Here is a 280,960-nt window from a genome sequence, read left to right on the forward strand (position 1 = left end):
ATTCTCTTGGGACACTTATATAGACCATCTACGTACGTGAAAATGACTGATGGGTTATCTAGCTCAGCACGCAATAACCATTGAAACCACCCCTTAATCACTGCATTTTGTGTGGTGCTGCATTATAAAAGCTCCTTGCAACACCTCTGCTGAGGACAAGCTGCAACTGCCCAATTCCATGCAACCACGAACACTTCACAAATAATTTAGCTGAGGATTGTATGTACCAGAAGAACAATTTCTCAGTTTCCTAGTTGTCTTGCTGAAAATTTTCTATTATTTTCCTTCAGTCTGGCAAACAGTAAAGGCTAGCCCCTCCTCAGCTGCTCTTTAGAAGCCTAAATGCATGCCAGGGTAAAGCAACATCCTTTATGTTGGAAGAGCACCATCATGCCTTTGAGGAACTTAAATCATGTTTCAAATACAAAACTCCCCCAGTACCATTAAGAGATATTCATGAATACATGGCAGTGATCTTCATCGTACAGATGAGGAATCTGATGTACAGAAAAGTTAAACAACTTGCCCAGGATTGCAAAAAAAGATATGAAGAGCAAAGAACATGGAGCCATTGATTTTTTCAGTCATGTGCTTTAAGAGTAGAAAAAATGCTCCTCCGGAGAATAGGAGAGGAAAGAAAAAAGGGGGGAAATGGGAACAAGAAACTAGAGATGTCTTAGATAAGAATTAAGATACATTGGCAAAGTGGTATATGAGATATAAGGGGAAATCAAAGCATCTTCCAGCTGAAAGCTGAAATACATCCACAGAGGGGAAATCTGGGAAATGTGCATCCTCCTGCTCAAATGAACAGTCAGCCATTAAATGAAAATGTGGATTTGAGATCTATCAGTTGGGACATCTTCACACAATTTATACCTATGACCAAGTAATACTTGGCTGCTGTTCAATATCCGATCACCTGAAGAAATCTTTACTAGCAAGTGTGAAAGACTGCACTGCAGGATATGGATGGAGAGGAACTGAATGTGCAGTGAAGACAGCCCCATGCATCTTGGCTGCCTTCACTTTATGGTACAAAATCATCCATCAAAGCTGATCCCGTGGAAGTTGCTTCTAAATGAGAACAAGGGAATTAGAGTTCTACACTATCTGCAAAGTCATTGAAAAATACATATATCTAAAACCAAAAAAGCCTGCCCACGGGTGAGATTTTCCAAAATATTCAACGCTGGCCCGAAATGCCTTCTTCTGGAATTTGCAACAAGAATATATTTGCTTCAGTGGGAACACAACTCATCCAAAACCATGCACTTTGGACAATCCCACACAAATTATTTTTGGTCAAATGTTTTCTTTAACTTCTAACAAGCTATATCTTTCACTATTGTCTTTTAGCAAACGAGGAAGCCTGAATTCAATCACTAAGAATAATGCTGATCAAATTTGTTTATTTATATATATGCATATTTCAATGGAAAAAACAACCCACTGCTATCATGTTCTTGTTTGTCCTCTTTAAAAAAGTGTCTTGACTATTCTTTTGGTACAAAATCAGTTTTTCTACCACAGACGAATGATGTGTGTGTGAGAAGTTTCAAATTATTAGTTGTCACAAAATCAGGCCACGTAAAATTTCTGCTGGAAAATGTGTCACGCAGAGTTGGATATTGGGTGTGAGATTAAAAAACCACAACACACAAATGAAACAAAAAAAAAAAGAATTTCCAAGCATAATAGACTCTAAACGTGGGTAGCCAAAATACAACCCATTAGAAAGCCAGCCAGATCCTTTGGATTAAGTAGATACATTTTATGACATGCAGTCCTGGTGGATCATGCCCTCCAAGCCAGATCTGAACGCTTCGTAACAGGTGGATGTGTTAGGCTTTTGACAAATTGCTGCTCAGGCCACATAGTGAGTGGGCATGTTTGGACACCCATGTTGCAAACCGCTAATGTCAGAAATGCCCATGCTTAGAGCCAGCTATCTCTTGAAATAATTTATTACTCCTTTCTTGGGAGACGGAAGTCGAAAGCAGGCAGCTTTGTGGCAGAGAGAGAAATAAAGACAACAACTGCAAAACTGTGTTGTTTTTATTTTAAACATGCAAAATACAGTTCATGCATCTGCCATTTCGAAAAATCTTTCAGTTCATAGCAGAGTAAACCAAAGACATTTTGGCTATCGACTCTCAATAAATATTTCAAAATGCTTTACAGTGTAAAGATAAGAAATTTAGCAAAATTTCAACAAACCTGTATAAAAAACAGATACAGATAACTTTTTATTTCAAGGCGACATGCTGTAATGTAAAGAGTTCACTTTTTTTTTCTGGATGTCTTTTTCCTCATAAAAAGTTTTCAACAATACAACCGCTTAACAGATTTAAGCCTTCGGGCTACACATGCAAAAAAAATGGTTATTGTAGTTAAAAATCACCAAAACGTGCTATTTTTTGTTTCATTTTTAAGTACAGTAGTTGTAGACAGTAGCATTTCTCTTTTTTTTTTTTTTTAATTTTGTAAAAGAGTGCAGGCAGGTTCATGGAGCTAGTGTCCTGGAAGACTCGTACTCTGACACACATTTTGGTTTTATCCCCTTGCCATTGTAATAGTCCACGACTTGGTTTGGAACTTCAGCCAAAACGCTTTTTGCTAGAGCAGCTGGGGATGCCTGCAGGAAATGGTAGAAAACACAAGTGTTAACCTGTGTCTGTGCCAGAAATGCCAGGGCTTTCAGAGGCATTGGTGCCATGAGATCAAGGCAAGAAGTATGGTACAGAAATGGAAGGTAAAAAAGACTCAAAGTGAGTGGCACTATCGCTGGAAACTCATTTTGTAGGCTGCTTGGGGCATGTACCTGTAGCTGCCCAAAGTACATTAAAGCCAAAAGTGCTCTGCATGTATTTCAGATACAATTTGGACTCTTCTAAATTCAGGGCTAGGGCAACTCTTGTCCCAAACTTCTCTGCACTCTGAGAGAGCACCACATCATGATGTGATAGTCTGCAAAGACTTCCTTCATCTGTACCCAGTAAGGGACCCTGTACAACTTTACAATGAACATGGGTAGAAGGGAGGCCTTCGTCACGTCTCTGCTCTCCATTTACATAAAAATATTTAGTTTGCATTGGAATTAAATAACTGTCAAGAAAATGTTTCGTGCCTAGGCTTTGAGAAGGTTTTAAAGCTCTTTCACCAACATATAAATGCTGTGTGTCACCCAGAGGCAGCTCCTTTACGAACTGATGGCCCTGAGATGCAGAGATGGCCAGGGGCTTTTGCCCCAGCTGGGAAGGAGGGGTACCCCTTGGCCACATGAGACCCTGTGCCCTCTGTTGACAGTGAGTTGCTGCCTCACACACACCCTGACAATGCTTCAGTGGGGCCTGTGGATGTTTTATGGGCAACCATTAACCTACACGTGCTGCAGGGATTTTCTTCAGACCCTGTACCCAGCAGTGATAGAACTGGAGCCCTGTTCCTCCATGGAGCCCCAAAGCACCCCTCTGCCCTGTGTTTTGGATTTGCTTGTTTCTAGAAATTTGGGTTAGAGATGATCGAGGTCCCCAGACCCAGCCTGCCTGACTACATTCCCTCTGAGCCCACCATAAAAACACAGGAAAAATGCACATGCTGAAACTGCTGTGTTTATCTCCAGGTACAACACACGGCTCACACAGTGCAGCTCAACTGATGCACGGGAACTCCTTGCCCTGTGGCTGGATCCCATTTCTTCTGCACACCAAGTCCTTTTTCCCTCCACTAATGAACACTTTCCTTCTTTCTGTCTGTAATATTTTCAGCCGGGATTCAAAACTAGCATGTTGCAAAGTTGTATTGACTGACTTATTGCCCTGCTTTCTTTCATGGGGTTGGATCCTTATGACTTCAGAGTCTTACGATTAGGGTTACATAGGATGTACATGGTAAATATTTCACAGGCATGCTAAGCCAGAGGTGCAGAAAGCCCATGGGGTGTTATAAGTTCTGCTATTAAATGTTACAGTACTACAAATACAAAGATCATGCTAGCAAAATTAGAAATACAATTATTTTTGTCTTTTGTATTTTGGTATTTTGAGTCACAAATGATTAGCAATGAAAAAAAAAAAAGAAACAGTATTTCCAGAATGAGACATTTATACCAAAATATTTGAGTAAGCAAAAGTCCGGAACATTTCTGCATAAACAAACTGGCAAAGCAGAACCCATATTTTGTGCAACAGCACAACAACTGTTCCCAGGTGTTACACAGCAACAGAACCCATTTATTTTAATTCTTCAAAGTGAAATGCATGTTTTTTCACAGTTGCCCTGTTCTTGCCTAAACCTCTCTGCACTGAAATCAGCAGAAAATGCTCCTTGGAGTCAGGCAAATAACTCATTTCTATGTTACCACTGAGAATTCCTGTGTTTTTTTTTTTAAATCTCCCTCCCAGGTGTGGCAAAACTTATATACCTTAACTTGCCTTTGTGCCATTTTACTAGAAATACAACCCTAAAAAAAAAAAGGGTGAAAACAGAGTAGGGAAAGAAGAATCCTGGGCCATCACTGCACACACAAACCCTAGCAATCAGGAAACCTTTCTCTATGTTTAAAAATGCTGGGCAGGGGCCACCAGTAGATGGACAACTGTTGCCATTAAAATATTTCACCATGCCCATGATGTCTCTTGGGCCTGAGGCTCTTTTTAATAGGTAGCATCCCCAAAATGGGGTTAAAGGTGATTTCCCGTTTAACAGTTTGGGTAACTTGTACCTTCTGTATGTTTTTGTGGTAAAGCACTCTTATTTCTAGACCAGATGGTGCAAAGCAGCATTTGTGTAGGTAAGAATTGGACCAATACCTTCTGAGCTAAAAACCAGTCTCAGTTCAGCAGTGCTGCCCAAGTGAACTTCACTTGGTGAGTGTTTTGCTATAATGTTTTTGCCCCTGTTTAAATGCTATGCTTGAAGAGCATCCTAGCAATAAACACCTCAAGATGAATAGCTCTCAACTGATGGCTAATACACAACAATCAGATCACCCAGCAGCAGGAAAATAATCCCCTATGATGATAATTGGTATATATTACAAATGGCTGTTGATTCAGTTCTATAGCTTCACCATGCTTAATCTTTAATTACGGTGAATAGTGCAAAACATTGCCTCTTGCAGTGGTGAAGAACTATGCTTTCCACACTCATTTGTGATATGTGTTATTAAGTCACAGTTGTTAGGCTTTGTAATTAAACACAATGCAGAGCGCAATACAGTCTTGTTGCCGCATCACAATTGTGCACAGTAAAAATAAATTTTAAGGGAAAAAAATCAGCTCTTAAAATAAAACTGTGAATTAATTGAGACAGGTGGTTTTCTTCATCTGCATTTCGGTAACTGTGAGCATCACTGTTCTACAGTTTCAAGTGAAGGATGCTCACATTGCTGGGGTGGTGATAATTATAGAGGGAAGAAACTCATTTGGGTTCAGAGAAAATATTTTTCCTTTCTTTTTTATGATGCTCCCCTGTAGTGAAATGCACATATCACCTAATATGATATGGGACAATTATTTTAAACAGTAATGGTTACCTTCATTTTTCAAGCCTCTGCAACTACAGATTTGCTAAGAATCAATACAATTATTAAAGCTTTACTGAAGTACTCCTGACACACTACATCGTGTATAAGATTAAACCCAAATAATAAAACTCTCTCTGTCTTGGGTCTTGAGCTAGTAAAACACTGAAGCGGGTCTGAAGTTTAAAGTATGTGATTATTTGTAACTATCTGAGTAAAATACCTGTATGAGTGCTGTGGAGGATCAGAACCTTCCCTAAAGTCAGTCTTACAAAATAAAAGGTATTCTCTCTACAGGTTATTTTTTAGAACATCCTTTCCCCTCATTTTGATTTTCTCAGAGGGGCAGCTTTTGGATATATTATTTCTGATCTCTTTCAATAGATACGAGCTTTTGAGCTGCAGGCTGAGATGAGAACTGAAGTAATGAAAAAAATATTGTTTGGGTTGACTCCAAATGAATTCTGGTTTACTATTCCAGAAAAACAAATAAAATTGCTCACACGTAACATCCCTCCTTCCGTCAATAGTAGAGGCAATATGGATTTAGGCATAAATAAATACTTGATTTAGCAGAAAAATCTATAAACCCTATACAACTTGACTTGTAGTCTTTCTAATGAGATCTTTCAACTTTTTTTTTTTTTTTCTACTCAATAGCTGAACATCCAAAGTAGCAAAACTAAACACAAGGTACAAAATTTACAAAAGGGATGTGATTTTTAACCAAATATATCTTTTACTTAAAGCTGTCAATTGTAATACTCTGTTTTATGGTAATTCCTGTATCTGATCAGAACCGATCTGACAAAAATCTCCCAAATTTGGGGTTAAATCTGCATTTTTCTGTGAGAAAAAAAAAATAAATTTGAATCAAAACACCATACTCATTTCTACCGTGAAAAATTATCTCACTAGTTGGTAGAAAAGACATAGCCTTTTGTTTGTGCTGAGGATAAGCACGCAAGATAGCTGTGAATGTCACTTTGTTTAGAGAGATATTATTTGGGATACTTCCACAACAAAGAAATTCAACCAGAAGTGGCTGTTGTTATGGGCACTCATCCATTACACTGACATTTATTGAAATGCTGGAAGATCACAATAAACAGACTAAATATCAAGTTGCATAAGATATATCGTCTTTTGTGATATACCATATACATTATCTATCTCTAAATGTCTATTATCTCCATTACTGAGACAAAGGGGCAGTAAAATATCTCTATTTAATAAGAGCAATAATTTTTTAAGATCGCTATCCTCTCTCAGTACTGGGGTAGTTAATCTAAACCAACTTAAAATAAGATATACTCTTCATTTGACCAATGCTTGCAATTAAAACCACACGTAGGATCACTCGCAAGTTAACACCATAGGCACAATATATTTGGCACCCCAAGAGAACTGCGCCTGTCAGTGTTAAACCTATTCAATCAAGGATTATTTCAGCTTTGTAATAAAGTCGCAAAGCAAAACTAAAAATAACAAATGCAACTGGCTTTGCCAGTTCCTTGCAGAAACATATTTTTCAACTAATTGAAGGCAGGTCTAGCACTGGTTCATAAATAACTTGCCTTTTGACACTTTTGCTGTAGACTACAGTGCAGCACTACACACTTGTGATTATCTGATGAAGGAGCATCGTGAGCTATGAGCAGGTCATGCTCATACTTTGTTCCAGCAGATACTTACTAGGTGACTGAGCAGCACTGTCAACACAGAAATGTACATATCTACAATTGGGAGGCAGCTCCGCAGCCATTTGGTGTGGCATCACTGATCTAATAGCACAAGGTGAGTTTTACATCACGCGAGGATCCATTCTTTACATAAAGGTGAGGGCAAGGAGGAACAAGTCTCTTTCTCTTATACCTCAGTGGAGTTTGTGAAAATAAGAAGGGTGTCTAGATCTATGACAAATATGGCAAAATTTATTTTGAAGAGAGAAAAAAGAACAACACTTGAGAAGAGGAAAATAAAGTGAAGTTTTGGAAGTGGCAAAAAGAAAAAAATAATGTCATGTGGTAACAAAGAGTCCAGAAAAAAATAAAGAAATGTAAGCACTGTAAACCCATATGCAGACCAAAACCAACCCAGAACTGAAAACTTCTGTGTAACAAATCCAGAGCTAACGATCAGTAGGGAATGAGAGCAGTTTGGGAAGGGCACTCTCATGATGAAAATGAGCCAGACACATAAAGGAATTTTCAAATCCAATACTGAGAATATCCTTCTTACACACGAGAGAGTAAAAACCGCTTGAATATAACGGAAGGAATGAGGGAAAGAAGGGCAGAGAAAGATGGAAAAAACAGAGGGAAAAGGATGGGATCAGCATTGTAAAGGAACACAATGGCAGTTCCACATCTCTATATAGAGGAAAAGGACCCTGAAAAACCAGGCCATGTAGGGGAAAGCTTCTATGGGTGAACACTGTCTGTACCTGGCTGCTGAAAAAGTCCCTGGGACAGATGCTGCAATGTAGGGCAGGTGACTGAGGAGAAAAGTACACGGCCAAGGGATTATTTCAAATTTGGTAAGTTAGTGCTGGGTCTGTCACTATTCCTCCTCCAGAGTGTCTCCTATAACATGATGGGCTCACACAGGAACAGCTGGCTGAAGGCGCAGGGAAACTTTTAGTAACACCACTTTTTTGACTGTGTTCTTTTGCAGAGTTTGGGGCAAGGTTTGGAGGAAACCAGGATGCTCTGGGTGGATAGTTCTGTCTTTGAGGACTTAGAGATCTGAATTTCAATAAGGAAACAGCCTCCTGGTGAACACTGCGAGTACAAATTCACAGCCACTTCAGGGCTTGGTGGAAATGAAGGGACAGCGTACACATATGGAAATGGAATGCAACAGCCCTAACAGAACAGATGAAAAGAGAATGGAAAAGAGACATCAGGAAAAGCAAGTCACAGAAATCAAACTAAAATCATGGAGGAAATGAAAGTCAGGACCGGCACCACAAGAAGCACAATTTTCCCTCATCTTTACCTTCTTCCCCCTCCCCACCTTCACCATCTCACTGATGGAGCACATTTCATTCTGTATTTCTTCTTCCCCACTTCTGACACAATAATGCCATTGACTTACTGAACACTCCATTTTCATCCAGTTAGGCCCAGCCCCAGGGACCATTAACTACATGTCTACACGTTCACCCTTCTGCAGAATGGATGGAAAAGTCAGCTTACATGTTTGAAGTTCCTAAATGGCACAAACTGGACAATGTCTCGAAGCACAGGCTCGCCCTTGGGAGACCTCAGGATCCCATCATCGCCATCCAGCATCTGCATGTCACTAAAATCGGCGTTCCCCACCCCGACGATGATGACTGACATGGGAAGGTGAGAGGCGTGGACAATGGCCTCCCTGGTGTCAGCCATGTCTGTGATGACGCCATCCGTCAGGATCAGCAAGATGAAATATTGCTGAAGTTGTTGGGTGAGAAGTAAAAATCAGATCATTAGTTAGTCTTCCAAAGCTGCCTGCCTTTTATATAAAAGTGCTTCTGATAACTGTCAAACACGGACTTTTTTAAATAGAAAAGAGCGATTACTGTGACTCAAGTGTTAAGTGCACTTGCCATGCAAACCTCCTCAGCTACTAATTTCTCCTCTGCTGCAGTTTGGCTGTACTTCACATCAGTTCCAGGAGCTGGAGGGAGCCAAGGGATGCACAGTGCAGAAAAGGGGGATTCTGGCTGCTAGGGCAGGGGAAGTGTGGACTTTGGCTCGCAAGTCTGGAATAGACCTGAGATCCTCACTAGCCCTATTTTCCATCTGCTGCACAATCACTTCTGCTGACAGTTTCTGATTACATTTTTTCCCCTTGGGAACCAGTGGGAGGCAGGGAGGAATGGGGTATTGAAGCGTTACAGGCTTGTAGCAGAGCTGTCAGGGAGGTTATGACAGCGCTTTGCAGAGGAGCTTTGCTAACAGGCAAGTGGGATGGGTGCAGCCATCTGCAAACTGGAGGGTGACCCACTGGTGCCTGCGGGAGAAGCACCCACCACGGCAGGTTGTATTCTGTAGAGCAATGGGATCCCTGAGGAGAGGAAGGTCACATTCAGGAAGGAATATATCCATTTTCAAACACTTTATATGGAGCCCTTAAGAGAGGCTTTCTCATTCTCTAAAGGAGATCAAGCAATTTTCTGCACCTGTCATTTCTTTCCCAATACTCCAAGGCTCACCGGACTGGAATCAAATGGGCTATTACATCTTCACTCAGTAATGGGGAAAAGTAACTCTCACTTGGGTCCTTTATGAATAGCTAGGCAGCTGGAGTCATTTAACAAATGTACATTAATAAGAAAAATGTACAGTTCATAGAATTTGGTCACTCTGCATGAGCAAAACCAACACACAAAGCATCATTACAGTTTATTTATATGCAGCTATATAAACTCACACGGAGTTCTGTTCATTGTCTTCTGCCGTAAGTAAAACAAAACATTAGGCAAGATAGCTTTACCTTGAAGAATTGTGATATAAACTAATTTGATCTTCAAACAAACAGAAAGTGGGGAAGCTTAGGTTTAGGAAAATGAAACAATTTATTCGATGTGACATAATAGTTCAGAGACAGCACTGGGAACAGAGTGAGCCACCTCAAGATTAAGTAGGTATGAAAATACAAATATAGCAATTCCCCAACGTAGGAACGAGAACCTAAATAGTAACAATATACTGTAAATTGTAATAAAGTGACAATCACAAACCCAAATTCATGAACAGAATAGTTTGGGAACTTCAAAACTTCTGCCTTAACAGGACTTATTAAAAAAAAGAAAAAAGAAAAAAAAAAAAAAAAGCTCGCAACATGAAGAAATCTTAGGGAAAGCTCCAGAATTGATGAGATGCACGTCCATGTGCAGCTCTGTTCTGTTCCTATGCATAATCATTCTTCTTGCTACAGTGTACGAGTTGTCTCTTACATCCTTGACTACCACAGCACTGCTCTACAATTGTAAATGTCTCAAACCTACTCACTCATGTACTTTCTCCCTTTCTCTTACTCTTCTTTTCTCACATTTGTCTGGAAGGCAGGAGAAAAGTCAGCCTAATGCATTTCAAAGGTGTACATTAAAAACATCATCTACGTTTAAATCTTATAGCCCAAGAAATCTGGCATGGTGTTTGTATCAGATGCAGACTAACAGGCTTGTCTCCTGATTTCCTGAAGGCACATAATACTACATGTCAGTAAGAGTAAATTGAAAACTGTATCACTACTGTTTTAAGAGGAATGGTTAGAAAAAGCCCTAGCTGAACAACAACAACGAAGTTTTTACACAGTCTCTGCAAGATACTTGAAAATGGGTAGTCTGCGTAGGGAAACATTCAAACTCCTCTGCTGGTATAATCAACACTGCTGGGGCTTGACCCCTAAATTTTTGTAACTCTAGTCCTGCCATTTGTGTTTCCTCTGTGAAGACCTGGGTGTGTTACAGTCAAAGAGTGCTAAAAGCAGGGAACAGAACAGTGAGGGAAGAGTTCACAGTCGTGACTATCGAAGAGGTAAAGGTTAGATACACTACTCCTACCAACACAAACTCACGTTGACTTCTGTGAAGGCAGTTAGTAAAAACTGTTAAGGCTTGACTCACATACACTGAAAGGCCCTGTTGTGCTGGCCTACAAGAGACAAGGCAAGAAAAAAGGCAAACATAGCATTATGCCCTTACTGAGGCTTCCTTGGTGTTGGTCTCCTCCGATGCTGATTTTGCCACCTTCTGGATGATGGGAGCAATGTTTGTTGGCCCATACAGCTGCAGCTTTGGAAGGCAGCTCTGATAAGCCTCCACAACACCTTGTATTCCTGGCAGGGAAAGACATACAAAAGGCAAATAAATGTGGAGCACATCACCAATATCATGCTTATTTAAAGCATAAATAAAAGGCAGGTTCCTAGTGAGTAAATTGTAAATATCACACAATTAGCAAGGGCTAACAACCTCAGATAATTTCCAAGAAGCTGCTTCTAGCTGCCTTGAAGCTAGTTTGTAACATATAATTCATTATAACATACTGCCCAGCAGTTTTCAATGTCTATTTTTCAGGTATCAGCTTGCAATGCAATAGGTTTCATTCTTCTCAGTTCAAGGTGTAAGTGATCACTTGCTGATTCATGCTAAAAGGGTAGACACAAATTAGAAACCCTTCAACACTTCTCTCTCCTCTTCAGATAAATATTTATTTCTGTTTATCATGGTAGTTACCAACAAATCTACCCTTTGCACTTACAACTTAGAGCTGTCAAGAAATTCAAACATCTTTTCAAATACCTAGCTCCCTTGTGCTAGGAAAACAATTTTTCAGGGTAAATTTGCATAATTGCTCACAGGTTGAACTCGACCATGACCAAAAACTGTGAAATCTTAGAAGAAACAGAAGGATGCTTTCCAGTCTACAGAAAAAATGAGCTTAGTCAAGAAGTTTTGATGGAGAACTAGCTATTTATGGCTTTTTCATTTCAGGATATATAGCCAGACCAGTGAGAACAGACTTCTGCTGACACCCTTGACAGATCACAGAATGGAAATTGGTGTTTTCAATCATTGAGGAGAAGGATTTCTTGAAGTGATGTACATTAGCCTCCGCATTCAGAACTTCCAGCTTACCAGACCTTAAGGATTAAGAGGTCTAAAGTTGGAAAGAAAGTTATAGACTGAAGAGCTTTGTAAAGGATGCTGAAAGAATGCAATGGCTTCAACAAGATCTTGAGCCAGTTTGCACTGAGACTGGCACACTCATGAGATTTTACTCAACCACGTTTACAGGATATGAGTGCAGATCCATTACTAACAAATTACAGGGAGCTGTAATTACTTTACAGCGATATACCTGAACCTCCTACGATGAAATGGTGGAGAACATAGTCTTTTTTATGGATAGTTACAAACATATTCTTCCATTGCAATGCTTGCAGACAAAAGAACACTCTCTGGTTACAGCTGTGATTGGCTAAAATGTAGAGTAATGGCACAAAATTTCCCTTGGTAATTCCAGTGGCTAAATTGCATATTGCAAAACTGGCCCTTTGTTAACTGCCAATTTCAAACCTGCTAAGGACTTCATTACATGTACTTACTGGTCTTGCATGAAGGCCTCATAAATCTTCCCTAAGCTGCTGACAAGATACACTGTGTTTTTTTTTACTTATGCATTAAAATAATATGAGATAAAGCTTATTCCCTGCAGTCCATACAGGTTTACCATGCTTTGTGTCAGGAAGTGCTTGCATCTTAGGAAGCAACATGTTCTAGAAACATCTTTTTTGTGAGCAATCTCAGTATAATATATTTTTGAAATATCTACTTTCCTTATATATCCAAATCCAACAGAGTATGTGAGTGGCTTACCTAGTGGCTGACTTTTCTTGGACTCTTATTTTAGATAGAAGCAATGTGCATCATTCCTCACAATTTGTCTCTTACATTTTTAATTGGAATCCACTTTTATAGCTCTAATGAAATACAGTGTATGCACGTATACATATGTGTGTAGAAGAATGCATGTAAAATGCATGCACATTTATCACTTTCTTCTTCAGACAATAAAGACTATGAATACTAGATATAAGACTATATGTAAATAAGTAAATACTAAATATGACTACAAATACACTATACTATAAATAGTAGAAATAAACTAAATATAAGACTATAAACACTAGGATTTTTTAGAATGTAAATAGTGATAGGAGAGGAAAGGTAAGAATATCCATATTTTATGTATCCCAGTGATCTTCATATCAAATATTCTCAGTTTACAACCAAGTCCTATGCATTTCTTCTGAACATGCAGGTGTATCTACAATAGAGTCCAAAGAGTTATTGCAGCTTGTATGGGCGTACTGAGCTCGCCTTGTCTACAGACACTGTATGGATTTACTGGGGACCACAAAACCCACTCATTACTCTGATTTAATATTTATCCTATGCTGAACTCTATGCTGTGCAGTTGTGCTGGACCCAATGTTAGGGGGACTGAGTTCAAAGTTATCTTGGCAGCGCTCACCTAAACTGCAGTTACAGGAGAGACTGTAATGCACAGGGTGGGTTACTCGCAGAGCCAGGCAGGGCTCTTACCAGCTCGTATGTGACCACCCAGAAGGAAGCTTCTGCTGACCACAGGATGTCCCCATTTGCTACTGCATGAGCATCATCCTTTTTAGTAGTCTTGGTGGGTTTTCATGGGAGTGGTAGACTGAAACTCTGGAAGAAGTTTCCCTCATGTAGAATTAAAAATATACGTTTTCTTAGTCAAGTAGGATATGAGGGATTAACTGGAGTACAAAATACTCAGTCCTTATTATGATCACCCCTTTGTTCATTGAAGAGTTGACATTTTAATGTAATCCCTTTTCAATATAGGGTGATACTTAACACTACTGTGTGTCAGTGAAAGCTCATTACTTCCACAAAGAAAGGGATTTCATTCCTCAGAAACAAATCAGACATGTACTCTTTACATTGGATCCAGCCTCTGTTTCTTTGCTTGAAGCAAGATATGCTTCAGCAATTTCTCTGTGTTTTTTGGCAAGCATACTAAATATTACAAGCTAAATAGTGTGGTCACTAAGTATTTTATCTCCCTTCCACTCCTTCCCCAAAGAGCATCCTCTCTTCACATGATGTGCTGGGGTTACTGCAACCTGTGCTACCTAATACAGCTGAGAGCATCTACAAAAATTGGAGAAACATCAGAGAACAACTGGCTGTAGGAACTAATCAAGCATCCATTACAGGCAGATGATAAGCAAGCTGCAGCAGATGATTAAACAACATGTTTTCTGGTCTGTCTCCTTTTCTTGCTTTCATCCAGATGGACATTATTTTAAATGGTATAATTTAGGACACAGAAGTGCCTTTGTATCCTTTAGATGTGTGTATGAATGCTCTAAAATTTCCTGCCTGGTCTTCTTCCATGCTGCAACCCGCTTCTACAGATTCTTAGCCCTAAAAGCCCTAAAACTTTTAGGGGATGGATTAACTTCTCAAATAACTGACTCTTATGTGAAGAACAAATAAAGATTAAATGCATAATAAATACTAAGGGACATAAGCTTAGGCAAAGTTCACAGAGCAGCTCCTTCCTCTTATTTTTTTTTTTAAATCTCTCTCATTTCCACTGCTGTGTTTTCTTTTGCATACATAGGATGCATGAATAGGAAGTTCTTTACTTGCAGAGGGTTTGTCTGTCCAACCTCTGGCCTGCTCTTGGCACTATATAAGTGTGACAGCCTTTTCAAATACCATTCAATCAATACAAATAATTATATAACAAGGTCAGCCTGATAAAAGAATTAGCCTTGGATTCAAGAAAGGCAGTAAAGGGGGATTAAAAATGTTGTCATTACATGGACAGCTAGGGCCTTTTTGAAGTATGCAAAAGGTCAGAAATGTTCAACATTTAGACCAGGAAACAAAGATACACTACATGTATAAACATATTGTCACATAATGCTGTTTTAATTAACTCAGAAGTTTTATACAGATCAGGCCCGTGTCTGTGTTCAGAAGCAGGCAAGCTAATGTATTTTAAAATATGACTTCTTTCCTTGGACAAGACAAAGTCATGAGGTCTGTTCCACACCTCATTTCCGCACCATCAGTGTGAATAAAATCTCAGCTTAAGCTGGCTGACAAGCTTACAGACACATCTAGATCCATACATGTAATTTTTGCGTCTTTTAACTCCTTAAAAAAAATTAAAAGCAATGTAAAAACTGTACAGACGTACTAAGCAGCTGTAGGACTTATGCTCAATTACATTTCAAGCATCTGACCTACAGAGGCTGGAGCAGTCCAACAATCCAAGTGTATCTACAAAGCAGGAATGCTCACTGAACCAAACACAGAGGTCTTGCATTTAAAATGTGTGAAATCTGAAATCTTTTAATGTCTCTTTTCATTGAATTGCTTGTCCTTTCTTCTCTTCCTCACTTTATTCCCCAGCATGTTAATTCCCATCTTGAACACATTCTGCTGACTATACTAGAAAGAAAACCACTAATAAGCCTGAGAAGGGCTGGAAGGAGCAGCTAGAAACTTTGAATGAGAAGTGCATTTAGAAACACTCATTTCAGTGTTTGGAAGGGAGCAGAAGAATAAAAGCTTGTATATTTTAGACAGCAATGATCATCTGGCCAAGACTCTCGGATACGTGTTAATCTAACATTACTTACTTATTTAGAGATTTTTTTTCCTATTATCCTCACCTTTTACAAATGTATGAATCCTGGCAGGAGATTATAGAAACAGCGTCATCACTGCAGACCTCAAAAATACATGACATAAACCAAAATCTGATACAAGAATCTGTCCCCTGACTACTGAGGATTAGTGACTGTTGCTAGAACACTCTTATACATTAAAACAGCTCTCACACTAGTCTTCAGCTGCTTCTCTGACTCCTGTGCTGGATCTCATTGGGATGACTGGCAGCAGGCTACTGGCGCTATAGGTCTTGCCGAACAACTGGCTGTAAACAGAGGGAGTCCTTGATTACAGAGGTGCACAGCGTGCCTTTGTCTTTGCATGTCCTGCCCTTGGTTGTGCAAACTACGTTTCTGTAGCCAAAGATCTGGAATGAACCCAGAAAACATGGCTCTAGTTTTCAGCAATGCCTAGTAATCTGGGGACGTGCAATGCTGAATGTCCAACATGGTGTTCTTTCCGTGGGACCTATTTTTCAGGACATTAATGTGTGGCACTTGCTATGGTTTCTAAAGCTAAGCCCACGGGCTTGGAATCTGTCGGGTTTAGAAGCTGTTTTCTTTCAAAACAAAACAAAACAAACATTTTGAACAATACTCAAGGGATACGATAAAAAATACAAACATATTTTGCAGACAGCGGAAAATACAACAGTTGGTCTGTTCTGGTGTGTTACCTGCACATTCTGGGTTGTCTTCGTTGAAATTGATTGCAAAATCATGAGAGACCTGCAGATAAATGGAAAGAAGAGAAGAAGATTGTAGTTGGAAAAATTATTCCAAGAGGACTTGTGGTTAAACACCGTTTATATTCTTTCAGTGTTGAACCAAAGAGATCTTTCAAGCTTTCAGCATTAAGTGTGATGTACAGTCCCAGTTGGAACTCCCCGCAAAAACAAAGTACCACAAATGGAATCAAACTTGTCAATAACAACAATGAAGGAAAAAAAAGGGGGGGGGGGGGGGGGGGTAAGTAGGAGGGGAACATAACGAAAAAACACCTAGGTGTTTGAGAAATCACATAGATGTGGTGTCAGGACTGGGCTACCAATGTCAGCCACATGGGACTGATTGCTGAGGAGAGATTTAAATGCAAGCTCTCTAGATCCACATCTCAGATTGCAGAACAGCTAAAGCAGGTTGTGTTACAGCATTGATAGCACAAGCTCAGCCCTATTTTGAATCCTCCATTCACACATGTGAGCAATTTCTCATTTGAAGGCCATGGGATTACTGTGAAAATAATTTATTCTCCAGAGACTCAAGGAAGTCACTTAGACCCACAGTGAAATAATACTAATGTAAGAAATGTAAGAAGCCTAAGCTGGTTAAGAAATTAGAGTAGGTTTGGGAGAAATTAACAAGAAAAAAAAAGAAAAGGATTTTTTCCTTAAATTTAGTAAACATACCATTTTCTCATGCTCCAAATTTGTCTGTAATAAAATACCCCAGAGATATTGTCTAAGAGAAATGACTGTGAATACAAAAATGTTGCTGATTTTCTAATAAAACAATATATTGTATCCTTGGAGGTTTGGGAAAATAATACAAGACTTCTGTATGCATAAATAATACAAGACAATGTAAGTCTCGGTTTCCAGGCTTCCTATATCTGTCTTCACTTAGAGATCTGCAACCACAGCACAAACCTATTGGGATTGAAACTTTCCTCAGATGCACTTTTCTGGTTCTAAAGTTTGTTCTTGTCTGCTTTGCTTCCCAGATTCCTTTTTGCACCGTTCTTTGACCACTGAGAAGGCTTGATTCTTCTCAAGCTTCCTGTTCTCTTCAATTGTCTTGAATGAAGCCCAACTTTTGTCTTGCAATGCACAACGTACATCTATTTTTTGGTTTGCAAAAATGGATATAGCTGAGACTTGAGCAGGCAATTTGACTATTTTTAAGTTGAGCTCAGGTATATCATTCCAGAGTCACGAGGGCATTCATACAGCTAACTCCAATTATGTACCTTTGAGACTTTATAGATCTCTGTAGGACATTCAGAACAACTGCCAGCAGTCCCAGTCATATGGAAAGAAATCTGTTTACTCCCTGTTCAATGGAACATGGATTATTTGCAGAAAGAGATTTATTTATTGGATGTCACTGTTTTATTTGCTAGTTTAGATGACTTCCATTTCTAGGACATAGCGCAGAAATTGATCTATGAATAGATGCTACACACAGAGCACATCCATAGTAACCACTCTTTCCTATATGGTTTGAAAAGATTCCTTAAAGCCAGCTAACTTAAATCAGTCTAATTTTCCCCAGAGTGTGATGTCAAATGTGCCAAATGTGGTCTCTAGCTGGAACTAACCAGAAGCTTTATCATCACTGAAATGTTCATCCTAAAAGTGGCTCTTAAAGCATACACAACAGGAAAGGCACCAACAGAATTAAACTTCAGGAATAACTTCAGGACTGCATCCATAATCCTGCTAGAGTTCTCTGTGAAAGTCAAAATTCAACCATACAAGTGGATTTGTTTACCAAGTAAGAAAGATATCAAATATATGATTACAGAGACGCTTCTCTAAAGGTGAAGTGGTGTAGGTTGGCTAACTAGAGCCACAGAGAGTTTGTCATAGAGAAACAGGATTTTGCTATCATATGCTGTTCTTGCTCCCAGCAGTGAGGTCTACCATTACTTACTAAAAGCTTAAATAAAGTGGGACTTCTACCACAATGGGAAAGGACTGAAATAAGAACTCACCAAAAAGTTGTCAGCCAGATTGGCTCCAGCCTGGAATTTAGGATGACTACACCAAGCATCAGTTGCTTCTTTCAAAGGATTTTAAATTGATTATTCAGGCTACCCTTCTTGGCCATGGGAGATAATGCAGAAAGTCACTACGCGTGTTCCTTGTTGAGCAGGCACAGAAGAGCAGGGCTGTCAGATATGCTTCAGAGGTGCTCCAGAGCACTTCTGTCTGGCTGCTCTTGTATGTCTCTTGGCACATTTTGCCCAGCTGGTATCTGCCAGCCTCATGACCAGCTGCAGGCCAAAGGTAATTGCAGCTGTCAAGAATGGTTGTGTGAGTTTTCACTCACTGATGATTTTTTTTGTTGTTGTTGTTCAATAGCCTTTCTTTTTCCTTTAGGCTTTCTGTTTTTTGTATTAACTGCATCTTAAGAGCAAGAAGTACTGTGATGCATGTATACGTATCGCAGGCTGATTCTTCCAACGTTGTGCCTCTTCAGTGATTTTATTTCTTTATTCCTAATGCATTTGAAATTATAGCAGAAGAAGCACCACAATTCTTTTCCACAGCCATGAATACAATATTTTATTCACACTATAAAAGCATAGGCTGAATGCTTTTGTTACTATTCTTGTTTAGGATCACACTATACAAACAACTTACATGGTTCAAAGCTATAGCATCCAGGCTATTATTTAAGAAAAATGTAAGCAACTGTTTGGACCAATAAGAAAGCCCAACTCTAGAATGTGTGTAAAATGATCCAAGAAGTAATACTGTCTGAGCAATGGCTGCTATTCTCCTAAATCAAGTGGACCTCATAGACTGACACCCTTGTTCACAAGGACCAGTGTTACAATTTACCCTGAAGGCAGGAGAGGAGACAGTGAAAAAAGAAGGACTTGGTTGTTTCCTATGCTCTCTGAAAAATACATCAGAATATAAACAAGATATAAGAATAATGTGAAGTAAAGAAGTTCTTTGAGCAGCTCAGTGATGGTTCACAAACAGGAAATCATCACTCAGTGAAACCAATGGCAGGTATTTTTAAAACAGGGTTCCTCCAAATGTTCAGAACTCATTATTCCCCACTCTGGTATTTAAATCAGCTGGGCTTTCCCTGCTCACGCACTGTTTCCCTTGTGGTGGCTAGAATTCAAGAGGGACCACACCAGAAGAGACTTCAAGCGCATGAGATGTTCTGAAGGCATTATCGAACTCCAGCTCCTACCTGATAAGACTCCACGGAAAGCCCAACCATGTCAGAAGCTGCACTTGACTCTTAGGAGCTTTGGATCTAACAATCAGTGCTATTGTTTTAAACATGGTAAACATGGTGAAAGGTAATGAACTACTATATATATATACATATATATATATTTAGTTTAGTTAAACATTCAAGGCCTTTGAGGATGAAACTCAAACACCACTGATGCCAGATGACCAAAAGTGGGTATACTAAATGGCATCATTCTGATATTGAATGACACAGTCCTTATGCACTTTCAAAACTGATAAACTAATGGGGAAAACAAGGCAGAAGTTTGAACATCTAAGATGCTGAAGACTAAGAAATCCTCAGGGGAAAAGTAACAAGACACTTGGCTGTTCAGCAGCAATCTGCTAAGGTCATTTGTATGATCGATCAATTTAAGAGTCAGGAAATCCTGGAATACATCACACCATACAAACACTGAATGACTGGTTTACATTGGTATTGGGTACAGAGAACTTTGCAAAGAAGTGCAGACTATGGTCTGTGGTGAAAGGCAACTTCATGATGCAGACTGTGGTCTGTGGTGAAAGTCAACCTCACGATAAGGAATGTCCCTGCAGAACTGTGACTGTGTCACGGGCCCTGGATTAAGTTTCGACTATGTACCTGACCCTCTGCTGAGCCCTCCTGCTTGCTCTTAAAAAAGCCATCCATAAAAGGAATGGAGAGAGAAATTCTCGAGTGCAGAGGTGATTACGTGTGATCAGCCTGGCATAGCCTGCATTGCTGCATAAAACACCAGTCAAAGCTTCCAGCTAAGGACACTTACTCACACTTGGCTATGTGTTAATCTTTTTCCTCTACAGGACTCCAGATAAATTATTTAGCAGATACCCTCATGACTGTGGGATTATTAAAAGACAGATGACCACAAAATTTTTGTACCAGGCACAGATAGTTTCTCAGGTGACTTCTCCAAGGGTTTTAACAAGAAAAATAAGCAGCATCATGATGTCCATAAGTACACCAAGATGTCCACTACAACAACAGCATTTCTGAGGATATATCAACTAAATACATGATCTAAAATATTTTTGCTAAGGCAGATTATGGCAAAATTTGTTTTTACCACCGTACAGTGCTTCTATTGCCTGTACGTGTACACTGACAGTCATCTGCATACAGAAGGACAGTTGTCCACCAATGTGACAGTATCCAGGAGACTCCTGCAGGAGTCATAACCATACTTCCACATGTGTAGGCGCAGTCTAGTGGAAAATTCACCTTGATTTAACATAGCAAGTTACTTATTTCCCTTATGTTGGGATGTGATTATAGTCATCTTCGTATAGAAACCTAAAATGCAAACCAAAAAACTTATCTTGGAATCTGGCAAATAATAAAACCCCATAAAAGTGACAGAGCAAATTGCCAGAAAATTTTTGCTCTACACAAAGGCATTTTATGTCACATTAAAATATTCTATTTTGGCCTCTATATTTCTTAAATCCTTTTTACTCTACCTGAAATTTCATTCCATTTTTGAAGCAAAATGCTGCTTTGACTCAGAAACGCAATGGTTTTAATTCACTTGTAAATGTTGAAATTGGATACCTCAATTCTTCTGAAAAAAACTAGTAAGCTTTTTTTCATTTCCCTTCCTCTAGATTGTTGAGCTCACTTAAATTTATCTCCCTGTCCCAAACAGTTCCAGCTGTCCAGAAACCTCTATAGTGCTGATTCTGGGACTGCCTAACAAACAATCCAACAAATTCAGTCATGTGTAGGAATGCTTTCTTACTCATTCAAATGGATTGTCAAAAATCTATGAACAATAGATGTATACAAGCATAAATGCTAAGAGGCACAATATTGAACACTTGTCTGTGAATAAATTGAAAGCTATTAAGCTACTGCCAGTCTGAAAATTAAATACCGAATGCCTGCATATTTTGCAAAAGTTTGAGACACTAACAAATTTAAAGAATCATTGCTCAAAAGCTATTATTTTCAGAATGCTCATTAATCAAATAGTTTGGGAGCTGGACAGCTTGTGTCTCTGGCTAAGACCACATTGCAGAAAATTCTGCCTGGCAATGCTTGCCCATTGATTTGCCTTTGTACTTGACTTTTGAGCATGCTGCCCAGCTTCCACATCTGAATCCAGGTTGCAGGGAGAAAGTGACATTATACTTTTTTTTTTTCTTCTTCTTTTGGTCTCTTACACATCCTTTTACTGTGTTTTTTTTTTTTTTTTTTTGTTTGTTTGGTTGGTTGGTTGTTTTTTTGTTGTTTTGTTTTGTTTTGTTTTTAAGGTTTGCACATATTTTTGCCCTAAAGATCTTGGAATGTGTGAAGATCACAAAGGCCTTCAGCTAGTCTTAAACAGCACTGATCATAATGTGGAAACTTGTTACTATTGATTTATGCTGAGTAGTGAGTTACAGGCCTCATTTTCCTACAGCTTGTAACTAAGTATGACATGAATTAGACCCGAATCCACTACATCTACTCACTTTGCCCACTATTTTTATCAGGCTGCCTTCCTCTGGCTTTCTCTTACTCTGTTCCTGCCACACATGGGTTGGCCAGCTTTCATTTAGACTTTTATGGAAGCTGTGTTGTTTTACCATTGTATGGAGGCTCTCTTGGTTACTTAGAAACCTTTGGCAGTGGGAGTCATTTCTTCCACAGCTCTAGCAATTTGTCGTCTAGTGGAAGAAATAAAAGATAGCAGCTGCTGGTGTGCAGAGACCAACATGATATGAGCAGGTTAGATCATCTAATAAGGACTGGAGACTCGAAAGCAGGCACTCTAAATTAAAATGAAAAGCTGATTTATCCACATGATGGGGTCAGAACTTAGACATTCTCATAATGATAAGGCCTGGATTTGAAGATGTGAATTATAACAGTTATGACACTGCTGTCCTTTAATAAAAGATATGTATGTCTGGTAATAAATTTGACTGAAAGTATCAAAAGAACATTTGAACAGCAAATGATCAACACTGCTGCTGTAGTGTCTGTACTGTTTCTGTATTTTTGCAGCAGAAGAAAAGAAGTAAGGACAGACAAGTTGCAAGCACTTGTTTGTTACTTGCTACTTTTAATTACACCAGTTTCTTCACTGTTTCCTATGCATCTTGGCTATGCTCCACATAAAGCACTAATCATCGTTGGCTTTAAATTAACTTCATGATACCAGCGTAGACTAAATTATTGAAGGATTTTCAAGATTATCAGTCTTGACTTATTAATACATTCTGTTGAGGCTGACTCCTCACTTTCTTAGAGGGCATGTCTTTTGATTTAGATGTGCAGCCAAAGCCAAGGAGGGACTCTAAAGGGCTCACAGAGTTTAGGCAAGATGACAGATATTTGTATGGACTGTGAAGAGAATCACAGGGAGGGATTGAACAATAGCACAGATGAGTGTTAAATCCTAATCCAATTCCAGTTGGAAGTGTCCGTGATAGACAACAAGCTAATTACTTTTCCCCATCTGTTGCACAGAAAGACTAGTCCCCCTGCAAATGTGGTTCTTCTCTTCTTCAAAGTTTCACTACATTAGTAAGTTGATGTCAGAACATTTTGTCTTTGTCATTTTTTTTGGTGGCAATTTTCCACAGTGGAGATTAAAGATGTTATTCTGTCCCTCGCTTGTGTTTCCATACTTTGAGACTTGTTTTGTTTACTCACATTCATGTAATTCACAAGCAAATAGCTCCACCTTAAGTTTATCATTACTTTTCCTGAACTTCTCAAAATGTGAAGGTCCTGATTCATACATTTCCTTGTTCTGAAAGGTTAGTAACATACAGACACATAAGGGCAGTTCATGCTATTGTCCAAGACCCTTCATGCATGTTTGGGCTACAAAGTTGAAAGCAAGTCTCTCACTTTCTTAGGAGTACTTGTCAGTAAAAGTATCCAAATGTCAGTTCTGCCCATGCAGTAGAAAAGTTGGCGTTGCTGGTTATACCAAAATTTGGTTACAAAGGACCCCTGAAATCACTTTCTGGATGACATGTGTCTTTCATCTTGCAACTGAAATGCTCTCACAATCAAATAACGAGACTGTTGTTTGGGTCTAACAAAGTCGGTACATTGCCAACGTGCTCATATGACCCAGGGCATGAATGCCACCAGCTGGTTACTTTGGCTGAGAAAGAAGCTGTCCTGTACTGTGAATGCTCAACTGCCATCAAGCAAACCAGTGAAAACACTTCTCCTGGCACAGTAACATCTTCCTTCAAGCAGTCCTTCAGATAAGTATGTCTCGTAACAGCTGAAAGAATTGCAAGTTTTCCCCTGTGCAATAAGGGTCACCTCACAGGCAGTAGCAGATCCAGCCCCTGCCACACCACCAAGCTGGTACCTTTGTTTAGGACAATCACAACAGTACTCGACATTGTCACTAATGGACAGTACTGGGCCTGAAAGGGCAATCTGTTTGTGATGTATAGACCAGCTCACCCAGTGAACACTGCTACACGACCACTAGTAGAGACCTATACATTTGTGGCAAAGGGATGAACATTTGAGAAGTAACTACTGTGTTTTACTAATGTGTCTGGTAGTAAAGGCTGCTAAGTGTGAGTATTCTCCAAAACACTCCCCCTCATATAGCAGAGATGGTTATCAGCTACAGCAGTTGGAACAGATACACAACAGATACAGATGTTCCATATGCATTTACCACATTAAAATTTCTGTCAATGTTCTGGAAGCTGCCTCTGATTTTGGGAAGCATTAACACTGGTTCACTTCACTGATCCTAACACTTCAGGATCACTGCACTGCAAAAACCCTGTCAGGTACAGTCCACTTTTACAGTCCACTTTTTCATAACAGTGCTTTTTTGCTTAGAAGTCAATGCTGTTTAGACCTATGTTGACTTACCTTAGACACTTGTTTGCAGGACACCTATCAAATTTGCTGTATGTCACTACTGGTATTTTAAGCAGATAACAGACCTGCAAGCCATGACAACACACTGGTACGTTTTTATTCTCACCTGGCCAGTGTTCACCTCTCAGCTGCAGCCACAGCTAAAAGAAGCAACTCAGAGCATGGGACCTGGATGAAGTCTGCATGATTGCAAGTTCAATGATGCTCTTTTCCAGACAGTATCTGAGCTGCAAAATTCCCAGCTAGTTTTTGGTTACTTATTTGTGCAGAGCTACTATTCTGCCTACTCTTACTCTGCATGTGCAACACAGGATTTGAACTTCTGTCTATTTCTCCTTATGCCTTTTTCTGTTGGACGCTCCTTCTTTTACTCCACTGTCCAACTCATTCCAACACTACCAGGCTGCACATTTATGCTGCCCACAATTAGTTGCATCATCACACCAGATCACTCTTATTTTGTTTTGTTCTGCTTTGTTTAAGAATACCACTTCTCTCTAGTGTGGCTCTTGTATTTCTCTTCCTGGTATTGAAGATGTCTACCACAACACAGAAATTTGTTACTGAGCAAAGCTTTTCTATGGTCTATATCTTCAGGCAGATGTTGAATCTCTTCATTGTAAAGATGACACTCATAGACACTAGGCCACTCATTGAACCACATCTTACAAAAATGGGTTCTGCCAAAGCAGGGCTCACAAAATTTCAAAATATTTTTGGCAAGCGCTGTTCTAAAATTCAGTTCTCCTCTTGACAGACTAACATCTATTAAAAAAGCTTTGCCAATACCATGAAATATTTTGGCAGTAACACACCTATTTTAAGTTTAATCTTGATTTCTGTTTTTAGTGAGGTATCACTGGATGAGAAAACCAAATGAAACACAACAAACAAATGGAACTGCTTCCCCCAACCCTTGCTCTGCATCAAACCATTTCTCCCTTATTTTGTACCTCTTAAACCAAGGAAATGAGAAAATTTCATTTATGCACCTACTTTGTATTCTGGGGGTATCCTTGCTCCAAATCCAAAGGCTGGAAACATTTTGTCACTGGAAAAGAACAAAGAAGAGTTCCCACAGAGAAATGCATTTTGCTGCAATAAACATTTATTCTTCTGTAAGCATTGATCAAAAATGCAAAGTGGCACAATGGCACAGAAAAGTCTTTTAGGTGAAGAGTCTTACATGGCAGAATGGAAGGGTTATGTATTAGAGAAGGTAGAGTGTGTGCTGGCCAGATGGATAAGCAACGTGGGAGATTTTTCAGGTGAACTCCTAGTATGGAAGTTAAAAACACTTGGAGAACACCAATGAATCAAGATATCTTGCACTTCTCCCACAAATGCAATAACAGACCCATATTACCTCCTCTTCTTCACTATCTGGTTGAAGTGTGAGAGGGAGTTGTCTAACAGCCTGTGACAACAGATTTATTTAATATAAATATGGATGTGCTCCCCCAGCTCAAAAAATGGGTTTAGCGAAGAGATGACTGTAATTAAAAGTGTTTGCAAATGTGGGTTCTTACAGTTGTCCAGGTGCAAAACAGATTTCCTAAAATATTCTAGGATTCAGCCCCAGAAACTTGCAGTTTCTATAAGGCTTTCCACCTGTATCGTTAGTACTCCCATTAAAACATGAAATTATTTTCATCAGGTATAGATTAACTGATAACCTAGCAAACGTGGTGGCATGGTAAATTTGCTTCCAAACACTATGGTGAGGTTGTTCCACTCCAATTAGATCTGTAGAGACAAAAAATCCTGATTCAGAGGACCTGGAAGCTTCAAGGCTGTTAATACCCTTTCAGAAATGCAGTAATGTCTCACACAGCCCACGTCCTGTCAAGTTGCCTCTTCCCAGATGGCAATGTAGAAAACAACAAGCTGTAAGGAATGTCTCGTCCCTGAGTCAGCAAAGCGTTTGATCACACACTTGAGGTTAACAATTCACCCAAACATATGCTTAACTCCAAACACATCCTGAAGCCCCTTTGAAGTCACTGAACTGTGCTCCAGTGCTCTGATGAATCAAATCCCTCATAGGTTTATCTGATCCTGCTCACAGAGTTTCAGGGCCTTTGGAAAAGTTGAGTTTCTGTCACCATTACCGACACTTTCCGAAATCAAAAAAGGGGCAGCAGCTTCAAGTGACTTTGTGTAGTTCAAGACATTGCCACACCAAGTGTCAAGTGAATAACTCAACTTCCCAGACATACTCAGCACAGAGAACAGCACCCATTAAACTCACCAGGCCATGTTGTCTGGTATAGTCTGTGAAAAGCACCATGACATTTCTGATACAAGCCAGGAAAAATGAGAAAGAAGCCCCCTCCCACCCCGAAGCTGGAGTTGCCACCAACTAGAGAACAGATAGAGAAATATTCAGTAGATCACTGGGAAACAGTAATTATTGTCGTCTGATGGCTCAGCTCGCACCATTGTTGTTCTGCTACAAAATTTAGTTGCCACATAAATCTTGGGAGCACAATACTGTGTACCATATGTTACGCTGCGTGATAATGGATCTTGGAAAGGAGGACTAACATAATTTGCATGGTAATGAAACATTTTTTTTCCCGAGATGTCAGAAACAAAGTAGCTGCTGACATTTAATGCTAAACACCTGCTGATAGCTTTCTCTTTGATTAAACACCCCCGGAAGTGGGGAAGCCCTTACAAATAGATACAGATGAGATTTCAGGCACACATTTAGAGGGCAAGAAATAGGAGACCATTAGAAAAGAGTCTGAGGGGAGAAAAAAACCTTGTTTTACGTCAACAATTAAGCCATGGTTGCATTAGAGAATCAAGCCCTGTGGAGCTACAATTTAATTGATCTTGGGTGAGAGCACATAAAGACTAAAACAGTTTTACTTAGGTGGAATGTAAGTAAGTGTCCAAGTTCAATAATGCAATCCAGAAAGCTGACATGGGCTGCAATTACCCAGCCTGGGAGATGCCCAAACCCATACAGTGACCACATTTGTCCTGTAAAGTTCCTTGAGTGTAAGTGTAGGGAATCTGCAGCTCCATCTTCTGTTTTGCTGTAAGTCAGAGACTTGCCCTGAGTGATAGCTCCAGCAGACTGGATTCTCCTGGTGGCAAGACTCCCACATTCCCAATCACCCAGTGTCACATCCCCAGCAGGAAGCTATTCTGCACCAGAGGGCTCTTCTACCACATCCTCAGGATGCCCGCCTCCATGTCTGAATCTCCCGTATCTCCTTTTTGAGTAAGAGCCATGTACTACTACAATTGCCTTGAGACAGAGTAAAGCTTGATCATGTGCACCCTCAAGATGGGCCTCCACATGACTACATGAACTCCTAGAGAGGAGAGGTGTCCTGACAGCTACTCCTGTGCTTAATGCCTTCTCTCAGGCCACTCAGGTAGCACCATGCTCAGTGAGCTTGGCTTCCCCTTGGGAAGATCCTCATTTTCCAAACTTTATACACATAGCCCTGGTATTCTGATCCAAGCTGCTGCGACCAAGGAATTAACTTCCATGTGTTCCCAAAGGTTGACCTTTAAGGGAAGGAAGAAGGGAGCCTTTTGATCATCACAAGTGACAATCCTTGCACAAAACAGATGATTATGGTATCCTCTGACAACATCTCTAAACTTGTGGCTGACAGCTTTCAGAATAAATTCCAATTTTAATGTAAACAACAGTTTTCCTCCTATCACATAAAACTAGGTGTTTAGCTAATATAAATGTCTCACTCTGAAGCAAGCACACTTTTTAATGGCTCACTGACATTCTACAAAGTAACCCTCTCTAGTCTTGAGATACAAGGACATGGGCATTGTCAAATCATTGCCCTCAGGCCACTTAAGGACTTTTGACTTGTTTTGTTTAAATGTGGCCAGAGAGTCCTTGGCACATGCAAGTAAATTGCCAGCACTGCCCTGCTGGAGACAGACTGCCAACAGGACAGGAGAGAAAGTGGAAAAACAAGGGGATTCTACAAAACCTCAGATTTATAAAATCCATCAAGAAAAGGTGGATCCTGGCAGAATCTTTACAAAATTACTCTCTTGCATTGTCTTCACACTTTATACAGTTCTGTGTTTTACACAAGTTTCCTTGAAAATTAAAACTTGGCATAACTTCTTTTAAAAAAATGAAGTACTTGACATGAAGATGAGAAGAAAAAAAAAAAAGCATTGGATTTTGACTTTTATATTTGGTTATGTAAGGGCTGTGACTAGTCATGCAAGCATAGATGTATATGACTGCTTGTACATTTTCCTGTCAAACAGGCATATATTACTGAAAGATACCAGAGACTGAACAGTTCTGGATTATACCCTGAATGTAAAATCAAGGACAGTGTTCAGGTTCAGTGTTTGTATTGGTAAATGTAAATTAATGAGCTGGATTAATGTCAGGGCTAAAAGACTGCAGTCTTCTAAGCAGAAATATAACCAGTTACAGACCCTGAGTAACACCTCAACAGTAACATAATGCACAGAAGAGAATGGCTTCTGAAAATATCCCATACTGTCCTTTTGGAACAATGCTCAGTTTTAGTCACCCATTCTTCAAGCTATCTAGTGGAAACAGAGGAAGCACAATGACAAATCAACACATTAATAGGGGCACAGGAGAGAGAGATTTCAGTAAGCTGTACTGCACAGAAGGGAGAAGAGACTAACACAGGAAATAGTAAGGTTTTGTAAATTGGTAAGTGATACAGATAATGATATCTTGTTCTGTTTCACTTGGAAGCCAATGGTAACTGGAAGGTAAGAAATATATTTAAAGATAAGAAGACAAAAGAATGAACATTCTAAAAATCATGTCTCATTAACTGCTGGTGCCCTCTGACATAAAGTATCATTGAGACCTGGAGTTCAGCTTTGTTCTGAGGATTTTCTTTTCCTAGTAACAAGGAACAGTATTTAGATGAAATTGTTCCACTAGGTGAAATTATTTTATAATCAGGCATTACAGAGTCTTTTGCAACTTCCTGTGAAGCTGCTGGCTTAGATGATGCTGGAGATAGAGGTGGCTACTCATCAGTGTGACAACACCTGTACTCAGAAGGGAAAACAAGAGCCACCAGGACTATGTTATCTGGAGATTAGTTCCTTTTTAAAATCTAAATTGGGAATCTAATTTCTTATTGCATGGAGTAAATGTAGGGGGAAAAATGGCCTATATTTTTCTATATGCCACTTATTCATTCTGAAAAATGAACTTCTGGCTAGCCACACAGGTAGCTTCTTAAAGAGCCTCAGCATGAAAACCTGCTCACTTTATACTGGAGCAATATAGTTGCAGTAGTTGTACAAAAGATACAGTTAAAGAGGAAGAAAAAGAAACACTGGGAATATAAAAGCAACACTAAAAACTCATTTTTGGTTTCAAGCAACCAGGAATCTTAAATTGGCAGCTCCTTGAGATTCTTGCAAGGAATATACCTGTTTAGCATCCCTGGGTATTAAGCTGTCACTTGTAATTTCAGTTTGGGGTCAGAACAGAATTACCAGGAAGATATTTTTAAAGTGCAACACTAGATGCAGCAAAATCAATTACTTTGCCTTTCATTTTCAATTCCAGTCTTAAAAGAATAAACAGTGAATCTCCACTGGTCTACACGCTTTTCCAGTGATAAAATTAGATATTTTTCCTCTGTTAAAAAGAAATTTGAAATTGCCATAATAAAAGGGGAATACCTGTTATACATTTAATTGAGACAAGTGTGAATGGGGTGGGGAGGGAGAGGAGAGGACAGGGAGAGGAGAGGACAGGAGAAGGGAAGGGGAAGGAACAGGAACGGGGGAGAAGGAAAAGGAAAAAGAAAAATGAGAAAACAGAAAATGACACAAACAAAATAAAGCCATATCTAAACTCAATTAAAATTGCAATCTTTCATGTTCAAGGAGTGAACTGGAAGAAAATGAGCTGAATTAAGTGTTTCTTTTCTAAAGCATATGAATGAATCATGTTCCTGAGTGTATTATTTAGTACTTAGAAGGGCTTGATGCCAGTAGATTCTGAATCATGACAGCTTACAGGGATTAGCAGCAGTTCCAAAGAAGATACAGAAATCATTTGAAATATTTAAACTTCTTCAGTTCCTGCTTTGCAAGCAGAGATAGGTAAATAAAGGACATGATCTATAGGATCATATAGGGCCAAAAAAAAACTGTTTGAGAGGAAGGGACAAGAGCCCATCTGCTTCACCCCCTGCAGTCCTGCACACCCACTCTCACTCCTCCCGGGTGTGTAGGGGTAGAGCCAGGCTGTGGTCCAGCTCTGTCTGCCCTCCGCCTGAGTCAGAACAACCACAAGAGTTTGGCAGCAGCAGGGTTTCCTCCCCTAAAATTGTATTCTGGAGTAGCAGGAATGAACCGATTCTCATACATCTTGGTAACAAAACAGAGCTAGAAGCATGCAAATCAATAGCGAGTCACTGCAACAGCTACACTGTTTGGTCTGTCATAGACAGAGATGCTACACAATCATGCTGCAAAATCCTTAGATTTAAATTCATTCACTATCTTTAATTACAGCTCTTAGTCACCTTAGGGGAGCTGGAACCTGCTGAACACTGAGAAATAGATACCATCATGTAATTGGGTTTCAAGAATATGAGAGAAGTGCCTGTCTCACCTGCAAGGGAATAATTAATGAAGCAGGGGATACAAATTCCCTGAAGCTAACCGCTGAAAGGCATCAACACGAAATAACTAACAAAGCCAAGTCCAGGTACAATAGATTTAAGCTTCCCCTTGTTAACATTTGAAGAACAGCAAAAGCAGCTCTGCAGGGTAAAAATAGAAAGCAAACTCAGAAATTCTTAGACTGAGGAAAAGTAAATACAGAAAAAAAATAATCATCAGAGTTTGAGAGAGGAGTAGGTTAAGCAAAACAAAATGGCAATAAGATATATTACTTACTAGAAGAATAACTTAATAAAATGGCATATTCAGGAACCAAAATGTCATGCCTCCCTGTTATAATAACAATAAATTGCAATGACCTGATTTATATGACCCAATTCAGTAAAACTTATCTTGAAAAAGTGGAATGTCGTAAGTGGGAGTAAAGTAGGGAAGGGGATGCTGCAAAAGGCTACACTGAGTTACATTTAACTTATGAAATCCAGGCAGTTTCCAGGTAATTCTATGAATTGTAAGAGGTTGTCAGTATGTCCTTGTAGCTTCCAAAACCTTAACTATAGTAAATTGGCCATGTGGCACCATTTATGGAAAACTGTACCATGACTGACGAGGCCATTCTTACACAGACTGTAATTTTGGAAAGTTAAAACTTAACATGACTTTAAGATTTCACTAGGCAGCAGGTTGCTCCCATCACGTAACATGCAGATCATGGGGAACCTCAAACAAAACAGTGCTGGGGCCCTTCCTTCTCGAAGCACAAGCGTAGCTTTCCAGTTTGAGGGTGTACTGCATTAAGCAACCTCCAGAACAAAAGCTTTGCTAGCTAATTTTGTCATTTTTTACAAATTACAGTGAAAATGGTTGGTCAGAGACTTTTCTCTGCAAACAAATTCTATCAGAAAAATGTCTATGTATAAGGGATGGGCTGGGAAGAAGGGAATACAGGTCTGTGTTGGCATAAGTATGCAGGGAGGTGCTAGGAGAGAAATCTCTCATCAAATGTTCTCAGGATACAAATGAGCTTTCTAGGATGAGTGTAATAAAACTGTTACAGAGATTATATTGTGATTTAATGTGACCAAACGAGTAGTTGATGTAATTTTACTAAAATCAAAATGACATCCAGTCAAAATGAAGAACATTATCAAAACAAGCCTCAGTAAAAGTTTAAGTGAAATATACTGATAACTAAACACTCAGCTAGGCATCATTGAATATGCAGGAGGAAACAGGGAAATGCTCTCTGTTATCTGCTGATTTGGAATCTCTGATCAAGGCTGATTTCACATTAATTTGAAAGAGATGGTGAGAATTAAGGGTTGCCCATTTTTAACTGAGAGCGATATGATATACAAATATCCTGCTACGGTCTACTCAGGCAAAAAGTGTCCAGTTTCTCCAAAAATAAGTAAACATGCAAGAGATTTAGAAGATGGTATTCATTTATGGACTGATGGGTTTTCAAATGGGAATAATTGACAGCTTTGCTACATGCTATTATAGAGCGGATGAGTAGAATAATTACATCCTTAACAATGCAGGGAGGAAATTTACGCTTCTGAAATTGTGGAAATGGTTGTGTTGATTGCAAATGTACCAGATACCAAACTGCTGGCACATTTGACATCAGGAAAAATGGCACAACAAATTGCTATCTCCTTTATATATGCTTACGTATTTATACTTATTAATACTTCTTTGTATGAATATCTAGTCTCTACACCACTAGGTGATCTGGTATTTTAGACAGTTCGTAGGGTTTTGTATTTCAAGCCATTCTCTTCAGAAAGAGATGCTGACAGAGAAATCACAAAGGTACCAGTCTGCATAGTACTGGCAAAGTGTCAACTACTGCACGGAACAAAGCTCTTACTCAGAGGAGAAAAAAATAGTAAAGACTGCCTAGAAAAGCCCTGCAGAAGGTTCTGATTTTGATGTATCCACCAGCTGACAGAATGCAGCAGGGTGGAGGAACAGCACACAGAGGAAGAAGTTGTTTTGATAAGAAACTTGGAAGGAACTGCTCATGACTGATACACTGACACAGGCAGTGACTGCCTGGCAGAACAGGCAGTGTAAAGAAGACACAAAGATGAAAACTTGGTAAGGGAAAAGGCAGAGCTGTAAAAACTGACAGTATCTGACCAGATACAGGGCAGCTGCAGATTCATATATACATGTAAGTATATATGTATATATACATATATAAGTATATGAATATGAATTGTTATGAAATCCCCATCCCAACACTGTTACAGTAGACTAAATCTCCTGTACTAATTCTTGGGATAAAAGTGGTGACTGTAGAAACTCCTCTTTGGCATCAGTCACCAAATGTAAATCAGCAGACACTGCAGAGGCAAACACTAAATGTGTGTATGCAGGTACTATATAATTGTACCAACCTAGGTCTTCAACTGTTAAATCCAAGGGTTTTCAATCCAGCTTGGTGATTAAAAGTATTAGCAAGCCCTTTTTTGCCTGTGCAGTTCTAGTTCTGGGTTATCCAAATACTTCAGCATGTTTACCCACACCAGAGATAATGCTTAATGATCAATGTAAGCTACAAGTTTTTCTTTATAGGCTATTGTTCTCCTGTTTCTCTTTTGTTTTCTGTCTATGTAAATTTGGTCCTATTAAAGCACTAAATAAAAAGATTCATGTCTTTTCCCCCATGGTTTTTAAATTTGTTTAGATATGCTAATCAGCTTTTTTGCTTAATAGCCTCCAGAAAGGTTGTTTCTGTAATTAAAGTGATAAAGAGATATGCTAAATAATTAACCATATTTTTTATTTATTGATCTGCATGGGTAGATTAAATTTTAACATCTATGGCTCTACATAGTGATTTCATTAAAATTCAATGTTGCATGTAGTGCCAGTTATTCTAGGCATCAATCTTTTGTCCCAGTTTTAATGAACTACTATTATATTACCATCTCAACCAAAGGAAGTTCCTGCTTTTCTCCTTGTCTCTGCCCAAATTACGTCAAGGTATTTAATTCAGAGCCCGCCAGACAAGTAACTCTCAGACTCTTCATCGACAAACCCAGACACAGCTTTGGGATGAATGACCTGGTAAGTAATTCTCAGGGACAAGGCTCCAGAAGTAAAAGAAAAACAAAACACACTGCAAGGTTTAAACTCTGGAAACTTTTTTTTCCACCTAAAGCCTCAATTCAGAATACAGCATTTAGTTACCTACCGACCTTTGTATCTGGGACCAGTTGTACTGATTTATACAAATCTTCTGCAGCATGTAGTGCATCATATATACTTTGTCCTCTTCCTTCTCCGTAACTGTCCACTGCTGGTTACCTCAGGAAATGTGTTTCTGGGATAGAGGGACTTTCTACCTGACTTAGTTTGACTGCCCTTAGTTTTTTCCATTCTTAGATCTTCACAGAAAGGGATGGGCTGGACCAGGAACTCTTTCTCTTTTCAAAATTTTCCGTCTTAATTTTCAAGTGCACTTTACTGCATGAAGGAATGAAGCTTTTGTACATGATTTTCAGAGTGAACGCACTCCCTCAGGCCTAAAATACTGGAGAAGAAAAAATAACTAGCAAGTTTTGCATTCTGTTAGCTACTGCTGCAATTCATTGATTGCAGAAGAATTCATTGATTGTTGAAACTCTGACTGACTTCAGGACTTTCCTATCTTTTGTGGAATGTGGCCAGTCTGAATATTTTAGAGATATTCTACACATAAATTATTTCTATATTTTGTGGGAGTAATGTACTTTCTGCCCATTAGTGGCCTTTGGGGATATTGCTCGACAAGTGTGTTTTACACAAGCAGTTTATTTGTTAACACATGATCTTAGCATAAATGTTAGTTTTAGGGAGCTAATTTAGTATTTAAAGACTTTATTTGCCTAAATGAAAAAGGACATTAGTGTCAGGAAATAGATAAAATTTATTGTCTACATGTTTCAAGGGCTCTTGGGAAAAAAAATAAAAAAAAAAAATCAATATTTTTAAGAGTTAACACGTATTTAAAATAATTAAGATCTAACTTTTGAAATATATTTTGAATACAAATTAAATGAGGACCGATTTTATGGTATTGTTTTACAGAACTATGTAGTAGAACACACAGAAACATAAGCTGAATACATAGATCAGAACAGGGGTTGACCATCAGGAATAGGAAGCTCCATAAATATCCAGTGTATCAAATGCTTTAAGTATTTGAAAAGATACTTTAAGTATTTGAGTATAAAATACTTTAAGTATTTGAAAAGATCTTTTGTCTTTTTCAAAGTAGAAGCATTGATTTGACCATATAATAGGCAACTCTAACTTTTGTGAGTGCTTTTTACTAATCTGGTAAAGACTTCTGAATTTATGTACAAATGTGTGTGTAAAAATTAATCATAAAGATAATCCATGTATATGGGAGATACTGAACAGTGTAACATTTGGGCGTGGAAGGAACAATTAGCAGGAAAGTTTGCATTCAGTAAAACTCTTAACTCCATCTTTGTGCCACCTATATTTTGCATAATACTTCAATGTTTGCTTGAGTCAGGCTAAATTCAATGAGATTAGATAATAAGCTCTAGTGTCTGCTGAATCAGGACAGAGATTTTAATGCAAAAATAAATATTTAATGTTATATAACAAGATTCTTAATAAGCAGAAGGGAACGGTAAGCTACTAACTGCAGAAATCAGATTTCAAACAGAATCAGATTTTGCAGGTTGTGCCATGAGCTTCACTCACAATACCATCATTAAAACCTGTAATAATGTAACATAATTGAGGAAGTATTTAAGCTTTTAGCACTCTGTGTATGTAACAGCATTTATTATAAAAAGGAAGCTATTTTCAGCCCCTTTCCAACTCATTTTCAGGTTGGAAAGAATGAAAGATGAGCTGCGCTCATGGCTAGTTGGTTGTATTCCAGCACTGGTAAAACAAATCTTCGAGATCAAAGGGCCAGCCATTTTAATAAACAGTGTGCACTACTGTTATTGTGACTTATGGCTTTGATCTGCAGAGAGGGAAGCTATAAAATAGCACAAAAGAGAAATGAATTTTTTACTGCATGGTTAAGTGCTAACCATACATATTACATATATGTCTATCTAATATATATTGTACACATACCTATATATTTATACTGATATGGGAAAAAAACTCTAGGCGTATACATGTAAGTACCTTGGTATAGAGCTCTATGTGCTTACATGTGAGATCACAGCAAAACTACACCTATCTGGGGAAAAGTACTTGTTTTATCTAGAGACAGAAGTTTTCACAGAAGTTTCCAGATTGTGATACTGGGAACAGGCTTAGGCATATGCCAGTGTATGTGCTGAGGGCACATCCCAGTACAATTCGGGTGCTGGTTCTTGCCTACAAAAGCAGCTGTGCTTTACTTTGAGGCTTACAGGCATGGTCTTCCCACTGTTACTCAGACTGTGCATCCTCCTGCAGAGCACAGGAGCTCTGTCCCTGTCCACATGCCTCAGTTTCTTTTGATGGAAGCCAGGATGTGTGAAGGTGATGGGACAAGAGGTAGGCCAGGTCCTGATTTGCAGTCAGGACACAGCCAGCCCTTCTGCTGGGACGGAGCAGGAAGAAAGCATTCCCTGATTCCCCAGTTTAGCCATAGGCTTACAAAAAATTGTTGTTCTATGCTGAACATGAGCAGTTTCATGATGCAAAGGAAGAACATTTGGGGAGCAGTTGCCATGGAGAACAGGAGCCATTTAAAATTATTATCACATATCTTACAGAGATTCATGTTTTACATGACATAAGATCTTGGTTCACAAGTCTGATATTTTAACTGTTGAATGATTTTGTCTTTCCTCATGACTGGGTATTCAACTAGTAGAATCTTTCAGATACACCTACTATCCATCCTCTAAAAGTTGCATTCTCTTGAAGGGGTCCAAAAGGAAGGGTTGGACAAAACCACCTTGCAGAGTTGGTGAAGGTAAGAAGAGAAGTCCTAAGCCAGCTGTAGTGCACGAGGGGACAGCTATAACCTCATCTGTCATATACATTTGGCAACTCATTGCTCAAAACATGAAGAGGGAACTCACGCACATTTGGCAGTGATGAAGTAAACTGATTTTTTAGAATCCTAGCAAGGCTGATACTGCCGGTATGGAGAAATCACTTCATTTGACTTCTGATCCAGAGAACACAGTACTAAAATTACTGAGGTAAAGAATAAATATGGAACGAGGCAGAAGCAATTCCTTTTGATACCAAATACTTCAGTGCCCAATGATTTTTCATCATTTTCATCTGTTTCTCTATGCCACAAAAAAGGCTGAGTAGACCTGCTTAATTTCAAGACAAAATTGTAACAGTGATATAATTCTTTATATAAAAGAAAGCTTGTGGAAATGTTTAAATGGATATGTATATTTCTCACTTATTGCTTTATTATGTCCTCTTTTAACATTCATGAGTAATTTATCTTAAAATAAATTATTCTCCTTGGAGCTGTCTGCTTATTTTACCCAATAGTTTCAGTAATAAGTTTTTATGCATTTTTCCCTTTCCAGTATTTCAAACTACATTTTAGAGCCTAACTCCTTAAAACTAATGAATGTTTCTTCTTCTTTTATGATCCATTGCTGTTGTTGCTTAGCCACTGATTATATCACGTACAAACTTTATCTTCTCTCTTATGACAAATGTTGTTATAGTCTGAAACAATTCCATCACATAAAAAGTATTAAGTCTTTTGTGCCTGTGAACAGCTCTTACATTTCCTGTACCATTATCAGATTGGCCTATTCCTTCAGGACTGCAGCGTTTCCACAATCAGGTAAATAATCAAAGTCTATTTCTCATTCTCTGAATATTGCTGATGAAAGAATGAATGTTATTCTTTCATGCTTAACTACGCAGAGCAGGGCTATTCATTTAACTGTTTCAGGAGTCCCTGAACCATGAAGATAAATGGCTTTTGGATGAGCAGGGATTATTCCACTGTATCAAGGGATGTGAGGCAGCACTTAATTTGGAGGATTAACTACTTAGGGTTACATTATGTTAGGCTGATATGTACAGAAACCTACATTATGAGAAGACTTGGCTTGAATGTATTTTCCGTGGCTTGGGATGAAACAATTTCTGGGTACAAATTATAAAATTTCAGGTAAGAGCACTGCCATCTTTGTAGGCTTGTTTTTTAATCTTACTGAAGACATGTCCCTGTGCAAACGATGAGCATTCTGGCTCTAAACAGCCTCTAGGTTCAATGAGCCCCCGCTTTTCACTTCTGTCTGATCTTTACCTGGGAACATAAATCCTCCTTCAGCATTTGAAGCACAACTGAGCTCATTGGAGCAGTAATGGCTCTGTGCACATTACAGATTTTCAACTGAATTTGAAACTTGTTTTTTTAAGAATTGTAAATACGGAAGATTTCACAGAATCACAGAATGGTTGAGGTGGGAAGAGACCTCTGGAGATCATCTAGTCCAACCTCCCTGTTCAAGCAGAGTCCCCTAGAGCACATTACTCAGAATCGTGCCCAGCTGGCTTTTGAATATCTCCAGGGAAGGAGACTCCACAAGCTCTCTGAGCAAGCTGTTTCAGTGCTCAGACACCCTCAGGGCAAAGAATTTTTTCCACGTATTCAGACAGAACTTCCTGTCTTGCAGATTCTGCCCATTGCCTTTTGTCCTTTTGCTGGGCATCACTGAGAAGAGTCTGGGAATATTACACAAAACAAACTCCTACATAGAACCTAAAATTACTCTGTGAGAACGTTTGGTTCTCTTGTTTTCTTTAGAGAAATTATTATAAGGTTTAATTTCCAGTTTATTGGATCCAACACATGCAAGTATAAAGAAGAGGTTCTCATTTGGCATTTTTCCTCAGAAATCACTGACCATGATGAACCAACTTGTCCATGGGAATGTATTTATTGTGTCAGAACTTGAGAGCATGTATCAGTCAAACACATGCCAGAAAAGTGACACTTCCCCAGGACAAGAAAATCTGGCTTTTGTTCACTCCTAGTCCATAGCTTGTAGGGCCTTAGTTGTGCTGACTGGCAGCAACAGGAATTTTTTGTAGCACAATAGAAATGAATGAAACTGATGATTTCATTTTAAAATGGCTAGTATTTTTCATATTGATTAGAATATGCTATATTGAGAGAATAATCCTGATTTTTGGATAAATATCTCCATACAGGAGGGTCTGGGTCACTAACTATTTCATTTTCTTAACAAATGCACCTTAAGTGGTGAAATAAATAAATAAAAACAATCTGTGTGCATGAACCAGCTCTTATTTCTTATTCCTTTCATTATTTTTTAGTATACCAATCCACTGAATTTATTAGTGGATTAATTTAATAGCATTTATTAAATTAATGGATAATCACTGTGGAATTATCAGCTCACTTACAATAAAATATTAATTTTCTTAGGCTCATTGACTACATTTGACCATCAAATTCTTACAGAAATTGTATCAGGGCAGTATTTTCTTCATTCTTTTTCAAGAAGGCATTTCATTACCATGCAAATGGCAGTGCCTCTGAGCAGGCTAATTAGCATATGCGACATGTAACATATAAACCACGGAATTAAGTCCCTCCACAATTTATACAGAAAGTGTAATCAAATTTGACTGGAAATACCATTGTTTTTTTTGAGATCTGGCATTTACACACGGCAAAGTGGTGGGTGGATGTCTATTACATGTGCAAAGATGAGAAAGAATAATTGTGTAAGATACTATGCATCACCAGCAAAGAAAGAACATTTAAAGGAAATGTACTTGGTAATTAGATTAATAATGGGCAATTAATCTGATAGAGACAGACAGCCTATTCAAAAGCAACAGAAGTACATAATGTAATCAAAGCATATTTGGCCCAATTACTTGCATTTGTTTATTTATTTACTGTCATGTTGTGTGCACATATTATCAGTATCTTTTAATATTCATTTTGGAAGATACTGCAATATTTGAGAAGCTAACAGAACACTGAAAAAGACCACAAATTTAAATCTAAGAACAGACATGGCCCCTAAGCAGCTTAAGCAACTACAAATTTAGTTTCAGATCTTGGGAACACTTTCCTGTAGGATGGCGCAGACCATACTCCCAAGCGTATGAGAAAGGACGCTGTCAGCAACTGCGAAACAGGCTTCAAGCTTAATACAAATGAAAAATCCACTCAAACATGTAATTTTGGCAGGTGGATAGAAACTCAAAACTTAGCACATATATCAGCCAAACAGCCAAAAATCAGACCTTTCATTGCCATGAAACTAATTTAAACCCACTGTCACTCTCACCAGTGTGGTATGGTACAGTAAACTTTCTGTCATGCAGTCATTTCTCTTACATGACTAAACATGGAGCTACTGCAGCTGGCAGCAGGCAGTCATTGATTTCACACTGTGAAAACACTTTCTAAAGACATCTCTGTTATCAAATGTGGTTATTTACCTGTCATAGTCTTGGCAAATCTCCCCAACAGCTACCAAAGCTTTCAAGTACTCATTGGGTTGATAGGGGTGGATATAGTGCAGTGAGCAGCTGTTCCTAGGATCACCATTGGATGCGGTGAAATCTATAGCTACCTGGAATAGAAGAAAAGTCAATGTGTTGTGGTGCTGTTCTGGGAAAGAGTATAGCCACACGAAACATTTATCTTTACCAAAACCAATTTTCTGCAGAGACTGCAACCTTAAAGCAAAGGTCATTTCGCAGTGTACTTAATCAAATTTGAATGAGGATAGTAGCAATAACTATTTCTAAAAGTATACAGCAGCTAATAAAATAAGAGTTAATAAAACTAAAATGGTATAACTAGAAAAAAAAAAAAAAAGCTGGATAATTATTCAATGTGGGGAATTATGCTCTAATAAAAATGAATCAAATTATCTCTAGGTTCTCAAACTTAATTAAATTATTCCAGCTCAGGTAATGTTCAGGACATAAACGTTGTGCAGCTAAAACGTCCCTAGAGAGTTAAAAATTCTACTCAAACTATAAATCAAAACTCCATTCAGGCACATTTCTTAGCTATTTTGCACCTTCTTGTGTCTGTAATAATATTCTCGGTGACTACAGTAAATACTCTGGTGGATTTTTTTATCTTCAAAGCATCTTCTAAGTACTAAATAATTAACCCTCCCAATTACATGGATGATAGCAACCTTAAAGGTGAGCTGCAGGATGAAAATACAGCTTGAATCCTGCACAGATTTTTGTGTTGAAAAGGCTTATGGGAGGTTGTGGGAAGCATTCAATGCCAAAACAAGTATATTAAAGAATCCTTTTAAATTTAATTTCTCCATTTTAGAATTCTGTTTATCCTCCTCACTGAAGAGATAATCTTGCATGCATTTTTCTGTGATATGACTGGCACGGATTGGAAAGCTCTTTCCTGAATTTGTGATGTTGCTTTCAAGGAATTCCGAAGAGGAGCATCAAGAAAACCATCTGGTCTCTTAGAGGGAACAAAGCCATTTACAAACTTCCTTACAATCTTCTTCAGTGACCTCTTCCTCCAAAAACCCTGCTATATCTGGATCTTCAATAGCTACAGATGTACTGAATTCAGTTTGTAGTTCTACTGTGCAGTTGAAATGTAAGGGGCTTGCTGAGGGCTGCAAAAAGAACTTTGAAAGTCCCAGCTTGCCTCTGCGAACGTGCACCTTCCCCAGCTGGAGTCTGCTTGGCACGGGGAAGACTATTTTACACAGCTATAAAATGAAAATGAAACATGACATTTTCATTCTCCCTTAAAAAAGACACAGTCCTGAAAGTTTCTTGTTGCTGTTGCTAGAAGCTAAAAGAGAAATATCATGCTGCATCAACTCAATATGGCTTTTCCCTACCTTTTCTGATTTTCCACGGCTAACTCTTGGCTGAAGAAAAACATTTCTCACTGGGCTCTAGTTAGCTTGCAAATCCCTTTGTCATCTTGATCAACTACAAACCTCCCATGCTCCACAATGTGTCAGTCAGGAGATGTAAGCTTGATCTGGCTTGCAAACAAAGTAATCTTTCACCTCCACTCCCCTGCTCATTGCTCAAGCACTGGAGCAGTAAGCCTGGTAGTTTTCCACATAGATCTTTTTCCCAAAGTGACAGCTTGATTTAACTTGAATAAACCAACGGGAAACCCCTGATGTTTTAAACCCCCTGCATGCATATATGTAACTATCTGTGCCGCAGCTGTCAGAAATGAGCAAGAAACTCTAGTGGTTTGTGAAACCTAAGGTAAATACATGGATAATTGAATGGATTAGCATAGTTTTGGGGTGTTTATTTAAATGCTCATGCTATGAATGTTCATACTCTGATGCACTATACTTGATTTTGATCCAAAATTTGGTTCTCTAAGGAAAGACAAAAGATGACCATTGTTACTTGTCATGGTTCCAAAACAACAACACAGATCCCTTCTCTTTTAGCATTACCTGACAGTACTGAGATCTTGTGCAAATAAGTAGAAGAATTAGAAATATGAAGTTAGCATAACACAGGAGCTAGGCTAAGATCACAAATAAGCTATTCTTGTGATCAGCAAAGCAGGAATCCTTTTTACAGTGCAGAGATTTGATTTTTGTCAGTGTATCTTTAAACATACTAGTTCAAATGTACGAGTCATCTTCCCACATCTAAATAAAAACCTAATATAGCAATAACTCTTAGCACTTATTTTTTTCTCAGTCTTGTAAAAGGGTGATTTTCAATGCACTGAAAATATCCTGTAGAGGTAGGATCCCCTGCTAGATCTGTCAGCAAAGAATCAGCCTGTCCAATACCATGACCCGTCTAAGAGAGAATCTGTCCAATATATCTTTCTATTACAGTTCCTTTTATGCATAGTACACATCCTTTCTGCTGTATTTCCTAAAGTGATGAAAATGTCTTCTGACTACAGACCCATTTGCACTGCCAGCTTCTGAATATTTCTTGTACAGCAGGGAACACTGTCTGATAAGAGATACGGTATGCTGCAATAAGTGCTGAATAAAAGTAATGGCCTGGAATCAGCACTATTGATCTCTGAAGATGAAGGCTTCTTAATAAACGGTTTTAAAGTGAAGGAAAAGTTTACTTGGGTTTTTCAGAGACATTCTTTCTAACTACAAACTTTGTTCCTACAATAGATGTACAAATTATCCAAAGAACACACAGCATGATGTTACCATAGCCCTCATCAGTGCCTTAAATGAGCAGGTACATCATACTACAGCTTTCTGTTACCAAATCTATACTTAGCTTCCCAGTTTCCCTCCCACAACAAGTGCCCTTTCAGATCACAGCTGCATCGTGCTGACTGTACATGGCATGAACTCAATGGAAATGTCATTAACATTAAGGCAACAACAACAGTAAATGCACTGGGACAGTTTCAAACAATTCCAGATCCAATGTCCCATTCCTATCAGAAGAAATGGACATCTGGAAAGGTGGAAGACATAGGCCTGATCTGTTGCAGTGGTCTGAAGTAAACAAATCAGGCCTATGTGAAAAGGAGATATATAGGACATATATATATAAAAGGAGATCATATAATATATACAGAAAGCAAGGAAGCACAGAGTATCTTTACTGTAGGCTGTAGTTTTTTGCTTCAGTGCCCACAAAAGAATCTCTGATACATTTCTGAAGACAGCAACAAGGCAGACAAGCAGTGTGTGCTGTCATCACAGGTAGTGGCGCAACTGAGGCAGGAAGAAGTAAAACATGCAGACAGTCAGTTTGTGATTAAGTAGAACCACTAGGTTATGAATGAACACAGCTATAGGCACAGAGACATTGACTTCCCCTGGTTCCACGTAGGTAGAAAACTGATAGTGATGAATTTGCACAATACTGTAGCTGGTGGACTTACAACTGAGACCAGCATTAATTTAGGCATCATCTTCTTGCCCCCTGTTTGGAGCCGTCATTACTTTTTGCAACATGATTGTCATTGCTCTAAAACATAATAAATCAATATGTGCACAAAACTCCTACTTGCATTAGCACAGGTTTATTTTCTGGGCACAATACATTTTGCAGTAACACCTTAATAACTTATTAAGGAATGATGTATAAGATTCTTTTCTTTATGAAAGTGAGGAATCAGTATCTAATGGGATTCTCTTTCTTAAAAACATGTTAGAGAAGTAAGACACTTACTGTAAACTGTATTTGGCAGCCTCCCATGATATAATCTAAGAAAGAATGCATCTTGTGGATCTGCAGACAAGAAATCAAGACATGTAAATTAGCTGTGTACTACTAAAATATCAGAGTGTGGAACTGCCTGAAAAAAAGTAAACTGGAAGAAGGGGAGGGACCAACTGAAAATAAGGTAAAGGAAGAAAGTGTTTCATACAGTTGAAGAAAGGAACAAAAATTTAAAGAGCAAAAATACCTAAATGATTCTAAAACTATAGAAACGTAAATTGACATCAAAAATAGAACTGGGCTCTATTCATTCTCAGTTGGAAGTCAATGAGAATTTTGCCATTGGTTTAAGAGGAACAAGAAAAAATTTGTAAGTTTGGAGATGTGAATTTTGGAAGGACTGGAAGGGAAATACACATGAGGCCATTTGGCAAGCTTGGAGTCATGAATTTAGTACTGCCTACTCCATTGCACAACAGTAGAGACAGGACAAGAGAAATTACAGAGGAACACTGGGAACAGTTAGCTTACTTTTGGGATCCAAGTCCTTGTCTTTACTTTTCTGTAGTGGATCAGTTTCTATTGCTTTCTCCAGACAGTTCCACTTTGTTGTCTACATTTCCAAACACCATTAAAATACATCACTGACAGCTTAGAAAAGAAGCAGACAATGAGCAAAACACAAATACCTTGCACTGGTTAAGGATCACAATGCCTGAGTTCTTGTAATTCTTCTTCTTTGCTTTGTATTTGGGGTTAATGCATTCCCATTGCACCTGGGAAAAAAAGAGGTCACTACATGAAGGAAAAATTATGTACACATTGAATAATTAACAAAGATGGTAGTGTCTGATTTCCACAGTTGACTGAATCCTATCAATAATGGTGCACACACAAGAAATAATTAAAAACATTAACTATGCAGAGAATTAACTTAACAGAAAAGGTCCCGAGGCAAACATCTGTCTTCAGTTGGGTGCATGCGGACATGGTGCTCAGAGAGGTACACAGATTTTTGCATTGTCAACTTCCAGTCCTGTAGGTTCAGGTATTATGTGAGCAAAATTTAGGATCTTTTGAGGTTATTTAAAAAGAAAAAATAAGAAGGAATTTAATACAATTGAAAAATACCCGAGGGAGCAACCTGATGCATTATTTTAGCTGCAAAACTGCATACACAGTATCACTGGTGTTTTCTATTAAACTCCTAATTAGAGAAACTCTAATCAGACATCATGTCATTCTCTCTTGAAAGACAGCAAGACTTTCTCCTTTAAGTCTGACGATAAAACAAAAAAAGTTAACAAAACCACTAAAATGTGGAAAGAAATTGCATCTAGTTAATGATATATTTAACAAATTAAAAATTGGAAGTTATCCCTAAGAAAATATTTTTTAAACTTCTTTGCAAATGTTCTGTTTAGTTTTCTTTACAAATACTCATTTCTACAGCAAAATAGTCCTACTCTGTTACTGAAATATGTTGCCTTATTTCCATCATGACATCTCTGAGAGTCTTACTGATTTTCATTTTAAATGTTCTGCCTTCTCTGGTTTCAGCCAGACTGATAGAGCCAAACTATCTGACGTTGACCGCTAATTACTACAATATTATTCATGTGTTGTTGCAGGAGCAAAATACATGTTTGCATGTGCAAGTATCCATCGTCATTTTTAAAACCAGATTTGTATATGTAATGTGTTATTAAGTAAGGTTAAGAACACATTATTTTCTTTCAGGGAGGTGTTTTCAAGTGCTGAGAGAAAACAGGTGATCTCTAACCAGATGCTGAGTAAAACAAAGAATATATCTCCAAAAGGAACCAGGACACTCTGCTAAGAATCCACATTATGACATTTTACAATGAAATATATCTAAGAGTTACAATACTTTATCTATAATGTAGACCTTCATATCGGATTTGTCTGAGTGTTTGAGAATGTAAAATCACGTTTATCATATGAACTTATGAAAATGTTGAGCTTCAAGCCACTTCCTAACACCAATTATTTCAATGTCACTTAAGTATTTAAAGCTTGGAGTTCTGTCAAGTGTCAAAAAAGGAAGGCAAAACATATGGCTCTGGAGCAATATGAGACCTTCTTTTGCACAGGGGAGGAGCAGTATTTTCATCATTGCGTTTCTGGAGACAGGCAACAGAGCCAAGAATGGGAAAAGATAAAAAAAAATGGTCCAACTGCAGGAAGCACATCTGCTTGCTTAGCCTACAGCTCAATTATTTGTATCGTGAAATGAATTTTCCACTGAGAAGACAGGCAGACACAGGCCCACATGTTCAGGGAAAATCCTCCATAAGCATTTTTTCTCTACTCAAGAGAAGTAGTCAGGCTCAAGAAATAAAAGCCCTTCTTTCCAACTACAGAGAGCTTGTTGTGACACAACGCAAGAGCACAATAAACTCTTTATTTGGAAAAGCAACCTGACAGTGAGGGAAAATCACTGCCCACGTCTTGATATGTTGCTGTCTGGCAAGATGGTTTAGCACAGTTATCTCCAAACTTATTGGAAACATTCCTACAGAGAATCTGTGTGCTGTCTGTACCTCACAGAGAAGTTGTAATATACTGAATAGAGAGATAAAATAGGGGTCAAGATTTTTGTTCCTCACTTTGCCAGTGCACTACACTGGAGAGATCTCATGCTTTCCCTTGAATATTCAAGGTGCAGTTCCTTAATTTTATCATCCTCCAACATGAACACTTCTAAATGTCTATGTTTAGACAATAATGCCTGGCTTTTCCTTGGAAAAAAAAAGATTGTTTAAGCCTGAATATAATGTTTATTATGTTCATGTCATTGGTTTCTGGAAGAAGTTTATACTATATGAGGACCAAAGCAGTGTAAAACTACTTCAGGGGAGAAAAATCTGCTCCTCTCAGCTTCTCTGTGATAACTGTAAAACATACGTAGGAATGTTCGCCTACATTTGGAAAGCAAATCACTAACATGTCATTGGGTGATGTGGATAAGAAAGCAGTTGAAAGAACAAGCTAGCAAATTCCTAGAAAATAGAAAATTAGAAAGCAAGAATTAATTTGCACCTATTATTATCTGTTGATGTGGTAGTAGAGAGAGGGAAAGGGAAAGGGAAAGGGAAAGGGAAAGGGAAAGGGAAAGGGAAAGGGAAAGGGAAAGGGAAAGGGAAAGGGAAAGGGAAAGGGAAAGGGAAAGGGAAAGGGAAAGGGAAAGGGAAAGGGAAAGGGAAAGGGAAAGGGAAAGGGAAAGGGAAAGGGAAAGGGAAAGGGAAAGGGAAAGGGAAAGGGAAAGGGAAAGGGAAAGGGAAAGGGAAAGGACGTCCCTCCCCCATTTATGGGTAGGCTTAAAAAGATAAGACTTTCACATGAAACTCTCAATCTTTAGTAACATACCAAGACGTGGTTCTGACCTTGCCAGTTCCCACAGCTCAAGTTGAAGATGTGACAAGTGTCCTTTGAAGGAAATTCCCTATACAGACCTCGTCACATCTCCAGCTCTTCCAAAGACAACGGAATTCAGAATACAGCTCTAAGCGGGTAAGTAATAATGCAAAACAACTTTGAAATATTTTGCTTGTACTGTGAGGACAAGCCCAAATTTCAGTCTGCTCTTACATTCCCGGTATTGATTTGGTATTTGACATTGTTTTTATTGATTCATTTTTGTCTCTTAAATTAACTTTTCAGCTAAGTGGAAACTAATGCAAGAGTCTGCAATCTGATGCTAATGGTAAACATTGTGAAATTTGGATTCGTCATCCTGAAAGTCACTTAACGTTTCCTCCAAATGCCTGGCAGCTCTGGGCAATACACGGTCTTTCTCTGTCAAGCACCACAGTGAATCTGAAACAGAAAACTACCTGGTTTTAAGTATCTCCTGTTTATTGAATATAAATACTGTTGCATATGATGATAATCAAACCCCAAACTATTCTTATGTCCCATCTGTGCTTAGCTACTTGAAGAAGCAAAAGCCCTGATGTGAGGCTCGTACTCAGGTATCTGAACAAATGGGGGAAACCAGCTGAGATTCCTGAAGGATCACATCCAATCTTGTGGACCTCAGCAGCCCTCCAGCTTGTGGTAATAGCACTAGAGATAGTAAGCACAGTAGGGTTTCTTCCTCCCCTTTCCTTTCTTCCTTTCTGTGTGTGAATACATATACATGTTCTTTTTTTTTTTTTTTTTTTTTTTTTTGTAATATAGGAACACACGAACAGATTTCTCCCTTATGTAATTCCTGCATTGCATGAGAATCCAGGTGATTTATGTTTCTATGACATTCTTCTCTGAATCCCTCTGGTTTTATTGCCTCCATGTCCAAAAAACAAAAAATAAAAAACTTTATTCTCATATAACATATATATTTGGAAATAATCATAAGAATACAATAAACTAAGTATTTACTGGTATTTTACTAAAAAATACTGTCACAAAAAGTGATGGACTTGTTCTTAATTTTGTGTGTGTGTGTCAAGATTATGATGAAGGTGTAAATGATGAATTTTGGTGAGAGATGCTAAACAGAATGGAAATGTCTATTTCAGATGTACATTTAAACAACAGGATGTGTTTGCCCCTTTCTTATTGGCGGTCAGTAGGAAAATAGGCTACCTGTCAGGAAACAACAGTCTGTGACAACAAGGTAATTATTAAGGAACAGAAACACACACCAAGCTATTACCCAGACTCACTGAAAAGATTTTTCATTATCAGGAAGTTTTCTTAAAAAGCATAAATTAATTTCACCTGGATCACAAACCAAAGGCCAACCAGCTTTTCCAGAATTCAGTAATTTCAGTCACTGAGAAGCAACTCTGATTCTGAAGGCATCACAACTCAAGACTTGTGAATCTCACCCAGGACCTGCCACATTTAGGAAAGGCATTCATGAATTACTCACACTACTCCTGATCAAAACAGGTGATCAATCATTCAGAGAAGAAATCTTCTCTTCTTCCTTCACACACTACTGCTTCAACCGCTACCAAGCTGTCAGTGCTAGATTCACATTTATTTAAATGATGCCAGGTTTCAAGCACATATTTTCAAGAGATCTCACAGAAGAGGCAAGTCAGCAAGCCAACCATAAAATCATCTGATCAGAGGTGACACTCAACATTTGGAATAATCAATACTCAGCCAGGGTATGCAACAGTCTACGAAGCACCATCACCTCCTGCAGCACATATCCATCCTGATCATCCCAAGAGGTTCTGTAGCATTTGATAGTTTGGCTACGAGACTTGTAATAATTATAAGACATACCTCACTTGAGGAGCAGGTTGAAGAATGGGATAGAATACTATTAGTGCTTTCTGGAGGATGAACTAAGAACAATTAAAAGGCAACCTCAAGATCCTTTTCAAATCCACCAAATGGAGATGAGGTGAACTGGTGAAATGATGTGAAGTACTAGCAGCACACAGAAGTCACACAGTTTTTCCTGCTCACCAACACATACTACTACTATACTACTCTCATCCTTATCAATTAAAATTATATATGACAATTTTTGGAACTGACACCAACTAATACAGATGCTGCTGATGGGCAGAGGGAGAGCCTTGCCACCAGTATAGCCTCCTTTAACTCTGCACAGATTTGCAGCTGGTACTTAAGGAGAGATCCCTCATCCCTGCCAATGGTAAATGTTCCCTCTTATTCTCTCCTGTTGTCTGGGAGACTGAAAAACCCTGGCTGCCAATCCCTAGGATGTTTTGATTATCTTTTGACAGAACTACAGCAATGTACTGTAGCTGGCCATAAAGCTTACTGCACGAACGAAAATACAACCATAATAAAAAGTTTCATTGTGTGTCCTCAGCAACTCAAACAGGGATGTCAGACCTGAGCTCTGCTCTTCACACTGGCTTCCACAGCAGTTGAGATCAGATTTCAGGTTTTGGTCCTCATCTTCAAGACACTCGCTCTTGAGATGCTTTATGAAAGCATGGTTAACGCCACAGACTGAAGGATGCTGTTGGCAGTTTTATTCCTCTGACTGGAAAAAGTACTACATGGAAAACATAACATTTTCTGATCTGAAGCTATGAAAAAATCCCTTCTAGGAATGAAGGGCTACATCTAACCTACCCATCGCTTCACCCTTGTTTAATTACATTTCTCTGATGTGGCCTTCCTTATTAGAAAGGAAAAAAATTCCCTTTCCACCTCCTCTGCCATTCCTTCAACACCCTTTATTCAAAGTAAACACTCCATTGAACATGTTTTTTCTTAGGTGAGAATAAAACTAAGGAAAAAAAAAAAGACAAATGCTAATCATATCACACCATGTTGCGCGACAGATGTTGAGACAAACTATGCACCCAAGACGTATTATGGGGTCCACAGCCAACAGCACATATTGCCTTTAGCAGAAACATTTACATCTGAAGGATAGAGGAAAAGGAGAGAAGAAGAAGGAAGGAGGAACAGAGAGAATGGGGAAGAGAAAAAGGGAAAGGGAAATTGCTCTTTGCTGGCCAGCCAGAAAGACAAGTGATGTGGTCCCACGCACAAGCAACCTCTCCTTGCAGCATGTGATATCCTGCAATACTTTTACCTCAATAACTAAATTGTTTCCATCACGACCTGCTCAAATTGCCCATTGTGTTATTAGTGCCAACTGGGGCTGGCAATCATCTGGTGCAAAAGCTGTCTGGGATGTGCATATGTATTTTGAGGCAATACTTATTAACCATTTAAATGACTATTATTACCTACTATGTTATCCAATAAAACTTTTTTTTTTTTTTTTTTCCCCAGAATGCACTACAAAAAAGAAAGAAGTTAGAAAAAAAAAAGGTTAGAAAAGAGGTGGGGGGAGAAGTGAGTCCCATGCTAGTTGCAATTGTGTCCCATGAGAACCACCTACAACAACAGTATCAGGTTTTGCAGGTACAAGCCCGCAGAGTAACTGCACAAGAGCAATAAAATGAGAGCAACAAGGGAGAAATAATGCCACAACAGCTTAAAAGCATGGAGGAGAAAAGCTTCACATTTACAGTGAAAAGCAGTCCGTGATGTTACAGGGGAAAGGCAGCTTGCAGGATGGCAAAGGGAAGCAACATAAAGACTTAGACAATTAAGGCAACATTAAATTATTCCTGGACGACACTCTCTTAATACAATATGAGTTTATATAGACAAGAACAAGGTTTGACAAATGACCATGCTAACGTCCTATGCCCCTGACAGGGTAATCATCCTTTTCACTAGCTGGGGATGAAAAGAGAATACTGTTCCTCCATCAGAATAAAAAATGTATAGTTTATCCTTCACAGCCATTCAGTACTCTGGACAGCAAGCCTCTTGTCTTGTTCAACAAGCTGTTTGGGAAGGACTCTGATGCCATTTAAGAAATGTTTATACTGAAAAGTTTCACCCTTTACCACTTTCACATGGCATCTTTCCCAGCCATAGCCACTTACATTCAAAACTGGGGTGCTGTCATAACACTGCCCTTGTTAATGTTATTCACTCTGGAATTAGTTTGCTTGTTTAGATAGGTTTTACTTCCACTCAGATTCAGTTTGGTTTAAGTTTTGGAAGGTAACACTTCATGTAGGTGATGTAAAAGCTTCAAAAATTTAGCCCAGTCTCTTGTAAACGGGTCTTAATCCTCTAACTTAATTTGACTCTGAGAAAACAAAGTAGGGTTTCATTTACACCCAGGTTCTGTTTAGGATGTATTTGTAACGGGTTAATACATGACTCATATATATATATCAATGGCATTTTACACATAAGCAACATATGCAAAACTCTAGAACATCAATAGAAGATATATGGAAGAATAGTAGAAACTTCTCAACCTATAGAATAGTTTGACTGAACCACTTAATAAACACCTTTTGTCTCTGGTAGCTTGCTATTAACCCATTATAAACATAACCCTAATGTAAAGCTTGAATAAAGTTTATTATGCATTTATGTTTAGTTTTGAGATCACCATGAAGCAGTGACTACAAATTATCAGCAGATTAGAAAGCCAACATATTTAACTTCCCCTCAGAGGATTTATCAAAACACCTTCAGGATTAAGTAGTAATAGGAAATGACAATTTCTCAAATTAGATATGCCAAATCATTTATCACATTCAATAATTACCATCGACTCCAATTTGAAAAGATCAAGCTGACGTAAAGAAGTGAAATTATTAATAACCTAACAACTTCATTTTCCTTTAGGACTACAATTTATAAGACATTTCAGAAACTGATTATTTTTATTATGATGGGTTCAAGTTAGAGCTGATAGCAGTAAATGCAGCACATGAGAAATGGAGAAAGATGGAGAATGACCCTCACCCAAAGAAGGGGCTGTAGGCCAGCTGGGGAATGCTTTGAGTACCCAGATTGTGCCTCTGCTTTGCCATAACAGTACAGCACATCATAGAAACCACATGCTTAGGCTCAGTGGAAATAAATATTAGCAGAAAGAAATGCCTGTGAATGTGAACTCAAAAAACAGCCTAGGAGATAAACAGAACAACTGAACTTCCAAGAAACAATGAGGCAATGTCATCTGCAGCATTACAGAATCGTCTGAGGAACAGAGCTCTACAAAGCTTGTATACTGACACTCTTTGGGTTGTCTCCACCTACCTGTCTCCCTTCCATAGCTCCTCGCATTTCCTTGAAAGTCGAGCTAAATTCTCCAATGAAGTCATGCTTCCCATTGGAATCCCAGTCCCAAACTATGCACTGAGGAGAGAAAAGGGAAAAGAACGTAAGAGCACATTTTTCTTCAGACAGAAAACAGGTTTTATTGACAAGCACTACAGGAAGAATGATGATATGCACTGGATGGAATGTTTCATCAGAAGGAAATCACCAGTGATATTAAAAACATATTCTTGTCCATATCAAAATGAAACGACAAGTGGAATCTCAACACAGCTTGCTACTGACAGCTTTGTGTTAGCGAATCGGCTAATGAAAGCAAGGTCATGTATTTTAGAAAGAAAGGATTCATCTTTTAGCTAGGTGTAAAATTATTATGTATGTTTGCATGTTCATGCTGAAGTGGTGTCTTGAATCAGGAGTAACCTACCTCACAGAAGTGCTTTACAAATATCAATTAATTTTCAAAACACTGGTTTCTGTGGTCAAATGTTACTCTTCTCATTTTTACAGCCCGTGAAGATGAGACAATAGTTACAGAGATCATCTTCTGAAACGGCTTTGATTTCATACACGTCAGTGTTTGGTGCCCATATCTTGGATGTTTTCCAGTGTTGCTCAACAGTCACTACTAAAGCAAAATCCTGCTGGTAGTCATTCACAAATTCATGCATAAACATGAATATCTCAATGAGCTTGAGTTGTAAGAATTTATGTTGCAAACACTTCTAAATAAAATTCAGCTAGCAAAGACAAAATGCAGAGCAGTGATTACAAGCTTTGTTAAATATTAATTTTAAAACTAGCGCAAAGACAACAAAGGGGCTTACAGCATTAAAGTATGAAATCCCTAATTCAGCTTCATGGTCTCACTAGCTAAAGCTTGCATACACGGACAGAATCAGGAGCTTTTACTCAAAGCATCTTGCTACCAAACAACAGTTTTCCTTATTATTATTTTTTTTTAAGTAGAATTGCTTCAAAGCCACCTCTGCAGCCACATGAGGATTGTGTTGTCATTTGGCTATCAGATGGCTTTGAGGGTAACCTTGAAGTTGTGGTAGAGATACTCTGCTGAGAAAGGCAGGAATGACCACAACTGGGGCAAACTTTTGAGTTTACCCACTGAGACCACCAGATTTTGACTGGACCTCAAGCATTGAATTTTTACAGTAAAGCATTTTAGTGGAAAAGACTTCCACTTCCTCTGGCTACACTTTCTAGCCAGCCTTTTAATGTGGCTTCATTTATACTGAATCACACAGTCAGAGTTGGTATCTGAGCACTGTGGCCAATCCCTTTTCACTGCACCACCAAAAGAGTGGTTTGTAAATTCAATTTGAGGGTGTGAGACTTCACAGAAAGCTTACAGCATAGGCAAAATGACCAAATTCTTTGAGCAAGAGCAAAAGAACAAAAACTTTCACGAGAGAAAGACTAACAACAGCTTAATACAAGTGGGGTCTCACACAAAGTCTGCCACAACACTTATTCATCATCTAACAACTTCCCATCACAGTCATAAGTTGATAAATAGCATTTTCTACACAAAGTATTTATCCACGTGAGGTGCATTGACTTGAAGCATAGGTAGGAAGGTATTTGATCTGTAAATCTAAGCCAGTTCCCTGAATTTATTAAGCTATTAAGAGCTCATGTACCTCAGCTGCCTTTGTAGAAGGAACACAGGTGGTGATTTCACTAAATTTATACCCAGGACTCCTCCATGCACTATAACACCACCCACGTTATCATTTATATTCCTTTTTTCATAATGACGGTAGCCTTTTTTTGAACTTTTGATACTATTCTACTTAGCCTCAGGAAGAGATTTGGTTTGATGCAAGGGGAATTTCTCTGATCCATATAGAAGATGTGTAGCTGTGCTAAAAAGAACGACTCACAGGGAAAGAGTACAAGCATATGGCATATTGCTCCAGACATTAATCTGTTGAAATAGCTCACTGGTCAGCCAAAGACCTGGTTCTTAAGACTGTTATTTTGTTGTTCTATCACCTGTAATTTTGCTTAGTTTTTATGCAGGGAACCCAAAGGAAAATAAGATCTCCAGTTGATATTTGAAAAGTGATGATATTTGTCTCTGAGACACAGAGTTCCTTTTTAATTGCTTTGACATTGGCAGGGAGGGGGTAGAGGCGGGGATAGGGGTTCCTCTATGTGTTTGTTTATAGACGACATTTTATACAGCAGTAATCAAATGAGAGTGGGTTTCTGGTTCTGCTAGTGGTAACATTGCCTGGAACGTAACTAGACACAGTATTTTTATCACTAACAGCCCTGATGAATTCTTCTGATGAGATCTTCATTAAAAGTCACTATGTGCTCATCAACTGCAGTTTTTAGAAGAGCTGGTAACAAAAAAATAAAAAAAAAAAATCACAAAACAATTTGAAAATAATTCTATTTCATATAGTTTGAGAAGGCTTCCTTTTCACTTTCCGTGAAATTTCCTATTAATGTAACTCATTTTTTAATTGAAATTACTTTCTAAATATTTCATGAAAAAATGGATTTCATAGATAAAGCATAACTTAAAAAGATTCTTTTCTCTTCTGTAATGATTGTGCAAATGGTTTAAGATCTTAGAAGGAACACTAAGTAAAAAGATATGTCAAAACCTCGTAGCAAAATCGATAGAAATGTGAAAATGCTGGCTAATTTTCAAAATGTTTTCAGAAAAAAAAGTATTTCACAAACAAACAAAAAAATGTGAATTTTTCAACAAGCTTTACTTTGTCGGTTCTATCTTTACACTCTGTTAGAGCATAAAAACAACAATAGACCTCACAGGCCTCCAGGAAAATGTGCTTCGAAACATTTCTGCTAGAATGCTAACTCTTACGAGGAGGGAAAAGCTCTGCCTGCTGATTTGTTTTGAGAATTTTAACTGGAGATGGGCAAAGTTAAGTTACATTTAAAATGCCCACCCAAGCAGGGATCCAACTTCTTGTTTGTCTCAAGCTAGAGGTTTGCTAACTTTAGCTTTCAGAAAGCCAGATGGTACTTTAATCTTCATACTGGCTTCATGGAAAAAACAAACAATGACAGTATTATCTCAGTACCATTTGCACAATTACAGCTAAGGGAGAAAGGGAGCTCCTGCAAGTACATCCATTACAACTTCCTTTTTTTTGAGAGCTTCACATGGGGCCATACAAATTAATTGTTATTCTCTGAAAAACATGCTGTACACATGAAAGATTCTGCATTTTAACTTCTTGTGAAAAATAGTTTTAAAACATACAAATACTGGGGCCCAGAAGTTTTTATAAAAACCTACTAAAATAAGCAGGGAAGCACCTTGGCAAATTATGCAGAATCAGGTAAAGACCAGATGTGACAGTCAGAGGATTATTTCCCTATGAAATATTTGAAAGATTTTTGTTTGTTTGTTTGTTTTTTTAAACAAGGCCCTATGTGCTTTTCAAAACAAATCCTCCATAGATAATCCTTTATCTCTACGTAGACCTTAATGTATTCCTTGGCTCTGCCCTCTTACAGGTTGCTTAAGCAGGTGATTAATAGCATACTTACACTCTATTAAAAGTCTCATTAATTAAGCTGGCTTTCCATATGTTTAATTTTAAACACTGGTAAATCAGTGTTCAGATAACTGGGTAAAGAATTCAGTCTTCTACCTCTTGGTTACAAGTTCAAATGCAGGGAATAAAAACTTCTGACCATCTAATCCTACATGGTGATGGAATAGTGTTGATTGGAAAGATGGACAACATCCTCCATCCCTGCATGGTCCTTTCTGTCTTTCCAAAATATTTGCTGCTGCAGGGAAAGGGAACACTGCTTCAAGCTTTCTCAAGGAACTGATGCCTGATTGAGCTAACTAGTATAACTACTAGTATAACTGCTACTGAAAGAGGAGCTCAAAGAATCAAGTCCTGGGTATGAGCACTTTCATTCCTTCAGCTTTTCTTCTAAATGCCACAAAATCAAAGATTTCCTCTTGGGCTGAAATGGAACTTTATCACTGGGGAAAGGAGAGGGAAGGCTCCATTTTAGGAAGAAAAAGGTCTTTCAGGTGGATGCAGATGGAAATTTCCTCTGATTTTATTTCTGACTAGCTTTCTCACTGAGCAGAGACATTGGCAACACTTTCACTACAACGGGAACTTCAGAGCAGCATGCAAGAAAAAATGTATTTGCGCTGGAGCTGCAACTGCATGGGCTTCTCTGGCAGAATTTCCTAGCCTTGCTACCTCTGTGTGAGCAAAAAAACTTGCACATTTTTAAAACTACATTTCACTAAAATATCATTAGGATTTTATTAACCATTCTCCAGCTCTATTCAGTACTTATGTCCTGCGGTGTGATGATGCTGAGGTAAGAAATTAAACAATTTCCAAATCCAGTGTCTCTCACAGAGTGAGGCAGCATTCTTGTTTGATAATTCAACAGCAAAAGAATAATTCCTACCTCAGCTTTTGACAATATGATCCAAACTCAAACTTTATTTTTTAAAGCTTAATTCAGGTGACCTGACTTGACACAACAAAGTGGTGTCCCAAGTCTCAATCTATGAGTTGAATTGTATTTTCACTAAACAAAATTCCTATGTAATTGTCATAAAAGAATTCTTTCCATGCTCGCCAACCTATTTAGCTCTGACCACAAGGAGAACTAACTAAGAGCGAAGACTGACCCATGTAAGTATGCATTTGTGTGTGTAGGTGCTGAGGTTATTTTCCCAATATATCTTTGGGAAAAAGCTTAAAGTGATTTGTCCCCGTTAGGTTGTCATGGTGAGACAACGGTTATATGTAGCATCTTTGTGCAGAGGTAATGGAGAGACTTGTAACTTAACCTTGTAATTTTTGAACCAGCCCAAAACATGCTCAAAAGGTTAGTTTTTAACAGACTGGCAGTGAGCCTCATGACTAAATCCTATCTGGAGGTTTCTGACAGCTAGACCATGGAAAACTTCCTGAAAACAATCCATTTGAGTTGCCCTCAGCCAGACAGACACTGCAGATTACAGCATGTACAAAGCCATCAAAAACTAAGAAATTCTCAGTCCTGCCATCCTGAATTTCTCCAGCTGTGCTTGTGCTTAAGTCCAAACACAAAGTGTTAGTATTATTTGTGCTGGTACTACCTTGCCACCTAGGTGGAGAGGTATAGCTCGGGACCTCTAACAAACCTCCTAGCAGCATAACAGCTTATATAACTTAAAGCACTTCATTAACCTGGGACCACAAGACACCAGCTTGAGTGGGAAAAACCATATGCCCACTCTCCAGCTGCCTTCTCCCACAGAAGGGCAAAACCGCCAAGAAGGCAGCAGCCCCAAGCATCCAAAATAGTCCCTTGAATATGAGGCTCCCTAAGCTGATCTATCTCTGATGCACGCGGGAACCTAACTCATACATCGCATAATAAAGAGATTTCTCTGTGAGGTATTACTTCTGTATCTATCCTCTGAGACTCAATAAGGAGTGAAATGGATACCTTTTAAGGAAGAAATTATCTCTGCTCATTAAATGCCTGCAGTCCCTAACGAGGTTTTGGGGCAACAGTACAGGACAAGTAGTTAAATTCAGAACAGAAATTGTCTTGTGTGACTTTTCCTTACACTTCTGTGAAACAAGATACTTTGTGGATACGATATGGAGGACAATGCTCATTTTTGGTCCTGAATGTAATAAATTACAGCCAGTCAGTGACAATGCTTTTACCTTTCAGCTCTAAACTAAAGTAACACCACAGTAATTTTTAGGTAAGAGTTTATATGACTCCCAGAGAAACAAAATATTGAGGCAAATGTCAGTGACCTACCCTGCTTCTATAATCACCCCACGTCACCAGGTGGCATAAGTGACCTGCAATCAGTGACAACTTAATTAAAAAAAATAATCAGAAAAGCCCAACAGAGGTGGTGAAAAAAATCTGAGGAAAAAAAAAACTTTACTTGATCTTCAAAGTGATTTTTTTCTGGAACAAATTTTTCTGAGTCTGTGTCTCATCAGGTTTGTTATTACTTCATAACAAAGTAAACCTACTGTACCTCCCTGAAGTATATCTACCCTATTTGGAATACTTCAAAGAAGGTCTTTTTATAGGAAGGTCTTTATCCACTATCTACCCATTCTCCCCACTTGGGTATGAGAAAAGCTATGTGAAATCTTCAGTACAAAAGCTGAAACACTTCATGTTATCCTACTTCCATATTCATGATGTTCCAAGGCTCAAATCTTCATTACCCACATCACAACCCTGGGTTACATACTGGAGAATAAATTAAATTGGCCTTTCTTCCTTTGTATGAAATTCTTCAATCCGTGTTTTCTTCTTCCAAGCTGATCATCACTTAGTTTTCTCTTTTTGTTGGAGAAGGAGCTGTCCTTCTCCAACAATTTAAAATAAACTTTTTTTTTTTTTTTATGGCTCATTTTAGATTTCCTCTGAAGTTGGGCTCCAGTGAGAATAGGCTGTACCAGTTGTAATGAACCAATGTTTCTTGTGAGTCTCTCACTGGCTGAAGTAAAGCCTTCTTCAGAGCACTGTAGATAAAATATTTGAACTTTTTCCTCTCAGGAAGATTAACTCCATTTTTCAAACTGTTTCTGAACTACTCAAAAAAACTGGACTAATGGCAGAAAAAGAGCTTATACCCTACATTGTTAGGCTTGTGCAGCCTCTATGAAAGCAACCTAGAAACAACTTTTAAAGTTATCTTCTTGACTACAGAGCCTCACTCTTTTTGAGAACTACAGCCTCTTTTCTGCTGAATTGAATTGACTGATCTTCACAGGTAGGCCAGCATAGCTGAGTTTGCTCCATTAGAATCAGTTAAAATCCCAGCTCCATTACAGGCAATGAGATGTTTCCTATTAGCTTCAACAGGTGCTAGGATTCCATCAATACCATTGTGCTTCACCTCCTGTATGTAGACAGTGGTAATTGATACATTACCGTTGACGGGGTTGTATTGGATTCAGATCCTTTGCCTATTGACACAGAAGAAGATTTGAGATAGACACTGATAACTTCCTCTTGGTTAATGGCAAATGATTCAGCATTTCCTTCCACATCCTACAGTAAGTATAGCACCCAAGACAACAGTCAAAACACAAAGAAAAATAATCTCGCTGTGGATCTCAGCTCATGATCCATTTGGTTTCAAAATTATCTGTCTGAGAGAAAGAAGAGTGAAAGAAGGGAAAATCCACAGTTTTCTACAAAGAATGGTAGGTCCTCTGATTTAAGATCAGAGTGAGTGAGTCATGCTTTATTGATAGCTGCAATACAACACCAGCCTGAGCCTATTTCACTTCTTGCCAAATGATAAAAGGGACCATTTACAGAACCATCATCACCAACCCTATCTCTCTATACCACCACTGGAGATTTGAGCACATCAGCAGTGGCTCTGCAATGACAGGAAGCCTCACAAATGGATGTTGTCTCTACTCAACAGCTCACAGCAGGTAAAAACCACCAGGATAATTTCAAAACCAACTAACTAAAAACCATAACTTGTTGATTACTCTTATTTGTATTACAAGGCTATCTAAGAGCCTCAGACATAGAACTTTCACCCTTTTTATTGCTTACATATGCACCCCTCAGATATTTCCCTGAAATAGAGAAATACACTAAAATAAATTACAACATCTGAGAGGGCAACTTATAACTGGATTTTCAATGACTCTGTAGGTTACAATGGTGACAAAAAGACATCTACTTTGCAGCCATGGTTAAGTTTATGCAACAGTCCTCAGCATATATGGAAGAAACTATGCACTTACTAAACAAGTTCAGCATGGAAGTGAATGCACACTTAGATTTGCGAACTGGCTTGAAACAAATGTCTGTGTAGTTGTATCGTTTGCCTATTAAATTATTAGTAACTACACTTTTTATGGTAAGGACAAAGAACTCCTTGCTAATTACATATTTTTTTCTATTTTCTCATCCTTTCACCCCTAGCAACTTAATATGCAATACGGAAATGGAATAATTTTTATGTATCCTGCTTACATTCATGAAGACTTAATTGTCTGAGAGACAAAAGAGCACTCTGGAGCACCTTTAAAGCAAATATAAAACAGTGACAGTCCATCTGAATCAATGAGATTACAGTTTTTGAGCCTATGTCTTTGCCTGAGTAGTCCATACCATAATGTTAAACTTTTTACACGTAATAAACACATAAAACAATAGCAAAACTTAATAAGAGCAAAAACATTTGTAAGCACTGTCCCAAGATTCATTTAGTGCTTCATCAATGAGATTATCAGTACTTCACACGCAGTTTTCTCCATGAGCATCTCTCCTTATTTCACGTTTGTCCTGTCCTTAAGCAAAAGAAAATACCTTCCAAAACTTTTAGGAGAGATGACAAATCACTTTACTGACATACTAGTGCCTCCCCTCATTACCAGCATGTATCTGAGATTTATACCCACCCGGCAAACAATCTTGTGTACCAAAAAGGCATTGCTTATCACCAGGCTTCTCTGCTGTACCTACTGGAGAAGCTGCAGACACATCAGTGAAATCTATCATAATTTGTCGGTGCATATCAGTAAGCTCTCAGACAGAACAAGACTGTAGTTCCTACTGTTTATTCTCAGTTCCTAAAAAAAAGACTCAAGTTAGCTTTATCTTGTGCTTTCAATCAGCAGATAAAAATCAATTATTGTCTAGAGCAGGGAAGGAAGATGATGTTGGTTGGCAGTAAGAGTACAAAGTGCTCTTCCCTACTAGAGCAGCATGAATCTACCCCTAAACACCACTTGTACTAATGAGGAGTGTGTACACAAAGTGACTGATTGCTCTGTTCTTTCTGTTGTCAACCAGTGGGGGAGTTAATTACACGTGTCTTTTGTATATCATTCCAAAAGAATGACCTGGCAAATGGCATTGGGTTTAATGGTCCTGAACTAGTCACTCTATTCAGTGGATAATACCACTGTATAAACAGCCATAGAGGTGGATCATCCGAGTTTGGGGTAATTTATGAAACTAAGACTGGCACAGGTTTCAAACATGGGAAGTTTTTAGCATGAAGTGGACAAGAAATCAATTAACAAATATGAAGCAATTCTGAATGTTTACTAAAATAATATTTTAAACCATGTTTCCTATGGAAAACAAAGAACTGAAATATTTAGATTTCTAGATTAATTAGAGACACGATGCATAGGCCACTACAGCTGAAATGGATAAAATAATATGAGGTCAATGTTAAAGGTTAAACCTAAGCTTAATTTAAGGGTGAAGATCTGTGAGACTAAAGGTCATGATTTCTCTTCTCATATTCACACAGAGGATTTTTAAAGCCATTCTTGTGAAACCTCTGCTGATTTTTTTTGCATTTGTCACAGCAGTGATCACTGCATATAAGTGGTCTCATTTCAGGTTTCCATGTTTTTGTTTTGTTTTGTTTTTGTTGGTGTTGCTATGAGCTTCAGTTAGTGCCCTCATACAAACATATTGTTGCCTGAAGGTGTACCCTCTATATACCTCCTCTTGGTTACTGCAGAGATTATGTATTTAAAGAGAAAATCTCCAGCCTCTTTTAGCACTGTTTTTAAGTTAGTTTTCTGGCAAGAGACTTGGTTTATGGCCTATGTTGTATTTACTGTTGAATTAATCTCCTGAATGGACAATGAAAGCATCTCGATGAAGGATCTGAGCCACTGCACTGCCACAAGCTCTTACGGCAACGTATCATCAAAAATTTCCAGTAAGACTTTAATTAAGATCATGACATGGTGTCTGGATCTTTCAAAAAAGATTACATATCAGCTAAATAGCAAATATTTTCCTGTTTCTTGGAAGCTTACAAGCAAAGAATGTGAAACAGATGGTAACATTCTTGACATATAGCATAGCTTTTATGTAACTGTTCAGACCTCTGTTTTTTCTACACACACAGTAACCTAGTTTCTGTTTTCTCTTCTTGTACTGGATAGAAAATAGACCTTAACAGACTATGTTAACTGTCTGCCTAGAACTATGCAGACTTCCTTTTCTATTCATTTCCCCCCTGTATCCACTCAAGTGTTTCACAAATGTTTCCCATAATTAGGAGTTCTCACTTAAACTACTCCTTGTTTTCTTGGTTTGTCTCTTCCCACAATAATGAATGTCTTATTTTCTATAAGTAAATATGCCACATGGTGGGATGGAACCTCAAGAGTGAGCTTGCTGGGAAAACTGATGCATGAACAGGGAGCTCTTGCATTTGCCCATCATCAGGTCTGTTTCCAGCATCTTTTGAGAATCACAAAATCATAGGATGGTTTGGGTTGGAATGGACCTTAAAGATCACCTTGTTCCAACCCGCCTGCCATGGGCAGGGACACCATCCACTAGATTAGTTTGCTCAAAGCCCCATCCACTACCTCTCTAGGAAGCCTGTTCCAGGGTTTGACCACCCTCACAGTACAGAAATTTTTCCTCATGTCCAGTCTGAACCTCCCCTGGCACAGCTTTGAGCCTTTCCAATGTGTCTTGTCATCAGTGGCCAGGGAGCAGAGACCAGCACCTCCCTCTCAGCTTCCCCTGCAGACAGCCATGAGGTTGCCTCTTGGCTTTCTCTTCTCCACACTAGACAAGCCGAATGTCCCCAGCCTCTCAGCAGCCTCTTCTGAAAAAAAGATATGTAAAGACTAGGATATGGAGGGAAGGGAGAAAATTGTGGTAGATTATATAGGCTGAGGAAAGCAGAACCACTGAGATTTCCATACAGGTGAAATGATCTAGAAATCAGGTGAAAGCCTGAGCCTAATGAGGTGAGTGCTTTGTTACAGCATTGAGTGAGGCCAGATTCTTCCCCTATGGAGTGGGTGGGACATTGTGTAATGCATATATATATATACACACACACACTCATACTTTACATTATATTTATATTAGTATATAGTAATATATATTATAAAATAAATTATATAATATATTATTACATATATTGCCCAAGCCAACAATTAAAATAGTATATTATCATTGCTTTGTGTGAAAAGGAACATATATCCTTTTCTGCTTCTTGAACAAGGAAACACGATGTAAGGGAATTCAGCCATATATATAGGAACTAAAAGAAGGAGTCTGACAGCTTTGTGTGAGTGTAGCAGTATACCTAAGAGCGTAACAATATTTCTAAGAGATAAATAGCCCACTGCACACAGAACACACTAGAAAGTAGTTCAGACATTGAATTTTGACTTTTTTTTTTCCTAAATATGCAAAGCAAAACATGTACAAACAAGTAATTTATTTGATTAATTTTGTATCCCTCCCTCTTAGGAACTGTCTACATATGATTTTTGTGAAATGATATATTAGTTTGAAGAGTTTCTGTGCTTACCCTATTTCTCACCTGTGAGCAATTTGTTGTGACTAAGTTTCAAAGCTTGGTTTTAAACAAACCCAATACAATTCTGACGTATTCACAACATATTCACAAATACGAGTCCAAACTGCCCAGCAGTGAAGCAGTGGTGAGAAGCTCAATATTAAGATTTTCAGGAAGGAAATACCTATTCAAATGCAGTTTCTTGGCATGTTTTCCAGTGACAATTAGAGATAATGTTTTCTAGTGTCAAGTTTATCTTTGGGATTTCGCTGTTTGATGATAACTAGCAGTTCTGAAAATATTCCAGTGTCCAACCACCCTTCCACCATAAAATAAACAAATAAAGATTAACCAAATGAAGAAACTAGCATACGGCTATAATCAGTAGCAAATGAACAAGGAGGGAAATATAAAACTTCAGCCTACCCCAACGAGACATGATTTTGGCAAAAGACAGTAGTGAAGAAAAATAGCCTCTACCGGACTGTGACTGGCACTGACATAATTTGAGAGATCCTTTAAATGACAGGGTTACAGGGTGGATTTTTCTGTGCAGAGGCACCCTCCAAAATCAGGAGGGGATCAAAGCTCACTGAAAATATATATATATATATATATAAAATTGCTGCAACTCCAAGTGCTGTTGCAGCATCTGGGAATCTGGGATGTGCCAAAATACTCCTTCAAAGGACAAGAGAGATGACCCTGTTCACTGGACTGATTCCAGCACAAGCAATTAAATTTCTACCAACTCAACAACTCCTGCAGCTCAGCCTGCAATACTATTATTTGTCGCTTCCTGCCCTGAACTGTCACAGAGCGTTTCCGCATGCTTGTGAGGAGTTGCCACAGTTTTCCCCCAGAGGTAGGTGCCTACCAGCAACACATGAAGCCTTCCTCACATGCAAGACTTTGCAATTACCGTGTTGAAAGCAACTAAGAGCCAAACCTTTCACTGCTTAGGGTTCTATCATCATCTCTCACTGGCTGAATTAAATCTCGGCGTAGTTGAAGATTCCTAGGTAATAAAGAACAACAAAATACTTGTACTTTTGTGGCCAAACGTCACAGAATAAAATGGAAACTTTATATATATCTGCCCATTTTCCATTTACTTATCTGCAATTCAGGCTATACAGGAGCTATGAGATTAAATGAAAGAAAACGGCTGACCACTTGTGATCTCTCTGTACAAATAAATCCCCTACATTTTAGTATGCCTGCTCTCAAGTTTAAAAACAAAACTAAACAAAACAAAACACTAGCACACCCCAGACTGAAGAATATGGCAAGGTAGATGGGGAGAAAAATAATATAATTATAATTCCAGAATATTTTTATGTGTATAAAACTAGCAAACAGTTTTGGAAAAAAAGCAGCAATGCCTGGTACTGCTGAGTTTAGTAGAGGACTTGGGTGATTTGAGAAAAGAAAGAAATGCAGCATTTCGGAAAAATGAGAACTTCAGCAAAGACTGTAGCTTATACTTGAAAACCAGACTTAAAATAGGTGAGCTCTATGTTTATACTCCAAATAAATGGTGGAAGCCACAGTGCTTAGATACCTAAGTACTCTTTCTGAATAAGCAATCAGGTACTTAGATTGCTTAAACGACCAAAATTATGCCACAAATAACTGGAGGTGAATAAAAAGAGGCCTAGTTAAAACTGAGCTGATAATTCATTCTCTAATGTCAACATTTTGTCAGATTAATGTGCAATTTCCTTTGCATTCAGGAAAATGATGTAGGTGTGGACATTCTTTCATTACTCTGCTAGGTGAATTACGAAACTATCATTAAAATAATTACCAATGGAAGAAGAAGGTGAATCAAACATTTAATTCCATGTAATTATAACCCCTATTTCCTCTTTAATGTGGGTGATTTATCTTGCTATGATTAAAGGACGTGAGGACACTTAAGCAAAACATGTGCCTGTATCAATAGGGTAGTTATTAAACAATGATCATAATTCAGGAAAAAAAAAAAAAAAAAGAGAGAGAGAGAGAGAGACCCTACACAAAGAAGAGTATTCAGGCAGAATAAAGGGATTTGTCTGGCTGGTCACTAGATATTCTCCGAAGACTACCCACAAAGCAAAGTAATTGAAAAAAACAAATCAAAGTAATAAATACCAAGTTCATCCTATTAAGCAACCGCAACTGGAACTAACAGGATTTTTGAATATCTTTTCTACTTCATCATGTTCCTTCTCCCAGTTTCCCAGACCACGTGGTATGTTTGCACATTGCCTCTGTACAATTCACTGTTTTTTAAAATGATATTCTCATACATTCGTGTAAAGCACAAATTACTCTATCTTTAATGACAGAGAAAAGTAAGAAAGAAGATAAAGCACCAGAAACCATGTCAAAAGCCATATATTATAAATAATAATAGTAAAGAATTCATAACAGAATACTCAGTAGTTGGGTATCCCTTGGCAGTGGCAGACAAGCAGACAAGTTTCCCTTTTAAAAGAGAAAGAGAGAGAGAGAGAGAAAGAAAGAAAGAGAAAAACCCACAGACAGATGGGGACACAAAAGAAAAACACGAATCAGTCATTCTTATTGTACCCTGTTAATAAAAACAAACAAAAAAATCTCTTAGTTTCCAACAGTTTAGTCAGGTTCCAAGTTCTCCTTATTTGTGATGTGTGCACAGGGACTGAAATTTGCAGTTAAGTGTTTTAGCAGGTTCCAGCACACTCAGTACCATACAGAGCTACAGAGAGTAATGCTACTGAGCTTTATTGTAAGCCTCTGACAAGTCACCAGTTCAAAGATTTTAGTTTAACTGACTTCCTTCTCAAGGCAAATAGTGAGAAAATAATGGAAACATAAATAAAGCAGCTTTTCTTAAATTGTAGTGACTGCTACAAATGACTGATTATTGTTATTCTTCATGTTACTATGTTCCATGCATTTATTATTGGGAACCACTATCTGAAACCACTTGTGTAAGGCTCTGAACTGCAGGTGGCACCATTATGTCATTATGAAATGAAACAACATTATTCTTGAGACAAATAGGCAGCACAGGAGTCTAACCTACTTAGCAGTGTACTCTATACACTATGAATAAAATTTATGCAATCTAATACCAGTCATATATAGGAAAAACAATTCTCTCTGAGAGAGAGATCATCTGATGCAAAATGTCAACATTAGCTGAAGTAAATGGAGCTGTATCAGTTACATGAGCTGAGAACCTGTCTCATTGACCTTCAACAGACTTTGGATAGGGCCGTTGGAAGAACACCTGAGGAAAAAAAATCTGCAAACATAATAATGTGCGATCTTTAAAACAGTTGGCCAGAAGTAAAGCAGATATCATCTCTTAACAGAGCAGTCAAGTCTGCTATGGATTGAGAGAAAATGAAGAGGAGACATAATGATGGTGTTTCCATATTTTAGTAAAAGAGCAAGCTGTGTACCAGGAACCCATCCAGTACACAACCACCATAGTCCCAAAATTTGACCCTATCCTGGTACGTAGACTACAAGAACTTTGTGATGGAGTTGGCAGGAACAGGATGCTGGCTATAAACCATTAGGCAACAGAGATACTTGGAAAAAGAGGGAACTCTAACATCACATATTTTATTTTGTGCTATGAAACATGTTAGACCTGTGTCTAAAACCAAATCACGTAACAAAGTGTCCTAGCTATGGCAGCTCTGCAGTCAGCACACACTTTCCTACACCTTTCACTTGCATACACAGAAATATTGCCAATTTGTGATGACTCTGCTGTGCACAGAAACACAATTTCCAGGAGACTTTTGGCTTCCATGGAGCACTCAAAAGAGGTATCTCTTTCCTGCCAGACAACCAGCATGCCATGTGTACAGCACACAAAAGCATTCACTTCCACTGGGTATACACCAGCATGTCAGCAATTACCTTCACTCTCTTTCAGTATTCTGCAGTATCATCAGGAGCATTTTTGTAAGTCAGTAATAGCTGCCAATCTCCCTGTAAGCTAGCCCCCACCTACCAGTTGGATCAATTATTCCCAGGCTATCTCAATTCTCTCAGGGAGACCTCCTTTGGCTGCAGTAAAAATATTGTTGCTGAGCAGTCAGCTAACAGTTGAGATATTAAGGTGAAGCTGAGCAATCAGTGGGGACTCAGAAGTGGAAAGATGAAATCCAATGCAGAATCCCTCAGGAAATATAAAAAGAAACAGGTAAGCAAACTTTTATATAAATGGGCCTGAAAGTACTCAAGGCTCATAGAAACCTGTGTTCTAGACAAGGTAACATCATATAGGATAGAAATTTCTCCATTTTTTTTGTTACACACTTTTGCTTCCTGACTATCCACAATGCATTATTAGGCTGAATTCCAGTAGTGTATAAAGAGCTGGCATAGTCCTTAATAGACTCGAATAACTGATCATACATCTCAGACTTGAAGTGGACTGTTCATTTTGATGACATGATTTCATTCCAGTTTTGAACTATGCACACATGAGGTGAAATAAAAACATGAAATTTGCAGAAAAATGTCAGCTTGTTACCTGTAATTAAATCCTCGCCATCTTACTGCTTCTGCATTATGTTGGAAAACGTATATACAAAATGCTTCAAAGTCAGAAAGGATGGGTAGGTGCCTGAGCACATGATGCAGTATCTGGAACTCCAAGAATAATTTGGGGCCAGGAGTTAACTTCTGTGTATTTTTTTTTTTAATCATCTACAAAAAGGAGGTAACACTCAAGCTAAGTACCTTTTTCCAGATATGCTAATTAAGAGGTCTCCAAGAAGGCCTTGTTGCCCCTTTCAAAGGGAAACATTATGTTAAGTGTTACAGACACCTCATGCAATACTGTAATTCCCTTCCTCAGTGAACAGCCTGACTATCCTCTATATCTCTAAGATCCTGCCTGATACATCTGTCTTTGACAACATTTGTAAATACACCACCTTTTCCTAAGGACAGCATGGGGGAAAAGGGTTTTGTCTCCCTGGAGGACTTTCATGATTTCAGAAGCCTCGTTCCTCTGTATTAGGACAAACATAAGAGCGTTCACATTACTCTTAGGGACTGAGTGAAGAAACAGAAAATAGTGTTTCTACCCTGTGGGTATGGCACTTTTTGCTTTGACTTTCTGCTCCACCGTTTTCTCCACTTTTCAGTGACAGGCTTTATCCACCAGTAAATGAGCTATTTGAGGCTATTGCTGGGTGCTTTTTTCTTATTCTTCTCTGTTGGAGCCATTTCCCTTTGCATAAATCTTTAAGTACTTTATAAGGTTTTGAACCTGAGTTTTCCACATCAAAGGAGAGCTATTAAATATCAGATGACAGCATCAGCTTTTCTTTTGTTCACTCTCTACAATACAATTATGCGATGTGGATATCCTTGAATCAAAAAGACTGGTAAAATCAGCTCACAATTAGCCAGTGGCATGTATTCAAATTGGTTTTCCACATCTCAGCCAGATGTTCTGGCTTTTGCAGCACTAACTGCTCTCCCTCTTTCTTTCTCTGTCTCATTCTAACCAGAAATTCTAATCCTGCCCAAAATATCTCTCAACGAAAACTTTTGTCAAAGTAGGTGTATTGCCATGAGTTTCAGATGCGGTTGGACCAAACTCTTCCAGTGAACAGCCATCTCTAGAAAACATCTGTTTATACTTGACAGCCACCTCACAGCTCTGCTGTTGAGTGTCAAGAACAAGTGGCTGCGCTCCCTTGTTCTAGCACTGATTCACTCTGTGATCTCATTTTTTTTTTTTGGATGCACAATCATATTTGTCTTTTTTAAAAATCCTAGCCAAAAATCTCCTATGTATTTCAGTTAAAAGTACTTGAATTGGGTTGAAGTCATATGTTTTCAGTTTACTTCCAGTTTAGGGAAAGGGCTAGGATACAAAAACATACTTCATAGTCGTTCTCTAGTTTTCCATATTCATCTAAGAGATATACTGTTAACAACATCATTTGAATTCAAAATGTCAAGGTCCCTTACAGAAAAAATTATACCATAATTCTGTAATCATCTGAAGGTTAGATCTAAACTATTAGCAGAAGACCAGATAAATACTCATTTTTTTTTTCTAAGAAATGACTCCTGAAACTTAGTGAGGTCTATTATCCTATGCCTAAGCACAGACCCAGGCCCAAAGAACACCTGCTATCTAATCCCAGCTCAGAAAGCCTTTTCATAGTTTAAGTCACTTCAGTGGTGTATCTTATTTATGCTATTAATATAGTGGATATAATTAAATATTGAAGCACTTCTGTGTGGGCTTTGGAAGTAAATGTAACATTAATAACATCTGTGAAAAACAAAACAAAACAAACAAAAAAGCTTTAGAAATGCTGGTATTATGTTAGCTAACCATGATGTCAAAAATGAAATAGGAATGGCTTGAAAATATTCAAGGTACCATTCCTGAATATTACAATATGTTATCTTGTTTGGTTAAGTGATTGTCCAGCTTCACTTATCAGTGTAGGGAAAACAAAACAAAAGAAACAGTGATATTCAGATCTGTATTGCTTTAAAGCAGATTTAGTACAAAATTCAAGGTAATGCAGGAACAAAGTCAGATACAGATATTAAAATAAAATACTTCTTGGCAGATCAGGATCCATCTGTCTCTCTTTATCTGAAATGGAATAGCCATTCTTGGGCACTGAGAAATAGATGAAAAAATTAAGCTTGTTTTTGGAAATCACTAAAGAAACAATGGAGATTCCAGATGAAAAGCAGATTCACATCACCTTTCAAATAAAAGAAAATTTGAAAAAAGGAGTCTCATTATAATTCTTCTTGTAGCCAGTTCTGTCTATCCACGAGATAAGTGGATACAGTTAAGTATCCATGAGAGAGATAGCAGGTGCAAAGTATGAAAAAAGAAACTGACTGTTGCTTAACTGTTGTATTCAGGGTAACAGGACATTGCACATTTTCTGTCATAAATAAATAAGTAAATAAATGACAGAAATGAACTTTGTCAGAAACACTCCTGAGTTCTGAAACAAATGCCCTTCTCTGAGGTGCTTAAGGATAGCACGGGCCAACAATGAGAACAACTTTTCTTAATTGTAATGCACAGGAGATGCACTGGAGAAAAACAGGAAAAGTAGAAAGAAAGGTGGTGACCACTTTATTTTAGAGCAAATTTTCTACCTAGGGTAGAGGGGAAGGAGAGAAAACATGCTGATAAGCCTTTTTCCAGCTACTGCTACGTCATTGTAAAATATGAAATCACTGAAGTCTGGAACAGGAAAAGGCACTAAAGAATTATTACTAGCATAGTGATGCCACATGAAAAATTGATTCTCAAGGAAGAGAAGATATAGGCAGTATGTTCAACCTTTAGGAAATCAAACTAGAGTATAAAAGAAATCATGTGTTAAGCTGTTTTTATAAATGCCAAGCACAATTAATTTCAAAATAGCAGTCTCTTCATAATCATTGAATCAAATTCATGCTCATATATGGTTATGTTTCTCCACTGTAAGAAACAACAGTAAATGGAACATGCAGTTGCTCCTTGCAGTGGTTTAACATGCATTTTAATAACAGTCTCTTGTAGATGAAAACAGCATTTTCATCACAAAGCCAATGGCAGTTTGACTTTTTAAGTACTTTTAACTTCTTGAGTACTACTCCAGATTTACAGGGTATTTTAAGATTCCCAGAATATAGTTGAAACATTTCATCTAAAAAAATATACCAGGTAGGAAATTAAAATGACTTATCAGTGGTCCCCTTTTATGAAAGGCAGCTCAGAAGTGCAGATCTTGTCTATATAAAATGCATTCCTCCAGAATATACTTTTCTACAAAATGAGAGGGGACATCAAGTACCTCACCAATAAAGATGCTGACTAGAGAGCCTGTCCCACAGGAACATCAGCCTGAGCTCACTGCTATCCCCTCTCCCTGCACAGCAACAGGATTATGTGAAGCACAACGCTTACTGGAGGTTGCAAAACTCAGTGCACAATTTTTTCCTGTTTGATCCAAACTAATTAGAAAGCAAAACAAAACAAAACAAAAACCACAACAACCAAGAAACCAAAAAACACAGAGAGTCACCGGTTTTCATGTCCCAGTTGTAAAATTCAAAGGAGAAAAGGAAGAAAAGTATCAAGTAACTGTCTATGAAATGCTGTCTGGAATAGCAAAACTTTGCATTTTTTTTTTTGTTAAGGAGATTTTTTTGATGAAACAGTATGGTAAAACTGTCATATATCCAAATTATTTCAGCTGAACCAAGCAGAAGGTTTTGGTGACAAACACTGAGATGAAAGTTCAGACAAACTTGGCTTTGTTTGGTGTATTTATCTTGCTATTTGGAGACATATGTTAACCATAAGACGGAATGAGCAGATATTTCTCTTGCACAGAATACTTCTCTCTCTACAGAACATCAGAAAGAAGCAAACGTGTAAAAGTCACAAGGAGATCCTCCATCACTGGGTTTTGCACAAACTCTCCTAGAACCTACAGGACAATATTTTTGAAAAAAATCATTAATAAACCTAGATGATTCCAACAAGTAAAACTTGCACAATGCTGAGATATTGTGGCAATGGATATTCTGTGAGTAGCGTTAAGTGTTTTATTTATTTATTTTTGCAAACATTAATGGAATGGCACTTACTATATGTACATCTTTTCATTTCACTCAGTGCTGACAAACAATTAAGTAAGGGAAGCTTTCTGTACTAAACTAAAAATATGACTCTTTCGCAGAATTCGCAGGAATCTGTAGCTTTTGGGGTCGTGAGGGTTCACTGCATCTGCAACTAGGCGAAACACATCCTACATCCAAAACATCACAAGCAGAACTGATTCCAGTACCAGCTTCCGCTAATGCTGTACTCCTTGAAAGACAAATATTAAAACAACAACAACAACAAAATATTGACCACAGGCAAACCTCTGCATGCCTTTCAAGATGTAGAGTGCTTAGAAGTAATATCCTGCAGAGAAAATACTTTGTTATGCAGAAAACCTCAACCATTTGTCTTAAAAGGAGTGCTTGCCTATACCTGGCTGTGAAAGGAGTATCTTCCTTTGGCTTACTTCCTCAAATTTCAGCTTTCAACTCTGAAGCACATCTGAAAATCTGTACTATGATTGGTCTTGATCTTGGACTCAGATGGTGGCAAGCCTGTCCCAGTTCCCACAACAATGACAGTTACATAGTTGAGATCAGAGTGACATGCTGCTTTCCATACAGAGGCAGGAAATAAACAGCCAAAGAAATCCGCACAAGGAGACATATATTGGCAGAAAGGTAGATCAGGCCCTTATTCCTGTAGCATTAAAGATCGAAGGAAAAAAAAACAAAAACAAAAAAACAACACAAAACAACAACCTCAAATGTCAACAGCTTTACAAGTACATGCTTAAAGCTCTGAACAGCCAGGAAAAGGGGAGCAAGTCAGCCTAGGAGAGCATTCAATGAATGTTACATTACCAGGATTCTGTATTTTACTTTCGTAGGTCACCTTTAAGCTACATGTAGTGTTGAGGATTTAAAGCACTTAAGGAGATTAAAGGTTCAAGTGCTGTGAACAAACAAATTTAGGCTACTAAAATCACATTTCTAAATTTTAAAATGTGCATGAGATGATTAAAAGTATGAGTTAGTGATTTTTAATTATTTTGTGCAAGTTTTCCATATTCATAAGTCTGCGTGGAGAAGCACGCACTGCATTCTGATGAGGACCGCCATTATCTCACACAAGCCTAGGTTTCAGGGCCAGGAAAATAAAGTTGCATTGCAGCAAAATCACAGTTTCAAATGTCCATTGTATCCCTGGGGGCTGACGCTATCATCGTGTCAACCACATGTTTTCTGCTGACCTGCTATGGCCAACCACTCTACTCTGTTTTCCAGAGCTGATGAATAAATTCTCATGATGTGCATGAATTCTCCATTCCCATATGGGAATAGCTGGAGCCAGGCCATGCTTCTGCTTCCCTCATTGCAGCCAACCCCAGCCAAATGTCAGAGCAGAGCTACCATGCTAGGGCTATCTGTGACTCCCAGGAGATGATGAGTGGGACTGAACTGTAGCAGAGGGATCCCATACTTGAAATCAAGTAGGAAGGTGTATAGGTTTTCCCACTGTGCCCAGGACAAATACAAGGTGAATTCCCCCATGGCTGGATGCTGACTTTTCCAGACAGCTCAGAGAGGCTGGGGAGCACACTCTTATTGAGGAAATAGACACCTTCCCCACAGGAACCTTTCCCAGGTAATCTGGATGTGTCCTGCTACCTTTCTTCCTTAGCATCAGTATCATGAAATATTTAAGTGACAACTTCCAGCACTACACAATTCATTTACTAATAATGTTTACCACCAGTCTGCAGCAAAACTTTTTTTTTTCCATGATCCTTTTTATTCACAAATGGTTGTTTGTTATTTATTACAGAGAAAATGCCTTTGGAATCTGACAATAGGCAAATTTTTTACTCATTTTTACTCATTTTTTTTTACTCAAATTTTTTACAAATTTTTTTAACCTGGCCATGAGTTGAAGAATCATTTTTGGCACAATTCAAACAAAGTACTCCTTCCACTATTTTGAAGAGCAGAGACTGAAACACTCTTTTCTGTCTAAGAGTAGAATTGTGATTGCTTAATGTCAGTAGCCTACTTTTTTAATTAGCCTGTAAAAATAAGCCTTTCCAGACATCTAATCATCAGATTTTCAAAAGTTTTGCTTGAAACTATAAATGGAGACATTAAAAAACAGAAATAGCTGATAACGAACAGGGATTCTGTTGAAGGGTAGTATTTTTCTGAAAAAAATTTAAACTAATGTAGACAAGAAAGAAATGCAGGAGAGGGCTGTGCATCTATAATCACGATCAGGACAAGTATTTGAAGGTATCCAGCAGAATTCCCTATGCTGTCCTGCAGGTGCCAAAGAGTTGTAAAGGAATAGCCTGGCTTTTCTGTGTGTTTATACACAGCAAACTGGACACTTTTATGCTCTAAATTATTCATTTGCCTTTTACTTTTTCACGAAGTTGTACTGGAGGTGAAGAAACCATGCACCATGACTTACAACTGCTATGAATATACACAAATTCTCAAATGATTAAACATTAGTCACTCTTTCAGATTAAAATCAATGCTTACATTTCACCTTGAAAGTCAGAAGCCTAGTGGTGCAACAACATTCACCATAAGAAAATATTAAAATTATGTGTCATCAGGTCCTCTTTCTGTCAGATGCTAGTGAATATGTAGAAAAAGACTATATAAGACAAGGGAAAGATACATTCATCTTTATTTCACCATATTCTCTCAGATACTCGCAGTCACCAACTTTACATTCCTAAAGCTAAAGAGAGCATCCGATATATAATGTTAATAGCCACCCAAAGAAATACTAATTTTTATAGTTTTTTTTCACACATTTACAGTGTTTGACCACCCAACATCCTTTGATAATGTGTCCCATGATTTAACTGTATTGTATAGAAAAAAAATATTTCTTTTTGCTTTAAGCATTTTGCCTGTTCTTGGTGCTTATCGAGTTCACATGTTCTGAGGAAAAACAAGCAAATCATTTCCCCCAAATCATTCATGACTTCACAGCTATCTATCTCTACAAGATTATATTTCTGAATTTAGACTCTTTGTAGAAAGAAGCCTTCCTATACTTCTGATCATTTTGTTGACTTTCTTTGTATCTTAGTGCCGATCTTTTTTGCTAAGATTCTTTCGTAACATTTTGAAGTCAAAACAATCCCAGATAATTGTTTCATTTACAAAATTAGTTACCCTATTATTTTTCTTTTTCCCCAGGTCCCTTGCTGATAACTTCCTCTATTTCTTCCCATTTTTAATTTCTTATCCAGAATAAGCTGTCAACAGAAACTATGTAATTTAATATACATTTAAATGCATTCTGCACAAATGGGTAAGTGCAGCTAGCATTCATCCTCTTTTGGTGCTCAATTCAATGGCCTGGTCTCTTGACTCCTGTAGTTATCTGGGACATCTGATGTGATTCAAGGTCCCACATATATTTCCATTAAAACTCTAAATAATACTCACTCTTCAGATCTCTGAGATGCTGCTCTGTAAAATGTTGTGTTATTAAAGAGATGGGGACAAATGAGAGAACTTGATTCTATGAACTAGTCCTGCTGTTGTTGTCACTGTTTAAAAGGTATCTCAAAACCCCCTCTTTGTCCAATATTTATTCTCTACTGCTGAAACACTTAAGTATTGGCAAAAGTGTGTAAAAGTCTGTAAAACTGAATTGTTCTTGTTGGCATCCCATGAGATTTTCCATTATGGAAAAGAATTTGTCATCAGTAAATCCTGGAATTTCTCAGAAATAAATAAGGACACTCAGTAGGAACTCCAAGCTAATAACTTGATGACTGACTGTGTAATAGGTGATTAGTAGATCTGAACAAACCTTAGGCACTTGCTGTCTAAAGAGCTCTCTGGGAGATCAGCTGCTGATGCTGTTGTTGTTCATATCTCGTGCCTTCAGAACAAGGACATTTAGAGTCTAAGGGACAGGCCACCCATAACTTTTTTTTCATGACCTGTTCAGAGATCAGACTAGAAGACTCAAGAGTTTGTAATACTGGTGATATCGCAGAACAGTTTCTAACATTACCTGCATACTCTTTCTCTTAAGGATGTACAGACTATACATGTCTGTACTTTTCTAGGAGAGGAAGGATTAGTATGTTTGTGATGTGCAATGCCATCCCTTTGTTAATCACAGGAAAAGCAGACCCAATGTCTGTCATGTTCAGGACATGAATCTTTGACACCAACAGTCTCCATTTCTTCCAGTACTACCACAAGGATGACTGTGTTCAGCTAAATGCTTCTTCTGGGGAATCCTACAGAGCACAGTTATTGAGCATTTAAAAAATCATTTTGAGCTCTACTGTAAAAAATGGACATGTTTATTTAAGATTTGATAGAGTATATAGATTATTACACAGCCAAGCTCTGTGTGTTACATAAGGTTTATACACATTACATACATCTATCTACACTTTACAAATTGTGCATAGTCATTTACCTGGGAGGAAACATATTTTTGGCAAAGGGAAAAAACAGATCTCTAATTTATTTTAACAGAATATATGGCAGGTGAGATCACTGTATGTAGAAAGGTTAAATATCTAATTCCAGTGTGACATAAAATTCACACTTCTCAAGTGACCCCTAGGTACTGAGACATCTTCTAAAATATTAAAATTTAGACACACTTAATAGCTACTTCTGCCCTAGTGCTGCCCAGAGTATCACAAACATTAATTTATAATTAGGTCCCTGAAGACACTTGCTGTAATTTTTTTTAAGCAAATGTATCGTTTTGTCCTGAATTTGTCTCTGTCATGTTCCCTGAGAATACTCTCATTTTAAATATACATACTTTATTATCTGCAATGTGCAAACTTTTTTGTGTGTCAGTATGTTAGTATATAAACTATAAAAATATGATTGATGACTAGAATTTTAAGGTAAGCTTTGTATGTAAGTAGCAAAATACATCATTCATAGCAAGAAATACATTACATGATTTAACAACAAGATAATTTCTATGAGTGTGCAATTTTCAATTTACACAGTAAAAAAGATATCTGAAAAGAAACCAAGGGTTTATAAGTTGGATATGTCAGCAGCATTGTGATGCTTTGATTCTTTATGAGAGCCTGAAATGAGATTGTCTGAAAATTACTTTCGCTTTTTTTTCCTGGATAAACTGAAAGAATTTAAAAAAAAAAAAAAAAAAGTATATGAAAAAATTGTTACACATTCATTTTCTCCCATTTTTAATATCATAATATATTTTAGGTCACACATTAAAATGTCCTGTAGACACGAAAGTGTGAGACTGACAGATTTTCTTTAACATCTTCAATACTTTAAAATTCTCTAACTACAGCATTCAGCTGCTTTGCAGGGCTACAACTAAGCCTTAATCCTACTCCGTTTTTGTGAAAGAAAAGCTTCATTTTATTCTTTTTATTCAAAATGGTAGCACTTGTTCCTAAACGTCTGCAGTAAGCAGCTCTGCAGCTTATACTGGTGTCTGTACAGTGTTCAGTGCCTTATCAACACAGTGATTTGAAAATCAGGAAGAAGGCAGAGGTCATTTAATTCAACAGTATCTCCTGTGCCCACCCTCCATCGTGGAACTGATCCTCATTACCAGTGGTTTGCTTTATCTCATATGAAATTGTCCCAAGGATGGGATTTAGTGCTTTCTCAGCTATTGCCCCGTGAAGGAAGCAGACACTTCTGATTGGGATTATAGTCAGCAGCACGTATGGGAGCCTCTGTTTCATTCCAGGGAATTAATGCTCACTTTCAAAGACAGCTCCAGAGATGAGGGAGAGAGATCCCTTCAGAACATTTCTCATATTGCTGACTTTCATAGCAAAGCTGGTTGTATTTATGTATCTTCGGATGTAACTGTGGAGGCAGTAAGAAATTGGAAGATGAATCACAATAAACACAATGTACAAATTAAGTGGAAGAAATGCTCTCTTATTTGCAAAAGATAAAGAGAGAAAACAATCCTTGCATTCCTCAGAGCAGAGGAATAAACTCGTACACTGTTTCTTGTTGATTGCCCTCTCTTCACCCTTGTTTCACACAGTGAATGCTCTTTGAAACGTTAAGGTGAAGTTTCTTCATTTTTGCCTCAGGGCTTGTGGTACTGGAGGCCTTGGGGGAGAAAGTAAAAATCTCCTCTTGCAGGGTCAACTAGGAAATTAGGTCTATCAAGATTAACCCAAGGGAAGAGCATGAGTCTTCTGTCTCTTGCTCCCCTGCCAATTTGATTCATATATACCCGCTTCTCAGCAGTTTACCATCATTTTTATCAGCATCCCAAACCCTTGGAGATCTGAATATCAACTCTTTTTTCTACCACTGTATATCAGATGCTCACTCCCTTGTGCAATCCACTTGCACCCCTAATTGTTGTGACAACACTTGCCAGTTAGATAACTATTTTATCTTCAAAGCACTTCACAAACATCAATTAACCCAAATCTAGATTAATTAATCTAACAATTAATTTGCTATATATCCAGCAGTTACAATAATGGAGAACAAACTAAAGCCTATCAAAGTCTGCAGAATGAGTTTCCCTGACTCCAACAAAAAATGGATCAAGCTCATTTCTCGAGTCCACTTCTGTATCCTCAACCTTCACTGCAATCTGGTATTTTCTTCAATGGATTTATCATGAGTACAGCCAAGGAAAGAGGGAGAGTGAAAAGGGAATCTGAGAGCTGAGATCACAGACACCAGGTCTTAATCAGTTTTGTTTTAAGGATGGTCTTCAATCTTGCACCCCACCTGCACAGAGTTTATGGAGATTGATAAAATCAGTCCTCAATGTACTCAGATAAATCAGGGTGCCAAATATACTGCTGCGATTAATGAATTCAGGAGGCACTCGTATTATAAACTGATTGCTAAATTATAGATTAACCCAAACTGACAAAACAGGGTGAGCCATCATAGTAAATTTCCAACAATCACTGTACATCTTGTGAAGTAGGCCACTTGAGTTTTTAATGATCATTGTAGCGGTCCTGCAACAATGGGCACATAGAGAGAATCAGGGTGGATATGAAAGACAGCAAGAGAAACATTTAAGTATTGTAGTATTCTAATAAATTATTTACTGGAAAAGTACAGCTGATGGCTTTTATGCAAGGCAGTCTCATAGAGATCAGCTTTTAAAGTGTCATTTATTTTCATTTTTTAATAATCCTCAAAATAATGGATCATCCTCTCAGAAGACTGTTTAAAACTCTTGCTCTGCTTAAGCAGTACATACAAATATTTCTATTCGCTTTTACCAGATGCCTGTTTCTTTAAGTGAGCTTGTATTAGACATCCCAATACTTAAACCTAAATTTTTGTGTGCTTGTTTTGACCACCACGAAAGAACATTTATTATCTAAAATTATCAGCTCTGCAGTCTTATAAGAACTTCTCTGGAAAATCACAAAAAGATAACATCCTTATAATGACTAATAAATGTTATTCAGGTTACTAAAGAAAGATCTTCACCCTCCAAGAGCAAGGCAATTATTCTAAAGATTCCAGGAAAATGTCTTGACCTAATGAAAAATTACCAATTTACTGAAAAAGCCATTTCAAGACATCTTTAGATTCATATTAAAGACAAGTAAAGATTGAATCCCTCTTTCTTGTTGTTAAAGACTTTCCACAAGAAAGACTATGTATGCAAATACCTCTTCAGTGACACCAGGGTAAGCACAGAGGGAATGATTGGCTCCAACGACATTAATTTTGTGAGTAAATTGAAGAGGAAAATGTAGAACTGAGTAGTTAATCAGGTATGACTGAAATCACCCAATCAAGTAAATAAACAGCAAGTCTAGCCTGCGCTGTAATTGGTTCTTAATGCCAGTTGCTTTCTATATGGAATTAAAAGCGAAAAGAAAACTGCAACAACAAATGAGTGTTCTGTTATGGAGCAGTGTGAAATCCTTCAGTTCACGCTTTTCTAATTATCATTTGATACTGTTTGAATTGTCCTTTGCGCCACACGCTTTCTAAAATCCTGCACAAATCATTGCTGTTGACCATAAACCGTATCTTTCTATATTAGTGCATCAAACACTGTGTGACAGCTAAATTGTGGAAGAATAAAAGCACTAATGGATTTGTTTGAAAGTATTACTTATTGCTTGTCTCTTAAGCTTTACTTGGCCTTCTTCACAGGTTCTGCTCAGTTACCTTCACCACTGGCTTTCAGAGATACTGAGAGCTTACTGAAGGATTACAGTTTATAATATACCTGTATAAGCAGAGCTGTAGTCAAGCATTAAAGGTCACTCAAAGCTTATTGATTTTGAGAACACTGCAGCAATAACTCAGAGAATATCAAAATAACCACTGCTATTTGCTTTTCCTTAACTCAGAATGGAGTAATCAATACACTTACAGACCTTTAATAAACTTTTTTCTCTAATGATCCACCATTTTGCATGAAAGATTCAACACTTCGAAGACATCAGAAAGAAACTTGGTTACAATTATTTGAAAAAGACCCAACCTTCCGCACACCCAACATGCTGTAACAGACTCCAGGGAAGAGATTAAAATTAAAATAAAGTGTTTGCCTATTTGCATCCAGCATGACATCAAAATCTTTTTTGCAGGCTGTGGAAATTCTATTAATATTGTAAGCAAGGAACACATTGTTTAACAGTAACAACAAAGAAGAGACACTGTGTGGATTATCAACTTCAGCAAAGCACAGACTTCTCAAGAAGACCTCGTTAAGAGTGATCCACCAAAAAAAATGTTGCCTATGCCAGGGAGGGATGAAACAATAAACAAACTGGCAACACTGATGAAGATGCAATATACAGATTTTTGAAAGGTAGAAAAATATCTAGTGGACATTCTTCTTTTGAAAATTTTCCCTGTTTGGGTAGAAAATGGAGACGATTTTCTACATACATGTTTCCCTTTCCTTGTAGTTTCTTTTTTACTGTAGTAACCATTTTCTTCCTTTTTTTTTTTTTTTTTTTTTTGGCTTCTTTTCCTCCGTCTTATCCTTATGAGCAGAATGTCTTTCATTGAGGTTCTCTGTACAACCTCAGCAGCAGAAGATATTCTTACTCTGTGCCATGTGCACTGTGTGGTGTGTGCCTCTATAGCACCTTATTAGGTGTTTATTCCCTAAATATTACAATGTATAATACCTACACAAAAAGAGATGATTTTTCAGTGTGTGTTATGAGGACTCTACTAGAACAAGAGGAATCCAGAACTACTAGAATTGATGGACAGTAGAATATCCCTATCAGAGGATACTCACAAAGCAAGCCTGAATTTCAAATAAAACCTTGATGGCAACATACTTCTCGTACAGAAACCAAAACCGAATGCCAAAATTCCACAATTTAGAGGACCTTCAGCACAGCAGAATAGGATAAAAAAAGAAAAAAAGGTCTCAGAGGGATTATAACCCTCATTTGGATTTGTCAGTAATCATCAATGTGAACTAAATCTCTTTAGATATTAGAAAGGCAATGTACTACTTTGGATCAAAGAGATATTTTCTTTTAACTTTAGCTCATACACAAATTGTCTGCATTGTTAGCATTAAAAGAAGTTATGACCAGCACTGAAGTGTGACTAGACTTCTCAGGTGGTTTCAATGTCTGGGAAGAAAAGCTCAGTAGGTTCATAAATCTAATATATCTGTTTCATAATAAAACCTAGAGCAGCAATAATTGCAATAAAGTTTTAGAAGGCATCCTGAGAGGAATAAAAAGTAACTGCTCTCTGTCCAACCGCTAAATAAAGCAAAATTAGTGTTTTTTTCTTCTTTTTTTTTTCTTCTTTTTTTTTTTTTTTTTTAAAGCCCGTAAGGAATTCTAATTAACAGACTTTGTAGAGGATGCTGGTGAAAGACTTTTGAGGGAGATCCTAATTATTGGTAGCTTTGATTTTAGTGACCTTGCACATCTTATCTTTTTAAACAGACATTTTCAACAGGGAAGAATTTCAAATGCCCAGACAGTGTAAACATTGCTTGGGGTGCAAGACTTAAAAAGGGTAAAATAAGTTAAGCTGAGTTGTTTCAGCGCATTTTTGTTAATCCCCACACTTCATAACACAAATCAAACCACTAAGCTCAGTACCCATGCGATTTCAGTGGCAGAGATGAAATGCCAAGACTTCAGATCTCCAGACAGCCTACAGAGGCATGCATGTTGTGCACTGATGTGTCAAGGGCAGTGGGCAGTGTAACGTGTCTGCTATTGGTGAGAAGTCTCCTTCCATTGGCAAAATTTCCACAATCTGACATTTCCCTTCAAACACTCCTGTTGCCTCCTAAAGCTTTAACTTAAATTATGCCTTCTAGAGTATGTCGAAAAGAAACAAAGGGTATGGGTTCTTAACCAGCCATCTCTGTAGCACATGCTGTTCACAGTAAGCAGGCAATCCTTGTGAGAAAGTCAGCATAGTAGCTGCACTACACAAAAACTCTTGGTGTTAAATATGGCACAGGGAATCCTTCCAACATTTAATGGTAACATATCGCTATATACTTAATGGAGTGAAACAAAGCATCTGAAGTCAACGCTTCAAAAATATGGTAGTGTGAAGACGGGAATGCTTAGTCAATGTAAATCAAAGTAGAAACAGTCATACAGCACTAAACCCATCAGAGACACTTCACCTCTCTGATTCTTCTAATTTCCACTCTTTTGTCCTTGCTATCATCAAATTCCTAAGTTATGGTCTGCATAGAAGGAAAACAGAATTGTCAGCTGACAAGTGCTGTATGCTATCTGTCAAACACAAGTGATTCTGGAGGCTGCTTTACCATAGCAGCCTTATCTTACACCCACCACAAGGTGTAAGGGGCCCGAATTGGAAAGAAGCTTCAAGCTTCTTATTTTACAGCCACAATTAATTTTAAAATATTTTTGCATAAAGGAATCTAGTGCAAATCCTACTACTTTTAGCTTTCCTGTGAATATCTGAACTGCAGCCTTAGGCAAATATTCAGCCATCTAAATCAGGGCCCGCAAATATTTGCATACACAAATGAAAACATACTCTCCAAAAAGAGAAGAGAAGAGAAGAGAAGAGAAGAGAAGAGAAGAGAAGAGAAGAGAAGAGAAGAGAAGAGAAGAGAAGAGAAGAGAAGAGAAGAGAAGAGAAGAGAAGAGAAGAGAAGAGAAGAGAAGAGAAGAGAAGAGAAGAGAAGAGAAGAGAAGAGAAGAGAAGAGAAGAGAAGAGAAGAGAAGAGAAGAGAAGAGAAAGCATTGTGAAGAATCAGACTACTTTGAAAACTGTCAATAGGTTTGTAAGATCCATTTTGATTTAATTCTCTTCTTCACTCATTCCTTCACCTTCCACTTTCTGCTTCTCTACAGGTGGTCCCAAAATACTATGCTTGTTTTCCTTCACTTCTCTCTCTTAACTCCATATTTTGGCAGTATCATCCACAAATAAATTTAACTATTGTCTCTCTACTCATAGCTCAAAGATCTCCCCCTTTATTTCCAGACCCATCTTCTTCCACCCAAGCTGAAATCTCATCCTTTCTCACACCTTCTCACCTCAATCTTGAAAAGCTTAAAGCATAGTTCTTCCTCTAGAACCAAAACCCTCTACCCTTACGGACTTACCAGTGCCTTGACATTTCTAGGCATCACATTTCATTTGCATCTCTCCCTAGAATTTCTCATCTAAGTGATTTAAAGGCCACATACACACAATCTCATTTCAACAACAGAAATATGATCCATCTCTTGTTCCAGACCTTTACAATCACATTACTAAAGGATGTTGCCCATTTCATTTTAAGCTACTTTATACATAAGCTACTTCTACCAGTGGCTTGCCTTTCTCTAGTAGATCAAAGAACTGCCCAGCCTCCCTTTCCAAGCCCTTCATTGCTCGCTCCACTCAAAAGCAAAATCTCAGCTCCCAGCCCTGCTGGAGCTGTGATGTGAACTCAACATCCAAACGAGCACCCTTTGTGCTTTCTCCAGTGCTTCCCTTTTGTCAGGAAGTAGCAGCCTGGCCATCGGAGGTACCATTAAAGGCACCAGACAAGGCAGGTCTCATTATCCTTGACTGTCCTTTGAATCAATCATGTTACGGGATCTGGAGGATAGCTGCGCTTTTGGTTTTTGTTTTTGTTTTTTTTTTTTTTTTTTCTCTCCCCTGTCCTGGGGAACGATATTGCTTTACACAACACAGAGTAATTTGCTTGTCTTTTATGTTTCAGGCAATAACTCATAGATATTTAATCTACTCCAGAAATTTATAAAATTGCAACCTCCTGGGATACCAAAGTCATTATTCTGACACTTCACATTACTTTCATTCTACACATGCTACCATAAATAACTCCTACACATTCCTTCATTTGCATTAGAATTCCTCTTTAGTCAATACTGTTAATTTTGCTGGCAGTTTAAAATGGAGGCCATTCTTTCCCTAGACCTCATTCTCTATTTCATCTGCTACAACTCTGTTCCAATCTCAGTGGACATGCCAAACACAGCGGGTTTGACCATTTACCAACTAAGAGACAGATGGAAAGATCTTCTGCAACTGCTTCCCTATACCACCTGAAGGAATCTGTTGGAGATTCCTTCCAACATCTCAGATGAACCTCCCACAAACACCTTGGTCTGGCCTCTTAAGCACCTTGCTCTCCATCTACTCCATCCTTTACTTCTCCTTGCTCCATCTCTCATTCTTTCCTCAAACTCCCTCACTCTTTCGGTGCTTCTTTTGCCTTTGGTCTCATCTTGTCTGCTCACCACTGCCACAAGGGACAAAAAAAATACATACCAATACCATTCTGTATTCTGTGTCTTCCTTGTGCATCCCCAGTGCCATACAAACACAGTGTTGGTATCACTGTTGTTCCATAACAACTGCGCTGATTTTGTGAAGTCATAAATCACAATCAGTATGACCAATATAAATTCAAGAATTCACAGGACTCCCTTTTATCTTTTTCCACCAATGTGTGGCATGCATTATAACATGGAGACCAAGCATTTTATTTCTTCTATAAGAGGAAGTAGCTAAACTGGTTGCAGAGCTACCACTTCTCTTGAGCATACTTACACCAGTTGAGTGGTGCTGTGTTCAAATTATTCAACTGATTGGCAAAAACTGCACAATTATTTTTCCAGGTTACTGTAGGAAACATGGAGAATAATCTACTGATTACAGTGGATAACCACTTTTCTGCATCTTTAATTTGATTGTGGTAGCCATAAAACAGCTGCATGATCATCTTGTCTGTCAAAGAAGAGTGCAGAACAGAGTAGGAATCTTCAACAGAAAATGGAAGACACAAATGTTTGCTATGAGTAAAAACTATTCAGAAAGTAGGAATTGCTTCTGACCTTTAGCCTGCGATCCTGGTCTCCGCTGCACAGAGAATTTACAGATACTTTAAAGGTCTTCCAGGCTGGATTTAAGTTATTCATCACAACCTGAGAATGAAAAAAAATGAAGGGAACCCTGAGTATTTGCACATTTCTACTAACAACAGCCACAGTTTAAAAAATAGTAGTACCATAAAGAGGAGAAAACAACTGAGCTGGAGGTATGGTGAACAACATGCATGGGATACCTGTCCTGGAGCAAATTGCGGTTTCCAACAAACCTGCTCTGGAAAGCACCAGAAAGGAGCATAAGTGGGGAAATGGGCCTGCATTCAGCTCACACTACAGAGAATGCCCCAGCACTGCCACGCTACAGTAGGGGTGTAACCCACAAAAGGAAGGCTGTAGGATACATCTCTGAACTGGAAGCCATGGAAGAGATGCAGGCCTTGGCAGTGGGGATGGGCACTATCAACTTATGGACACATGGTCTTCCTTGGTAGAATACTTTATGGGATACATAACAAATAGGCTCATAACCCCAAATACCCAGCATAACTCCAGCCCGTACACCTACATGCTGCTTTTAAAGACAGTGCCAATCATTGCCACAGAAGCAGTAACAATATTGTGGCATAAGAAACAAATGTAAAGGACCCAGATTACAAATCTTTTTTATCACAGCAAGCTATGAGGAGCCAAGCGGATGCAACATGGCATTAATAGGAAAATATGATACTGTCTGTAGCATGGTTTGGGCTAAATAAAATATGCATAAGTACTGACCTGCAAACAGAGCACCTGCCAGTTTAATTAAACTTAAATATTTGGCTTCAATACCATCTTCCCTTACTCTTGTGTGCATAAGTCAAGACCTGATACCCATTAGTAAATAATTAAAGCAGAGATAGAAGGGTTTTTAAACATGGGTGCTTGCAATACTTTTTTGACATTGGAAGCACAAGCTACTCCTCCTGACAACCTACCTGTGTCCTTGGAAAGTAAACCCAACCCTATTCCTTACCTCAGTCCTGTGAACAAGTTGCTGGGTTGCATCATCATTCATCCGGAAAATCTCCAGGAAAGGATCAGATTTGCTGAAAAAATCCTAAAATAAAACATAGGACAGGTTACTCTTGAGAATTCTTTTTCTTTGAGCCTTTCAGACACACTGCACCTGTGCTTTCCTGACTGCTAATGAAAAAAGAGTACCAGTGTGGTTTTAGTGAGACCTCCTGGTGTCCCTCAGCAATATTTCACTCATGTGCTTGTTCCACAAGGACTTCCATGGCACTGCTGTTCCTCTCAGTTTGGCTATTCAATCATGGCAGGCAGAATGGTAAAATCACACTGTTTTTTTTTTTTGTTTTGTTTTGTTTTTTTTAACCTTCGTAGACCCAGTCTAGATTCCTGAGCTTTAGCTCCTTTACTGACCTAGCTTGCTTATTTCTGCCTCCAAATCTGCTTGGTCTTTTGACATCAGTTTTTATCATGCAGTGTTCTTTGAAGCATATTCTACAGTGGCACTGCCTTTCATGCTGTTTGCCCACCCTCTCAAAATATAAGTTAACTGGCCAAGACATCATGCTGCTACCAGCTAACACAAGTATTGGCATGATGGATTAGAGAAGGTTAGAAAAGCAAGTCCTCTTTAGAATGTGAAAACATGAACCATGTAAGGATGACAAACAGAGCAGGTAAATGCAAGAAATTACTTGGCATCTCTGTCATGCAAATCTGTTACAGGCATTTGGGTTCACATACGTGTTGTACCATAATATACCTCTCATGGATTTGCAATTATCTTACAAGTCAGAGCATCCTTAAACATAATTTAAGTTGCTTTCTATAGTAGAGCTACAGTATCACCACAGTCTTTTTAGTTTTAACAACATCCTCTTTTTTCTGCACAATCTGACTGGCTGGAGGAAGGGTTGCTGGGTGTTAGACCTCCACAGCTGGAGGGGAAAAGCCAGCTAACTCAAATTGCTCACTGTGGAGTTAATCCACAGGAGGTGGATACAAATGGTCTCCATCCATCTTCTGGAGTCACGACTCCCATCTTCATTTCCTTCTTCAACAGACTCACATGACTAACTTTATGCGTACGGATATTATTCTTTTCTATTGGCCACATCCCAAACCTCCACAGACCTCTTCTGCATCTATCTGGGGCAGAGAGCAATTCTGTTTGCTCTCCTGGTGTTTCTATGCAAGTGTTAGTATAAAAATAATTGTAATATGCATAGTTAGTTCTACCCTTTTCTCCTCACCAAATGTCCGCCATACTGACAAGATAGCCATTGGAATAGGAACAGCTTTGGATAAGATGTTAGCTAAAGTCTAGGGGCATCATTTTGGTCAAATTTCTCTTCAGCACATTGTTACTATTCCACAAATGCAAGCAAGCAAAGAAATCGGAGCTTTGAAAATGGAAATCAGAATTTGAATGTCTGGAGAAGGAGATGGATCTCTACGGACCGTGCAGTCTTGGGCAAGACTCAAGCAACCTAAAGTCTTTTCCATGCCCTGAAGATGAAATCTGTCAATGCTGCTGTGTTCGATGTGTTGTTCTGTGAGCGACCTGTTTCTTTTTCTGCTAGAGAAAAGGCAATGGTGTGTTTAGAAACTGATGCAAAGCATGTTATGTGTGCATCTGTTCAACTTTATCACATGGAGCTCTAAACAACAAAGCTGTATGTTTGACCATTTTTTCCAATTACATGGTTATGATACATCTAATGTAAGAGCGTGTAGAACTAGCACAAAACCCAACAAATCTGTAACTAAAGAGTTTTCCTCAAGGCCCTGATATAGATTTAGTATGTGGACTGAATTCCGTGCTTGAAACTTCTGGTCTGTAAGGGGCTTTGGTGATCAAATTCTGCCAGATTACTACTGCACAGCAGAGAAGAGAGTGAGGCAGCTGGTTTAATCATAGTGACACCAAAATCCAGAGTGCATGGGATTAAAAATGATTGAGCTGCCTCTTCTTACTCATAAGCATATTGTTTAAGGGTGAGTAAAAGCTTTGTTTAATGGATATTTTATGAAACACAGACTTGGTAAGAAAAGTTATCTGAAAGAAAACACCTCAAAATGATACATCCGAAAGAATGCACCCCGCAGTGCAGAAAACTTCAGAAAGGATAACAGGATTTTGTGTAAGAAGACTCAAAATATAGCATCACTCTGAGCTGAGTATCATGAAAACTGACACAGCAAACCTCAGCACTAGGGAAGTAATTTTTAATATCTGGTTGTAATAACCAAGGCAATACTATCTGAAGGGAAAGATTTTCACTCTGGATGATAGCTTCTATTGCCCCTCCTCAATGTAAAAACAAAGCTTAATTCCTTGCAGAATCAAGATAAAAGCCTCAAATCCTTCAGTATTGAAGATGCTCTGTAACAACTTAAAAATGATATGCTAAATAAAAACATTTTCTTAGTTATTAACATTTTCAAAGCATTTTTCTTGTTATGCTAAATCTATCAGCTGTGCTTTACCTCACATGAGAATCTTCTGAAAGAAGAATAGCAGCAATAAAGGTTTAATGTTTTGATAATTTAATAATGCTTGAATGATTAATGTAATGCTTTTGCTCCTAGTATAATGCACACTGCTCTTTCAGTATGTGTGGCAGTTACACAATATAAACACAAATACATGGTTTAAACTTTAAAAAATTCACCACCTCTGTTTCTGAGCACCTTGTTTGACACATCTTTAGGTATGCTCATTTTCAGAACACGACACTTTTTAAAGCTCAAGTTTAGGGGGTCAAGTCAAAGGTCCCTCAGAAAAGACACCAATCAGTTTTGGAAATGCATCAGTAGCAGGACAAAGCATTTAAGAATTTTTAGTAGTTCAGTACTGAGGTGTCCTGGTTTCAACTGAGACAGAGTTAATCGTCCTCCCAGTAGCTGGTATGGTGCTGTGTTTTGGATTTAGGATGACAGTGATGCTGATAAAACAACTATCTTTTAGTTGTCGTAAAGCACTGCTTACACAGAGCCAAGGCTGTTCCAGCTGCCCACACCGCCCTGCCAGCCAGGAGGCTGCGGGTGCACCAGGAGCTGGGAGGGGATGCAGCCAGGACAGCTGGCCCAAACTGGCCAGAGCCATGTCCCATACCCTATGGGGTCGTGCTGAAGACTGGGACTGAGCAGGTTGGTCAGAGTGTGGCTGCCACCGCGCGGGGTCTGTCTGGGCATCATCACTCAGTGGGCAGCGAGCAATTGCATTGTGCGTCACCGTGCATTCATCCTGGAGGAGGGAAGGCTCGGCGGGATCGTAGCAGTGTCTAGACATCCCCAAAGAGAGGATGCAAAGAAAACAGAGACAGGCTCTTTTAAGTGGTGCCCAGCGGCCGTACAGCTCTAGGTGGCACTGGTACAGCAGGGGGCTTGGAGCAGATGACCTCCAGAGGTCCCTTCCATCGCCAGCCCTTCTGGGAGCTTCTTTCTGGGTAAAAAACAGGGCCCTTTTATAGCACTGACACAGAAGATGGCGTAGGATGCCACCACGTAACAAGGGAGGTACTGCTCAATTCTGTCTTCCACCTGAGACAGCCAAGAGGTTGCGGTGCTCCTGATTTTCTCTAAACAATCCTAGGTTTCTCATGCCTATTCCCACTGTCCCTGGCCAATTTCCACCTTCCCAGGTGGAAAGTTGTTCCTCAGTTTCTTGATGTGTCCTCATCAATGGTGGAACGCAAAAAGCGGTGTCACTTTCCAAGACTCCTTCCTTTGGGAGAATTAGGAAGTAGGTATTCTTTATGAACAACACTGGGTATGTGGGGGATAATTCTACCCAACACGTACACCTAAGCAAGAAAAGGAGTACTTATTTATGGTACGGGAATATCCATATTTATGCAGTTCACAAGAAAGGGCAGGATTTATGCTAATGGTTTCTCAGAACTAATTATCATATTGTCCCTCCTGCTGTTGCAGGTCAGGTAACCTCTGGTGGTTGCACTTCGGGGCTTTCTGATGAAGGCTCATCGTCTTCTTCATCCTGTACTTCTGTCTGTTCTGTTTTGCGCACACTCAGTCATTGTTTAACTGCTTCAGCACTCTTGGTCTTTTAGAAACTCAGCTAACTTCTTTAAATTCTGTTTTGGGCACCGTGTTCCTTCTTCAGCCTGGATTTTGTGCATAGAGCTGAATCTTCTTATCACGTGAGGCCGATACAACAACCGAGCAATTTGAACTTTTGGGCTGCTCCTGTCTCCAACACCTTCGCACTCCCATGTTGACTTCCCATCCCCCAAATGACTTCTCACCCCCAAGTCTCACTCACGGACCCGCCACCCACAGCCATTCCCCATCAGGAACAGACATCCCCAAAACAATTCATGGCGGGGACAGCAGGGGAGGGCTGTGTCCAGCCCCCTTCCCCCCCCCCCCAACCCCCCTCTTGCTGAGCGATGCGGGAAGAAGTGTAGGCAGAGGCTTTGCAGGGTGGAAGAGTGGTAATTTATTCTTCCTGGGGGAATCGTGGCTGCCACCCCCAGCCCGTCCCCAGCTGAGGCCCGGCCGCCTGCTCAGGCGGGGGGCCCGGCCTGCCGGCCCGCGTGGTCCCCGTGTCCCGGCTCCTCCTGCCGCACCCTGTGCAGCCAGGATGTGTCCCCGACGTCGGCGTCCTGCGGGGAGCGTGGCAGTCTGCGCCCGACCTGCCCCGCGTGCCACGAGAAGCTTCTTTCAAGTCTGTGCTCCGTGGAGGGGCTGCGCGCCCTGCGCCGGGGCGAGACGCTGCGGGAGCGGTAGATGGAGGGGCTCCTCTGCCCCTGCCCCCGCTGCTGCTGCTGCTGCCGCCGCCCCAGCCGCGCGTTCCGCTGGAACCTTCCGCGGGGTCTTCGGGCCAGGCGCACCACTGCTACAATGGGCCCGCGGCACATCGGGCAGGTGTTTCTTGCCTCCGCCCAGACGTGGATGCACTCCAGGCAAAAGGAGTGCCTGCAGGGGTTCACACGAGCTGCGCTGGACAGCGGGCCCAGGCAGATGGGGCACATCTCGTCCCCGGGGGCCTCCTCGGGCTGCTCCTGCCGCCAGCTCATGGTTCCTGCAGCTTCCGCAACGTGGAACCGGTCGTCCTGTGGGGGAGGCTGCCCTGGTGCTGGGCGCTCAGCAGCTGCCCGGGGTCTTCAGCACCTCGATGTCTCGCGGGTCACCGGCAGGACCTCAACACCTCGCGTGCCACCAGGAGGACTACTGCAGAGAGAAGCAGGAAGAAAATGTTGTATCAGCAAGCAGACATTCGCTTTCTAGGTTCTACCAAGTTGTCTAGAGTGCTGTAGCTGTCAGCAGTGTGTATATGGATTGCAAACATTGCTACTAGAACGGCAAATATGCTTATGATCGGTTAAACTTAGCAAGACTACGCTGACTAGGCCAGATGAGGCACGTGGATGTCTATAGGTGTGAGAGCATTACCGAAGGCCCTTGATGGCTTGCGTGCAACAACAATGGCTTCGCGTATGCCTACAGCAATAGCTCCGCCCGTCTCTCTCTTTCCAGCCGTGGAGACTCGAGCTCTCGCCTACCACCAGCTGGACTGGCCGCAGGCGCCCCGCACAGGGCATTTATAGGCAGCCCCCTTCTGTGAGGCCTTAAATGACATCAGCAGGGTTTGGGGTGTCGTCACAGAAGGGGGCTGCCTATAAAAGCCCTGCACAGGGCGCCTGCGGCCAGTCTGGCTGGTGGTAGGCGAGTCTTCGAGTCTCCACGGCTGGAAGGAGAGAGAGAGGCGGAGCTATTGCTATAGGCATACGCGAAGCCATTGTTGTTGCACGCAAGCCATCAAGGGCCTTCGGTAATGCTCTCACACCTATAGACATCCATGTACCTCATCTGGCCTCAGCATAGTCTCTGTTTGCAATCCATATATACACTGCTGACAGCTACAGCACTCTAGACAACTTGGTAGAACCTAGAAAGCGAATGTCTGCTTGCTGATACAACATTTTCTTCCTGCTTCTCTCTGCAGTAGTCCTCCTGGTGACACGTGAGGTGTCAAGTTCCTGCCGGCGACCCACGAGACATCGAGGTGCTGAAGACCCTGGGCTGCTGCTGAGCGCCCAGCACCAGGGCAGCCTCCCCCACAGGACGACCGGTTCCACGTCGCGGAAGCTGCAGGAACCATGAGCTGGCGGCAGGAGCAGCCCGAGGAGGCCCCCGGGGACGAGATGTGCCCCATCTGCCTGGGCCCGCTGTCCAGCGCAGCTCGCGTGGACCCCTGCAGGCACTCCTTTTGCCTGGAGTGCATCCACGTCTGGGCGGAGGGAAGAAACACCTGCCCGATGTGCCGCGGGCCCATTGTAGCAGTGGTGCGCCTGGCCCGAAGACCCCGCGGAAGGTTCCAGCGGAACGCGCGGCTGGGGCGGCGGCAGCAGCAGCAGCGGGGGCAGGGGCAGAGGAGCCCCTCCAACTACCGCTCCCGCAGCGCCTCGCCCCGGCGCAGGGCGCGCAGCCCCTCCACGGAGCGCAGCCTTGAGAGAAGCTTCTCCTGGCACGCGGGGCAGGTTGGGCGCAGACTGCCACGCTCCCCGCAGGACGCCGACGTCGGGGACACATCCTGGCTGCACAGGGTGCGGCAGGAGGAGCCGGGACACGGGGACCATGCGGGCCGGCAGGCCGGGCCCCCCGCCTGAGCAGGCGGCCGGGCCTCACCTGGGGACGGGCTGGGGGTGGCAGCCACGATTCCCCCAGGAAGAATAAATTACCACTCTTCCACCCTGCAAAGCCTCTGCCTACACTTCTTCCCGCATCGCTCAGCATCAGGGGGATTGGGGGGGGAAGGGGGCTGGACACAGCCCTCCCCTGCTGTCCCCGCCATGAATTGGTTTGGGGATGTCTGCTCCTGATGGGGAATGGCTGTGGGTGGCAGGTCCGTGAGTGAGACTTGGGGGTGAGAAGTCATTTGGGGGTGAGGAGTCATCATGGGAATGGGAAGTGTTCGGGACAGGAGCAGGCACAAAGGTGACCTGGCCCGACTGGAAAAAAGGCTGACAGCAAAAGTCTCCAAAAAGCCTGGCAGCAGAGAATGCCTGCCAGCTGCGGAACCGGGCCTGGCAACCTGCAGCAGCATCCCTGGAAGGCGCTGCTGGCCTCCTGCAAGTGCAGCCTAAGGGTACCTAGGAACCAGAGGCTGTCTCCAGGTGCCACCACCAAAGGCAAAAGCAGGGAACTACAAGAGCAATGGGATGTCTGGGAAGGAGGAATGGCTCTGGGAAAGGCGCCATTCCCAGAGACTAGGAAGCATCGGTGTCTATCGCTCGTCTCAGGTGAAACACAGAAATTAGCAGCAGCTTTTGGCTGCTCTAAGGAGGTGGTGTCCTCTGCTCTCTTCTGTCTCTCTTGATGGAAAAAGGACTCCTTCTCGACCCTAAATGGAGTGCCTCTCCCCCTCAGAACTTCCTGTGCTGCACAAATTGTTCTTGCCTACATGACATCCTAAATCCAGTGAACCTGTGCTGGGGATTCCCGGCTGACTCTGAACTCTGATGGGAGCCTCACGTCTTTGCAGTGACACTTTGTTCTTGACTCCTTGGGGCCCACCCCCGGGCCCACTCCTGGGTTTGGTCTCTTCCAAGATGGCTTTTCTTAATTAGCCCGACACCTCTCTCCATGCTTGCCTTGAATCACAGAATATTGCCCAGTGGTGGTTTGTGGCCATGTGTAATAACGAGAACTTTTCAGCAAAGAAAGCCTCCGTGTATCTCCGTGTGCACTCCGGGATGCTTTTGAGCAGATGGTAGAAGAACACTGGGAGGTGCACGAGGCTGTCCTGGTTTCAGCTGGGACAGAGTTCATTGCCTTCCCAGTAGCTGGTATGGAGCTGGGTTCTGGATTTCGGATGACAGTGACATCAGTGACACACCATTCTTTTAGTTTCTGAAGACCACTGATTACAGAGTCATTTCATTACATTTCAGCTGCACATACCGCCCTGCCAGCGAGGAGGTTGGGGTTGCACAAGGGGGACACAGCCAGAACAGCTGTCCCAAACTGGCCAAAGGGATATCCCCCATCATGTTGAGGAGTAGTGCTGAACAATAAGAGTGGGGGGGCTGGCCAGGGTCGGGTGGCTGCTGCTTCGAGTCTGGCTGGACATCAGTCTGTGGGTGCTGAGCAACTGTATTGTGTAACACTTGTTTCATATAATCCATTGTCATAATTATTATAATTACTTTCCCTTCCTTTTCTGTCCTATTAAACTGTGTTTATCTCAAAGCACGAATTTTTCTTTCCTGATTCTCTCCCCCATTCCACTGGGTGGAGGGGAGTGAGCGAATGGCTGTGTAGCGCTTAGCTGCCTGCTGGGTTAAACCACAGCATGAGGAAATACATTAAAAAAGTGGTATTAGCTTTTACTTTACAGACATTTGCTGGAGAATCTCAAGCCTCTCGTAGAACAGGAAAGGCAGTTTGCCTGCCTCACTGCTCATAATTTATTACAGCTATCATAAAAATGTAGCTGCTTGTTATGGTAATTGTGACACAGCTATTAATGCAATAGAACCTTTCCAAAAGTTATTGTTCCTCTGTGAAGTGTTCTCAGTGGATCTCTTGAAACAAAGATGTGCCATCTGAGCTGACTGGGCTTCAATAAAACATGAAAATGCCGTTATACCTTCCAAACAAGTACTGTAATAAAACCATAACCTTTATTTCTGCAAAGTCAGTTAACTAAAGGAAACTTTCTAACTGTGACTTTCTATAATTCTGTACTGAATGTTTCAGTCACCCCTTCAGGAAAAATTGAGTAGGCTTTATTTGTTTTATGGCACCTCTAAAACTCTTGCAGTTTTACATGGGGGGAGTTAAAACAAAACAAAACAAAACAAAACAAACAACAACACAAACATACACTGCCTGATAAATTATACCAACAAACTTTCTTTCATCTGCCAAAAATGTGTTCACACTTTTTTCCCTAGTGAAGGAAACTCTTCTATTCAAGGATCACAATTTGGATAATCTTTCAAGCTTTCCTTTAAAGGGTGGAAGAAGAAAATTGTTGTCCTTTCAAGACACCGCTGATGGTAATGGATTGGAAGAATATTTTTTAATCTTTAAAGTACATCCAGAATCTCCTCTCACCCATTCTTTTACCCACAAGTTGCGTTAGACAGAAAGATATAACTTCTGTCACTTCCACAGACACCAGGGCAGGACAGCCTGATATGACAGACGTGGCTCTGTGTAGCAGAGCACGAGTGATTGCTCCACAAGCTTCCTCTCTCTTTCAGGAGATTCCTAGGCCAGTCCCAGCCCTCAGTTTGCTTCTCTGACATAATCTCTCTGCACAGATCTTCACTCCCCTGAGAAGGGACAGGCATGCAAAACCATGCTTAGGCTTTCACCAGACAGGCTCTCCTCTATTCTCTAGTGGGTTTTTTGAAACTTTATGCGACTTTGGAGCATCCATGCTTTTTCATCAATGGATGAATGGCATAATTTAAGGAACTTCAAATCTTAGTAACAGTAATTACTAGTAGTGCCTTGCATCTACTGACATCAAAGTTAATTTTAAGCCATATCAAAAGCCATAGCCTCTTCTTATAAATGAGATGAGCAAAGTTTCAACCAGATTTAGAGACACGCCTCTAGCGGGAGCAAATTGAAAGACTTATTTCAACAGTGACTGTCTTTTAGTGATTTTCATCAGCTGAAAACAGGAGTTTTGATTCAAATAACAGACAGAGTCACTGCCTGAGTTGCACACTGGGGATTTGTTTTTATTAGATGAATCCCATCTTGACTAGACATGTTAAAATGGCAATAGTGGTCATGCTCTTGCAATATTTCTGAATGTTCCTCCTTAACTTATCCCCGTAAGTATTTCAACTACTCTCTAAAGCTATTGCCCAGACAACAGCGGCCTAATTTGGAAGCGTGCTCTGGCAGTATCTTTTCAGTTACAAACAACAAGAGCCATATGTAACTCATAACATTAACACTAGATCACATTTTACATTTGTGGAGAAAGAATGAGAAAGTGAAGTCCTATTACGTCGTACACACCTTTTCTTTTTTCTAGATGTGACTGTGTGTGGAACAGGAAAAATCTCAAGTGCAGTTTTGGAAATCAGGTCTAAAAATGTCTGTCTTTAGACGAGGTTGGTAAACCTATATTTCGACAGCTAAATAAATTACGTGATTTAGAAACACTAGAAGTCCAGCAACTCTGGAGAAAGTGGTAATTCATCTTTCAGATGAGAAACAAATTAAGGTCCTGATCATTTATGATTGTTAATGATCCTAACCACAGTAATGCTATTTACCTGTTATAAATAAATTCCAGTACTATTAATCACTTTCTGCTTGCCTGAGTTTTCCTGGCAGTTACAACCTAAAATGTTATTCATCAGTTATGGCATGATTTTGAAAATCTGATGTATGTAACCAAAAGTACTGTCATTTGATTTTAAGCTACTTAGTGGTCAAATTTTTACAAGCACATGCTTGGAGCATCAGAATTGTAAACTTTTGTATAGGGCTATCATACGTTTTTAATTAGAGCAGCTTCATATGTAGGAAGGGACTCTTTACCATTATTAAGTATTTACTCTTTACTTATAAAGTAATGGTAGATATTGTGATCCAGTGCAATTGTATACATCTGATCTTTAATTATATGTAAAGCCGTATTATCTAAAAGAGGGTTATAGTCTTATGACACCTACAGATTACAAAGATATTCCCCAGATTACCTCAAATAATTATGCGTCTTCTATTACACTGAAATAACAGAGAGTGTGCCTTACAAGCAGTCACTTAGATTTCCTGGGCTGTGTATTGCTTCAGGTGCTTATTATATGTGTATTGCTGAACAAGATCAGATACTTTTAGCAAGATAGTTCTTATAATGAAGAGTAGTGTTTAAGTCAGTGTAGAAATTCCTTATTAAAAATTGAAAAAGGATTTAACAAATATGCTACAGTCTTTTACTCACATTTAAGCTAGATTTTGGCTATCAGAAAGTATATCATGAGTGAGCTGTTTTCTAGCTTTTCAAATCCTTGCTTCAACTATATCATCTTTGCCTACTTATAGAAAGACTTCTCTAATCACTTCTCACTTCTCTAAGCACTTCTGATCTGTGGCATTTTAAATAATTAAGTTGTCTTAGCAATAGCATAATTAAATTGTCTTGGTTTTAATTAGATTCCCTTGATTTTTTTTTTCTAATTACTTCACAACTTAAGGAAAGCCTCATTGTGAACACTGATCTGAAATCTCTGATGTGTTTAATAATATGAGGCAAAAAATATCTGTAGGTGAAAATCTCATCAAATTATATTTGCAGGCATTCTTATAACTTTCAGTAAGGTTAATATCAAGCAGCTTACCTTGTCATCCAATTTCCGTGCGCTGAATGAAAGTTCAACGTAGTCATCATTGCCAGACAATTCCTCAGCAATCACCTAAATGGAAAGCTACATTTGAGTTTTGCATGGTGTAATGAAAATGGAGAAAGGTGTCATTTGCCAATGTGAAGACTGGAGACCCCATTAGGAAACTGGAGTGTGGTACAAGTTAATACATTTCTCTTTGCAATCAGGAAGGACTAATAGCATTCCGTGAACCACTTGCCCAGCTGGGTGACAACTCATTAAGCCTCCAAAACTGAATCATTTTTCATCATGTGACCGTGCCTTATCAAACAGCTGTCAATGGACAGACCTCCACATCCCTCAGGAAGCCCTTTCCTCTAACCAAGTATTTTTCCTCAGACTGGACAATGGAGAATTCCACACAGACTCACAGTGTCCAGGGAAAGAAAAAAAAGCTATACATGAGTTGCATTATTTAGGTCTAAAGCAAGCTAAGTTGGAAAGTCACCTTTCATTAGTTGCAATGAAAGGCACATATACCATAGGAGAGTTCTCCTGGTATCATCTGACTGCAGTAGGTACATTTGCAAAATCATTTCCTGTATATCGAGTCAGAAGAGAGTAACTCTGAAACAATGTAGTGTCGTTCTTTCAGGTACATAAGATTTACTGACAATGATGCAAGTCACTGTGCTGTGTGATGTTGTTAAAAAAATGAGATCCCAAAGCATCCCTCACGACTAGGCCATTAAAATACTCTAGTGGAGAGAAGGTATTAACTAAAGACGGGATACTTCACAGAAAAATGTTCTTTGAAACGAACTGCATTATATTCTATTTGGTCTTTCTCTGTCCTACAAATTGTCTCCACAGATTACATCACATAAAGAAACATGTTTCCTGGGTATTTCATGTCCACAGCCACACTCTTGGTAGCCATATCAGCTCCCCAGACAGGGTCTGACCATATCCACCACATGGACCTCAGGTCCTCGAGGATCCACTGGGGCATTTCAGCTGTTCCTCAAATCCACTGAAGGCTACTGAGGTGCAGTGGGTGATGCTTTTACTAGACACATATACAGCGCCCAGTAGTTAGCCAGGCTGCCTACAGCTGCAATAAATTTCATTAGTATTGTGACTTTTTAAGATCTTTTACCCAGTACCTCAGGTTCAGAAATAATGATAACTAATCCATTTCCACTTATGCTGTTGAGACATCAATCTTTTCACATAGTAATTTTTGTCTGAGTTCAGTTTTCTCCCATTTGAGTAAAGTCAGCTCGCTCTTTTATACCACTGGCCAGAAGCCAATGCAGCTAACTAAGGTCCATGTTTTATCATAATCATCCAATGTTAGACCAGAAGGGACAATTAACTCAACTTCTCTCACCTCCCATGAATCACAGACCAAATATATTTTTTTTTTTTCCAGAAAACTCTACTAGCAGGCCTAATGATTTTACACAGAATCACAGAATCACAGAATTTTCTAGGTTGGAAGAGACCTCAAGATCATCGAGTCCAACCTCTGACCTAACGCTAACAGTCCCCACTAAACCATTTCCCTAAGCTCTACATCTAAACGTCTTTTGAAGACTTCCAGGGATGGTGACTCCACCACTTCCCTGGGCAGCCTGTTCCAGTGCCTCACAACCCTTTCAGTGAAGAAGTTCTTCCTAACATCTAACCTAAAACTCCCCTGGCTCAACTTAAGCCCGTTCCCCCTCGTCCTGTGAAGTATTTGTGTTTTTACAAGACTTAAACTCCTTCATGTCCCTCATGGAACAGGAGGTGTGTCCAGAACACCACAGGGATAGAAGGAATGAAGTTTGCCCAGATAATCTCAGTGGGCAAAACACATCAGTTTATTTAGGGAGCAAAACTCTCTCCTGGCTCTGTTCAGACAGAAAGAAGACTGGGGGATTTCTTTCCAATCCCAGAACCAAAAGGAGTTTCACCTTAGGCATTCAAGCAAATCCCTTCCCAACCAGCCACCAAGGAAGTCTAATCTAAGAAAGAAAATTCCCTGGGCTCTCAGAAAGCATTGTTTCTCACATTCTGCAGTCTGCTCTGTGGTTGAAGGCCAGAAAAAATAAATAAATAAATAATCAAGCCAAAAGAAATCTATCTGGTTAATTGTACATCAAGGAAGAAAATCCTTCTCAATCCCCTTCTCAACTGAGCAGAGAGTCCCAGAGCAGAATATTTTATTATAGTCTCTAACTTAATGCAGAGCTGCAAGTGTCACAAGCATGCTAGGGTTAGTGCAGGCAAGCTTGATCTTGCAAACAAGCCAGCAAAGAGAAAGATGAAAGACAGGTAATACATTGATTTTCAGATTTCAAGATACACATGGGGCTGAAGTAACTATCCAGTCTGTAATTGCATTACAACACAGCTAAAATACCTAATATGATAAAGCTTCTGCATTTGGTGTTGGTGTTGGTTGTTGTTTTTTTTTTTTTCCTCACCTTTCAAATACTACCCATGAAAGACTTTTATATTTAATTACTATTTGTATGCGATATTTTAAGTGCAGCTAGAAGTGGGTCAAAATGAATTTCTGAAGCTCTGGAGCCTTGGATAAAAATAATCAAGCAGTACAACTTCTGTGCTGTCACCAAAGTACCTTAAAAGTAGTAGCAGTAGTAGTAAATGTTATGACTTTTTTTTTTCTTTCAAATCACACATTATTTGTTGCAATTTCCTTACACGAAACATTTGTCAGAAACAGTAAAATGAATCTGTTAAATTAACAATTTAAATGCATTTCTCAAGCAAGAGTTTCTCTGGTGACTTAGCATGGTGCTTTTAGGGAGATTTAGTCACATTAGATGTCTTTAAATAACAGGAAAATAGAAGTGCATTTAAGAGTGGCTTACTGTTATAGATGACTTCCCTGCTGTATTACCATGTTTGAGAAGGGACTTGGAGAGTTTCCTCTGAGAAACAATCTGAAAAAAAAAAATGAAAGGGAAAAAATTAGAATCTGTAGTAAACACATGGCTATTTATGATTTTAATTTTAAGTTGTTTTTCTGTTTGTTTCTATATCAAGGTAGTGCCTTAATCCACAGTCAGAGTCCTAGCACAGTTAGACTACTGCTGAGAAGAAAGTTTCTCCAGGAGTTTTGCAGACAGGATGCAATGGAAGGACAAAGCACCCCGACAGGATCAAGCAGAATGGGAAGAACACAGTTAACTGAGTAATTGTGGAAAACTCAATGTCAGATTTTCCTCAGCTACTTTCAGGATGGAGGTAACAGGACGTTAGCAAGTTTTAAATGAACTTAGGTGCCAACAAGGGGGCAGATGTATACAATAAATATATCAGACTTGCCAAAAAAAAAAAAAAACAAACAAAAAACAACCACCCTACATTTATTTTTGCAGGAAATTGACAACCATTTCTAAGAGGACACTATTTTATTTCAAGACATCAAGCACTCCAAACTCAGGACAGCAGCAAGCACCCTGCCCCACAGTTTTTATTTCCAAAGTTGTCTCTTTTGCTGCCCAGGTACCAGACCTCCCTTGGAACTCAGCACTGTAAATGAACTTGTCCATTCACCAATTTACAAATATACTTCAAATAAATATTACTAAAGTGACACTGACAAAACATATTGTTTCCTATCCCAATAACCATTACATTTTCATAACAATCTTGTAACATTTTAAAGTAGACCAGTAAAAATAATAGAAAAGGAAAAAAAACTTAGAGCAATGCATAATTGGTAAGCTACAGTTGATCATCCAGTAATGTTAGGTTTCTCCTTTCTCCCTCTCTATAAAGTTAATGCTGTCTTAAAATGTTTCCCTTTTCTTTTTTTTTTTTTTTTCTCCTCTCTTTCTCTCTCTCTCTTTCTTCCACTGGAAAACTTCAAAATGCAGCCAGAGATAGAGGTAATTCTATACACACCTTAGGAGTCACAATTAATATTATTTTTAATGTAACAAAATTGGGACAGGATGGCCCTATGCCTGCCATGTGCTGTGCAGACACTGAGCAAAAGGTTGTTTCTGCCCTAGGAAGTTCTTTCAACCAGCCCTAGGAAGGTTGTTTCTTCACCTGGATGGCTAATCCATAACACTTCAAATAAAAGGAACCACAAATAGAGATCTTTGGGAAAATACACAGAAATACTCATTGTAAGAAAGAGGCAGACATCAAGGGAAAAAGAACAGCTCCAGGCACTTTGAGAGAGTCCTGGGCATTACACGCATTTCAGCAATAAGCCAAATCAGTAAGGAGCAGCCAGAATCAAAACAGGGTGAGTAATGCGAAATCACAGCCAGCCAAAAAAGGTGCTGTGAGATAGAACCAAATAGGACGTAAATTTTGGTCTAACATCACCACGGGGATTCATCAATTTTCTGAATTGAAAATGGAAATAACACCTCCGATTCTACTCAGCTACTGTCATGATGGAGGCAGCCGGGCAGAAGCAAGCCTTAGAAGAGTTTTAAATGTGAGATATGGGTGTTACCACAGGGCTGGACAGGACCTTCAGATTCCCTTCACCCAGCTCCCCAGTCCTAATGCAGGACCAGCTACCACTGGCTCACCTACACCTGACAGATGTGTCTCAGATACCCAGATGCAGAGAAATGGTCTCCTCCAGCAATTTATTACACTACTTGTTATCCTCATCATAAATATATTTGCCTAAGAACTATCCTGATTCTTAGCCCATTATTTCTGTCTAATGGGCCATGAATAACTAAGAATTGTTTTCCCCTTCTCTTTCAGGCAATCTTTATATCTGAAGGCTAATATATCTCTCCAGTCTTTCCAAGAAATGAAGTATGTCCTATTTTTCCTTTTTGACTAGATTTTGGACAACATCAAACCATTATCAACACTCTCTGCTGAGCCCTCACCAACTCGTCCATATCCTCCTCTTAGAACAATGCTCAAAATTGGACATAATACTTCAGATCCTCCTTATGCAAGAGAAGCTTCTAATGTCTTGCAAGCAACAAGTCTTGTACTCATATGCTCTCGAATTACATTTGACTTTTTTCTGATCACCATGACACTGATGCTATTTATATTTATGATCATTTCAGATTTTTCTTTGCCAGCTGTTTCTAACCCTGCAATTTTGCATCTGGTGATTACTTAAATGGGTAATTTGCACTCCTTCTTTTTGGACTGCCTTCCGTAAGCCAACTGCTGCCATTACCTTATTCACATTTCCAAAATTAAGGATTTCACCAAAAATATTGGTCTGTGGCTGCAAGCAATGCAGCTCAGAGAGCGTGGAAGAAGACCAGGAATTTCAGAGTTCAGATCTCCTTGTTTCCTAGGATCTTGTTCACTGCAACCCCTAAACTCAGAGCTCTCTTTTCTTGCCAGCTCAACAGGTTCAAATAAAAATTGTTGCGTTCCTGTGAACCATGAGAAGCAAGCTACACAATCTTGTTTGAGATTCTTAGATGAAGGGTGATACATAATTATCATAGGTTATTCTTAATATATTATTAAATTGTGGGTTCTGTATCTGACACTGAATTATGGCATCTGGGGAGCAGGACAGATACATCTCTATGACTTCTCTGCTTTCCCCAAGGCATACATACAACACTGTAAAATACATTAAGCTCTTCCACGGAAAGCTGTGGGTGTTGTGTAGCAGAAACCTCTTCAGATATGTTAAATATATGTATCCCCAGTATGATGCAGAACTTGGAAGGGAAACTGTCCTTCAGCTAGCCTCCTTTAAAGACAGCAGGACTTTTCCTAATGAGTGACTCAGATCCCTACAGCTCCTTTTGCTGCTTTGGAAAATTTTGTAGCTTTCAAGTGGCATTGGGCAGACAAAAACCTAAAGCTTAGGAGCTCCCATGCAGGTGACAGCCAACTCACAGCTCCAGAGAACTTAATTTATTCTGATGTTCCCATTACTGGATCACATTAATAAAACTAGATCTCTAAGCCATTAGCATTGTTATGACACAGTGAGGGCTCCACATATGTAAATATCTGCATTTGTGTGCAAACACTTACCAGTTGTTAATTATATGGCCAGCAAAATGAATCTTCCATCTGGCAATAATGTGCCAAGATCATTGCCTCAAACTGTCATTAGTGATTTAGGATCAGCAGACTATCATTGTGATAACTGATAAGAAATCAGTATTCTCTAGCAGGAAATTGCCCTTTTCATTCATGCAGCATACAAAAAGCATCTCACTGGTGAAAAGAGCCACTTCTCCAGATGCTGCCATCAATTATGTAACATATTTATTGTTTACGTATCGGTGTAAATCATCTCCTGAACATCATCATAACAAGTATCAGCTAATGTGATTGCCAGAAAATGAGTCCTAGAGAGCAATAACTCATGGGCCTAAAAAACATTTGCCTAAGTTTAGGGTTAAAGAGATGCCTGAACTTGCAAATTGGCTTATAATTAACCATCAGGAGTCTTGGTTTGACTTCTACTTAAAAATTACCAATTTTAAACTTCACTTTCAGAGAAAAGCTTGTGCAACTTGATGTGAAGAAGTGCAGGATGTAAATGCCCCTATTCTTTCGAAAATTCAGACATTAGAATCCACTTACGACCTAGTAGACCTCATTACGTTTCCAGAACATGCTTTTTTCATGAACATTTTATTAGAAGCATGACCTATCGGTGAACAAATGGATGTAGAAACCTCAGAGATTTAAGAGGTGAAGCAAAGAGAGAATTAAGAGGTGAAGTTAAGGTTATTTGTGGTGACAGCCATATATAAATTACTACACAGTCCTGGTCTAAGACAGCCACATGTCTAATAATATGTATCATACTTAATACATTTGCAAGAGGCAGGAATAGGAACAGAATGTAAAAGCAGCTGCTCTGTTTTATAGAGGGGGGCATGCACATGAAGTGATTCCTATTTCCCTCCTATGAACATCATCTCAACTAGATTTCTGGTCTGTGCTGCCAAGGGATATCAGCTCTGGGTAAGACGGAGGCAAGAAATTCCCCTGAAGATGCTATAAATTTGCCTTACTACATCCAAATGCAAATAGGCTAGCGACAGATCTTAAGAGATTGCTGTGATTAAAAATGCATTCCCATGTTGCTATTTGATCCTATCTCCAATTTAAAATATATAAAAGGTGCCATGCTATTTTTATTTAAGAAATACAAACAGCTGCTACATTTTGGATAAAAGCACCAAGGCACTAACACCAGCTGTGTATAGCACATCTTATTCCCCAGCCACTTTTGAACCCACCAAATACTTTTTATGAATGGTGGCAAAGACACAGCAAATATACTACATTTTAACACGAAGGGAGACCAGACAGCAGGTAGGTGCCAGTGGCTTTAACTCTATTCTCATGAAAAAAAGGTTTTGGGAATGAGTTCACAGACAGCAAGAAAACCCTGCAAGAGAAGAAGTTCAGACGTGTGTCCATAATGAAGAAAATTTCATTTTCTATAACTGCTAACACTTTTCTTTCTTTTTTCCTGGTAGAGCCAATTTTATTGCTGTACATATGATACTTGCTGTACCATACTCATCTCTCTTCAAGATTTGCTTTGTTCCCTGTAGTACTGATCAGCTCACAGCTTTTTTACATTTGAATTACACCTCTCCCCGGTCCTGTTAAAGATCTGTGCCTGAAAATAGTCAATCAAAACATGCAGAAAAGAAAGATATCCATATCACAAGAGACAATAATGCTATCACAGGAAATAGCTTATCAATAGCACAAAACGTCTTCGAATTTAATTAGTATGTAGCGTATGCAACCCATTTATGATTAGTTATTATTATAACTCATAATAATAGCAAACTAAATTTTAAATTAGTTTTCTAAAGACTGCTACAGTAATTCATACAAAAAGATAAAGTATGTAAAAACAAAGCAGTACAAACTGTACAAGTAATTCCATTAACTTTGACTGGCAAGATTAATGTAGAACTGAAAAATCCTACAGCTTCAGAGATCACACTGCAAAGGCAAACCCAAGAGTTTCCTGGGGATAACTAAGGTGTGTAAATGGTTAGGTAAAGTTAGGAAGTATACTGCGTGAACAACTTCCTTGTGCTCTGAGTCAGCCCTGCTAGAAAATGACATTCATATCTAATAAAGTACATTATTCATCCCACTAATGAATTGAGCAACTTCATTTGGAGGAGATCAAAGGCCAAGTATTTAAGGGTATTTAGATACCTAAGGAGGCATACAGACATCTAATGAGATTTAGGAATTCAAATACCTTGAAATAACTGGTCGTATGTCTTTTGCACCACAGAAGCAGTAGAGCAATTATTAAACAAATATTCTCATACAGACAATTTCAATTTAATTAATTCAGGTGCAATCATGGCTCTCTTAGCTTTTCTCTAATTCAAGAGCAAAGGGATTTGCATTGGTTGAAACTGAAGTAGTAAACATTTTCAAGTGCATAATCTGTTAATGACATATAGTATTAAAACCACACAAGAAACAGCAATGATCATTACCAAAAAAGTTTTCAATATAATCTGTACAGATATGCATGTATGAGAAATACGAAATCTCTAAACTATACTTGAAAAGGTTTTGAGAGGCCAAGAAGTACATCTGCTTTTTTCTGTGCAGGTGCTACTAGTTGAACAACGGAGTTACGGATTGTAACAGTATTTTAACACCTATGTAAATTAAAAAAAAAATCAAATCATGGAATCAGAGATGTGAAAACGGTAGAGGACAACTTTGACAAGTAATAAAAGAAAGCCACAAATGCTACTCCCATTACATACAGCTGGAATGGTTCACAGCATTTAGGAAATAACATCTTTACTGGTTCCTATAATTTAATGATGTTGCAGGCACAGCTGAGTAGGGATCAAGAATGTCTTGGCAATACAAGTGTGTTTTCTTCTTGTTGGAAGATGATTATTCATTGAACAATTTTTGTGAGTTCATAAAGATCAGACTGGGACTTCTGGGCAAGACTTCAGAGCAAAAAAGTGCTTCTAATCCACTGTCCTGGTACTTAATTCCTGTGTGATTAAGAACTGAACTTTGGCTACTAGAAAGTTTGAGCCCTTACGGTATTAACTTAGGTAATTTTATTGCATTATGAAGTTTATGCAATACAAAACAGAATACTCCAATAAGAGAGCTCATAACACAAGAACATTAACACACAAACAGAAAAGGTTTTGGGGTTTTCCTATTTCCAGTTGAATACCATGACAATTATGTTATCAATTCTTTGACATAATTTGTCCCTCTAGGATTTTTTTTCATTGTTTTTCTGACAGGTAATAATAATAATAATAATCCATTTCCTGCCCCTTGAAACAAACACGGTTTTTCTGAGTGACGAAAAAGCAAAAATACAGAAATACAAAAGCTTCATTAAATGGGGATTCATTTGGAAGTGATTAGTTAGGGTGAGTGCCTAAACACCATTCCTAGGGATGTGGAAGGGGAAAGTGATAAAAAGGGCACAGAGAAGGGGAATAATTTACTGTTACAGACAGTATCTGTAAAACCAGCAACAAGGATGAGGTGATTCATGGCACCTAAAGCACCTGTATGAAAACAAGAGGTAACCTCTATAAAGTGGTGTCCCAAAATAGCTGTTAAAATATTACTGATCACGATTTCATTACTTATCACCAAGACACTGGTACCTGTACTTACCAGTGTCTATGTAAAGAACACTAACTACTTTGAAGAGCTAGACTTGAAGAGCCAGAAGACTAAGAAGTCAGATGCAGAACCTGATGGAGCATCCCAAGGCACTTAGGTTGCAGTGGTTGCAGAGTGCCAAGCTATTGCTCTATCCCAACACTCCTGCTCCAAGGGAAGAGAGCTGTCATGTGCAGCAAAACCCTTCCAGACATATTTCACAGATATGCTTCAAATTCAGACCAATCTTTGTTGGGTTACAAGCACAACACCACAAAGTATCTTTGCTCAAGTATATGATTCTATATGCCATAGGACTGTACTGCTTCATTAACTGCTAAAAAGTGGTATTGATAGATACTAGATATTTTTATACAGTTTCTTAGAAATGAACTGCAACATGAAAAATATTAAACATATTTTTTTAAAAAAGCATAGTCTGCTGTTATGCATCTTAACCTACTATTTAGCAATTTTACTTTATTCAAATAATAAATAATACAGCATGGAAAGCTTAATTGGTTAGAGTATAGTACTTGTCGATGTAAAGTTCCTTAACAAACTGCATTTTATAAACTACTATAAAACCAGATCACATTTTAAGATGATGCTACTAACTGAGAAAAATTTGTTTGAACTTTCAAGTTTAGTACCTTCTCTAACATTTTAGGGCTTTCTTGAACTTATTAGCATAGCAATTGGTAACTAACTTTTGCACAGAACATATTTGCTAGCACTCTGCAGTTCAGCACATTACCAGGACACTCTGAAGATGCTGGTAAAACTGAATGTAAAAGGAGTGAAAGGAACAGATTTTTTGTACTTAAAACAACAACAGAAAAACAAAACAAAACAAACAAACAAACAAAAACATCATTAAACCTCCCCCCTAAATTTTCAAGAGAGAATCTGCTATTGGTTTTATATGAAAGGAGAACTCTTGAGCATCATGATGAAAAAACAAATCACTTTAAGGAAATGTATTTATTTAGTGCACTGAGTTTTTGTTATTTACACTCAGCAGGCATCTATCCATGACTAGTTGCTGTACTGTGTATAAATACTGCAGCATATGGAATGCCTGTTGACATATCTCTTCTTCACATCCAGGTATAACTGACTGAATGCCAGGATGCTGTTAACCACACTATTTACCAGCAGAGGCACAAAATTGGCTTGTCCCAGCAGGAACGGTAGAAAAAAATGTTGCTGAATATCCAGCAGGGTATCCATCAATGGTGTATGTTCAGGACCTAACAGGCTACAGCTTTTACTACTCTCTTGGGACACATATTCATTACAGCATTTGGGAGAGGACAATTAATAATAACACTTTCTGAAGGACTGAATTTCTCTGTCTTTCTCATCCAAGACCCCAAATTTCCAATTGACTTGTACTAATTAGGCTGCATGTAAGATGTACCCAGACTGGTATTCCTAAAGAACGACAAAGCCAAAGGCTGAACGATGTCAGCCTACTGCATAACCATTCTCTGGCCTTTCCCACTACATATTACTGTGATAATTTTCTTTAAGGTAGGAGCACTACATAATGTGGGCAAAAATGTAGGTTTACTATACATCTAAATGATGATCTACCAACAGGTCCAGGTAACTGTGAATCTCTTATAGATCAGCTATTACCTAGAACAGAGCAAAAGAAGTTGGCACATTCATGGGGAGCAGGCAGGGAATCAGTCCTTCAGACTATGCCTAAAATCTGCAGCCTGTCTGGATGTCACAGATAAGACCTATTTGCAATGGGAAAGTGATTTGACAGGCAGGAACACACAGGCACGCAAAATCACAAAATCACAGCATTTTATTCAGCCATTAAATTAATGTAGAGCAACAAATTCACGTCAAAATTAGCTCAGGAAAAGCCAAGTCTCTATTACCATCATAAAAAAATGCAGTAATTAAAACAAACAGCTAAATCTGAGTTTAAGCTCCATATATATAGCCTGTGCTGTAAGATTTTCAATTTGAACTCCTCATAATGGCTTTGCTTCGATGACAATCCCAGCACTAACAACTTGGGGTTTAAAATCAGTTTAGAAACTATATAAAGTTAAAACAAAGAAACTAGAAAGTGGAATAATAAAAATAAATAAATAAATAAAACAGCAAAAAATCTAAGCATGGGATCAGAGCCCTCAAGGCTGTGTTACTATGAACAGATTTCACACTGTTATTATTTTTTCTTGGTTACCATTAAAATTACACTGCAACCAACCCAGCTGCGTGCTATTTATAGAGATCAAATCATTATAAAGACATGTTTATGCTACAGGCAGCAGCAACGACATTTTTTCCCCTCGTTTTCAAGTCAATTAGGAGAGAAAAACATTGTAATAACTTTCTCTTTCTCGTTCTCCTTGGCATTATAGGAACAGTTTATTTTCATTGATTAAGGCCACAAAATACCCACAAGTCTGTCAAAAAAGAACAGACTTTACTAACTACCAATACTTCCATGTTAAGCTTTCAAGTTAGTAAGTATAAATACATTTCTTATTAATTCTCTCACTGAGTAGACTTCTCTTTCAGCTTGTTTGATCCAAATGGCTTTGACCATTCTTAAATAACAGCAATAAGAGAAACAAAAGGATTAATGTGCAGTGGGTGCTGAAGGAACAGCAGAAGGTGAGAAGTAAGAAACAAATCTTTGCAGCATCTTCCATTGCGAGTAACACTGTGTAGAAGTTTATGTAGAAACACTGCAAAAAATAATCTAAGCAAAAGCACTGCTTGATCTCACCACCCAATCTACACCAGACCACAGACTGGAAACCCGGCTTACACTCAGCTTAATGAAACTGAGACCACCTGCCTCAGCATTACTATTATGGACAGAATGGAGACCTGTGTTATAAGGCCCTGCACAACAAAAAGCCTGCCAGGTAGAAATAAACTCTGTGATTCCTGGGATGCTGTAGCATGCTATCAGTCAGCAATATAAGAATTTGCTGCAGCCCTGGCTCCAACAACCTCTAGATACTGATCCTGTGGATCACCATCTATATCACCCTTAAATTTAGTCACCAAAAAAGTTAGGAATGAACCCTAAACGAGATGTCTAGACTCTCTTGGTAAGCAATGGAGAAAGACAGGTATCTCATGAAGGCAATTTATCCTAACCTATGATGGGTGCCTCAGGTGGAATGAATCAACCGCTGGAACTGTTTCTCTCCATTGAACTGACGATGGAAATCAGAAGAGTAACTTAGTCTAGACATCTAACTTTAGGATGACTGAGAGTCAGGGAAATGAATCCAACTCTATCTCTCTATTTGCCACTTCACCAGGCACTACTCTATGTGAATAAAGTGTATTTGTAAACAAACCTTGGACTTGGAACTTGCTTTAAATCCCATGTAACACTGGGAACCACAAGTTGCTTCCCAAATCAGCCTATCTATTAGCACTGACATAATGAGCTTGTGCTTTTACTGTGCAAGGCCAATTGCTCGTGCTGTTTCCTACAGAACTGGCTGACTTGAAGCTCCACTACACAGCAGTAAATCAAACCAGCAGAAATTCTTAATTATCCTGTTCAAAGCACTGATTAAGAATTTTGTCATGAATGACAAATCTCACCCATCAGTCTTTTAACCAAATGATATACTTCATATACATTGAAAAGATTAGCGACAAGAGAAAAAAACAGCAGTGATACCTACTTGTCCAAGAGTGCACTCCATGCCACCAAGAAAATCTGCCTCCTTCAGCCCATTGTGATTGCTGCTAATGTCGTGGACTTCAAACCTCAACCGCTGCACCTCTTCAAAATAGAAGTCGACTGTGAACAGCTTGGAGAAGACGGGATTTATACAGGTTCGAATCACTTCTGTCCTGTCAACCTGCCAAATGGAAAAGAGGTCGTATGAGTGGCTTCTCGTTCTAGCAGTGATGGACTATAATGAGTCCTTCAAACACAGTCTTGTTCAGTTATCAGGATTGACAGCTGTGACTGTGACCACAGGCACTACCATTTGTATGGGCACCCACAGCTGCCTTTTCCATGTAGGCTGGCCGTGTGTACAAGGCAAGGCCAGCTTCCCTTGCCTCTCCCTTCTAGCACATCTTTGGAAGTGCTTGTTAGGAACACAGGGCACAGCGTACAGCCTCGTTAGCAGGGTGAACAATGACTGCCCCAGCTGGGTATATGAGATCAGACAGAAGGTAGAGCCAGTTGCTGAGCACAAGCAAAGGAACTGTCTTGTGCTGGCTCTGTAAATATTTACGTAAAACCATCTATAAAACAATTAAATTGTGATCAACAGAACCACACTAAGGATGAATTCAACCAGTCAGGAAAAAAAGAGAAAAATCTTATAAATGCTATAAGGATGCATGTAAGTTTGAACTAAATCCCTACAAGACCTGTTACTTCACCAAGTTGGTCTTATTTTCTTATTAGAACCATTTAAAAACAAACGAGAGGTCTGTGAGCAAACAGTCAAATATGATATAGTTATCATGCCTCAGCAAGTTATCCCCTTTCAGTTTAATCACAATAATTGATCCAAGACATGTTTTTAGCACAACTAAGACAACTGAAGCCAGCATACCTCACCTTGGCTTGGAGATGACTTGCCACATATAGTCTGCTAGTCTATCATTGGATGGCCAAATCTTCTCTACCTGGTTATAATTTAATCACTTTGGAGCATATATTCATATCTTTAGATGCCACTAATTTTACTTAACACAGGTAATAACAACCTTTAGCTTCTTCCCTAATGCTAAGCAATTTTTAACTCAGCATATATACATAAAGAGCCTCCCGGTCACAGCAATATTTCTGCGCTTAGATTTAGCAGAGAGATCATGGGAGACAATGAGAAATTTCCTCTCCCTCTATGAAAAATATGGTCTGGGTTTCCCCTAAATTGTCATTGCAAACAACAGTGGCAGAGTGGTATGGAATAACTTGCCCTGTGATTATCTAGGGATAATAACTGTGAAATTAACTATAGAATAACTACAGAATTTACATCTCCAGCAGTACCAATCCATCACTACAGAAGAGCAGCAGAGTGATGCAGTTTTATCAAACTAAGTGAAAAAGCAAGCAAAACCCCAAGAAATTACTCATTTTGGACAACTTACATGACTAAGGAGTAGAGAACTGGATAGATAGCAAACAACTTTTCATAAAAATATATCAATTTTTCCACCTTGCCAAATAGCATTACAAGAATCTGACTGATTATATGCTTCTTACTGCTACCTCCAAGCCTTACAACTGCTTAAGAAACACCAATTAATCTACATTTTTATTTCCTAAAAAAAAAAGTGTTCACTGAGTGTTTTCCAGTTCTCTTAAAATGCAGTTCTTGGGTTTCCTATTTTTGAAGTAGGGCTTTGCTACTTTTCATTATGATGCATTACTGGTGACAGCGAAAGCAATGAAGCAATTTCCTTTTTCTCAGTCTCTTTGCTTTGGTACAAAACAAAAACAAAACCCTGATAATTCTGTAAGATTAAAAGAACTGATCCTAAAATGAAGGAGGACTTGGGCACATCAGTCACAAGACAGGAGGTGGTTCGTGTGCCATGGAACAGACAAATTAAATTGCTCAGAGGAAGAGTGATGAGATCCTTTGTCTGATTCCTGATCAGGAACATCTGTTGTGCAAAAAATGACAGCCACTTGCTTCACTTTCCAGAGTTTATAACACATTAGCCTTGCTAGTAGTTATCGGCAAGGACACAAAGAGTCAAGTAAATCAAAAGTGGGAAAAAAAATCATCAGTTCCTGGTAGCAGAGATTTATTTTAGTGCTCATGAAAGGTGTCAGATTGACAGCTCTAACCGCTGAAATCCTTTAGTTAATCATCAAACAGGTGCTACCAGTCATCAAACGGATGCAAACCAGTGCTACCAGTGCTGTCTCCTCACACAGCTATGTCAATGTGCTCTGACTATGACAAAACCATCACATAAAGGACAGCAGCCACACTTACAAGCTCAATTCTTAATCTCTTTGCTTAGACTAGGCAAAAACGATGGTTCTGATAACAACGATGCAAAGCATAATAAGAATAATGTAAGTGGGAAAGGATTTTAGATACCTTACTTCAGGTGCTAGGACTATTTCAAAAAATTTTTGATCTCTACTTGGTATTAAAGTGGCTTGAATTCTCTCTAACTGATACAACATGAAATATTCACTACTTCAGGTGTCCAGTCAGTTGAATGGGATGTCCTGAGATCTCTTCTAAGTAGAAAGGGATTTGATCCATTCAGTCATTTCATGAAACACTGAAGCAAGAGATCACATATTTAAAACATTTAAATGATCTGTTTTAAACTTTTCTGTATAACCACTGTAATCCCCTAAATTCATTCCTTGTAGGCCTATAAAATGCTAATTTAATGGCAACCAAATCATTTAAATTGTTTAACTGGTATGGTAGCTCTCCTCAGGCAGTGACTGAAGTTTTTCTGTCATTGTTTCTCCTCATCTCTGGCACGCTGCTGCTGTGATATGGGGAAACTCCACTGTGAAATGCAGATTTATACTTACTTATGCTCAGCACAGTTTAAATCTGTGACTGCTCAATGGAGTGAAGTGCCTGAAAATGGAGGCACGGGTCTGGACACAGTGACATTAAGAATTTCAGTCTCGCACAGCAGTAGGACACTGCTTGCTTCTTCCAGCCTGTAACTGACTGACAGCCTTCCCTTGACAGACACTGTACTGAAATAAAGCCATTCCACTGAGTTTCCCCAGTCTTCCCACATTATTGAGATGATACATCAAGGCAGCATGTCAGATCGCTGGATTACGTGAGAAAAATCTATATCGAAAGAAGCAATGCCAACAGCTCCACAATGATAGAAAACTCTTCATGCTCCTCTCAGCAGCAAGCAGCGTACAATAGCATTAAGCCCTATTAGTCTGCCCTGTTCCCAGTCTGCTTTGTCAGCAGTATTTCAGTTACTCTGTGCTTTGCCTAGAAAGTCTAACACAGTCCTTAGCACAAGAAGTCCGGCTCCATTCCCTCGCTTTGACTACTGTGCTGCAGGGCTGAGCACCAGCAGCCAGCCGGTATGATTCATGCTGGAGAAGCAAAGGGTGAGCACAGAAACTCAGTAAATTCACTTAAAGTGAAATCTGGAGATACGCTTCAGAGAGATATGCTAACCCTGAGCACAAGTCCAGCTGACAAGACATCAACCAGCAGCTGACAAGACATCGCCTGCATGCCAAAACAGAACGATGAACACCATCAACCATATTAAATTTCCATTACTTTTGTTAAAGAGAGCTTTTAAGTCCAACAATAGGATGCTACAAACAAGAAGCACTTAAACTTTTTCTCCTGTTACAGAAAACACCGAACTCTAGGGCAACCTAACCCTGAGGGCAGGTGGATTTCTCAGGACACAGGCAAGGGTCAAGCCCATAGCTATTGGATTTGTTGACACCTGACGTTTGAGCCATCTGCTATTTCGGGACTTTGCTGGAACAGGGAATTTCTCCCATTCATTAAAGCAGGATGATTTTTCAGAAGAAAGAATGGACAGCCACATGCACCTTTGAGCTGTGTCATCAGCTAAAACTGACCTTAAAAAGAGCAGTGCTTCAGCTGCCACCAGGATCTGAACATCTGCTTCGTGGTACGGCTTTAGCAGCACATTCCCTTCAAGGACAATTTATACAGAAAAAAGGACTTGCATCTTCCCCTCCCAGGATGGACTCACGCTGCTTTCCCTCTTCATCTCTTTAGGCCCTTGTCACTCCACAGAAGGCGGCACCCTGCTGACTAGCTAGGATTACTTGGCAGACCCATCTGGATGCAGCCACCCTGTGAGCTTCCCCTTAGGGAACTGTGAATGACATACAAACACCAAAGTAGGCCCCCACAGCATAAAGCTCCATCTCAGTAGAACGAACTAAAATATTGAAAAGGACTTCTAGGACCAGAAGACCTTTTCCCACCCCAAACTTTGGAGGTTTGATTAGGTTATTGCAGGCACTGCAGCCAACAGAATCAAACAGGCATCCCTAACCTTCTTACTATTTCTCCTCTGTTTCTTCAGGTTAATCTTATTTACCTCACCAGGCTTTGCTTTGTGCCTTCTGAATCCTCCCATCAAATCCAGAGGAAGCTGGAAACTACATCTGAAAGCTTTCTCTCAGTATTATTTGCTGTGGATGGACAGAAGTGTTTGCCTGGTTTCCCATCTACCCGCAATCACAGCTAAAGAACTACAAAATTGCCTTTGCAGTCAGACAACATCAGATTAAAGAAAACTCAAAGGACGGATGAACAAATAATAAATTTCAGGCTTCTCATGCTGTTTGTAACTTTTCCTCTGTGAGCTACAGAAAAGCAGGGAGCTCTGTAAAACTGTGGTCAACTTGGTAACTTCAATGAGGAAAAAAATCTTCATCCTTGCTATAATTTCACTGATGGAAGCAGTGCCGTGGTTAAAGCACAGGCTGAGGATCTCCTCTCCATTTTCTATCTTCAGTTGAAAACGGAAGTAAAGGAGAAAAAGTCAGCCTGAAGGGATTTTTTTTTTCTTTTTCTATCAAAATCAGATGAAGTATAAGCTATTAGATACACAAGGATGAACAAGGATCAGACAGAAGTTCACCCTGGTGAAGTTCACCTGGTATGTAAGGCTTAAAAATGACCATGAACACAGCTTTCCTATTGTGCCATTGGGAACCAGGGAAATGGAGAGTTATCTAGGACCTGAAGCTCTGCGCCTCAAGGCTCTGCGTGAGCACAGGTCAGCTCTGTGGAAGACTCACTCACCCTGAGCAGATAGAGTGGAGAACAAATAGATACCAGCTATTTCTTGCAAACATGTAACTAGGACAACCTCCCCCAAATTTTAGGTAGCTGTTACTTGATATCTTTGAGGGATCAACTTTGAGCAGCCAAGAGTCAATGGGCTGTGCAGAATTCATCCTATTCTCATCAAAAGAAGACTGTGAAATTTTGATCGCTCATGAAAAAGCATGGGAATGCTATAGCCGGTAATGATATGGCAGCCTAATGAGCTAACAAAAATCTTTGGTCTACAGAACCACGATCTTAAAATTTATTCATGTCCTGTGTTTCCTTTGGTGTTTTTTCTTAATTTAAAAAAAAAAAAAAAAAACAAAAAACAAAAAACAACATAGTCGAAAAGCCATAAACATGTAAATTCCACTAGAGTGTGGGTTCAGCTGTTTAGCCAAAGCACACTCTTTGTGGCTGTTATTTCAGCAAGCTCTTATACCAAAAAAATAAATTTACCATTCCCCACACATTTTATAGACCAACAAGGGAAAAACAAGAGGCTGTATTTTCAGTAGAAGCCATTATAAAATGCTGATTAAATCCTGAAAAATCACATTTGTCAGCTGAGATGACAAAATGTACAGAGGTGAAGGGCTAGCATTATTTTTAGGTCATCTGAATTTTAAGAAGACTGAAAATTTCCATGATACAGTACCTTACATGAAAATTTGATATCAAGCAGAAAGCAATTTACACTTTGCTTGGCAGCTCCTGAGGATGTTATTAATATTTTTTATTATTATTAACATCACTTTCGCACCATCACATCTCTATTCCACAAACAAAAAGTCATCCCAAAGGTCACTATAATTTATAGCCCTTGTTTTCAATTTAATTGATGTTTGAAAACAGTGAAAAGAAACCAGCAGACCTTTAACTCTTTTTAGGTGATGGAGCTCAAAGCTAAGGAAAATCCTGACAACATTGGCAAAATGCTTTTGGCCACAGATTGGCTGAAAGAGAAGCATTTAACATGAATGGTCTGGAAATTATCTGCAAGTATTTTATTTTATTTATGTGCTATAAATACCAGATAGCTTATAGACCTCCCAGTCATCACCAGGAAGGCCTGCTGGCAAGCACTGGAAAAATTAAGACATAGGAACAGCCCAGGCCTCAAGGGGCTCCAGTCCCTGAGATGACAGCAGAGAAGCAGCATTGTTTCTTATTTGGAAAGTTCTTTGTTTAGGAAGCCCATTTCTTTGTTCACAACCAATAACTGCCCTCTGCTTAATTCCTTATCTTTCTCGGTTACTTTTTATTGTTCTTAACCAGGAAACTGAGATAATTAATAATGTATATTATGTACAAATTCTTCGAGAAATTCCTGGATGGAGTTTGCTTTATAAAATCATAGCTTTGAAAAGAAAAATGTCATTGTTTACAACTGCTTGCATACATTTTTTCTCATCCACCCAGAAACAAAATAATAACTACAATAGCCTAAAAGGCATGCAATATTGCACTAGAGGATCTATACTGATCCCTGGAAGACTACAAGCCAGTATAGATTTCAGAATCTCAGCTGAGCAACCTCAAACTCTGAAGTCTATAAAACCTGTAAAACAATGGGGAATGTGCAGTGCTAACAACCAGTTAATGTTATTCAAGAGCTGAACGCAGAGATAATTTCAAGAGGGATGGGAGTGATGCTACCCAGTATGAAAAAAGCAGGACCTAAACTGGTTGGGAGCCCTTCAGCCAAGGGAATCTCCAATTTTCTGGAATAAAAGAGATCTCTGTGTAGGCTACAAAAGCCCACTTTCTAGGAATTATCATTGGTCTCCTCGGTATGTCTGAGCTTTCTAGGTTGCATGAAGACTGGAAAGTACAATGGTCTCGTTGTTCTTCAGAAAATCTGATATAAGGGATAAAAAGCTAGCACTCACCTAATACATTCATGAAATTCACACCTCCTGAAGACTGTACATACCTAATTTTAGTTTAGGGAGTTAAAGGATGCCAAAGTCTTTTCATCCTAATGTCACAAATCTCAAGTCTGGGCCACAGCAATGATTTTTAGTCACCGTATGGAGTGCAGTGAAAGCCAACTAATTAAAATTGTTGCTACATTGGGAGACTTTCATGTAATCCCCCTGGATCGTTGATTGCTTTCGTGATAACATTGTTGATTGGACTCCATCTGCATTTGTCAGTCCTGGGATTCCTGTTCTGCCATAGTTCTTCAACAGCTTCAGTTGGATTAGACTGATACAATCTGGGTAGATTGTGACCCACTATTTCCTACCATCAATATTTAAAAATTACCCTTCCAAGCAATAATAATAATAATAATAAAAAATATTTTTAACACCACATACAAATATTAAATATTAATGTTATCATTAAAGTTAATTAACATCGTATTGATTTTAAGAAAAATATTAAAATGTTAAAGTGTTTAAAATATTAAAAACACTTAAAATATTAAAAAGATAAAATGCCTTGTAAGACAAAAGGAGTAGAAGGCTAATTTGTCCTAGGACTAAAATGAAAAGTATCTAACATATACACACAGTAATCAACTATGCAAAGCACATGTGGTTAACGCAGGGATGAGTCATAATTGCGGTGTACCAATAAGTATGTAGATGATTAGTTGGTAACTACCTTTCACTTTTCCAGTGAAAGTTTCATTGGAGCGTGAACTTGGTTTAAACAAAAATTTTGAAGCCTTTGTTTGCTAGCCACGTAGTTTTGGTGAACCTTTGGCCCAGTAATTTTGAAAACTCATCTCCTTCTCCTTGACATCAGAGATTCAGACCAAGGTCTCTGCTATGTTTGATTCAGACCAGAAGTGCTAACTTCTGTTCCTTCTTTCACAGGTGATCACCTTAACCACTAGGCTATTAGTTTTTCTGTGTGGTTTCTCTCTTTGTTCTGTTTTTATGTGTTGCATAATTTTCATTTGCATCCTGTGAATTAGGATTTGGCAAAAAACATGGAAGAGCAAAGAATTCCAGCTCTGAACTTTTACCTGAGGACAAACTTAAATGCAGCAGCTTCTCTGAGCCTAATTGCAGAACGTTTTCAGTATGTAAAATCTGTAAAACATGAAGCTTTTTCTGTCTCTTGACCTTGGGTTACAAAGGACAATACTTCTTGCATTAGCTGCTGCACTGTGAATATTCCAGCCAGTTTTGAAGAGCCAGTTAAAGAACATTTCAGTGAACCTGAAAAGCATGGTATCTCTTTAGAGTATATCATTAACTCGGTGTAAATTAAGGTCTTTCCAATGAACAATGATTAAGTGGACAGAACACTGAAAGGACTGTGATAACTCAGCAAGATAGTAATAACTGGCTTTTCCAGAAGACTTTTTACATTTTGTTGCATTTAACACGGGAACACCTGTAATTCTGAATTTTTATGTGTAATATCCTGAGCCCTGATAGAGATCAGAAGAACAAATCTGAAGAGAGAATGTCACTTCAGGTATTCAGAAAAGACTTGGGCAACTTCTTCAAGAGACTGTGAATTTCCTGTAAAACAGCATAAGGATTTCGTCCTTCCTTGAGCCAAGGCAGAAGCTGAAGCCTCCAGGAGTGGCTTCCCCCAGGTGCTCAGGCATCTCTGGTCTTTCAGACCCTGTTACCATTGCCCTGGTAAGGCTTCATGCTTAAGTAAGGGGTTTGTGCAAGCGCTTTCACCAAGTATGACTGCTTACACCATGAATTGTCCTCATGATTAGCTACAAGCTGTGAGCCAGAGATAACAAAATACCCTCATGGAGATACAAAAATTTAGGCTTACATTTCCCAACTAGTTGCTTTAAAGCCTTGACTTTTACAATGATTGTTATTTTACTTAATTTGAGGTACATTAAATAATTTGTAGTGTAATATCGGTCTGTTGAGATGAAACTGGCACTCCCCAAAGAGAGCTACTGCTTAGCATAAATGCTATACCAGAACTTTAATGCTCTTCATGTGCTGTGGGGACATTTTCATATAGGACCCTCTGCTGTGATCATAGTATCAGTAACAGGTGATTTTCCCAAAGCTGCCCAAAGGACCCTCCCTGTCTATCTCTGAAATCATTTCTTCCCACTCCAGAAGTGTTTTGGGCAGACTTCTGTTAAATGTGAATTACCACTGTCCCTCTGGTTTTAATGCTGTCTGCCAAATACAGCAAATTACTACAGCTCAGGAGCTACCTTTCTGTATTAACATCCATCTTAAATGGATGCATATGACTTAAAGTCAAAGTTTAAAAAAACATTGAGGAGCTCCATGGAGACTCCAGCTGGTCTGCTTGAGTTTTCATCCACTGAAACCATACTTATAATGCTTCCAGTTTGCTTATGTCAGTGCACAGTCTTGACAGAGATATAAATATATAGATGTCATTGATTCTATGATTTAAATATAAATCTCTATCAAAACCAAACCTTTCTGTCACCTGGACAAAGTCTACTGCTTGCAGAATGTCAGACCAGAGAGATGCAGCAGGAGCAGAAGCTAGGCCAGACAGTACTTCTGTAACAGGGAACGAGTGGCACCTCTGAGCCTTGGGCTCCCAGCGCCAGTGCCTCCTCTCTCCTGCTGGCACAGGCTCTCCCATCCCTGTAGGGGTGTCCAGCCATCTCCCTGAGGCTGCCTTTGCACAAAGCCAGCAGCTGCAGGAGACAATATTCTGAAGACCATTCCTTCCAATGTGACCATGGCCATGGACTGAAGCTCTTGGAGCTGGCAGCAGTAAGAGAGCTGTATTCTCGCCTGTAACAGTTTAGCTCTTGCAGGGTCATTAAATTGAAACAAGCAATGATTATGCTACTCCTGCTAGAGGGTTCAGACAGTAAATGGAATTACTCACATCAAAACCCTTTATCTTACTCTGTCATTTATCTCACTCTGGTAAGGCCTTCAAAGCCGTAACAATCATGTAACATGGACAGCTATCCAAACTCTGGAAATAAAGAGTGCTGCTTCTGAGGTAGCCAACACATCCCAACTCAACCACAAGCACTGCAGAAGGACCTCACAGAGATGTCCTGGTGGCAGGAGATATCCACGTGCTGTGCTCCCTGCGTATGTAACAAGCACTTGGCAAACATCAACTTGAGTGGGTAATGACCCGCATCGATTCATGGGATAAGGTGCTGAGACCCACTCAAATGCAATTTCATTGGCATAAAGTAAGTTTTTCATCCAAAGCTCTAGGATGCTACCTCAAAGCTGAGCCCTGAAGCCTGGATGCTAAATCTTCCTTTACATTATATTCCACATACAGCCCGGATGTTAAAATGCTGTGAAAATTGCCATTTATTATTACCCAACCTTCTTTTTAGGTCTAGTGTTTCAATTCAATCTTCTTTCAATTCGCATGTCCCTACGGACACGGACTTTTTGTAGAGGACAAGACTGGTTCTTCAAAGAGGCAACAAAAATATTTATATATCATACCATCTAGCTTCACTTTCCATTAGCCATAGCATGCTAGCAGGCAGTGCAGTGCCTGACAGGGGGCTGAAAGTCAGTGCATTATGCAGCCATTTGAAAGCTCATTTTCAGCCATATATTCTCCACACAGTTTCCCCTCACTTAGAAAGTGAGCCCTGGGAATACAGGTCTTCACTGACAGCTTCAATTTCATTGTTATCTGATTGCTCATTTTCAGTCTGCTGGTAGGGAGATACAAAGTTTTGTTGGTTATATTCGTGCAAGAAGGGACAGCTTTTTATCAAGGAATGTATGCATTACTTAACTGCTTTTCCCCATAGAGGTGGTATTTTAATGTTTCCTGATCAGCTAAGTTTTAAGTTCTTTAGTTTCAAAGTAAATTTTGATTTTTTTTTTTTTCTTTTTTCAATTCACAATGCAACGCAGGTCCTTGCCTGAATGACAGCAACAAAAAATGCTACAACAAGATTGGCTCAGAGAATATGATTTAAAATCTGCCAGGTATCTGGAAGTCTCTTTCTCTTTTTCTTTCTTTCTCTTCTTTTTTTTTTTCCAAATACAATTGCTAAGGAGTCCTCAGTTCATTGCCAGAATAGTGGAACACAACTAGACTCTGCTGCAGCGTTGGGCTACAAAGAAATGAATTAAAGCATGCTCCAATATACATGCGAAGTATTTATTTGCTAATTCCACCCTTCATTATTCCAAAACTGAGTTCCAGAATTAATCTACACTATTCCCACCTTTAGGTACTTGCACCCTGGTCAAATGGTTTCCACAGCAATTAAATACATGTTTCTTCTTCACTTGCTGTCTTGGAGGGAAAGAGATTTACTAGAATTTGGACAACTGTGTTGCAGTGCCAGCACTTTCATAAAGAAATGCAGATGCTTGCTGCTGTTGAGCAGCAATTAAGCCTGCAAAGAGGCCTTTAGAAGAGCATGTGACTGCCCAAAATTGGCCAGAAGGAGAGAAATCTGGCATCATAGCATTTCTCGTGAAACTGTAGGTAACTGAGGACAGGGAAGAATAAAGCGAAGGGAAGATCCTTTGCTCACTGAGTATCAGTGGGACTACATTATACCAAGTAGGAAATCTACACTGCTTCAGTAATTTGCTCTTTAATTAACTGACTATAAATAGTGATTTGGTAATTTATTTATACTGAGAAAGATCTCCTGCCTCATACGCTCAGGTAAGTTAAGCATAACTAATATGGATTCTCATATGGGTTAATGAATTATGTCAATTGATACAGGCCTAGTCAAGTTGTTAGTTTAAGAAATTCATTTGCTAATGAAGTGCTCATAATTAAAGATTTATTAACTTTTAATGTTGCAATTCAACTGCTAAATCAATTATATCATTGAGGTATTAGCAGCAGGAAGGCAATGCACTACTACTAAAGATACACACTGCTTTATCAAGCTTTCCTGAATTCCCATACCAAAAGTAACCATTTAAAAGGTCAATTAAACTGACTCCTGTCTTCCCACAAAACTGGGGAACTTAGGCCGTGTGCTAGGGTGGCTGCCAAGAAAAATAACAGATTTCTTGTGACTCCTGTCCATGATAAGCACCTCTGATTCTTTCTTTTATTTTACACACACATCTTAAAAAACAAAAAACTTGTCAAGGGGGTTGTCATTTGCTGAAATTATAGCAGCCCAAAGGCCTGATCTGTTACCTAGGAACATTAGTGGAATCCTTTCTGTGAGCTATCACACATAAAAAAAACAAAACAAAACAAAACAAAAAACAAAAAACAAAACAAAACAAAACAAAAAAAAAAAAAAAAAAAAAAAAAAAAAACAACCAGGGTAATAGAATGTGGCATTATTTGTTTTTCAGCCCAATTACACCCATATGCACATATTCTAGCATGTAATAGCACACAACGAACCAGTGAGAAACTGTGAGCAAGTGTAGCTGAACTATGTAACAGTTTTGCAGAGAGCATCCTATCAGATTCCCAACTCAGGGTCTGCTGGGTTTGCACTAGTCTTGAACGATCTCAGTGAGTGCTGGTTCCTGTATTTATTTAGGAATATCTATTTCAAAGAGATTTCTAAAAAAATACAAAACACAACAAAACAAATCTTGTAATCAAGCCCGATGCTACCCGCAGATATACAAGCTTAACCTGAGATGACCACAATTTTCCCTTCCTTGAAAATGACTGCAGTCAGGGACCTATTACATACAGGAACCATTTTTTACTTAATCTGACTTGCTCACACAACCACTTTGAGCAGCAAGTAGCTGCTTGCTCTAATGGCTGCTGGCCCTCTTGGAAAGCATTGTGTCTTTCAGTTGCTCTCAAACAATATGCCTGACATGCTCACATACACCAGACAGACACAGCACATATACACGTCAATCCCTTTTATATTCAGAGATGGATTTATAAAATTATTTGGTATATACATAGTTGTGAAGAAGGCATAAATGAGCAGAGCACACCAAATCCAGCCTTTGTATGCTTGTCGGCAACAGCAGGTATGCTATGCTTTGACTTTTTAACTACTGAACACAGGATTTTATCATAAATGACAAGTGTTAGTGTTGTAGGTACTACCATTAAGTAAAAGCAGTGCAAGTATCCACTCATATTTCCTGCTATAATACTCTGTATATTGTAAATACATGTTTATTGGTATAAGTTATAAATACCCCATATTCAATATTATGCTAATAACTATATTACTCTAGAGTTGGAATTTGCAAGGCAGTTGGGAGCCTAAATCCTCCAAGTCCCTCAAAAGTTTTAGCACCATGTTATTTGAGATGATAAGGACAGAAAAATTAGGAAGTTCCCTTTGTGCACAGCAGAGCTTTGAGCTCAGAAGGGAGGTTTTCTTTGTCTGTGATTCTTCAGCAGCTGATTTTCTGCTTTATCAGGTGTCTTACCAGATACAAGGCAACACACAATTATGTCATTTCTTAGGAAAATAACTGAATGTCTTCAAAAATTCATTGTCTGTAAAAGGAAGAAAAACAATTCAGCACTTATGCCTGCATTTGCAAGAGCACCCTAATTATATCAATTAATTAAATACATCATTCCATTCCAGAGGGTATTTTCATTATTTTTCATTCAAGAGAGAAGATTCTAACATTATTCAGTTTTTACAGTGCTTCCTCAATTTTTTTTTTTCCCCCAAACTTCATTTTACTACCAAGTCATTATAATTAAACAATTTCCCATCTCTGCAGGCTCTCCCTTTATTTCCTAACTAATCTCATTGTCCTTCAGATCCTGTCAGTCAGAGCTATTATTTCATCCTGCTTTATAGCAGGCTTCAGATGTGCCATACAGAGGCAAATCAGGCCCTGGACCAGCAACAAGCTAATTAAACCTTTACTTACTAACTCAGTCTGAAAAGGTGGTAATAATTCCATGGCTCAAAGAAAACTCACTTCAAGGCTTTCCTTTCTTATTTAGGTGGTAAGCTTAAGAAAATACAGGTCTAATAGCACGAAGAGATGAACCTAAGACAAGGTATATTCAATCAAGGTGAAATTATACCTTCCAATTTCTTTCTTTATCCCCTTACATTACTGCACACAATAAGGGAAAGGGAGTTGGGGATTTACACACCAAGTACAAAGGGTACGTAAAAGATCACTGACGACTTCAAAGAAGAGCCATTTCCTGATGCCGGATCTGTATATTCCACAATGAGACAGTTCAGCCCCGGCACTATATGGTCTTAACTTACTGCCAAAGAGCTAATAGCATACAGAGCACACAATCCTGTAAAAGGAAATCCCAAGGTTGTCCCCAGCTCTCACACTTCCCCTTCCCCTGGCTGCAATGCCACCTGCCTCAGGGGACCAGGGTGATGGAGCTTCTTTAATTAATCACTAAGTAATTCATGGGCCACCTTGCCTTTATGCATAGGGTGGGGAAAAGTAATTTTGCCAACACTGATGAAATGCTGCGAGCTGCCTCTGGGATGGAACACATCACTGAGAGACATTTTGGCTAAAATGTCCTGCATTTAGTCCACTTAAAAAAAAAAAAAAGTCAAATGCAACTAAATATGAACAAATATTTTATTGTCCCAAGAGGCTGCTGTACTCGAATCACAAAGAAATACTACATTTGGCAGTAAGGTTCTCCATGCTTCACCTTTCAGGGAAACTAAACCTGCAACAAGCAAAACAAAGCTCTAAATGGATTTCAGCTCTCTCATGGTGTATCTGAGGTCTTTGCATGATGCCAGTGATTTTGAAGTCAACAAAACTCTAATATGCATTTTCATGTCTTGCTAAACAATGGAAATGGAAAACAATGGAAATCAGAAGCACTGCTATTATGTAACTGCATTGTGAAATGCATTCAAGGTTTTTGCATAAAACAGATGTTTTCTAAACTGGCCCTTCTGCATAGTAATATGCTAATGTATTTTAGTCATACCGTTTTTCTACTGATATATTCAGAAAACATACCCAATGCTTCCATCCAAAAACAATTTCAATACCTGCTCTCAACATATCCCTTCTAAAATTCCCATTGACAAGCCTTCTTTTCAATATCTTCTCTGTGCATTATGGCATTTTTGAAGTGAAAATGAGAACTCTAAATAATGCTGGGTGAAAGTTTATCTTTAGACCTGGATGACTAAAGAAAATTGTTACTGTTTTGAAGGTTTAAGGCAGAAGAGGAAACACATTCTTGCATTCTCTTCCCATTTAGAAGAGAGTTACAGCAATACACTTACGCATCTTCACTGAGATGTGCTCTTGCTCCACCAGGCTGCCATCTATCTAACTAAGACTGGCATTATGTACTCTCAGGTCCAGTGTAGCAGAACCTTTAGCACTTTCCAAAGACTGACAAAGTAATAAATAAATAAATCTCTCCCTGTAGTGATCAAATATGAAAGTAATCTTGGCTGAACCACACAGTGGAACACAGGAGCTTGCGTATATCCTAAGAGTATTGTCTGTGCTTAGGTCTCAGTGTCAGAGCCCCGAATACTGATTCTGTCCCTGATGGGGCACTGGTAGCTTGCTGCATTTGTGCGAGAAGTCCTGTCTGTAATCCCTTACCTCTCAATCTGTTGTGTGCTTGGAGCTCCAGCTGCCAGCCCTGAAAAACACTTCAACATACCCCACCGAACAACTTACTCCAACATGGCACTTCAGCTGAGGTTGTTGAGCCGACTCTCCTTGCATACTGAGATACAAGTACAGCATCCACATGCTGCTAGGCTGAAGCAACTGCATTAATGGTCTAGCAGAGTGGCATACCGTGAAATGAGGAGAAGACAGGTGATTAGCTAGCATGGCTGGGGAGGAATAAAGGCTAGGGAAAAGTGACAGCAGAAAGATGAAGCTCCCACGATACAATCCGGAGTGAAACGTTGTTCATCCTGCTATCTTATTACCATTCTGGAAGAATAAAAAGGCAGCGGTATGAAAGAAAAATTGTCACAGACACCCACTGCTCTCTTCAGCTTCAAATAGAGAGAACCAGGTGAAGCTGATAACAACCATGATAAAGCATATGTCAATATTGAGATACAACAGAGATGCAACTCATCTTCAAACAATCTGCATCTCCAGAAGGCCAATTTGTTTTGCATTAAGAGCTACCCTTTCTAATAAATTTCTGCTCTCCTGTTTTTGATAGGGCAACCCTTTCATTTCATCAGAAGAAAGCAGCTCAAGGAGAATGCCTTTTTTATCCAGTCATGTTGAAAAATGCGAAGAAAACAGTACAATCAATTAATTATTCACTGAGATTGAGACGCCTGGTCTTTACCCTTCTTCTATTTGTCTACTTCAATTTTCTACCTTAGCCTTTATTTTATAGGTACTAAAGGATGGTTTCACATCTCTCCCAGTTTGAAAGTTTTATTTTGTCTCTAACATCGCTTGCTGCATTTGTACAAATCAAATCTCTCAGGACTAAATACATTCAACAATGGCCTTTTATTTCAGGCATCTTTGATTCAGGGCCCATTCACTGAGTTATGTGCAGTCTGATTTTTAGGGCTGCAGAGCTCCCAGGGCTCCAATTGATTCCAGGGAGGATTGCAAGTGTTCAGCACTTTTGAAGGTCACATCCAAACCAGTGAGTGGCAGAACAGCCACAACCCAGCTTGGAGGTTTTTTGCAAGAGCATTCGGCACCTCCAAGGTGTGGGAGCAGAGAGGAAACACAAGCAAAGAGGGTTGCACGGAATTTATCCTGGGAGTTGCACAAATTTCTGCTGGGATACTGCTGAGAGACGATGGGAGGAAGGTAGGTCAGGGAATTAGTAAATGCATGACAAATTTAATTGCAATAATCTTTTCCATTCTTTCCAGTGTCACCAATCCTCTTGATTTTGCTGCAAGCAAGTGAGTTTTGGCACCTCTCATGAGGATCCCAAACGACAAAATACCACTTCTCTTAAAGTTATTTTCTTCATGTTTTTAGGGAAAAGTAAAAAGAGAGAAAGAAAACATATGGAGAATTATCTAATAAATTGAAAACTGGATGTCAGCAAACAATGAAAAGGAAGGCAACACTTATTTTTCTTAATCTTTTCTAATGATCTTACAAGCTGAAACAGTTGATATGATGGCCTCAAATGTGTGAAGTTGGCCTGGTCGACTTCCATAATCCCTTCTGTAATGAGGTGATTGGTTGGGTCACATGTAGGGAATAAATCCTGGATTTCATTCTTTTAGATTGTGGTATCTGGGGTTTCAATTTGGCATAAACTGCCAATAAACTGCATCTCACTCGGCGATGTGGCCAACAATATACGTAGGACTATCACAAAACCATCAGTGAAAAATAAAACACAGAGCTAGCAGTCATTACAGATGCTGAGCCCTGCTAATAAATGTTTATGTATTAGGGACTCTCCATTATAATTCAAATGGACTTAATGCTCGCTACCAACAAATTTGCTGGAAATTGCATGCAACCACCAGGATGCCCTTAGTGATCTAATCCATAGCAGTTTGGTGGTTAATGAACCCTTTGGAATGCAAATCACTTATCTCAATTTCAGAATCAGTTTTGGTGTTGGGAGGGGCAATCTTCTGCTAATCCAGCTCACCATTAGAAAAAGCTGTTTCACTCCATTAACAGCATAAAGATATTGCCGAGAAATCGAAGTGTTGATGTAATACGTGAAGATGTGTACAGGCTGCTGACAAAACATTTTTAAGGGGCAGGTATGCCACAACACAGAGGACAGCTCAGAAGAAAACGTTTCAGCCGTGACCCCATTGAGAATAATGAACTATGATCCTCATGAAGGAAATTGAGCTAATTAATCAGGTAGAGAGGACCCACAACTTTACAGAAAGAGTATAGGTGTGTACTTTTGGTTTCTGAAAAAAAAAAAAAAAAAAAAAACCTGAATCAAAAATTATAAAACAAGACACATGATTGATAAATCCAAGCAACCTGCTTCTTCATTTTCTCCCCATCGTTTCACTTCAGTCTGTATTTTCTTTCTAATCATAGTCTGTTCAAGGCAAGAACTAGCTCTTCTTAGATATGGTGGGGATGTTCCTATAATCTAATTTAGCAGCAGACTATTTCACCACAGGCAGAGATATGGGGAGATTTCAGAAGGATATCTGTGCAGCTGCACCCATCTCAGCTGATGGGGAAGCGTGTATCAGCGATAATGCAGCCTAAAGCTGTTTAATGCTGCTTCCCTGCCAGTAAATCCAAGCCTGATGTATCAATATTCAGAACCCATGCAAATCCACAACGCAAGAGAGCTGTTCTTCAGTCATTGCTCAACTTCTCGGTGTTTATACAAATACTACTAGAATAGATTTGTTGTTTTCTCCCTCCTTTCTCCCCATTCTCTTATTGTTTTTTATGTACTGCTCTATTTATTGCAGGGAAATTATTTTATTTGGTGTACATATTTCAAATCTTCCAGATTTTGCAAGACTCATCAGATACTAAGTTCTCACAGAACAGTAGGCAGCACTGCAAGTTTAACCCTGAGTCAGTAAAGCATTTATGCACCTCCTTTCACGTAAGTGCAGGATAAGTCTCCCCAGTTTTAATGGATGACCAGACTGCAAAAAGGTAATGAAGCACCAAAGTGTTTTGTGAACTGGAGCACTTCATAATACTTTCATTATGTACCAGTGTAACTCTTAAAAGTCATATTTGCTAAGAATTACAATATTGCTGTTTAAATTGCACACAGGTCCTGTTTTAATTAGTCATTGCTAGGTGAAATTTTAAGAACCTCTCTGAAGTGACAAAGACCTAAAATTATCTCAAGAGTTTAAATGAAGCTTTGCTTGCAACAGTCATAATTGTGCCTTCAGTTAGTAATGCTGCACACAACAGCACAAATATTTTCCTAAATGTTCAATATTATTCAGTCTGATACAAAAGCTTTGCTCTTGCTTATTTTCAAGCACGTATCATCTAGAGGCAAAACTACCGTAGTGAGGCAGAGTGCACAAACCCTGGGTTCAGCAATCCAACCACTATCAGTGAGGCAGGAAAACTCAAGAAGACCTGGGCATCCGAAGTGGTAGTGAGCCTGCTTTTTGTGACATCTCTTTAAAGGACTGTTGTAAACATACTCAGTTATACAAGAGAAAAATCCACACAGATAAACCACCACAGATTTCCTGTGCAACAGAAAGTCATGGTTTTCAACATCAGCACCTACTCCACATAGAGGTAACTGGATTTTGTAATATGTATCTTTAAAGAAAAATAAAAATCTTACCTGTATTCTAAAAACACCCTCCACAGAAATAGCATGATGCAGAATACCTTTAATCAACTCTCTCAATCATGAAACCTCAGGGGGCAGTGATTCTATTCCTTTGTCTTCTGCAGGGGACACTTGTAATTTAAAAGCAATTTCTTACTTTAGTGTGGCATGGAATTACTATAAGGTAAAGGTTAAAAAAAAATATCCAAGTAATTACAAGCTGTTCAGAGCATTATCTTGGATTTTTTACCCCTGCAAGATAAACCCATCATACTGTACACCCAAACTCTTAATATATCACCAATCTTTTCACAACGTGACACAGCAATGTAAACAGCTAGTCTCAGAAAAAGAATTTAGAAGGACTGGGTCAAGTTCTTTTTAGAAGGTAACTTATGTAAAAAGCTGCAAATGAACATATACTTTGTAGTTTTCGTCAGCTATAAAACAAATCACAAGAAGAAAAGAAAAAAAAAAAAAAAACAACAACATTTCCAGAAGTTTCTGGATTATTTTTTATTTTTTTTGGTCATGCTACTCAATTGCTGAGATGTTCCTGGGTTAAAAACCAAAATCCTGGGTTAAAAACTAAACTTTGCCAGTAATGCTTGGATGATGTATGCACCAGGGAAAACTGCAGAGGGTCAGTCCACTCCAGAATTCCAAATTTAAGTTGAAACTGTGCTTAAATTCCAGTTTCTGTGGATAGATGTCACATAGGGGATTGTTATGGTAAATCATCCAGAAGCTTGAGATTTTGAGGAAAGGGACTACTGATGGTACCTGCATAAATGTACTCCCTATAGTAAACAACAAGGAAAATGAGAAACTAATAATGTTCCCATGTTAGATACCATGTCGTTTCTTTTAAGAGTCTTTTTGCTTCTTCAGTTACCTATGGAGATAATGATACCACAAATATAGCACGGAAGAAAGCTGCCAGAAGATCTGAAGGGGGCAAAAAGACGAGAATGTACTGCTGGCTTATGATGGTGGCAGACTATTTGCTGTCTACTGTAGTAGCAATCTGAAATTCCAAATCTTTCTGAAAATCCACTGCTCATCTTACGAGCCTGTTTGAAGTCTTTGTGAGATATTTTGAAGGGCAAAATATTCCCACATGACACATTTCGTTGCAAGACGTGGGAGTTATTTCAAGGTGGTATAAAGTGACATGGGAGGCCTGTCAGGTGGCATATGGAAAATTTAAACAGCATGTGCAGGAGTGTGCATATGGTTAGGAGGCTCTCAGCAGCGCTAGGAGAAGTGGCCAATAAACAAGCAAGATGATATCTCTGAGTCGGTGACACTGCACTGATCACTTACAAGAAAAGACTTGTTGGACCTGGCTTTATGTGCATCCTGTGACAAACAGAAGAAAAAAAAAAAAAGCATCAGGTTCATACAGTGCTCACCTGTTCACAGCAGATTTACATCTCAACAGAATTCAGTGTGTCCAGTCTAGCGTGTGTTCTCCAGCAAATACAGACTTGCTTGCTTAAAGAATAAAGGTGCTTTTCAAACTGGATTTGACAGTGTTTCATAAAACTCCTGAAGAGCAGGGAGGCTGAACGCTCTCCTCCCGAGCACTAAACAACTACCCACACCTTCTGTCAAGTACATCTGTTATTGCCAACCGTATCGTCAACACCTCTATTTACAACTTAACACATTTTCAGTTCACATCATTTCCAAACTGTGTGCACACACTACTATCCCCACCTGCTTCCCTAAAACCCAACCGCATGCGTTTCACGGAGGAGTTTCATGAGAAACAGAGAAGCAGATTCTCAGGCAGCCTGTGATGGAGGCCACAAAGACCTGGCTCCTCTACGGGTGCTCCAAGCTGGATAAACCGGCTCTTGTCAAGAAGGTACCTTAAGCTTCTGACAGACAAATACTGAGAAGCTATATAAAAATAAGCATTAGTTGGTATTTGCCCTTTTTCCTGTACCTTTCTCCATGCAACCATCACTGGCCCTTGTAAGAGACAAGCAGCTGAGCTAGGGAGACCTTTGGTCAGAAATTGGTCTTTTTTTTTTTTGTAGGATCTGTCAGTGGTACAAGGCTGTGGTAGCCCACCTTCGCTTTGGAAAAAGGAAGACAGAATCCAAGCATGTCCCATCAAACCTTGACTGCTCTACAGGTCTTAGACAGCACAGAGACAGAAGGATGCAGAATAACATTTGGGAGGAAGGCTGTACACTCCATCCCTCTAAGCTGCAGACCTTACAGTGAACACACTTCCACCACAGGCTTTACTTGTCACACCGAAAAACAATGGAGAGGAGTCAGCAGCAACAGAAGAGCTGCTGGAAATCCAAACTAAATATGTTTCTATGTCCATATGTCTTTAGATTTTCACACATATAGAATCTGCTCTGAAATCTGTTCTCCTGAACAACTGCTAACAGAAGTGGCATTAGCCATCCAATAAAACACTTGCTAATTATGCACACTGTTTACCAACATTGCATCCAAACATTGATATTTTCTTCCCATTTTTTTCTTCATGTTTGCAGCATCCTATTGCCTGGATGCACACGTACTTCAGTAGCTGCTCACATATTATGAGGGAATTACGGGAGGGGAAAGGGTGACATTTTAAGATCCTAAAGAAAACAACAAACTGCTTAGTAACGTGCTCCAGAGCAAATGATTACTGTGATGATTGTCCTAAAGAACTCGTGGTGAATGTACTGCCCACTTGCATTAAAAACAAGACGATTTGTTTTGTTTTCTGTTTTAAATGGCTGTCTCTGCAATGGCTTTACAAACACAAGGACTTGCCTGTTCAACCTTGTGGTCACTTTAGATTCTCTTTTCTGCTTTAAGAGTAATACCTTGTTTCAAGGTTGTAAGGGGAGAAGAAACACATCATGAACACATCAAGTATAGAATTATAAAGTTCACATCAACAAATTACAAAATATCTCTCCTTGCCCTCGTTAATCTTCAAAGAAGACGATAAAAAATCTCTCTGCAGGAGTAATTTACTACAAATTTATTCTGATGCATATCATCAGTTAGGGGAAGAAATGGACCTAAATCTGGATGTGAACACCATAAACATCATGGGTATTCAGTGACAACACCAGTCTTAAATGGGGTGTTTAGCTTCAGGAGAAGTAACTCAAGCAAAAGCTCTAATTGCTTTAAGGTTATAGAATACTCCCGAAAACGCTAAAGCTCAGGAAATGTGTGGTGAAGCTACTATGAGCTTCTGATTCCTTTCCGGCAGCAGCATCCCTTTTAGCATGTGGAGACTTTTGCCCACAGTTAACTTAAGACATATGCAAGTACACTGTGAAATAATAAATGAGAGTTATTAAAACTAAAGAGCAACCCTGAGGAAATCTGTCCTTACTTTACCTTCCTCCTGGCTCTAAATACAATTACTATAAGAGCTTCTTCTATTGGACTGTTCCTGGTAAACAAAGAGGAAATTCTGCTTAATGTAATACTACACAGGCAACAAAATGCTCATCACTTTAAGGGAAAATCTCCACCTCTTAGCCTGACAATAATAATAATAATAATAAAAATAAAGAATCTCCCATAAAGCTTTAAAATAACAGAATATGGAATAGCAGGATGTTTTGAGAAAAATTAGGATAGCCTCAGTGTAACCCAGAACTATGGAGCTACTGAAAGTGACTGATATTTTCTAGCCTGTATTTTTCAAATGACAAATGAGAGGTGTTTTATTTTTTTTTACTCTTCTTTAATATATATACACACATTTATAGCCATAGTATATATAGATGCTTTTAGAAATAGGTACTCTTAGTCATATTTGCAAAGGACTTGAACGCTTCAATCAGAGGAAGAGGTTTTTGGTATCTCTGAACCAGACCATGTTAATAGAGTTTTTTCCATCTTTAATATCTCTATCCAGATCTACATTCTTTAATACAGAGATAAACCTCACTGCCGTGCCCTTACACAGTGCAGGTTATCAGCCCTCCATCCACTTGCATTTCAGTCAAAAATGTATTTGAGATGCCAACAGAGCTCCAGATCATGCTCTTTATCATTCAAGTGCGTTACCATCTCACCTTGAAAGACATCCAGGAATTTTCAAAATTATATGCAGATGTATACTTCAGACTAGACAACCATAACACAGAGGGAATCAAAGCCAATCTTCCTCTAGGGGTTCAAAATCACCTATTTTTTATTTTTTTCAAGCAATTGCTCCTCTCCTCCCACCTAGTCACATCTGAATGTCACGGACAGCAAGGTAACAAAATACCTATAAGCTTTTCTTGCTTCAAGGTATCAAAGTCAGGGTGGCAGGGAGATGAGGAAAGAGGCATTTTTACATCACTCTTTCAATCTAACAAAGGTACTACCTCACTCCCACAATGTTTCCACCAGCTGTCAGAAATATCTCACATATCTGACAGCTACAAGAGATATTAAATATCAGTGTTTTAACAAACTTCTACATACTGATTACTGATTTTCCGTAACATTAGCAGGGGCTTATTGCAAAAGAAAGATTCTTGATATTTAGATTCTTGATAAGCCAGTGTAATAGTTGTCACTACATATTTCAACAGGATTTTGTGCCTAAGACAAAACATTTCCTGGTTTTGGAGATGTGAACAACCGAGATAAACTAAAACATGAAATATAACAAAAAGCTTTGTAAATAAAGCTACACTTCTCTGAAAGCTAAGGGGAGAAATGTTTCTCCCTCTCCTTCCTTCCTCTCTCCTGTTGCAGAAGGAAATTGATTTAACCTCATTTACTGCTCTCTAGGAAGAACTCATTCAGCCGAGGGCTTCCTATGGAGCTTCCGTTTGCTGTACAAAAGCTCCAAATGTCACCACATTTACAAAAGAACACAGCCTCTTACTCAAAGGGCTTCAGCATAGTCACCAAGACAGGTTTCTTCCTATGAGGGTGAACACTTTATTGTCAGGATAAGCCGCATGTTTCCATTAATGAGAAGAGGGTCTGGCAGGCAAAGAAGTTCCTGGCCTAGGTTCAAATACATCCCACACTTGCAGCTATGGCCTTTCATTTCTACCTGTGTGAGCTGGTTCACAGGGGACTCTGTACATATCACATGTATGATGTGTTCATGAGGTTATCTAAGACCAAACACACTTAGTCTCAGCTTTGCTGAAGATACTTCCAAATTTTCTTGAAATTGTTTGCAGGCTTTGCCAGCCAAGGGGCAGAGCTGGCTGTACCCCCTAGGAGCAGTTTGGTGGTATAGCTGCTCTGGCAAAACGCTGTCTACACAAATCCGACCTGTGTTCATACCGACATTACATTGCCTTGAAATTGTTTCGCTGGGGGTGAAGAGCAAACATATGTTGTAACAGTGACGCTTGCCGTGCACACAGGTGGTTCAATCCACCATCATATGGCATCCGCTGCGGGCAAACTAGCTGTGAAAAGGCACAATGCCAGCCAAATACAGACATGAATAGACAATGAAAGAAAAAAACTCTATATAATCTAAGGCAAGGAAACATTCAGCTTATGAACAGTATATTCATAGTACGGGAATTCAAGGCTTGGGAGAGGAGGGGGAGAGAGATGGGGATATAAAATAATTCAGAAGGTGCTTTTCACCACTCCCTGTTACATTCTCCTAGTGTGCAAAAAATAAATGACCTGCTTTTTCTTTCTTTTTTTTTCTATACTGTGTACACATATGCATATAAAGGGCACAAACGCATCAACCTAACCACGAATTCTCTGCAAACCTCTGTGCAATATGTATGTATACATATACACAAATCAATAGCAAGTGCATTCTTACAGAGAATCCACACTCTGGTTATCTGTGCCTTTGAAATCCAGCTGGTCATGTGCACTTGGTGTTGTGCTAAAAGTAAACAGGACTGGTAAAGAGAAATGGTTGACAAAAAGACAATGAAAAAGGCAAGATATAGTGCTTAGTACTGTCTAAATGAAAGTATCACATGACAGAACTTCTCAGTTCTCTTTCAGCAGAATGAACAGGAGATTAAAAATTCAACAGAAGTGTAATAGAAAACAAAATGAGGCTTTGTGGCCTCATTTACTCAAGTAATTTGTATTCCAGTTGGCTGGAATACATATATAAATGCAGTCTTTTCTTCACACCTCCTTGTCCATGAAGTTCCTCTGTACCTGCACAAAGCCATTTAAAAAAAAAAAGTCCCACTTCCAACCAAAAAAGATTGCTCCAGTAGAAGCACACACCTGAGACTCTTTGCACTGACCTGAGAGATTTGCTGAAAGCCTGCACAATAGTAAATGCCCATCATGAAGAGAAATGCAAAATGGTTACACTTTCTTTGGTATATGTTCTAGTTTAACAAAGAGAGAACATTTCCAAATTGCGTGCTTTTTCACTTTTAATGTGGGCAGTAATTCTGTGTACATTTTAAGCATGCTCACTGATATTTTCTAAGTGACAAAGATACAGCACCACAGCAGTTTGCAAACAGCTTGGTTTTTCTCACATAACAAATGCCTCCTGATGAGACTCTTTTGACCAACAGGAAGATTTGGAAGTCTAATCCACTTTTATGTCGTTTCCTTAAAAGGTGAGAATGATTTTTCTCCTTACCTCTCTCCCACCCAGAAAAAAAAAAAAAAAGGACAAAACATCACTCAACTGTGTGAAGATCTTTTCCTTACTGAGGTATTTGCTGAGCATACATCACGCACTGACAAAGATAATTCCAACAGGAACATGCCCCGTTCATAGAGAGCCTTCAGGGTCGTGGCAGAGATGCTCAAAACACCTAAGTTAACTAGTCCTAGATTTGCATTCTTTGTTTTCTGTGAGACAGCCCTCAGTATTTCCATATGAGCAGTCTACTAGGTTTACCATATCATCTTCCACCCACAGAAATTCAACTGCAGCATAACATTTACGACAATAGACCCCGGAACCACTAGAAAACTTCTGACCATACCACAAAATATCTCTCATAGCGCTGCTGCCCAAGTCACAGAGCACAGGTTCCCTAGGTATATTATAAAACAATGCATTTCACTTTGATTTAACAAAAGAAGAAGAAAAAAAAAAGAAATAATAACAATAAAAAAGTAGGGGACAGATGTATCTACTAAGTCCTGAAGAAATGTTAGTCAATGCTAGAAAAAAAAAAAATTCAAAAGGATAAAAAGATATAATCAGTTCCATTCAAACCGCATAATGAAAATCTGGATTAGTACTTTATACAGGAAGACAGAACTTAGCATCTTCTCTCTCAAAGCACCACTGAGTAGAAATGAGATCAAACTGTAGAAGGTTCAGCCAGGTCACATTTTGAATTTAAATTGATCTTGTTTGGTTGGCTTTAATAATAATTGTCTCCAAGGTATCCTGGAAAGTTATTACCTAAAAGAATTCATAAGAATTCATTCTCTTATCAATCTACTTCTGCAATTTTCTTAAAGGAAACCCACTTGCAAAATGTATGCTGTGTAAGTTCTCTGCTAGGCTTTCAGAGTATGTGCTTCCCGATAGCCCTCAAGCACCTGAATCACAGGTTATATACAAATGAGGTAATAACTGTAGCTTTCACTTCCTTAGATTTTGTTCAGACTGAAGTCCAAAATCAAACAGGAAAGCACTTTAAAATACATTTAAATATCAATAAGCTCCAGCTAAACCAAGCCTCTAAGTTGCACTTCAGTGACTCTTTCCTCACCAAAGCAGTCACTCAAATGCTCAATAATACAGGTAAGTCCAAGTAATAAAACATTTAGGTCCAAATGAAATAATCGCTAAGTACAAATGAAATCAGTGTGGTCTAAAACGGGCACATAAAACAGCCCATGACAAAGCGTTTTACTAAATATGGGCGATTAACTGAAATAGATGTCTCTTCTAAATAAATAGAATTTGGTTTATATGTTATTTGCAGGATCTCACACAAATAGATACAAAAAAAATCCTATTAATATCATTAGCAATGAGTGAAATAGTTAAAAACCTGTATTACAGAAACATCAGGTATTGTAATTCAGATTTAAATTAAATCAGTTTCATAATTTCATAATTCTTTGCAAGGTTTTTCCTTCAACTAACCTCCACCCTAAGATCCTGCTAAAGCAGTCCTTGCAGAGATGCCATAAATCAAACATTGCACAAAGCTACAGCACAACCTGAAAGAGATTTCTGATCCCAGGAAAAAATCTCTGAATATTTCCAGAGTGTAAATTTAGGCCAGATGTGCAGAACAGATGCTCACAGTTTTCTCTGAGCGGCTCTCCTCTGAAAAGCCAAATCAAACCGATCAAAGAAGTCTTATTTGGAATCAAAGATTTGATTCAGGCATGACTGAGCACCTGCCAGAACCCTGTTACAAACTTCATTATTTTTTAATAAATGAAAGATGAAATATTTATTCCATCTTTTCCTAGAGCTGTCACTTGCACCGAATACCTTCTGGATGACCCAAAGCCCAAAGAGATGGCGATATCATATTCTCAGACCTGAAGGGAGGTGAAGCTGCAGAAATTACAGTCTTGCCATAGAAATAAAACACAGAAAAGTCTGGACAACGTTTCCAAGCAAATGGACTGTATGCATTATTCTGTGTGGCACCTGCTGTTCCATTAAAGTCTAATAAAACTAGCTCAGAGAAGCTTCTGTTTCATGTCACAGGGGCTCTCTGAGCTGGTACTTCTTAGTGCTCAATAATTTAAATACTGTATTAATGCATTTAGTGGATTCCCGATTGGTAGCAAGCCATAGATGACCAGTGATGCCTAAGTGACTGCAACTTTATTTTAAGGCAACACGGCCATAGGACAGGGATTGAGTCACAGCCCCAACATGAGCAAATACACAAACCTCTTGACTTAGGGTCTCAAGGATTACCTCAGTTTAAAGATCTCAGTGCCAGCAACAGCAACAGAGTCTGTCACTTCAGGAGAAATTCCCTTACCCATTAACTGCAGCGCTGGGTGTTTAAAGAAAGCCTGCAATGACTGTGTAAGGCTCGCTGCCATTAGGGAATTCCCAAGTGCCTGGAGGTTCAGAGAAACTATGGAAGGCAGCAGTCTGTGCAGGGAACAGATTTCCACAAAATGTCACGGCGTGGTATCCTACCAGTTCTTCTTCCCCTCCATTTCAGGTCACGGAGCTCAGCAAACTGAGGCAGACAGGGGAGAGCCAGGTCCCTGGTTGAGCAGAAGAGAGCACAGATCTAACCGCAATTGAGTGAACCACACCGATTGTCATAATGGTGAAGAGATTTGAGGACAGGTCTGAGTTGCTAGCTCATATAAAAGTCCTTGTCATCCCCTGGGGATTAAAGATATCAATGTTAAACCAGAATAGCTGTCTAAGAGACAAGCAGGATTGAAAATGGCTCATTTACTGGTAAATGAGTGCAGTACAGAGAGCCCCTCCATCTAGTTGAAACGCAGTCTGAGACGGCTATGGATATATCAGCTCAGATTCAAAATCCATAGCATCATGCTGATGCCAGTGGGATTAATTGGCTTGGGTGACAATATTGCTACCTGTTCCAATCTGTCTTAAATCTGGATGTCTCCCCACTATAGATTAGTTGGACAGAACTAGCAGCTGTTGCAGTGTACCAGAAGAGAGGGAAATGGGAGCAAGTTATCTCAGGTCTTACACTCAGACAGTGGCAAAATCAGAGCAGAAGCCACGTCCAAGTGTAGGGCCACTCCCTGAACTGTACTTCCTCCGAGATACTATTTAAGTCAATCTGATACGACTTCCCAAGAGAAATGCTTGTGTGGCATCTGCTAGCGGGTAATGTAAGTACACCCCAGAAAGAGTTAATAAACACACTGATCAGTAGCTATTTAGCACGTAGATGGTAAGTGGAGATAAAGAGCATCAGGAAACATTTTGAGAAGACAGGAATAGCAAGAACAAAAGTTTCTCTTTAAGTATCTCTGATTACAGAAATATTTGGGAACAACAAAAGTAGTAAGAAAGCAACCAAGAAAAAGCTGGAAGGTCCTGTGGACGGATAAAGTGGAGACACCTCTAAATTCCACAGTATAAACCAAGCAGGGTGAGGAAGGGTCCAGCATGGTGGTTTTGCACTGGGAATTGCATATTCATTACACTTGGAATACAATTTAAACAATCAAACAAAAAAGTTCTATCCTCCTGAAATTGCTTTAGAAACGAGGCGTACTGCCAGCCTGACAGAGTACTGTGGAACCAAAGGTCTCCAGGTGGAGACCTACCTGAGATTTCCAAGGTCCAAAGCTCATGGCAAATCCTTTCAGAAGAAAATTTCAATGTGAATCATAACTCATTCAACTTTTAGAAATGTGAAAAGCTTCTGAAACACATCGGACATTCTGAGCCCCACCAGCCTAATTCTGGGCACATCTAAAGGCAGCATTACTCTCAATACAGCACTCTTGTGCCACAAGTTATATGATGCCTAGAGAATTACATTGCATACACACACACAAAAACACCATACAAAGCTATGTGACTCCCTTGAGAGAGAGGTTGTTTAATTGCAGTGTTATTTTTAATCAAATACTTCAGTGGTAAAGCTGCCAGTTGACTAACATGAGGATAAGGGAGAGAAAAATGGGCAAAATGAAAAATTACACATGGTTGCACAACCCATCAGTGCTGTACAACTTGGCCTTTCTGCAGTGCTTTTCATGCAAACATTTCCCTTTACCAACATAAATCAGCAGAATTTACTCCTGCTTTTAAATGTACAGAACTGGAAGGAAATTAGCAGACTGTGATGTAATTTTAATTGCATTAATATGCAATAAAAGTATGTTCTTGGCAGAAAATACTATTACGATGCTACTTATGGGTTTAAATATTAAATACGACTCTCTTATCCAAAGCTTGTATTCTAATTACACATTTTATTTCCTACCATATATTTGTCTTCCTAAAAGCAGTTTTGGAAACAAATGACAACCTTCAGGTTGGCTAGATTCTGTTCTTTTTAATACAGCCAAAAGAGATTTAATTTGAAATCTGACATCACCTTAAAATATGATCATGGTATACTTACAGGATATATTCATCTTAATCATTGAAAGGAGTTAGATGCAATTGCTGCAGGTTTTAGATATCTTAAAGTGTAAAGAAACCTATGTGTGAGAATCACATCAATATACAGATGCATCTAAACCCCGTTAACACAGAAACAAGAACACAGATTGAACCAAAAAGCTAAAGTGAAGACTTTGTTGACAATTATCAAAGCTAGCAACTCATTGAAACCTACCCAAAAGGAGATGGTTCCTGGAATTCCCTATGAGAGAGGACGATGCTATGCCTTCCCATAGGAACATCATGCCCTATTGCCCAGCTTCTGCAGAAGCCCCATGCGTGCCACTATTGCCATGCCACAACTTCAATGTCAGCTTTCTCGCTGACAAAATTAGAGCTGGCCAAGTCCAGCCTCATTAGGTACGTGGTCTGTAATCATCTGAACTGTTGGCAACAATTTCCCTGGGGAAATGGTGACATTTCCAAATTTCCTTCTTATTTGAACCGTTCCACTCTCATTAAACTGCATTTCGAGTGGCTAGCACTGCAGCAGACCAGCAGCTGAGAAGGCCATTGTCAAAGCTGTGGCATAACAGCTGGTAAATCTGAGAAGATGTTAAGCTCCTTTTTAGAACAGCCCCAGTTAGAACAATAGGAGCCACCACGCAAAAGAGCCTGTGTGCAGGAGCAGCACTGTGAGTGCAGTTGGAGCTGCCCTGAATGGCTGAAAGAAAAGGCACAAAATTGGTTTTTGCTTTGGTGGGACTGTGTAGATGAACACTTACTGCCAGAAAACAACAATGAAACCCAGAAAGGGCAGAAAGCCTGAAATGTCCATGGAAACACTTACATATCGTGACCCCAAGAGGTAAGAGAAGCTTTTTTTCCTAGAGTGCCAGTAGAGAGAGAACAGACTATGGGAATCTGAAAGAAGTGACAAGCCTGCTATTATGATTCCCAGAGTGTCCCATGAAACCATACTTCACATTTTTGTCAGAAACTGTATGATTTTATGATTTATTTTTTTTCTCTTTGTTTCTTCTCCCCAGAACAACAGATACCTACAATACACGACCTTAGAACTGCAATAGCAACAGATGAAGTAACACACTCTATGCAAGACAAGAAGGGTGGCAATGACAAGCAGTAAGAAATCCTGAGACTGGCAGGGTCAGAACCCAGTTCTGTAGTAACTATTTTAGCCAATTCAAACTAGATTTGAAGATGATGGTGCTGCTTACTGCTTAAAAAGCAGCAGAAATGTTGTTGTATGAACAAGACAAATAGGTTAGTAGGGGCTTGTAGGGTCTTCCCTCAGTTTCTGGAGGGTGGATATAGCTTCTTTGCCTGAGCAAAACAAAACTTTGTATTTCTTGGTAGCTCGGAGTTATCAGTGAAATTATACCAGTGCCTCTCATCGTGTTTAATTTCAGTATCATACACAACAGTACTGAAGTTTCATCTCCCCAGTCTTACAGTTTTGGCAGGAAGAGGTTGAAGCATACTCTGAACTAACTCACAAAGGAAAGCTGTAATGCCTCCCATGTTACACTTCCTACTCCTACAAGAACCTTCACAATGAAGCATTCTGTTATAACCATCTTTGTTCTCTCTTATTACTATTCCTACTTCTGCTTCTGTCACATCTTTGTCATTCAGAGAACAGAGAGCAAATTAATCTGTGTCAAAAAGACTGGAGAAAGTCTAGCATATTGCTACCATTGAAGAACTGAAACAGTTCTAAAAAAAAGTACTTTAAATTCCAGATTTAAAACAAAAACAAAAAATCCAGAATCTGGATGAGCTGCAATTTCAAGTACCATCACAGGCAGTGATGACAAAAAAGGTCAGAAATTATTATAGAAAAGCTAAGAGTGGATTATGCACAGGCAACAAAAGCAAGTCATCAAAACCTTTTCCTTCTTGTTTGTTTGTTTGTTTATTTATTTATTTATTATTATTGTCTTTTGACAGGAAACCATGGGGGAAAAAAGTGTTTGCTAGCTCTTGACAATTGCTGGTTAAAACACCTGAGTTACTGTAGATTTCTTACATGTAGTAGTTGCCTAAGTTACTACACATTTATTTATTTTCTCTTGAAAAAATCTTCAAGATGTCTTCATGCAAACTTGTAAGCATTCATCTTTTTTTTTTCATACATAGCTACTTCATTCTTGATATTTTTTTATCAGTATTACTGTTATTTTAGCCAGCCAGAAAAGGAGAAATCAACACAGGTCTTTAAAAGCTTTTTGCAAATGTTAAATAAACTCAGAAGTACCCTAACTGCTCCCCAAAAGCAAACCCACTAATACTACACTACTTATTTCTAGCATCCATTGCACACAAGCAAGAAATCTGAATTTAGAAATCTTGCTGACAACCTCTGTCTCCAATGGTTTCTGTTATCCCCTTAGCTCAAGTTCATATATTGCCTATTACTTTAATATCTGATAATGCAGTTATCTATTTTAGATGTAGGAGAGCCAAGAGTCCTTTGTGTTAGGAAAACCAGTGCTAAAAGCATATTACTGCCACTGGATGCAAAAGGAAAGACAGCACTGATCTCATTATTTTCAACAAGATATACAGAACGTGAAAGAATGAATGAGGCTGTACAGAAAGAAAAAGACAGGTACTCCTGCAAACTCCCCTTTATGAGTTTTTGTATTACAAAAGCACAGCTCAGCTGAAAACAGCTTAGAAAACAGAAGATGGATGAGAGAACACCGGTGATTTAACACTTTCCTCTTTCTAGTTAACAACAGTAATATTCAACTGATTTTAGTTGTTCAGCTTTAAAAAATATATATATTTCCACATATATTTATCAGACAGAAAGCAGATAATTCATTTGTTTTATCTAGGATGACTGTCCGTTTAACTCACCAAAGCCAAAGATACTGGTATTCATTCTGAAACGCTGCATATTTTCTCAAAGCAATAAATCTACTCATCTCTAAGCATCAGACTCTTTTCTGTGGAAAACGTAATAAGGCTAAATCAGATGAAATAAATACATTAAGGACTCTCATTATTCCCTCCATCTGTACATATTATTTACATAACTTTTAATTGAAGATAAATGCACCTATATATGCTAAGGGGAACATAGCTTCAGCATTGAGTGCTTCCTTTGATTTCTGCTATTTGGCATCAAGTACAAAAGATCAGGTCCTGTAAGCACCAGACAGTTATGTGCAAAACTGGATGATCCACAGAAATTGTACCGCAAACATTGCTTAAGCTTAGCTGTGTGTTTTGTAATAAACTTGTATTCGGAACCAACTATTTTAATTGTATCATAAAAGAGATTTTCATGGGGTCCATCAAGACTGTCTGCACAGAGGTGCTCAAGAAACGCTTGGAGAGAAAAGGAACTCTTTCTGTGTAAGCCAAAGCATCTCTAATAGCTTTCTGGCACTGATGAATGTTTTATGCCCAGTTCTGCCCCTTTTAGTTCCAAAAAAGTGGACTATCGCTCAGGACAGCACTAAAGAATGTGCTCATCTGAACCAGATCTTTTTCAGAGATACCTTCCTAAACAGAGATCCAAAGCCACAAACATAATTAGGAGTCAAAGTCCCACAGAAATAGGGATTTAGGTTCGTAGGCTTTCCTGCTGAAGGTTGTTCTGGTTTATGAAGCTACTGTGCAGCTAAAGGAAGGGAAGAAGAAGAGCTCTGCAAGGCCAGAAGTGCACAACAGCATCATCGCAGACATCCCAGGCTCATGTCTATAAATCATCATCAATTAATTTAGCTGCCCAGATCTCAACAGGGCAAGGACTGCTGAACACCAGGGCCAAAGAGCTCTCTAAGTAATCACTGTAGTCCTGGTTTGCCTCAGGAAAAAAAATGTTGGCCTATCTACTTACCTATCTGTATACTCATTTAAACTTTTTGTACTTTAAAAATAAATGTCTGTACTCACTGAACGTAAATATTCATAAAACAGGCAGTTTATTTTAAGGCTATATTTAAAACTACAAATTTTTATTAAACTAGGAAGCAATTAGAAACCTTCGGAAAGAGTGCTAGAAAGGATTATGCATTTAACAGACCCCATCTGGTTCCAAAAGTATGTATATATGGTATTAAAAGATATTTTCTCCCACAGGAGTGCCAAACACCGTTCTTCATGAATATGTATAATTAGATGTTCTCTGTGAGTGAGAAGTAGTAATTAATTCAGTGTTAAACATCACAACCTATTACTTGAACTCCATGGCAACCAACATTGCCAAAAGAGAAAATGAAATTTCAAAGCCTATTTTTAAATTATTACAGTTACACATTTCTCAAAATTTCAGTGCAAGCTTGTACTATTTTTGGCTAAGGACAATTGAAGTTAACTCGTCTAATTGGTAAAAGATCGAAGAGGCAACTGTTGATTTTTGTTTTCATTTTTAAGAAGGCTTGGAAGCAGTGAGTTATTGCTTCCACGACATCCAGGGGTTTGAAGGCATGGAAGAGAAAAAGTGGCTGACATTCACAGTAGTCACACTGCAGTATGCAGCCATCTTAAGGATGCAGTCCCAGTGTTCTTCACAGTTTCAGACGTGTTGCTCTCACTGACTGCTCTGACTGACTGGGCCACGAAGCAGGGGTTTAAGGGCCTGATCTTAATGCTCTGACTGGGGTCTTCTACCCTTGAACACACTAAGAGTAAGGTAGGCTGGAGACAGCCACTGAGGATCAGCTCATCTCCAAAATGTAAATAGCCTGATTTAAATGTGGATGTTTGTACCTTTGCATTTTTTTTTCTACCTGAATGATGAAAACAGGAGCTGTAAGATTTCATGACCTTCGACTTAGGAAAGTGTGAACAACAAAATAAAAGCCAATGGCACTCCAAAGGCAAACTGCCATACACCCAGAGAACTGGCTACGGACCTGTAGAAATGCCAGTCTGAAGGAAAAGGGTAGCAAAGAGTGACAGCTCCCTGGAGAAACAATGTTAGTGTGACAAATACATCCTGCCCTGTGGGTGGAAGTAAGATTGGGTACATTGGATGGATCTGACTGCACCTTGAGCACAAGTACAGTATGAGTTGATACTTTCAAAGTCAGGAAAGAAAAAGCCATAATGAGATGCAATTAACAAATGCCATCAAGAATAACAAGAAACTGTCCTGTAAGTATTTCAATAGGAGAAGAAAACCAAAAAAAGTGGCTGTTTACTGAAAGAAACTGGGAACCTACCTAGGATTGTCACCCAAAAAGCTGAAATTTTGAATGCCTTTTTCTTTTACATCATCATTTCATTAAACATCAATTAGCTCTCATAATTAATACCAGCAATAGACATTAGTCTCTTATCAAGAAAGAAAAGGATTAGAGAATACCTTGGTAAGTCAGACATTTTCAGTTTGGTCTGCCTGCTCTTGAAGAGCTGCTTGATGAGCTGTTGGCATTTATCTTGGAGGTCCCCTGAGATACAGTGAGTTACCAGAAGACTACAAAATGGCAAACAAGAAAAAGGAGCCACCCACCAGCTTAACTTCAGTTCCCAGAACTGTAACAGAATAAATAAACTACTGGTAAATACTTTGGGAAAAAAAAAAAAAAAAAAACAAACACCAAGAAGATGAATAACAGACAGCACAGATTTGTCAAGAAAAAGCCCCATCAAGCCAATATAATTTCCTTTTATGACAGGATAATGGCCTTTGGGGATAGAGGAAAAACAGTAGCTGTCATATGGCTTTATTTAAGTAAGCTTGACTTTTATGTCATGTGAAATTCTCTTAAACAAGGCAGAAATATTAGGAAGCTCCAGAAATGGTTAGAAAATGGTATTCAGAAAAAAATTCTCATCATAATTAGAGAGATGCATGCATTCAGTGACATTCCACAAGGAAACATTCCAGACATGGCATTATTAAATATTTTTAATGAGCTGAATGATGGAAAACAAGTTTGTTAAACAGCACTCAGCTAGGAGGGCCTTTCAGCATTTTAAAGAGTAGGACTAATACTCAAATTGTCTTGGCAAGCCGGAGAATAGGTTGAAAATAGACACTGCATGTGCTATGTGTGAGCAGTATTAAGTTCTATATTTCAGCAGGAATAATCAGGTATATCTGTGCAAAATAGGGAATACCTGGCTAGAGGGAAGGCAGTCTGTACATCAGCAACGAAACAAATGACTGTTGGTCCATCATGCTGTTGGGAAGAAGAGAATCATTTTACAGCAACTTGTAAGGAGAGGTGCAGCTTATGAAATGCACAAACTAAATCTTTCCACTCCACTTTCTGTAGCTGGAGTGCCCTGTTCAGTTTCATGCACTGCAGTTCAAAACAGATATGATCACCTGAACCATGTCCAAAGGCAGAGCAGTGAAGAACGATCACAGGTTGGAAAACAGGACTTATGAGGAAAGACTGGACAAACTGTGTTTGCTGCCCTGAAAAGACTGACTGCAAACAGCTGCTTCCAAAGAGGAGGAAAAAGTCTGTTATTCATGCTCAGAGGATCAAAGTGCTGAAAACTGTACGCAAAACTCAGTTTTGATGCAATAGAAAGTATGGTTAAATGAGCTTAAAGAGTAACACAGCACTGGAAGAGGATGCCTAGGGAAGCTCTGGAACTTCCATTGCTGGAAGTCTTGAGGAAGAGACAAGACTTGCATCTGCTTTCAGAGCACAGAAAATTGACTTGGTCCTAGCCCTTTCCAGTTCTGTGATGGACAAAGGATCCTTTAAAAGGAGAAATAAGGTATCCAGAGGAAGCCAAATCTAGATAACCTGCTCAAACTACTAAGCATCAGTACAAAACAGACATGCCTCAGTCCTTACCTGAATGTGAAAGGAATGGGTAAAGATACTGTAAAAAAAAAAAAAAAGTGCTTTCCTTAACACCCATCTAAGGCTAAACCAGGCAGACCTGAGTGCCTTAGTGCTGCCTACTGCTTCAGTCAAAGCACGTTTTGTGTGTCAGGGATTGCCAGATTAGGTTTCACTTCAGAATCAGACACAGAGAGAGGAATTTCATTAGACACAGGCAACAGGTGAGCATCTGAATGAGTAAACTGCTCAGTTTCCAGGGAGCTCACACCATCTACTGGATGGCTGATCCTGCTTCCCAAACAAGTGCTGCCCAACAAATGCAGCAGCTTTTGTCTGCATTCATCTGAGGGTACTAACAATCTACTTGTGGTCCAAAGAAGGCAGCTCTTCGGTTTTAGGTCAAGTTCTCATTGCATTTCCATTCTTTCCACAATATTTCTCAATAAAGTTTAAAGGACAATTTTCCCTTTCATGTCACAATACTCATTTTCTCCAATGGGGAGCTACTCAAGTTTACCCACTTTCTCAAAGAAGAAAAAACATCTGACACTAATTGGACAAAAGTCTGAGTTCCCCCGGTTGGCTACTGGATGTGATAAGAAATCACAGAGCTAGGTGAGACTTCTGCCAAGTTCTCTCTCAAGAAGATGTAAGAATAATAACTTGCAGCAATTAGTGGGGTATTTGCATTCTGCTCAAAAGCGAGACTTCACAAATAAATCTTGGTTGAAAAGAGTGATCGGCTTCCTCTACTTTTTCTGAAACGAAGTCATTTGGAGAACCCAGGGTTGAAAGCAATTACATTATGGATGAACTTCATATACCAGTGAAACATCAGAGCATACCAATCTGCAACTTATTGATACCCCAAGGCTGCTCCTCAGTCGATAGGAGATGGCCTGGCTCCACTGACTGCAGCCGAACTATGCGAGTTTACACCAGCTGATGATTTGCATTTGCATTTTCACTAGACTGCTGCGTAAAGGAATCTCCAAAGTCTTCATGGGAGTAATCAATCAACAAGGAGCATGCCTGCTGCAAATGCTAAGACACTGAGGTGATTGATACTACACTGAAAAGGAGTGAAAGACTCATCCATATATGCCATTTGTGCCATGATCTGCAATTTTAATGCTTTTTACCTAATCTTTTGTCAGAGTTTACAGGATAGGCAACATCTCCAAAGAGGTTAATTTCTTGATGATTGATCCCATTTAAATTACTTTCATATAAATGAAATGCATTGTATCTATTGGGACATACCATTCAAATTTACTATCCAAAATTTCATTTATTGTTACTCCCTGGGGTATATTGGGAAAAGATAAATAATACCACCATCAGTCAAGTGTTTAAACAAATTAAAAAAAAAAAAAAGAAAGAAAAAAAAAAGAGGAGAAGCAAACCACAGATGATGCTCCAAGGCCAGGGTCTAGCACTCTGCTGGCAACGCTGGGGACAGACAATTTTGGCAGTACGATGACACCTTCAGGTGAAGCACGACAACCCAATGGGATAGTTCAAGAAGACTGTACCACCAACGCTTCTGATACCAACTCTTCCATACCTGTGACTGGCTAAATAACAGTGACCATATGTCTTTCCCAAAGCACGAAGAAGAAAATTGTAAGTGTATAACCCGTGAATAAGTGCTGCATGAAATACACGTACCAGCTTGAGTGTGACATCCTGAGGTAACACCTTTTTCATGATCTCTTAGCAGCAATGTTTCTTATCAAAGAGCAGTGCACTCTCTACGAGAGATTGCCACTTCTATCATGAAAAACACTGCTTACATAGGTGGATCTTATCTTTCAAATATCCACTGTAACATGAGCATTTAATTGGCATGACTGTCAAGTAAATTTTAAGAAAAGATCTTAACACATGAAGATGTCCTACAATAAAATGCCATAAATTCAAAATCGGTAACATACTAGTTGTTTTGCAGTGGCATCCCTGGTCCTCAATAATTCTTCCCCCTGAATGCCACTTCAACTCTTACCACTTGGCTTTTCACTCACCTTGGCAGCTTGGGATTTTAGGAAGCCTGCACTACATGGTCTGAGCAGCTGAGCCTTTAAATCAAAAAGAGGACATTAGATGCACCTCAGAGGTAGTCAGATTATTCAGCTGAAAGGGTAAACTCTTTGTATTCACAAGATAGATTCTATTTATACCACTTTGTTTTTTCTCTTACTGTGTTGAAGAAATAATTATGAATAATTAAAACAAAATGTGTTTGTAAAAAAAAAATATAAATAAAGATTATTTTGTGGGGAAATCCTCCTCAGAAGCAAATCTAAAATGTTATTAATTTTCTCTCTTCTCCCTGAAACTAAAGAATGTTTGTTTGTAATGTGAGGTACATAATAAGAAGTCATCCATTATCATATTACAGCTTCTTCAGGTTCTTTATTTTTTGTTGCTCTAAAATACCATGCTACAAGGTGTAGGAATTAATATTTTCTTTTAAGCAAACACTACTTATTTCTGAAAAAAGTACTGAAAATATCACACATGGGAGGGAAAAAAAAAAAAAAAAAAGGAAAAATATGACAACAGAAAGCTGGTTGAAGGTAAGTTTTCAGTTCTCAGCTCCAAAGATGATGCCTCAAGCCAGAGAAGGCAGGACACCTGTGCCTGAGGGGGCTGGATTCAACCTGAGACTGAAGATAAGTGAACTTAGTGCCTCTGGGCAAGCCAGACATCCAACGCTCCCATTATGACCAATGGAGCCTTGCAGAGCTGGGGAGGCTGGAGAGCCAATTCAGCCAAGCAGCTATCAGCCATCTCTCCTGTACAGTGATGCCTCCGGATTGGCATCTCCTTGCATCCAGGCTTGGGGAAGGCAGGGGAAGCACGCAGGGAAGCACAACCAGAAGAAAAATGAAAACCAAACCACAAACAACCAGCAGCTCCACAGGAACCTGATGGCCATTCAAAACCACCTGCTGTCACAGCCTTGTCCCTTTCTGCAAGCACCTGGATCAATTTTGGAGGACTTAGGTCAGTTTTAACTAAATTTGAAAGAGAGAGAGAAGCCTCAAAGAGAACTGACTTCTGACAAGTTTAATGAAAATTAGAGTGAATTAGCACTCTGAGCAAGAGTAGTAGGGATGTTTTTTGTTAGTATTTCCATTTGGTATGATGCAGAATTAATATTTCCTCTTGCATAGCAGAAAAAAAATAAAATGGGAACACATCAGATAAAATGCTTGTCATTTTATGACACGTAATATTATTACTACATATTCATAGAATGGCTCGAGTTGGAAGGGACCTTACAGATTATCTAGTTTTAACCCCCCCCCCCCGGCCATAGCCACCACATCAGGTTGCCCAGGGCTTCATTCAGCCTGGCCTTGAACACCTCCAGGGATGGGGCATCTACAGCTTCTCTGGGCAATCTGTTCGAGGGTCTCACCACTGGCATACAGCTTAAACAAACACATACACACCCCTTGCATTAAAAGAAAAAAAAAAAAAAAAAAAAGTGACACGGTTTCTTACCTACTGTATATGATTTAAACCAGGCTCTCAAAGCAGCATTAAGAATTTCATGGGATTTCCTGAGCTGTGTATCACAGTGGTGTCTAAGTTCTCTACAATCAATGTCAAACATATCCACAAATTTTCCTAGACAGCAAATGGCATCATGTTCATCACATTGCAGCTGGGAAGCGCTGCCTTTTCCCTGGAAAAGCGAATGCATCTTTGAACATTGGCAGTAAAACTCACTGCATCATTAGTTGCCACTAACTCTCTACAACTACCTGAAAGGAAGGTGTGGGGAGCTGGGGGTCTGACCCTTCTCACAGATAACTAGTGATAGGACCAAAGGGAATGGCCTCAAGTTGCACCAGGGGAGCTTCAGGTTGGAAATGAGGAGACATTTCTTCTCAGAAAGAGCAGTCAGGCACTGGGACGGGTTGCCCAGGGGAGTGGTGGCGTCACTGTCCCTGGGGGTGTTCAAGGAAAGGTTGGACGTGGTGCTTGGGGACATGGTTTAGTGGGTGACATTGGTGTAGGGGGGATGGTTGGACCAGATGATCTTGGAGCGCTTTTCCAGCCGTAATGATTCTGTGATTCTATGATAACTAAGGAGGTTTGATTAGAGCAGTTTATACTTCATGGGTTGTATGGCTTGAGTTTGATTCTGAAGGCTGGTTTGCTTTCATTACAATGTGTTTTGCCCTAGGCTAGCCATTAAATGGCAGAGCTTTTTCCTTCACAAGAATGAGTTAACCAGGAGGCTCATACCTGCCTTGTAATATGTCAACCCAAACTGAAGCAGTTTAGCAAAATCACAAGCAACTGAAAACGTTTTAGCATGGAAAGCATCAAGGGGCATTCATAGTCTTATCAGTACTTTAGTTAATATATGAGTGTGCTATTAGCAGTTCTTGGTAAGCTCATTACAGTATAATTTCACAATAAAGCACTGTGGTGGTCTGAACTGTGAAGCATCCTTAGTACAGAAGCACTGATAACCAACCGAAGTGATGTTCATCTTGTAAAATTAGAAATTTAATAGCTGCCACTGAGGACAGCAAAGGCAAAGGGAAGAACAGAGCAGAAGAAAGGATGACATTTGGAGAGCTGAGAACAAAAAGGCAAAGTAAAAATTATTTCTGGGTAAAGATGCCAGCTATTGCCAAATGTTGCTTGACTGAAATACCAGAGAAGTGAGGAGCTGAAATTTGCTCCTCCCTTTTGCCTCACTAAACGCCAAGTCCGTAAAAAATTGCAAGTCAGTCCTCAGCATCTGAAATAGTAATGATGCCTTCAAAAATTAAGAGTTGCTGATTTTGTCGTGGTTTTAAAACAGGTAGGTATTCAATGGTTCTAAATTTACATGGATATACTTGCTCCACACAAATCAACCCACTCATTTTCTAAAGAAAAAAAAAGTGTAACGTCATTATGCCAGGCAGTCTGGCTTTAAGGAAAGCAACATATTTTAGGTGATGATTTCCTGCAGGGCACAACGCATCCGTTTTCCTAATTAGCTCCCCCTTGTTATTAAGTTGGCCTTTGCCGTTCCATACTGTTAGATATGACGGTGATGAGGTTGAAGGAATCTATCTGCAGATTTAGTAGCCCATTTCTTCTGGCCTCTGGCCTGTTGTCACTGAAGTCTGAGCTATGTGTGTCTGTGAAAGAGCAACTTGTAAGAAAAGCACAGGCACCCATTGTGCTTCTGAGACTGAAGTGGCTGCATCCATCTGGAAATGCAGCTGAATATCAACCTGAACCATTAAAAGTCAGCCCGCAGTAGGAATCTCTAGTAGCAAGAAGCACAATCTAGGAGAATTTTATTTCACATTCATTTAGATGTTGGCAGTTATAGCATTGTACAATGATTTGGCTGTTTTCCAGAGAATACATCCGGGGAGACTATTCAAGAAGGAATGAGAAATAGAGCAGTGAACTGATATTTCCACGTCAGTGGGAGGAAGACGAGCGAGACGTCAGGCTGACAGTGTTGCTGGGGTGATAAAAGGATATTTAATGGTAACCAAGTATAAAACCCAAATTAAGGAGTTGAAAGCCAAACAGGAATCAGTTTGACAAGTACCAAGAGAGCAATGGAAGTGTAAATCATCCATTAGTCTCATTTGCTAGGGGTGCGACAGCTTATCTGATTTATGCCTCCTGTTTGTAAGACGCTGTGCCAAACAGCAGAGTTAGGACTTCTAAACAGCCAGAGCGGTGTAGTGCATTAGTAATGGCAACAAGGCACCAGAGCAGCAGCCCAAAAGTTTGCCTGACACAGTGCTGCAGCCTGAGAGGTTAAATCAAGCCTCAGACTGGGTGGCCAGAGTAGCACTCACCCCTTGTAAAGCACAAGCAGCTGACTTCACACTGTGCAGCTTGGAGATCTGTGGCGAGCTTTGATTTCTCAAACTCTTCCAGCATGAAAAAAAAACGCAGCTGAGACGCTCTAGAGTCACACTGAACTTGGCACCTGCACGGTGCTGTGCTGGGGTGAGACCCACAGGCACCTCAAGACGTGGCTGGGCCCGAAGTCCCCCAAGGAGGCCACTTCACAGCCGCCGGGAGCCCTGCTCTGCCAAGGCTGCATTTCCAGCCCTCACACACGAAGCTGTGAGCAAGCACCAGGCACTGTGATGCAGGGGATCTGGGGTTACAAATGGGATTTGGAAGAACATTTCCTGAGCGTTGCAGCCAGACCCTCTTCCTGGACAAAGGCTTTCCAGATATGCAAGCACTCCCGAGGGAGGGAAGGGGGTCTCTCTACCCAGATAATTGATGCAAAGCAAGCAGGGAGGATCAGAAACTGCTCTGTGCATGTTAATCCTAGTATTAGTGAATATCAAGGATATAAGATACTAGTCTATACAAATCTGACAAATTTTTGTGTTTAACATTTTGAATATGTAACCAAAGACTAGCATATGTTATTTTTACATGGCATTTTTATTGCACACAGTTGTTTTCATCCCCTTAGGCTACTGTATGAACTAACGTGCAATACAAAAACTACTTAGCTTAAGGAACAGTCCAGGTCACTAGTGTGAGATGCTAGCACACAGGATGTTCAGTCCATATCCTCCTGTTTGAGACCAGATGTGAATATGGACGTGAGAATGGAGCTGCAGGACAAATTTCCCTTTGTGTCAGGGCTACCATTTCTGTTAGAAACCACGCACGGCTTCTGAAGTCGATGTACTAGGAACAAATCTTCCCTGCTCTCCTTTTCTTCACCTCTCTCCTTTCCTTCTCCTCCTAGCACCTCCAGTCTGTTATCAGTGGTTGTTGCAACCCAAGGGTTTTAAATAAAATATGTAGTATAGTAAAGGGTATATGTCTTGGGAAGGTGTAAGGCCAACAAAGGTAAGAATGATGTGAAAGGAACTTAAATATAATGAACAGAAAACTGAGGGAACAGAAAACTGAGCCTGCTGTACTACTTGCTTCCCACCCAAAATCACACTTTCCTCATGTATTAATTTAAATGGATGCTTGTCTGGAAAAAAAACAACAACAACAACAACAACAAAAACCCTGACTGACATTGTAGCAGGCTGCAGAATCATCTAAATGGCAGCTTGTAAGCATGAAACCATAGTAGTACACATACAGTGTAAGAAAATGGCAAAGTTTGATTACTTTTCCTCTACTGTCACAGGACCTGGCTGGCCCAAGGACTAGAGCTTTTCTATCTACCCAGAATACGCTTTTATCGGTTCAAATGGATGATTAGGAAACTTCAAAAGCACAAAGCATTAAAAGGGAGAAAACACAGAAAGTCGGCAAACGTGATAAAGACAATTGCTTTGCCTTTGTAAACTTCTCCCTCACCAAATTTAATTTTTTTTTTTTAGAAGATAAAATTATGTTAAGTATTGTATTGTATTATGTTATGTCATATTGTCATAAAAAATAAAAAAAAAAAGATGAAAGGTACTCAAGAAACAAGTAGTTCATTGCTGAGAAATCCATTGCACCATTCAGAAAAGTAATTTTTACTCTTTTCCATACTTAACAGTTGGGAATGGGGACAGAAATACTGAAGTCATCCAGATTTCTCTATGAAGTCAAATCATGAAACTGCTCATTCTATCGCAGGGGACTCTATAGGCGTGTGAGGGACTGTCATTTGGGGCAAGAAGTGGCAAGGTGTCTTCCTTCATTCTTAAGGCATGCGTATGAGAAGGAGGAAAAATCTCATTTGTTGTTTATACCTGGTACTCCTTCTGCTTGTGAGTCTCTTTAGTTTGAGGAGTGGGAAGAGAGAAATGACACTACTTCCAAAGATTTCCCACCCCTGCAAGATGGGATATAAGCAGTTTTTATGACAGTCACACAAGTGAGATGAATTTTGAAAAACTACTTATAACGGAAAAAAATCACAGCAGAATAAATCTGTCCCTCAGTGACAGTCACCCAGACTAAACCTGACTGAGCTGCATCCAAAAACCAGATGTACAATTTGATTTTTGCAGCCTGTGGAGAGGAGCCCACGCAGGAGCAGGGGTCTTGGGGGAGCTGCTGCCCACCCGTGGGGGACCCGTGCTGGAGCAGTTTGCTCCTGGGGGATGGATGGATGGACCCTGTGGGACGGAGCCGTGTGGGAGCAGTGCTTGGAGGGCTGCTGCCTGTGGGCAGCCCCCGCACGATAAAAGGAAGGCCTGCACCAGTCAGGGCTGCAACATCACAGTAATTCCTCTGTCAAGGTTTCACTTCATGCCAGAAGAAAGGTTCACAGCACATTCCTTGAACCGCTGTCTTAAAGTAAATAGCTCTATTCTTCATCTCTCTCTCTCTCTCTCTCTCTCTCTCCATATTACAACAAACTTCCAACACTGCTATTCTTTTCAATGGGTCAGTAGCATTTTCTGGATTCAACACTTGCCTGAAATAATACTGATGTCAAGGATAGTGTATTGGGAAAAAACAAACAAACAAACAAACCAACCAAAACAAAACAAACAAACAAAAAAAACCCCACACACCAAAATAACAGAGAGGGATAGAAATTCTGTGATAATTATAAATGAGCCCACACTTAAAAACAAAACTCAAGCTCTAGCAGAGTTTGGGTTCAGAACTATGTTTGAATTTTATGGATTTGCCTCATTTTGGAACCCCATATTAGACGCAGGTTGTAATCCAGCTCCTGAAATACTGGGCTGGATTTGGTGGTAACTTTAAAAGGAAGGCTCGTGAAAAAGTTTCTTTGGGTACTGGAAACCAACCTGCAAGCTGGATCCTGCTTATGTAGCGAATACATGGAGGTAGACAACGGTGTTAGATCACAGACAAGCTATTTCAAAGCATATAACAAAGGAGATAAGGTCTAATGAACTGGCACAGCTAGCTATTCACACCAAGATTTTAGCAACTCCACAAAAAACAGAAGCAACTTAAGCTTCTCCACATAGAAGGATATGCACATGAGCAGAATTCATACCCGAAGTTCAGGAAGCAGCTCAACATTTGGTCCTATTGTGTCATTTTTTAACTTTAATTTTTTTTTTTTTTTTTTTGCAGCCACGTGTTTATTTAGCTCTAACTTTTCAGGGTAAGGTCCATCTGTTCCTTTGGGAACAGATGCTACATAGCAATGACTGAAACAAACACCACTGATTTTAACAACTGTTCTTAAACTATCCTCTGGTTTTGTGCTGCCATCACATTGAAGGACAAACAACTATGGATATTAGGGTAACAAAACCATCTTAACATTAACTTCTGTCCTCAGTTTAGATCACTTACAGATCAAAGAGACCTAAATCCATCTTAAAATCTTTTGTATTTCCAACATAATGGGTGTGATAAAAACATCACCTAAAACACATTCTCTTGCTCACACCATATATCTGATTTATCTAGCTACACTGACAGATCTACCTTCACCTTGCAAAGAAACAAGGACATTTACAAACTTCAGTGTAAAGCTAAACCACTGCAGAATGCCTAGTCTAGAAAGCAAACTTCACCTGAAAAATCTTATCTTTAAGAATATTAAAAGACTATTATTTTCATGATACTGGTTGATACAAAGCCACAGGATTTGCAATTAAAGTACGCAGAATCAGAGTGCAAAAGTGCTGTGTGTGTAAATTATGCATGTTTCTTATTAAATCAAATCCCTTTCACTCCTCTCCTCCCCCTCCCCACCCCCTCTACTTATTACACAACTCGTCATCTCTTATTTACATGCCATATGATACACAACCCAAATAGAGAGGGCAAACATCCACGAAGTGTGCAGGAAAGGGAGGTATTTGCATATAAGGCATGAATATGTATTAGCAGGCAACGCATTCCAGATACATATTTTAAAAGCGAGACTTTATTTTGACAAGCTTATTGCTAGAAATGCCACTGTGTGCTCCCCCATGCCTCACAGCCTGGAGATGCTGTTCTGACTGAATACACAACACCCATCTCAGACAGCCCCGAGGGATCCTGCTAAGGCATTTTCTACACGAACTGAAAAGGAAGTCACAACACTTCTAGGTAGAAATGGGAAAGTCTTGGGGACAGAGGGAGAACCCTTTCCTATTATTCTTTCTTTCCTCCTCCTTTGCTCTTCTCTCCTTATCTCTGCTCAGTGTAACCTCTCTGTGAAACGGCAAACTTTGGAAAACTGGCACTTGCTGGATGAAGTACGCTTCTAAAAACTGAAAGAGAATAGTTTTGTTTCTGAAATCAAAATGGGAAAGCAGTCCACAAGGGAGAGAATTCCTTTGACATTGCTTCTTATTTATTCAACATTTTTGCCCTGCTTTTCTCTGCCCAAAAAGTGTTCCTGATAAAGCTTAAATTTCAAGCAAGTCCCTTCTGTTCCCCAGGTTTCTTGTGTAACCCAAGGCAATCACCTAGATCACCTATTCTGGGATTCTCCATCTGTACAAAGAGCACAACAGCACTTGTCAGCCTCACAGAGGTGATGCAAGTATAATTGAACTGGTAAACAAATGTTGTGTGAGCAAGATAGATAAGCTAGATAGGTAAACCAGAAGCCAAGCCCTCTGGCTCTGCCACAGACCGTGCTTAATTCTCAGTTATGTTTGATTCTCAATTCCTCACCCACTGGTACAAAGGCACAGTACTTGACTTCCTCTTTAAAATGCCTGAAAGAATGAAAATCTGCAAGATAACTGGCCAAAACTTAAGCAGGATGGCTTTCTTTGTTGTGTTACAATAGAAATGTCAATTTTCTCATTACATTATTCAAGCTTTTATATTAAAAATAAACAAAAAATATGAACTCATTCTTCTTTTTGAGTCAAAATGTTGCAACATATGGCTGCTTGAAAGGAACACAGTAATTTTTAACTTAAATGTACGCAAAGAATTGTTTTCCCTTCAAATCTTTTAAGATAGCAGCTTCCTTACAAGTCCCCAGCTCCCATTGCTCCTGCACTTCGCTAACACTTTCTGAAGTGCATGAAAAAATACAAACATTCTCATTTTTAACCCTCTACTTTTTTCTTTCTACTTGGAGCTGATATGCAGTTAAAGCTCCCTTATCTCTTTCTCCTCTTGTGTTTTTTCCCTCTCTTCTCTACACACCTGCATGTTTTTTGTAGCTTTATCCTGAATTTCTGAGCAGCTGTCTAGAAAAAAGTTAGTTAACAATAGTCATCACAGTAAAATGTGCTAGGCCTGCAGCAATGGTACTTTTAACATTCACAGGAATGAGGAAACTGAACAGGTTATTCTAGACAACTGTATGATCTGGGATAGGTGGTGGTTTTTTTCTTCAATCAAAATGACAATAAAGGTCAGATTTAGGGAAGGAGCTGGAATAAGGTAGGCATGTTTTGCATACCAATGAGACTGAATGGTTATTTGAAACATAACCAAAGCTGTATTCATACCCTTTAAAATGTAAATTCTAAGTTTGATTGCCTGTTCAGAATCCAAAAGATTATACAGTAGCTCAGATAAATTCAAGTCATTGAAATAGATAACATATGTATATAAATATATGTATTTCCAGTTTCTAGCATCCCAAAGGAACACTTATTCTTCAGACAAGGCCTTTCAGAGCTGTTTTCAGCTGGGGCAACCACCTGAACCAACCTCACCCTGAAATTCCCTAGACCTTATTGAAAGCTGTGTGGTTATTCAATGACTGTGACAGCAAGTGACCTCCACAATTGTGACCTTCAGTATTAAAAAGTTTGGAATTCATAGTTAACAGTAACGTCACTGTAAAAAGACTTGCATTTTTAATACTTTTAGGTGGAAATACATATGCAATGTGTCTGACAAGGGGCTACACTTTGTCCTCCCTCCCTTAGACTACTAAGGGACATTAAATATTCCTTACAAGCACACACAGAAGTAAACAGGCATTTATGATTGAGGTGATCCAGTTTAACTGATGGTGTACTTACATTAGTGTTTTAATTCAGTCAGAAATGTAATTTTGAAGCCTGTCACCTGATCATCTATTCTTACTATTCTTTGTTTGACATAATGACACGCACAGATCCATACTCCTTTCATACGAAGTTGAACTGGAAGATGCACTCCAACCACTAACGGGAATTCTTTGTCTTGGACAAGACTAAAAAAGAAGATTAGACTAAAAAGACTAAAAGATTTCTAGTTTCAGAGATCATTTCTGAGCTACAGAGGGAGGGTCCTGGGTAAGCCCAGTTGGAGCAGACCTTTGTGAAAACAGGAGCACAGAAAATGACCACAACCACCATCCACGGCCATGATATGTCAGGAGAGACTGTGTTTCATAGATTTGAGGCTAAAAAGCGAGGACAGCTTATGCCTAAAGTGGTGTGTTGGTGAGCTTGCTGGGGGAGAGACAAGAGATGCCAAACAAACAGGCAAGATCAGCCCTTGGGAGATGGAAAACCCTGAGCTGAATACCTCTGAGAAGTTCAGCCGGACCTGGTAAACTTCTTCATACTACTGAAGGAGAGCTGCAACTTTACTGACCATTGGGGGATTTCGGCTTTCATTTATTGGAAAGGCCATCTGATGTGGTTTCATCAGGGTTTGTCATCCATACAGAACACTCAAGGGAACACCACAATTAGTTGTGTGGAGCCGTAAATGAAGCCATCAGTTAACTCAGTCCTACCCTGCAGATACACCATGTTACTTTCTTTTGTTTCAGTCTGTTCCACAGCACCTGCATTGCTGTACACACCGGTAATAAAAATCCTTATACTGCCTTTACTGTATCATGTATTTTTATATTAAACACTGTACAGTATGCCAAAATAGAGAAATGGAATTAACTCAAGTACCATAAAAATTGCAAGAACCCCACATAAGCTTTCATTTGTGCTTTGTGGCACAAGATAATGAAACCTATAGGTTTTCTTACACAGTGGAGGTACAGAATCTATTGTTATGGTCAAATATATTGTCAAACTAGAGCAAAGTACTACAAGCAGAAAAACCTACACATACAGAATGTCCCCTTACTACCCTCTAGGACTTCTTTGGCGTTAATTTTACTACCTATAATGAAACTGTTACATAATTTCAGGGTAAGAAATAATTTTGACATAAGAAATAAACAAGGTAAAGAGAATCAGTCTCTTAACATTACTTTCTAAGAAATTTGTGAGAACTTAAAGCTGTATTATTAGAGAATACGCAAGTGAAATAAGATGAAATGGCAAATAAATAATGGCAAATAGGAAATAAAATAGCAATAGCACTTCTTATATAGACTCTTCCCTTCAGCTCACAATAACCTCATACCAGTGTAAACCTGCAAACAAATTAAAATACCTCACTGTCTTCTGAAAAGGAAGCCTACTGACTTGGACCAGACTATTCACAGTAATAGCATCAGTGCTCTGAACTTGCAAAGTCAGAGCACACAAATCACAAATGCATATGACTTGTAATGAACATATAAAATTAAAAGATACTACAAAAAAAAAAAAAAAAAGTAAAACCTATTTTAAAATGTCTCGTCTGGGGAGGGAAAATGATAGCTTCTGACAATATTCATTTATTATAAAACCTTCATACAAATTAGTCAGATGTATTTCGAAAATAATTCTGTTTAAAATTCAGATGAAACCATGGCTTGTCTAACATCCTACTAACCTGCTTCTCACGGAATTAGAAAGATAAACTAATAACGCAACATTCACATTTTGCAATCATTAAATCTTATTTTTCACTTTCAGTGTTAGTGCACCAATTTTAAGGAATTTTATTTTAAATCTTGCCAGTTTCCTAGTTAGCAAGTAATCAGGAATTACATGAGAAGGGTCAATATCTACAACAATTGCTTTATTTTTTCAAGTTCTCCCCCCACACAGTGAAAAGCAAACAAAGCAATCCTGACCAGTCTAACCCACCGAAGGCCAGCTCTCCCACACAGCGCCAGCAACTTCCCATCCTCTCTTCAACTTGTTCTGTTTTGCAGGATCATGTGTGAGCACATCACCAGACTGAACTGGATCCAGAAACTGATCCAGCAGAGTCCACAGGAAGCTGAGAGCACATACTTCCCCACACTTACTACTCAGCTGGGTCATTTCCCCAAAGCAGGACCTGCCACAGTAGTGCCAAAATAACATCACACAGAGGGTAGAGGAGGAGCTCCTCTGAAGAGACCAAGATAGAAATCGAGCCATGGAGAACCTGGCATCACATGGCCACTGTAAGTCACCGTTCTCCATATACCAGTAGTATTTGTATGGTGAAAACCATACTCTGCAGAAGGTATCCCTAGAATAATGTACGAGCCACAAATCCCAGTCACAGAAAAATGCAGCCCAGTGATTAAGCTCAATTTGAAAAAGCCCCTTCGCTGAAAGGGAAGCTTTCTTTTTGCAGTCAATGGGATGTTGCTGCATACACAGTGATTCACGCACACTGAGCTCAGAGTGTGCATAAATGTTTGCAGGATCAGTATCAAATAATCACATTCCTCTTCAAAAGATCTCTATATAATCTGCAGGAAGATTCAGACCAATTATATATTTCATGACTAATTATTCTAATTAAACTGACTGGTAGCACATTAGTGATTCAGACAGAAAACAAAATATTCAGACTTTACATTCTCCTCCTCCACACTCCAGTGAAATCTCTAATGTATCTTATGATGTTTTATTTATCTCAACCCAAAGGCAAAAGTACACTGAGCCTTCCCCCAGCCCCTTAAAGATACCTGCCCAGTATAGGAAGAAGCTAATGCTGTATAATGTCATCCTAACCGTTTCACAGCTCCAGTGGATAAAACATTTCTATATTGGCATACACTTCCCCACACCATCACTGGGCACCACCACAAGTTGTTGCAAACTGTTATCATGAGCTGCCTGTTGGCAGCTTCTCACTGTATTGCAGCTATTTGTATTAGTTTCTTGCTGGTGGCTCACATCACAGTGAATCTCCAGTGACTTACTGACGCATTGCTACAGCCCCAGCTGCTTGCAATCCCGTCTGTACGTGTCTGCAAGGGGCTAATTGCTACATGGAGAAATGGAACAAAACCCCCTGTATTTATCAGGGAATATCCTGAGTTGGAAGGGACTCACAAGGATCATGGAGTCCAACTCCTGGCTCCACACAAAAATCAAACCCTATGTCTGAGAGCGTTGTCCAAACACTTGAACTCCAGCAGGCTCAGTGCCCTTCCTGGGAAGCCTGTTCCAGTGCCCTGCCACCCTCTGGGTGCAGACCCTTTCCCTAACCCTCAGCCTGACCCTCCCCTGTCCCAGCTCCGTGCCGTTCCCTCGGGTCCTGTCGCTGTCCCCAGAGAGCAGAGCTCAGCGCCTGCCCCTCCGCTCCCCTCGTGAGGGAGCTGCAGGCCGCCATGAGGCCTCCCCTCCACATCTAGGCTGAACAAACCAAGGGACCTCAGCCACTCTTACTACATTTTGCCCTGTAGACCTCTCAGAATCTTCGTAGCACTCCTTTGGACACTCTCTAATAGTTTTATATTCTTACATTGTGGTGTCCCGTACTGCACCCAGTGCTCAAGGTGAGGCTGCAGCAGCACAGAGCAGAGCGGGACAATCCCTTCCCTCGACAGTCTGGCAGTGACGTGCCCGACGCACCCCAGGAGATGGCAGGACACACCACTGACTCACATTCAGCTTACCATTAACCAGATCCCTTTCTGCAGAGCTGCTCTTCAGCCTCTAGTCCCCCCAGCCTGTACGTACAGCCAGGGTTGTCCTGTCCCAGATGCAGAACCCAGCACTTGCTCTTGTACTTCACGCAGCTGGTGATCGCTCAGCCCACTAGGCTGTTATGATCTCCCTGCAGGGCCTCTCCACCCTCAAGGGAGTCCAACAGCTCCTTTAGGACAACTATTACCTCTTGCTGAGAATGGGTGTCCCCACATTGCCTGTACTTTTGAAAATAAAACTGAGAAATGATGGCCTTGTGTCACTCTATACAGGTGAGTAAGGCAACACGATAGCCCTGTATAGGGCATTCCAAAAGCAGCCATTTTAATGAAGACTCATGGTTCATAGTCAAGTGCCCACTATACTAATTTCCAAAACTGAGGCTACCTGTACAGCCAGATTCTCTTTTTGCCTGTGCATTACAACAAGCCTTAGTTACGTGATCACCTCCTCTTTCCCCTGCATCTCATCCCCACAAGGTCCAGTCTCACACTGGGCACAGGGCAGACCATACACAAATGGTGTACTGAATATATGTGAAGAACTGTTTCATAATATCTTCCCTTTTACCTTGGACAAATCAATACACTCCTCATTTTCGGTGATGCTTGTGAACATTTTACCGATGCCAACACTCTCCTCAAATCCTGAAATGATGTGGTGCAATTGACCGCTTTTACATGCCTCTAGTTTCTTTCAAAACTTTTAAGTGTCTTCTGCCAGTCTAAGGAATTTCTCCTATGCATGAGCCAAAGGCAAGAAAAATCAGAGAGAAATACGTGAAATAAAATATGTTCAATAAATCAAAAGAGCCCATATTCAGTTCTTTTTCTTAGTGATATTCTTAAGACAGCTGGCCTTGTAAGACCAAGAGGAGAAGATCACGATCTGCAGCTCAGCATGACTGGGAATTGGAAGTACTTCAAAATCTGAAGAGCTCAGCACCGCATTGTTCAAATCAATTCCTCACCAAGTACTCAAATAAAAATAAAATAAAATAAAATAAAACACTTCTAAATTACCCTACAAGGTGCTGGCCCAGAGTTACAATTGCTTCTAAAATAAGATCCAGGTGCTCTTAAAATTCTAAGGCAGCCTTTTAATTTTCAATTGCACTTCACAGCATGTGCAATGAATGCTGATCTTTAAAAAACTTGTCTAAATCAAACACTTCATATATTGCAGAATAATTGTTTTGTTTTAAAATAAAAACAAAAAACAGCCAAACCTATCTCGTTGTAAAGTGATGAGCCATGCTTAGTATTTTCTCTAAGCAGAAGATAACCAAAAATAAAAATCCGTGTATGCTTTGTCATTTTTTTCTTTATGCTCCAAATTAAAACTTTAACTGCAGGGTAAGCTCCTCAGCTGTATCTGAGTTACTACTACTCAGAGGTTTATCATTATGATTATTTTTATTGTGACAACACCTAGAGAATTAGATAAGGATCTCATTATCCGTTCCATATAAAACAGAACAGATACTTCCTGCTCCTAAGAGCTTACATATAAGTAACTTATAAACACAGACAACAGAGTGGGAAACAACTGGGGTAAGGGGAACAAAAATAAAAAAAAATACTTTAGGTCTGAGTTTGCATATTTATATTTTTAGAATAAAACTGTAATTTATGAGATTGGACACAAGATCCCTGTAGCGGTTTTTAAGAGATTACCTTTAACAGTGATGGTGATCCATCACACCTGTATCTACATGAAATGCCACTCTACAGATGCAGCACACACACTTTTATCCAGAGATATTGCAACTGCTGCAAAAAAAAAAGGCAAAAACAAAACCCACAAGCTAATCCTGCTATAAGCCTCAGTCAAGCACGAGCCCATCTCGTATGTGCCAAGTTTTGGGTCCACTCAGGTTATTCCACTAAGAAGGAAAACTAGGGTTAGTGTCATGCAGCTTTGATGTAAATATTTTGATGTAAATAATTTTAAACACTCATTAAAATGTCAATTAACCAAAGTTTTTACTTCCTCAACCATAAATGTCCTTCAGCCAAATCTCAGATCCAAAAGCCTATTCTTTAGGCTTTTCTTGGTACCACCCACCACTGCTCTCCAGCCTGTATTACAGTTTCCATGTTTACCTCTCTTTAGACAGAATCTCACTTTGTATCTGCATCAATGGCTCTTCTAGCTTACCTTACTTCCATCTTTCTGCCATATACACATACACACTATCCCCAAATGTAACTAGCTTGAGCCTCCCACCCAGAACATTCAGGATTTCCAGTAGCTCTGTATCTGAGCAGTGTTTGAATGGTGGTCACAAAAGAAGGTTTAGCCTGGCGTATTGAACACTGGCCATGGGCAATATATAGCTGTCAAGAAATCAACAATCATGTTATGAAAAAGCTCAAACTCCTTTTGGAGCAAACTAATCCATTATAAACAAATCTCTTCAGTAGTATGTGCATCACACCAGCCTTCCTTTGTATTTCATGTAGTAACAGCAATTGCTGGCACAAAGTTGACTTTTGAATGACAATCCTGGTATGTAACGCGGCCAGCAGTTTACTTACACTTCTACATACATGTTACATAACTGCAGCCTTTTCAGGTAAGGGGAGGAAAAACTGAAATGAAAGGAAAAGCCAGACAGATGGTCGGTAAATTATGTATTCTCACCACTAAGATCCCCAGGAGTAGCCAAATTATACAGCAGTTCACAAGAGACATCAAGATAAAAGTGTGTGCTCTTTAAATAGACTGACCTCCAACTCCAGCTGAAATCAGCAGAAAAAGCAGAGTGATACAATGCAAGGGAGGAAAAAAATAATTAGCCCACATCAGCTGTGCTCCAGTAAAATGAATAAGAGCACATAGCTGCTTTAAAAGGGGATATACAGATGGAAAGAGGCATACTGTGACAATATAAACTCTGAACTCCATCACTGTGGCAGAATCTTATTTAAAAATATTCCCAACTCATACAATTAAAATGTATTCAAAAATATGGGCTTCCTTGGTTTCAAAGTGTATTAAAGATGCATGTATTCCTTGGGGTTCTTAGTATTACCCTTCCAAAAATAACACGAGCAAACTGCTGACACAGTTCTCCTAAAATATGAAGGAAAACTTCAGGCTTTTGAATGGTTCCTTACAGTACAATAATATTTCCTTTCATTCTTTAAGTCCTAGCTATATAAAATGGGAAGGTTTCATAATGTAATAAAAAAAAAAATCAGAAACAAAATATCTAGTTGAGAGAGATGCACTGTGTTATTTTCCATTGAACCTGAGACTTGCAACCACCTTTTTTTTTTTTTTTTTTTTTCCTCCACATAAAGCAGGGACACCTGAAGGTCAGAATACAGTCACTTTAAATCATTACAGTACTGGATAAATCCTAAAAAGCAAAATCTATAGAATAAATTTAAAAAGGAGCGTGCAAGCCCTGCAAGTACTTTATTTTCAATGCCAATAATGCGATTTGATGTTGAGCAGCAAATCCCCAACCAATGAAAATTTGTGGGAAAAAAATAAATCTCTGGAAGTTTAAAAAACAAACAGCATCACCAAGAAGTTGAACTGCAAAATAACACTTTTGTGAGGACCTGGAGCTGCATGTAGAATTTTAACTTTTACTAAGTATAAGTCTCACTCTCCACCGTGGGGTAGTTATGATACATCGTTTAGAGAATCTCAACAGGTTCCTGGGGAGGAAGCAGCTATATATATATATATATATATATATATATTAAAAAAAAAAAAAAAAAAAAAAAAGTTAAATTGGCTCTAACAATCTGGAAGTGACCTAATCCCTGAGCTAAACAAAAAAAACATCAGGTAAAACCGTTGACCCTACAGATAGAAGGGACACTCCTGACACTCCTGACAAAATCCATGAATAGCTTTCTTTATAAAGAGAAATAATAAGATTAATGCAAAGCTGATAAAAGAACTATCTTGTGATTTACATAAAAAAGGACCAAGGAAGCAAGCAGGCAAGCACAGGGCCTTGAACAGAATTAAGCATGCAGCAGGCAGTAAATATACCTGAAATGCTGGATGAGCTGACAACATAAAGGCCACAACATCAAACGGAGAAACAAAAGAGCAGGTCTTTAAATTGCATTTTTCTGTGCAGAATAGGAAAAACATGTATGGCAGCTGGTATGTCCAAAATAAGGTAGGAGAAATGAAGATATGGCTTTAAACAATAAATGTCACTGTCGGTGACAGAACAGTTCATGCACCCATGGGAATCGAAAGGGCAGCCGTAAGGGCAGCCATGGCGGTAAGGTTATTGAATCTAGTCCATAGTTAGTGTGACAGTGACATATTATAAGCTTTTAAGTTTACACATGTAGCAAGGCTACAGCAGACTAATCAGTCCTCAAACAGCATTTAAAGTTAAATACAACAAGGTTCAGTGATCACCGTAATGTTTCCCAAAAGCAGCATAGAGAAGTGATTTGTTGCACTTGGTACTACACCAGCAGCCAGTTCTATACCCACGGCATGTATCAGCTTGCTGATGCCATAGTAAGATAATGAGTTTTTCCAAGCACTTGAAGAACAAAAGCCTCCATACCCATATTTTCATGTTGATTATGTATAGCAAGACAAAATGTAATTATCAAGCTGGATAGTTTTCTGCTTCAAAACCACAATTTCATGCGCATGCAGGTGTGGAACAAAAACTAAGCATCTCACAAAATGATGAGATTTACCTTAGATACTTGTAGTTAATATTTGATTATGAATTTCAACTAAACTGTAAAGAAACTGGCTTGAACAATACAGAAGACAATACATACTGTATCGTCTTTGAACTTGGCAATTATTGATAGGGAACTACAGCAATGATTCAATTTCCAGTGACTTATAAACTATCCCATGGGAGATTATTTAGACCAAGAATTGGCTCATCACACATTTTACCATCTTTAAGTATGACATTTTGAAAAAAAAGCCAAGTAAACCTGTCAAGCCTGATCACCCAAGCAACCTACACCCAGGCAGTACAGGTGTTGTATAGACTGTCCACAGTGTCCTGAGATTTTTGGTGAGTAGCACTTGTGTAGTGCCAAGATCAGTAAAAGTAGTTTGCTTTCCTGCCAGCAGCAGTGGTTTGCAGGTGGTAGCCACCTCCGCCAGAACACGGGACACTTCCAGCTCTGAGCTTTACTCCTCTGAGGTAATCAGTTCACACATCACCTTCTAGGATCTTCTTTTGGAAGAACACAAAGAGTAGTAAAAAGAACAAAAGCAGAAGTTGTGGTTCTAGCATTTTACTGAGATGCAGTCTTAGCTTCCAAAGTGAAAATGTAAAACAACTAAAAGCAAAGCTGCTGCACAAGCACAAGAAGAACACTTTAGTCAATGAGGTGGTCTGCAAGCTGTGAGGTGACGGGCAAAAAGTCCTTTTTATTTGACAAGTAAGATTCAAAAGAGACAGAAACCTATTGTGAAACAGTTTCTGCTTTTTTTTTTAAATGGAAATCAGGATGGGAGGGGAGTAATTTATGCAGAAATACCCTTTGGTTTTGTACTCCGCTCTGTGTTTGCTCTAAACACCCACAAGTATCACAAACAACTTGAATACTACAAACTACACAAAAAAAATCTCAGTTCAGAGCTATGTAGATAATTGATGCAAAGTGGCTCAGCTTGAATTTTATTTTTTTATATGTGAAAGTCAAAAGATTTCAAGGAGAAAAAGAAGAAACATCAATCCTTTCCATTTCTTAAAATGGAAAAAAATAAAAAAAAAACACGCAAAGACTGAAAATATCTGTTAACAGATAAGATCACCTTATCTATATGGAAATGTAGTTTGGACACTTCAATTTTCAGTTAGATTTCATGAGGTCTACATTCTGGCCCGATTACAGCGTAACTAATGCAAAAATATTTTTAAGCTACTACCAAATATGAGCGAAGATGAAAAACACTTTCAGGGAAATTGCTTTTACTTTCCTTGGCATAAACTTAAGCTCCAACAGTCCATATCAACAGGATGGTACCTTGTTATGTGCTGATTTTAAACAAAATCAACTTCATGGATCTGGTATCTCTGGGCAGCAAATATTGGAATGGAAGACTTCTCAAAGAACACTGACATTGAGTCTGCCTGTTTTCCTAAATCGGTTGTTCTCAGTCTTTTGTAACGGCTCTTCCCTTGCTGGGACCTTCATGAAACAATTCATATTGAGCTTTAAAATCCCTCCCAGTAAAAGCAGAAGTTCAGGTTGCTGACAATCTGTCTGCCCCATTCTGATCCTACAGGTTAAGAAGCAACGGACCAAGTCAATCAAATGAGTTATCTACTTACAAACCAGCTCCAAAGATTCCTGTTTACTGTAGGTTTATCACAATCTGTCAGACTACTAAAGTCAAGTCAGGCTTAAAATCTGTCCTGGAGATGCGTGAAGTTTGTGTATCTGTAATAAATAGCTCATGAGAGGCAGACATATCGCTGAGCTAATCTGCAATGCATGTCTGCCTGCCCATGATAAAAGCAGGCTTTCACTCTTCGTCTGGAGTTTAAAAACTACATATCTGATTGACAGATAATTAAACTGCAGGGAAAGCGAGCAAAAGGATCAAAAATGCTTTTCTTTGAACATTGGGCTGCTAATGGCAGCGTGGTAACTCCTCCCATGCAGAACTGTAGCATTTCTTCTCTCAGTTTATACCAAAGCATACTCAAAGCAGCCAGACAGGCTTAAAGCCAAGTGCAGTGATAATGCATCCCCTCACTTTACAGACTGGGACTGGATTGCAGCAAAGTTCTCCCTGAGGTAATTCAACCACATGAGCTACTGGTATTCTGTGATGCCTCTTCATCAGGAACCTTTTTTTTTTTTTTTTTTTCTTTTAAAGTAGAATCATCATTTCTCTAATTACTTATATGTTTATTATCAGCTCTTTGTTTTCCTTCCTTTGCTGAATGCTACTGACAAAGCTCTTATGAAGAGTTACATCTGCAACAACCTAGTACAGTATCACATGAGAAAAGGCATCACAGCTTCTACTTTACAACCTTTGTTTTAACTCCTGAGTAGAGAGGGATGGAGAGAAAGCAAGCTCTTTCTTAACTCACTCTTCACTGCCGTCAATTTTTTATTTATTTTTTAGCCTTAGACTGCAAGGAAACCACTGTTTAAGATTTCCCAACATCTCTGCCTTCTCAGTGCAGGCTACCCCATCTCTGCCCCTCGGGGACACTTTAAAACAAGGGTACTTCTGCCCCTTAAGCTCCTTTACCTGATGAGTCCGTCTTTCTGCTTAAAGGCTGTCACGACTCGCTTGTGCACAGATAAGCCCAAGTGTCCTTTTTTGTGCAATCGGGGCTTACTACTATAGATTTTACAGACTATTATGCTGATTTCTTTCTGCTGTAAAAGAGAATTATTCCCAACTAGACATAAAAAGAAGGGTATTTGCAAGCCCTCAGATCTGTTCATGACCATATATATACATATATCTTCCATGTAAGATGAAGAGTAGTAAATACCATACACCAGAATTTAGCCTTACAGGTGACAATAACTTGATATCTATTCTGTAGATATACAAATCATGACTGATTTAAACAAGCCAGTTATCCAGTCTTGCCAAAGCAGCATAGGCATTGGAAAGCCTTTGTTTTCCTCATGTCATCATCATTTTGAAAACTTTGTGAATGCTCTTTCTTGTCCTTTTACTTTTTTAACTTACTTACACAACAAAACAACAAGAGTTGACCTGGTTTAAAAAGTAAATATTAGAAAGCTCCTGTTTTATTAATATCACTGAGACCCTTGTTTAAACGTCACAGCTCTGTGGAAAGCTATTCTGAGAAAAAGTTGTGAAAAGTTAGTGAAGCATGAATTGAGTAGTACCAAACAGCATGGCTACAGGCAGTATTTCCAAGCATGTCTTAAGACAATCAGAAATACTGATGAAAATTCAATAACAATAATGAAATATTCACAACTGTGGGGAAAAACTTAATTCAGGTACCTTGTTTATGGGGCAAAAAGCTTATTAAATAAATTGTATAGCTTGCCAGCCAGAGTATTTTGACCTAATGAGATACATACAAGGATAGAAAACTCCTTCCATTGTTTTCTCCATATTTCACATCTGCAATCACTCACCAGTTCAGATGAAGCAAACTTTTCAGGCAGCCTAAAACTGTTCAAGATATTTCTACCAGCAACAACACGCAGATGTTTGCAAAGACACAGAAATATGGTAACCAGACACCCAGTCCAGTTTCCTCCTGCACAGGTACAAATAAAATACATGTGTCTATTATGTGTCTGTTTCGCAAAACCATGGCAGTACACTAACTGAAAATGGCACCTGCAGGATGGCTATATAGAAATTGCTCTCAAGACACTGTTCACTGGATCATGGAACAGGATGTAAACATGTACAAGTCATTCAGCTTCTCATCTAAGTTAGTATAGTAAACTGTTTTTAAGCAGGTAACCTTTTCCTAAATGTGACAAATTACTTTGTGATCCCGCTTTTTTTTTTTTTTTTCATCCTTTTATTTCCATGGTTCTCCCAGATTTACCAGATGGAAGACTCCTGAAAATCGGTCCCAACAACAGACACTCCCAGTAGAGGATGCTCCAAGCCATGGGACCAGGGACAGACCATGTTGCTTTTATCACCTCTCCATGAAAGTTCTCCCTCCTGACTTCTCAGGAGTACACTTGTTTCTATTCATTTATGCAAACTATGAGAAAAACTTCTTCATTGTGCAATGACATGAGGACAGGGGACCTGAAGAGATTTAGTTGGACAGATGGGACCTGAACCCATCATCCTGCTGCTGCTGCAGGAAAATATCCTGCAGCTCTGGTAGAAGGGAAGCAGCCAGCCCAAACACGACCACTCTCAGTAAGAAAACTGACTTCCACAATGCAAGTTTTCTCTTTCCTTTATGCCTGCATCACGTTCCACAAACTGCACTACAGCAGCAGAGATTGCTGTTTGAGCTAGTGGAACATTAAGATATTTCATATATATTGACTCAAAGTGACAGCATCTGACTTCAGTTGAGACAATCTGTCTGATTCAAATGAGTTTAAATTTAAAGACTAGTTGATGTAAAAAGAGAGAGAGGAAAAAAGCACTATGGCTACGTCTAAAAGCTGAGGCAGGGAGAAAGCTCAAGAGAAAGCAGCAGTGATGGATAGGATAAAGGATAAAGGCAAAAACGGTTATTATAAAATGGATTTAAAATAAATAGTCACTTATTACTATCTGGGGTATAAAAAGAAAAATCTCATCAAAAGCTAATGAAGTCCATGTTTCTAAACTAGACACAGGAGGAAAAAAATTCCCAGTGCCCACTTTAATAAAATATTTGCCAACACAAACGATTTACAACCTTTAGTTTTCAGACTTCTGACTTTGCATAACAAGCTGGGAAATAAAGAGAGTTGTGTTTCTTTTTAAAAATGAGAGTACCATAAAATGCAATTCTACATTTTGTGTTTATGCATATATGTTCATAAAAATGTACTCAAAGTATGAGATGTTAACAGAATATTATGAAAGATGTTCTGTAGAATATGAGGGAAAACTGCACAGTCAAGTCCCACCTGTCTTGATTACAATTAAATGGTTTTTCAAAAAGCTTGTCATTTTTAAATACCCACATCAGGCTCCAAATTTACAAGGAAAGATACCAAACTAACTCTGTTTCTCTGAAGAGCTAGTGATTTGGCCTCTCTGCTTAAATTGTAGAACAGGACCATGCCCAAGTGAAAAAAAAAAATCTTATTCCTGAAACACTTAATGACAGCAGCTCTTCAACTGACAAACCCATGGAACAGAGTAGGCCTGTAAAATCTTGAGTGCTGGAAAGTAAAATATCCAGTGAGATGAATTCAGGCTGAGAGTGGATTGAGATAAAATATTCAATTAGCCTATAGCCTGACCCCACAGACTTCCAGTGGTGGTCGAGAAAGATGAGCTGACTTTGTCACTCTCACCATACAGAAAGACTTATGCGTAATTTATCAGCAGCAGAAAGAAGCCAAAAGCAAATCTTGGCAGCAACAGAGGCTACCAAGTATTCTTAAGCAAAGAAGCATTCATTAGTATCAAACAAATACCTAATGAATGAGAAGAAAGAAAAATACAATATTGAATTACAAGGATACAATAGGCTAATAAAGCCATATACTTTGGCACATTGTTGTGGAGTAAATAAAATCACAGCTTTCTGTCTGAGGAGTCAGAACAAGAAGGCTCTAACGTCACCTGTGAAACTCTTAATCATCGTCTTCTAGTAATACTCCTTGGGAAATGAAAGCAGCAAGACCAGTCCTATTTCTTCTTATTGGGTGCAAAGGTGAATAATCAACACTTGTGCTAACAGGTCACTGTTTGCACAGATCTGTGCACAAGACTAGGTGCTCTAAGGACCTGAGATATCTGGGTGGTACAAGCCAGACAATTAAGACTATCAGCTCCAATCATACATAGGAGGCCCTTGGCCCCATGCTACCATTAAAAAGAATCTCATTGCCCTACTTTTCTGATGAAAGTCTTGATCACTGCAATTAAAGACTCAATTCTGCCCCATTGACTTTCATCAGCCAAGACCTGCGTAAGTCCAAAGGCATTTTCAATAAATCTATTGAAATATTTCATTAAAAACTTGTCCTTAGTTTTGGTCAGAAAAAATGTAGGTAGTATTTTCAATTATCAGACCCTCCCTACATCCAGCAGATAAGAAACCTCAACACATAAATCAGAAGTTGCTTCACAATGAGAGGAGCTAATTTCATGAGAGCTGTTGAGTGAAAGCACCTCCCTTCCACCAAATCATTCATAACCTGATATAAAACATCTCAGCAGGACTTCATAACACTTTTTTTTTTTTTTCCAGAGAAAAATCTTCATAACCTGGTATGTTCATCTTACCATAATCTCAACCTTACAATTTAATTTGTACAGGATGTCTGTTCACCAAGTTGAAATGTTAGCATGAAAAAAACATCTAGAATCTGCTCTAGCTAACATTAAAAACCATAAAAATAACATAAAAAAATAATAATCCCCAAAGCCACCAAACATCCAGTAAACCAATTCTTTCTGATGCCTCACAGCTCTTTAAAGCACAGGAAAAATCTCAAATTACTGCTTGAAAATCTCTATGGGTATATTGTAAAAGCTTTCAGCGTTGCATCTCTGAAGTATTTTGAAATAAAAGTGGTTCATTCAACCAACCATCCAAACTAATCTACGCTCCTTGATGGGATAGATATACTTAATCTTCAAAATACAGGACATTACAGTTGTCACCTAACGCAGTGACAGACAAATCAAAAGATTAAAATGCAAAATTGTATTGAGAAAATGAATAGGGATTTTCAGTGTCCCCTCCAACGCAGGAACAAGAAACTTAAAATGGATCAGTAAGTGGCAGTTTCAGAAAAATAAAATAAAATTGCAAGTAATATTACCTTATTCAACAACTACAGAACTGTATGTCCCAGGGTATAGCAAAAGCTTATTTTTTAAATAAAAAAAAAAAAAAAACTTTTAAAATGATTTGAAACTGAGTTATGGAAATTAAATCTACTATTGCTAGTTACAAAGGCATAAGCAACCCCTTTAAGAAGTCCCTGAGCTGGAGACTGGCAGAGCAAGCTGGAAAGACACTTTGACATTTCCCTGATCTCACACACACTTCTTCACTGTCACCAACCAGCAGATGCGAGACAAGGGTTAGACCAGCCTTAAAGCTGGCTCTGTATAGCTACTGCTGGGGGTAGCTCTTTTTTCTGATAATTAAACCTTTTCCATCCAAAGGCTTCATCTATTACTCTGTTCATCCATACGAACTGAAAAAATATATATATAAAACATCAAATAAATACAGCAAAGAATATATATATTCTCTTCAGAGTGCTTTTGTAATTATTTTGGAACGGTTCAGTAGAGTCATGGAACGTGTCGGCCCACAGACTCCCCTATTTCATGGCTCGTTGGCTTCTGTGGTGGGCTGTAACAGCCACAGATGGATAACACAAGAGAGGCTTTTGGGTATCTATGGAAACAAGTAGCAGAAGTCTGCCTCAAGGTCTTCTCTTCAGATCCTTCCCCCATGCTAGGAAGGGGCAGGGAGCCCCCCCCCCCCCCATCTTCCAAAATGCAGAGGAGCAAAAGGAGGCAGCAGACACTCGGAAATCTGGAGCTGAGGCAAGCGAGGAGGCAGAGAAGGAGGAGGAAAGAGAAGAATGCTAGAATTAAAGAGAACTAAAGGGAAAAGCAAACAAAGTTGGAGAGCAAGACAGTATCCTTCCTGTAGCTTGATTCCTAAGTAGCCTATTCAGTAGACTCCACTGGTATTTTGTGTGTTAATCAGTTTAATGCATTTCCAAGCCAACTTCTCTCTAATGTTTGCTTACACGAGGGTCCATGCAGCTGTACTGGGTTAGTGGTCAAAGCAAAAGAAAAGAGTGAACCATTTTCCTCTGGGGGAGGTGCATATCAAACCAATCCTTGAAATCAAGTGCCGTGCTAAATGACAAGTCACTGCCTTATATCTTGAAAACATCAAGATGAAAAGTTGTGGTTTTCCCCTATGCGCTTCCATCAAAACTTGCTGGGTTTCATTGAATTTGTGACTTCAATCACCGTTTTAATGAAAAAGTAAATAAAAATCTATTTCAGTAAACAAAGCTATCCATCCAACAAAAATCACCCCATTCCATCAACATGAATTTTAGCAACCACATGCTGTCTTCAGTGCTGTTTTATTTCCTCTGCTCTTACTTCAAGATTAATAAAAACTTAGAAGAAAAAAGCAAGAATGCCTGTTGACTCTTTAAATACACAAGGTAGCAGATACTCCATGTCCTGCTGCAGAAAGCTCTAAGAATACAGATACAGGAAACCCTCCCTGATTTCCAGACATGGTTATTGTCGTCCAAAGCTGCCCTTCTGTTTTCATAGTCACAGCCAACATATTCCATCTGGTTACATCAGGTTGTATTACACCTCCTGATCTCATGGAAACCTCGTATGATGAGACACAGCTCAGCAACATACCCGATTTTCGGAGTAACACGTGTACTTGCCATATGCAGATAACAACCTGTGAACAGGGCCAAGCTACTTTCTCAGGAACAATAAGTTAATGACAATTTCCGCGCTAGCACATCTCAGATGAAGACTGCAGCCCAACATGCAAATTAACATTTATAACACAAGCACATTCACGCTGCAGGTGGGTAATATAATCATTGGAGAAAATTAGTTTATCATCATATACCTTTGCCTGACTCCAGTACCCCATCCAGCTATTCCCCATCCTGAAGCTTAGTTCAGTAATTAAACTCGAATTAATATTGAAAAACAGCCATCAAATGATTCTCCTAAACAATTAAAAGCATGCCACATTTGGCCATTCTGCAACCATAGCTGCCTAAAACTAAGGCCCAGGAGAGCCAAAATTCAACCCTGGATCAGCAACTTGTCTTTTAGTAAATACGGATAGTACAATCTCAAATTCTGTTACATCACACCCTGTCATCTCAGGCTGAAAATGCAAACTTCTTGCAAGAGAAAGAGCAGATTGACCCCTTTCCTGGGAGACACAATATAGCATTTTAATTCTACATTGGTGGAGACAGCACTTTCCAGACAGCATTAATATGCATACAGAGATAGGCGTGTGGGGAGCTGTGTGCACACTGTGCATGAGCATGTTTGTTTTTAGGGAAACATCTACCCAGACAGGAATATAAAAAAAAAACAAAACAGCATGTATATCTGTGCCAGAACCGGAGACAATATTGAGGCTGCTTTGAGTACTTGAGTCCTGCATGTGCTCCTAATGCTTTCACAGCTGTGCAGTACCATGGACACCTTCCAATGACTGTTCTTTGAAAAACAAAAGAAAACAAAACAAACCCCACAGCCATGTTATAGAAACTACACGTGCCGTTTCCAATATCTGAAAACAGCGCCTACCCGCTCTACAACAGCACAGATATTTTCATTCTCTATTTATACGTGTGGGTGACATAATTTATACAAGCGCACACATGCACATACGGCACTGCAGAACTGCAAAAAAATAAAAATAAAATAAATCTTTCTCCCACAGGGACAGGCTGCCATGTTTTGTCAAAATTTTCCCAAATATGCACAGATTCCTCACTTTCAGCATCATCTGCTTCTGTAGAGTGAATCCACCAATTCACCACTTCCTCGCATCTCTAGTTTCATGGGCAGTGCGATCTCAATAGGTTAAAACCACCAGCTTCAGCTGCCTCTGGCCCATTTGGGGCTGTTCAGGCCATCCTTACCATCTTCCATACATTTCTACAGCACCTACTTGCAAGAGCACAACCACATATAGACCATAAACTGTATTTCAGGCACCTTCAACCCAGCTGCTCCCTATTCAGAAGCCCTTAATGTATACTGAAATTTTGCTGCAACCCATTTGAAGACATGAAACCTATAAGGGCTTTACAGTGTCTTTAAGTTCACAACATCTTCATGAATTCATTAAATCCACAGATACAAAACTCTTAGGTTCCAATTCTCTTTGTGTTGTCATTCAGTAACTTCGGCATTGAATGTATTCACTTTACCAGTAACTAGATTTTTTATTATTTTTTAAATCATTAGTCTGTCTACAGTCTCAGGTCTTGCTGGATCACTGATTGTCATCTGCAGATGATTCTTCCAGCCAAATTATGTCTTCAGATATACCTGAGTGACTCTGCTCAATTTAATTCAGCAATTGGAACTTAATTAAAAATTCTGTTGAGAATGTGAGGGCCAGAATAGGAAATGGCTCATCATGCCAGAGCTGTATTAGCTTTGCAGCACTGATAGGAACACGAACTAATAAAAACTTTTTGTTCATACTAAAATGAATACCCTGGACTTTCATTAGACAGTAGGAGCAACTGCCGTAAGATGACAATCGTATCAGCAAGCAGATCTGTTCTGCAAGAATTTCTCTATTCAAGCACTTTTCAAATTAAAAACCACATCAAATGAAGGGAACCTCCATTGCAACCTAAAAATACATAACTTAAATCTACTTACCCTCCCCATAACTGTCCAGGGAGAAATTGTGTGAAATGTACTCAAAGTTATTAGTTATTCGGAGAACTGAAATGGCCCCAAAAGTTTGGATCTGTCCTTTCCAATCAGGAGCATTTCACTTATTTTGACATTTAATTCACTACTTGTTTAATTCCTACCACTTGAATAATTCCATGTAGCATAGCTAAATGCTCCTTTCTGCATGACTAGCTAAAATTCCTTTTTTTTTTCCCCCTACAATTATATCATCTTATATTTCAGTTACATGAAGACAATGAATTTCTCCTATGAAGAAAGACTGAGATAGCTGGGGATGTTCAGCCCAAAAAAGAGAAGACTCAGAGGCGACCTTATGCAGCTTTAGCTTAAAGAAGGCTTATAAAAAAGACAGAGAGCAACTTTTTGCTGAGGAAGACAATGACAAGTGGGAATGGCTTTAAATGCTTTAAATTAAAAGAAGGGAGATTTAGACAATTACTTTTACTTAAAGACTTGTTTTCTACAAGAGACCTACCTAATGCTTACACAGCAACAAACTGAGAAAAGAGCAAGACTACAGACAAAACATTGAAGTTTGCTCTGCTGGTGCTGACCCTGCACTGGAAAAATTTCAAAGATCCACAGATCAAAACCACACAGTTGGAATAAGACTGCTGAAATCTGACAGACTTGGTTGAACATGCTAAATTAAAACACACAACATTTTAGGATTTTCCTTTCTACATATATTCACAGGTTGTTTTGCTTTTTTTTTTTTTTTTTTTTTTACAGAAAACTGTTGTATTCTGAATGCTGAAACTGTTGAAAAGTGAGGAATAAATACTCACTCAAAAAGAGAGAACTGGATTTGACAGATACCTTGTTTTCTCATGCATATGCTCCATAAAATTTCATGCCTTTTAGCTTGATTAACCACAGACATTCAAGTGTAACTTTTAAGTAAAATAACCACCAAGATTTCATTTAAAATCTAACATTCAGTTTAATGGTCTTCATTAACAATTTGAATGTTTCTAGGACATCCTGTTTCTATTTATCATTCAAATGGTTTCTAAGATTAAAATCTCGTGTTATCTAAGATTAAAATCGGTGTTATTTTTTTTCTTATCAAACGTGCAATCTAAAATACAATGCAAATTGATAAGGCAAATGCATTAGCTTTTGCTACTAACTTCAACTATGAATCCAACTGCAATGCTCAAAATTTGAAAATCAAACTGCTGTTGTTGAATTCCATGCCAACTGGTAATAAATACTCCTCTCTTCCACAGCATTTTACTTCTTTTGATTGGAAAGCATGTTATAATGGTCACTATCATTCTCTCTGCTGTTATATAGCTTTTATGAAACGAGAATGTCTAGAGGGAAAAGTTTTATGATGCTTTATACTTTAATCATCTTAATTTTTAATAGGGATTCCAAAGAGAAGTTCAAAGTATCATTAAGAATCTGATTCAAACTGTTAGAGTCAATGGAAAATCTATCGTACAAGATTTTGCCACAGGCTTCCAATTGCTTTTTCTCTTTATTGCTCGTGCTATTTGAATTTTGTCTCAGTTTTGTTATGCCATTCTAAAGCATCATAAGAATTATTTTCATTTTATTAAACACTCACCTCAAACCACTGGCCATGTGACTGCATTTTAAGGATGACACAAGGGTCTGGTTTGGAGAGGGCATCCCTATCTGATATGCCTTTGCATGCAACTCGCAGCTCCACTTTAGTCAGGCATGGGCTGTTAAAAATTCCCAGGGTATTGGCTGCTGATTCATAGATGTTGCTCATTTTCTTCATTCCTTTTCCTGTAAGGAGAGAAAAGGTCCATTTAGAATAGTGCAGGCCCAGTACATCCCTTCCATCCATGCAGATGTCAGCATAATGTTCTGCTAGCCTATAAGACTCTGCCATTGTGAACAAGAGGGGAAAAAAAAAAAGAAAAGTTTCTATGGAAGAAAGGAACACATCATCCTGTATTTTCCAAAATAAGCCAACTTCAGAATGAAACTTTCCACCATGCCCCTGAACTTCGGGGGTGAACCATGAACTTGGCATACAGCCCTGTTCCTGCTTTCAGGGCCACATTTTCCCTGGCAAAAGGGCAGACAGTGGTAATTCTGGATTTCTCCTGAGAGTGCCTTATTCTAAGGCTTCATTAAATTTGTTCAGCACTCTTGCAACCTGCAGGAGTACACCTAAAAAGCATGCATTTCACCTTGCACAAACTCTGTATGTAAATTCAGCAGGTCTCTTTCATATCAATCTTAACTTCCAAGATACATTTTACTCTCTATTTCTATGCTTATCACTGAGCATTACTTCCTCCCAAACCCAAGAAATCAGTCTGGATTGATGGTCTAAACAGTAGGGCAGGATATTTATGCTGACAATTCTTGTTGTTATACACTGTTGGCTCTTTCTAGGTCGGAAACCATTATTATGTGATCACACACAGCTCAAACAGTGGCAACCTCTGGCCTTGCTTCATTACAAATGCCACACCACCACAAACACAAGTGTTGCAGCTTGAGCTTTTACTCAAACAGAAACAACAAAAGACATTTTTAACACAGAGTAAAAAAAAAAAAATTAAAAATTAAAAAATCACTACATGTTCATTTCTCATCAACAAAGACTCTGGGAACACCTCAATTGGCTCACTCATTCTGAGCTTCCCAATCTGGTCCCTAACAAGAAGGCTTAGTCCCTTATCACACCTCTCCTCCCACATTTATAAGGGCTGCAAAAGATTAATTTCATGCTTTTAGAGGGCAGGTTTATCATACCAGATCATCAACAATTTTTTGGGGGGCTGTTTCCAGCCTCCTCACTGTCTCTTCCACAACACCAGAAGTTAATGACTTTTTTTTTGTGCTCAGAAGTTAATGACTTTTGAGACTGTTTTGATAAAAGTTAAATCTTGGTGTTTTGGAAAAGAAATTAAAGTTTTCTCTCTGAGAATTTATAAAATCAAAACAAAAAACATCTTCAAAAAGTCCAGTTTCCCTGTGAGTTACAGAGGCAAAATTTGAAAGGTATTGGTAAATTCAGAGTAAGCAGACTTTGCAATGCAGAGTCAACATATAAGAAATACAAAGAAACTTCGGGAACTCAAGTTTGAACAATGAGTCAGACAATCTGTTCTCCATGCAGATGAAAGAAAAGCATGTTAACAATTTACAATTCTTCAAGCCCATCCAAATTTATACAGCAATTTACCCTACAGCCACAGTCGGCTGTGATAACCCTCACCCACACTGTTGGATTCAGTATGTTTCAAAGTCAAATGGGTGTGGATGGACTCTAACCACCCTCTCCAGCTCAGGACCTATGGGTGTATCTCCTTATGGTAAAATTGGCTTCTTGAAATGTGAGCCACCACCGTCATGGTTTCCCACAGCTGAAGATCACAACAGCCTCCTTCAGCCCTCTCCAGTTACCTGCAAATTCTGCCACCCAAACTGTGTTGCTTTGGACTTGCCACTAAGAAAGAAATGTGACCAGGAAAAAAATAAAAAATAAAAAATATAAAAAAATAAAAGGTAACAGCATTAAGCTGTATTATTAAGCCCAAAGAGAATAGTCTGCTTCTGTACTGTGTATTCCTATATGCTGGTTTTGCTTCTCATACATTTTTAGCTGAGACTCTTGAAACTGCAAATAGACCAGCATCTCTCAGATCTTGAAGTCTTTCCCATTTTGTGCTGGGTCAATTCACATGAGTAATGGCAAGACTGCAGTCCTAGCCTGAAGGCGATAGCATACACAGGGGAACTAGGCTCTAGCCTAATCTGAACCACTTTGATAAAATCATAAATTGAGGAGCAATGCCCTGCATGCAAGAGGGACCTGATATCTGATATCGCAGCTAAGCACCACAGTAAGCATCTGGGCAAAGTGCTACCAAACCTGTTGATTCAAAACTGCATTCGTGAGACCAGTTTTTGTCTTTTTGTTTGCCGCCTTTTTTTTTTTTTCCCAAAAAAAGAGGACAGAGAAAGGTGGTGGCAACTTTGGCAAAGCCACTAAAGGCTGCTATTTAGCTAAAAGTTACATAAACAGTTATATGTATTTTGCTAGCAAATTTTCCATACTGTTTATTTAATATATATTTCTGCTTTTTCATTCTATTTATAATATATCCCTGCTACGTGATGTCAGGTACCTGCATCTCCATCAACTGGCATTTTAAAAAGTTAGAAACTGAGGGGAGGGGGGGGAAGGACTGTTGTCTAATTATTCGTCATACTATAATCCCATCTCCTTCAGAAAGCTGTTCAACAAACTCATTCCACACATTTACGAGACATTTTTACATGCTGCCCTTTCCAAATTGAAATCCATTTGAAAATCGGGTTAATTCTGTCTCATGCACATCTTCTATCATTAATGAAATGTCATCCTTTGTGCAGAAATAGGTTGATGATTTAATTAAACCGGATGATTTCAGTACTAAAGAGAAGGGGGGAAAAGTAGCAGAATGAGGTGGAGAGATATTTTTCTTCCTCCCACAATAATTATATACTGTTTTTTTTTGGAATGGTGGGTTAAGTATAAAATTATATTTCTTTTTATCACTAAAACTATTACTTCATCTTTTACAAGTTCTAAATTTATCAATGGAAAAGATCAAGCCATAGTCTTATTCTTTTGTCCCATTATATTCTTTTAATATAATCACCAGTTTGGGCTGTTGCACTGATGTCATGTTACCAGGAAGTTGGGAGCCTGGGAAATAGATTTTGAGCCTACTGAAAGTGACTAAAAAAAGTATTATTTTACGTAAATATAGACAAGTTAGAATGCGTAAGATATTTTTTCCCCCAATTAACTACATACATTATTGATGGAGAAATAAATTATTCATTTTTCTTTGCTACAAGCTCTTCCTTCTTCGTTTCATTATAAGCAACTTATTCTTTCAATGTCCACATGGCTTTAGAAGGCACTGATTAAGCACTGTATCTGTGAGAGGAAAACTACAGCATAGCTAGGAAAAGAAGCGAACAAAGTGATCGGTCACATACTACCAAATTTCCAATTCACTGCTCCATACATTCTTTCATTTCCAGTTAAGAACAGCAGTGTATCACCATGTGCTACCCACACTTCACCTCCCACACAAACTCAGTAGCCAGTGCTAGACTGCACGGAACAAGGATGCAAGATCAGGCCTTATGTTTTCACCTCTCCAAGGTGAAACATCATGGAAGAAGGTAACACCAATTGAAAAAAAAAATGCTTTGCCATCTTGAAGTACACTGTACTGAAATCTAAAAATGTATTACATTAACAACAACAAAAAAGTGTGAAAGACCTTGATGTACCCTATGGAATATGAAGAAAAAGCAGGGATCTTGGAAGACAGTTCCAGTCTCCCAAAACTATTATATATCTGACATATTAGAGCCACTTTAGTAGAAAATGATGCATTCTTCTGATATTTTTTAATTGATTCATGGAAAAGCTGTTTCAGGCAGGGATGAATCTGTGGGTAAAGTTGCACCCCTGGGGTTGACTGTCCAGAAAGCAGCTTTGGGACAAAGGACCAGGGCGTCCTTGTCGACACTGAGTTGAGCATGAGCCAGCAACGTGCTCATTTGCTGCAAAAAGAAGGGCAACAGCTTCCTGGGCTGCCTTAGGCAAAGCATTGCCAGCAGGTCAAGGCAGGTGGTCCTTGCCCTCTACTCGGCATTATTGAGGCCACATCTGGATGTCTATTTGTGGACACCCTAGTACAGGAAAGACATGGACTTATCGGACCAAATCCAGGGCCATCAAGGTAATTAAGGGACTTGAGCATCCGTCATATGTGGAAAGGCTGAGAAGCTGGAACTGTTTAGCCTGGAAAAGTCAAGTCTCAGGAGAATCTTAATAATATGTATAAATTCCTGATGGTGAGAGGAGTAAAGAACGAAGCCAAATTCTTTTCATTGGTGTCCAGTGACAGGACAAGAAGCAATTGGTACAAACTGAAACAGGAAATTCTGACTAAACAAAAGAATATTTTTTTACTGTGGTTGAACACTGGAACAGGCTGCTCAGAGAAGCTGTAGAGTCCCCATCCTTGGAGATACCCAAAATGTCTCTGGACACAGCCCAAGCAACCTGCTTCAAGTAGAGGTTTACAATAGGTAATACCCAGAGGTCCTTTGCAACTTCTATTATTCTTTGAATAAACAGAAAACAACAAAATTGTCAACCTTTTAGTATACAGACTTCCTCTTTGAAATGTTGTGTTTCCTGGGTTTAACATAGGTAGGTTCTTTTCAAGGTAGGGCCCCTTGACACTGAAACCATATAGAAAATGAAAAGACAGACATAAGCCAAGTATTTCTGGTAACTGAGAGCCCTCCAACAGCTTCTGTGCTTACATATTTCATTAAAAGCAACAGCACAGAAGTCCAAAAGTTTGTTGCTGAGTAAATAACTGGATTACACTGAAAAACATTATTACACATTTGCCAGCTACCTCTTTTTCCTTTAATAAGGTCTGAATGGCTTAAAGTTGAGTCACGTAGTGCCTAACGAAGGTAAGGATCTCTGTGATGTGAAATATAAACAGTATGTGCTTCTGCTCCAAGATCTAAGAATTGTGAATAAAGCTCACACAAACACACACATCCACCTTGTTACAAAATGTTGATCCATGCACATCTTTGGAGAACCTCATCACAAAATTACAACATGGCTCCTTAGACTCATCAGGAAATAAGCTGACGATATCTGAAGCTGGATATCAGCTTTTCCCCTGTCCAGTTTGTCATTTTGCTGTCCTACACACACACCATAAACGTGCAATCTCAGGAAGCACATCTGATTGCTGTCTGAGTGAAGTATGGAGCACCTATGGTACCTTGTGAAGAATCAGAGAAACGTGCACACTCAGCCTCACCTCCCGTTCAGATAATAAATGAGAAGAGAATGAAAATGATGGTGAGATTTAATGCAATAACTAAATGCAGAGCATTTGAAAACAGGGCTTGTTATTCAGAAACCCATACTCCAGAGCGAAGTACACACAAATGGATTTTGGGACAGGAGCTTTTCCATTACCGTATGTTGAGGGCTGTACCTGAATCATTTGTTTTACTGGCATCCTGGTCAGGAAATGAAAATGAGCCAAGAGCATCAGTGTGCTTCTGCACAAGTACATTGCAAGACACTGCTCCCAAAAAGGTAAATAATGTCTATAGAATGTAACTGTGGTAGGAAATAGTAGTGATAGCTATATGAAATATAACTGTATTAGTTCTAGGAATGAATAACCCCCTTCAATACACGGCAAGGCCTAAAAGCACTGGAAGCTGTAGCACTAGCTGCTCCCTACTTCTTTCTACTTACAAATTATATGCAGAAAAGACATGCAGAATTCAAAACACTCCATGTTTTGGAGCAGCTGAACTCTCTAGATACTTAGTGCTCCATGGATTGCAAGAGATGGAAAACCACTCGTCCACCCTAAAAAGTGCAATCCTTGTAGCACTAGAAAAGCAATTTCCTCTAGTTCCATTTGAGATTCTCACTTTATGTTACAGCTCTAGCAAAATCAAGGTGACATTCCTTTTGAGGTAAAATAACTAGCTCTAATTTACAGGTAGAATCTGAATAAGTAAAATGGCATTTCTGAAAGTATACTGAACTTTCTATTGTGTTGGATCTGAGATCCACAGAAGTCAGTGAGAAAAGAACCCATTCATTTCAATAAAGCAGCTTTAGCAATATAGTGCCCCAAGTGATCTTGTCTTTTCCCTGTGTAGTTTATCATTTGGCAACACAGTAATGAAAAATAATCATCAGGCACAAAAGGTTCAAGTACATCAGCACTGCCTCTTGGGGCCCGACTCAAGCTCCACTAAACACATTCCTTGGCTTCAAACGTCCATTTCTCAGGCCTTAAAGATTTGATGTGCTTCCATGATATCTCCCATTACGATACGAGACCAGGTTACACAAATTACAGTATCAGCAAGATTTATAGAAAAGGATGAAATTTTACTGGGACTCTGGGTAGAAAAGCTTTTACAAATTTCTTCTGTTTAGCTACCTGTTGAACTGCAGTAACACACAGGCCATTGACCCCTTCAGGGAACGATTCCAACTGAGATCAGCAATCCTTTTTCTTTAAGAAACATTATGGGATTGGAAAGTCCCAGTCCCACTGAATTACTTCATGAGGTATTGGCACCAAGGCTTCCTGGATCATGAAGAAGCAAAGTCCGTTCCTTCTTGTTCATCTGTGTGGCTGGAGAATAAACTTTCTGCGAATGAGCTAAGATGGGAATTCATATTGCTCATGAGGTTCTGATTCAGCAAACAGATTAAATTAATATTCCATGCGCTTACTCAGGAACTTGCTAAAACACCTGGTTGGTCCAGAGCTGAAGATAGGCAAGTGAGAGCCCAGAGCAATAACACAGAAAGCAGACCTAACTTTATTGTGACTATTCATCAATGATTGGAAACCACTGATCAGCCACAACAAGCAGTTCTCATTGCCCTCCACTCCTGCTGTAAGGCAACTTTTTTTTCACCATAACATTTTTAAAGCATAGGGGTTTCTGTAACCTGTTACACTGTTTGACCAGTCTTACTGTGAAGTATTTTTTCCTTATGTCTATTCCAAATTCCCTTGCTGCTTGCTGTAGCTGTGACTGTTGCCTCATGGCCTTTGTGCACCTCTGGAAACTTGCTTCTCACTATCGTTCAATACTATCTTAAAACATGAAAATTCAATTACTTATCTTTGACCACACTCTCCTGATTATCAGCCACATCTCTAATCACTATACAAGAGTCTCCTCCTATCAGTATTACAAACTAATGCTGGTCAACATCAACTGCCACGTAAATTGCTACTGAAGTTTAAATGATCACAGCTAATACAGACAAAATGCCAGCTGTCAAAATTAATTTGAATATAAATTTTTGTATAATGAGAAGTCAATAGGTTAGGTAGACCCCTCCACAGGGTAGCTTGTGCAATTAACGATACAATTTTTCCTCCCTCCCTTTGATTCTGACTCATACAACAATTAATGAGGATTATATAAAGTTACAGCTACCAAAGTTTGAAAGATCCCTTTGCAAAATGAGCAATAATAATAAACTCAGCAAGCAAGGAGTATCTAGAGAATCCACAGCAGTGCTATGGTGAACAATGAGACAGATCTGATAGTGTAAGTAATTTACTTGGACAGAAGGGGAGAAGGTTCAGAACAATGTGCCAGCAGTGTAAATGGAAATATACACACACTGACAGTTCAAAAGGACTCATTACCATAGAACCAGCTGCTTCGGTTTTAAGGGGATAACAGAAAGTCACAGAACAGAAATTGAGACGTCTAATGTATGACAGGACAATGTACAGAGTTGTGCTGCACCTATACAAATGACTTTGTTTCAGTTAAGGGAAGGGAAAACCCCACAAGACCTGGAGCACTGGGACATATCTGAATGTGCTCATTTCTGGCTGCCCTGAGTAGTCCCCACTGAAGTCAAATTGACTTGATGCCATGCAAAGGATCTATCAGAATCAGTAGCTAAAATACTTGTATTGTGTACAAATTAATCTAGGATTCTCCCTTGTTCCTTTATGACGTGGCTAACACCACCTGTCACCTCTTCCTTCTCAAAATTCTCACTGCCTTCCCACTTCCACTGCTGTAATATGTAGGAGAAAACTCAAAATCATTAACATGTAAGACAGGAGACTGAGCAGATAGGAGAACAGAATAACTTCCCTGGGGATACATGCAGACAAAAGCAGTCCTCCGCTACAGGAAAGCAGGACTGATGTTTTTTTAGTGGACAAGTGCAGAGACTTTTTTTTTTTTTTTTTTTTTACAGAATTAACAAAACTCTACATTATTTACATTCACTGTGTTTGTATCAGTCACCAGCTATCTGCCTCTCCCATGACCACGCTAGCTCACTCCGGGCTTTTTTGTTGTTTATAAAATGGCATCTTCTAAGCCAGTGTAGTGTCTTAACGTGGTAAATGAGTAGATTTTGTTTGGAACAGTGTAGAAGCCAGAGAGAAGACAGACTTATTTGTATCATGACACACTAACAGCTAGCCCCTCAGTTGGACTCTTATTCTCAGTCTTGTTTCTTTAATAACACCCATCCACATCCCTCACTTACAACTCAATACTGTCAAACAGAAGCATTAAGCGGTCCCAGTGTTCCTCTTCCAAATCGTGGAACTGGTATATTTTATCTCAGAAAACAAAAGAAAGTGAATTAATCCTTAATTTCCCTTCCATTTTCAAAGCCATTACAGCTGATGCTCTACAGCCCTTTCCCACAGCTATAAAAGTAAAAAATGACTTTAAAAAGTAAAGGAAAAATGTCAGCAGAGTCCAGGCTGCCCTCTAACAGGACTCTACAAGCTAAGGATTCATCGGCAGGACTGAATAACATGAAAACCCAGTGAAATTCAGGCTGCCAAGTAACTGATTTGCCTATTAGCTTGGCTATTGGGTCTCAGATTTCTGCTGCATTACTACTGAGATGGTGCCTGAAGCACAGGTAGCTGAAATCACAGGGACTAGGCTTGATGGAAAAACTCTGGCCCATTGGATCTTGCTAAAATACCATGCTAAGGAGTGTCACAAAAATCTATCCTCGTATATTCAAACCATTAGGCCCAGACTGTAAATAACTGTGTGTGTGGTTTGTGAATGTGACATGTAAAGATGGTAAAAATGACAAAAAAAAAAAAAAAAAGTTACTGGATCTTTCTCTCTAACAAATTACTTTAAAGCTGCCCTATCATATGAAACATATGACTGCTTATCTCTAAAAGTTATTATGATTTTCTTATTCTTGCCAGTTTACTTTTCTACTTGTATTATGTGATATCTCTAATGAAACAGGCAAAAAAAAAGTTTAGTTGTTCTCAAGATACATGTTTTTAAAACATGCTATGCTGCTTTTTTTAAAAAAAGAAGAAAAAACAGCTGAGTTAGGTATTAAATGGAAAACAAAACAGTGTCTGGCTTAAGAGCTCTGAAACTTTCCAATATGGTTACTTATCTGAGAATCTTAAATAATTAAGCTCAATTGATATTCCACTATACTTTCAGAGAAAGATTAGTCTGGAACAAAAATCAAATAATCCCAGCACTCCAAGTTGTAGTAGTTACAATTCTGCTATCAAATAACCCTAGCTAAGAGCCTTCAGAACATATTTAAGCCAAAATATTTTAAAAACTAGCCAGTTCTGAACAACAAGAAAGATTAATACCTTACCATTTTAATCCTCCCATTGTCTTCTATGCATACATAAAATACATTTGAAATGGTAATTACCCTCTACCCACCTCGCAAAAAAACACTGGCTCTCAGCTACAGGGAAATGCAGCAGCAAGTTGTGTTCCGCAGTTACACTCAATTACACTGAAGTATGTATATAAACACATATAATGCTTGGAAGAGTTTATCCATTTACAGATGTAACATATTGCAAACTGCTCATTTTCCGCAACAGATGGCTCTAACGGCTTTTCCTGTAGCAGAAAAAAATAATAAAAAAAAATCCTACAAGAGAAGCTGCTTTCTGCTGCTAGTCCAAAGATAGGAACGTCAAGAACAGCGAGGGAGAATTTCCCATGCCCCATTCAGCTTCTGCACTTGCAAGCAAACAGAAGGTATACTTACTGCATGTTTGCTTAGGCCTTCTTAGCAGAAAGAAACCAAATTTATCCACTACAGAGGAGCGTACCCTGCGCCATGCTGAGCCCAAAACCAGGACAGTGCTCTGAAGTCAAACTGCTCCATCCATTAGGACAGAAGCTGAAGAAAGGCAACACCTGATAGTACTGAAAGGAGTCAAGGAGTCTCTCTCTCACTTCGTGCAGCTCCCCCAACATGCTCGATCCCTTTTTCAGCACCAGCCGGAGCTCCCGTGGGCTCCCAGGACTCAGTTACCCAAGCAGAAGCCTGCCCACCCTTTGGGCCTGCTGGGCAGGGGCCAGCTCTGTGTGCAGAGCAGCTCCTGCCCTCAGCACACTTCTCTTTTGATGGGGGCTCAGTGACAAGAGGTCGTGCTCATACTGCTATTTTAAGTTAGTCGAGTAAGCCTTTCTCACCTTCGTGTTCTTTACTTTGTGTTTTCATTTGGAGATCTGTGATCAAATGTTTGAAGAGTCACCCGTGTGACTTGGCCAAGCACACATTGCTGCTGTCTCGGCTATATGAGCCAGGGGTACAATCACATTGAGGCTCCAACTGTGGGCACCAGCAAATCCTGAAGGAGAAGCAAGCCTACCAGCCAAATTGCATTTATTTTGGAATTGTTTATTTATTTCCTAGGTTATTTTCTACATAGGCTTTCCTCTGTAGAGCTATATCTGCATCCCTAGGAGGAGTGCTTTGCAATCCCAGTACCACCATACTGTGACAGACTCAGTCTCTGAAGAAGCCAACAGCTGGTTTTGGCGTCAAATTAATTCCTAAAAGCATTGCAGCACGCTGTCAGCTCCAACTTCTGTCAGTGCCAAAGACACCACTGGTGCCAGTGCCTCACCATTCCTCTGCTGGCACGTCAACACTACACAGGAGCAGTGCTCTGAGCTACCAAAGTTACGTCCTAACTAACATGGTGAGACATGGCACAGACTCATGCAGAACCTAACCTGGGCCCTGGAAGCAGCACAGCTTTTTCAGCAATGTTATAGTGGAGCTACTTACTCCTGACACAATGCCAAGCATTTGGCTTAACATCACTTTTGAAAAGAAGTTCTACAAATCCAAGGCATCAAGTATCACTGGTACTAACAGAAGTCCTACTGCCAACCATCATGCTCTAAGAAGAGCACGGCATCCCTGCTTATCTTGACATCCTACTTGATAGGACAGTATTTCCTTCAGTTCACATTAAGTGAGCAATACCCCAAAGCTCTGGGCACACTGCACAGGACCTCACCTACATTCACATGTCTATAAATGACAAATTTATACAAAGTGTAATAAAGTAAATAAACCACACAGCCTAGCTGCAAGTTAAAACGACAGAGAGAAAACAATGCCAATACCCCAGCAGTGATGGCAACTAAATGAGAAGAGATGCACGAGGCTAGTATTGAAGTCCCAGTCTTATGTTTCCACTTAAGAAATGTAAGAGTTCTGGTCTGACTTTCTAAGATATGGTGTTGTATGAATCAAAGGTTAATTAAAAAGGCATTCCTAGGCTCTCTCTCCCTAAACCTGTAAAACCAATAATTCCCCCCACCTCCCCATGCTTTGTTGAAACTCATCTGCCACTGCAGAATATATAAGGGTAAGAAATTTCACTCATGAATCCTCAGTTCTTCAAAACAGTATTTTATATAAAGGACAAGAGGTAAAATAAGGTAAGTGGATCCATCACAGAAAAAAAAAATGAATTCAACTAAAGAATTTACCTTTATTTTTAAGGGAATAGGCAACACAGTGTTGTTTTGCTGACCTGTTGGGCTCTGCTCCATTATTTAAGTCTGTACTTTATGTGAATTGCATTTGAGGAGTGTAAGTTTTTTACTGGGTCAAAACAAAGTGCCTTGAAAAAAAGAAAATGCACACTATTGGAAATATGCAAGTCAGTTGCTACCGCACTATCAGAGCAATGAGAAAACCCAAAGTGTGCACAAGTTTAGTTCTGAAGTGAGCATTTATCTCTAGAAATATGGTTTAAATACATGCTCAACTTTCACTATGATGATAGCACTCACCTCACTGGACACTAATTCCACCAGATTATTTACTCTTGGACAGAATGAGTCAATGCCTAATAAATATTTCACAGTGAAAACAAACACTCTCAGAAACCGAGAACAGAATATTACATGAGCTTGAAGGCTATATTGTAAGATAATATGTAAAACCTGGAGTTTTCTGTAGAGAAAGCATGACTGTGATTGCTTTCCAAACAGAAATTTATCAACTCTCACACACTGTTTATTAAAAGACGGATACAAAGCATCAAGGGGATTACATAGGCAAGGAATAGCACCATGATATAACAAATCCATTTGTAAATGGTGGTAAAAGACCTATGAAGATAATCTTCACCCTAAACATAAATCACAGCAGCGTAAGAAGCACTGAGGAAAGAAAACAAGCTTTTTACTCGAGAGTAGCTTAAGTCGATGTCCAAGTTGCTTTTTTGTTTGAAGCATCAAAAATAGCTGCAAGTTTTATAAGCCTAAGTTCGAGAGCTGTCAAAACTTCACTCAGAAGTGATGCTTACAGTTTTGGTGAAAAATCAGGGTGTGAAGCCAAAGTGCAAGATCTGATCGTGCCTGTCAGTCCCTCCACACTTGTTTCACACCCTGTGATTGACCAAGAAGAACTTGTACCGACCTGTTCTTGGCCTCACCACCAAGAGACAGAAACATTAAAACAGGCCTGCCTGTGCTTCTTGTGGAGAGACTGACACTGCCAAAGAGCAAAGAGTAGAAGCCCATGAAGAAGCCAAAGTAGCCAAAATGAAGCCAAAGAAGACCACTGCTAACTAAACTGGGTTTCAAGCATCCACGAGAGCTGCCAAGAACTAAAGAAAACAAAAAATTTGAGAACACACTAACCGCCTGATCATTGCTCAGAGCACAAAGTGATCTTTTCCCTAACCAAGTATATCTACATTTTAACTTCAAGGAGGACAGTCATTAGGCTCTATACCTTTGATACTCTTAAAATTAGGAATCAGCATGTTGGCAGTAACCAAAGCAACAGGTAATACCAGCAGGTGACACCTTGATTGCTCTTTGAATACTCCAAATACACGAGACATTTAAAATGTCCTCTGTGTTTATTCATGTCTTATCCTGATCTGCATTAATCCAGTGCAAATAGGTCCAATAGTCAGAGACAGATTTTTGTCATAACTTTTTAACAAATGGTGTCATCATAATTTTATATAACTATTTGTCTCATGCATGAACATGCCTTGGTCTATGCAAGTGTCAGGGTATCCAGATAAAAAGGCTTTTATGAGTGCGGAACCAGAGATCTTACATTTCTGTTCCTATTCAGTTGCAGATGATTTGGTTTTTATCTTCTTTTCTATTGACAGCAGCCCCCATAGGTAAAGTGATTGGAGTGGAGCACACCACCCACACACATGTGAAAGTTATGAGAGCATGGGCTCACAGTAAACGCACAACCTCACGGTGTCAAAGGTGTAGTTTCAGTGACAGATTGTTAAACGTTTCTTCATATCAATCAGCATAATCAAATCTGGTTCTGGGTACCTATGGAACAGATCTACTAAGAAATTCTAAAACATTCTGAAAATATACACCCTTTTTAAAGCATCTGGCCATTTCAGTCAGAAGCACTGTCTGCCAGTTACAAACCTTATAGCAATTCATATCTGACCTGCTGAATGATGTATGATACTTGTTATGCTGTGGAGCCCAGATGAAAATTTTACCTGTGATTTCTGCCCTCTACAAAAAACTTCTACAATAACCAGGTGCTTGACTGCTGTTGCACTAAGTCTGTAACGAGAAGGAATACACAGTCACACCATTTAGTGTTCTAAACTGCTCCAACTTTGGAGTAAATACATCAGCAAAGACTAAGCTGGAATATTAAGTTACCGTCATACATCAAAGTGAGATGTTAATTTGCTGATATTTCTATATTTCACTGAAGAATTCTTCAAATGATTCACTTGTGTAATATGTTATTAAATGAAGCACATAAAGAGAGCCATCTTAAACATTAATTTAATTGAAGGTAGAAATAGCAAGGACAAAGATTTAATACTTACTGGAGGAAAACTCCAGTTGTTTTTACAAGGTTTTTACCATAAGCTGGAAAGTCTGGCACAAAAGTGTATTTCCTAGCTGAGTTATCCTTTCTGCAGGATTTTAATTCTCCCCTTTTTACGGGGAACGTGGGCATTTTACAACATGTCAAGAAAACTGTTTCAGTCAAGTGATTACAGCAGCATTTCTTATTTAGTTGCTACTGCTGATATGGAGCTTCAGCTTGCCTTTTCCATTCAGCTCCTTTTTCAGCTTCTGGTCAGCTGTGTTCTTTCCATCTACAGCAAGTACTTTACTACCATCTTTTCCACCTTCTGCTTCTGTCAAGATTATGCTTGCAAGTGAGATAGTCCTAACAAAAAAATCTCAGAGCAGGTTCAATATACCTACATCATGTTGGACAATGATACCCCAAAAGAGCTCTTTAATTCTCAACCACTGACAGTTTGACATCGGACAAGCTGCTGTATTGCTAAAGTCAAATTGTACTAGGTCTTCAATACATTTAATGGAGGCAAATTGTCTCAAAAGGGTAATTCAGGTTGAAAGGGAGCTCTTTGGGTCTCTTTTCCAAGCCCTACAAAGCAGGCAGAGCAGGCTGCTCAAGGCCCCATTCAGGTGAGTTAAGAGTATCTCCAGGAAGAATCTGGCTCCATCTTTGCCAGGTTCTCCTATAATGCAACTAGGACCAGCACCTCTTAGCTTCTTCTCTTAACAGTTCAGTTTGTTCTCAGGTCCTTCCAGGACTTCCTTCCTGTGACTTTATAGACTTATTTAACTTATGCGTATCAGAAAAAGTTCTGATTAACTCAAATAAAGCAATTTAGGACAAAGAAATAAAAAGATGACTGCCATTTTCTGCATGTTAACAACATAAGACAAGACTGTAATTACTTGAAGCAAACAGCATATACCAAACAGCTTCACCAAGGCTAAATTATGCCTGACCAATCTGGTGGCCTTCTAGGTTGGAGTGACTGCATCAGTTAACAAGGGAAGACCAACCCATGTCATCTACCTGGACTTCTGTAAAGCCTTTGACACAGTCCTACATGACATCCTGGTCTCTAAATTGGAGAGAGATGGATTGGATGGCTGGACCAGTAACAAGTGGTGTCCCTCAGAGGTCTGTCCTGGGACTGGTACAGTTTAGTATCTTTATCAATGACATAGACAGTAGGATCAAGTGCACCGTCAGCAAGTTTGCAGATGACACCAAGCTGAGTGGTGCAGTTGATACACCAGAAGGAAGGGATGGCATCCAAAGGGACCTGGACAAGCTGGAGAAGTGGGTCCATGTGAACCTAATGGGGTTCAACAAGGCCAAGTGCAAGGTGCTGCACCTGGGTTGAGACAAGCCCTGACATGAGGACAGACTGGGAGAAGAACTCAGTGAGAGCAGCCTTACAGAGAAGGACTTAGGGGTTCTGGTGGACAAAAAGCTTGACACAAGCCAGCAGTGCATGCTTGAAGCTCAGGCAGCCAACTGCATCCTGGGCTGCATCAGCAGAGGGGTGGGCAGCAGGGGAGGGAGGGGATTGTGCCCCTCTGCTCTGCCCTTGTGAGGCCCCACCTGGAGCGCTGCATCCAGCTCTGGGGCCACCAGAACAAGAAGGATGTGGAGCTGTTAGAGTGGGTCCAGAGGAGGGCCACAAAGATAATCAGAGGGCTGGAGCACCTCTGCTACAAAGAAAGGCTGAGAGAGCTGGGGACGTTCAGCCTGAAAATGAGAAGTCTCAGGGGTGACTTTACTGCAGCTTTTCAATACAGAGGCTGGGACTGTATCATCTTCAAGGTCCCTTCCAACCCAAGCCATTCTACGATTCTGTGAACTGGAGCTGCATCCATAAATGGCTCTACAGCAGGCAATTTACAATATGTGAAATCTTCAGCTGGTCATACCCTATGAACAAAACAGCTAGCTCTTGAACATCTCATTAACACACTGCCTACGGAGTAACTATTAATACAGAGACAAACATCTTTCATGGGGGTGGATTACTTCCCATGCATTCCTTTAAGGGACACGCAAGAAAGGTAAAACAAATCATGTGAGTTTAGTCTGGGTTGTTATAATGATATTTCTGAGCAGAAAGGTGGATTAGTAGCATACGGTGATAATAAGGAGGACTGCTGGAAACCTCATCTTTTACTCCTCGGTATTTCTGAATTCCTAAATAACTCCTTCCAGTCAGTGAACATTTGAACTCAGACATATGGTGTCTGGAGATTTTCCCCCTACTCAAAATCTTGCTCAGTAAAAGACTGCATTATAAAAAAATAAGATAAAATAAAAAAATAAACTTGCTTTTACCTTCCAGTTGTTTAAAATGGATTATAGTTTCTCTGTGTTTAAATTGCTTAATTTAAATTGCTGTACAAGTTAAAAGGTATCAATCTTCCCAGTTTCCTCAGCTTATCTATCCGCTGCCCTTTACAATTAGTATTTCTTATTGCGGTGAAACTTAGCAGTTTGCTAGAAAAATTACTGCTTTACTTTCTGCCTCATGTTCTAAATGAGAACACTTCAAATCTGCCCATTATACAACATTGTTTAGGAAAATCCCAAAGAAGTCTGGAAACAAATAGGTTGGTACAGACTCTAATAGGGGCTCTCAGTTCTGTTATTAATGTCACGGCTTTCTTAATTGCCAGACAGGTTGTAATTTTTCAGTTTGGTGTAACCTGCATGTCTGATAAATGCGAGCCTTGCCTTTCCTTAGTGGTAAAAAGCAATAACCAAGAAGTCAGCTCAGAGCAGGCGGTGTATTTTTCTCCAGCCTTACCACCAGCACTCCCATCTTTGATTTCTTATCTTTGAACTCTCTTGTTCTTGTATTCTTTTCAAAACAATAGCCTCCGACTCCCCTAAGAGCAAGATAAAAGCTCCAAGCCATTAAAACTTATTTTCCCCATCTAAAACTAGAGAATTAATTCTATCTTTAGAACTATATAAAAGGTCACACAGAAGTTTTGTGCCCCCCAAAATGGAAAATGCTTCCTCAAAAACAGCTTGCTTACTGCTCTCAGTAACTACTTACCGCTTTCAGTAACAAATTGTATTTCTGTTTACGTTAAGTTTAGTCTAACAAAGGACAAAAGGCCACAAAATTTGATTGCATGAAAATTCAAAATATATTGCCCAAGTATCAGTCCGTTCCCCCACAGTACTCAAGCACTTCAATTTTGGCCATGAAAAAAATAATCGTATTTAAACCACTCTAATTGCAATGGTATGTTTCAGGAAATGCTAATCTTTTATTGTTAATGACACAAAGTTAAGGAACCTTTGATATTGTTCCTTAAACGCTCACAGGCTCTAGCCCTATTCTGTCACTCTGATATCTTTTTCATTCACAATACAAACCCACAGATTTGTATTAGTTATCAAATATCAAACAACATGTAAAACTGCATCACTTATCTAACAACCAGCAGCTATTAAGCTTACATGAGGACAAAACCAAATGTTTATGGGGAAAAGAGATATCATGTCAATCTAGCCCGGCTTAGTTGGATGCCTGACCTTACTTTACCTGGCAAGTACTAAGCTGGCAAGTACTGACAATTGCATCACCAAGATCAGGACCTGCCATCAAGAGACCCTGAGCAGCGCTCCCTCGTACTTAACAGTACAATACATTTTGTTCTAAGAGGCTAAAAGAGGCTACCCAAAGCGTAAGCTAATTTAAACTGCCCCATGCAGAACACCAAGCAGCACTTCAGCTTCACAACGGTACATCCCTGCGTGTACGAAAACCTCACATCCCCAAACAGCAAATAACTGAAAGCCCACGCTGGTTCTCACCTTTCCCCTTTCCTCACAGGGAGCACAGACTGGTCCTCCTTCTGTCCTTGTCTGGCACCGCTGGAAACCATTTATGGCTTCTCCACTGCTATGCATTTATTTATTTTTAAACACCATTCTACTCTCTGCCCACAATACACTTTCTAGTCATCCGCTTTCGGCTTTATTTTCCTTTCCCATTCTCTGTAAGAATGTCCCATCACACACAGCTGTCATTCAAGGTCAAACCACACAGAGGCAGATGAATCCCTTGGATAATTAAGTTTGGCTTGATAAAGCTCCGTGACTACCTGAACTGAAACATTTGGGTAATGTAATTCATGGTGGAAAGGGTACGGAAAATAGGAGCTACATATCAGCTAGTGGTTTGTTGCACTCTAAAACTATCAGCACTTACTTAGGACCGTCCAGTTAATTTCTGCTATTGCTCAAATAAGCAAGACCACAAATGCACAACGTTATAGTCATGCCTGTGAGTATGGGCTCTACTGGTGACCCAGGAGGAGAAAGCAGCACCTCTGGCTAGTTCCCTCCCTCCTGATCACGGGGACTCGAGATGGGCATCCATTCTGCAAACTACATTTTAAAATAAGGGTAAATATGCTCAGTGGGTAGGCAGGTTCCACAGGGCGCTTGATTTGCCATAGCACTTTGCCCTTCACAGTTTGTGCTTATCCAACCACCCTTGGGATTTCCTACGCTCCTCCAACCATAGATCAGGAGATTGTTTAGGTACAAATTACTGCATTGTCTCCAAGTTCACTAATTCCAAGTCAAAACACGGAGCAATGAATGCATCAACAACAACAACAAAAAAAGATACCGTTCTTTCCAAATAACAAAAAGACTAAAACCCTTTCTCCTTTTTTATCTTTAAATAAATAAATCCACCCTACTCACATCTTCAGAGCAGATATTATGAGGTCTGAATGCTCAGCTGCTGTGACATGAAATAAGAGGACTACTCTTTTTCCAGCAGCCAGTGTTCTGGCTTGAACAGAAGACTTGGGGTACTCATTTTGTCCTCTACTACCAACACAATAGCAATACCCACACACTTTTCTCTTCTTTGGTTAGAAAAGAAGTAAATGGCACAACCTGCTGATAATCAAAACAGATCAACTGCTTCCCTGTTGGAATGACAGGGAGGTTTGCGTATGACCAGTCCCACAACCAACCCCTGGTAAGACTGACCACTGTCAAAAGCCTGATGCCTCCAGAGCCAGAAGCTTAGACCTGATAAAGGCAGTGCCAAAGGCACTTTGTGTAAGAAACAAACAAACAAACAAAAACAAACAAACAATCAAAAACACTGTTTAATGCATTTAGCTCAGTTATTTTAAGGTGTTTATGGGGACAACTATTGGCACCGTGGCTACAGCACTGTTGAGAAGGGCCACAAAAGCCAAGAGATGGGAAAGGACTCAGACCATTATGAGCTCCAGTTCTCATAAAATCCTTTTCAAAAACACTATACCCATGACTTTCCCTTTGTATTTACTCTTCTCTACAAAACTTACCTGGACCTTCTGCCCCATCTCCATGTTGGCAATCTTCCCTATCTTTTTTGGCAGGGATGCGATGTCACTCACATTATCAGCTTTGGACAGCTGAATCTGCTGCTCTAGAAAGAGACTTCACGGATAAGAGGCAGGCTGCAGAGGACACACACTGTTGCACTGAAGCTCTCTGCCTCCAGTAGGAGCAGGTGCTCTTTGAGTTGTGATACGGTTAATTCAGGTGGTGAGAGAAAAAAAGAGTAGATCTGGACCACTGAATCAACCATATCCAGTAGGCTTCCCCGAACAAAGCCTGCAGCCTGCTCCAAAAGGGGTGATAATTACTATAGACCATAATTACACCAGGCTCACCTATCCTCACTCTGCAGTTCCCTGTCAAAGCAGCAAGTGACTAAACTTTATTAGCGTAGGCATTTTCTATGCCACTCAGAGAAAATCCTCTTTTCATGAGATTTTGGTCACATACGGTCAAACCAGAAGGAAGCAACACCCACTGTCTGGTCACAGGTATGCACACACAAAAAAAAAGGGAAATCAATATGTATTGTGGAATGTTGTTTGCTGCCTAAATTTTATTGAACAGCAAATACACTGAGCACATTACCACCTTCTTCATGGACATTCAGCAAACACAGGGAGCGAGACAAAAATCCATTACATAAAGTATCCTTTCAAAACTATTTGCTCAGTTTAAATCTTCTTATGGCTCCGGAGTGGCATTTCCCCAGTGTTTCTGCAGGATTCGGGTGCAGTTCTCCAAGCCAGAGCCTTTTCCCATTTCCCAAGGCATTCCAGCAACTTATGTGAGAGCATAACCCCCAGCACACTGAGTAAGGAGATCAGACCCTCACACTAAGTCTTCGACATATACATATGAAAGTGGTACTTCTGTGTCGAAGACATGCTTTCAATAACTGTTTTTCAGCCAGATCAAAATAAGTTTATGCTTTTTTTTTTTCCCCCATGTTAGCATTCCTTGATCAAAAGATGAGCAATATATCTATGTATATTTCCAACCCCCCTAAAATGCTCTTCAATGCTATCACAATGAAGTATTGTGAATCTTCCATCGCAGTTACGCCTGGCTTGCACTACTTTTGTTCTTTGTAACTCCCTTGATTATAAAAGGAATTGAATTTTCACCTAATTTTAGATCCCTTAAAACACTGTAAATTGCATTGCTGGGTTGGAACATAAATCTTTACTGCTCAGGATATTTTTCCACCTAAGGAGAAGTCTGATAAATTGCATCATGGATCACGCTTGAGCAGCGAAGCATTCAGATAAATATTTTAAGTAAATTTGTTTTATATCATTTAGTGTCGGGGGAAAAAAATCTTAAAGTGACTGAGCTGCACTGAAGCAGTTGTTCTACATGTCTTCCCAGCAATTAGGTCATTGGAAAAGGAAGAAATTCCCTTCCAAATTTTGTCTTAGTTTGGAGCCTGCTCCAAAACCTACGAGAGTGAATGCAAAGATGCCATTTACTTCAAAGGGTAGTGGAGTCCCTGTAGACACATGATTTTGCCTCATGTGATCTTTGGAGCTGGAAAGCTATGTAGTGGCTCATCACAAACCCATATGCTCTCGAAAAGAATAAGGTTGCCACCTCAAATTGCAAAGGCCTTTCTGTTGCAGGACTGTCACAGAATAAAAATGGCACACGATCACTTCATAAATGTTGTAACACACACAGATAGGAAGTTCAATTAAGTTCACAAGACTTCTTTTCCCCCTGGCATTTCCTGATCCTTGAGTGCCTGGCTTTGCTGTTAAAAGGGAAAGCTGCACGAAGTATGCCAGATTTATTTTGAAAGCAAACCATAAGCAGTCAATCCGTTCCAACAAACACTTGGTGGAACCAAACTCTTCCAGACATCAACAAGACAGAGGGATTTTGCTGCATAGATATCTGCCATTCAAACTAAAGTAAAATGTGACAGCAGCAGTCTGCTTTCCTCAGCTGTAGACCACAGCAAAGTCTGTACAAAGAAGCTTTGCTCGTCCACTTCCAGTTCCTGTCACGTGGGAGAGCAGATTACTGTGTGATTATACATGTATTGGCTGGCATAGGCATACAGTACTCGGATTTCTGTAGCAAGTACACTAAATACAAAAGCTATTGTGCCCAAAAGAGCAGCAGAGGTGATGGGAGGGCAGCACTTGGTCAATAAATGCATCCTTTATTTCTCATTGGGAGCTCCCCCAAGAATAGATGTAGAACAATGGGAGAAACAGAAACCTCAGGTCCCATTCCAGCCTGTAGCACAGCCACACACTGCTCCTTTATTCATCCTTCCAGCACAGTTTTCTACAACCTCTGCCTATCCCGTCACTTCTCTACCCTGTACTCAGTCACTGTTTCTGAGCTTTATTCAGGAGCCACCAATCTTCTACCAAATTTCCTTGTTCAAATGGTTGCTGCTCTGAAGAGCTTCCCAACCCACTCTGGTCTCCCTACCACAATACTTTACTTGTTTGGGGTTAGAGAGCGGTATTGGTTGGTTAGCTTAAAAAAAAAATAGCTTTGTCTCTTGCTCCCCTCAGCCACATCCAAACTTTCTTGCTCAGGCAGTTTTCCCTATCCTCCTCCTAACCAACTCTAAGCCTGTATTTCTCTTAGCTCAGCTCAGCCCTCCTCCTCACCACCCTGATGCACTGCACCAGTCTCCCCATTGCTCTCACCTCCTCATGTGAACTCCCCAAACCCAACCAAGTTGTTGCCTGGCCCATCCAAGTACCTTGTCTAAACCACAACTCTCCTTCCTCCCACCACAGGGAAGAAATGTGTTTGTTCCTTGTCACAAACACCCCTCTCACTCCTTTCTGCCAGAAAACCAACTTGAAGAGAGGCTTGGATGCTAGGGGAACAGCTGTTACATGTAAAACCTGACCTAACCTGACCCTGTGGCTCGAGGCTGAAGTGTGTTGAGTGGCTCTGAAATAGACACACCTGCATCCCGGTGAGCAATCAGAGCTCTGAGATACCTCAGCAGATTCAGCAAACATTCGGATTGAATGGCTTTCAGTCTAGTTTACAGCAGTTCTTATATACACCTATTTTTGGCTGATATTCTTTGGAAGAGAAGATTGAAACTGACAGATTTCAATTCCCTCATCCACAACACAGAAAACCCGGTCTTGTTCAAAGCCAACTGTAATTATTTAAAAATATAAAAACATTGTTTTCTTGGGACTTTACTGAGGGATGTTTTGTCACTCCTACGCAGTTAGTTGGTTGCACATGGCATGGAACACAAATTCCTACAAAAAAAAGTTTGTCAAAGTCCATAAGTATTTGAAACTGGAGTATGTTAGTGCGAACTATTGGACAACCATAATAAAACCTGGCACTGTGCCCTTTCATTTAATGTAAAGGGATACAAAGCTGTGTCTCAGCTGTTTTAGGATCGTAAGTATTGAAGACCACTTTTCTTTCCCCTCACTCAACATAGCAGAAGATAACCAACCCTCTAGAGCTTATTTGCATTCTTTAAAATAACATCTAAACTAACTTTCAGCATCCATCAAGATGAACTTCTGCTGGCATTACTGCCTGAAATAATCTCATGTGATTCATCAATTTGCACAGGACACTGTGAAAGGCTCCCCACATTCTGAAGAAATCAAGTGCTTCATCTAATCCATGTGCCTTTCTTTTTTTTTTTTTTTTAATTATTCATTTAACTGTGAGAACAGAGGGTTGCAGGTCTGGAGTTATTTATAGACACTGAAGCGGAGAACAGGACAGAAGTCGCTTTCCATGTTGATTTTGCCGCGGAAACTCAATGCCTGCATGAAGTGAGAAAGCTAACGAGATACTAACAAGACAAAATCCCAACCCAGTGAAGCCATCACATTATATAAGAACGCTGGAGCACCTCATGGCTTTCTGTAAGGGCAGCTGGCAGCTCAGTCAGTACCTTTCAATCCAGTTCACACACTTATCAACTGGAAAGCACTGAGTGATCAACCAGTCCCAACGGGGCACATATCAGATCAAACCGTAGTGATAGGAGCTAGCTAAACCTTTCACAATTGTGGCATAACTCAATAAATCTTTTCTATGTTAAGGTGTTTGACAGGCTTCTTTACAAAAGGAGAAAGGAGCAGCTCAAAGAGTTACCATTGTGGAGGTTTCGCCCTGGTAATGCCATCTCTACTAAAGATCTGGCCAAGAGGACAGACACCTTAAACATTCACAAATATTAAGTGAGATGTAATATTAGTTCTCAAAGACATGTTGCATCATCCTTTGAAAGACCAAGGCAAGAGGAAATTTATTATTTATTTTTTTTAAGTGATTTGTTTGTTAGATGCTGTTATTTTTTCCCTTAGTGTTACATTTCACCCATTACATTCATCAATAAACTTAGCAGGACACTGCCTGACATTTTAAAAAATGCAATCAATTATGAAAAGGCATGCTGTTTGAGAAAAATGTATCCCACACTGAAAATACAAATTTAGTAACTCTCTCCAAGCTTTTAAGTTAACCTTATTATTATCCACGTTGAAATAATGTCCAGAGGCACCAGACCATTGTGTAAGTCACAGCAGAGTAAATCCGTAGAGGAAAAAAAAAAATGCCTTGACCTTATCTAAAGTTTTCTGTTGGACACGTCTGAAATCCAGTCGTTCAGCCACGGGTGTTCATTCAGTACCCTTCATTTCTAGTCGCTGAAGAACAAGAGGGATTCTCAAGCCAACTCCTCCCACAAATACAAACGATAGAGCTTACTTGGGCTGCCACGAGCCAGTCTTCTTGCACAAAAATCAAAGCGAGCACATTCTTGGATGTTTCAGATCCCCTTCCCAGCAGCTGGGAGGGACTCTCCAGTGCTAGATCTCTCCGGGGCTGCAATGACCAAAAAGATGAGCAAATCCACATTTAGAGAGAATGGGAAAGGACAGACACCATTCTGAGGAATCACATAATTCCTTCTCCTTTTGAAACCCTTTGGGCAAGTTATCTACTCTCATACAAAGACGAGGTTATTTCTTTTTAATTGTGCACAAAGAGCAGAAGATGAAGTAAAATAAATTATAACTAAAAGTCTGTAGACCTGCTACAGTATGTAGCTGTACACTCATACTTACCATATCATATTTCCTAATATCAGCTGTTTTAGATGTTAGACACTGTTAGCATCTACCTTCACCTGAGGTGTTGGAGCCTTATCAGCACAACTGTGCCCAGGCTTAAACCATCAGTATACAAATAAGTCTTGCTTAAAAGAATCTAATGCCAGTCTCTTTATTGCTCACCTAAGGCATTTATTGCACTTGGTAAGCTATGAAGAAGGGCAGCCAGATTGATCCCAGGATTATAGGATGGGAACTAATGGGAACTGTTATAAAATTTTAATATATGCCATCTTCCAGACAAAAGGAGACTCAGAGGGGAACTGACCTTTGAGTACAGAAACCTTAATAACATGTCAACAGTGGCTTTACTTTTTCAATACAAAAGGGAATGACAGTATCAAGGAGATCATACTATAGTTGTACGGTATAGAAATAACTCTCAAAGGAGAGGTTTATGCTAGACTTAAGTGAATTTACTGGTTATATAAAGACTAAAAAAAACACAGCGCCAAAGAAATGCTGATATAGTTGCCATTGATTTCAAGCAGATCTGTGCCAAACAGCACCAGCTATGAAAATAGCTCTGTAAGCGTCATCTCATCTTAACTTCTGATTATACTCCCACAGTATTGACACCCTTTTTAGCAGCACAGTCCTCCTTCAATTTGTACCTTTCCATTCACCACCACTATTATGAAAAAAAAATAAAAAAATAAAAACCAAAAAACAGTCTGCTCTAAATAAGCAGCATATTGTTTACAAAATAGAATTTCACGGAAAACAAAATTACCTGAGATTAAATTTACCAAACATTTTTGGCGAGAAAAAAATAAAAAATAAAAGAGGTGTAGAGTCAGAATAACTTAAAATTGCAAGGGAGGTCATCTCATCAAGCCCAAGGGAAGAAATATTTAAAAGTCTAAAACCCTAATTTTAAAATTTCAGAACTATTTTTTTTAGGTGAAGCAGTCTGCAATTGAAGCCATGTTTGTTTTCTAAATTTGCTTTTAAAAATATGCATGGAAAATTGGCACTTTCAGATTGATCCTTTCCTATTTTACCCCAACTGTTCTGGAAACATTCAGCAGCTTTCATCGCTGCCCGCCATCTCTTGATGACATGGCTCCATCCAGACTACATCTACAATGGGTTTAATCCACAATGGGTTTAATTCTTTCCACAAGAACAGATTTAAAATCTCTTACACATTCGATGATAGGAATGGTATAAAAGAAAAAAAGAAAGAGAATGCCATCACCTTCAAAAGTGCCATTTAAGAAGTAATTCAGTGTCTCCAGATGAACAGCATTCAAGGAATGTATGAGCTTCAGAAAGATCAATAGTACCTTTCACATTAGGAATATCTTACTTAGCCGCCATGCAGAATACGCTCTATAGCATTGTGCAATACTCCCAAGGGCTTTTATTATAAATGTAGAATATAATATGGAAAAATTATCAATTCTTTTTTCTGGTGTTTGAATTTGCTATACAGGTAACTGTCACGCACCCAGCCAGGAGCTAGCAACTAAGTGAATTACACAAGCCTAAATAAAGCATAAGCTATCACCCGTAATAACGACACACTTAAATTAATACTGGCCTTGAAAATATTTTACCGATTAGACCTAGTAATAATGACTGGAAATACTCAGCCATTTATTACAAATTCATATCCAGACAATAGTACTGAAGAAAAACCTGCCTTCACCTTATAGAGTCACGCCCAGCCATTCATTGAAAAGCAAACACACGCAAAAACCCCGCATTGGAAATACAAGGTGTATGCTTAATACACAGCTGTGGGGAAAAGCCATGCACTTTCCTGCTCTTATTGACTTTGCGCTGGTTGTCATGTGAGAGAGAAACTACACAAGGTCTGTAAAGCAGATGTATTTCTGCCTTTGCACTGTGTGATACCATTTGCTGAGGTTTCCTGTTTACTTTCAGATCAATTAGTCAGGTACCTGTGCCTTACACAATGCATGAGTTTCTAAAGCACACAAGGCCTAATTACTGTCCTAGGTTAAATAACTAAACTAGGATTAGCAAAACGTTAATCTGGGCATTTGCATTCAAGAAAGGCGTCTAAAAACAAGCCAAATCCAAATAAAAGCACTGTCAGGAAATGAGGATGGAATTAACTTTTACAGAAAGGACGTCCTGCCAAACCTAGGAGTCACAGTGAAAAACAAGAGAAGTGTGGGAAAAGCCCTTATCACACAAGGGCCAGCAGGAGAACCACCAGATCTCTGTCAGCTCTGTTTAAGAGTTGGCTGCATTGGCAAAGCATTGTCAGCAGGTTGAGGGAGGTGATCCTTCCACTGACCTCAGCAGAGTGCTGGGAGTGCTGGGTCCACTTCTGGGCTCCCCCACATAGATGATAAGACACTAGAACAGGATTTGGGAAAGTCAAGTTCAAATTATCTGTGCAACTTTCCAACAGAGCTTCAGCAAATCACCCTATCCTGTGGTTTTTGTTTGCGTGGTTTTTTTTTTGTTTTTTTTTTTTTTGAGGTGTGTGTTGGGGTTTTCTTTGTTTCTTAACGATCTAATCACAAAACTGATGGTGAGGATGGGTAAGATGTACCCTCCAAATGACATGCTGAAGAAGTGATTACATAGAGATGGTTCTTGGTTTTGTACCTTCCGCTTTGAAGGTCACACACCTGTATATTGCTTGAGCTCTGAGTGCGGTATTTCCAACCCAATATTGCAGCACAGCAATAACTTTAGCCACAGTGATCAATTCTCCAGTCAGTTTTCAATATGCATCTATGAAACGGTATTAACACCAGGAGCGACTCGGAGACCTTACATCGATTTACAGTATCTTTTTATTCTGTGCGGTTTATATTCATGGTTATCTCATCTAGGAACTTCAACAATGATGTTTTTTCCATTTTCTACAGCAACAAACAGATAACGTGGTCGCCCACCTCCGAAGCATGCACAGCCGTTTTGGCTAATAGTGCAGGCTCAAATAACCACAACAAATAAGCCTCACAGAATGACTTTTGCACAGCACTTTACCCTATTCTACAGAGTCAAGCAGAACTGTAAAATCAGCGACACAAATCAAAACCTTGAAAATTGCATTACCTTAATACTTGAATTTGCCATGAAAAATTGCCTAAGCATATTTGCAGACTTTGTAATAACTTTAAAAATTGGTTTCTCATTATCTACTTACCTAAATAGCAATTTTACCCTTTTCTGAACATAGATTATTAAATTAGAATAGGTTTAACCATTTTCTCTTCCTGCAACCAAGCTCCCTGAGACTCAGGAGACCAGAACATGCCTGATGAAACCGAGCAATTCAGTAACTTGATTAAAAGGACTGGGCTGCTCAACAAATAGGCCCAGCAAAGGTCCTGTGTTGAAGCTTTCATGTGCCAGCCTTTTAATTTCAGAATGACATTCAATAAGGGCAATGAATTAACTAATCAAAAGGACTTGAATGAGTGAGTTAGAGGTGGCTGAACTTGAACTGAGAATGAAAGCATGCATGTAGATGAATAGAAAGGATGAAAACCATACATACTCTCTCCTTTAAAAGCACAATACCTGCTGGCATACCAACCATTCCAGCACTTCAGAGGTATGCTGGCACCCCTTATGGAGGGCAATATATGATAGAACAAGGACTCACTGGGAGATTCCCTCCATCATACTACTTTTAAGTATTCATACCAGTATTTCCTGATAACCATTTCCATGTCCCTCACTTCACGTTTCCAGCCTCTATACAAGATGCCCCAGCAGTTGGGCTGCAAAGCGAGCAGTGCACTGCCAGTGCCAAAAAAAAGGTCCCTTCAGGCATAACCGAGCTGATAATCTTATTACTGGGAGAATTATAAGCAATTCTCTCTGCTGTTAATCCAGAGGCAATGCAATTCCGTAGTGCTAGGGATGGTACGTTAGTACCAGCAGTTACCGTACCAGTCACATAATAATCTACGATCATTATCTGGATGTGCTTGGAATGGGGAGAGATGTGATGATACCTGTGCTTCGGAGGCATTCAGCCCATGCCATTCAAATACTGCACGGAGCTAAGGCAGTGCTGTTGGACACTGAATGTGCATTTTTGCGTCCGTCTGACTGGGTCTTCCAGGACACCCACTGGTCTTTTGCACCCATCTCTGCTGAGCAAGGGGAATTGCAGACTTCCCAGAGAAAAAGCCAAAGCAAGAGCCAGGGAGGAAGTGAGACGGAAACAGTTATAAGGAAAGAAACAGACTTTTTTTAGGGAATACTGAAGCACATCTTTACATAATATAAAAGGAGCGAACAATTGGCAGATGGATCAGGCCCAGAGGGTTCCTGTAAATGGGGTTACATCAGGCTGGTGACCTGTCACTTGTGGGGTTCCCCAGGGCTCCATTTTAGGACCAGTCCTCTTCAACGTTTTCATGAACAATTTGGATGAAGGACTTGAAGTTTTTTTGAGCAAGTTCGTGGACGATGCCAAATTGGGTGGAGCTGTAGACTTGGCCAAGGGTGGTGAAGCCTTGCAGAGAGATCTGTACAAATTAGAGAGCTAAGCAATCACCAACGATATGAAGTTTAATAAAAGCAAGTGTCGGATTCTGCACCTGGGAAGGGGCAACCCTGGTTATACGTAGAAATTGGGAGACAAAATACTAGAGAGCAGCTTGGCAGAAAGGGAGCTGGGGGTTTTGACTGACACCAAGCTGAACAAGAGCCAGCAGCGTGCCTTGGTGGCCAGAAGGGCCAACCATATCCTTGAGTACTGTGTGCAGTTTTGGGCACCACAGTATAAGATATAAAGCTGTATATAAAGCTGTTAGTGTCCAAAGCAGGGCAACAAAGATGATAAAGGTTCTAGGGAGGAAGATGTATGAGTGGCTGAAGTCACTTGGGTTGTTCAGCATGGAGGAGACTGAGGGGAGACCTCATCATAGTCTACAACTTCCTCACAAGACAGAGTGGAGAGGCAGGTGCTCAAATATTCTGTGATTGTGATACATGCTGCACCTAGTGACAACCACGCTATATGCCACCAGCCAGAGCATGCACATCCCACACATCGTTCAAATCCATCTTGCGTGTCTTCAATCTTTTAGAATTAGCCTTTTCAATAGCTCTGTCATCTCCTTTTCCAGTTCATGAGCAGCATCCACCAGGGTCATGAGCAGCATCCACCAGGGCTACAATACCCACCTAGACTGGCAAATTTTAATCACTTAAAAAAAAAATAAAAAAAAGCAGTTTTTCCTAAAACTGCTTTTTCTGTTTAAAAACTGTACCAGTCATAACATTTCTTCAGTTACTGCAGCCTGAATGCTATTTGTACTTTCTCCTTATGCTAATGGACTATAAGTAATTAAATGATGTACAGGAGAGGCTGGGAAAAGCATTTATTGGACTTCATGCACTTTAAAACAGCCCATCTTACAGATGACAGATTCGGGTCAGGGCAAGTCTAAAATGGGACACTATCACCTCGTACAACACAAGGAACAAGTAGGTAGTGCCCTTCCCCCCATCCCAGCACACCCTCAAAGAGACACAACTTAAATTTTGTTCCTTGATGCTTCAGAAACCTTTGATGGAAACACATACAGAGATTTCATCTGCGCTTTTATCTTCCCCGTAGTCCTGCATGGCACAGTCCCATAAAGAAAATACTGATCTGACTTCACTGCAATCAGCAAAGCACAAGGACTGGACAAGAGCTGCAGAAATTTGTATGCAATTAAGTGTCAAGGCAAAAGGGAGGAAATATACATAGGTATATATATACACACACAAGTACTTACACAATCTTTCGTCACTTTATAAACTAGCAGTCTCTAGGGGAGATCCATTTTCACTTTTTTTTTTTTTTTTTTATAAATCTAATTTACAGTAGGCAAAATAAGAGACAAAACTAGAAATACAGACCTCTCAGATCTGTTCCTATGGCTGCCAGAGATGAGTAAATGAATCACTGAAGGTGCTTTCTGGTTTCTTGAATCCTCATTGCTAAGTCATCAGATCTGTCCTAGTCTACCACCAGAGCAGTGGAATGTACTGAGCTTCTCCCTACTCAACTTGATTTTCCCCAAGAGAGCTTCATTTTACTGCAGAAAATCAGAATAAATGTTATTTACATCAAAACCCAGACACGACTTGACTGGATGTGTACATTTTAATAACTGTAGTAATATAGCACAGGTTATCTAACACGACAAAGATGGTAACTGGTTACAGAATCAGGACTTTGTCTTCAGGGTGGAAAGGATCCTTGTGAACATGTTTGATAACCTGCATCAGAAACTGAATAAAGTTGCACCTAACTTTTAAAGCAGGGCTATAATTTGAGTGACAGGAAAAATTTCTAAGAAAAGACAGATTCTGAATAAGACTTTGAATAACAATGAAATCACCACAACCATATGAAGTGCTTCCAAATGTTAAATACGCTGATTATTAAAAAAAAAAAAAAACACCTTATTTTAAGGCTGTCATATGGAGTATGCCCAGCTGACAAATGGTTTGCAATCTTAGTACAATATTTTAATTTTTTAATAAAATGAGCTTAACGTTGTTTTGCCAAGAGATCTGCTACGTAATGCTGTAAATAAATTCTTATATTTCATGTATGGAAACGTGATAATCTGAAAGATTTAGAAATTTTAAGAAATTGTTTGAAACAGCTTTCCAGATTGCTGCTACTTTGAAGCATGCTAGAGGTACTTATTAAGGGGGAGGTAAAAGGGGGTGTCCTGGGTTTACGTAGCAAGGTTTTGGTAGCAGGGGGCCATAGGGGTGGCTTCTGTGAGAAGAATCTAGAAGCTGCCCCACGTTAGGTAAGGGCCCTGGTGCTGACCAGAGCCGAGCCAATAAGCAATGTTTGTGCCTCTGTGAGAGCAGATTTAAGAGAAAAACAAACAAAAAAACCCACACTGCTTCTCAGCAGCTGGGAGAGAAATCCTTGAAAGAAAAATCTTTGCACAAAGTCCCAGAACGTGTTTTTCTTTTTGCTTCTTTAAAATATTCTGATAAATTAAAAAAAATGTTAGGACACTGCATAGGAATAACCAGCCTGCTAAAACTTTTGTATAATCTCACTATATATACCCTATATAAATACCCTAGTGGCTAAGGAAAAAATGTTCCCTGACTTTTGTGGGCTGAGGTCCCATCCCTTAATATTTCCCCAAGGCAAATATTAAGGCATCTGATGCACAGTGGTTCCTTCTGCTGTTTATGACCTACCTCTTAGCAGCTAGTTCTTGGGCTACAGGGTTTTAAACCACCTGTAATCAGTTATCAGGGTAAGGCTGGAGACAGATCCTCTTCCACTACCACAGAACATGCCTTGAATCCACACAGCGTCCCCAACCATGTCTAAGAGGTCTCACCTGCATCTGTGCTCCCCTCCCCTTCAAGCCCCACAGATTCTCAGCTCAGGAAGATGCACAGTTCATCCACATCTTGGTTCTTGCCTACAATGAATGCAGCTGCTTGTCCTCTTGATAACAATCAAAGGTGATGCTGATTCTTCAACATCACTCACTTCTGAATGCATGTGGCTTTCAAAATAACATGCAGTACTGGAAGCAAAGGACAGCGCATTGAAACATGATTTAAGCCACTGTCTTCAACATTCCTCCAAACACTCATTTGACGGCCAGGCTGGAAAATAACAGAGCTCTAAAGGTTATTAGGCTATTGTTTATGACAATGGGAGTGTGAAAGTTTGCAGTCATGATAACATATTCAAGTTAAAAGAGAAGAAAATTGAAGACACGATTAAAAAAAGCCTGTACACACAATAGCTCCGACTGTCCCTTTATGTAGCTGACAAAGGAGCTTTCTTCCCTAGTCTCTCATCAATTTTATTTTTTTTAATCTCAACATATTATAAAGGCTGAGAGAAAAAGAAAAATTAATTTAATGGATTTTTCTACGTCCATTCTGCAAAGCAATTTTTAGTCTAGAAAGAGGTACTTCAGTTTACCTAAATTGACTCTTGTGGGTATTATACTTAGAATGAAAGTTTAATAGATGTTAGCTCAGTTGAGGAAGTAAATAGCTCATGGAAGACAAATGGCTCTAAATCTCTTCATAAATAGTAATTTTTCCACAAGTGCTTCCACATAGCCCAAAAGCATATGCGCTACTAAAATATAATAGGCAACTATTTCCACCTGTCATTTAATCTGGTGGAATAGAAATTAAACATAACATTGTGATCAGGCTTCTGCTCTCTCTCAAATATACATCAAATACCACACAAACCCTTTTTTAAGGGGAAATGCACCCAATTGTGTTCTGGGCTGGGAGTCCAGACATCCCTGTTGATGCTACACTGCCACAGATCCCTGGTACGACTGCAAACAACCAACATTTGCAAGAACTCACAGGCTGGTTAGACGGTGACTTCAAAGGCAGTTTTTCTTTTTTAATCTTCTCTGCCTTTTCTTCCCCTTCAGCCTTTCATGTTGCCTCTTCCTTCCCTTGGGGCTAAAAACCCACTTCCAAATACACACCTCACATAACTGACACCCTGAGAGGGAGTGAAGGCAGATTGTGACCCTGCATTGCTGCCCTGACAGCCCTCGCTCTTGGATGCTGTTTTCCCCAGAACACCTTCATCTCTGCCTGCAGGAATAAGAGCAGAAAAACCAGAATTGCCACCGTCCCTGAGAGCTTGTAATATCCTGTGCAATAGCAATACTGCTTGGAGTTTCCGAGCAAGTTGAATTGGGCAGAGGGAGAGTTGACACAGATGTTCATTAGGAAAAAAAATAAACAAAAGCCAACACCTAGAGTTTCAGTCCCTCTGTCACCCCAAGTGACAGATTCACAATTTCCATCCATCTTGCTAAGTGCTTTCAACTAAAAACTGAGCAAAAATTTATAGCAGAGTTGTTGCCAGCCCCGTCCTTTTGTCCAAAATATATCAGTCCTGGATGGGAAAGGGTTCAAATCCTTCCTCTGCCCAAGAGGATTCAAAGGGTTTCCTCTCTCCTTCCCAACCTTTGTGCTCCTGTGGGTGACATCCAACAAAACACGGAGCCGGGCTGAAGCCTGAGGCACGGGGCCTCCTTTCCCCACCATGGCTGGTTGAGCAGGGAAACCAGGCAGGATTCTTGCATCTGCTGGCCTAGCTCCAAAGTAAGTATTTCACAGGAGAAAAACAAAAAGTTTGTCTACTCACAGGAATTGCTCTAACCACTGGCCTGTACACCAAATGGCCAGGGACCCCTGTGTTCTGCTGCCAGGAAAACTACAACTTCAGGTGAAAACGGAATATTTTGCCTTGATTTCATTTGATCCTTCCTAATGTGAAAACCAAGTTAGGTGAAGATCTGTGTCAGAACAATCCAAACAAGCATTTGAGGTTATCTGGCTCACTGGCCAAACAACCAAAGAAAACACATTATTTGCCCTACACCGCAAGTAGACATACATGTTTCCTGACACATGAAAGCCAGAAAGCAAATCTGCTTCAATCCAGGTCAATGGATTAGAAGTACAACCTTATAATTGAAAAAATAAGAGTTATTATATAACTCTGAAATAATTAGAAGTATTTTTTTTTAAATTGTTTCAATCTGAATATGGTTAAGGAGAAGACATCACAAAAACCTTAAATTCTCTTTTAAAGTACACTAGCAATAAGAGCTTAGTAGAACTAAGGACTAGACATTACATGAGTGTTTAAAAAGAGATCCTTTTTATCTCTGATAATACAATAATGCTCAGTTGAAAATCTTTATAAATCATTCCCTTAAATAGAACACAAAACCCTCTTTTTCAGATGTCTACATTTAATTTCAGGACAGAAACAAAAAAAGTGGAGACCAAAAAAGCTAACAAGAAACCAAGGTGACAATACAAACAACGTATAATGTTAAACTGTCATACTGTGGTTTGGTTTTTAGTGTATTTTATTTATTTATTACTTGTTTTCTACCTAGCTCATTGTTTTTTGACACCTTATGAGTAAAACTTCCAGAATTTCCATTTTTGATGAAGGCAAATGGAATAGACTTACAAAACTGGGCCCTGCAAATGCCATAATTCTGCTGCAACCCTGTTGGGTAAGATAATTGTTCTTTAAAGAAATAACTAGAAGCCCATAGAGTTCACTGGTTACAAATTAAATAAATACACATTTTATCCTAGACCACTCAGCAGGTATAACAGTCAAAACCTAACTAATTTTTGGAATCAAATCTCCAGGTGTTGGAGAAACCTCTCCTACGAGGACAGTCTGAGAAAGCTGGGGATGTTCAGCCTGGAGAAGAAAATGCTGAGGGGTGACTTTATTGCAATTTTTCAATACCTAAAGGGGGGCTTATTAAAAAGATGGGGAGCAACTTTTTGCTTGGCAGATCACAGGAGGAAGGGGAATGGTTTTAAACTAAAAGAGGGGAGATTTAGATTAGATGTTAGGAGGAAATTCTTCGCTCAGAGGGTGGTGAGGCACTGGAACAAGTCACCCAGAGAAGCTGTGGATATCCCAGTGTTCAAGGCCAGGTTGTAGAAGGCCCTGGGCAACCTGACCTAGTGGATGGCATCCCTGCTCACGTCAAAGAGGCTGGAACTGTATCATCTTTAAGGTCCCTTCCAACCCAAGCCATTCTATGATTCTACAATGCTATGATTTAAAACAGGAACATGCAGCCTTCTTAATCCAAAAGCCTCACACCAGCATCCTCAAACAGCTTCCAAACATCTACCCAAGAGAGTTAAAGAGAAACCCCAGAGATCATTCAGTAAGAAAGGGATGAGAGCAGCTCTCATGAATCACACCTAGATAACACAAGGGATTTGACTGTGGGAGCTGCCACAAGGAGCTCTTTCAAGCACAAAGGCAGGCGAGAAGGTATTAACAGACAATTTGGGTAGGACTCTCTGCAAGAAACTCAACAGCTCCACCTCCACCCTTACCACCTTCCTGCCCTTCTGGTGCTCATCAGTGACCACAGCAGACATCCTGGCAAGCCACTTTCCATGGTGGAGTATTATGAATTAAACAAGTCAAATGCAACTTCCTCTCTCTTCACAGGGCTCAAAAAACATTTTATGCTGATAGCTAATGCAAGACATTTTCCACAGAGGTCAGCTTCAGTGTTTTGCTCCTAATACATGGCTATTATGAACATTTAACACCAATCTTTTGCTTACACAGAAGCCTTTAACAGTATACTAATATTTTCCGACCCTTCAATGCATGAGTGACTCGAACTTTAACTTATTTTCCAGCTTAGTTCCACTGGGTGTTTTCCATCTGCTTACAGGATCCATACTCAGTGAAATAAAAACAAACAAAAAACCAAACACACACCCCACAAAATCCACACTATAAAAATTCTTTACTATCAAGGCCAGGGATAGGTCACATCGGAATTAGCTAACAGAAACTGAATTTGTGGTCGAAGTTATATCCTCACTAAGCCAAGGAAACCACAGTCAATAAGAGATCATGTTCAGCCGGAGCTTCTTGGCAACAGCTGTATGAGAAATGCTAGGGCTACTCTCCTTCGTTCCCCACATGTTTCAGAAACCACTGGGCACTGCTGCTTTCGCAGGTCTCACACGTGCTGCTGGCAACTCACGCGGTGCTACTTTGTGAGCATTTCTGAGTGCAGCTCATATTTTGTAGTGGGGTTGTAGAGATCGGCTACAAAGCAAGCCACTCGCTGTATCCATCTTCCCCGATTCTCTCAGGCTGCAGGAGAAGCGGACCATTTCAGACCGATCAAACCCTCAACATCCTCCCCGTGCTATTTCATTCCACTGCGATTTAGCCTCTGGTCACACGTCTAAAACTCAACCCTTTTAAAGAATTAGCATCTGACAAGTCAGGAATGGTTAGCGGGGAATGGATACAACAGCGTGAAAGAATTATTCACCCACTAAATGGGCTGTTAAACATAACTACTTCCACAATAAAACACTACCAAGGCGTAAGTGCAAATAAGCAAATTAAATCTGGTTACTTACTAAAGAGGGTGATTATACAGCAACTGTTTGCCCACAGTAAAATGCATTACAGCTAGGAAGGTAATAAAATTCAAGTCATGTAAAAATCCGCTTTTTGCTAAATTATGTCCTACTATGCCTACAAAACAGATTTGGCTTCACCATCGTCACTTGTCAGAGACGTGTTTCATCTTATACTTAGTACAGACCAGGTTTAGAGACTTAAATAAATACTGCCTATGTATTGTTAAACTTTACATATACCAAAATATTTAACTTTGGTTCAGACGAAGGCAACTTCCACTGCAGACAAGAATAGCTACTCTTACAAGTTCTCCTAACCAACTCTGCTGAGGATCACTGCCAACCTTCAAATGCACCCCTTTGACCAGTTAACACCAAAACGTTTTAAGGATGTTTCCTCAAAAAAAGTTTACTAATCTTTGAACCAAATGGTTTCCAATATTCTTGACTTCTTTATTTTAAACAAAAAAGGCAAAACTAACTCAGGCAGCAAATTCAACCTATAACTGGGTGAACACTTGGAAAGAATGCTGCTAGAAGAAATTGCAGCTCAACATAAGAACCATCACAATTTGTTATTTCACTACAGCAGGAAGCAAAGATCATAGATGGATGGAAGAAAAGCCTTCTTCTGCACCAGGCTCTGATAAAAATGAGGATTTTGCAAAGTATTCAGTCCTGTGATCCATTCAGTTGTTGTTGCCAAAAACAAAACTAGTTGCAAGTTGTCCTGTAACTGCTGCAATTTCATTACTCTCAGACTAAATACTTCACTAAAGGAAAAGTCCCACGCCACACATAACCACTCTGGTACATAAAATAATTCTTAGCAATCCAATTACTTACATTTTATTGCAGAAATTACAAGATGACTGATGCGTCAGGCCAGCCACCTTGCTAACACCTGAGGAATGCTCATGCCACCAAGTCTGCAGTTTCAGTGGCATCTCTCAGATGAAGATAGCACAGCCTCTGTCCCTGTTCATAAGCAGCATGGGAAGTCACTCACATCACACTTTACATAACTCTAACACCAGAAGAGGGGTGGATTTTCCCAAAGATGTCAGGCTAACAGCTGTGCATAATAGCAAGCGATACGGAGCTGCTTTTCATTGTCTCTTTATATATATATGTATGTATATAGGTACTTTTCTCTAGCTAAACTAGAACAGCAGAAAGAGCAAAGAGCAAAATCAATAGCCAGCTTACAAATTAGTACCATTACCTGATGCACCCCATCATAAATCTTAGGTCACAGAAAAACAAAACCGGACTACTCTCACAGTATTAACTCTTGCTATTTTATATCAGAAATACATTGGCTTCCCTCACATGCTGCATGGAGACCGATTTCTTTAAGCAAGTTTTGCCATCTGCGTGGAGAGGATCAAGCATAACTCAGTCATTTTTTTCTGGACAAATTTATAAAAAGCACAAAGGATGCAACTGAAATATCAATTGCCCCCAAAACTGAAGAAACCGTAACCCAAAAACCCATGGCAGACAATTGGTGTTTTGAAAACTTCCAGATAATGGAAATTGGTTTCTTCAGAGTTTTTTTCCAGTTATACTACCGCACTAGATTTTTTTTCCTAGTGTTTCACCTGATTTTTCACTGCAGATATCAAACTTTCAAAATCTGTAAATTTACAAATACAAGAAGTAGTCAAGCTTTCTTTCTTTCCTGACATCCAAGACACAACTGGTGAAGGCAATATAAGCTTTGCATTTCACAACAGCCAAAAACTTACCTACTGTTTCTTTGTTAAAACCTACTTGTAATTTCTGATCTTTGTACCCCCTTATCTTATCCTTAAGTATCTTACCCTCTCTTTTTAAAGCCTATTTTTATTTTCCCTTCTCTTCAATTTTACCTACTGGACCACCCCCTCCATTGTTCCTTTGCATCCCTTGTCAACAGTTACAGCCTCACCTTCCTCTATCTTCTATTTCTTTCAAAGGGCTTTTTTTCTTTCTTTTTTTTTTTTTCCTCTTTTTTATTTTTTTTAAAGTTCTTCCTACCACAGGCAATCTGTATCAGCCCCAGGCCAAGAACCAATTATAAACCACATATGTGTCAAACGTATACAAAAACACACTGATGAGTAAGAGTCCAGCACAGGGTAGGCTCAACTTGCACAGCTTTCCTGCAGACATCCAGTTATTTCGAAAGTAGATCAAATAACCTTGCAGTTACTATTCACTCTGTGTCCTCCTAAGGGAATCAGCACAGTATAGCTTATCCTGATTTCACACCTCAGCTTTGTGTGAATCTTCCTCCTAGGGGTTCAGCTGTCTGTGCTCCAAGGCCTAGTTTTGACGCAGCAAAACTGCATAACCTTGGATGAAACTTCTAAGGAAACTGCCAGCTTGCAAGAAAGCAGCGTGACAATACTTAGACTACAGCCGTGGTAGAGAAGAACAGTAAATTTGCAGCCATGGGTAAGAACCTTAAGAAAACGGTAGCGGTTAGCAGTTCAAGAACTCAAGTGGAAGGAAAAAAAAAAAAAATCAAAAAACGGAAGCTAGCAAGTAACACTAAGAATGAGCCCAACCAAGAAGCAATAGAAGCCAGCCTTCCCCAATATCGACAGCTTCCCAGCCAGCAAAGCCTCCCCAGGTGCCTTACCTAGGGGTGGCACGTTAATGCTTTGCCTGGTAGCTCAGTAGTCCCAGTTACCTACCACACATCTTAGTCAATCAGCAACTAGTTTAAAGTTGCATATATCCTGCTTTCATAGTCTTTTTGTGCGCACTAAAGGGTGAACATACCGACCAGAGAGAGCATTCCAGCTAACTGCAGTAGCTTTCCCCCATGGGGCTGTTTGACAGGGTCTGGAAGAGCGACAAGCATTCAAAAGTCTTCCTGCTGCTGACCAAGTGCACAGCATACTTCTTAAAATTCTACTTTTACACATGCACTGACAAAATAAGAAGTCTTTGATCATATCAAGTCCCCATGAACTGGATGCTTTATCTTCATGCGCAGAAACTGGAATACAGTCTTCTTTATCAGTCCATGGAAGACGTTTAAGAATCATCTAAAAACCACTTCTCTAACAGAATTGTTCTTGCAGTCAGTGTTATCCAATGTTGTAGTTACATTTATTTTTCTTACTGACTGGATTTGTTATTTGGTCTTTTTTAGGTCTACTTTGTGGCGTCTCTTCCTCGGGCTCATAGTTGAGCACAGACTGCCTACAAACAAGACTGAAAATTCCACCCCAATAGAAAGGATTTCCTTGTATAATCAGACAATGTCGTATCACCCCTTCCTGGCCTTTATAACATTACAGACATGAGACAATATTGAATTCAACACTAAGGTATAATCTCATAAAAACACTTGTTTAAACATTTTTCCACACCTTTTTGTGTACACTGTTATAAATCAGCCATTCATTACAAATCCATCTTCAGACAAATGATGACTTAGTCTCTTGTTTTCTAGATCTGACATTTTACACGCATGTTGTAACTACAGTTCAACAAGCATTTATTTTGAAGCATCATATCTTAGCCCCTCAACAGAGAGGGGCACAAGGTATCTGAGATTGTGAAGAAAAAGTGACTTCCAAAGTTCACCACCTCCCCCAGTTCAGACTATTCTCTAGTCCTATGGCACAATTCTTTCTTCTGGAAGATAATATTGTGTTTGATAAGAGGAAGGGCTGATGCTGCCATTTTTCCTGTAAATTGCATGGGATCTTTTATATCAACTCAAAACTGGAAAGGAAAAAAAAAAAAAAAAAAAAAAAAAAAAACAACTTATGTCACAATGAGAAGCAAAATTAAAGTTTAAAATTAAAGCAGCAGCTGATCTGGCTGAAAAGACAAAAGGTCTTTTCCTAAATTCAGAGAACGTTACACATGGCACAAAAGTTTCTGCTTGCTCATTCTATGCTTGGCTATGGCCAGCTCTCACTTGGACCCAACACTTACGTAACATTGTATTTTATACAACTGCAAAACAACCTACAATCAAGCTGGAGCATGGCAAACCTTCCATTTCTTCCAAGCAATGGAAGCTGAGCCTCAGCCCAGACCATTAATACAAGCTTAAAAGACTGAAAGCCTTTACAAGTTGGAAAAAAAAAAAAAAAAAACACAACATACCCAGGCATTTTCCAAGCCTGCAACCCCTCACAGGGAACTGGACATTAATTAAACCACCCTGGCAGAGAGGCTAGTTATATTTCCTGTTTCTCTTGCTCTTCTCCATCTATATTCTAGTTCCATATGAATATTATCATATTTAATATATATATACACACTATTACTGAACAAACATTATATATATATATATATATATAAATAATATGCATATATAAATATTTCCCCATTTCTTTCATCACTATGCAAAGCCAAGCCTATCTGGCCAAATGTCATTTTAAATCTTTCTCAGTAAAACTTAATGATCCCATAAAACTTTCACTACCAATTAACAGCCAAGTAGAAGCATCTGTTTCTATCTGTTACCAAGACTGATGTACAAAGGCAACATTTGCACCAGGAGTATACAAATGATGTGCAACTCCATCAGCTGGCAAATGCAATGGTAACTGCAGCAGTTTTTTCACAGCAATTAGCATAAGACCAAATAAGAAACAGCTGTCTACATTATTTAGCATCCTGCTAGCTGTGGGTTATTCACTTGTCCACATTGCCAAGGATTTTAATGGCATCGACATCAGTGCCAATCACTCACCTCCTTCACCCAACTGCACAGATACTCTTTTAAAGCAGATTTTTCCCAAGATATTGTTTATTCAACGATCCAATTATGCATGTATCAAAATATCCAGATGCTTATTGACAGAATCTTTCTAGACGGCAACTAAAATACTGACAAGCCCATTACTTGATATTACTCTGAGCCACAGGGACAGATCTTGCTGAAGAATACAATATTCAGCCTCTGGACAAAATACTTCAGGGATTTTTCTCCTCTTGCAAACAGAAGACCAAACAAATGAGAAATTAATCTCAAGTATCACCCATGTCAAAGGTGCACCCTACAGCCAAACAATTGGCTTTGAGAAGGGTGCTTTGCCCTCTCCAGATGCATAGCGAATTTCTGTCTCACTGTCTGACAACTAATGACAATCCAACTAACATTTAGTGATTAATTTGCATTAAATAATGCACTGGAGGAAATTATAGCAGGCAGTAGATGAGGAAAGTATGGATTAATTGCACGGGTATTGTGCCAGAGCACTCCACAGCTCACAATCTTTTCCACCAAGAAAACTTTTTTTTTTTTTGCTTATAGTATATCTGTTTTCTACCTGTCCAGTGTTCAACTACACTGAATCTTATTCCACACTACTGTAACTCTCAGTAACAGCCACTTACAACCTTTGCTGATCCATGAATGACACTCATTAGTGAGCTAAATGCTCTAGGTACTCCCCCTTAATTAATCTGACGAACATGCCTCTACTGAGGATAAATGGGGAATCAAAGGGCCACAAAGATGCTCAGAGGGCTGGAGCACCTCTGCTATGGAAGAAGGCTGAGAGAGCTGGGAATGCTCAGCCTGGAGAAGAGAAGGCTCCAGGGAGCTTTCTGTGGCCTTTCAATACTTAACGGAGTCTTATTTTATACTGTAAGGGTGGTGAGGCTCTGGCACAGGCTGCCCAGAGAAGCTGTGGATGCCCCATCCCTGGAGGTGTTCAAGGCCAGGTTGGATGGGGTTTTGGGCAACCTGGGCTGGTGGGTGGCGTCCCTGCCCATGGCAGGGGGTTGGAGTTAGATGATCATTAAGGTCCCCTCCAACCCAAGCCATTATGTGAAAGTCACAAAGGGAGCTACAGCCCGGAGTCACTGCTCTTACCACAGACAGCCCATTTGGCCAGCAGTCCAGCACTCCATCCTGAGGTGCTTCTTGCCCTCCTTTTACCAAAGAAGCAGGCAGACCTTTCATTTCCTAATTTGACAGGCTTGTGCTGGGAAGGTTAACCTGCCTGGGTGCCGGCCACCCCGTCCCCAGGACCCTCCCAAGCCGTGCTCAGCATCGAGCTGCCCCAGGACGGGCTTCCAGGGGGCCGATTTGGGCCGAGCCGGGCTGCACCCGGCGGCCCCGGGCGCTCCTTGCGCGCCCCCCGGCGGCTTCGCCCCGCTCCTGCGGCGCTGGAGCGCCCCGGACAAGGGGGAAACTTCGGGGAAGGTTTCGTGGCACAGCCTAAATTAAGGCTCCGGCGACGCCGCGGTTCTGTTGTTGTCCGGCAGCGGGCACGAAGCCTCTTCGTGCGGCTCAGCTGGCCCAACAGCGAGGAAACGTGGCACGGCTGGCATCCACCGCAGCGCTTGGGTCTGTGTTAGGTTTTTCAGAGTGTGCTCTGCTCGTGCGATGTGCGGCTTTTTCTAGGGCGCAAATGCCACCTTCAGACTTCCCTGCTCTGCAAATCAGCGCTGCCTCAGGACACCCACATCAGCGTGGAGAACAGACTCTGAAACCGCAGCTAGAAGGCGACTGTGCAGCCCGCAGTGTTTGCGGGAAGAAGTGGCAAGCAAAAGCAAATTAACACAATTTCTTTTTGTTAGTTTGTGGGAGATGCACAAACCACAATTGGCTCACTACTGGGAGACAGCCTCGGGGGCTTTGGCTGCCCAAACCTGAGCCTAGGTGGAATAAATGCCCCCACTGCCAACAGCCAGCATCTGCTGCTGCTGTTCACATGCGTGCACTAGCGAAAGACACTTCAGTTCCAGGCACAGACAACAGCCCAGCTGCTCAGAGCAACATGCCTTGCTCAGGTTTTCCTGTCAAGAACCTTTGTATTAATAAATAAATAAAAGTTCAACTATTTAACTACTTTTTTGACTGCGTGTTACAGTTTTCAGGTACAAAAACGTGGTTACCATTTTGACAGCTATCCCAGCCCAGCTCTTTACAGGCACGTATTCTTCCTCAAAACTTTCTGCTTGCTTAAAGTCACCTTACCGATGAAGTATGCTACAGCAGATGATGTTAGATTTTAGTTTGGATACTTCTGCGAAGTGTTGCTGACTAAAGGTTGCATCGGGAACCATACTGCTGAGCACGGGGTATCTCACCCTCAGCTTCCCCACCCTAACAATCCATTAACAGAGTGCTGTTTCCTCACTGAGGCTACCAGGTCATTTTAAAACATTCAAATAGCAAACGTAAGAAGAGGGAAGCACCACAATAAAATATTGCTGCCCACTACATAGAATGTGCATGCAAAGACACAGAAAGCCACACAGCTGAAAAACATTTTTAACTTTGAACATTCCCAACCAACCGCTGGACGCAAGAAGTAGCAATGCCTCTCTCAAAGCATAGTTCAAACAATCTATAGCAATGCAGGCAGACAGCATAGGTAGGATTGCCAGGCTAAAGCTTTTACTATCTGGCTTCAACTTTTTGCTCTTTCAGGCTTCTCAAGTGACTCAGTGAGGCACTTACTCTCTCTGCATCCATGGCACTTTCCTATCCCACCCCTGTGAAGATAAACCAGCAATTGTGATCCATCAGTGATGGCTGCTACATAATGCCTTCTGTAAAACAGCCTCAGACACATAGCACCTCACCATTAGCTTGTCTGTGTATCAGGAGCTCTCAGCTTTGGCACACTGCTAAGAAGAGAGTTGATCCCATTGAGTTGATGTTTGAGGTACAAATATCAATTTCTTATCCACAAAATTAGCTCACCGTAACTCCCCTCACTGCAGTATTTTAAACTGGGGTACACTTAAGCACGTTATTCCAGGAAAATCTCTCCCCAAAGTTAGGCTTTATAGCTCAGCTAATCAAACTATTAGTGTTCTTCACATGCATATTAAGAATCTCTGTTGATTATTTTTTAAACAGTTTTCTTGAACACTTAACTCCTGTGACATTTTTTCCTCTTAAGGTTTCAGCCCAGAGAAGCTCTTAAGAGTAAGTTTATAGGAAAAAACAAACAAACAAACAAACAAAAAAAAAACTAAGGCGTGCACTTCAGGATATCAGGTATCCAAGTCTCCAGTGTGGCCATGAGGTTAGCAATCTGTCTATCTACAGACACTGAATTTTAATGTGTATATTCTTACCAGATGGAGGTCTCATTGTGGGAATATCATCACCTTAAGCACCAGAGCTAACAGTTACACCGCTATGCCCTACTTCAGAAACGCTACCTGTTTTTTTTGTATCCAAACCCAACTGCCCCAAAGGTAGCAAATACACCTGCTTCAGAGGGGTTTTAAGGCTATAAGAAACTTTCCAGTAACTTGCATTTGAGCTCCACACAACGCAGCACAGTGCCTGTTTCTCACTCAAGGAACCAGACTCTCACAACCTGAAATCCTGAGGACCTCAGAATGAACTGGAGAAATGCCATCCCAAAAGAGCTTTCTCATCCTAAAGCAGTTACAGCACAGAGAGCGCTCCTCACCCTCCAGTCCAGTCCTACATTGCTACTACTTTAAGTAACAAGAAAGTTTCTGTTTTATTTTACTTTCTTCCACACTCTAACAAATGCATTTTTTACAGCAACACTTGCAGCAACAACAACAACAGAGTTCCACGAGCAACTGACGGGAGTCCCTATATCTGCTTACTGTGAAGTATTTTAGGAACACAGAAAAAATAGAAGAGCAATAACTGAATAGTCAGCTCACACGTGAGGAAACCGGTAACCAGCAAGCTTTTCTGTGAGCAGCGCTCTGCTTTCTGCAATATTTCTGTATAACACAAGAAAGCAAGCTCCTCAGGGGTGAGGCTGACGGAGTACATGTGCCTGTACTTATCTTATTACAGAAAGGTCCCTGCTTCTTGGCGAGGGCTTCTGAGGCACAGCTGCAACACAATCAGGGAATCAAATTTCTTCAGGATAACAAGAGTGGGCTTTACTGTCATCAAAACACACTGAGAATTTCTGGATTTCAGTGTGATCAAAGACTGTCAAGGGGCTGGCTCCTGGAAGCGAGGCACCTGAAGTAACGGGACTTCACGGCACTTGGCTGGAGCAGCGACGAGGAGACCCAGGCGCCAAGTTACCTAACGGAGCGCAGGCTGCGCGCCGCCAGCACATTGTGTAACAAACCTCAGGACAATTTCACAGGTCCCCATCAGGCGAAACTCCCCGCTGGTTCCCACGAAGCAGCTCTAAGCGATCAGCAGCAGCAAGAAAACCTTGCCTCGAAGCGAAAAGGTTTATCCCGAGCACACGAGATCACCAGAACTCGGGGAAACCCCAAACTCTCTCGCTTTAACGACCCCGGGAATTTGTCCCGTGTTTAATCTACCAGCCACGGACATCAACCTCACCAACGCTGCATCATTTTCGGTAGAACAAACCAAAAAAAAAAAAAAAAAAAAAGGAATAAAACAGTTTCTCAAACAACCGCCCGCGACCTTTAACGCCACAACCCCACGGCAGCCCGGCACGGTCGGGAGAAGGGCGACGGCTCCCTCAGCGCCCCGTGTTTGCTCAGCTCTGGGGGGGCTCCCCCAAATTTCGGGGCTGCCCCGACGGTTCCCCCTCACCCCAAACCCCCGCCATGTGCCGTTACCAACGGCCGCAACCGACGGGAGCCCCCTCCTCTGCCCGCCCGCCCGCCAACTTCCCTCAGGGGCGCCGCCCGCCCCTACCTGCCCGCCTGCCTCCGTCCCGGCCCCGCTGCCCGTCAGCGGCTGGCGGCAGGGCAGGAGCGCTGTCCCTCCGCCGGGGCGAGCCCCATGTGAAGAGGAGCGAGGGAGCCCGGCGGCTCCACCGCTGAGGGGAGGGATGGAGGGGATGGGCGGAGGGACGGAGGAGGCGGGCGGCAGCTCCCTCCCTCTCCCTCTCTCTCTTTCTCCCCCCCACCCCTCAGCTCGGAGCCGCCCCGGCCCCGGCTGAGCCCGCGGCAGCGCCGCCTGGGGGTTGAGGCGGGCACGGAGCCGCCCGGCGCTGCCTCAGGGGCTGGGAGCACCTCAAGGCCGGGGGGTATCGCCACAGAGCCTCCCGATTTGGGTTAAGCATGAGGTGAAACACACGCTGTCACCGCATCCACATGTCACGGCGAGCACTGCGAGTGCACCAGAGCCCGCAGGCTGAGGGAGGAGCAGCACCGGCTTCCTCAGTTCGTTGAGGCACCCCTGGTGTCTGTAGACACCCAAGGGAGAAGAAGGGAGAGCATTGCCCCAGCAAAGCAGAAAATAGTTCCTGTGGTTAAAACACACCACTGGGACAGGGATAACAGGAGTCACTCTTTGACTTTGCCCACCCACGGTGGCCACTCAGCTCTCAACCGACCGAGCAGCTGTGGTGATGCCAACTTGTGCCATGGCTCCCCATCTGTATAATCTCATTTCTCTTCCCTATCTCACAAGATTTTGATTAAGATAAATTCAGAGGCCTCTCCCGGGCACACGTATGTGACAGTGACAGAACTCCTCTAGCGTATGCACCGAGAGAGAGATGCCACAGCCGCATCCTGCCCTCCCCTGAGCAGGCATAAAGATGCATACATACAACCTTTGTGAAATTAAGATTTATCTAGTGATGCAACTAGTCACGGAAAGGAAAGGACCTCAAAACAACGACAAATGATTCCTATGCCATGAATTTAATGTCAGGTGCTTGCTGAGCTGGCAAATCCTGGAATGCTGCCCCTGAGCACTGAGAAGTGTGAAACCAAGAGCAGACAAACACATTCTCTGGCCCAAACCAGAAATATCACGACTCTTCCATATTAAAAACCACTTGCAGTGTAGCTGAAACACCCTGCTAGGAAAGCCTGGCCCTCTGATTAGACATTTTAACATAATACTGGCAGCATCAAAAGCACATATTAGAAATGTATATTGTAAACTTGATTTTTTTCCTCCATGCAGATGAAGTACAAATTTTACTGAGCATATCATGCAAAAAATATTGCTTATCAGTAATTTGTTCACAGCACTAAAAATCAAAGATCAATTATTGTATTTACCCACCCACAGAACTAAACTTAATTTACTTTAATAGAGCAGTGAGTTTTACGTAAAACTCATCTAAGTAAAAATTGTCATCTTACTCAGTATGATTTCCCTTGTAACAAAGAAGAGGTGAGTAGAAAAGTATTTTTGTAGAAATAAAGCTGTGATTTTAGAATACTTAGTGCATATAGCCTAACCCCAAAACTGATCAAGTTCTCAAGAAAGCCAAGGTTTCCCTCAGGTTTACTTGGCTCTCAAAAATCTGTTATTTTGATAACAGCAGAACCACAGTGCCCTGTGCTGAAGTACTGCTGGAAGAGAAGGAAAGCACCGAGACTTATTGGTGAAGCCTCAAGAGGAACTCCCTGCATAGCTCCAGGGACAGGTTTGTGCAGTCCCTGGGCAGCTGTTGGGCAAGGCTGCCTGCTTTCCAGGCTCTGCATGCTGTGTCCTGGCTGGGAGCTGTGACAGCAGGCTGCAGCTGCTTCCTGGGAGCAGGACACAGCCTCCCTGCACACCAGGATGCTGGACAGTCAGCTCAGCACTGTGGAAAACAATCAGAAATCCAGCACGTCCTATGGGAATGGTTTTGGCGAGATTTTCACAAAAAGTATTTGCTATGCAGATGTAGACTGGAGTCTACCACCTGAGAAACTCTGAGAGGAGGGAACAGGATCCAACCCCAATCTGCACTTAGCTGAGTCAGGGTGAACACCAAGAATGAGATTTCTGCTCTCTATCTTCTGCTCCAGCACTCAAATCATACTTCCCATTCTCAGGCATGGAAATAACAAGAGCACTGGATGTCACCCTGTAGTTATGTGCCCACGCAGCTACGTGCCTTGACATTTCCTCTGCTCGCTAATATTACCTGCTAGTGTTGCTAGAGCACCCTTAATGGGACAGAGAGCTGCTGCAAATCAGGACAAGAACTGCTACAAGTACCTGCTTCTTCCTGTGGGTGGCATCAGAATATCTTCAGTAGACCAAAACTGGTTTATAAAAAGAGGAGAGGGATGATGTTCCTGTTTGCCAACAGCAAGCATCATTGCAGTGCAAGTGCTGCTTCTGCTAAGTGCGCATAAACCAATAGATGTTTAATTTAAACAGGAGATTTAGAACAGTTGGAATCACTCTCTCTCCATCAGTCCTTAGTTCTGACAAAGGAAGATCTATCCCAACTTGTGCCCATGCCCTGTACAAGTTGCTCTTACCACAAAAAGAGGATACAAATGTACAATTAAATCTCCCTGCACCTACAGCTTCAGCAAAATCAAAACCTTATCATCACCAGTAGTTTCATATCCATTTACACAACCTCATCAGTAACAAACTGATGAACTCAAGTGAATCAGCACAGTTCAACAGGACACAGACGTGTAAGTGCAAGCCAGGGAGGGTTACAGAGGCAACAAATGTAAGGAGCTTTCAGAAGGCCCCCACTCATAACCAGAGCAGGGCTGTTCCCTGTTTTTACACTGTCACATTACAACTGTCATGCTCATTTCTGGTAGCTGTGCAGATCAGCAAGGACCTTATCACACTGAGACAAGTCAGCTCACACTCCAAGCCAACACATGCTCTCAAACCTACAAGCACCGGTGTCTAGTGTCTAAAGCCACAAGGCTCTAACTGCTGAGCAAATGGTTGCCTTACTTACCTGTGGAGTTTTATTTAGCCCATACTTCTTAAGAAGATGATATATGAGAATACAAAGCATATTATCATGTTAAGTTTAAAATACTTGATTGAGAATCTGAGAATGACTTGCGCTGTTCAGTTGCCCATGTTATGAGGCTGCACAGCCTGAGCCCATAACCACTCTATAGCTTGATCCACTTAGCCCTACAGCCATACCACCTGCAAACAGGGGAAAATAAAAACTTCAAAAGCACATCAGGAAAGTTTTCTTTTATATATATATTATATATATATATATATTCTTTTTGCTGCTTTAAAAACTTTTAAATTGATAGAAGTTGGTGTCAGTTGCCTTTGCAGGCATTCACACCTGACTTCTACCAGACTTTCACCAGATTCCACCTAGGACCTTCGCTGACACAATTGCTTGCAAAAAGCCTGGATTAATCACATTGAGCATTTGGTCTCCAATCTCCCAAACAATTAGTGAGAGGGAATATTTTGTTTTAAAGCTTAGGTATGTGGAAAAATGCTAAGGTTCAAACAGTGCTAATCATCCACTTTCTGAAAAACAGGGTCTTTTTAAGGTGTTTCCAGGACTAGAAGTCACCTATACTGCCCTAACACTCAGCTTTGACTTGCACTGATCTAGGGACAACTCCAGTTCTCTATTAGATTTAATTTTTTAATGAGGTCACTACAAAAAAAAAAAAAAAATATATATATATATATACATATATATATATATATATCTCCTGAAATTTAGGGTTAAATTTAGGAGTTATGAATCTCTACATACAACAGTCAACCTGAGCAGGTGGCACATAGATACTTTTTTCTTGTTGACAATGGTGTTGTTCTTAATTTTGCATGTGGTCTTTATGTACGTTGTAGATAGGCACAATAGATACACATCGGCAGCTCTGATAGCATCCAGAGAGGAACTGATCTCCCAGTCCAGGAAATTATCCTAGACCTCTCATAGTTTTGGCAGCAGAATTTTAACCAGCAGTTCCCAATGTGCTCTGCCAGAACATTGCACTCACAGGACTTGGAGTTACTGAACGTATTAGAGAAAATTAAAACAAGAGAATCATTAAAAAAGCACAAAAAAAAAAAAAAAGGGGGGGCTACATCTGTAACTTTGAATCCTAGTGGTTATACAAATCAGCTAGGCGTTCTTATGATGCATGACAGCATCTGAACCCTTACAGAGGATAACCTTGACATTCAGTACTGCCTTGTTACTCATCTTCTGTACAAATGTTTCACTGACTTCTGAAAGCTGAGCTTCCCTTGCAGGTAAAGACAGCAAATGTGCCCTCAATTCCCACAGCCCACCCATGCATTGTTAAAGGACATGTCTAAAGTTTTATTTCCAGTGTCAAAGAAAGTCCGTGTTTTTACTGTGGCGTAGTTGAAAGTCATCAGATTCCATTTCCATTCATCACTCCAAACTGTTAAAGAACACTGCCAGTTCTACCCTAGTTAGAGCAGGCCAATTCATTTATGAGTAGGAACGCAGTGCTTTTCACTCAACTCCCCCGTATCAAAAATGTATTGTAATTTTCTCCACCAGAATTGATAGAAAACTTCACAGCTATATACTTTTCCATTAGAAAAATACTACTTTTTCCCTGAAACAAAACTTTTCAAGTACTGTATATATAACAATATAAATGGTGAAGAGATGTTTTTCATGGCTTGGAAAGACTCATACCAAAAAAGTGACTATTTCAGGTTTTTATTTTTTTGAATTTTGTTTTAAGTTTCATTGCCTATTGCATTATCATGCACAGTTAAAAACCAAACAAAAAAGAAACAAACTTGGAAAACAAAGGAAAGCCTTTTGATATTTTCTAAGTACGTTTGTTTGTTTGATTTATCTGAATAATTTTTATTTCCAACATTTTACTTCCAAGATAGGTGAAAACAAGGCTGGAGTTTCCCATGGAAATGCTAGTTGTGTTTGTTGATGTAAGTTTACATGCATTAATAATCCTGGAGTAAAAGCCCTCACTGCTTTGCAGTGAAGAGCACTTTCTTCTGGATTCTCTCTACAAATTTCACAATGAAACCCACAGCAAAGATGCTCTGTGCATTTGACATGCTTTTATCACTCATTTGTAGCAATACTCAGCAGACAACAATACTTGAATCCTCTTGCTTTTTCAGATCCTGATTTCAAAACAAAGTGTTTTCATATGAGCATCTTGGCTTTGATCCCTAATCGCTCCAGGATCCCTTAGCACAGCTCAGTGGCACAAATTATCCATAAAGCTGACATCAGTGCCATCAGTGGGATGGGGTTACTGGGTACTGTGATGTGCAGAAGGTACACATTAGCCTGAAGGAAGGCACTGTGCTGTTTAGCAAGGCTCCTTTGGCCCTGCTAAGCAATATCATCTGATGCTGCCTGCCACTGCTGCGTGGCAGTCGCTCATGCCATGACATGACGGTAAGGAGCCTGAGTAGCTCCCAGCAGCTCTCTGGGGACAAGAGTCATCCCAAGCAAGAGAATCACAAGCAATAACTGACACAGAAATTGATGCCACTGACTTGGCAAGATTGTATTAACTTCAGCATCACCTAGTGAGCTATTTGACACCCCTAGGCAGTGACAAGTGAAAGAATCGAGGGGGTAAAGGCTGAGACTGACAAAGATATCCTCATTACTCTAAGAAAAAATCATGCATTTGAAGAAAATTATAAGAAAATATAAAAAAAGAAAAAAAGTCGTGAGGGATAGTGATAAATAGCTTTATCACACAAAATAGCTTTAGCTTTGTCTGCCCAACCTGCTAGGGGATCCCCAGGACATTTTGCCATGTGTGGTGCTGTTACCCCTCTCCAGTGTACACATTCCTATTGCATTCTCTCACAAAGCCAACACTGCTTAGTGACAGCAAGTCAATCAATAAAGATGACCATAAAAATAGTCCTCCCTCTGAATAAAAACATTTCTCACTGCCCAAAACTTCAAGGAAAATCCAATCCCCCTCATCCTCCCCAGAAAAAAAAAAAAATCACAGGGGATTTCTCATGGCTACAGTGACAGAGATGCATTTCCCTGTGACACAACATTAAGGGCACAAACCCCACACTCCACTGATTTTATAACTCGTAACATTATCAGACAAGCAGTTAGGAGAGACTGTGCCTCTGTCACTACAGCATCACAATTTTGGCTGCATTTGCCCATGGATCTTCAAGCCCAGTGCAAGCAGCCAATGTGGTCTTTCGCTTGCCAGCAGACCGGCGATGTAAGCCCTATCCAACAGGTAGGATGCTGCCATGGCATCTAGCAGTGTTCCAAACAGGCACTACTCGGGGTTTCATAACCATCCTGACTTTTCATATGGTGTCAGGAGATGGGGGATGCAGGATTGCCATGCACAGAAGGAAGCTGTTCACAGCCTTTTTTGTTATATCTGAATCTAATGTGGGTGAATTTAAAAGATGGTTCAGATGTAAGCTAACTAGATGAAGATCACGCGAAAGAAAAGTAAAGACAGGTCATAGCATCTAAGAAGAGAAATACTGTTTTAAAGTGGCATTGCATTACTAAAGGAAGTTTTCCCATATGGCAATGGTAGAACTGGGATGAACTATGGCTGGGCTCATCTAATAAACATTGGTGATGATTTTGCAAGAATAGAAGAGTTTAATACCACTTTGAATCAGGAGTCTTAGTCAAGTCTCGTGTTTCTCCTACCAGCCTCTTCTGTGTTGAGGCAACCCACATTTTTTCTGGTCCAACCCCCAACACCACCACCTACAGCAAAGCTGAGAATGAGAAAAGGTCACAGCCTAAAAACAAGCTAAGAATTGTCCTACCAAGTCTTTTTTTTTTTTTTTTTTTTTTTTTTTTCCCCTGAATGAAACATGACATTTTACCTAGAAATCAGGATTCAGGTTAACTGCATTTTGCTCACCCATGAGTTAAGAAAGTGTAAAGATGAAGCTCCATGCAAAACTTTGGCCATGTTGGTGCTCCGTTATTTTCCATTCTGGCTGCTTCCTGGCAGATTTTTAGCTCTTCCATGGCATGTGCATTTCTATCACTCTGTCAAATAGCAATTGATTATGCCAACCTCATGCTATTTTCCTTGGAACAGAAAACTCTCAAGCTTGTTTAACAGTAAGTGGCTGTTGCTTTCTCTCAACAATTGGCTGAGAGAGAAAAAGCATCCTTTGTTAGAAATAATGGTTTGCTTAAAAACACCCAGCTCCTTTTGAGCTGAAGCTTCACGCACAGCAGGAGACTATCTCAATGCTTCAGTAATAAAAAGTCTCCACCATCAGGATCAGAGGTGGTACTTTACAAGGTACCATGGTTCCTGGCTACACTTTAATATCTTCTATGATATCAGATCTCTGATAACCCATATTCCCTGTATTCTACAGCTTGATTTTTATTGTTTTTATGAGAATACAGATGAGGAGATACTGTACTAAATGGAAGTTTGCCAATAAAAGTACAGTCAATGCCCATAAAAATCTCATCTTCACGATTTAAAGACACATTTAAGCCTGTTCTCTCCTAAAGTAAAGTAGTATTCTATTAGGTAAAATCACTTTTTCACTGTCACAACAGAAAATTCTCTTACACATATCCTCCAAGCGTGAAACAGAAAAATAATGTTGGCTTCCCTACTGTGGCAGAAGGAAGCATACCCTGGCCTAGTTTCTTGTTTATGCGCAAAGCCAAATAAAAATAATAATAATTTGAGGCAGCCTGCAAAGTAGTTGGGGATAAGTGTGGAGAAGAATTTAATTTTTATCAACTCCCCTTGCAAAGCAATTAAAAATCAGAATTAAATCCACTAATGTGTGGCTGTGAACACTCCCAGACTAGTCACAATGACATCTGTCTTACTATTGCTTTCAATAGCTGACCCAGAAGAACCCACAGCCTGGTTTTCATTTCTGCATTGTGCCACAGTATCGGTACGTTCACCTGCCGAGTTATTATTGCATGTCTGCTTCTGCTCTTCACCCCTCACTCTTTAAAGAGACCGCTGATGACCTGGAACAGGTAAGAGAAGACAATTTGCAGAAAACGAGTAGGGGAACAAACAGGTTCAGGAGCTCATAGATAAAAGTATTAGCAGGAATTATAAAAGAAATTCAACTGATGAGAAATGGATTTTCTCTCCTCTCTTAAAATAGAGGATTTAGTTCGACTAAGCTTGAAGTAAAATTGTTTTTGTTGCAGGAGCTGGCCTCTACACCAGTTCCACTCCTGCAAAGCTTAAATCAATGAAATTCACTGCTGAAAATAAGTATTACAAACAGTACCCAGGGCTCCCAGCTGAAATTGAAGCCCCCTGCCTTGGGGCTTTATAGTAATGAAATAATCAGCCAGGCCCTGCCCCAAAGCAGATGATTAGAGAAGGTGGACATGAGAGGGCAAACGGTGGCACAGATGAAATCAATAACTTACTGAAAGGGTTTGTTAACAAACCAGTGTCAGAGCCCAGAGAACATCCATAGCTTCCAATCACCCCTTCCCAGTCTAGCCTGGTGTGATAAACTCCCATCCTGCTTCTGAGCACAAAAGCACTTACCCTTAAACAACTGCTCCTTATCTAAGGAAAAGCTTTACATTCGAAACTGTACAGCTACCTCAGTGAACATTTCAAACAATGTGGATTTGGCTGAGCCTCAGATTTTTGGAAGGAGGTAAGGAATTAACCCTCCCTCACTCCCAAATGTTATACACAACCTTTTTCACATTTGGGTAGGGAGAGCTATAGCAAGGGTGGGGTGAGGATGATGCCAGAAGCAACCAGAGATGCCTGAGCCATGCTGCCAGCTGTTTGGGTTAGTACTGAGGAGATCCACCACAGACAAGGACAGAAGAGGCCTTCAGGGGTGGTGAAAACATACATTAAAAGCATTTTTACCTAAAAGGATGCATAAGATGTGTCATTTTCAATGCTTTTAACTAGGAAAGTGTTAAACAGGATGCTGACTGGTTTCTCCGCTGTTGTTTCTGCTCACTTAGCAACAGGAGAAGTGTTTTAAACAGGTATGACTGACAGAAACTCAAGGAGAAAGAAAATACTCTGAGTGAGGCCACAATAAGGTGAACCTTCCAAGGGGGATTCTTGCTCTGTCAAATTACAAATGGTGCTCTGCAGAACTTCACGGGGATCAGTCACAAATGATGTGATGAAAGCTCAAAGAAAAAATGCTGTATTTATAACCACGCTTTTCAGAATCGATGGCTATATAAAAATCTCGGTGTTTAGAAGGATTGCAGCTCTTCATGCAGCACAGCAAATCCCAACCACTATCTGACAAGATTGAGAAGAAATTTTGCCTATGCACAGTTTATTCTATATGAATCACCTTCCTGCTGAAGCAGTGTGGCCATCCACAAAGGTAAAAATGTTAGAACAAGACAAAGCATTGGTCTGATTCAGCATGAAAGTTCTGGCATGCTGCTGCTTCAGGTTTTCCCCAAAGCATTGACTTTTATCCTACCTGACTTTAATTTGTACAAAAGTATAAAAATAAGAGAAAAAGAAAGGAGCATGGCAATCTTTCTTAGAGTGGTGTGCACGCCTGTGTTTTTGCAGCCTGTAACAGGGCTTCGTGATGTTTCAATCATTTTGTGCCATAAATAAAAGGACCGAGGAATCCTTAGATTTCCTGCAGGAAGGCTTTCCTTTGTACAGTGGCTAACGCTGCTGAGCCAGTATTTTTCTGCATAGATGCTGAAGATGGAGGCTGAAGGTAACGAGAAGAACTTCAAGGTCAGTGTGATTTTTACCTAAGTTTTAATGAGAAAGGGTTATCTCCTGGTGTTCCCTTTTCAACTACTTTTTTTTTTTCAAGTTAACAAAGTAGTTCCAAGAGTCTACCCTTATGCACTTGAACTGTTACCTGTGAAGAAGGCATTCAACCATCTGCTAAAAGCCTTTCATATATAATACCTTGCTTAAATTAAAAATGATGGCTAAATTCTAACTCTTGACCGAAAGGAAACGGTGCTCGTGTGCTTCCACACCTCTGAGCGGTTCTGAAGCTCCATGCAGGAAGCCTCGAGAAATTCTGAAACTCATTGGCTTACCCTTTTTAGGCCCTTTTTAGTCTTCTTTGTACAGACCCTGCCTCTTTGCACAAATCTTGCCTCAAATATTTTTTCTGGGCTTCCCTGTTTTTCCCCTTTCTTCACTTCACATCTGCTAATTCTTCTTTTCCATCTCTGTCTCACTAACCTTACATTTGGCTTTACTTTCCTTTCCAAAAGACATTCAGTTCTATCAACATTATCAATAACGACATTTTATCATTTTATTATCAATCTTTCACTACACATCTGCTGTACTGATGAAGTCAATTAGGAAAATAATTGCCTTCCTGTGCATAAACACCAAGTTGTCTGAGCTCCAGAAGCAGGGGGTCCCCAGGAAGGCTTCCCACTAAAATACAGCTTACAGTAGCCTGAAAACTATTGATCCTATTTACTGGGTCCTTCTTAGCTACAGCGTTTATGCCCCATATTAAACTCAGTGTTGAATCAGTGGGTTCAACAGCTCCTATCAAAAGATTGCGTTTGCTTTCTAGAGGGAAGCCCACGTCATCTGTTATCTACAGACTGCTCTCAAGGGTCATCATTAGCTGTAAGTCAGAGAGAAAGAGCCCATTATTTCCTACATGTCATGCTCTACCCACGTGCAAGTCATCTGCTGAAGTCTTTCCAGCTCCTTTGAGGCCATCCACAGAAACTGCCAAACCCCAGGGGCACCACCAGCCCTAATGTGTCCCTGCCCAGCCTCTGGGGCTTCCTTGCACTTGACTCAGCCCTGGATCCCATTTCAGCCCCCTGGGGCTTCCAACCCCTGCTCCAGTGGAGCCACAGGGAGTTGCCTGATACCTGGGGAGCTGCCCATGCTACCCAGCTCCTTGCTGGGGTGGTGGGATGGTCCCTTGCTGGAGACATCCTGCCCTGCTGCCCTGGGAAGCCCCCTTGTGTTCTCATCCCTTGGGGAACAGCTGGCCCTGGAAGTGCCAGCTGATATTCTTCTCTCAGTAGAGGAGCTATTAAATGAAGTATTTGCCCCAGCTATGGACTGAAAAAAATATGGACCACTGTGAAAAAAATAAAAGGGACCAGCTGAGTAGGATAGCACCAGCATGTAGGTACTGCAGTCATCACCTCTTCCGCTCCAGTTCAGCCTCAAGTTTTATTCCTGACTGCATTCAGCAGGACTTCCTCCCAGAGCACCATGAAGCCCACACTACCTGCTGCAAGGGCAACAGAATCCATCACACGGAGGTCTAGGAGTCCTGTCAAATCGCACAGGGTGAGCCACAGTTTACTGTTTGTACCATTACAAGCTTTCATGCTTTGCTGTCTGTTCCACATCCCATCTCACTGCCCGTCTTCATTCATCCAGAGGTTCGCTCAGCAGCTGGAACACGCCCGCTATCCAGAAGAGGGAAAGAGCACATCCACCACACCAGCCAGCTCCCTGAAGTCCAGCCAGCCATCTCCAGCACCTGACAAGCAACGAAAGCGAACCGCTTACAGGGCAGAGCCTGGACTCTGCTCATAACTGTGTGAAGCCTGAGGGCAGCATGTTGCTATGCCTTGGATGGCAACATCCTCCCCTGGCCATCCATCTCCTGCCTTCTTCCCTGTGACTCTTCCCAAAAGAGCAGAGTCTTCGATCCTCTCCGTACTGTCCAGTCATATTCCAAAACCATTTTTGAGCTTCTTCCCAGCCCCACACCTACTCCTCTGCTAACAGAAGTCACTTTCTGCCAGCATTACGCTGCATATTGAGAAATGTGAGCCTTCATCTCTCTGCCAGGGCCACCCCCACAGCTTCCACTGAAGTGGGCTCTCATCTCCTTACAGTCCCTGATGCCTGGAGATCACACATCAATTAAGATAGTGGCAGGCGAGTGCTTACCACCTCTGAATCAAACACTTTGCTGTTGCTTTCAAGTTTTATTAATGTTTATTAATTCCTGTTGATGGCTTATCAAAAGCATTCTTTGGAGAATAGCACAATAATCAGGATTATTGTGTTGCTGTTTTTTTTTTTTTTTTTCCCCTCCTGGATTCTGTACAACTTGATTATTAAGGTGTCGTGGTTTAACCCAGCTGGCAGCTAAACACCACGCAGCCGTTCGCTCACCCTCCCCCCTCCCTCTCTGGGATGGGGGAGAGAAATGGAAAGTGAAGCCCGTGAGTTGAGATAAAGACAGTTTAATAAGACAGGAAAAAAAAATAACAAAATAATAATAACAATAATAATAATAATGTTACAATGGTGATAATAGGAAAGTAATAATAATATGTACAAACAAGTGATGCACAATGCAATTGCTCACCACCCGCTGACCGATGCCCAGCCTAACCCCGAGCAGTCCGGCCCCCTCCCCCCGGCTAGCCACCCCTATATATTGTTTAGCATGACGTCAGATGGTATGGAATACCCCTTTGGCTAGTTCGGGTCACCTGTCCTGGGTTTGTCCCCTCCCAGCTCTTACTGCACCCCCAGTCTGCCTGTTGGCAGGACAGAGCAAAAGTCTGAGGTGTCCTTGGCTTGGTGTAAGCACTGCTCTGCAACAATTAAAACATCGGGGTGTTATCAGCACTCTTCTCATCCTAAGCCAAAACACAGCATTCCACCAGCTACTAGGAAGAAAATTAATTCTGTTCTAACTAAAACCAGGACATCTATCCACCCCTTATTCCATACCATTTATGTCATGCTCAGGTTACACTCTTTTCCATACATTCTAATTAGTCACCTACAGTAGTCATAGTAGTGATAACATACAGTATTATATAGTAATTAACATGGTACAATTCAGTTCATGGGCTATTCTCACCCAGTATTAAATCTCCTTGAGGTACACACCGGACCTCTCCGTTCTTTTGCATCACCCACCAAGTGTATCCAGGTCCCTGAGCGAAAACAATTCCACGAATAGGTTTGCCTTTTCCTGAGGCAGGAGTAGCCCAGACTGTTTTACCCAGCATATTTCTTACATGCACTACAGGAACTTTATCCCCATCTACAGTACGTAACAGGTTTGATTGGGCAGGTCTAGCTCGGTTGGCAGATCCCCTAGTATTGACTAACCAGGTGGCCTTGGCCAAATGCGTATCCCAATTTTTGAATGTTCCAGCGCCCATTGCTTTCAAGGTAGTCTTTAACAGTCCGTTGTATCGTTCAACTTTCCCGGAGGCTGGTGCATGATAGGGGATGTGATACACCCATTCAATACCATGTTCTTTGGCCCAAGTGTCTATAAGGTTGTTTCGGAAGTGAGTCCCATTGTCTGATTCTATTCTTTCTGGGGTGCCATGTCGCCATAGGACTTGCTTTTCAAGGCCCAGGATGGTGTTCCGGGCGGTAGCATGAGGCACAGGATATGTTTCCAACCATCCGGTGGTTGCTTCCACCATTGTAAGTACGTGGCGCTTGCCATTGCGAGTTTGAGGGAGTGTGATGTAATCAATCTGCCAGGCCTCTCCATATTTATATTTCAGCCATCGTCCTCCATACCAAAGAGGCTTTGACCGTTTGGCTTGCTTGATTGCAGCACATGTTTCACAGTCATGAATAACCTGTGCTATAGCGTCCATGGTCAGGTACACCCCTCGATCACGAGCCCATCTGTATGTTGCATCTCTACCTTGATGGCCTGAGGTGTCATGGGCCCATCGGGCTATAAATAATTCACCTTTATGCTGCCAATCCAGATCCACCTGAGCTACTTCAATTTTAGCAGCCTGATCCACCTGCTGGTTGTTCTGATGTTCTTCAGTAGCCCGATTCTTGGGCACATGAGCATCTACGTGACGTACTTTCACAGTCAGGTTCTCTACCCGAGCAGCAATATCTTGCCACAATGCAGCAGCCCAGATGGGTTTGCCCCTACGCTGCCAGTTGTTTTGCTTCCATTGCTGTAACCATCCCCACAGGGCATTTGCTACCATCCATGAATCGGTGTAGAGATAGAGAACTGGCCATTTTTCTCGTTCAGCAATGTCTAAAGCCAGCTGAATGGCTTTCACTTCTGCAAACTGACTCGATTCACCTTCTCCCTCAGCAGCTTCTGCAACTCGTCGTGTAGGGCTCCATACAGCAGCCTTCCATCTCCGATGCTTCCCCACAATACGACAGGACCCATCAGTGAACAGGGCATATTTCTTTTCATTCTCTGGTAACTGGTTGTACAGTGGGGCTTCTTCAGCACGACCCACCTCCTCCTCTGATGATATCCCAAAGTATTTGCCTTCTGGCCAGTCCATGATCACTTCCAATATTCCTGGGCGACTGGGGTTTCCTATTCGAGCCCGCTGAGTAATCAGTGCAACCCACTTGCTCCACATAGCATCAGTTGCATGATGCGTAGAAGGGACCCTTCCCTTGAACATCCAGCCTAGTACTGGCAATCGGGGTGCTAGGAGGAGCTGCGCTTCAGTACCGACCACCTCTGAAGCAGATCGAACTCCTTCATATGCTGCCAATATCTCCTTTTCAGTTGGAGTATAGCGGGCCTCAGATCCTCTGTATCCCCGACTCCAAAACCCCAGGGGCCGACCTCGAGTTTCCCCAGGTTCTTTCTGCCAGAGGCTCCAGGTGGGGCCGTTCTCCCCGGCTGCAGTGTAGAGCACATTCTTTACATCTGGTCCTGTTCGAACTGGCCCAAGGGCTACTGCATGGACTATTTCCTGCTTGATTTGTTCAAACGCTTGTCGTTGTTCGGGGCCCCATTCAAACTCATTCTTCTTACGGGTTACTTGGTAGAGCGGGTTTACAATCAGACTGTAATTTGGGATGTGCATTCTCCAAAACCCCACAACACCTAGGAAAGTCTGTGTTTCTTTTTTGTTAGTTGGTGGAGACATAGCTGTTATTTTGTTGATCACATCCATTGGGATTTGACGACGCCCATCTTGCCATTTTATTCCTAAAAACTGGATCTCTCGTGCAGGTCCTTTGACTTTATTTTGTTTTATGGCAAAACCGGCTTTCAGAAGGATTTGGACTATTTTCTTCCCTTTCTCAAAAACTTCCTCTGCTGTGTCACCCCACACAATAATGTCATCGATGTACTGCAGGTGTTCAGGAGCTTCCCCCTGCTCCAGTGCAGACTGGATCAGCCCATGGCAAATGGTAGGGCTGTGTTTCCACCCCTGGGGCAGTCGATTCCAAGTATATTGGACTCCCCTCCAAGTGAAAGCAAACTGTGGCCTGCACTCTGCTGCTAGAGGGATGGAGAAAAATGCATTAGCGATATCAATTGTGGCGTACCACTTGGCTGCCTTCGATTCAAGTTCGTACTGAAGTTCCAGCATGTCCGGCACTGCAGCACTCAGTGGTGGCGTCACTTCGTTCAGGCCACGATAGTCCACTGTTAGTCTCCACTCGCCATTAGACTTTCGCACTGGCCATATGGGACTATTGAAAGGTGAATGAGTCTTGCTGATCACTCCTTGGCTCTCCAATTGACGAATTAGCTTATGGATGGGAATCAGGGAGTCTCGGTTAGTGCGATATTGCCGCCGGTGCACAGTTGTGGTAGCGATTGGCACTTGCTGTTCTTTGACCCTCAGCAACCCCACAACAGAGGGGTCCTCTGAGAGACCAGGCAAGGTAGATAATTGTTTAATGCCTTCTGTCTCTAAGGCAGCTATACCAAAAGCCCATCGGAACCCTTTTGGGTCCTTGCAATATCCTCTTCTAAGATAGTCTATGCCAAGGATACATGGAGCATCCGGGCCAGTCACAATGCGGTGCTTTTCCCACTCATTCCCAGTCAGACTCACTTCAGCCTCCAATACAGTCAACTGCTGAGATCCCCCTGTCACTCCACAAATATAGATGGGCTCTGGTCCTTTATAGCTCGATGGCATTATAGTACATTGTGCACCGGTGTCTACTAAAGCCTTATACTTCTGTGCGTCTGACGTGCCAGGCCATCGAATCCACACAGTCCAATAAACTCGATTGTCCCTTTCCTCCCCCTGGCTGGAGGCAGGGCTCCCCTAATCCTGGTCAGAATCTTCTTCATTTCTGTGTTTGAAGGACTGTCTGCTGGAAGTTGGAGCAGCAAACTTTTCAGAGAATCCCTTTTTCTTGATTGTTTTCTTTTGCAACTCACGTACCCGTGCCTCTAGGGTCGCAGTAGATTTTCCATCCCATTTTCTCATGTCCTCTCCATGGTCTCGTAAGTAAAACCACAGAGTGGCACGGGGTGAGTACCCACCATATCATCTTCCTTGTGTGGATGAACGCCTACCCCTGATAGCTGCGACACTGCTTTGTGCAGGTGCGGAGGAGAATAATCTCTCTTCAAGTTGGTGAACCTTTTCAGAAAGTTTCTCCCAGGTGTTCTCTTTTGGTCGGTGGACACTGGTTGGTTCAGGTGGGGAGGACAATAGATTCTCTTCAAGTTGGTGAACCTTTTCAGAAAGTTTCTCCACAGCTGAGACGCAGGCCTGTAAGGAAGAAGAGAGACTTTCTTCGTACTGCCGAAGTTGTTTAGCCGCTTCATCCACTGTGGGTTCCTCATCCTCTTTCCAGGCCATTATTGCCAATGAGCTGGCAATATGAAATGAAAGAGTAATTCATTATCCCCAAATAGTTCATAACCCAAATACACTGCCACCTGCACACATCTATTTCCAGTAGCCTACTGAAGTATTCTGCCTCAAAGTCCTTCACTTCTGAAGCATGACAACAGAAAATTGCTGTGGAAACCTGAGGGCAGAGGATGACAAACACCTGACCCCAGCACTAAGAAAGGTGACAAGTCTGCATTTTATTTTATTTACCAGCTACAACATAGCAAGAGAAGAGTTTAGTCCCTTTAGTCTGGAGTTGTCACTATAACAATAACAGCAACAGCGCTTAGACAACTCTTTCCATTTCTAAAGCACTTATATCCGCTAGCACTTGGAGCACAACAGCTCCTCAAACAATGGTAACAAAAGGAAGAAAACTGATGCAACTTCCCACTGAGAAATCACCAAAACCACAATTATCTTTCAGGAGCTCAGATTTTGTCCACATCTGTACATCCAGTCTGTGGCTTTCTCAGGTAACGCTGCATTTGTTGTGCTTTTCCGCCCCCACATATATAGCCACCTTGCCTCCAAGTGAAAAAGGTAATTAGGTTCTACCAAAAAAAACTAGAAAGAACTTCAGAAACAAAGATGCAGCCAAGTACTAACTTAAGAAAAAACACCACTGAGTATAAAGAATAAAGCCAAGACTCTACATCACCATCTGTATTCAGTTTAAAACCTGATCTATAGCCAGGTGTCTACCACTACCTTACACAAACATTTTAAGCATTCATTCTGCAGATAGGGGGAGGCACATAGATCCCGAAGAGACGTTGAAATATCCTTATTTGTATTTGTTTGACCCACTCACAGATATCCTTTACCTATTGATAAAACACAGACTTGAGCATAGAAAATATTTCCCCGTTCTCAGGTACACAAATTTAAGGAGGAAACCCTCATGACTTTATTCTAACCCTAAGGATGCTGCAAGAAGACTCAGTGTATACCTCAGAGACAAAATTGCTGCTGAAGAAGGTAACATGTCTCTAGTCTCTTCACATGACACATGGGGAATGACCTGCTAATTCTTCCCAGTTGAACCTACGTGCCAGTAGGGTTATCCCCATAGATCTGTATGAATTACAGTGGATTGCAGCTTTTTGCTTACTGCACTTTGTTATTCCACCAGAGCACATCTAACTGGTGGAAGCGAGTGGCAGAGGGATAGCTACTTCAGAATAGTTACCTCTTTGTACTGTCTACTCCAGAAGAAATGTAATATTTTTACGAATTATGTCTCCGCTTCTAAAGGGAAACAGGTTTCCTGAAATACTGCAGTTTGTATTCTGCACTGGACAGTTCACACAGAGGAATATTTCTGTACAACCATAAAACTTTATGCCAGTTCAGCTAGATAAACTTAAGCCTCCTGTAAATTCATCACCCAGTTTGACAAACAGAAAGTAGAACTTCGGATATGACCGGTAAGTGCAATACCTCTCACATCACCTCTGCTGCCTGGAAGTAACATTTTCTGAGGCTGTCCAGAGAATACAGCTAGAGATGTCAAACAGCAATAAGAGCACAAGTACATTATGCTGTTATGCAGTTCACTATTAAACCTTCATGAGCTGACAGTAAAACTCCACTGCATGCTTTCTGAGTAAGAACAGGAAGAGTGGGACTCTGTGGCTCCTGCAAAAAGGAGCTCTTGAAAGAGTGAGACAGGGAGACAAAGAAATAGAACATATTTTCTCTCAAATTGACAATGTTTTCCTTAATATTACATCAACATGAAATGTAAGCTACTCCAGAAATTCATTTTTCAAAACAGTGAGTTCCTCCTCTTGTCCATTCCTTAAGAGAAATCGATTTCTTGTTTCATTAGTAAAGCAAATCAATGAAGTACAGTCAAGTTATTCAGTATATTATTTTTAATTCATCTGGCATTAGCCAGGTCAGGAAACACTGACAATTATCACTGGCATGACAACAGCACATTCATCCTATGCATTTGTTACCATCCCAGGATGGATGTGTGCTACTCTTACAGCTTTCCTGTACTCTGTATTGTATAAAGAATAAATTCCATTTCAGCTCCATAGAATTAGGGAATACAAAAGCAAGAAAAGCTAACAACATCTGCTTATTATTTGCAACTGCAAAGCTGTCACATATGACAGTTGGATTTACTTGTTTTTTCTTTAAGGGACGGTCTGTGTTCTAGAGGTTACAGAGAGACAGGGAAGAAGTGGCTGGAAAAAAAACTGATGTATTGTAGACAGACTTTTATTCAAGGTCTTACAGCAAGTCAAAAGCATTACCAATAATATAAGCCTTTTTCAATTCACAACCCATGTCCTAATAATTAGACTACATTGTCTCCAAAAGAGATACTTATTGTAATGAGTGCTGAAAAAACATTACCATTATCATTTCATACTGTGTAGCTAAAGACAACCAGAGGTCATTCTGCATGTGTTATCTGTCTGCTGAGGTTTTTTAACTGAAGAAAAATTAGGAAACATCCACATACAATGCTACTCAAATCTACTATTATTTTAGAATTGCATTAAAGGAGATTAAAAGCTCAACAGAATGAAAGCTTTGAATTCCTTACTCCATGTCACATTCTAATAAAACATGCTCATCTTCTGAGCAATGAAGATCAGATGGATGCCTTATGAAGTCCCCTAATGTCAGATCTGTGCTGAAGGATATTTTTAGCACCCCTGGAACTGATGACCAAACTGCATACAGAGCCCCTTTTGATGTACTCCTGCCCCAGAAGTCATAATAGACCACAAGTAACCCTTGCTGACAACCTCTCAGAGTAACATGACCATTACCATGACCACTTGCAAAGTGCGGATGTAGAGAAGGCGACTGCAGGAAACCTTTGGTCAGTCAGATATTGACAGGACAAGGGGGAATAGTCTTAAACTATGGGAGGGGAGATTTAGATTAAAGGTTAGAAGGAAATTCTTCACTCATAGGGTGGTGAGGCACTGGAACAGATTTCCCAGAGAGGTTGTGGATGCCCCATCCCTGGAGGTGTTGGATACGGCCCTGAGCAGCCTGATCTAGTGGGTGGCATTCATGCTGATGGTGGGAGGGAGGGAGGGTTGAACTAAGTCATCTTTAAGGTCTCTTCCAACCCAGGCCATTCTATAAAACTCAAAAATGAAAAGTTTTCCAAAGGAAGCGTTTTTGCCCCATTTGAGGGTTAAAACATATGTCAGGGCTTTTTCGAAGAAGCGGTAGTAAGTAAGCTGTTACCCCAACAGTACCATGAACTGCAGACATTTCTGTAGCGATCTTTGTTCCCTGTGCCTTCTTGTTTTGTATCAAGTAGTAGTTGAGAGAGAAGGAGTATTTGCATGGTTGATGGAAAAATGCAGCAGATTTCCACATTTCATAGCTTGGTCAGCTATGCTGAAAAGCGAATAGAGTAAGGAAAGGCAATACACTTCATTGCCTGCACCTGTCCCAGTTGTAATACCTATGGAGGCCTCACTTCCAGGCTCCAAAACGCAGGGAAACAAGATGAAAGCTAAATCTCAAATGTTGTCATACTTCTCAGTTTATGTCAGTGTAAATGCTAAAAAGTAAAGCAAAACTAAACACTCCTTAAGTAAACAAAGGTACTGCAGGATGATCCTGGGGTTCAGAATTGCATCCCATTGATTGTGTAGTCTTCCTTTCCCTTTGGTGCTGCTTTTTGCTTGGTGGTAGTCTGATCAAGTGTCATTAACAGAACTTTTCAGCTTACATAACCAAGCAGCATCTTCTAGGTGATGCAGCAAGTACCTCCCTTGCAGCAAGTGCCTACTTAATTCCTCTGGGCATTTTCAAAACCCGTATCCTCTGAGGATACAGAGTAATGGATCTTTGTAGTCTATTGTCCAAAATTGCTAAATAATACTTAGAAACTTCATTATAACTTTCTGCTGATGAGGAACTGTTTCTTTTATGTAAAACGTTACTATGTCAATACTTCATGATTGAGATATGTTGGAGATGTTTTCTTCCTTTAGCCAGCTATTTAAAATAACTAATGATGTGTGATGAATATTTTTAGAGGATGTCAGGCGATGCTATTTTTGATCACACAATATGCCTGTTTTCTCTTTCCACGCAGGAAGACAGGGATGCTGGGCTGGATGTGTTTTCCTCCTGAATGGGATGTCTTTGGGAAATATCAGAAGTTACACTACATACACAAGAAAAGTAACATCCTAACAGTCCCTGTCATAGACCTCCCTCAGCATTTCATTATAAGAAAATCTTTCATGGTTGATTTTATGAATGTAATTGGTATCTCAACCACCTTTATCCTCTACCTGGCATCCTCAAAATCAATGGCAGATTTGATCACTTTCAATCACATCTCATGCACTTCCCTCATTAGTGTTGTTATTGGATTACAAAGAACAGCCTAATAAGTTACTGTTCTAATACCAGTATCAGTGTGACAAAGTAGCGGAGAAAAGCTGTAATTTGTAAGCTGGTTTGTCATGAGCTAGCTGTAGGTGTACAGAGTAGGAGTATAACAGGCACCAGGACTATGTTGTGATTCATGTTATAGACCTTAACATAAACTAAGAAGGAAAACACACTTATTAGGAACAAGATTGTGCCCATCCCTCACACAGACACACAAAAATAAGAGGGATAAACCTTTTCCATCTTTGACTGGAACCCCCTTCTCAGCCACCTATAGAGGAGAAGGAGGATCTTGGACCTAATAGTGTTCCCTCTATCAGCAATTAACATTGTGCTAAATATGTTCATAGCTGTCCTGCCTCTGCTGATTAAAAAATCAGATGTAATAGAGAGCTAAGTTCAGCTGTGCTTTGTTCTGTAAAGAAAGAAAACATACAACTGGACATACTTTTAGTAAAAATGAGAAAATCCCCAAAACACATCACTATGAGATGGATGCCAGTGTCTCTGGGAAAAATAGCTGGCACAGACCAAAGATCTAGTTCCTTCAGTAAAACGAAAGGAATTGAAACTGGCAGGATCCGGCCATGACATAAAAGCCCTTCAGTGTAATAGCAATGATTCAAGTCCAGCACTATGATAGTGACAAGGTATATGATGACCTGCAGAAAGCACATAGATTCCCCTGGCCTGGCCAATGCCTACAAAACTGAGCTTTTGTACCACAAATGGTCCTGCTTCCTTCCAACACTATTCTCAAGGACTGGACAAAAGCTGCTTGAAGACTATTCTGACAGATAAAGAATGAGCCTCAAGAGTGCTCTAATCCTGAGTGCTGAAGTTCAAATACAGCTCCAAATTAATCCTAACTCACTCCACTGGCTGGAACTAGAGAAGGAATAAGTTTAGCCAGTTGTACACAAAAACAATAGCTGAAGCAGAAGCCAGATGAGAAATTGTTCCATGTTCATGGCAAGCAACCAGCCAGGCCTCATAAGAAACCTCCCAAAAGAAACCTCCCACAGTTACACACCTCCTAAAACACCAACATTGCAATTTCCTGACATAGTGATCTGTCTGAAAACCCACTGTTCAGAAGCAATGAACAGCAAAAGAATTCATCAGAATATCCAAGAATTTGAGTATGTTTTGACTCTTGATATTATACATAAACTGTTATTAATCCAAGATACCCCTGTAGCTATGAAACCTTAAGATATTGGAATCCTGTAACTGACTTAACACATAAAATGCATTCATGCTAAACTACATGTCATCTGTGGCTATTTTAGATGTCCTACATGTCCTACAGATGACAAGACAATCAAGTATGGTCAACATCCATAAGCAACTCCTCTTTCCTCTCAGTTTCTTGGTGCTCACAGTTACAGACTTTCACCCAACTATCAGGAGAGCAGATCCCCAGGGCAGAGGTCTTGCCTCAAAGGCAGGAACTGTAGGACTGTCTTCCAGTCCAGAAAGCAAACAACCAAGTGACTGCCCAGAGTCATTAGTCTGCCTATACACAGTCAGGAACCTTATTGTTACATTCAGATCAAAGTTTGTGTGCTGCACACTGTTAAAAAACAGTCAAAGACTTCACCAAAAGGGTCTTGGACTGTTGGAAAGTATCACCAGTATTCCAGTGATGCCTCCACACTCACTGAAGTCCATTTCTCTTTGTTACAGGTGACTGAGACAGGCTTGTCAAATTGATTTTCAGTGAGAGTTAGGTGAATTGTTTTCATCCTGTCACTGTTCCTCACTCAAGATGTGGCCTAAACTGTGTTATAAGTGAGAGAAGCCTCTACTACTTGCCTAGGTCTACTCACAAATTAGGAAAGCAATCGCTTACTGCTTTGTTTTCCCTCAGCAAGAGTGACAGCACTCGATCCAGGTGCACGCAGGACACAGGAGTTGCCACCTGCATGTCTGTGGAAAGAGAAAAAAAAAAGAAAAAAAAAGAGTTACATGAACCAAAGAAGTACATGACTATAGATGCAAGCTTCCCTGAAAATTCCCTGAAAAACTTTGATATCTCCACCAACATAAGATTTCACAAACAAAGTTTGCTACCAGTAAATTGCCAAGTTCCTGACACTTCAGGAAGTGTTGGTACTGGCAGTGGCACAACACTAGCTCAACTTCCTTCCAGAGAAATTCATCCATCACTTTTTCAAAACAGCTGAGGAGCCTTGGCCCCTGATTTGTCTTGCAGAGAGCTGCAGTCTGGTAAGCTGCCAGCTGCTAGAGAGCACCAATATTGCTGCCAAAGCAGCAGGTGAAGAAGCCGCAGTGAAGCTGCAGGTCATCTTTATAGAATGACACGTAGTTTGTATTTAATGCCCCTTTTTGGTTGTTAGGCAAGCTCAAAACATCAGAGGTTCAAAGGGGCTGAGAGGAGTGAAAGAAGACGAGCTGGACAAGGCATGGAGGACAAAGTCCTGGGGCAAGGTGAAAATGAAACACTGGTAGGAGGAGAAGGGATGTTCTCACTGCAGAGAGAGAGAAGGGTTGGTGAAAATGTTGTGAGAAAGAGGTATTTAATCATTTCCATAGCTTGCAAAGTATGCTCCATGTGTAGCCTTTCATGACAGGAGTGTGACAATACTCCACTGAGTGTAATATGGCTACACAGAAAAACAGTAACTGACCCAATAACCAGCTTCTGCAGTTCAATGTTACCTTCTCCTTCCTTCTACAAATGCAGTTTTTACTTATATGTATGTGGTAGTTTGTATATACGCACACATATTTTATAAACTTGCTTGGCAAGTGAGAAAATCTCAGGTGTATTTTCACTTTTAAATGATTCTGCACTCCAAATTTCTGAATGATTCACTGCATGAAACCAAATTCCCAGGGCAATTCCTATCAATGTGGTTATTAGAGGGAGCAGACACAAGAGACTCAATCACATGCACCCGCTGCACTGGCTACACTTGATATTTAGCACAATTGCTTACAAAAATCTGATTTTCCAATAAAGCAACTTTCTACTCTATTTTATCTTATTATTCCTTTATAAATTAGTTTCTCTCTATTTTAGGGAATTTTCATTATTAATTTCTGTAGAAGAGTAAGCTGACTGCAGTTATATTCTCTTATTAGATCATCCATTCAGCCCACTGCATCTTATAGGATTAGTGAGGAAACAAGAGACCACACACTATCGGATTTTGGACATGGAGTCTCTTGTGCCTAGCTCAGATTCACTAAAAGGGCCACTGCAACTTAATTAATCTCTAAAGTCAAAAAGACAAGTGCTGAGTAGTGATGAACCATATTTTTCCTTGAAGTTGCCACCAGCAGTCAGCATCTACTCGAAGTGCTTTGTTCATTCTTTTTCTGCCAGGGGATAAGCTGCATCACATCATTTTAAGGGGCAAAGTACTTCTGCCTGACATTCCCAAAATACCTTACCATTTTAGAGTGAGTGAACACTTAATTTCTTTCAGTAGTCTACCATCAAATTTCTAGCACTGCTTGCAACCTTCTTTCTATACCCCCCCCCAAATACCCATGCACACAAAACATGTTTAGTTGTACTGAAAACATTTTTAGTTGTACTGAAGTAAAATTGCTATTACAGAAGCATTTGTTTTTATGAAATGTATCTGATGGTATTGCAGCTCTATAAATGTTTCTAGCATCCATTCTTAGATATCTGGACAGATGAAAAAGTGAATAAAAATCAAATTAATACTGGATAACTACCAAATTCAATCTGGATAGGTTTTCACGTGCAACAAACATTTCTTGTGCAAGATGACTAGGTCAAAAATATAACTGAGTATTATTAGATCATAAAAGGAGCAAGTGAAATTACTCTCTTCCTATGCTGGAAGCATATTGCTTCCAGGACAGAAAGAACCAAATTTACACCAGATATACCCAGTTACTTTACTGGAATTGTATCAAAGACAAGGCTGCCCTTTTCCCTGTGCACATGTGATTACAAGTCCCATGGAAAAACATTTGGTTTAGGCTTAGAGGAAGGAGAAGCCCACAATTTTATGGCCACATCCTCTAGCATTGCCAAGTTGCGATGAGAGGTGGTATTTCCATCCATATTACTCATACTGGGTCTATGTAAGCTGCCTGGTTTGCCAGCACCTTCTTTCTAACCCAGTTTTTTTGTGTTAGAATTAATTTGAGCAGAGACAACAAAAGGAGATACAACATTTTTCCCTGAAAATACTGGTCCTGTCTTAATACTACTGAATCCAATAGTCTGTCAATAAACTACATTTTGCTTCTGTCTCATGCAACCTTAAGCTTTGCTTTAAATCCATTGAAGTGATCCTGACCATCAGTAAATTAAACAATCAACACAGTCTTATGTAAATACTAAGTCTCATCCTCTCTTCATAGGCTTTCAGTATTCACAAACAAATCACATCCCTTACTCTTGCTTTCTATATTAACACCTACTCTCAGCTCTATTTTCCTCTGACTGTGAGACATTGATGTTACTCAGGTTCCTTATGTAACAGTGACTCATGGAAACCACAATCCAGTATTTACAAGATAGGTATTTCCTTTATTCAGTCCTCTAACACCATCCTCTATCTTAACCCTAACCCGTTCCTTGTTGGGGTGCTCCTGTCAGCTTGCAAACCACGTATTCCACACTGAGCTGCAGAACCAAACACATTTGTCCTCTACTACGTCTGTGGATCATCTTGCATTGATCAGTGAATCACTTTAGTACGGTCTCTACCTCCCACAACTTTATAAGAAAACAAATCTGAACTTCTCCTTGTCTGAGCAAAATCTATGTTTGAAAAATGTTGGGTTTTCAGGACAGATTACTGGCAAAAGATGCTTGCCTGTGACCTAATATTTATTTCTCCTATCCTATACTTCTATTTGCAGGTGTTTGTTTTAAAAATTAAGTTAGTGCTCCTCAAAATGTGAGGGACTGATTTTACAGTTCTTCTGCTTAGAGAAGTCTCACCTGTCATCATCACAAAAGCAGAGAAGATACATCCATGCTGTTAATAACATTGCAAAATCTCATGGGCAAAGTATTTCAGCCTCCACAACACCTTTAGACATATGCTTTAGACAAACTTTTGAAGAAAACTTGATGTGGATGAAGAATCCCCTGTATCATTGTCATAAAGGTAGGGAAATAAAAAACAAACATATATTCCCCGGTTGTGGCTAGTGCTTGATGATGAGCAAAATATAAAAGTCCAAGATCTCTTTGGACAGTGGGTCCTTCTTCAAGTGTTTGCATATGACCGGTGGAGAATAGTCAGACGTGTTAGTGTCAGTGATAAGCACCAGCCTTTTGCAAAAGGGAATTGAGCAGCTTCTTCCTATTTATCTCTTATACAAACTTTGTGGATAGAGGTCCACAAGCTAGGTATGAGAGGCTGCTGAAGGAAAGAGTCTTGTATTGGTGGGACAGCCCCATTCTGACAGCAGAACAGGATCTTGAGGGCCACGATGCCCAAGTGAAACCTCTTGCTCCATTACCCATAAAATTAATATTAAAGTTCATTGAATATGATAATGAGCTCAAAGAAGTACATGCTAAACATATATGACTATATATGACAACTCTTCACCCAAATCATGTGAGACATCATCCCAGAAACGGAACAGATAAGGTTAGGATATAAGTCTTAGGAGTTAGTGTAAAGACAGAAGAGGAAAAAAAAAAAAAGTACAAAAAAAAGATAAAGTTAGAGTGAGGGGAAAAAAGGGGTGAAGGGAAAGACACTAGAAACACAGGGGTTGTACCCTATGGGGCTGTGCCCTTTCTCCTCCAAGACAAGGACACCTTCTTTGTAAGCTCTGCACCTTCATCCTTTAGTGAGGAATACCCAGGATAGCATTTTGCTAGCATTATTATCATATCTGAGCACTACTGCAGGAAGTGTATTTATCAATGGCAACTCCAAATCTGTTATATGACACCTTATTAAATACATATTAAATACATTAAACTTTGTGAAACCGTCTCAGTGAAAGCCTTACTGAAACAGGCAAACAATGTACTCCGATAAATCCTCTTTCAATGCAACATAATCTCAGGAGACTTTCCACCCTAAGTCTTCCCACCAAGACTTCCCTCAACTGGTTCTTGCCTCAAGAAAGAAAGCGAAACACTGAAAGAAAAAAGTCTGTGTACTTACTAGATTTTATGTTTGGAATTTGCAGTTATGCTGTTTGGGATGTATAATTTCAGGATTTTTCATATTCAGGAGAAGTCAAACTAATTGTATTGGACATTTCATCTGCCCTCCAAAGCTTCCTCCCCCCCCAGAAAAAAAAAAAAAAAAAAAAAGAAGTACAAGCTTCAGAGCACTTTCTTTTCACCGAAATTAGTAGTATTGGAATTTAACTTTTTTGTTGAAGCAAGACACTAACAAACTCTGCCACGTTGTAATCAATATGGTTCTACTGAATTCAATTATATTATAATTATACCAGAAATAAAATCAACTTTGCTTCCTTTTACACTTTTTAAGTAATGAAATGAAGCAGCAAACTCCATGATTTTTACCTTTAAAAGTGAAATTTTTACTTTTAAAATGAAAATTTTACATTTCCCATGAAAATCTATATACATGAGTATTAACCAGTGAAACTAAGTTTTGCTTCAAACTTGGTGGTGAACTAAACTTATACTTAAACTTGTACTTGTTTCACACAGGATGAAAGATTGAAATATTAAAAGGTTCTCCTCAAGACAGTCCTTGCTGAATGAAATACAATAAGTTTATCAAGATTTATTTCTAACCAATTGTGTTTGAAAAAGTTTAAGACAAAGCACCTCAGCTCCTAAATATTTATTTGAATCAAAGCTTTGAACTGTGACAGGTAAAAGCATTCACAATATGCGATATACTAACATACAAAGCCAGTGAGTAAAATATAAACGCTATGTGACATCCTGTAGTTATTTATGACAGCTTAATAGCATCCCAGGAATATAGAAGATGCAGCTTAAACTTCTCCAGAACATTAGTTCTTAGCCATATCAGCTCAAAAATAAAATGAATGATTTGTTATTGATACTTACAGAAAAACATATATAAAGTGGGTGGAAAGGGCTATACATCACACATCTTCCTTATAGGAATGTCCTTAACAGCTTCATCCTGTCAAGAACCACTTTTGAAGAGATTGGATAATGCAGACTATATTCCATTCCTATGACATCCACACCACAACTCCTGCTTCTGACCTCAACATTCATGGAAGCTGGCCAAAAGAGCATACTATAGGGGCCCGTGAATATGGGAATATATAATGACTTCCTGTTCTGGCTCCTTTTGAACCCCTCACTGTTTGAATTTTCATGGTAAAATATTGTTTTATTATGTCCAGGGGATGAGCTGACAATTCCTTTAACATACTACTTTATTATCACACAAAACTATCTTGACAGGTTGGCTAATGCGACAAAAGTGAACCTGAAGGTGAAAGTGAAAATGGTGAGCTAGAAGTATGCACTGACAAAACCACAGCATTCTCCCACATTTGTATGTTAGCAACTACATGCTCTGTCCAAAATATGAAAAAATCTCAAAAGGAAAGTCTCAAAGTACTTACATTCATTGCATTCCCAGCAACAGCAATTTCAAAATTGCTAAATAGAATTTAATAAGAGAAACAAGATCAGGTACAGACAACTTAATTTGGAAAAGAACAAGCTCTCTAACTACCTTTTTGAAATACTAAGTTACAAATCCTCAGAAATAAAGTGTAATTGAAGATATCAGTTGAGAAACTAATTATTTGTGGAAACAAGTGGCCTCCCGTGCAGTATGCTAACAGCAGTATTGGCTTCCACTTAGGTCAAACTTTTAGAGCTCAGAGAAACTCCCAAGATAAAGATGGAGTTGGGGCTGCTTATATCAACTGTCTTAGTACAGAAGACACCTGCAGGAGGGTTTCTCCTACATTGCTTCCCTCAAATGCAGCCTCACTGGAGGCTGCTACCCAAATTCAGGGTTCATGCAGAAGCCCTGGAGGTTAGTGCTGAGGAGCTCTGTAGCTTCAGTACAGTACCAGGCATGTTGGTGCAGCCACCAGCTCTCACTGCCTGCTCCAGGCCACCCAAGTTTGACAACTTCAGGGATTAAACCTAAAAATTTAGTTACAAAATTGCTTCAGAAAGAATTGTCAGCAATTCAATGGGAGTTAATGAGGACGAATTGTTCTAGTCACTGCAGAGACTTCTTCCAGTTGACCATGGACTGTATAGTTAATTCATCACACAGAAAGCAAGAGGGGAATTAAGATGTCTCAGACAGCAGTAGAGAATAGAAAGATTTGGTCCTGGCTACATCTCCCTGTCTGCGTCCTGACACACCAATGTTATTATCCATCCTCTCGGTACTGACTCTTACCAAATGCTAAAACCTCCCAGCCTTTTCTTTGCTGATAGCTTATCATTACTGGCAACTGGCCACATAGCTAAAAATATCCAGTGGCAGTACCCCATACTGCTTTCAGAAAAAAAAAAAAAAAAAATGATTAAAGAAAACTGTGTGAAACACAGTAAAATTCCTTCCTTTGATTGTGTAGTTAATATGAAGCCTAGGTGGGCTTCAGGTTCAGAGGCATAGTTAAATGGGACTGGGACTATCATAGACATTCATAGAAATACTGCATTAAAACATGTTAAATTATCTATCATCTTTACATTTTAAATAAGTTATTTTACCATAAAGACACCAGGGTTTCATTGATCCCTCCTACTCTTGCTTGAAGCTCAATAGTGTTCTTTCTCAATTTAATAAAAAAAAAAGTTTAAAATCACTGAAAATTTAAATTACCTAAACAGTTTAAAGTTTCTGAAAAATTCAGTTCAAATTACTGAAAATTAGGTTTCTGGAAGTGTCTATTCATTAACTCATTTACAGAACTAAAATAAGAGGCAGCTGATGTGGTATCACTAACATATGCCAAAAGATTTTGGTCTGGTCCTCTACATGTAGCTCTTTGTGAAGCGCATATCTTATCAGGAAAATACCATAAAAACTCACGTGATTCTCCCAAAAGAACGAGGTTCAGTTTTCTAAAGAGACTACAATTAAAATAGCCAAGAACAGCCATCAAGACCTCCATTCCCTGGTCAATACACAAGCCACATTCAGTGAAATGAAGAATATAAGAAGGGACTTATTTTCTGCTAGGGAAGAAACTACTGAGAAAGCACTAAAATCCCAAATATTCAACACCAAGTAACTTTAATTGGGAAAAAAGAATGAAGAAACCAACCCCATAAGAGTCAAACCCTGTTTGTAAACAGAGTTATATAGAACTATTAACCTGTTTAAACTGCAGTTTTAATCAGGTTTGCTCACCTCTTCCTAGGCATATAAGGGCATTAGAAAAGCAGAGAAATTCCATGGTGGAAAGCCACCTATGCCAGATATAGAGGTAGAGCACATTTATGACCAAGACAATGGCAAAAATCTCCTTAGGCAAGCTTTTCATCTGGGTGCTTGGAGAAAGGCATCATCTAGTTATTTAGAGGAAACGGCTTATCTCATCTAGCCAAGCTTTTTTTTTTTTTTTCCCCCTTTAAATAAATGATTTTCCTCAAAAGTGCATTGCTTACTCAAGTATAATAAACACAATTTGTTTTTTCATGATCATTTGCAAAAATATTTTTCAAGTGGTTATCATGCTTAAAAATAAACTTACATGTTATATAATTGGATTTTTTTTAAATGAATTTTGGTAACTTCTATTGAAAACCCTCAAAAGTAGTTCAGTAAGTTTCATTGATTAGTGAAACCACCGCAAGACAGAAAAAGATATAAAGTACCCTTCTTCTCACTTTGCCAACTTCCTGAGCACCTCCTTTCCTCAAATGGAGAAGGACTAGAGTTTATGTTAAACTAGAAGTGCATCACTGCATGCTCTTAAAAGAATGAAGGCCAGTCATAAAAAGGCTATTTGAATCCTCATACTCCACCAAGAAAACCTGAGAAAGAGTAGATAGAAATGAACCATACGCCAAACACATCAAACACTGAATGACTCAGGTTAGGGTAATCAATCTTTACTGTCATGTGTCTCCAAAAGGAAAAATCCCCAGAGGAGATAAGACAGAAGACCTACAACAAAACAACGAAGACATCTCATGCTAACCAGTTATCATCACCAGAATATAGAGAATAAGGATCTTAAGTCCAACTCTAAGAATATCTAGCATAGTAGAGAGAAGGATTGTCCCACTCTGCTCTGCACTGGTGCAGCCTCACCTTGAGGTACTAAAAGCAGTTTTCTAAGTGCAGGTTTGGGCACCACAGTATAAGAAGGACTACAAAACTACTGAAGAGCATTCAAAGGAGTGCTACAAAGATGGTAAAGGGTCTAGAGCGCAAGATGTATTCGTAGCAGCTGAAATTGCTTGGTTTGTTCAGCCTAGACAAGAGGAGATTGAAGGGAAGCCTCATGGCAATCTATGTTTTACTCAAAAGGGGAAGTAGAGGGTCAGGCATCGATCCCTTCTCTCTGGTGACAGTGACAGGACCCGAGGGAACAGCACGAAGCTGTGACAGGGGAGGTTCAATCTGGATGTTAGGAAAAAGTTCTTCGTTTACAGGGATGGATGCTGGACATTCTCCCCAGGGAAGTGGTCACAGCACCAACCCTGTGGGAGTTCAAAAAGCATGTGGACACTGCTATTGGACATGTGATCTGATTTTTGGGTGGTCCTGTACAGACTCAGGTATTGGATTTGATGATCCTTGCAGCTCCCTTCCAGTTCAGGATATTCTATGAATATTTCACAGTACTGCTGCCCACTGCATATGTTACTGTATGTACATGTACATATATTTATGATTTGCAGATTCAGATGTGGACACAGAAACGACAACCTCTCCAAGAAGGACAACAGGAAAAAAAAACTACACCTTTCTCCCAAATAATCAAAGTCATTTCCTTATACCTTTCATTTCTCGTTTATAAATTCAAATAAGGCACATTCTGTTTCAGGTACAAAATGCTTTTTTATTTTTAAGGGCATACTTATTTCTGATGTGGTCTTTCATATAAGAATCTAACAGTATTTCTTCCCTTGAACAAACCTGATGTTCAGCTTGTATAAAAAACAAGATTTACTTGCCTGCAGGAAACATAACACCCCCTACCTCATTTATTTCCAAGCTCGTTTTGAAGAATAACTCTATTTCTGATGGGTGTTTGGCTGACCCATTGCCACCTACCCTCTCTGCACACACACAGCTTTGTGAACCATTTGTCCCTTGCTTTACTGGGATTTTTGGATTTTGTTTAATCAGAATTCACTCAAAATAATTGTTATAAATCAGCAGTACATGCTTGGTAGGTTTTTGTGTTCTCACTAAACTAAATCTGGAATTCCTAAAGTTTTTGGTTTTCCACATACTGGGAAGAGAAAGTTCTGATCCAACAGCCCATCTGTCTGGAAAAAAAGCACCAAATCACACGAGACCATTAGCTTCTTTAAGAAAAGAAAAGAAAAAAAGAATAATCAGCAACACAGTAAATGAACACCATTAGCGCCAAACTTCACAGAATTCGTATGTGTTTAGCACCTAAAACCTGACAGACACCTACTCCAGCATTCTGACTGAATTTAGTGTTAAATAAATGTGAGCTAAGAATGTTGTTTCTGAATATTCATATTAATATTTCAGTCAAGTAATATAATACATATTACTAAAATAAACCATTTATCTGCATGTAAACCACAATACAATTTTCATTTGATTTTCAATTTTTCTTCTTTGTCTATGAAAATTCATATCGGATTTGATTCTTTGCAAATGTTAAGAGTCTGAAAGCAATGCATGAACACATGTGGGAGAAGAACCATCATACATTCATGTGGGATCAGCTATGGATCCACTCTAGTTTATGAGCATTCTCTCCAATCATAACAGTAATAAATGACCAGGGGAACCAGTCCCACAATGCTACGAACAAGGTACAAGAAGCAATCTAAAGAGTATTTAGCTTAATTTTAATCTTAAGTTTCCCCAGAAGCATCAGAGAGCAGCAAAGGATGTAAAAATGGAACCAGATATCAAAGGTGACCCCAGTGAAGGCTGTGTTCTGGCTAACTAGGCACAGTCATGCAGGACGAAAACACAGTAGACAGACACAGGGACAGGTTAAAGAGTCCTTCCATAAACAGCTATACATCAAGCAATGAATGAGGTCTGGCGTCCAAGCAGAGACTCCAGGCAGGAGCAAAAGGAGACAAAGCTACAACATACAACTAAGGTGCTCAGTCAAGAGACAACCTACCCACAACAGATGATGAAGGTCCAGCCAGAAGACACAGGGGAAAAAAAAAAAAAAAAAAAAACACATCTACAACATGGCTTAGGATGAAATTAAAGGTGGTGGGCTGAGCTGAAATGGGGCTCTAGGGCCCAAGGGCAGAGGATGTGGGTAGGGACCCCAGGTGTGGCTGTTCAGAGTAATTAATGCTTGCTAATGCCCTGGCTAAAACAGGCAATATCTCATTGCTTAAGGACCTAGGCATGCTGTACCATCATCTACAGGGCAGAAGATAAGCTTCATAGGATCATAGGTTTGGGTTGGAAGGGACCATAAAGATCATCTAATTCCAACCCCCTGCCATAGGCAGGGACATCTCCCATGGGACCAGGTTGCCCAAAGCCCCATCCAGCCTGGCCTTGAGCACTTCTAGGGATGGGGCATCCACAGCTTCTCTGGGCAGCCTGTGCCAGTGCCCCACCACCCTCGCAGTAAAAAAAAAAATCATCAATATATTCAAGCATTTCCAAATACCATCTGGAGGTAACAGAAAGGCAGGTAAAACAGCAGTAAAACTCTACAAGGCTCCTCTCTGAGAGTGCTTTTCAAGAACTAATACATATCAGCAATCTAGTAGCTATCATCAGGTGACCAGGAAAGTCAGTTACAAACACATGCGATGATTTGCCCCTGGTGGGGAAAACTTTTTTGTATTTGTACACCTCAGCAGCATTACACTGCCTAAATGCATACAGACTTCTAAAAACTCAGTGTAAACTACTCTCGATCAAGTTTTGTGAAAAAAAAAAATAATAAAAGCCATCCTTTTTTTCCCTGTACTTTTGTATGTAAACAATTACAGAGCTGAAGGATGATAAATGTGTTCCTGAGTTAAATTGTTGTTACTGAACTTGAAATGCTGATGATTGACCCTGTGGAATACAAACTAATTCTAAAGCACTAATATGAAGGAGGTATTAAATGAAAGAGCTCTGGAAGAGCTAGGCACAATGCACTGCTCACATACATCAAATAATTTAATTCTTCTTTAGTTTTGTGCTGAATTTCTGAGAACGAGTGAATTTTTCCTCTCATCTGTTTTTTCGTTACCATGATGACTTCATTTGTTGTTGAATATTACTCAGTTCATACAGTCCCACAGCAGTTCAAGCTGCCCTTTGGTAGCTCTTCAGAAATCTCTGAAACAACCACATTCAGAGCAGCTTTGCGCAGTATAAATATTTAATTCTGGACCCATCTAATTCAGCAGCAAAATTCTAGCTGCTTTCATGAGTGTTGAATGGAAACAGTCAAAGGAAAATTTCTGTTTACTCCAGTGAGGGAGGACTCTAGTATAATATGAAGATTCTTACCTTTAGGCTCACTCATTGAAGCAAGAAAAGACTGCTGGCGTTCATACAGCATTTTAGCTTCAGTTAGTTATATCTATATAAAATGAGGTAATGGTATCCATTTGTTTCCTCCTCTGGCATATCTCTCATCCCCATAAGGAAGCAGCAAAGATGAACTCCCCTGTTGGAAAATAAGAGTGAAGAGAGAGGTAGAAAGGGCAGTGCCTGTGAGCTGGGTCTGGGCCCTTCAGGTTATCATCAGTCATGCACAGGGACTGTCTCAGCTGGAGGCAGCTACTGATCCACTCCCTGCACTGAATCTGGTCAGCAAAGAGGGGAAGGAGGTTCAGTATTCCGTCAGGTCAACAGCACACCCTGCCTCAGTGTTATACACGAGGTTTTGCTTTATGGCAGCAAAGGACATCAGTACATCCCACCAGTGGCTGTGATTTGTCCCTAGCACATGCAGGTCCATGGGGAAAAGTCTGAGAAACTGTTACTGGGAAGAGGAGGAAATTAATGGAAACCTGAAAGATGATGATGAGCAGAAGATGAGATGTATCAGGACCTTGCAGGGGAAGCAGCTCCCTTGGGAGGCTTAGAGCAGCAGGGGCTTTCTGAGGGGTCCATCAGGGCAGGATCTCACCAGCCAGAGCCCATCCCACTGCCCCAGCCAGGAGCAGAAAAGTCATCGAGCACCTCCAGGATGGCAGGGATGGGCAGGTGGGCTGGAGTGGCTGCGCAGTGAGAGTTAGAACTAGCAGTGCCCTCAGGGCTTGGCAGAAAGTGGGCAGCAGTATCGATATTTAAAACATCAAAGATGAGGATAAACACATGATGTCTGACAGAAGCCTGAGAGAGCTTGGTTTGTCTAACCTTGAGAAGCCTTGGGGATACCTGATGGGAAGTGTAGAAAAGCGAGTGAGATTCTTCAGTTAAAAAGTAGGTGGAGAATCAATAACCACAAACTAGAATTTAGGAAATTTCCTTTGTTTATCATTATTATTTATTTATTTATTTATTTATTTTACTGTGGGAATGGTCAAACACTGATACAGTGAGAGGTTGTGGGATTGGACCTGTTTTGAGCAAAGGGTTGGATGAAAATCCTCCAGAGGTGACTTTCAGCCCTGGCAGTTCTCTGCAACTATATCAATGTGAGTCCCACCACATTCAGCCTTGTCACACTGGGGTCATGATGTTCATTTGACCAGAAAATGGAAGCCAGAAGGAAGATTTTAAAAATAAAATTCCCCAAGGTGAGATGAGACCTCAGGCATTTTCATTCTGGTAAGGAAGAATAAAAAAAATAAAAATGTGTTGGGCTCTTTGTATATGAAGACATTTCTCACTTCTCATCTCAGCACGAACCCTTGATGTTGTCTCCAGGAAATGTATTGCAATTTACGCTGATGCAGGTAGAAATCAAGTCCTGTCTAGAGAATTTTCCAAAGTTTTCTATAAAGCATCACCCCACCCCAGCATGCCACTGGCACTTTGCTTCAGCAGTGTTCAGCATTTCAGGTCTCCTTGTAAAAGCTTATGCATGCTATCATTTTGATGGTTGTATTTGTAATTCTGCCCCAGGTAACACTTAGAAGGCATTGCTACACTCAGATTTTTTTTTTGATTTGTTTTTTAAGTACTAGGTATGTATTTTTGCCAAGGACACCTGAAATTTTATAAGCTACTTATTCTTTGTGAAGTGTCTGATCCTGTTTTTATTCCCTACCTGAAACCGTAATTATCCAAAGGTGAATAATCCTTCCTGTAGCAAGCAAGTGATCTCATAGATTATTCTTTCAGGTGAGGTATAAGCAGAAGATGATGAAATCTGCAAGAAAAAAAAAAAATCCTTGAAAACTTTTGCCTGTCCCAAGCCAAAAAAAAAAAAAAAAAAAAAAAAAAAAACAGAACAGAAGGCAAAGTATATACGTAATGATTTCCAAACTCTTTTTGAGAAGTAAGGAGGCAAATGATAGTCATAATTCAGAAAAGTACAGAAGTACCCAGACAATTTGAGGCACATGAGGGTTGCTAAGCAGATGTCTCTCTGAACTGAGGCCAACATTTAGCTACATTTTGTCCTCTGCTTGCCTGATTTTCATTGATCAGAAGACTCCTTCTTCCTACATCACAGGTATGTCAGGGGATCTTAGAAGGCTTCATGGGTACTGTACCACCAACTGATGCATGTCACCCATGAGTGTAAAATTAGCATAACTCCATGTAGCACTGCTATCCTCCACAGCAGATGAGTTAGGCCACTCTTAACATCCCCACAATGCCATTTACTCCACACCCTTTGGGAACAAAGCTGGATCATAGTCTCCTCGACACATCTGCATCAGGTAATGGATGCACCTGAGGTACAGTCACTTTCCAAATTAATCCCCCTCCCTTGCTCTCCCACTCTCCAGAGTGAGATACCACAGACTCTCATTAGAAACAATCCCACTCATTACACTGACTGAATCAGAATGAAAAAGAGCAGGTGCTTCCCACTGACAGCCTAACACAATGGTTCTTAATCTTATGTGTGCCACAGCCACTTTCACACAAGGTCAATTGCACCTATAATTAATTTACACAAGCTGAACCCTCAGCTGCCACCTTACACAGCCTTGCAAATGCACAGGCTGCATAAAACTGTATTGGTAATTAATTTGTCAAGCAAATGCTAGGGAAGAACAACACTGGTAATTTATACCATAGATATTCAAATGAAACATCTTGCCTGAGTAATTTAATGTCAAAAAGTAGAAGAGCAACAAAGCAGAACAAAGGATTGGAGCCTTCCACCAGCTATTTCTTCAGGGAACATTACTGTAATGTGATATGAGCCAAATGCAGATGTGGTAAAAATACCTGGTCCTTCACTGAACTCATCTGGCAAGATTTTGGCATTAAAAAACGTGAAGGAGAAATTCTACATGGTGGCAGAAGTTAGGTAAAGTATTTCAAATTTTGCTGATAATAGGAGAATTTTTTATAACAAACTATGAGAAATATATCCTTAGATGTGTTCACAACAGATGACGGGCAAACTGTACCCCTATGAAAAAAGAGAAAGGGTTCATCCAGAGTTCAAAAGAGCTGCTTCATTTTCTGTGAGTATTGCCAGTTAGGATACTTAAACCTCACAAGATAGGCTTTGTCAGCATCAAGATGAGCCATTTACCTTGCTTGTGTGTCTTAAGATGATTCACTGTGGTAAACCAGTGTATTTCTGAATAAGTGCTGTTAGACCAAGCAAACCTCTTACTTAATTAGGAGAGCATAAATGTCATCCATTAATATTTAATACATTCTCTCTCCATCGTTAATGTCACTAATCTTTTTCTCCTTTATCCACCATCAGGCATTTTCTTCTTGACTTTTTTTTTTTTTTTTTTTGTGAAAATGATGAGTGGAGGCTTGCTACTGCTGAATGTTATTGAAGCTAAGCAGCCAATGACCCCTTTAGGTTGTGTTCTTACTAACTGTATTTCTGTGGAGATTAAAAAAAAAAAAAAAAAAAAAAAAAAAAAAAAAAAAGCTAAATATGAAAAGAAAAAATGGAATCTTTCAAACATACAAAACAAAGCTGCTTGTACAAATGGGCTTTGTTTTTTTTTAAATTCATACTAATAAAACATTGCAAGACGAAGACATAAACATGTTGTCACTGACCTTTTTAGTGAAGAGTAAACTGTTCAGTCATTCCAGGACTACTACACAAAAACTATATCTCTGTATAGTTGAGAATCCCTGAAGAGAAGTAGGTCCTTTGGGGACAATATGAAAGAAAAGAAAGATAATGTAGAAACAGACTGGCCACTGTTGAAACTTCTTCCTATTTCTTTTGCATTGGGTTATACCCCAATGCTTAACCATTTCCATGTATGCTTAGTTTAATTCTATTTCATGTACATGAGGACTTTCCAATAATCAATATTAATTTTGAATGCTTTTTTGGCTTCTTAGGAATACTTTCTGGAAGCAGTGTCTTCCACAAGTTTCTGTGCTCTGCAGAAACAAAGAAATTCCCATCATTAATATTTTTGTCATCATCCCTCCTTAGCGACTTTCTACTAATCCCAGTCTTTCTCCATGTTCTGTTTTTTATTCTACCTTGATTTTATACTGCATAATTAATCCAAAACCAGCAATAATAATTTCCATAGGGGCATACCTTCCTACATGAAACTCATTACAACACAGAAAAAAAGAAAAAAAAAAAATTATAATACCAAACAACGATGCATTGTTGTTGTGGTTTAAACCATCAGGCAGTTAAGCACCAGAGTCATTCTCTGGTCATCCCCTCCCCTCAGTGGGATGGGAGAGAGAACCGGGAGGGAAAAACAAAAAAAGAGTTCATGGGTTGAGATAAAGACATTTTAATAGGTCAGAAAAGGAAGGGAAATGGTGATGATGATGACAATAATAATAAGATGTACAAAGCAAGTGATGCACAATGCAATTCTCACTACCTGCTGACCGATGCCCAGCCCATCCCCAAGCAGCAGTCCCTCCCACGCTGACATAGCCACCCCACATTAATTGCTAAGCACGACCCCGTAGGGTATGGGACATGGCTCTGGCCAGTTTGGGCCAGCTGTCCTGGCTGCGTCCTCTCCCAGCTCCTGGTGCACCCACAGCCTCCTGGCTGGCAGGGCGGTGTGGGCAGCTGGAACGGCCTTGGCTCTGTGTAAGCAGTGCTCTGCGACAACTAAAAGGTCGGGGTGTTGTCAGCATCACTGCCATCCGAAATCCAGAAGCCAGCTCCATACCAGGTACTGGGAAGACAACAAACTCTGTCTCAGCTGAAACCAGGACAGCCTCGTGCACCTCCCAGTGTTCTTCTACCATCTGCTCAAAAGCATCCCGGAGTGCACGTTTTACAGAATCCCGTTTCTGAAAACAACGAAGTTCATGCCGTGACCTTCCAAAGGGTTGAGCCCTTCAGGGATGCCCCCCTGCCTGCGGGTGTGGAGAGACGGCAAGTGGGAGTTGGTAGGGTGCTGCGATACACGGAGGCTTTCTTTGCTGAAAAGTTCTCGTTATTACACATGGCCACAAACCACCACTGGGCAAGATCCTGTGATTCAAGGAAAGCGTGGAGAGAGGTGTCGGGCTAATTAAGAAAAGCCATCTTGGAAGAGACCAAACCCAGGAGTGGGCCCGAGGGTGGGCCCCAAGGAGTCAAGAACAAAGTGTCACTGCAAAGACGTGAGGCTCCCATCAGAGTTCAGAGTCAGCCGGGAATCCCCAGCACAGGTTCACTGGATTTAGGATGTCATGTAGGCAAGAACAATTTGTGCAGCACAAGAAGTTCTGAGGGGGAGAGGCGCTCCATTTAGGGTCGAGAAGGAGTCCTTTTTCTGTTAGGAGAGACAGAAGAGATCAGAGGACACCACCTCCTCAGAGCAGCCAAAAGCTGCTGCTAATTTCTGTGTTTCACCTGAGACGAGTGATAGGCACCGATGCTTCCTAGTCTCTGGGAATGGCACCCTTCCCAGAGCCGTTCCTCCTTCTCAGACAGCCCATTGCTCTTGTAGTTCCCTGCTTTTGCCCTTGGTGGTGGCACCTGGAGACAGCCTCTGGTTCCTAGGTACCCTTAGGCTGCACTTGCAGGAGGCCAGCAGCGCCTTCCAGGGATGCTGCAGGTTGCCAGGCCCGGTTCCGCAGCTGGCAGGCATTCTCTGCTGCCAGGCTTTTCGGAGACTTTTGCTATCAGCCTTTTTTCCACTCGGGCTACGTCACCATGTGTCTGCTCCTGTTCCCAACACCTTCGCACTCCCATGTTGACTTCCCATCCCCCAAATGACTTCTCACCCCACATCTCACTCACGGACCCGCCACCCACAGCCATTCCCCATCAGGACCAGACATCCCCAAACCAATTCATGGCGGGGACAGCAGGGGAGGGCTGTGTCCAGCCCCCTTCCCCCCCCCCAACCCCCCTCGTGCTGACCAATGCAGAAAGAAGTGCAGGCAGAGGCTGTGCAGGGTGGAAGAGTGGTAATTTATTCTTCCTGGGGGAATCGTGGCTGCCACCCCCAGCCCGTCCCCAGGTGAGGCCCGGCCGCCTGCTCAGGCGGGGGGCCCGGCCTGCCGGCCCGCGTGGTCCCCGTGTCCCGGCTCCTCCTGCCGCACCCTGTGCAGCCAGGATGTGTCCCCGACGTCGGCGTCCTGCGGGGAGCGTGGCAGTCTGCGCCCGACCTGCCCCGCGTGCCAGGAGAAGCTTCTCTCAAGGCTGCGCTCCGTGGAGGGGCTGCGCGCCCTGCGCCGGGGCGAGACGCTGCGGGAGCGGTAGATGGAGGGGCTCCTCTGCCCCTGCCCCCGCTGCTGCTGCTGCCGCCGCCCCAGCCGCGCGTTGCGCTGGAATCTTCCACGGGGTCTTCGGGCCAGGCGCACAATGGCAACGATGGGCCCGCGGCACATCGGGCAGGTGTTTCTTGCCTCCGCCCAGACGTGGATGCACTCCAGGCAAAAGGAGTGCCTGCAGGGGTCCACACGAGCTGCACTGGACAGCGGGCCCAGGCAGATGGGGCACATCTCGTCCCCGGGGGCATCCTCGGGCTGCTCCTGCTGCTGTGGCCGCTGGCTCATGGTTCCTGCAGCTTCTGCAATGTGGAACCGGTCGTCCTGTGGGGGAGGCTGCCCTGGTGCTGGGCGCTCAGCAGCTGCCCGGGGTCTTCAGCACCTCGATGTCTCGCGGGTCGCCGGCAGGACCTCAACGCCTCGCGTGCCACCAGGAGGACTACTGCAGAGAGAAGCAGGAAGAAAATGTTGTATCAGCAAGCAGACATTCGCTTTCTAGGTTCTACCAAGTTGTCTAGAGTGCTGTAGCTGTCAGCAGTGTGTGTATGGATTGCAAACAGAGACTATGCTGAGGCCAGATGAGGTACATGGATGTCTATAGGTGTGAGAGCATTACCGAAGGCCCTTGATGGATTGCGTGCAACAACAATGGCTTCGCGTATGCCTCTAGCAATAGCTCCGCCCGTCTCTCTCCTTCCAGCCGTGGAGACTCGAGCTCTCGCCTACCACCAGCCGGACTGGCCGCAGGCGCCCTGCGCAGGGCTTTTATGGGCAGCCCCCTTCTCTGAGGACACCCCAGACCCTGCTGATGTCATTTATGGCCTCACAGAAGGGGGCTGCCTATAAATGCCCTGCACGGGGCGCCTGCGGCCAGTCCAGCTGGTGGTAGGCGAGAGCTCGAGTCTCCACGGCTGGAAAGAGAGAGACGGGCGGAGCTATTGCTGTAGGCATACGCGAAGCCATTGTTGTTGCACGCAAGCCATCAAGGGCCTTCGGTAATGCTCTCACACCTATAGACATCCACGTGCCTCATCTGGCCTAGTCAGCGTAGTCTTGCTAAGTATAACCGATCATAAGCATATTTGCCATTCTAGTAGCAATTTTTGCAATCCATATATACACTGCTGACAGCTACAGCACTCTAGACAACTTGGTAGAACCTAGAAAGCTAATGTCTGCTTGCTGATACAACATTTTCTTCCTGCTTCTCTCTGCAGTAGTCCTCCTGGTGACACGTGAGGTGTCAAGTTCCTGCCGGCGACCCGCGAGACATCGAGGTGCTGAAGACCCTGGGCTGCTGCTGAGCGCCCAGCACCAGGGCAGCCTCCCCCACAGGACGACCGGTTCCACATCGCGGAAGCTGCAGGAACCATGAGCTGGCGGCAGGAGCAGCCCGAGGAGGCCCCCGGGGACGAGATGTGCCCCATCTGCCTGGGCCCGCTGTCCAGCGCAGCTCGTGTGGACCCCTGCAGGCACTCCTTTTGCCTGGAGTGCATCCACGTCTGGGCGGAGGCAAGAAACACCTGCCCGATGTGCCGCGGGCCCATTGTTGCAGTGGTGCGCCTGGCCCGAAGACCCCGCGGAAGGTTCCAGCGCAACGCGCGGCTGGGGCGGCGGCAGCAGCAGCAGCAGCGGGGGCAGGGGCAGAGGAGCCCCTCCAACTACCGCTCCCGCAGCGTCTCGCCCCGGCGCAGGGCGCGCAGCCCCTCCACGGAGCGCAGCCTTGAGAGAAGCTTCTCGTGGCACGCGGGGCAGGTCGGGCGCAGACTGCCACGCTCCCCGCAGGACGCCGACGTCGGGGACACATCCTGGCTGCACAGGGTGCGGCAGGAGGAGCCGGGACACGGGGACCACGCGGGCCGGCAGGCCGGGCCCCCCGCCTGAGCAGGCGGCCGGGCCTCACCTGGGGACGGGCTGGGGGTGGCAGCCACGATTCCCCCAGGAAGAATAAATTACCACTCTTCCACCCTGCACAGCCTCTGCCTGCACTTCTTTCTGCATTGGTCAGCACGAGGGGGGTTGGGGGGGGGGGAAGGGGGCTGGACACAGCCCTCCCCTGCTGTCCCCGCCATGAATTGGTTTGGGGATGTCTGCTCCTCATGGGGAATGGCTGTGGGTGGCGGGTCCGTGAGTGAGATGTGGGGTGAGAAGTCATTTGGGGGATGGGAAGTCAACATGGGAGTGCGAAGGTGTTGGAGACAGGAGCAGCCCAAAAGTTCAAATTGCTCGGTTGTTGTATTGGCTTCACCTGATAAGAAGATTGAGCTCTATGCACAAAATCCAGGCTGAAGAAGGAACATGGTGACCAAAGTAGAACTTAATTGAGTTAGCTGAGTTTTTCAAAGACTGAAAGTGCTGAAGCAGTTAAACAATGACTGAGCATGCGCAAAACAGAAAGGAGAGAAGTACGAGATGAAGAAGACGATGAGCCTCCATCAGAAAGCCCCGAAGTGCAACCACCAGAGGTTACCTGACCTGCAAGAGCAGGAGGGACGACATGATAATTAGTTCTGAGAAACCATTAGCATAAATCCTGCCTTTTCTTGTGAACTGCATAAATATGGATATCCCCGTCCCATAAATAAGTACTCCTTGTCTTGCTTAGCTGTACGTGTTGGGTGGAATTATCCCCCACATACCCAGTGTTGTTCATAAAGAATACCTACTTCCTAATTCTCCCAAAGGAGTCTTGGAAAGTGACACTGCTTTTTGCGTTCCACCATTGATGAGGACACATCAAGAAACTGAGGAACAACTTTCCACCTGGGAAGGTGGAAATTGGCCAGGGACAGTGGGAATATGCATGAGAAACCTAGGATTGTTTAGAGAAAATCAGGAGCACCACAACCTCTTGGCTATCTCAGGTGGAAGATAGAATTGAGCTGTACCTCCCTTGTTACGTGGTGGCATCCTACGCCATCTTCTGTGTCAGTGCTATAAAAGGGCCCTGTTTTTTACCCAGAAGGAAGCTCCCAGAAGGGCTGGGGATGGAAGGGACCTCTGGAGGTCATCTGCTCCAACCCCCTGCCAAAGCAGGGCCACCTAGAGCTGTACGGCCGCTGGGCACCACTTAAAAGAGCCTGGCTCCGTCTTCTTTGCATCCTCCCTTTGGGGATGTCTAGACACTGCTACGATCCCGCCGAGCCTTCTCTCCTCCAGGATGAATGCACAGTGACGCACAATGCAATTGCTCGCTGCCCACTGAGTGATGATGCCCAGACAGACCCCGCGCGGTGGCAGCCACACTCTGACCAACCTGCTCAGTCCCAGTCTTCAGCACGACCCCATAGGGTATGGGACATGGCTCTGGCCAGTTTGGGCCAGCTGTCCTGGCTGCGTCCCCTCCCAGCTCCTGGTGCACCCGCAGCCTCCTGGCTGGCAGGGCGGTGTGGGCAGCTGGAACGGCCTTGGCTCTGTGTTTTGAGGGATTTCTTGAAAGAGCAAAAATCCCATGGCTTGCTGTAGCTGAGCAAACCAAGCTACCAGGGCAACTATGAGAAGTTCCCATGACAGTGTTCCCACATCACCCAATTGAGGAGTTCAGAAAAATATTGTTACCAGTAGCTGGCTTCAAGGACAAGGTCTATGTGACCGCTAATCACAAGGGGGTTGTTTTCTTGCAGGTGGGGTTGTTTTCTTGTAGTTGTTTGTCTGAGTGCTTTTGACCAAGAATCTTGTGTGAAACACTGTCCACCCCTGTTAAGTTCACTATAAAAGTTAGGCTATTTGGGCAATAAAATGGAGCATGATCTGACTCTACTGGTGTCTGTCGTGCTTTCGGCCGTGCTTCCTGCAACATATGGCGCCCGAACAGGCTGAGACCCGAACAGGCTGAGGCCGGGACATCGGAGCGGCGTCGGGACATCGGAGCAGCTCCGGGACATTGGAGCGGTGCCGGGAGACCCGAGGCACACGGCAAGCCTACCACCGCACGGAGAGAGCACTGACTGACGCTGCAGGGCTACAGCCATCTACAAGAGACAAGGACAGACCTGGCGGACGCCGGAACACCTGAGAGACGTTGAAACACTCTACACACTGACCTGAACAAAGGAATCGTGGTGGGACGCGGGAAAAGGAATCGCGGGGGGATGCGGGAAACGGAGCCGCGGAAAACGTGGGAAATTGAAGTAATCGCGGTGCGATGCGGGACATCCGAGATCGAGTTGCTACGGGAGACCAGAGGTGTCAGTGGACAACGGCAGCCGACCCTCACCATGAGGCGAGTTGGCACAGAGCAGGGGGACGGAGATCAGGACCCTGCAGCCTGTCTGACATAACCATGGAGGCAGCGGTGGCTGTGCTGCTTCTCTCTGGCATTCTTTTTATAAGAAGTTTATCTTGCAATGCAAAAAAGACTATTCGTCCCCAGATCGGTGTTATAACTATGTTTCTGGATAACATTCCGTGGGGTTGCCACATTCTATGGATTACTAATGACGACTTAGCTCTATTGCGGGGCAGGAGTGCAGAGACGCAGATTACACTGCCAAATGACCACCGGCAGGCTCTTTCACAAACCGCTTCTAAGGTTGCAGCTGGCACTGCCTGCAGCCATATAGCAGACGTTACACTCTCTTTCCTAACTAGTAATCATGTGTCTCATCCATTTGTGGTGAATGGTCAGTGGCAAAAAGAAAAGGGGGAGAGTAAGGGGCGACAAAGACAGAAACGGTACCAGGAGGATGCCACTGACACTAACAGCACGAGTAATAGAAGTAATATAAGTGACACAGGTGGGGGGCGGCGGCGGGCGCTGCCGTGCTGCGGGGCACTCTGCTTGCTGCTCGCCCTCGCCTGCCTGTGCTCTGCTGCCAACAGTGCTAGAGAAAAATGTGAAGACTGCTCAGATGGCAGTGATGAGAGTGCTTGTGTGAAGAAGACGTGTGCTGAATCTGACTTTGTGTGCCAAACAGATGGTAGTGTGATGGGGATCCGGACTGTGAAAATGGGTCTGACGAGAGTGCTGAGCTGTGTCGTATGAGAGCATGCCAGGTAAACGAAATCAGCTGTGGTCCTCAGTCAACCCAGTGTATCCCAGTGTCGTGGAAATGTAATGGTGAAAAAGACTGTGACAGAGATCCTGATTGCAAGGATGGAAGTGATGAAATTAACTGCCCTTCTCGGACCTGCAGGCCAGACCAGTTCAGATGTGAAGATGGGAACTGTGTCCATGGGAGTAGGCAGTACAGTGGTGTGAGAGACTGTCTGGATGGCACTGATGAAGCAAACTGTAACAATGTTATTCAGTGCTCTGGACCTGGCAAATTCAAGTACAGAAGTGGAGAATGCATAGATATCAATAAAGAGTGTAACCAGCAGAGAGACTGCAAGGACTGGGGTGATGAGCCACTGAAGGAATGCAACATAAATGAATGTGACTGTCCAGCTGGGTTTGAGTTTGTAGACAAGAGAAACTGTGGAGATATTGATGAATGCCAGAACCCTGGTATCTGTAGTCAAATCTGCATCAACCTGAAAGGTGGCTACAAATGTGAATGTAGCCGTGGCTATCAGATGAATCCTGCTACAGGAACCTGGAAAGGGCCATAACGGTACAAAAATACAAATAACACCTGTGATTACAATGACGCTGCTAAGCAGGGTTTAGGGGTTTATAGCATGGAGACAAGGGGTAACAACTACAGTGTTTGGAATAATTGTACAGCTTTGGCCTTACCTCCTGATGTTTTTCTGATTTGTGGGGATAGGGCCTGGCAAGGTATCCCTGCAAATGCTATCAGATGTCCATGTTACTTAGATAAACTCATTGTATTTGCCCCTAGCTTGTTACAGTTGTGTGAGATCACCAGACATAAATGGGCCTTATTGCACCGGATTGCAATGATAATGTTGAATTGTGTGGGGTTGCAGCTAGAGCGGCATTGGCAATTTTAGTGCCTGGAGTGGCACCTCCGGCCGCATGTAACAACTTAGAAAAATTGGTATGCTGGGCCGAGAAGCAAGCCTATGCCACAGCAGAGATACTTGAGGAGATGTTACCAGATCAAAATAGTCTGCAACATGTGCTTTTACAGGATCAAGCTGCTATTGACTACTTGTTTTTGGCTCAAAGGAATGGGTGTGAGGACTTTAAGGGAATGTACTGTTTAAACCTTTTTGATCATAATGAGTCAATTCACAAATCCATTACTTTCCTGAAAGAGCACACTTTCCTGAAAGATTCAATATGGTATCAATCCTTTCAATCAATGGTTCACTGATTTGTTTGAAACAATGCTGTCCTGGTTTCAGTTAGCACAGAATTAATTTTCTTCCTAGTAGCTGGTGGAATGCTGTGTTTTGGCTTAGAATGAGAAGAGTGCTGATAACACCCCGATGCTTTAATTGTTGCAGAGCAGTGCTTATACTAAGCCAAGGACATCTCAGCCTTTGCTCTGTCCTGCCAACGGGCAGGCTGGGGGGTGCAGTAAGAGCTGGGAGGGGACAGACCCAGGACAGGTGACCCAAACTAGCCAAAGGGGTATTCCATACCATCTGACGTCATGCTAAACAATATATAGGGGTGGCTAGCCGGGGGGAGGGCGCCGGACTGCTCGGGGTTAGGCTGGGCATCGGTCAGCGGGTGGTGAGCAATAGCATTGTGCATCACTTGTTTGTACATACTATTATTACTTTCGTATTATCACCATTGTATCATCATTATTATTATTGTTATTATTATTTTGTTATTTTTTTTTTCCTGTCTTATTAAACTGTCTTTATCTCAACTCACGGGCTTCACTTTCCATTTCTCTCCCCCGTCCCAGAGAGGGAGGGGGGAGGGTGAGCGAACGGCTGCGTGGTGTTTAGCTGCCGGTCGGGTTAAACCACGACAAATGCATAGATGGTTACTGGGATTAGTCAAAGAGGGATTAAGGATTCTGTTTGCTGTGGTGTCAATCATCATTGCATGTAGTATTGTGGTAAATGTGGTTAAAGGGTTACTTGCAAAAATGTTATATTGAGCATGGTTTGCTCAAAAAAGAAAAAAAAAAGGGGGCGAATTGTTGAGGGATTTCTTGAAAGAGCAAAAATCCCATGGCTTGCTGTAGCTGAGCAAACCAAGCTACCAGGGCAACTATGAGAAGTTCCCATGACAGTGTTCCCACATCGCCCAATTGAGGAATTCAGAAAAATATTGTTACCAGTAGCTAGCTTCAAGGACAAGGTCTATGTGACTGCTAATCACAAGGGGGTTGTTTTCTTGCAGGTGGAGTTGTTTTCTTGTAGTTGTTTGTCTGAGTGCTTTTGACCAATAATCTTGTGTGAAACACTGTCCGCCTGTCCTGGTTTCAGTTAGAACAGAATTAATTTTCTTCCTAGTAGCTGGTGGAATGCTGTGTTTTGGCTTAGGATGAGAAGAGTGCTGATAACACCCCGATGTTTTAATTGTTGCAGAGCAGTGCTTATACCAAGCCAAGGACATCTCAGCCTTTTGCTCTGTCCTGCCAACAGGCAGGCTGGGGGTGCAGTAAGAGCTGGGAGGGGACAGACCCAGGACAGGTGACCCAAACTAGCCAAAGGGGTATTCCATACCATCTGACGTCATGCTAAACAATATATAGGGGTGGCTAGCCAGGGGGAGGGGGCCGGACTGCTCGGTTAGGCTGGGCATCGGTCAGCGGGTGGTGAGCAATTGCATTGTGCATCACTTGTTTGTACATGTTATTATTATTTTCCTATTATCACCATTGTATTATTATTATTATTATTGTTATTATTACTTTTGTTATTATTATTTTCCTGTCTTATTAAACTGTCTTTATCTCAACTCACGGGCTTCACTTTCCATTTCTCTCCCCCATCCCAGAGAGGGAGGGGGAGGGTGAGTGAACAGCTGCGTGGTGTTTAGCTGCCGGCCGGGTTAAACCACGACAGTCTTTTTGGTGCCCAACGTGGGGCCCGAAAGGTTGAGATAACGGCAGATCTGACCACAGTGTGTTAAACTAAAATTGGTGTAAGTAGTAGACCTGCTTAATAGTCACTTGTCATAATGCTGATTGCTTTAATCTCAACTCTGCTGCGCCTGTTTTCCAAATTGAGTATTATAGTACATTATTTTCCATATTTGCTCTCTGTCATGTTGTTTATCCTCTCCGGGCCCTGGTTTCAGATCATTATGGTACTGAGTGTTGTAGCAATGGCTTATGAGACGATGAGATATCTGGTCATGACTCTAACTTGGTATTTGTACTCAGTAACATCGTCGACTCTGTATTTTGGAAACTGTATCTTGGAAACTATTAGCAATTATACCTATTGTTTTTTTCCATTAGGGAGTCAATCTGTGGAGGGGAAAGGCGAAGATATTTTCTCTTACTTGATTACTCTCCCTTTCTCCTTCACCACCCCTGTATCCTCCTGGATCACTATGCCTTCCTCCTTCACCACCTTCTTACCCTCCGAGCTTGCTACAATAGCTCTCCAAGATATTGAATATCCTTGGGATACTCAGACCAGCATAGTCTTGTTGTTCTGCCTCCTGAATGCGCTTCAGGTTCTGCTTAAAGTTAAACAACTACTTAGGAAGCTCATCCGGAGATCTGCCCAGAGGCAGTATAGCTGTGGGTGGCAGGGAGTATGGGAGGATATGGGCAGGCATCTAGAGCAGTTGGCACCCCCAGTGTTTTGGAAATTCACCCCTGAACAACTGCAAAATCCTCAAAAACTGGCAGAATGCTTGAGAAAAAGGTGTCACGATTCTGGCAGTTCCAAAGTAACACAAATCATTGTAACATGCTGGGGCCTGGCTCATGCCTATCGAGCTGCCATGGATACTGCTGTCAACTTAGTGACAGACCCTGCGGCCACTCCAAGCCCTGTGACAGATCCAACGGCCACTGTGACCCCTACGGTGGACTCTGCAGCCGCTCCAGTCCCAGCTCCTGCAGCCACTCCAGTCCCAGCTCCTGCAACTGCTCCAGTTCCAGCTCCTGCAACTGCTCCAGTCCCAGCTCCTGCAGCCGCTCCAGTCCCAGCTCCTGCAACCGCTCCAGTTCCAGCTCCTGCTGCTACTCCAGTCCCAGCTCCTGCAACTGCTCCAACTTCAGTTCCTGCAGCCACTCCAGCTCCGGTTCCTGCAGCTGCTCCAGCTCCTGCAGCCGCTCCAGCTCCTGTGGCTGGGTCAGAGAAAAGAGATGTAGCAGTGCAAGTTGACCCTGCAGAGGGTATTCCAACCTCTGTGGCAGACCCTGTAACAAAGTCAGAGAAACGAGCAGTAGCAGTGCAAGCTGCCCCTGTAGAGAAGGTGAAAAAATGGTATAGAGATTCAGGTCGTTTAGAACGCAGAGAGTCTTCTGCCAAATCTAGGTATAGAGACAACGGAGACGATGACGACGCTGGGCCATCAAGGATTCAGGAGGAGGAAGATGAGGATGCTGAAAAATCAACAGTAACTACCCGAAGCCTAAACAAGTGTGAGTTACGAGATGTGCGGAAAGATTTTGGTCGCTGTATAGGTGAGCAGCTTGTCACCTGGCTGCTCCGATGCTGGGACACTGGAGCCAATTGTGTGGAATTAGACGGCAGGGAAGCCAAGCAACTGGGATCCCTTGCTAGAGACGCCGGCATTGACAAAGCAATTGCAGATGGAGCACAATCTCACAGCCTCTGGAGGCGTCTCCTCTCAGCTGTGAGGGAAAGGTATCCCTTCAAGGAAGAACTTTTATGTCTACCAGGCAAGTGGACCACTATGGAGAAGGGAATCCAGTACCTGAGAGAATTAGCCGTACGGGAAGTGATTTATGAGGATCCAGACCTCAGACAAACATCCAAAGATCCAGATGAAGTCAGGTGTACGCGACCCATGTGGCGGAAGTTTGTACGGAGTGCACCATCATCATATGCCAGCTCATTGGCAATAATGGCCTGGAAAGAGGATGAGGAACCCACAGTGGATGAAGTGGCTAAACAACTCCGGCAGTACGAAGAAAGTCTCTCCTCTTCCTTACAGGCCTGCGTCTCAGCTGTGGAGAAACTTTCTGAAGAGTTCCACCAACTTAAAGAGAATCTATCTTCTTCCCCACCTGAACCAACCAGTGTCCAACGACCGAAAGAGAACACGTGGGAGAAACTTTCTGAAAAGTTTCACCAACTTGAAGAGAGATTATTCTCCTCCACACCTGTACAAAGCAGTGTCTCAGCTATCAGGGGTAGGCGTTCATCCACACAAGGAAGACGATATGGTGGGTACTCACCCCGTGCCACCCTGTGGTTTTACTTACGAGACCATGGAGAGGACATGAGAAAATGGGATGGAAAATCTACCGTGACCCTAGAGGCACGGGTACGTGAGTTGCAAAAGAAAACAATCAAGAAAAAGGGATTCTCTGAAAAGTTTGCTGCTCCAACTTCCAGCAGACAGTCCTTCAAACACAGAAATGAAGAAGATTCTGACCAGGATTAGGGGGGCCCTGCCTCCAGCCAGGGGGAGGAAAGGGACAATCGAGTTTATTGGACTGTGTGGATTCGATGGCCTGGCACGTCAGACGCACAGAAGTAGAAGGCTTTAGTAGACACCGGTGCACAATGTACTATAATGCCATCGAGATATAAAGGACCAGAGCCCATCTGTATTTGTGGAGTGACAGGGGGATCTCAGCAGTTGACTGTATTGGAGGCTGAAGTGAGTCTGACTGGGAATGAGTGGGAAAAGCACCGCATTGTGACTGGTCCGGATGCTCCATGTATCCTTGGCATAGACTATCTTAGAAGAGGATATTGCAAGGACCCAAAAGGGTTCCGGTGGGCTTTTGGTATAGCTGCCTTAGAGACAGAGGGCATTAAACAATTATCTACCTTGCCTGGTCTCTCAGAGGACCCCTCTGTTGTGGGGTTGCTGAGGGTCGAAGAACAGCAAGTGCCAATCGCTACCACAACTGTGCACCGGCGGCAATATCGCACTAACCGAGACTCCCTGATTCCCATCCATAAGCTAATTCGTCAATTGGAGAGCCAAGGAGTGATCAGCAAGACTCATTCACCTTTCAATAGTCCCATATGGCCAGTGCGAAAGTCTAATGGCGAGTGGAGACTAACAGTGGACTATCGTGGCCTGAACAAAGTCACGCCACCACTGAGTGCTGCAGTGCCGGACATGCTGGAACTTCAGTACGAACTTGAATCGAAGGCAGCCAAGTGGTACGCCACAACTGATATCATAGAATCATAGAATCATAGAATATCCTGAGTTGGAAGGGACCCTTAACGATCATCAAGTCCAACTCTTGACACCGCACAGGTCTACCCAAAAGTTCAGACCATGTGCCTAAGTTCACAGTCCAATCTCTTCTTAAATTCAGACAGGCTCGGTGCAGTGACCACTTCCCTGGGGAGCCTGTTCCAGTGTGCAACCACCCTCTCTGTGAAGAACCCCCTCCTGACGTCCAGCCTAAATTTCCCCTGCCTCAGCTTAACTCCATTCCCGCGGGTCCTGTCACTAGTGTTAATGGAGAAAAGGTCTCCTGCCTCTCGACACCCCCTTACGAGGAAGTTGTAGACTGTGATGAGGTCTCCCCTCAGCCTCCTCTTCTCCAGGCTGAATATCGCTAATGCATTTTTCTCCGTCCCTCTAGCAGCAGAGTGCAGGCCACAATTTGCCTTCACTTGGAGGGGAGTCCAATATACTTGGAATCGGCTGCCCCAGGGGTGGAAACACAGCCCTACCATTTGCCATGGACTGATCCAGTCTGCGCTAGAGCAGGGGGAAGCTCCTGAACACCTGCAGTACATCGATGACATTATTGTGTGGGGTGACACAGCAGAGGAAGTTTTTGAGAAAGGGAAGAAAATAGTCCAAATCCTTCTGAAAGCCGGTTTTGCCATAAAACAAAATAAAGTCAAAGGACCTGCACGAGAGATCCAGTTTTTAGGAATAAAATGGCAAGATGGACGTCGTCAAATCCCAATGGATGTGATCAACAAAATAACAGCTATGTCTCCACCAACTAACAAAAAAGAAACACAGACTTTCCCAGGTGTTGTGGGGTTTTGGAGAATGCACATCCCAAATTACAGTCTGATTGTAAACCCACTCTACCAAGTAACCCGTAAGAAGAATGAGTTTGAATGGGGCCCTGAACAACGACAAGCCTTTGAACAAATCAAGCAGGAAATAGTCCATGCAGTAGCCCTTGGGCCAGTTCGAACAGGACCAGATGTAAAGAATGTGCTCTACACTGCAGCCGGGGAGAACGGCCCCACCTGGAGCCTCTGGCAGAAAGAACCTGGGGAAACTCGAGGTCGGCCCCTGGGGTTTTGGAGCCGGGGATACAGAGGATCTGAGGCCCGCTATACTCCAACTGAAAAGGAGATATTGGCAGCATATGAAGGAGTTCGATCTGCTTCGGAGGCGGTCGGTACTGAAGCGCAGCTCCTCCTAGCACCCCGATTACCGGTACTAGGCTGGATGTTCAAGGGAAGGGTCCCCTCTACGCATCATGCAACTGATGCTACATGGAGCAAGTGGGTTGCACTGATTACTCAGCGGGCTCGAATAGGAAACCCCAGTCGCCCAGGAATATTGGAAGTAATCATGGACTGGCCAGAAGGCAAATACTTTGGGATATCATCAGAGGAGGAGGTGGGTCGTGCTGAAGAAGCCCCACTGTACAACCAGTTGCCAGAGAATGAAAAGAAATATGCCCTGTTCACTGATGGGTCCTGTCGTATTGTGGGGAAGCATCGGAGATGGAAGGCTGCTGTATGGAGTCCTACGCGACGAGTTGCAGAAGCTGCTGAGGGAGAAGGTGAATCGAGTCAGTTTGCAGAAGTGAAAGCCATTCAGCTGG

The 280,960-nt window shown here is 40.5% G+C and overlaps 1 protein-coding gene across 1 annotated transcript; it reads right to left on the reverse strand.

Annotated features, from left to right (window-relative positions):
- Positions 1-2,040: 2,040 nt before the first annotated feature.
- CPNE4 (copine 4) lies at positions 2,041-227,449 on the reverse strand. The gene is made up of 16 exons (XM_032181441.1): positions 227,313-227,449; positions 181,179-181,366; positions 111,891-112,070; positions 101,457-101,528; positions 98,587-98,661; positions 87,249-87,332; positions 86,243-86,332; positions 52,970-53,068; positions 45,052-45,138; positions 44,372-44,431; positions 40,676-40,809; positions 25,589-25,643; positions 16,435-16,486; positions 11,223-11,356; positions 8,728-8,964; positions 2,041-2,638 (listed from the first exon to the last, which is right to left on the reverse strand). The coding sequence occupies exons 2-16, from the start codon at positions 181,356-181,358 to the stop codon at positions 2,507-2,509; spliced, it is 1,671 nt and encodes a 556-aa protein (XP_032037332.1). The 5' UTR covers positions 181,359-181,366; positions 227,313-227,449; the 3' UTR covers positions 2,041-2,506.
- Between the last annotated feature and the right edge of the window lie 53,511 nt (positions 227,450-280,960).

This window comes from Aythya fuligula, chromosome 2, assembly GCF_009819795.1.
Source record: "Aythya fuligula isolate bAytFul2 chromosome 2, bAytFul2.pri, whole genome shotgun sequence".
NCBI classification, from domain to species: Eukaryota; Metazoa; Chordata; class Aves; order Anseriformes; family Anatidae; genus Aythya; species Aythya fuligula.

Coding starts and splice junctions, on each gene's coding strand:
- CPNE4 (XM_032181441.1), bottom strand. CDS start 181,358: ATGAAGAAAATGAGCAACATCTATGAATCAGCAGCCAATACCCTGGGA. Junction 112,071..181,178: donor CACATGGCCAGTGGTTTGAG/GTGAGTGTTTAA, acceptor TCCATTTGGCAG/GTTGACAGGACAGAAGTGAT. Junction 45,139..52,969: donor GAGCTATGGAAGGGAGACAG/GTAGGTGGAGAC, acceptor TTTTTTTCCCAG/GTGCAATGGGAATGCATTAA.